The 243,793-nt window shown below is 49.3% G+C and overlaps 1 protein-coding gene across 12 annotated transcripts; it reads right to left on the bottom strand.

The window, feature by feature from the left end:
- Positions 1 to 6,670: 6,670 nt before the first annotated feature.
- PTPRS (protein tyrosine phosphatase receptor type S) lies at positions 6,671 to 194,527 on the bottom strand. 12 transcript variants are annotated; one of them, XM_083421330.1, is made up of 34 exons: positions 194,394 to 194,527; positions 167,776 to 167,921; positions 163,390 to 163,531; positions 149,237 to 149,425; positions 133,971 to 134,081; positions 128,789 to 128,800; positions 111,613 to 111,882; positions 108,367 to 108,948; positions 107,260 to 107,396; positions 102,632 to 102,773; positions 83,490 to 83,795; positions 77,070 to 77,263; positions 73,392 to 73,418; positions 71,126 to 71,243; positions 64,807 to 65,397; positions 63,945 to 64,042; positions 63,336 to 63,592; positions 61,728 to 61,821; positions 58,625 to 58,837; positions 57,570 to 57,727; positions 53,847 to 53,959; positions 48,034 to 48,081; positions 39,387 to 39,484; positions 33,839 to 33,962; positions 30,146 to 30,321; positions 27,578 to 27,697; positions 27,250 to 27,404; positions 24,235 to 24,520; positions 23,351 to 23,529; positions 21,068 to 21,194; positions 17,971 to 18,096; positions 14,308 to 14,462; positions 10,771 to 10,906; positions 6,671 to 8,862 (listed from the first exon to the last, which is right to left on the bottom strand). In XM_083421330.1, exons 1-34 carry the CDS (start codon positions 194,473 to 194,475, stop codon positions 8,794 to 8,796), a joined length of 5,781 nt encoding a protein of 1,926 aa, XP_083277456.1. In that variant the 5' UTR covers positions 194,476 to 194,527; the 3' UTR covers positions 6,671 to 8,793. The 12 variants fall into 12 exon arrangements, with proteins under 12 accessions (XP_083277456.1, XP_083277463.1, XP_083277461.1 ...); XM_083421337.1 differs by lacking the exon at positions 48,034 to 48,081; XM_083421335.1 differs by lacking the exon at positions 73,392 to 73,418.
- Between the last annotated feature and the right edge of the window lie 49,266 nt (positions 194,528 to 243,793).

The raw sequence follows: 243,793 nt of genomic DNA, 5'->3' as shown, positions 1-243,793 counted from the left end.
GCATCCCTGGAGTATCGGCATTTGCACACTCCTTGTTTGTGGTGCACAACCATCAGATGTGCATATGCTGCCCACAGGCTTTTGCAGATGCGAGTGTGTGCATTATGCAACAATTCCCTTCCTTCCTCCACGGAGAGAGAGGGTGAGCATGTCATTTATCTTTCTTGCTTGAAGGCTCGCTCTCCACCTGCATCAGAAGCAGACCAGGTGCGTTGGCAGCTAGCAATGAATGCCTAGCATATGCTCATTGCTTGCAATGCAAGAGGCTGTGGAAGTGTGAGAGTGTTAGCAGCTGTGGGTTACTGGGAGGCAGCGCATATAGACTGAGCTCAAAGCCAGAGCCTTCTTCAGATTGGATTGCTTTATCCAGCTGCAAAGTGACCCCCCTCCCCGTGCTTTTTAGCATCAATAAAGGAGATGCCAAAAAAGAGAAAAAGAATTTAAGGAGCACATTGCTGCAAGCATAAAAGATCAACAATAATCCTTTTAGACACATTGCTGGAATGAGAGACCAGTTAGGGAAACAGCCGGACCTTTGGATGATAAAGGCAGGCTAGGTAAAGGTAAAGGGACCCCTGACCATTAGGTCCTGTTGTGACCGACTCTGGGGTTGTGGCGCTCATCTCACTTTACTGGCCGAGGGAGCCGGCGTACAGCTTCCGGGTCATGTGGCCAGCAGGACTAAGCTGCTTCTGGCGAACCAGAGCAGAGCACGGAAACGCTGTTTACCTTCCCGCCGGAGTGGTACCTATTTATCTACTTGCACTTTGACATGCTTTCGAACTGCTAGGTGGGCAAGAGCAGGGACTGAGCAATGGGAGCTCACTCCGTCGCGGGGATTCGAACCGCCGACCTTCTGATTGGCAAGTCCTAGGCTCAGTGGTTTAACCCACAGCGCCACCCGCATCCCAAAGGCAGGCTAAGGTGTGCTAAAGGAGCAGGTCGCTGGGCGAATTCTTTGCACCTGCCTTCGCAGCAGAGAGACGCAGGGCAGATTCACAGGAAGGGAGGCAAACAGTGGAGACAAAGTTGTAGCCCTAATAGGCAAAATGAAAACTGACAAACCGCCAAGCCTGGTTGGCATCTACCCAAGAGCTCTTAAAGAACGCCAGTGTGATATTGCTGACCTTGTAACAAAAATACGTAGCTTGTCCCTCAGATCATCCTCTGCCTCCATATCTGAGGACAGGAAAGTAGCCAATGTAGTGTCAATTTTAAAAAGGGGTTAGATCCTGGAAGTTGCAAGCTGGTTAGCTTAACCTCTGTCCCAGGAAAACCGGTCATTGTTGGGAGATTGAATTACCGTAAACGGCCTCGGCCCAGTATACCTGAAGGAGTGTCTCCACCCCCATTGTTCTGCCCGGACGCTGAGATCCAGCGCTGAGGGCCTTCTGGTGGATCCCTCATTGCGAGAAGTGAGGTTACAGGGAACCAGGCAGAGGGCCTTCTTGGTAGTGGCGCCCTCCCTGTGAAACGCCCTCCCATCAGATGTCAAAGCGATAAACAACTACCTGACATTCAGAAGACATCTTAAGGCAGCCCTGTTCAGGGAAGTTTTTAATATGTGATATTTTAGTGTATTTTTGGTTTCTATGGAAGCCGCCCAGAGTGGCTGGGGAAACCCAGCCAGATGGGTGGGGTACAAATAATAAATTATTATTATTTATTATTATTATTATTATTATTATTATTATTATTATTATTATTATTACCGAGCATGAAGAACAAGCCTCGCTGAAGTAGAATTAGCATGGCTTCTCACCAACCTGTTAAGAGTTATATGAGAATGTCAACAAGTGTATGGCGGTGAGCTGGTTGACATTGTGTACTTGGGCTTTTGACAAAGGAACTCACCAAAGACTCCTGAGTAAGCTTAGCAGTCAGTCATAGGATAAGAAGAGTGGTCCTCTTGTGAATCAGCAACGGGTTACGAAGCAGGAAACACAGTAGGAATAATTGGACAGTCCTCCCAATGGAGGGATGTAGCAGGTGGAGTCTGCCAAGGACCTAGGCCTTTTGGCTGGTTCATAAATGAGCTAGAGTTTGGGGTGAGCAGTGAGGCAGCGAAGTTTGCCGACGATACCAATTTGTTCATGGAGCTTAAAAGCAAAAGAAGGCTGCAAAGAAACTCCAAAATGAATAGATAAATGCAACTCATTGCAAACAAGTGTAGAGCCAACAAAACTTAAGTTCACATTCCTTCCTTCTGCAGTGTTGGCTGGCAGGTTGAGAGGAGTTCCCTACCAGGACAGACTTTGCTCGTGTGCTCAATACATCAGTTCCATAAAACGTATTTTGTTGCACTGTGCAAAATATGAGCAAGCCAGGGCTGAACTGATACTACTCTTGCTGGTACCTTTCCCGGGAAAATCAGAGGCTCACTATGTCAGGTTCCTATTGGAAGACCGGACAAACGCTAGAACATTAGCAGTGGCAAAGTTTTTATCGGTGGTTGCAAGAACCAATGATCCCTATATTCTGAACAAAATGCTTGCTTAACCTGGAGGGAGGCTGTATGCATTGTGTATTGCTTTGTAACGGTTTGTTGGGTCTCTGGACCGTAATAAAGGTTGATGATGATGAATGTCACATATACACTTGTGGGATCTGAACTTGCAGCGACTGACTCTCCCCATATGAACCCCCCTGGACCCTGCAATCATCCTCCGAGACCCTTCTTTGTGTGCCTCCTCCACGAGGGCTCCGGAGGGTAGCAGCACGAGAACAGGGCCTTTTCTGTGGTGGCTCCCCATTTGTGAGATGCTCTCCCCAGGCAGGCTCACCTGGCACCTTCATTATGCACCCCTATTAGGCACCAGGCAAAAATGTCCCTCCTCTCCCAGGCCTTTGGTTAATTAATCTCTGACCTTCTTAACTGTGTTTGTGTAAGGTTTATCGTTTTTGTTATGTTATTTTTTGTGTTTTCATACTGTGCCCTGTGATCCTTGGATGAAGCATGGTATTTAAATTTAATAACTCATAACAACAGCAGATAGCTCGATGAAGATGCTGACATAGGGTGCAGTGGCTATGAAACCCCCCCCAAATTCCATGCTAGGGACCATTAGGGAAAGAAACTGAAAATAAACTGCTGTCACACAAATCTGTGGCGTGACTGCATTTGAAATAATGCACAGTGTTTTTTGGGAGCTTTCAAAGAGGATTAGACAAACGACAAATTCACGGGAGGGGGGGGAGGCACTCAGTGGCCCCTAGCCACAATGGCGATGTCTGTTTTTCAACACTGCGGATGAACCGCCAGCAAAGTATTGTGATGTACTGACATATCACAATGTCTGAAATAAGGATGGAAACTACCGTATTTTGTGCTCTATAAGACGCACCAGACCACATGACGCACCCAGTTTTTGGAGGAGGAAAACAAGGAAAAAAATATTCTGAATCTCGGAAGCCAGAACAGCAAGAGGGATTGCTGCGCAGTGAAAGCAGCGATCCCTCTTGCTGTTCTGGCTTCTGGGATAGCTGCGCAGCCTGCATTCGCTCCATAAGACGCACACACATTTCCCCTCACTTTTTAGGAGGAAGAAAGTGAGTCATATACAGCAAAAAATACGGTATGTGGAGGCGAACAGGGTACATTGTCCTGGCAACTGCTACTATTTAGGGGTCTAAAACGGATGCAATTTTTACTTACCTTTAACGTTTTGCTACAACTGTTAATTTTATAGTAGAGAGCAACAGGAGCAGAAGGAATGATGAGAGAAACGATGATCGGCTTAATGGGTTCCCCCCGCATCGGGGTTTTTTTACGAAGCGCGGGCACGCCTTGTGATTTGCAATATGTTGCCGTGTCAAATATTTATGGAGCCATTACGATGATGCAGACGTCAAACCGGTTTTGGTCGATGTAGCGATACATCGCCCAGCCCTGCTCCGAGCAGTGAACAGAGGGGATGATGGAGACAGGGCCTAGACTATTCACAGGACCCACTTAATGCGAAATCAAAGAGTCCTGGGAGCTGAGAGCAACCAGTGAGGAGACCCCTATTCTCTTCTCAGAGCTGCTGTTTCCTGGAGTGGTTTATCAATAGAACCCTCTTCCCAGGAAGATCTGGGAAGGAAATAGGCGTCTTCCAAAGGTTCCTAGAACTCTTTTTTGGAGAGGTTAGGACTGTTAAGAGACGCAGGTGGCGCTGTGGGTTAAACCACAGAGCCTAGGGCTTGCCGATCAGAAGGTTGGCTGTTCAAATCCCTGTGACGGGGTGAGCTCCCGTTGCTTGGTCCCTGCTCCTGCCAGCCTAGCAGTTCGAAAGCACGTCAAAGTTCAGGTAGGTAAATAGGTACCACTCTGGCGGTAAAATTTCCATGCGCTGCTCTGGTTTGCCAGAAGCGGCTTAGTCATGCTGGCCACATGACCCGGAAGCTGTATGCCGGCTCCCTCGGCCAATAAAGCGAGATGAGCGCTGCAACCCCAGAGTCGGCCACGACTGGACCTAATGGCCAGGGGTCCCTTTACCTTTACCTAGGACTGTTTTTGAGTTGTATCCTAGTGCTTTTTTAACTGTATGTTGTGAACCGGCGTTTGTCTGCAGACAACTTTCCGGGTCATGTGGACAGCAGGACTAAACTGCTTCTGGTGCAACGGGACCCCGTGACAGAAACCAGAGTGCACGGAAACGCCATTTACCTTCCCGCCGCAGCGGTACCTATTTATCTACTTGCACTGGCGTGCTTTCAAACTGCTATGTTGGCAGGAGCAGGGACCGAGCAACGGGAGCTCACCCCGCCGCGGGGATTCGAACTGCTGACCTTCTGATCAGTAAGCCCAAGAGGCTCAGTGGTTTAGACCACAGCGCCACCCACGTCCCTACAAGACTTCATAGACCTGTGGAGGAAGAATGAACCCCACAGGTGCTCATTTTACTCCACCGTTTGCCGTGATGTTATAAAATCTCCCCAGAAAGAAATAAAAATGGTTGCCCCAATCAGATCCCTCTTGCCTCCCCCCGCCCACGAACCCCCCCCCCACTTTCAAACAATTCTTCAGTTTTGTATTTTTTTCAGACAATCTTCCTTTAATACAAAGTCAATATATATATCTACATAAACAGTGGCATGGAGACCACTTAAACTGTTTCATTTCGAAATAACAGTGTGATAGCAATAGGGTCTTGCTTTCATACAAAGGAAGGGAGAAAAAGAATTTTTTTTTATTTTTTAAAAAATGGGGGTGGGGAATAAAAAATAAAAGGTTGGCACACCCAGTTGCCCCCCTCCAGCCTCTCCTCTTCCTCCCAAACATCTACCAATATATATGTCCTTAAGGAAATGTTAGGCAACATTGTGGGGGAGGGAAATCTCAAAGAGCCCCCCCCCTTTATCATTATTATCAAGCCAGTAAGTTGTTGCTGGGTCATCCTGTCCTCAGCCCACCATTGCCCGGGGGTGGGTGGGGTTTAACCCAGCTGCAAAATTGCAAAACTGAGGAGTGGTGTAAACGGAACCCAATATGTTTAGGGCAGGCTTCCTCAACCTCGGCCCTCCAGTTGTTTTGGGACTACAACTCCCATGATCCCTAGCTAGCAGGACCAGCGGTCAGGGACGCTGGGAATTGTAGTCTCAAAACATCTGGAGGGCCGAGGTTGAGCGAGCCTGGTTTAGGGTATGTGGTGGGTTAAGCTGTTACCCTTTGGTACGCCTTGGCTTCTTCGCTCGGTACTGTAGGAAAAGAAAATATTGCTGCAGGGGTTGGGGAGAAGAGATCGGTTTGTTTGTTTTTTACCGCTATCCAAAAGGTTCTTGCTGCCTTAATCCAGAGAACATGTGGGAAGTAGCAAAAAGCCACTGTTTTACAGGCTACGAAGCTCTGGAGTGGCCGGCGGGGGGGGCAGCGTTTCAGCCTCAAAACAACCCTGCGAGGTAGCTTAGGCAGAGAGAGAGAGAGAGAGAGAAAGAAAAAGAAAGAGAGAGATACTGGCCCAGTGCCACCCAGTATGTCTCTGTTAAGGCTGAGCAGGGTTTCGAACCGACATTCAGCACATCCAATAAACTGTCCCATTTTGCAGCGGAAAGCTCTTCCTATGACCCCCCCCCCCCGCGAATGCAGCCCTCCAAGCAGTTAATGGCGATCAGCAAACACCTTGTTTTTTGTTTTTTTACAGCCCCTTTTAGTAAAGGTAGAGGGACCCCTGACCATTAGGTCCTGTCTGGGGTTGCGGCGCTCATCTTGCTTTACTGGCTGAGGGAGCCGGCGTACAGCTTCCGGGTCATGTGGCCAGCATGACTAAGCCGCTTCTGGCGAACCAGAGCAGCGCACGGAAACGCCGTTTACCTTCCCGCTGGAGTGGTACCTACTTATCTACTTGCACTTTGATGTGCTTTCGAACTGCTAGGTTTGCAGGAGCAGGGACCGAGCAACGGGAGCTCACCCCGTCACGGGGATTCGAACTGCCGACCTTCTGATCGGCAAGACCTAGGCTCTGTGGTTTAACCCACAGCGCCACCAGTGCTGGCTAAAAGCAGGGTGTTTGCTACCGCTGTCCATGCCTTGAAAAGTAGGCAGACTCCCTAGTACAGTTCTCTGGATTCACGTCTGTCATGGTGGCGGACGGGCGCCTGGTTTAAAATGTTCCGTTTTGCCATTGGTCAAGCATACAAAATGCAGGCTGCCAGAGCGGGGAACGCTACCCACCCCCCCCCCAAAAAAATTAAGTGATGGATCCTGTCTGTGCCCCCTCCTCATCCCTCAGCCCCCTTATTGGCCAAGCCCCTTGGAAAAGGAAGAAAATAATAAACAGCTAACAACAACAAGAAGCGTAATTCTTTTTTTAAAAAGAAAAGAAAAAACGGTGAAGGTTTGTTTGTATGTGAGCAAGTTAAATCTGTCTTCTTCTTCTTCATTTCTTTTCAAAATGGTAAAAAAAACCGCAAGATGTAAAAGTAGCAATTATAATCATACGTCATTCCCCGCGCCCCCCCCGCCCAATCTTATCTCACACAGCCATTACACATAACGTTTCTACAGTGAAAAAATAGACTGTCTTTGAACATAATATGAACAAATAAGTAATTTGCTTTTTTTTTTGCTTTTTTTTGTGTAAATTCGTTGACTGATATTCTCCTGTAGTTTTTTTTACATGTCTTTTTTTAAAAAGGAAAAAAAATACACTATTTTAAAAAGAGAGAGAGAGAGACTCAAAATTAAAATAAAAATATGAATGCCACTTGCTAGAGATACATGAACATCTCTTTAAAGAGAGCCACTTGCAAGGTTCTCTCCAGCTGCCCCCCCCCCATAATTTCCATCTTTTCCTCTGTTGATGGTCCCCTCAGCCTTGACAACAACAACAACAACAAAAATCCTCCCCTTTTTTTCAAAAGATCTATCCTGTTCCAGGGGCCTCTGAAAAAATTCACCATTTTTCTCTTTGGCATTTGATGGAAGGGGCGGGGAATGGCACAAAAGACACCCCCACAAAAAAAACAACAACACATGGTTTTGCAACAGGAAAGGGAAGGGAAAAAAAAAAGGTTAGCTTTTGATGTGCTAATGGAATCATGTGGCTTTTTTTTTTAATTTTTAAAAAGGTGTTTCATAACCTCCACCCGTGAGAGGAAAAGGCTATGAGGGAGCTGAAATGAAACCGAACAGATGTTGGGTTAATTTTGTGTGGGGGTCAAGTGAAAAAGGGTGTTTTTTGGAGGAGGAGGAAGAAGGGAGTGTGTTTTCCCGACTGAGAGACATTTTGGGTCCCTGGTTGCTCCTTATTGCAGTTTTTATTTCGACATAAAAAACCGTGGAATCATAAGGATGTGGAATGTTCCAAGTTTTCGAAAGGTGAGAGGAGATACATGACCGTGTGTGTTTGAGGAACCCCGCACTCAGTGCTTTTCTTCTAGGAAAAAGGGGTGCTGGTACGCTGTACCCCCAGGAAAAAAGCACACCCCACCTTTCTGCAGGTTGGCAAAACATATATCCACCATTGAAATCAGAGGTTGCAATCCCCTCCAAAATAAAATGAAAAAGGATGCTTGCTGGGTGCAAAGATTGGCTCAGTTGGAGCTCAAGGCTGGCTGATTCTTGCTTTCTGTCCCAAACCCTCTTTTTTTCCTCTCTCTCTCTCTCTGTTCCTGTCTGCAAAAAAACAACAACAACCCTGCGAGTGGCTTCCTCTAAAACTCACCAACTAGATTAGTATGCAAACCGAACTCTTAAAACGCTTTGAGTGTGCCAGGGGCCATGCTTGTCGTTCCTCGCCGGCCCCCTCCTGGTCCGTTCTTCCGTTTGGCCGCTTTCAAGGTGTGTGGGTGGGTGGGGGGCGCTCTCTCTCTCTCTCTTGGATGTTTGTTTGTTTCAAAAACCCCGCCGAAGCGCTTGGGGTCCGTCCGGGACCGCTCCCCCACGCCGCAAACACCACATGAGGTAAGAACGACAAGTTCACCACTTTTAAAGAGAAAATGGGGAAGGGGGGTGGACGTTCTCCATCTGAGCCGCCTCAGGGCAGGAGAGAGAGAGGGAGCTGGGGGCAGCCCCAGAGGTGCAGGGTTTGCTGGGGGGGGGGGGGGGCGCGGAACTGCTGGCTGCTTCACTAGCTGATTGGCCCCCCCCCACTGTAGCATCCAAAACCGGGGCAGGGGCTGAGTGGGCATAGGCGGCAGCTTCCTTCGTAATTCAGTCTGCGATTTTTTTCTGTTTTTCCTAATAGAAAAAGGTCAAAGTTCACCTCTCTGGCTCAAAAAGACCTTCCAGGACTGCAAGTGGTCAGAGTCCGTGCAACGGATGGCTTTGTTTTTTTGTTTTTCTGTTTCAGAGTTGGCGTGTTTTGTTTTGTTTTATGTTGCATAGTGATCAAAGCTGCCCAGGTATTCCAACGCCGCCTGGTAACAGAACTGATATTCATCCTGGAAGGGAATAAGGAAAGGGTAAGTCATGACTCGTGTTACGTCCGCTTCATGGTACAGTGGTGCCCCACAAGACAAATGCCTTGCAAGACGGAAAACCCGCAAGACGAAAGGGTTTTCCGTTTGCAGAGGCGCTTCGCAAGACAAATTTGCTATGGGCTTGCTTCGAAAGACGAAAATTGACGAAAATTCTTGCGATTTTTTTTCGCTCTAAAACCCCTTTTTCTGAAGCGCTAAGCTGCTAAAAGCATTTTAGCAGCAAAACTGCTAATCCCTTAAGCCTTAAAAAGCCGTTTTTAGCCCTTAAACTGTCAATAGCGCTAATAGCGCTAATCCGCTAATGGGCTTGCTTCGCAAGACGAAAAAACCGCAAGACGAAAAGACTCGCGGAACGGATTCTTTTCGTCTTGCGAGGCACCACTGTACGTTTTTTCAGGTTACGTCCTGCGGCGACCCGGAAGTACCGGAAAGGGTTTCACCACTCGCACATACGCAGAAGCGCAAAATGACGTAATGCGCATACGCAGAAGCACTGAATCACAACCCACGCGTGCGCGGACGTTCTGCTACGGGTTGCGCTCTTTTCACGTTGCGAACGGGACTCCGGAACGGATCCCGTTCGCAAGCAGAGATACCACTGTTTCTCTGTTTATTTTATTGATATAACCCACCGCCCTTCGTCTTAAGATCTCAGGGTGGATAAAAACACAAGGTGAAAGAACAAATAGATAGTTAAAACAAAAGCAACAAAGCAGTAACCCCGCCCCCCCGTTCCCACAAACACATTGAAAAGCCGGTAGAATATCAATAACCAACCCAAAGCCTGGTTGAAGAAGGAACATTTTTGCCTGGCGCCTAAAGATATAATGAAAGCGCCGGACGAGCCTCCCTGGGGAGCGAAGAATGAATGAAGTCCAGGTTTTTATAATTATTATTATGAATAACCAGCCTTCCCTTCCGCCAAAAAAGTGAAAAATAAGTACAGTGAATACTGACGGTTGCCAAGAATTTTTATTTCTGCCCACGCTGCAACGTGATGTTGCGCGAGAGCAACGCAGGGAAACTTATATTGATTGATTGCACTTAACTCAAAGGGGCGTATACGTGGCTGTCCCCCACCTCATTTAATCCACAACAACTCTGCGAGGTAGCTTAGGCCGACTGGCCCCAGGTCACCCAGCAAGCTTCATCGGCATTTCTCAAACTTGGGTCTCCAGCTCTTTTTTGGACTACAACTCCCATCATCCCTAGCTCTCAGGACCAGTGGTCAGGGATGATGGGAACTGTAGTCTAAACACAGCTGGAGACCGGAGTTTGAGAAACACTGCTCTAACCAGTGGCGTAGCGTGGGGGGTGCAGGGTGGCCCGGCCGCACCGGGCGCAACATCTGAGGGGGGCGCTCGCACTCGCAGCTCTCTGCCCCTACCTGGCTCACTCACTCTCTCTCACTGCAGTGCTGGCTGTGCGAATCCGATCCGAGCCGCCGGGTCGCCGCCCACTGTGGAGGGGAGGGTGCCAGGCGTGCGGTGCGGTGCGGAGAGAGAGCGAGGGACTATCTGGGGGAGGGACAGTGCAGCAGGGGGGGCGCAAATTACTTGCCTTGCCCCGGGTGCTGACAACCCACGCTACGCCACTGGCTCTAACTACTAACCCAACTGCATCATCCCTTACTACTTCGGAGCAAGAAGAGCAGTCGGCTGCAAAGGAGGCTGCCGGCTTTGCCCACTCTGCCGCACAGCCTTCCTTCCTGTCGTGACTGCACCGCTGCTGAAGGGAATCCCTGCCCAACCTCTGCCGCTCCAGAGGTGGCAGGAAGGCTGCCTCTCGCCCCCGCAGCCAGGCAGAGGAGTCCTGCTCCCTGAGTCCAGCCAGCAGGGAGGAAAACACACACCCTTCCCCTTTGTTTACCTCCGTCTGCACCATGGCAGGCCTCTGCGTCCGAAGCATCTTCACTGTCTGGAAAATGTCCACCACGCCCTCGTAGCGCATTCTCTCCAGGACGATGCTGAGGGTGATGAAAACACCGGTCCTCCCCACACCGGCGCTAAAGAAGGAGAAAGGGAAACATCGTGGAATTGGAGCTTTGGACGCGACACTCAGAAACCTCCCTGGGAAGAAACCGGAGTGTGTGTCCCCCCCAAAACCAGCTCCGTCCTGACCCCCCAAGAAGGCACATCCGACTTTGAGTAGGGTGGGATCTACAATCCAATATAAAAAACTGATCCACCAGTCTCCGAAGTCATTTAAGTTGAATGAATGGATGAGATTTCACAGATACAGTACAGTGGTGCCTCGCAAGACGAAATTAATTCGTTCCGCGAGTTTTTCCGTAGAGCGAGTTTTTTCGTCTTGCGAAGCACCACGGCGGGGAGGGGTGGGGAGAAGCAGGGCAGCTGCCGCAGCCGGTCCTTGGACTCACCCGCGCCTTGTGGACACCGCGCGACGAGGCTGCTGGAGGGCGGCGGGGCTCAGGAGCGCGACTCCGGCTGCAGCGCTGGCTGCTGGCGGCAACGGCTCCCGAGGGGAGCGCGCGAGGGCAGTGGGCAGCTGCGCGAGGCAGCCAGAAGGTCGGCCGTCAGCCGGAAGGTGGGAGGGAGCCGGAGGAGCAGGGAAGCGTGCGTGCGTGCAGTGACCGTCGCCATGACAGGAGAGGCAGGGCTGTTTCGTCTAGCGAAGCAAGCCCTTAGGAAAATCCGTCTTGCGAAGCACCTCAGAAAATGAAAAACCCTTTCGTCTAGCGGGATTTTCGTCTTCCGAGGCATTCGTCTTGCGGGGTACCACTGTAGTTATATTTGGATAGCATCATGAGAGATCCAAACAGTTGTTAGATGGACAAGTACAATACGATAATCTTTACTGTCATTGTCCCGTACAGAACAATGAAATTGAAAATCTACATCAGACATTCAAAAACCAACAAGGAAGGTGGGGGGGAAATGCTGTCTGATTTGTTTAGTTTCTTCCCCCTCCTTCCCGCTGTGGTTTCTGCCGAAACGGCTGCTGTGCACCAGAAAAATGCAAACAAGCAAGTCTCGTTTAAGGCTACTTATTTCCTTACATGCAGATCTGCCTGTTTGGATATCTGAACCTTTTGGTGCGTAGAGCGAGGCTTGGGCCTGCTACACAGACTCGTGTTTGGATAAGTGAATCTTCGCATAACCAACCTTTGGATAGCAGGAGCTGTGTGTATATTTAAAGCAAACAAACGCGAATCCTAACAATGCCAAAAAAGGAAAAAGCTATCAGCACTGTTGCCTGTGCAAAAATAAAAAACAAAAAACCCGGATTGCAAGAGACGAAACTGACAAGCTGGTGAATTTCTGCTGCACATGTCTCTCTCCGCGCCCAAGACGACTGACACAGACTTCTCTCCCAGGACCAAGTAGGAGCCTGAGAGTGAATAGCTTGTCAACTTTGCCGTCCTCCTAGTCGCTTGGCTGGTCTCGCTCGCTTCCTTGAGGTGCAGCTCGAGAGGCGGGCGGGAGAACGAGGCGGGGGGGGTGTGGAGAGGGATGAAGGTGCTGGCTCACACAGACAATATATATTCCGCACGGCGACTTAGCAACTGCGATGCTAAGTCTGAAAGCCAGCAAGCCAAGGGCTTGGACGGGGAGCCTTTAATCTCTCCAGTGGTGCGATTAATCAACTAAGGCTTTAATCGCAGATTAACAACAAGCCACTGCCCAGGGGATTTGGTGCTCTTGAAGGAGTTTGGTGGGGTGGGGAGCAAAATAATAATTCAGAGGCGGACCGGTGCTTCCGTGGGCATAAATTGGGACAGGGCAGGGGGTAGAAAGGGGTCTCTGTCTGCCACACTAAGGGAGAGCTACTCCTTTGTTTGGCCATCGCATGTTTTGAGGCACCAATCCCACCCTGGAGTCCGTAATAAAGCCAGCAGCATCCGGCCGTTAAGGCAGAGTAGATGGGAAAGTTGCGGCCATCAGTCGCTGCTGTTTAGGGGCCTCTTGGGGGCATCGGTTGAATCACTGCAATGCACTCTATGTGGGGCTGGTCTGGAGCCTGCAGCCAATGCAGAACATGGCGGTTAGACTGCTTCTGGGGGCAAATTACCGGCAGCGTATAACACCCTGATTGCGGGATCTGCACCGGCTTCCGATTTGCTTCCGGCCCAAGTTTAGGTGTTCGTTCTAACAGCTGAGGCCTACACAACTCAGGATAGCAACCTTTTTATCTAGACAAACCTTTAGAAAGCTTGCATGAGTTTTACTCTAGCCTACTGTGGCTTTTGGGACGCGGGTGGCACTGTGGGTTAAACCACAGAGCCTAGGACTTGCCGATCAGAAGGTCGGCAGTTTGAATCCCCGCAATGACGGGGTGAGCTCCCGTTGCTCGGTCCCTGCTCCTGCCAACCTAGCAGTTTGAAAGCACCTCAAAGTGCAAGTAGATAAATAGGTACCGCTCTGGCGGGAAGGTAAACGGTGTTTCCGTGCGCTGCTCTGGTTCGCCAGAAGCGGCTTAGTCCTGCTGGCCACATGACCCGGAAGCTGTACGCTGGCTCCCTCGGCCAGTAAAGCGAGATGAGCGCCGCAACCCCAGAGTCGGCCACTACTGGACCTAACGGTCAGGGGTCCCTTTACCTTTACCTTACTGTGGCTTTTACTTTCTAAATCATGGCTGCAATTTCTAAAGTGACCGTTTTATTGTTTTATCTTTTTTGTTTTTGCAAACTGGTTTGAGGGTCATTGTCCCCTAAAATATGTTAAGGATTTCGCCTGGTTGTAAATGTTTTTAATTATCTTGTGTGCGAATTACCACAGTGAATTATCTTATGTGTGAATTACCACAGTGCTTAGAAGGCAATTAACAAATTGATGGTATTATTATTATTATTATTATTATTATTTAAAGGTAAAGGACCCCTGGACGGTTCAAGCCAGTCAAAGGCAACTATGGGGTTGTGTCGCTGTTACAATTTCGGAGTTCACTGTGCTATTACTCTCCCTTGCAGCTTCCTTGCAAACTGCTATTCCGAATAATGCTTCTCATTGGGGTAGTGAGGGGGGGGCATTGGGGATGAGTCTGCGGGACCTAGTGGGTGGTGGCCCCCCAAAAAAGTTCAGAAACCACTTGGCACCATTAGAAGCTGGCCTTGAATAACTGCCACCACCCTCAAATTAAGAGGAAGAGAGGGAGACAAAGGATACACAATAAAAACTCAGAAGCTGTGTTTTGGGGCTAAGTCCTGTGCTAATGCCAAGGATTTAGGGAGGCGGGAAACTCCAGCTTCCCATCCAATCAGGAGACAGCCCATCCACAGAGGCTTAAGCTTAGCGTCAAAGGATGGCTGAGCAGCCCTCTTTCCATTCCAAGGTGCAAATTAAGCAGGAGGAGAATTTGCAATGGATTATTTCCTTTCGCAGGGTTTGTGTTGCCGGTTCCGGGATTGCTCCCGGCTCCTCAGCCGCTGGCTGCGAAGGGGCTTACCTGCAGTGGACAGAGATGGGCCCGTCTTGGCCAAACTGCTCCTTAGTTTTATGCACCTGCCCGATGAAATCAATGAAGCCTTCGCCGGACTTTGGCACGCCTTGCTCCGGCCAGTCCGTGAACTGGAACTGGCGCACGGTCCGTGACTGGCCATCCTGGAGGTGGAGAAAGGGGGTGGAGAAGGGGAGAGGGAGGAAAAAACACAACACCTCTCTGTTAGGCTGGGGTGGGGGAAATGCGAGGGAATGAAATTGAGTTTGAATCCTGTAAGCAGGAAAGCGAGATTTTTGAGAGCTGAGCGATGGCTGTAGACTTGAGCAAATTTGATTTGGGTTCTTTCAAACCCCCAGCTGGCCGGCGTTTCCTCCGCTGCCAAGCTGGCCCTGCCTATGGAGGATGAATAAAAGATTTTAATTTAACTGTATTGCTTTTTCCTCCCACTCTCCCTCCTTCTCAGGGGCAAGGGGCAAGCCTACAAGGCTGCTTCTCTTCCACTTGGCTCAGATTTTCGGCCCTCCCTTAAAAAGTCTGCATGAAAACCCACCAGCCTTCTAACACATGCACATTTTTGGAGATGCAATTTCCCCTAATGCAATAAAGTTTTGACTGTTATATGCATTTTCATGCACACTTGACACCAGGGCGTTTTGTTTTTTTTTTGTTTCGTTTTGCATTTTTGCACACGAAGAACTGCATGGCAACATTTGACACCAAACTGGGAGGGGTGGCTAACATCCCAGAGGACAGGATCACACTTCAAAACGACCTTGACAGATTAGAGAACTGGGCCAAAACAAACAAGATGAATTTTAACAGGGAGAAATGTAAAGTATTGCACTTGGGCAAAAAACATGAGAGGCACAACTACAAGATGGGTGACACCTGGCTTGAGAGCAGTACATGTGAAAAGGATCTAGGAGTCTTGATTGATCACAAACTTGACATGAGCCAACAGTGTGATGCGGCAGCTAAAAAAGCCAATGCAATTCTGGGCTGCATCAATAGGAGTATAGCGTCTAGATCAAGGGAAGTTATAGTGCCACTGTCTTCTGCTCTGGTCAGACCTCACCTGGAGTACTGTGTCCAGTTCTGGGCACCACAGTTCAAGAAGGACACTGACAAACTGGAACGTGTCCAGAGGAGGGCAACCAAAATGGTCAAAGGCCTGGAAACGATGCCTTCTGAGGAACGGCTAAGGGAGCTGGGCATGTTTAGCCTGGAGAAGAGGAGGTTAAGGGGTGATATGATAGCCATGTTCAAATATATAAAAGGATGTCACGTAGAGGAGGGAGAAAGGTTGTTTTCTGCTGCTCCAGAGAAGCGGACACAGAGCAATGGATCCAAACTACAAGAAAGAAGATTCCACCTAAACATTAGGAAGAACTTCCTGACAGTAAGAGCTGTTTGACAGTGGAATTTGCTGCCAAGGAATGCGGTGGAGTCTCCTTCTTTGGAGGTCTTTAAGCAGAGGCTTGACAACCAGATGTCAGGAGTGCTCTGATGGTGTTTCCTGCTTGGCAGGGGGTTGGACTCAATGGCCCTTGTGGTCTCTTCCAACTCTATGATTCTATGATTTGGAGAAGTGCAAATTTCAAATCATTTGTTAGGCCCGCACATCGTTTTGAAAAGTGTGACCCGGGTAAATTCACATTTAAATGCGAAGCGAATTGAGTTCCCCCCATCTCTTTACGTACGCCAGCCACCCTAAGCTCCTTTTTGTAGCAAGGGCAGGTTGCCCTGTATGTTTCTGTGTGCGCTTAAACAGCCACACACACGAACAACAGGAAACCATTTCCAATCAGACACTTTCTGTACAACTGGCGACGGTGTGTTCACGCATCCCAAAACGTAATAATCTTTTGAAATGAGTTCAAAGAAATTACACAGTGGGAGACAGGCGGCTGCTAGGAGGAAACTCAGCAGCGGCTCCATCGCCAGAGCTCACACAGCACGAATGGCGGGGGGCCTTGCATCGTGGCGGAGAAAAATTGCGATAAGCCGACAGGAAGGAAAACAACATCATCAGAACAGCCAGCGAGGGAGAGAGCGAGCGAGAGAGGTTAGCAAGAGAGATGCATTGTTTCAAGAGAAAACAGACAAAGTTGAGTGAGGACCAAATCTCGGGAGTTAAGAACATCTGCCAGGCATGCAGAAGGTATCCGTTTCAATCCTCAGCATCTCTAGGCAGGGAGAAATACATCTGAGTCCCAAACATCTGGCAAACCCTCACTGTGATCAACTCCTGCCCGGAAACCTATGTGGATCCAGGATTGGGACTCGGCTGCAAATAAAACACTTTAAGTGTGCTTTAAGTGCAATATACAACGTGTGACACTAGATGGTGATGATGAGCCTTGTGGAAAATTCAATGTACAGTAGTACCTTGGAAGTCGAACAGAATCCGTTTAGGAAGTCCAAAATGTTCGGAAACCAAACCGCAAGCTTCTGATTGGCTGCAGGAAACTCCTGCAGCCAATTAGAAGCCGTAGAAGCCCCAACGGACATTCGGCTTCCAAAAATAGTTCGCAAACCGGAACACTCACTTCCGGGTTTGCTGCGTTCAGGAGCCAAAAGGTTCGACTCAACTAAGTACAAATGTATTTTTAAAAAGGCTTTTAAAATAGCGTTTTCAGAACGTTTTTTAAATGTGTGTGTAGATCCAACCTTGGCCTCCACAGTCACTTATGGACTCACTGCTAAGACCTAAGCTCAACATCAAAAAAACCAAGATCATGGCCACTGGTCCCATCACCTCCTGGCAAATAGAAGGGGAAGAAATGGAGGCAGTGAGAGATTTTACTTTCTTGGGCTCCATGATCACTGCAGATGGTGACAGCAGCCACGAAATTAAAAGACGCCTGCTTCTTGGGAGAAAAGCAATGACAAACCTAGACAGCATCTTAAAAAGCAGAGACATCACCTTGACAACAAAGGTCCGTATAGTTAAAGCTATGGTTTTCCCAGGAGTGATGTATGGAAGTGAGAGCTGGACCATAAAGAAGGCTGATCGCCGAAGAATGGATGCTTTCGAATTACGGTGCTGGAGAAGACTCTTGTGAGTCCCATGGACTGCAAAAAGATCAAACCTCTCTTCTGAAGGAAATCAGCCCTGAGTGCTCACTGGAAGGACAGATCCTGAAGCTGAGGCTCCAAGACTTTGGCCACCTCATGAGAAGACTCCCTGGAAAAGACCCTGATGTTGGGAAAGATGGAGGGCGCAAGGAGAAGGGGACAACAGAGGACGAGATGGTGGGACAGGGTTCTCAAAGCTACCGGCATGAGTCTGACCAAACTGCGGGAGGCAGTGGAAGACAGGAGTGCCTGGCGTGCTCTGGTCCAGGGGGTCACAAAGCGGCGGACACAACTAAACAACAACAAAGTTTAGGCTAAGTCTGCTGCAACTGGATTTCTTATGGACAGGGCCAATCCTGAATGTATTGGATTTGTGGCCATTATGCTCATTGCCTTTAGTAAATTGCATGAAATGCAATTGCCTGTGGTCTATTTTGGGGTGGAATCCTACAACGTGTTTAAGTTTTTACTCTTCTAGCTGTATGCTGGAATCTGCTCTGGATTAATATTGAGTAGAATTTGGTGACGATATGGCTGACCAATGGCCTTCCTTGGCGTGCTGAGCACCAACGGCGCTGAGTGTGGACTCACCCTGGCATCGGTGACCTTGAACTCCCGGAGGATATATTGAGGCATGTTGTATTCAGCCATGGGGTCGACCACAAAGTACTGGTACCGGGCGGACCTCTCAGCTGGCCAGTATTGGTGGCACTTTTCCTGTTGGCCCAAAGAGAAGGAATCAACACCCTCTTCGTAGCTCAGCTTTCGCCATCTGCTAGAGACACACCCCTTCGCCCTGGCCCTTTGTGGACACTCAAGAGCAGCCGTTTAGCACACGGTCCTTTCAGAAGAGTCATCGAGCCATGCCCCCTGGCAACCACACCCCTCTTAAGATCACACAGCCTTCTAAGCTTATACATAATCTTATAATCACCGTATTTTTCGCTCTATAAGACGCACCAGACCATAAGACACACCTGGTTTTTGGAGGAGGAAAACAAGAAAAAAAATATTCTGAATCCCAGAAGCCAGAACAATAGGGATTGCTGTGCAGCGAAAGCAGCGATCCCTTTTGCTGTTCTGGCTTCTGGGATAGCTGCGCAGCCTGCATTCGCTCCATAAGACGCACACACATCTCCCCTTACTTTTTAGGAGGGGAAAAGTGAGTCTTATAGAGCAAAAAATATGGTACTAAATAACAACAATTAGCATTGCGACGATCAGGGGATATCTGCCCTTCAGCTTGATCTATTTCCTCTGCACGGTTGATTTGGAATCCTCCGATAATCCTAATTTTAAAGAGTGTTTTCCTTGGTGTTCCAGCGTAGGTAACAAAACTTGGCACGCCCTTCTCTTGAAACGGAAGGAACCTTGTCTTTTCGGCGTTCCTAAATGGCTTAACTCCGGACTTCGGAGGACTACTCCTTGCTGTTCTCCAGAATGACCCAAGGAGCCCATCTTTGGCGGCCAATTCCCCTCCTTTCCCTCAGTACAAAAGGCAAAGGAGGCCCCCAGACTCCCCTTTCTTGCTGATTCGGCAGCTGTAGGATGCTGGAGACGGGGACCCCCTGCTACACAAACGGCAATGGGTCTTGGACCCCAGAGCTCTGCCCGTTTTGGGACCCACACCCTAGCTGTGGTCACAATTTGTTTCGACTGCTCTATATGTTGCTGCAAGGCAGCCCTTAGACCTCCCGGCAAAGGCTGCAGTAGCGATCACAATTTAATACCACAGCTACGAAAGAAGGCTCACCTGGCTTCTGCAATCTATCCTGCTTGACCTAAAAATACAACCCCCCGTTTGCATTCCCCACGGAAGCTCCGGGAGCTAAACATAGTACAATTAGGAAAAACAGGCTGGGTCTGCCTAGGGAGATGCCAAGCTGCAGATTTTAATGGAGGGCAGAGAGTTGTCCCTGTGTCACTGACCCGGCTCTTAAGACCCAGAAATGTTTTGGACGTAGTTCCCTGCCTGCTCCTTCCCTCCACCTCTTCCGGGACTTCTATCTGATGGCGAACATCGCCAATGTCCCTTTCCCCCATTTCTGCTTGCCCCCTTTCCCACGATTCTTTAGGGAATCTGTGGCAGGTGAGAATTCTACCACTGAACCACCAATGCAATAGCTTATCTTAAAGTTTTCAGTGCTGATACACCTATCACATTTATAAATTGTAAATTTATGTCTGTACATTGTTTTAAATGTTTGTTTTCCTTCTGGGATTGTACCCCCAAGTGTGTTTTATAAGCTGGTCCCCCACCATAATAAATTGTCTGTCTGTCTGTCTATCTATCATCTATCTATCTATCTATCTATCTATCTATCTATCATCTATCATGTCTATCATCTATCTCTCTATAATCCATTCATCCATCCATCCAACTAACTAACTAACCAACCTCATCTCTTTTCCTCTATCCTATCTATCTATCAGTCTATCTATCTATCTATCTCTATATCTATCTATCTATCTATCTATCTATCTATCTATCTATCTATCTATCATCATCTATCTATCTATCTATCTATCTATCTATCATCTATCTATCATATCTATCATCTATCTCTCTATCATGTCTATCATCTATCTCTCTATAATCCATTCATCCATCCATCCAACTAACTAACCAACCTCATCTCTTTTCCTCTATCCTATCTATCTATGTATCTATGTATCTATCATCTATCATCCATCTATCTATCTATCTATCTATCTATCATCTATCTCTCTATAATCCATTCATCCATCCATCCAACTAACTAACCAACCTCATCTCTTTTCCTCTATCCTATCGCTATCTATCTATCTATCTATCTATCTATCTATCTATCTATCTATCATCTATCTATCATCTATCTATCATCTATCTCTCTATAATCCATTCATCCATTCATCCATTCATCCATCCATCCAACTAACTAACCAACCTCATCTCTTTTCCTCTATCCTATCTCTATCTATCTATCTATCTATCTATATCTATCTATCATCTATCTATCTATCAATCTATCTATATCTGTATCATCTATCTATCTATCATCTATCTATCTATCTATATCTATCATCTATCTATCTATCTATCTATCTATCTATCTATCTATCTATCTATCTATCAGATAGATAGATAGATGATAGATATAGATAGATAGATGATAGATAGATATCTACCTATCTATATCTATCTATCTATCTATCTATCTATCTATCTATCTATCTATCTATCTATCATCTATCTATCTATCTATCTATCTCTATCTATCTATCTATCATCTATCTATCTATCTATCTATCTATCTATCTATCATCTATCTATCTATCATCTATCTATCTATCTATCTATCTCTATCTATCTATCTATCTATCATATCTATCATCTATCTCTCTATAATCCATTCATCCATCCATCCAACTAACTAACCAACCAACCTCATCTCTATTCCTCCATCCTATCTATCTATCTATCTATCTATCCGCACGGTGCTTTAAATATCCAGTGCAGATAGGAGCTTCTATCTATCCATCTATCCATCTATCTATCTATCTATCTATCTATCTATCTATCTATCTATCTGCACGGTGCTTTGAATGTCCAGTGCAGATAGGAGCTTCAAGCTACGGACTCCAGGGCATGACGGGGAGATTCTCTCATCTCCTTTCCGCCACCGCCAGCCCGCCTCCTTCGGCTTACCCGCCCCATCTCTCGTAGTTTGGTCAGCATCACGACAATGGTGGAATTGTTCTCCCACAGCATCCGCCAGAAGTCCTCTGTGGTCTCCGCCAGCGGGCCTTGCGTGGCGATGTACGCTCTCTGTTGCCTGCCAGGGAGAGAGAGAAGGCAAACCATCATTAAAAACACACATTGGCTTCTGCATACAGGACTTTTTATATGTGGTGGTCTTGTAAGTAAGGTTAAAACTTACTGGGAAATGATATACAATGAATTGAAAAGGATGTTCAAAATAACTTTTATTTTTAAAAAAAACCCAACAACAACCCCAGAATATAAATAAATAATAGTATAAATAATTTTGTATTTATACCCTGCCCTTCCCGGTTCAGAAAAGAGGGCTCAGGGCGGCTAACAACAAATTTAAAACACTTAATTGTGATACAACAAAAACCAGCATAAAATACAGTATAAAAGCGTGAATAACGATAAATTCAAAGTTCTAAAATCAATTTAGGGGGAAATCCATCCAGTAAACATTAGATGATCACCAGGGCTAGCTGGCTAAATTAATCCTGTTTGGGCCAGCGAGGAGACCAGGGGAAAATTAGCTGTGAGATCCCAGAGCAGGGAATCTTCATAAAAGGGGAGAGGGAGGGAAGGGAAGGGGAATAAAAGGCTATGTTCAAATTGAAAGCCAGGCGGAATAGCTCTGTCTTACAGGCCCTGCGGAAGGAGGTTAAATCCTGCAGGGCCCTGGTCTCATGGGATAGAGCATTGCACCAGGTCGGAGCCACCACTGAGAAGGCCCTGGTGGAGGATAGTCTGACTTCCTTAGGGCCCAGGACCTCCAAACTATGATTATTCATGGACCTTAAGGCCCTCTGCGGGGCAGACCAGCTTTTCTTTCGGGAATTATAGGGACAGAACTACCTAAATTGCATAGAAATTTATTCCTGTATGCTACTACAGCAGCAAGAATGCTACCTAAAGAAGCAGAAGTCCCAATAAAGGAAGAACGGATACAAAAACATATGGAATATGCAGAAATGGCAGAACTTGCCGGAAGAAAAAGAAATCAAGGTAACAAACATTTTTTATAAAAGGATGTTAACGGTTTATTGAATATTGACAGATAAAATTGCAAACAGATAAAAACACTAGCAGGGTTATCGTAATAACCTGCAGTTTCACAAGAGTATATATTTACAGTAGATAATTAAATGAGAAAGTTGAATGAATTTGGATATGCAGAAGATATAAAAAATAATAAATTTAAGGAACTGCAGAAAGAGGGGGGGGAGGAAGTCAAATTTTGAAATGTTAAATTGATTGTAAAACTAATGAAATGTATAAACTTGAAAAGTATAAATAAAAGCTTTTTTTTTTTAAAAAAAATAAAGACCTACATCTGAGGGACCGTATTCCATCATATGAACCTGCCTGGGTTTTGAGATCTTCAGGAGAGGCCCATTTCACGGTCCCGCCAACTTCACAGGCCTGCTTGGGGGGGGATGTGGGAGAGGGCCTTCTTGGTGGTGGCTCCTCCCAGCCAACTCCCTCAAGAATCCTGTCTGGCTTCCCTCCTTGCTGTCCTTCCACCAGCAGGTGAATATTTTCTTGTTCCAAGAGACTTTGGGGGGAACTGACTGCTTTTAAGGAAAGGGCTGGTTCTGTGTTGTTTTTTATGGTGATTGTCTGTACGTCTATAATATACATGTCACATGCCATAAAGGGACCCCTGACCATTAGGTCCAGTCATGGCCGACTCTGGGGTTGCGGTGCTCATCTCACTTTATTGGCCGGGGAGCCGGCATACAGCTTCTGGGTCATGTGGCCAGCATGACTAAGCCGCTTCTGGAGAACCAGAGCAGCGCACGGAAACGCCGTTTACCTTCCCGCCGGAGTGGTACCTATTTATCTACTTGCGCTTGACGTGCTTTCGAACTGCTAGGTTGGCAGGAGCAGGGACCAAGCAACGTGAGCTCACCCCGTCATTGCGGGGATTCGAACCGCCGACCTTCTGATCGGCAAGTCCTAGGCTCTGTGGTTTAACCCACAGCACCACCTGTGTCCCTTCGTCACATGCCATAGGTAGATGATAATCACACAATGACGTGTTGCTAGGGGTGGAGCGAGCCTCCTGCATTGAATTCTGCCCCCTTAGCTATTTCTTAAGGAAGAAGGGGGGAGGCCCATTAACCCTGTGTTGGAAAACGAGGAGGGTGGGCCCAGTCGCCCCTCCGGCCGGATCCAGCGAGGCTCTTTGCAGGCTCTGCAGCCCAGGAGATGCCTGAGTCTTACCTGTACCCATCGATGAAGCTGGAGTTGATGTAGTCGGACCCCTCAACCCCTCGGATAGGCTGCAGGCAGACCCGCGTGGTCTCATATGGCATGATGTTGACAAGGCGATTCTTGAATTTGTTGCATGGGAGGTTGGCACTGATGAAGCGGGAGGTGTGGGCTTTGGAGTTGGCGAGTCTCTGGCGTGGAGAGAGAGAGAGAGAGAGAGAGAGAGAACGAAAAGCGTTAACCACCCAGGAATGACATTGTGCCAGCAAATACCGTATTTTTTGCTCTATAAGACTCACTTTCCCCCTCCTAAAAAGTAAGGGGAAATGTGTGTGCGTCTTATGGAGCGAATGCAGGCTGCGCAGCTATCCCAGAAGCCAGAACAGCAAGAGGGATTGCTGCTTTCACTGCGCAGCGATCCCTCTTGCTGTTCTGGCTTCTGAGATTCAGCATTAAATATTAAAAACTTCTCTGAACAGGGCTGCCTTCAGATGTCTTCTGAATGTCAGATAGTTGTTTATCTCTTTGACATCTGAAGGGAGGGCATTCCACAGGGCGGGCGCCACCACCAAGAAGGCCCTCTGCCTGGTTCCCTGTAACCTCACTTCTCGCAATGAGGGAACCGCCAGAAGGCCCTCAGAGCTGGACCTCAGTGTCCGGGCTGAACGATGGGGGTGGAGACGCTCCTTCAGGTCTAGTGGGCCATTGAGGGCTTTAAAGGTCAGCACCAACACTTTGAATTGTGCTCGGAAACGTACTGGGAGCCAATGAAGATCTCTCAGAACCGGTGTTCTGTGGTCCCGGCGGCCGCTCCCAGTCAATGTTTACTTGAAACCCCTAGGTATGGAGGCCGGCTGCTGGAAGCAGCTCACCTTGAACCCCCACCTGCATCTCACCTTGAATTCGAGCTCCATGCCCGTGACGTGCTCCCCAACCTCTATCTGAGCCAGTTTCTGAATGTAGGTGTACAGGTTGCGAGCAGGGACTTCTGTGTTCCCGCAGGCGACTGCTTCCAGCAAGGAGTCGTGTATGAAGCTGTACTGGTCCTCTGTCTGCACCATGTAATTTCTCTGCGACCTCATGAGAGTGACGTGGCCGTAAATGTCCACCGTCTTCTCGTGTTTTATCCTCTCCAACATGGCGTCGATCACGATGAAGCAGCCCGTGCGGCCGACTCCAGCGCTGAAAGAAGGCGGACACAGGAGGTTGGGCAAGAAATTATGAGTAGAAGAGCATCATTTTTTAAAAAAATGATATTTATTAAATATTTAATAGTTACAAAAAGAAAAAAGAGAAAAAGAAACAATAAAAGTTTAACAAACAATACATCAAAAATAATAATAATAATACAAATACCACAAAACAACAAGAAAAAACTAAAACATTTAAAAACACACCCAAATTTCATTTCATTATCTTTCATATGCTTGTTTCTTCGACTTCCTCGCACCTCCCTTTTTTGTATTCTAATTCAGATTAGCTGGTTCAACAAATCCTTTCCCTCTTTCTCAATTTTTGTTCTATAATTTATCCTAACACAATTTAACTTTAATTTTTTTCCACTTTAGCGCATTAACAATGAATATTCGTATAATTCTTAATAACACTTCTGCTAAAACCATGTAACTTCATTCCAATATTCTTCTAACATTCATTAATTTTGCAATATTTCTGTAAATATACTTTAAATTTTTTCCAATCTTCTTCCATCGAGAAGAACATCAGTTGGAATTGGAAAAAAACTTGAGGATATAAGACATGGGGAGGCACACTAAGGGACGCAGGTGGCGCTGTGGGTTAAACTAGAACTAGATATTTCAAATCATGTAACCCTGACCCATAGCAGTTCCTGCAAAGCAAGCTTGAGTTGATTTAATCGAGAAGACCCCGGTCCCTAAAAGAGCGCCTTCTCCAATTATCAGCTATCTTGTGCCTTTTCGGTGGTTCCCCCACTGGGGGGGTTGCCCAATTAGCCCCTGACCTGTGACAGGGCCTTTTTAGTGGTGGCTCCCTAGTTGTGGCATGCCCTCCCTTGGTGGGGTACACCGGTCTCCATCACTGTTAACACTCAAGAGGAATTTATAAACATTCCCGTTTGCTCATGCATTTGTTTGGTAGAGGGATACCGATCTCAGCAACCCTAAGATCACTGGATGGAAGAACACTTTTAACTGGAAAATGCTTTTAGATGTTTTAAAACTATTAAAAAGTTTTAACCTGTCTGATGGTGGTTTATACCTTGTTCCACACCCCCCCCCCAAAAAAAACCCTGACCAAAAAACCCTAATCCTGTCTTTTAAAAACGGTGTTTTAAGAGTTTTCTTTGTCTTCTATTTTAAGCCATTTTTGTTTGTTCTTATATAATTACTCTTATTATTATTATTTATTAGTTCGATACACTGCCCTTCATCCGAAAATCTCAGGCAATTCATTGTGTGTTGCTTTGAGAGATCTTGGGGTGGGGTGGGTGAAGGCACCCAATGAATTTAACAAGGAACAATAATGAAAACTGTGTAACTACGTTTGCTTGCCTGGGCAATTGGGGGAGGAAAGGTGGGATATACCATATTTTTCGCTCTATAACACGCACCCGACCATAACACGCACATAGTTTTTAGAGGAGGAAAACAAGAAAAAAAATATTCTAAACGAAACAGTGGATGTATGATTTTTGTGGTTCATGCTGTAGCCACAGACATGTGATCTGACAGTGAGTTTGGAGTAGCCCAATGCAAAAATCCTGAGGATCCATGCTTTGTAACCACGTTTTTGCACCACTGCGGCCCCAGGCAACAGTGGGTGCGTGATTTTTTTGGTGCAAGCTGTAGCCATGGACATGCTATGTGAACTGATGGTGAATTCGGGGTGACCCAGTGCAAAAATCCTGAGGATCCATGTGGATCTGTGCTTTGTAATCACGTTTTAAGTGGGGAGGGAAGGAAAAGCACTCAAGGGACAAGGGACACGCGTGGGGTGGGTGGAGAAGGATGCTGCTAATAATGCAGAAGAGGGGTTTAACGGGAGAAGGAACACGTGTGGGGTGTGTGGAGAAGGATGTTGCTAATAATGCAGAAGAGGGGTTTAACAGGAGAAGGAACACGTGTGGGGTGGGTGGAGAAGGATGCTGCTAATAATGCAGAAGAGGGGTTTAAGGGGAGAAGGAGCACGTGTGGGGTGGGTGGCGAAGGATGCTGCTAATAATGCAGAAGAGGGGTATAAGGGGAGAAGGAACACGTGTGGGGTGGGTGGAGAAGGATGCTGCTAATAATGCAGAAGAGGGGTTTAAGGGGAGAAGGAACACGTGTGGGGTGGGTGGAGAAGGATGCTGCTAATAATGCAGAAGAGGGGTTTAAGGGGAGAAGGAACACGTGTGGGGTGGGTGGAGAAGGATGCTGTTAATAATGCAGAAGAGGGGTATAAGGGGAGAAGGCTCCTCTCCTCTCCCGCTTTAAAACAAGCAGGCTCTGCTTTTCTCCCTCCTCCCCGCTCATCCCCGGCTTAGCGAGCTGAAAAACTTTGCTGCTATTTAGCAAGCTGAGTGGGGAGGAGAGAGGGACAGAGAGCCTGCTTGCTTTAAAGGAGCCAACCGGACAGGAGCCGCTTACACTCGTGTAAGCGGCTCCTCTCCTCTCCCGCTTTGCTCCTTTAAAGAAACAGGCTCTCTGTCCCTCTCTCCTCCCCACTCAGCGGCTCTTCTCCCGCTTTGCTGTTTCAAAGCGAGCCACGGAGGAGGGGAGGAAGGGGAACCATGGATCCTCTGCTCACGACTGCAGCAGATCCCCCCCGCCATCCGTTGGCATTCCCTCCATAACACGCACAGACATTTCCCCTTACTTTCTAGGAGGAAAAAAGTGAGTGTTATGGTGCAAAAAATACGGTAAGTTCAATTCAACACACACACACATACACACCTGCAGTGCACAACAATGGGCCCTGCATCCGGCGGGTTGCAAGTTTTCACTCTCCTGAGGAAGGCCAGGAATGGGGTCGGGTACTCGGGGACACCGTGATCTGGCCAGGCCGTGAACTGGAACTGCCGAACCTCCCGTTTCTCGCTGGATCCGTTCTGCGATAGGTTGGGGGTGGAGGGAGAGGAGAGACGACAGCGTGAGTCGAAGCTGAGCCAATGCGCAGAGCAACGGAGCAATCCACAGCACAAAGGGAACCTCTGCAAGGCATAGGCGTCTCGAATGGGGAAGGAAATCCAGCCTTTGCTTTCTGTGTTTCTGCACCTCTTACCTTGTGAAGTGAGAAGGTTCGGACGCAGAACGTGGCCAGCTCAATTGTATCCAGCAAAGTGACCTGAATCATTCCGTACGTCTCAGTGCCCCGGCCCGGCCAGTACTGGTCACACTTTATCTGGAAGGAAATAATACATTATTATCATTATCATCACCATAAAGAAAGCTGATAGCTGAAGAGTTGATGCTTTTGAATTCTGGTGCTGGAGGAGACTCTTGAGAGTCCCATGGACTGCAAGAAGATCAAACCCCTCCATTCTGAAGGAAATCAGCCCTGAGTGCTCACTGGAAGGACAGATCCTGAAGCTGAGGCTCCAAGACTTTGGCCACCTCATGAGAAGAGAAGACTCCCTGGAGAAGACCCTGATGTTGGGAAAGATGGAGGGCACAAGGAGAAGGGGACGACAGAGGACGAGATGGTGGGACAGTGTTCTCGAAGCTACAAACATGAGTCTGATCAAACTGCGGGAGGCAGTGGAAGACAGGAGGGCCTGGCGTGCTCTGGTCCAGGGGGTCACGAAGAGTCGGACACGACTAAACGACTAAACAACAACAGTGGCTCTTTGGAAAGTGGCAGCACCATCTCAAATCTGTCCGTGCATCCGTGTGGTCAGCATAGTGGTTACTGAGTGTCGGACTAGGAGCTGGGTTTGAATCACCATTCAGCCATGAAGCTGATTGGATGAACTTTGAGGACCCGGCACTGCCTAACCTACATGGCAGGGTTGTTGTGAGGATTAAACGAGGAATTTGTGGGGATTAAATTGCCTCCTTGAGCTCATTAGAAGCACAGAACAAGAACGAGGTAGGTTTCAAATGCAGTAAATAAATGCAAAACTAGACGGTGCGAATTGGTTGAAACGTGACTTTCTTTCTTGCACGAGCAAATCTGAGCACTGAGCCACCCATGTGGGGGAATTCTCATTCAGCCAGCCTCTGTATGCATAGCCCTCACATTTTCAAAGTGTATTTTCAAGGCCATAAGGACTAGAAACCTGAACTAAACACGTGAGGGGTTTTCAAGGAAGCTGAAACCCAGAACCAGATTCCAAGGTTTTCGCTCCAGATTCCACACCTGTTAAGAAAAATTCCACACCTGTCTTTTTTGTAGGGGGGGGGGCATTTGCAACTTTTTCGTTTTCTTAAAAAAAGTACTTGTTTTAGAAATAAACTTAAAAATCAAGATCTGCTATCTAGTTTATCGTGACCACCTTTTAAGCTGATCGAACTGTTCTTAATCAATTAAACCACTGGTTTGAAACCCTTTTTTGGGCCACCTGCCCCCTTGGTTTCATAAGCTCGCCCCCCCAGCGCCCCCCACCCTACACAAATCATTATTCAGAAGATTAAGATATATTAAGATATTAAGATCAAGGGATTTGCTGATCAAATATATGAATTGAAACACAGTGAGGGGAGGTGTGGGGAAGTCTGGGAAATAAGTAAATGCAAGGAATATTATGAAATGGAATTGTTTTTATCTGTTTCTCTGTTTTTCTTTTTTCTTCTTCCTTTTTGTGTTTTTCCTTTTGTCGTTTTGCATTTTTTCTGTTATTTTTTATTTTTTATGTAAAAACCTTAATAAAAATATTTTAAACAAATCATTATTCAGAATAGCGGTTTGCATGACATACCCAGGAAGATAATAACACAATACAGCTTGAAACAGTCATGCATTTACTCAAAATCCAATTAAAATGTGAGCTTAATTAAAGGACATTGACGAACCTGATCCAGGGGGGTACCAGCTTTTCAAAGTTTATACCTCCGACACCCCCCTGCCTCTTAGTGCCCCCCCCAGGTCATCCTACCTCACCTCAGGGACAAGAACTCTCTGGGATACCAGGGTGCAAATCCTCCACTCAGTCATGAGAGCTCCCTGGGTGATTTTGGGTGGCCTACCTCGCAGGTTAGTTGGAGGGATTAAAAGAGGAGGGGGAGAAGGACTGTTTACACCACACCTTGAGGTCCTTTGGAGGAAAACAATGTGGCAAAAATGCAATAAACAACAAACCAGTGGATTACTGGTGACTGGGAGCGGCCGCCGAGACCATACAACACCGGTCTTGAAAAACCTACATTGGCTCCCAGTACGTTTCCAAGCACAATTCAAAGTGTTGGTGTTGACCTTGAAAGCCCTAAACTGCCTCAAAGGCCCAGTATACCTGAAGGAGCGTCTCCACCCCCATCGTTCTGCCCGGACACTGAGGTCCAGCGCCGAGGGCCTTCTGGCGGTTCCCTCCCTGCGAGAAGCCAAGTTACAGGGAACCAGGCAGAGGGCCTTCTTGGTGGTGGCGCCCGCCCTGTGGAACGCCCTCCCACCAGAAGTCAAAGAGAAGAACTACCAGACTTTTAGAAGACATCTGAAGGCAGCCCTGTTTAGGGAAGCTTTTAATGTGTGATGTATTACAGTATTTTAATATTTTGTTGGAAGCCGCCCAGAGTGGCTGGGGAAGCCCAGCCAGATGGGCGGGGTATAAATAATAAATTATTATTATTATTATTAGATGCCACAGCCCAAGCAGTTGCCCCTTCCCCACCGGAAAGGTGTGTGCATTTTCCTCACCCGCGATTTCTCCTCCAGCTTGGTCATCATCACCACCGTGGCCGAGCGCTGCTCCCACACCATCCTCCAGAAGTCCCCAAAAGTCTCCGGAAGGGGCCCCTGCGTAGCGATGTACGCATTTTGTTTACGGTAGCCGTCGATGTAGTTGGCGTTAATGTAGTCGCTGCCCACGATTCCTGCGTAAAAACAGTCAGAAACCAAACAGCTGCGATGAGCAAATCTTGTCCTCCAGGGACCCTGGGTGATCGGGGCAGTGCACACGTCTATATAATTGTGGAGTCGAAAGGGCCCCCCAGGGTTCATCTAGTCCACCCCCCCTACAATGCAGGCATCTCAGCTAAAGTATCCAGGACAGAAGGCCATCCAGTCTCTGCTTAAAAACCTCAAAGGAAGGAGAGCCCGCCGCCTCAATGCCGAATAGCTCTTACTGTCAGAAAGTTATTCCTTTCTTGCAATTTGAAGCCGCTGGTTTGGGTCCCAGATTCTGGAGCTGTAGAAAACAAGCTTGTTCCGCCCTCCAAGTGACAACAGCCCTTCAGAAATTTGAAGATGGCTCTCCTATCTCCTCTCAGTTTCCTATTATCCAGGCTAAACATACCCAGCTCCCTCAACCGTTCCTCATACGGCTTGGTTCGCCGTCTTTTGCACACGTTTCAGCTTGTCAATAATCATATTAAACTGCGATGCCTGGCGCAGGACACAGAACTCCAGGTGGGTTCAACAACTTATTAAAAACGACTTGGATGAAGGAATTGAGGGGATGGCCTTCAAATTTGCAGGTGACCCCAAACTGGGAGGAGTAGCTGATAATGCAGAAGAAAGAATTAAAGATGACATTAACAGACTGGGGTAAAGATAAAGGGACCCCTGACCATTAGGTCCAGTTGTGGCCGACTCTGGGGTTGCGGCGCTCATCTCGCTTTATTGGCCGAGGGAGCCGGCGTACAGCTTCCGGGTCATGTGGCCAGCAGGACTAAGCCGCTTCTGGCAAACCAGAGCAGCGTACGGAAATGCCGTTTACCTTCCCGCCGGAGCAGTACCTATTTATCTACTTGAACCTTGATGTGCTTTTGAACTGCTAGGTTGGCAGGAGCAGGGACAGAGCAACGGGAGCTCACCCCGTCATTGCGGGGATTCAAACTGCCGACCTTCTGATCGGCAAGTCCTGGGCTCTGTGGTTTAACCCACTGCGCCACCCGCGTCCCTTAACAGACTGGGGAGCTGGGCCAAAAGTAACAAGTGGGCTATGACTAACAAAATGAATTTCAAAAGGGACAAGTGTCTGGTTCTGTACTTGGGCAGGAATAGAAGAAGAAGAAGAAGAAGAAGAAGAAGAAGAAGAAGAAGAAGAAGAAGAAGAAGAAGGGGAGTTTGGATTTGATATCCCGCTTTATCACTACCCGAAGGAGTCTCAAAGTGGCTAACATTCTCCTTTCCCTTCCTCCCCCACAACAAACACTCTGTGAGGTGAGTGGGGCTGAGAGACTTCAGAGAAGTGTGACTGGCCCAAGGTCACCCAGCAGCTGCATGTGGAGGAGCGGAGACGCGAACCCGGTTCACCAGATTACGAGTCCACAGCTCTTAACCACTACACCACACTGGCTTTGCGCAGGTGTGCGCACAGGAGGATTTTGGTCCTCCTGGTTTTGCTGAACGATGACTCCCATCGGTACTGGCCAAAGGGACCATGTTTGCTGCGGCTGACGGGAGCTTGCGAACTCCGTTTGAACGCCTTCATCAGCCCCGGTCTAAATTCCCTCCTTTGCTTTCGTGAGAAATGGCTTAAGCGTTGCAGCGGTGGCAAGAGGAGACAGAGAGAGAAGGGGAACCCTGACTGCAATTCCTATCGGGGCCACAGATGGAAGCAGGGAATTAAGCGCGGCTTTGAAATTAGCAACCGTGACCCCCTTTTAATTACGCCGTCCTGTTATGTGTGGGCGTTCTCTTCCAAGCGCTCCTTTTAATTTAAAAGTATGTCAGGTCAGTGCCGCCACGCTGCTTCGCGTCCCAAGTTAGCAGCAGGCAGGGATCCTCGGAGGGAGAGCGGAGGCACTAATCACGAACCAGGTGGCGGCTGCGGCTGCTTCTCCTGCCGCTGCAGGGCCCCCCATTTATATACACATATACAGTTCAAAGAAATTACCGGTGGCGGCGGAGGAGGAACATTGCCCTTTGGTGTCCGGGGAATCTGCCGCGACCTGCTTACAAGAAAGCCGCTGGGTCTGGTTTAAGGTTTTAACTTGGTACAGGAGCTTTCAGAGGTGGGAGGAAAGCTAATCCCCTTTCCTGGCTCCTGTATGGGGTCAGTGGCGGCCTGAAGCTTTAACCCTCGGCCAGCGGCTTCCCTGCCCCCAGAGAGACGGCAGAGGGAGGCAATTTCATATACCTGGGCGAGGAGCAAGGATAGAGAGCAAGGGAGCTGGGTGGTGAAAAAGCCCGTGAGCGTTTGACGGGATTTCGGGTGGGAGATTGGAGAGGTGCAAGCAAACACCTTTCCCCCTCTCCCCCTCTTTGCAGATGTGAAGCCCAGGGAGGTTTCACGACGAGATGAGCTGTCATAGAAGTGTAGAGATTGAAAGGCACCTGAAGGCCTGCAATGCACGAATAGCAGCTGGGAAGCATTGGAAACAAAAAGGGCTGGAGGTTTTGGGGCCGAAAAAACGCACAGACTGTGCAGGGAAGGCAGAATCTGTGCTCCCTTCTCCGCAGATGTTGCTGAACTCTCAAAGGCCACCATACCTGACCATCGGTCATGCTTGCCACTGGAGCCACTGGGAGTTAGAATCCCAACAGCACCTTGGAAGACCTGCCAATTCTCCATTTCTTTTTCTGGGAGGTGATGAAATTTCCTGATCAATTAGGTGCATAACCTATGGACGCTGCTAAGTGCGCACTGCCCGGTTGCAATCCTGGGCCCATAACCTGTTGTTGGGATACTGCCAGGGAGACAAAGTCCATCATGACTCCACGTCGTCTCCGGACGTCCATCGATCTCCCACAGACACGCAGTATCAGCAATTAGCGACACGAGCTCCAGAAATAGCTTGCCACATTCCAGAGCCGTGCACACTCTATCAGCAGATAATCCACAGCGGAAAATGCAGTCAGGAGAGCATTATTTACAAGTTTATTTCTGCGTTGATCAGAACAAAGAAAAACATGACTGCCTGCTTCAGTGTCTCCGGCAGAGAGTGAGAAACGAAAGCAAAGACACAACATAAACATCCTGTGAAACAGGAAATGCGCAGGCTGTGACACAAACATCCTGCTCCCTTTTAAGGTGGAACGGAAATATCCTAACAATAATAGCCCTGAAAGGTAGATCAGAGTTGACCAGCAAGTCACCTTGAAGCTTCTGGGATCGAGGACTTAAAGGGGAAAGGGGTGGGAGGAGACTCACAGAGCGCTTTGCAAGTCTCCCCGCACTCCCCTTTTAAGAGTGGGGGGTTCAAAAGGGGAGCGCATGGCAACTTGCAAAGCAAAGGATTCTGACAGGTGGGCAGCCCCACTCAACTGTCAATCATGTGATGTCATTTTCTGCCAGTAAGAGCTGTCAAAAACTGTGGAACGGACTCCTTCGGAAGGTGCTGGATTCTCCCTCCTTGGGGGGGCTTTTAAAATGTTACAAATACGAGCTGACAAAAGCTTGAAAAATCTGACCTCAGCCCCTCCTCCCCTTGCGGTGGTTCGTACCTTCAATGGGCAGCAGAATGACGCGGGAATGGTCGTAGGCGATCACATTGGCGTAGCGGTTTTTCGGCTTGTTCACCTCGAGGTTGGAGTGTTCCCAAGTGAACTGCTGACCCGGGTCAATGGACTGCAGGAGCAGAAAGAGAGAAACGTCAGCAAAAATTCCAAAATATAAGAGTAGAAGCTAAAAAGCAGTCAACTTGTCTTCCTTCCAGGGACCGTGACCTGAAAACAATTCACAGGTGCAACCAACTCAGAGCTGGTGTGGTGCAGTGGATATACCGTATTTTTTGCTCTATAAGACTCACTTTTCCCCTCCCAAAAAGTAAGGGGAAATGTGTGTGCGTCTTATGGAGCGAATGCAGGCTGCGCAGCTATCCCGGAAGCCAGAACAGCAAGAGGGATTGCTGCTTTCGCTGCGCAGCGATCCCTCTTGCTGCTCTGGCTTCTGAGATTCAGAATATTTTTTTTCTTGTTTTCCTCCCCCCAAAATTAGGTGCGTCTTGTGGTCTGGGGCGCCTTATAGAGTGAAAAATACGGTAGTCTCCAACGACTGGGCCCTAGGAGAGACCAGGGTTCAAATCGTGCCGCCTTGGCCACGGAAAAAGCTCGCTGGGTGCTAGTTGCTACCTCTCTCAGCCTAACCCAACTCTGCAGGGTTGTTGTGGGGGTCCATTGAGCAGGGGGACACCCATGTACGCCGCCTTGATCTTGGAGGGAAAGGTGGGGTGCAAATTGAACGGTGTCTGGCGAGTGAGCAGGGCCACAAGACCCTCCCATCCCTTGCCAATCACCTGCCGCCATAATCCGCCCCCAAAGGTAGGGAAAAACATTTGCACAGATCTCCTTTGACGTGCTCCTTTTTTCCTTTCTTCGGAAGGAAGGTGGAATAATAATACCAGACAAAAGCCACCTCCGTTATTGCTCCAACGAGCTGGAAGCTGCGCTAACAGGCGCTCCCCTCGTCACTGGGGACCTCACTGGGTGCGGCCGGGGGGGGGGGGGAGAGTTGTTGCCTGTCAGCCTAACCAGGGCCGTCTTAAGCATGCCCAAAGTTGTTGGCCTTTTTTAGGAAAGGTTCCCTAGAGTTGTCAACAAACCAGCTGGGTGAATCATAGAAGAGTTGGAAGAGACCACAAGGGCCATCGAGTCCAACCCCCTGCCAAGCAGGAAACACCACCAGAGCACTCCTGACATATGGCTGTCAAGCCTCTGCTTAAAGACCTCCAAAGAAGGAGACTCCACCACACTCCTTGGCAGCAAATTCCACTGTCGGACAGCTCTTACTGTCAGGAAGTTCTTTCTAATGTTTAGGTGGAATCTTCTTTCTTGTAGTTTGGATCCATTGCTCCGTGTCCGCTTCTCTGGAGCAGCAGAAAACAACCTTTCTCCCTCCTCTAGGTGACATCCTTTTATATATTTGAACATGGCTATCATATCACCCCTTGACCTCCTCTTCTCCAGGCTAAACATGCCCAGCTCCCTTAGCCGTTCCTCATAAGGCATCGTTTCCAGGCCTTTGACCATTTTGGTTGTCCTCCTCGCAGTATGAGCAGCGTGTGCTGGGCAGACTCCTCCACGGCCCGACGCCAATCCCAGGCACGCACAGCGGAGCTGTCCGCCTCAGCACCTTGCTGGCTCGTTCTCCCTCGAACCTGCAGCGCAGAGCCGCCCGCAGCAGAAGAGGCCGCCAGGACGCTCCGACGGACGGTCGGGCTCTTTCCCAGACTCCAACTCTCGGGCCCCGGATTCTCGGCCTGGCGCCCCTGAGAGCCTGGCGCCGGGGTGCCCACACCCCTAGCACCCATTGGTAAGGTGGCCCTGAGCCTAACCTACCTTACAGGGGGGTTGTTGTGCAGGGGATTGAATGAGGAGCGGAAGAGTAAGACTCTGCATGCTACCTTGAGCTCCTTGGAGCAAAAGGTGCAACATATATGCAACAAACAAATAGGATGCTGTACTCAATGGGCGATTGGCCTGTTCTCTAGCAAGACTCTCCTTATCTTCTGAGCAGCTCCAACCTGCCTCCGCAACCACAGTCCCTCTCCAGTCTTGCACCTCCGCATTTCTTTCATTAGGTGTGCTGTGGTTTTTTTGTGTTTAAGTATCTCCAGATCCGCAGCTCAGGAGGAAGGCTGCCCTGGAAAATCGCCAATATTACATTATGCAGATTATCTGCTGGCAGGGGGGTGGGCAATGGGAGGGGAGAACTGGCAGAGAGAGCACATTAGGCTTCTCTACGCTTGCTTGCCTTGCCTGAGTGCTGAGGTGGGTTAGGAAAAATCCCAGCAGAGCGCTGAGGATCTCTTCCCATCATCTTCCCAGCAATTAGCAATTCATACGCTGAAAGACTTTTGGTTCCTAGCATTTTTTAGTTGTTGACGAAAGCATCCAACCCCCTGCCTCTTTCTCTGCCAACCTGTGGGTGGGCTTCTGCCATTGCTCATCTTGGTGCCCTTCCTAGAATCATAGAGTTGGAAGAGACCACAAGGGCCATCGAGTCCAACCCCCTGCCAAGCAGGAAACACCATCAGACCACTCCTGACATATGGTTGTCAAGCCTCTGCTTAAAGACCTCCAAAGAAGGAGACTCCACCACACTCCTTGGCAGCAAATTCCACTGTCAAACAGCTCTTACTGTCAGGAAGTTCTTCCTAATGTTTAGGTGGAATCTTCTTGTAGTTTGGATCCATTGCTCCGTGTCCGCTTCTCTGGAGCAGCAGAAAACAACCTTTCTCCCTCCTCTAGGTGACATCCTTTTATATATTTGAACATGGCTATCATATCACCCCTTGACCTCCTCTTCTCCAGGCTAAACATGCCCAGCTCCCTTAGCCGTTCCTCATAAGGCATCGTTTCCAGGCCTTTGACCATTTTGGTTGCCCTCCTCTGGACACGTTCCAGTTTGTCAGTGTCCTTCTTGAACTGTGGTGCCCAGAACTGGACACAGTACTCCAGGTGAGGTCTGACCAGAGCAGAATACAGTGGCACTATTACTTCCCTTGATCTAGATGCTATACTCCTATTGATGCAGCCAAGAATTGCATTGGCTTTTTTAGGTCCACTTCTTAGCCCCTCTTATTCTGAGACACCTCCCCTTTGCAAATCCTCAGTTTGGCTGACTTTTCTCACCCCCTACACAGAAGCTGCTGTGGGCAGATGCACAGTGGTGTAGCTGCCTGGGATCAGGGAGGGGGCGAAGACCCGTTAGCCTCCCGTGGCTGCATGCAGAGAAGGCAGCATCTGGTGGCCTTCCAAGGCTCAGAGCCAGAGGTTTGAGGGCAGAACAATGTTGAGTGGTCAGAGGGAGAAGACTAGGGTGGGATGAGATGTTGGAAGCATTCCTCCAGGAGGTTAAGGGGTGAAATGATAGCCATGTTCAAATATATAAAAGGATGTCACATAGAGGAGGGAGAAAGGTTGTTTTCTGCTGCTCCGGAGAAGCGGACACGGAGCAATGGATCCAAACTACAAGAAAGAAGATTCCACCTAAACATTAGGAAGAACTTCCTGACAGTAAGAGCTGTTCGGCAGTGGAATTTGCTGCCAAGGAGTGTGGTGGAGTCTCCTTCTTTGGAGGTCTTTAAGCAGAGGCTTGACAAGCATATGTCAGGAGTGCTCTGATGGTGTTTCCTGCTTGGCAGGGGGTTGGACTCGATGGCCCTTGTGGTCTATTCCAACTCTATGATTCTATGATCTTCTCTCTGCCCCTGTTCTTTCTTAGATTAAGCATTTATTTTACTTCAGTGTATTATAAAAAGTTATTTTGCACTGGGTATGAACTTTTGTGAAAGGGACTGTGGTCTAAACCACTGAGCCTCTTGGGCTTGCTGATCAGAAGGTCGGTGGTTCGAATCCCCGCAATGGGGTGAGCTCCCGTTGCTCGGTCCCTGCTCCTGCCAACCTAGCAGTTCGAAAGCATGCCAGTGCAAGTAGATAAATAGGTACCACTCTGGCGGAAAGGTAAACGGCGTTTCTGTGCACTGCTCTGGTTTCAGTGTTCCACTGCGCCAGTAGCAGCTTAGTGCTGCTGGCCACATGACCCGGAAAAACTGTCTGCGGACAAATGCTGGATCCCTCGGCCTGTAAAGTGAGATGAGCGCTGCAACCCCAGAGTCGTCTGCGACTGGACTTAACTGTCAGGGGTCCTTTATCTTTATGAACTTTTGTATATCTTTGGACAAGTATCTATCTATCATCTATCTATCTATCTATCTATCTATCTATCTATCTATCTATCCATCCATCCATCCATCTATCTTTCTGTCTGTCTGTCTGTCCACACAGTGGCTACCTTGGTAGTCAAACGCCTTACTTGTTGAACAAATCGGCTCCCAAATGTCGCAAACCCGGAAGAGAGTGTTCCGGTTTGCGAACGTTCTTTTGGAAGCCGAACATCCGACGCGGCTTCCGATTGGCTGCAGGAATCAGAAGCCGTGCTTTGGTTTGCGAACGTTCTGGAAGTCGAACAGACTTCCAGAACAGATTCCGTTTGACTGCCAAGCTACGATTGTATATTAAAGGAAGCTGAAAAGGTGACAGGGCTTAGTGAGCGGGAAGAGTCTGTGGCAGAAGGCAGCCCAGACTCAGAGGCAGGTGAGGAGTGGGACCAAGAGGCAGAGATGACACAGGCTGGTGAAGAAGCATAGCAGTCTCCCCTCCTCCTGGTCTCCCAGGACCAGAAGAGGTATGAAGAGGGTGGAGCAAAGAGAGACAGAGCCTTCGACTGCTGGGGAAGGATCTTGCAACTCCCTCACTGGGACAAGACTTACTGGGAAGAAAGGTAAAGGACCCCTGGTCTGGTCAAAGGTGACTAGGAGGCTGTGGCGCTCATCTCGCTTTCAGACCGAGGGAGCCGGCGTTTGTCCACAGACAGCTTTCCAGGTCACGTGGCCAGCAGGTCTAAACTGCTTCTGGCACAATGGCACACTGTGACGGAATCCAGAGCACACAGAAACGCCGTTTACCTTCCCGCCGCAGTGGTACCTATTTATCTACTTGCGCTGGCGTGCTTTTGAACTGCTAGGTTGGCAGGAGTTGGGACAGAGCAATGGGAGCTCACCCCGTCACGGGGATTCGAACCTTCTGTGCTCACTAGGCATGCACTGGTTGTGTTTTTTTTGGGGGGGGTGTTGAATGAAGAGTTCACTGACACAAGTGGTTTTTCTTTATTGCTGACCTGCTCCTGACAACAGCGTCTTACTAGAGCTGACCAATCAGCATGAAGGTGGCGCTTTTCAGCCACTAAGAGGCTCGCCCTTTGATCTGATCGTAGCCAATCCGAGAGGACGGAGGCGAATCGGTGCCTGAGGGCCAGTCCAGAGAAGAGGCATAGGAAGAACGCGGAGTAGTTCTGGATGCTCCAGAGCTAAGCGTTTAAGAAACACGCAGAGGACCACAAACACCCCCCGTTCCTGGGCTTGCCGTTACGGAGCAGAGGGCTGCAATTTTAGGCCGCGCCCCCCCATAACACATAGCCCCATCCTCAACCCCACCTATGATGTGTCCCCCCCCCCCAAATCCGCTGCCAACCCATAATGCTCCTTTGTACCTCGTATTCCTGAGAGAGTTTCAGGTTGTCGTTGGCCTTGAGGTGCTCCGTGTGGTCTGCCAGTTCCGAAATGGGGATTGGTGGGTGGCTCAGCATACCTATTTGGGGGGGGGGGAGGAGACAGGTGGGGGGGGGGAGAGAAGTGGGAGGGGAAAGTGGCCTTCAATTAAAAACAAAAACACACACACCGTTCCGTAGCAAACATACAATTCAGATTTTTAAAGTTTTTTTATTTTCGAAAACAAAAAACTGCAATGGAAGGAGGGTTAGAAAGGAGTGCGGGGGGTGGGGTGGGGTGAGGGGGGGGGAGAGAGAAACTGTGAGGGCTCGAAATTGTGTCCTTGGAAACTGGAGAGGGAAATGAAGAGAGTTCTTTCCCCGCGATGGCCCCGTTCTCGACATTTATCGATAAATCGGAAGGGAGGGGAATTTCTTCCCCCCTTCGTTTTTATAAAGAGAGACGAACTAACAAAAGGAGCAAACGAGAACAGAAGAGAAAAAAAAAGATTCTGATAGCAGGCACTTCGCAGCAATTCCAAATGGTGACGTCGCGAAGGGAGGGTGGTGTCGGGTGGAAGGGAGGAAGGAAGCGAAGGAACTGCGCCCCCCCCTCCAAAAAAAGCAAAACAAATTCGGCAGAACGCCAGTGCCAACACAGCAAACAAACGATGTGTCAAGGGCAAAGGGGGGGTCGTTGCAATGATAAATAATACTAATATATATATATAGAAACCCAGATAAAAACAAGACACACCGCACAGAGGTTTCAAAAGGGGAGGGGTATGGTTGAGTTGGCCGGTGAAATGAGGAGAGCGCGATGCGCCTGGGGGGGGTGCTGGAAATGGAGGAGGAAAATCAGAGGTTTCCCAAAATGTAAGAGTGGCTTTGTCTTGCCGTGAAGATAAAGGAAGCAGCTGCAGCAGGCAGCCAGAGTGGTGCCCCCCCCCGGAGGTAGTTGCTTTGACTACAACTCCCATCATCCCTGACGACATCTGGGTGGGGGCAACACCTGGTCTGTACCGGCAGGCGGCAGCTCTGCATGGTTTCAGGCAGCCTGACGACAGACTCGTGCAAATATTCTATAGAGAGAAACCACCTTGCACTGAGTCACTGAGCTCAGTATTGCCCATGCTGTTCAGCGCTAAATCTCCAGGGGTCTCTCCCAGCCCTACTTGGGGATGCCGGGAACTGAATTTGGGGCCTTCTGCATGCCAATCAGGTGAGCTGTGGACCTTCCCGTAAAGGCTCTGGAAGGGGAGAGCTTCTGCAGGAGGAATGCCATAGTAGTGCATTGCACCACAATGTACACTACGGAGGATCGGGTGTCATTTAAATGTTCGGAACTTGGCTTTGAGGCAGAGGGGGTTCACAGCACCCTCCCCTAATAACACCTAACATTCATTCATCTTCCTGGAAGAGCCCATTTCTGAGTCACTAAGAGGCTCCTTTCTCTCCACCATTTGGGGGATAATAAATTGTTCTTGTGAAAGCTGCTGCCCCAGCTAATATCAGAGGTTTCCTGAGAACAATGCTATAAAATGCAGGATATAGTTATTTGAAATCTTATCACATGGGGGGGGGGGGGGGAACGTTCTACTGCACTGGGGGTGGGTGGGTTAGATTTCTCCACTTCCAAAAAAACCAATGTTTATGGAAAAGGTCACTTGGCTGAACCCAATGTTAAGTCCTACTCAGAGCAAACCCATTGAAATAAATGGATGTGACTGATACCCATCAATTTCAACGGGTATATTCTGAACAGGGCTTAAGTTGGCTACAAACCACTTCTACAGAATTTTGGAAATGTTTCCCCACTTCTTTCTCGCACAGGATTTTTTAATAAAAAAAAGTCAGGCCTCTTTCTTGGAGAGGGTGTTTGTTAAAGAGATTGCAGGTCTTCTCGTGATCATTTGCAAATCTGGAGGAAGGAAAGCCCCCTTGGTGGTTTGGTGCTGTTCCCCTCGAAAGGAGGGCAGAATCTGTCCAATGAAACTATTCCCAGATCTCTAATTCTGCCGCAGTTTTTTAAAAATAGCAGCAGTTTTGGATCCTTCTCCCCAGGAGATCTGGGGGGCAGAGCAGAGCCATCAGTTCCAGTGGCGTAGCGTGGGGGGTGCAGGGGGGGCCGGCCACACCGGGCGCAACATCGGGGGGGGGGGCGCTCGCACTCGCAGTGCTAAAATCCACAGGTTAGGGGGCGCAAATTACTTGCCTTGCCCCGGGTGCTGACAACCCACGCTACGCCACTGATCAGTTCAGCAATAGCCCTCCCATCTATGAATAGGTCTAACTCTCTTTTAAAGCCACTGCTTTAAAACAGGTGGCCATTGCTAAAAGCCCTTCCTTTTATCTGTCAGAAATCTTCCAACATTCACCCAGTGTTCAGAATGCCTTTGCTTAACCTGAAAGACTTCAGCCTGTCCTCACATGTCTGAGGTTGTTGGGCAAAGGCGCCGCGGACAGAACTCATTCCTCCTTTTGAAATTGGGCAGATGTCCCCCAAACCCTTGTACCCTTTCCCAGTTCTGGTAGCTGTTTTGGTATGAGATCCACAGGATTTTTCCTTCTCTCTGAAATCTGCAGCTAGCGTGTGTGTGTTTTTTTTTGTGTGTGTGTGTGTGTTAAACCAGCCCCAGCAAACAGAATTTCAATATGATTAAGAAGGCTACAAGGGATTCGGTGCATGAGAATGACGCCTGGAATTGCACGGAGAAATAGAAAAAGCGGCGTGTGCATGAAAATAGTATCTTATTACATTTTTTTTTAAAGATTCCACACTGCTTGAATTTGCGGAAGGAGTGTGAGGACGCAGAATCAGCGCCGCTAAGGAAACGTTCACATTAATTAAGCTGATTCATTGTGGAACCGTCTTATGACAATGCATAGATTCAGAGAATTAGGTGACTGCCTAGAAAACGCCGTGGCATAAATCAGTTACAGGCCAATTTCATGCATGCTTACTCGGTGGTGACTTCAGCAGGACTTACTTCCGAGAAAGGACAAAATAGGACTGTCATCTTAGAGAAATTCTACACTTTATTCTGAAAAGGGGGGGCGGGCAGATTTCTGGACTCTACTACAACAGACAGTTGCAGATGAGCTGTGTGCTTTGGTTCTAAATGTTCGCCTTATGTAAAAAAACCTCCTTGCAGGAAGTAAGCTAGCAAATCAGGACCCAAGGAGTCCTATCCCTTTCTCCCTAACCATGATAACCTTCGGCAGGCGCAAGCTTTTGCTTAATAAAGGGGAGCACTCAGAAAACAGCTCCCTCTCGCCTGCACTTAGACGCCTTATGGTTTCACTGCCACAGGTCCCTTTCCTGGGAATTGCAGTTTGCAAGAGATAGGTGCCGATCTCAGCAAAGCCCACAAATTTTTGGGAGTTCTCAGTTAAACTGGATTAAAATGTGCAGTGTAGGCATGTACCCTAAGAAGGCACTCTCTGACGGTTGCCTAGATGGGACAAAAAATATTTGGGGGTTGTGTGTGTGTGTACAATGGATCATCAACTCTGCCTGTCAAGTTCCAAAGGCATTGAGAGCCATGGGGAGTCAGTTGGTGGTCATGGGAAACGAGTTGGGAACCATGGGAAGTGAATTGGGAACCATGGGAAGTGAGCCGGGAACCATGGGAAGTTCATTCCTCCTTCTGAGAAACCACCGCTGTGACTTGGGAACGAGAAAGGGAGAGGTGGGGGGAGATGATGGGGAGCCATGGAGAATTTCGAGCCCTATTGGGTATTGCATGGTTAAAAGCGGCATCAAGCAGCAGCAGCATAGCAGTAAAATAACCTGCGAACTCGGGGACAAAGATGGCAAAAGCTAGTGCTGTGTTCACCAGTTTTACAGTGTGCTTTTGCAAAAAGCTGGCTTTCTTATTCACCAAACCCGGCAAGGAAGAAAGACTGTAGCAGGTGGAAGGGGGGGGGGGAGATTGAGAAAGAGGGTCTCTCTGCTCCCCTCTCCCACCCTTAGAGGCGCAGAAAACACAGGAGAATAGCAGTTGGCAACCACTGAAACCTAGCAGATACCTCTGTAGACCTGAAAGGGCAGCTTAGCTAGGTAAATGCAGTTCCTGCTTCGATTTGTTTTTATCCAGACCTTTGGACTTCATAAATACCCACCCAAAAGGGCTCTGCAGACTCCTTCCTGAAACCTCTCACCCAACTATTCTCCTTCTTTAACCCCGGATCCGGAACAGGTAAACAGACCTAACCTACATTGTCTACTCGTAAGTTCAGACATTCAGTTCAATGGGCTGGACTGCAGCTTTAGCTATCCAGTGAGATCAGTAGCAGTGAAGCCCTGTTGTGTGATTACTTGGTTGCAAGTTTCCCTGAGCTCGATGGGGCTCAGTCATCTTTTGCAAGTGGACTGCAAAAAAAAAAAAACCTACCAAGGAATAAAAAAAGTACAGGCATACCTCGGGCTGAAGTCGCTTCAGGTTAAGCCTTTTCGGGTTGCTCTCCGCGGCGACCCGGAAGTAACAGAGTACGTTACTTCCGAGTTTCGCCGCTCGCGCATGCGCAGATGCTCAAAATGATGGCACAGACATGCGCGGAAGTGGCGAAGCATGACCCGCGCAGACTCGCGGATGTGGAGTGCGTTCACTTCAGGATGCAAACGGGGCTCCAGAATGGATCCCGTTCACATCTAGAGGTACCACTGTACAGTGGTGCCTCGCAAGACGAAAAGAATCCGTTCCGCGAGTCTCTTCGTCTAGCGGTTTTTTCGTCTTGCGAAGCAACCCTATTAGCGGATTAGCGCTATTAGCGGTTTAGCGGCTATTAAAGGTTTAAGGGATTAGCGGATTAGCTGCTAAAAGGCTATTAGCAGCTTAGTGCCTTAGAAAAAGGGGGTGGGGAGCGGAAAAAAAATCGCAAGAATCGCAAGACATTTTCATCTTGCGAAGCAAGCCCATAGAGAAATTCGTCCTGCGAAGCGCATTGAAAAACGGAAAACCCTTTCATCTAGCGGGTTTTCCGTCTTGCGAGGCATTTGTCTTGCGGGGCACCACTGTACTTGAAATTCCAGGGGATTTAAGCGGACACCTATGAAAGAGGCCAGTAAACCCACCCCCCAAAAAACAAATTGTGTTTACTTCGCATGGGAAAGGAGCAGGTTAAATAGTAACTGTGAGTCAAAAGTACTCATCCACAGAGGAGGGTGCCCACTGTATCTCTGAGCATACCTCTTTCTCTTCGGGCTCCTTGCAGATGAGTTAACTTGTACTCCTAATGTGGAGATGCCACAGAATTAGCCCAGCTCAGAGAAGGCTGACTGCTGCAATCCTGTGCAAAGCTCGAGGTGGCTATATTTTCAAGTTTAGTGTCCGGATCAAGGGCAGTAATATTCCCTCTCTATTGTGCCTTGGTCAGACCACAACTGGAACACTGTGTCCAGTTCCGGGCAGCACAATTTAAGAAGGTTATTGGCAAGCTGGAAGGTGTGCAGAGCAGGGCGACCAAGATGACCAGGGGTCTGGAAACCAAGCCTGATGAGGAACGGTTGAAGGAGCTGGGTATGTTCAGCTTGGGAAAAGAGGAGACTGAGAGGAGATACGATAGCCATCTTGAAATATCTCAAGGGCTGTCACATGGAAGAAGGAACAAGCTTGTTATCTCCTGTTCCGGAGACCAGGACCCAAATCAATGGATTAAATTACGAGAAAGGAGATTCTGACATTAGGGAGAGTATTCTGGTGCTTAAGAGCCATTCGAGAGTAGAACGGACTTCCTTCCGTTGGTGATGGACTCTCCTTCCTTGGAGGTTTCTAAGCAGAGCTTGGATGGCCACCAGCCCTGGGCGATCTAGCAGAAATTCCTGCATTGCAGAGGGTTGGACTAGATGATCTCTTGGGTGCCTTCCAATCCTACGATTCTCCCCATTCACGAGAGTTTCATAAACTCCCTATGCCTCCAGGTTTCCTCAGGCTTCCCTTGCCAACTTGGGGAGTGCGGGGGAAGCATTCTAACCCCCCCAAACCACTGCAATTCCTCCTTTTGATTCCGGTACCAGCCCCTAACCCCCAAGGCTTGCTATGATTGCGGGAATCTGGCTTTAACCACCTGCCTGCTTTCCGTACTACTTTCTGCCTTTGGGTGCATGGGAGAGAGAGGCCGCCCCTCCCTTCTCTCTCCGCACCCCCGTCCCCCCCCCCGCAACCCCACATTTTGCTCAAAGTCAAAGCAGCTTTCCGGGAAATCAAGCCGTTGACCGAGTCCATATTTTCTGGCTTTGAAAGAGAGAGATCTTAGGGGAGAGAGTTCTCATCTAGCGTTTCAAATCCCTTGAAATCTCCTTAATCTTGTTATTGCAAAGAATTCAAGCTCCTCTCTCTCTCTCTATCTCCACCCCCCCCCTTCACTCTTTCTGCGAGCCGGATCATTTGACGGACAAAATCGGCCCAACATCTGCTGCCTCGACCGGAGGCCTCCCCTGCTGCCGCCGAAGTAATTGCAGCTCAACAGAAGAGGCCTGCTGTTGCCGTTTGCTTCTTTAAACAAAAAGCAAAAAAACCCCAGCTCAGGTGCTTAGTAAAACGATGGGCTCCGGAGAGGATTACAGTCCCCGGGAAATTCTTCTGCAGCTGAGGAGTTACTGTATTTTTCGCTCTATAGGACGCACTTTTCCCCTCCAAAAATGAAGGGGAAATGTGTGTGCGTGTCCCATGGAGCGAATGCAGGCTTTCGCTGAAGCCTGGAGATTGAGAGGGGTCGGTGTGTGCTCCCCGGGCTTCAGGCAGCTATCCACGAGCTTTCGGAGCCTGATGGGAGTTCCTGCTGGGCTCCGAAGGCTTGTGAATAGCAGCTTGCAGCCCGGGGAGCGCAGCGCCAACTCCCGCTACGCTCCCTGGGCTTCAGGCAGCTATCCGCAAACCTTTGGAGCACGCCCCCAGCACCGCAAGCTCCGGGAGTGGCGGCAAGGCTGCGCGCAACCTTGTCGCCGCTCCCGGACCTGTTCTGGGGGCTGGGGTCGGCCCCGCGGCTAAAAACGAAGTCAAGACAGCGAGTGGGATCCATCCTCCCGGCTGGAGAGGTTGCGTGTGCCTAAAGAGGAAGCCAAGACAGCCAGCGGGATGGATCCTTGCTCTTTGGGGCTGGGGGGGGCAAATACTTCCCCCCTTTATCCCCCCCCTAAAAACTAGGTGCGCCCTATGGTCCGGTGCGCCCTATGGAGCGAAAAATACAGTAATGGTCGTGAGTTGTTGTTTTTTTGCTCCCACAGTCATGAAAATGCCAGCTCTGGGTTCCTTTCCTAAAAGACACCCACATTTAAAGCACATGTGCCTCCCCTCCCCCCGCCCACAAAGAAGGCTGGGAACCATAGTTTGCACCGGGCGCTTGGGGGTAAGCAACAGTTCTCAGGATGGTGGGAGATGACGAATGTTGTCTCTGCTTCTGCGATGAGAAGCAACATCTAGCACAGCCTGTCTCAACCTGTGGGTCCCCCGATGTCGTTGAACTACAACTCCCATCAACCCCAGCCGGCAAGGCCAGAGCTCAGGGATGATGGGAGTTGTAGTCCAACAATATCTGGGGACCCACAGGTTGAGAACCGCTGAATCAGGGGCGGGGAATATTTTCTCAGCCCGGGGGCTGCAGTCCCTAACAGGAAACCTAACGTGCCCTCCCTAGGTGAGGAGGAGATGCAGGGGGAGGGCCGCCCCCCCAACTTGTTCCACCCCACTTCCACACACAAAAGACCCTCAGAGTGAGTCCTGGGAAACAGCTGACTGTGCGAAGGTGGCCCTGAATTCTCTGAACTGCCATTACAAGTGGAGGAGATGGAGGAAATTAACTATCGCAATATATAAATGCAAACTGCTATACCGATAAACACGTGGGAGGGTTGCATCCAACTGAGTTCTGCTCAAGAGTAAACCCATTGAACCCAAGTCAGCCGAGACCTTTAACTGCAATGGATCTACTCTGAGTAGGGCTGCAATCCCGCCTGCTCATGAATGTGCCCAATTGCAAAACATAATCCCAAGGGATGTGAGGTTAGGATTGCAGCCTGTAAGTTTGCAGTGTCCATTAATGTACGTGGGTTAACTCAAGAGTAGGAGTTAGTTAGGTGCAAACCAAGGAAATGAATGAAAGTGACTTTCATAGGCTCGCTGATTTCCGCCACACGCTTAGTTAGTGGTACCCACTGAGATTAATGGACCAAAGACAATTCATTTCAATGGGACTGTCGCTGGATACAACCTGGTGGGGGTCTACTCTTGAGTAGAATTCAAGTTGGAATTCTGCTGCAGTCCTACAGGAGTAAATCCCATTGAACTCAACCAGGCTGACTTCTGTGAAGGTTATGCGCAGGATTGCAGCAAAACGCAACACACCGGTCCAGTCGCAATTTCGACCGTTTTGCAAAAAGCCTTTTTGTTTCGAGAACTGTAAAACTGGAAGCACGGTTTGGAAATGAGACAAGCAGCGGCACAAGGGACGCGACGGCAAAAGCCACAGATATGCAAAGAGAAAGGGGTGTGAGAATGAACGTGAAAGGAAGAAAGTGCAACAGAAGGAAAACGAAATATATATATTTTTGGGGGGTGGGGAGAGGGGGGGAGGTCGGGTGGCGCTGAGAAGAAGGGGGGGGGAGCACAACCAATGAAACGGACAGGAACGAAAACACACAGGAACTAACTTTCAAGGTCAAACTCAGGGTCACTGAGGGGACTGCTCAGCCCAGAATCTGCAGAAAACAGGAAAACAAAAAAACAAAACAAAAAAACAAAAACAAAAAACAAAACAAAATATATAGACTTTTATAAAAAAGGAAAAAACACTACTCAACCAAGAAAACAGAAAACGGAAAAAAGCAACACAAAATCCGAGAGGAAATGAAAGGTGTTTTCTTCTTCTTTCCCCTCCCTCTCCCCCCCCCCTTTTCTCCTTTTCACAAAGGGTTGGGCTTTGTCTGTTTTTTGGCCACGTTCTTGGGTGTGTGTATGGGGGGAAGGGGGGGCATGACTTAAAACAAAAGAGCTGCTTTGTTTTATCCAGAATCTTATCCCACCTTAAGCCCCTCCGCCTCCCCCACCCACCCAAAAAACGATTGAATGTGTATCTTGATTTCAAGGAAACACTGAGGAAAATTCGGAGGAGGCGACCCCCCCCAACCGTCAAAGTCTCATTACATGTTACGTTTTGCATTAAAAGTTCGGCATGGGCAAATCTGTCACTTTCTCCGTTTCCTCCTGTCTTTAAGTCCAGCTCTCCGCTTTGGTTTGCAGAAAGAAAAACGGCAATTAAAAACCCACCAGCGTTTAAATGCAGATCGAATCCTAACGCAGAAACGTTCCCGTGCATTTTAGCCCAGTGCGCGCACTTTTCGCAACGCAACGTCCCCGTAAGCGACACACACCCTTTTGTGCTGTCGTTTTCTCCAACGCATGCATCTCATTTCGTTTTTTTTAAAACGACACTTTGCCCTGGTAACTTTGGGGCGAAGAACTACAGTGCAAAATTCGGAGGGAGAGTGAATTGGCAAAGGACGTCCACCTTTTCCCGGTTCTCCGACTCTTTTGGAAAGTTTCGGTGGAAAGGGCTGCCTTTAAAGATGAACAGGACTGAATCCCCTCCCTGCCTCCAACATTTGAGAGGGAGATATCGGTTCCTCTTGCTCTCAGATTTCTTCTCCCTCTGTGATCCTGCCAATAGCACCAGAAGATGTGGCAATGACTCATTTTTGTCCCTGGTATCAACAGTTTGCTCACTCTGCAGAAAGCCACAATGGAAACAGAGCCCTCACCATAACAATAATAATAATACCCCACCCATCTGACTTGCGGGCCCCAGCCACTCTGGGCAGCTTTTAACAAATATAAAAGCCAACCAGGTTGGCGGACATAGTTGCCTCCTGCAGGAGGGAGTTCCGCAGATTAACTATCATTGCATTAATGAAGAAGGGCTTCTGTCCTTTGGCCAAAGCGAGGGGGAACATGCAAGCAGCCTGCAAAGGGGAAGAGAAGAAGGAGAAGAAGGAGAGGAGGAGGAGGAGTTTGGACTTGATATCCCGCCTTTCACTCCCCTTAAGGAGTCTCAAAGCGGCTAACCATCTCCTTTCCCCTACTCCCCCACAACAAACACTCTACCATACAATAATCTTTATTGTCATTGTCCCATACAGAACAACAAAATTGACTTAAGACATTCAAAACCCAACATGCCTGCTATCCCAGCTATCCCAGCCTGGTTAGCCCCTAAAAACTCTGATACCCCATTTTTAAAATACAAGAGACTACCTTACACTGCGTTTAAAACCAAAATCACATTTGGGTAGAAACTGTTTCTCAGGCGTCTAGTCCTAGTCTTTATAACCCTGTACAGTGGTACCTCGCAAGACGAATGCCTCGCAAGACGAAAAACTCGCAAGACGAAATAGTTTTTTGTTTTTTGAGTTGCTTCGCAAGACGAATTTCCCTATGGGCTTGCTTCGCAAGATCAAAACGTCTTGCGCCTTTTTCTTAAAACCGTCAATGCATTCCTATGGGAAACCGTCAATGCATTTCCTATGGGAAACCGTGCTTCGCAAGACGAAAAATTCACAAGACGAAAAAACTTGCAGAACGAATTAATATCGTCTTGCGAGGCACCACTGTACCTTCTTCCAGAAACTGAAAGAGATCATTTCTGGGGTGCGCACTGTCCTGCGCTATCTCTGCAGCTTTCTTATGGAACCTGGAAGCATAGATTTCATCCAAGGTGGGAAGAGTGCACCCAATTATTCTCTCTGCAGTCTTGACAACCCTGGACAGCATTGTTTTCCCCCAGATGTGAATGGGGCTGAGAGACTTCAAAGAAGTGTGACTAGCCCAAGGTCACTCAGCAGCTGCATGTGGAGGAGCGGGGAAGCGAACCCGGTTCACCAGATTACGAGTCCACCGCTCTAAACCACTACACCACGCTGGATCTTGAAGGAGTTCCAGGCCGGACACAGATGATTCCTCACCAGATGCCCAGAGATGCCAAACATTGGCACATTGTTCTCTGCTTCTGAGATGGGAAGCGGCACCTGGCGGCTTTCCTATATGTCAGGGGTGGAGAGCCTTTTCTCAGCTTGGGGGGTGGCTGCCTCGCATGCCATAATGCCAACTTTATAATAATAATAATTCTATTATTTGTACCCTGCCCATCTGACTGGGTTTCCCCAGCCCCACTACTTGGGGCTGCATGCTTTCGGTGGGCAGGCGAACGAGCGAGAGGAGCAATGGATGCAACCCCATTGCCATAGAATTGTGGGTTGGAAGGGACACCCATGGTCATCTAGACCAACCCCGTGCAACGCAGCAGGCTGCAACCCAGCCATGCAAAGAAAACCTCAGGCGTTTCTACACAAGCTGCAGGGCAAAGCAAGAAGTACACCCCGAACTGATTTGGGCAAAAGCAGTCACTGGGTTGATTCCTGCCATATAACAGCCCTTGGAATGAACTGATATTCCTTACACTGTTATGGGACGCGGGTGGCGCTGTGGGTTAAACCACAGAGCCTAGGACTTGCCGATCAGAAGGTCGGCGGTTCGAATCCCCGCAATGACGGGGTGAGCTCCCGTTGCTCGGTCCCTGCTCCTGCCAACCTAGCAGTTCGAAAGCACGTCAAAGTGCAATTAGATAAATAGGTACCACTCCGGCAGGAAGGTAAATGGCATTTCCGTGCACTGCTCTGGTTCGCCAGAAGCGGCTTAGTCCTGCTGGCCACATGACCCGGAAGCTGTACGCTGGCTCCCTCGGCCAGTAAAGCGAGATGAGCGCCGCAACCCCAGAGTCGGCCATGACTGGACCTAATGGTCTGGGGTCCCTTTACCTTTACCTTACACTGTTATGCAATTATGTGTGCATACACCTGCAAGCGAGTGTGTGTGTGGTATGTTAAAAGCAAAACTCCAAACAAAACAACACGGGACCATTCCTAACCACACGCAGCAACCGGAAACCATGGCAAAAGCCAGGGTGAAAAAGTTTAAAAAATAAAAAAAATAAATACAATTCACTGAAAAAAACAACCAGATTCACTCCATATTCTCTCCATTCTGGAGCTAGGCTTTTAAAACTCCCTTACTCCTGATCTTCAGGGGCCTGGGACTCTTAGAAATAAGAATTAGATATCCACAGAATCGCAGAGCCGTAGAGTTGGAAGGGACCTCAAAGATCATCTAGCCCAGCCCCGAAGAGGTGTCCGTTAGGGTACTTTTCCTTGAACACCTCTCCTTCCAATTTGCTCTACTAAACCCAAACATTTCTGGGAGGTGCTTGGGGCACTTTTTCTGGGTTCCCCATTTCCTACTGGGGAACCATCCAAACCACGCTCACCTGCCAATCAGTTGGCATGTCTTGGGAGACGTCAGCTGATGGGCAAGGGAAGGGCTTGACTCTGGCTCCCATCGTCCTTGACCGATGGCTATGCTGGCTGGGAATTATGGGAGTTGTAGTCCATCAACAAGGTTGAAGGAAAGTGGTCGCATCCTTCAAACTTGGGTCTCCCAGAGGCTGTCGAGAGACAACTGCCTTCACCATCGGCCAGCTTAGCCAACACTCCAGGATGATGGGATTTGTATTCCAGAAACACCTGGAGCTCTAAAGTCCCAGTATCTTATCTATGGACATAATACATACATGTTTTGCATTGTTTCATTATTATTACAATTTATTGAAGGCTGTTGCTAATTCAGCAGTTGACCCAGCTAAGGGATGATGGGAGTTGTAGTCTGACCCGAGACTGAAGAACATTCAGTTAGCAATAGCCTATAATAAACAGCAGGAGCTATTGCACAATTCAGTGCAAAACCCGTGCAATATTTTTAGCTAGATATAAAGGAACCTTGGTGTACCTTCAGATTTTGTGTCCATCAGCTTTGGGTTCCCAAATCTGGACTACAAACCCCATCATCCTGGAGCGCTGGCTAATCTGTCTGATGACAATGGGAATCGGAGAATCACAGAATTGCAGAACTGGAAGGGAACACTACGGTAACCTAGACCGGGCACTACCAACATGCGGGCCTCCAGATGTTTTGGCCTACAACTCCCATGATCCCTAGCTAACAGGACCAGTGGTCAGGGATGATGGGAATTGTAGTCCAAAAACATCTGGAGGGTCGAAGGTTGGTGATGCCTGATCTAGACCCTGCGAATGGAGGAATCTCAGCTAAAGAATCCCTGGCAGATGGACACCCAACCTAGGCTTAGAAACCTCCAAGGAAGGAGGCAAATTATGGACCGGATCTGGACCGGATCTCTGCCTCCCCGGCAACAAAAAGGTCTTTCCATCAACAGACATCTTGTGTGCCTAGAGAGGCTGATAAACTAGCGGCAACTGGCAAAGAACCCTGGAAATTAAGCCTCCCTTTTCCCCCTGCTGTGAAGCCAGGGCTGAGAGTGTGCCAATAACATCAGTTACAATAATAGCAGCAGTAATAATAATAGCTGCACCAATGAAAGTTGGATTCTGAACTATAAATCCTTGCAAAACTTGAGTGCGGTTCCACTAATTCACTTTTTTGGGGCGTAATTTATTGTGCTCCACCTCCCACAAATTTGGCATCACTAATTTTGAGTTCCACTAGGCAAATCGGGGGGGGGGGGAGAGACATCAAATCGCACCCACAGCCACTAAGATTCCTGTCCAGGCAGCCCTGCCTTGCGCCCTGAGGTTCTGCCAAGCGTTCCCTGCACACTTTCAGACTGGTCATGAGGACTAGCGCCTCGCCTTTAAAAAGTGAAACTAATAAATTTAAATTTTGCAATTTTTTTGTTCACTTCTGCATGGAGCAGTGCTGCCTAAACCTACCTACCTAAATCCAGAAACCTTCGTTTAAAAACAAAACAAAACCAGAAAAGAAAACAAGTCATTAGAAGTCAAAAGGCAAGCTTACATATCGGCAGAAGGCACAGATAAAACAGTAATACCAAGAAAGCCTAAAGCCCTTACTCACTTCCCCGGGGGAAAAAGAAAAGTATCAGTCAGAGCACCAGGCAGAGAAACATATGGGATTCCCCCCTTGCGTTGCTCGTGTTCATTCCGTAATACGTTAAGGAACAATAAGGACTAGGAACTTGCTTTTTTAAAATTAAAAAAAGAGAGAGAAAAAGAAAAGAAAGCAGAGCTTCTCAAGAAGCTAGATCCTGTGGCCACCATCTCATTCTGCAGCTTTTCGGCGATCGTCAAATATCGCGGACACAAACAGCTCTGCCAAACGTCCGTTACAATTTGCCGCCCATTGCCAGGGGTCTCCCTAGCAGGCGAACCTGCCGCTGCCGCCTCTGCCCCACATGATCTGGGCATTTCCTCCTCCTACCTGAGATGTTGCTTGGTGACGGCAGCCGTTTGCAAAGGCCGCAGGTCTAGCCTGGCCGCACACTCTGACTGGCAGCAACCAAGCCGGGCCGGTCTTTCTTCGAGTGAAGTTTCAGGGGGCGAGGGGAGGTTCCGGGGGTGCTGGTGGCGTGCGGCCTGTTTACCTGGGGTCTGGAAGTTGATGCGCCGCATTTCTACAGGGTCCTTCGGGTGGTGAGGGGTGATCTCTGCGTTGTTCAGCATGCATTTGATGCGGGGCTCTGAGTCTTTTCGTTTGCTGAGGATCAGAAGAGAGAGACAGAGCAGATAAAAGACAAGGCTTTAAGGAGTTGGGTGCACATTTGTACAAAACTAGTTCAAATATTTTTGAATTATGGTGCTGGAGGAGACTCTTGAGAGTCCCATGGACTGCAAGAAGATCCAACCTCTCCATTCTGAAGGAAATCAGCCCTGAGTGCTCACTGGAAGGACAGATCCTGAAGCTGAGGCTCCAAGACTTTGGCCACCTCATGAAAAGAGAAGACTCCCTGGAAAAGACCCTGATGTTGGGAAAGATGGAGGGCACAAGGAGAAGGGGGCGACAGAGGACGAGATGGTGGGACAGTGTTCTCGAAGCTACCAGCATGTGTTTGACCAAACTGCGGGAGGCAGCGGAAGACAGGAGTGCCTGGTGTGCTCTGGTCCAGGGGGTCACGAAGTGTCGGACACAACTAAACGACTAAACAACAACAAAAGTTCAAATATATGTTGGAAGTGTAAGGAAAAGGAGGGGACATTTCATCATATGTGGTGGGATTGTAAGGTAATTAAAAAAAATTGGGAAATGATATACAACGAATTGAAGAAAATGTTCCATTTAATATTTGTTAAAAAACCCGAGGCATTTTTGTTGGGGATTGTAGGGAAAGACCTGCCAAAAAAGTTGCAAAACATCTTCATGTATGCGACAACGGCCGCGAGAGTTCTGGTAGCACAAGGGTGGAAGACTGAAGAAACCTCAACTAAAGAATCATGGCAAGAAAAATTGATGGACTATGCAGAACTGGCAAAGCTGACACATAAGCTACGGGACAAGGATAACTGTGACTTTAAGGATGAATGGGAACCCTTTACAAAGTATGTGAAGACTCAACAAAGCGAACTGGACTCCTTGGCAGGCTTTGAATAAACATTCACAAACTTTTTACTGATAATAATTAGCTAAATAGTTTGAGGATCTATACAACTGTGTAACATGCAGAAAACAGCATTCTCAGAGAAACCAAAGACTGGAACTGAGGGAAGTCGGGGGGTGGGGTGGGGGTGGGTGGGTTTTGTGGGGGAGGGGGGAGGGAGGAAAAAGCTAAGGCTTTTTCTTGTTACTTTACTCTTGCCTTTTCTGTTTCACTATATGTACTACTCCCCCCCCCCCCCCGCCTTCCTGGCTTTTGTTTAGCAGTGATTATCTTTCAACTGCATGATCTGGAATTTAGATGTTGTTTGTGTACTGGTTTTAATTGTGAGCTTCCCTTGCGTGTTCTATTAAGGTTGGAAAAGTGGGATATAAACAATGCAAATAAATAAAGACAAACAGCACCCGGACCTATCAGGGTCTTGTTGCGGTTTTTTCCAAGAAGAAAAAGCAGCGCCAACATACAAAACGTCAAATCTATGGTTGGAAGAAAGCAATCCAATAGCCAGCCACCTGGAAAGTCCAAATTTTATTGTCTAAAGCCTTGAGAAATGGCTTGTTCTATCCCCTTGAGGTCTCCTGAACTAACTGCAAATCAACTTTTATGGGAGAACCCTGAGCTCTAGTGCGGGTGGAGAAATATGTGACCCAAACCCAAATAATTCAAGAGCCTAGGAGTGTTGCCAGAATACTGCCCTCTCCACCTGCAACCTGTTTTTGGACAGGTTGCAATATCATTCCCTTTGGGTTGCCCTCCCTCTTTACTCAAGGGTTAAACCTTGTTGGCACTTTTAGGAACAGCGATGTTTCAGTAGCTCAGCTGCAGCTTAAAGTGCCACCTTTGTTTTACTGGTTGCCTTTTGGTTCCTAAGGTGCACCTGACTGCCACCTGAATCAGAGACCGGGACCTTTTAAAAACTCTTACCTGTCTGGTTTGCTGTCCAGGGAAGCAGTAAAAAAAAGAAAGAAAGAAAGAAAGAAGAAGAGAAGGAGGAAAAGATAAAGATGAGGTTAGTGAGAGTCGCCCTTCACACCCTTCACCAGGACTCTCAACCGTCTAAATTGTAGGAATATTTAAAATAGTGGGTCATATATACCTGTATACCTGAAGAAGCGTCTCCACCCGCATTGTCCAGCCCGGACACTGAGACCCAGCACCGAGGGCCTTCTGGCGGTTCCCTCATTGCAAGAAGCCAAGTTACAGGGAACCAGGCAGAGGGCCTTCTCGGTGGTGGCGCCCACCTGTGGAATGCCCTCCCACCAGATGTCGAGGAAATAAGCAGCTATCTTATTTTTAAAAGACATCTGAAGGCAGCCCTGTTTAGGGAAGTTTTTAATGTTGATGTTTTATCGTGTTTTTAACACTCGATTGGGAGCCACCCAGAGTGGCTGGGGAAACCAAGCCAGATGGGCGGGGTATAAATAATAAATCGCGTGTGACTGACCCCTTGCAACATATTGTCTCTGGTCATGGCAGCTCCTGATACTTCCGTAGGAAGCGAAACGCATTGCTTACCTCCCCCCTGCCGCGCACAATCTTCCACATTTATTTATTCACCGATTTGATTTATATCCCATGTTTCCTCCACGGAGCTCAGAGAGTGGCAAGTACATAAAACCTTCTTGTTCCTTCGTTTTATCCTCACCACATCCCTGTGAGGTAGGGCCAGGCTGAGAAAAGAAGTGGACTGGTCCCCACGGTCACTCAGTGAGCTGCATGTGGCTCAGTGGGCAGAATTCGAACCCTGGTCTCCCAGGTCCTAGCCCAATACTCTAACTCAGCGGTTCCTGAACTCTTTTTCAGCTACTGCCTCCTTGATTCCACAAACTCACCCCCAGTCCCTGCTAAGGTAAAGGTAAAGGGACCCCTGACCATTAGGTCCAGTCATGGCTGACTCTGGGGTTGCGGCGCTCATCTCGCTTTATTGGCTGAGGGAGCCGGTGTACAGCTTCTGGGTCATGTGGCCAGCAGGACTAAGCCGCTTCTGGCGAACCAGAGCAGCGCACAGAAACGCCGTTTACCTTCCCGCCGGAGTGGTACCTATTTATCTACTTGCACTTTGAGTTTATTGGCCGAGGGAGCCGGTGTACAGCTTCTGGGTCATGTGGCCAGCAGGACTAAGCCGCTTCTGGCGAACCAGAGCAGCGCACGGAAACGCCGTTTACCTTCCCGCCGGAGTGGTACCTATTTATCTACTTGCACTTTGAGTTTATTGGCCGAGGGAGCCGGTGTACAGCTTCTGGGTCATGTGGCCAGCAGGACTAAGCCGCTTCTGGCGAACCAGAGCAGCGCACGGAAACGCCGTTTACCTTCCCGCCGGAGTGGTACCTATTTATCTACTTGCACTTTGAGTTTATTGGCCGAGGGAGCCGGTGTACAGCTTCTGGGTCATGTGGCCAGCAGGACTAAGCCGCTTCTGGCGAACCAGAGCAGCGCACGGAAACGCCATTTACCCACTTTGGACATGCCTGTTTTAAGTGGTATGATTCTGCTTCTAATGCATAGTGGTGCCTGGATATAGTGACACCAGCTTTTTGAAGACCGTGAGTTGTTGAGTGCCCCCTGCCTCCCAGCAAGATCACCCCACTGACCCACAGGGGGCAGTGTTGCCCACTCTGAGAGCCACTGCCCTAACCACTACACCGCACAGCCAGCAGCATGGGGGTTAACACACATGCTTTGGAAGAGCAAAACGTACACGCAAAACCCACTCACTTTTTGTAGAGGAGGATTGCGATGACGATGCAGATGATGAACACCACGGCCAAGACCGGCCCAATCACCCAGATCAGTCCCTCCTCACCGTCAATCTTTGGCTGTGGGTCCGGGTTGTCTATCTGGATCGGGTCCGAAAAGGGGCTGGCAGCATATAACTGAAGGAGAGGGAGAGAAAACAGAAGGGAATCAGTAACACGCAGGCGACGGCAAACGTGGAGTCACTTAGAATCAAACAGCTGGAAGGGGGACCCCAGCGGTCCTCTAGTCCAGCCCCCGGCTGCAATGTAAGAATTGCAGTTAAATTAACAGTGGTGTTAAATTAATGCTGGTGGTGTTCTGCAGGGGTCTGCAAAAAAAAAAAAAACTTGCTGGAAAGGGTTGCATCTATATTGTGGGTCGAAGCTTTTCCATGCTTTTTTTTTTAATGGATATTGAATGGATATTTTAATGGATATTTTAATGGATATTGAATTAGTAGTTCTAGGCTGCTTTTCATTCAAATGAATCCCAAAGTAGCTTACAAACAATACACCGTAGTAACAGAACAGAACAGGACATACTATGCTGCAAATGAAGCATAAATCATATAGAAACATATGTAATGTCAGTAAAACAATCTTCTCAGTTGGTACTTGTATAAATATAGGGATTTAAATTATTATTATTATTATTATTATTATTTGCCCCCTTTGGCTTGCCACCCTATATCTGGCACTGGTGGGGTTTTCAAGACTAGGAGAGGAGCAACTAGGAGAGATAACTTTTCCGGGTCATGTGGCCAGCAGGACTAAACCGCTTCTGGCGCAACGGGACACCATGACGGAAACCAGAGCGCACGGAAACGCCGTTTACCTTCCCGCCGCAGCCGTACCTATTTATCTACTTGCACTGGCGTGCTTTCAAACTGCTAGCTTGGCCGGAGCCGGGACAGAGCAACGGGAGCTCACCCCGTCATTGCGGGGATTCAAATCCCATTGGATGCAATCTGTCTGAGCCAAGAGAATCCAGAGCATTACGCGCAAAGCAAAATTCAGAAGCAGGAGAGGACTCACCGGGTCGGAGGCCCGCAGCACAGCCAGGACGAAAAGGACGTACTTCTGACCGGGTTCCAAGGCTTTGTTCTCAAAGCCTTCGTAGCGCTTCAAGTCCCCGAGGATGAAGTAGGAGGGCAGGGTGTTGAAGCGGGCTGCGATGTAGGGCTTGTGGAGGTCCAGCTGGCGGGAGTGGCGGAGGCTGCGGCGCTGCAGCCGGGAAATCTGAATCAACTGGGGAAGGGGGCCACAAGGAAGGAGGTTCAAATCAGCTACGTGAGGAACCACAGAGATTGAGAAGAAGGCAAGACAATAGCTCTTCCAGGTGCACAAAAGTAGGGTTAATCTTCTCCTTTATTAAACTATCCCAGCCTCCCTCAGGGAGAACAGTCTCAGAACACTGCCCAGGGTCTGGGCAGTGTTTACTGCAGAGCAGTGGCGTAGCGTGGGTTGTCAGCACCCGGGGCAAGGCAAGTAATTTGCGCCCCTTACCAGGGGCAAGGCAAGTAATTTGCGCCGCCCCCCCGCTGCACTGTCCCTCCTCCAGATAGTCCCTCACTCTCTCTCCGCACCGCACCGCACGCCTGGCACCCTCCCCTCCACAGTGGGTGGCGACCCGACGGCTCGGATCGGATTCGCACAGCCAGCACTGCAGTGAGAGAGAGTGAGTGAGCCAGGTAGGGGCAGAGAGCTGCGAGTGCGAGCGCGCCCCCCCCAGATGTTGCGCCCGGTGCGGCCGGGCCCCCCTGCACCCCCCACGCTACGCCCCTGCTGCAGAGGCCAGCAAGGCTTGCTGGGCATGGGCCAGACCCATGGAGAACCTCCGTGGGCCAGACCGGCGCAGCACAACGCCGGAAATCGCGCCTGTGCAGAAGTGATTTTCAGCGCCTGGGCCATAGCTGTCAACTTACAGATTTGAAAACAAGGGACCAGCAGCCTCGAAAATAAGGGACCAGCAGCCAAAATAAGGGATTTTAGACAACGAGCTGAAATGCAAAGTTAAAAAGGGACCAGATAATTTTGGAGAGCAGCGCTGGTTTTTAGCCCTTCGTTTCCAGAGGCTGCTGCTCAAGACACCAGCCAATGGAACACTGCAATTAAAGAACTACAAGCAGCAACCACTTTTCGCGCAAAACGAAGTCCAAGCTACGAAGATGCTGCTGCAGTTCTGTATCTTTTCTCTCGTGCTCCATCTGCAGCTCTCAGTTCCATCAGGCGGGGTGGGAGGAAGGGGGGGGATAGCGCCCGAAGTAAACCCGCAGATCAGACCAGCTATGCTAGTCTACCACTACAAATCTATGGGAGAAGCGCTTGCGGTCCTTCCCTTGTAGCCCTTGGAACACCTGCCCGCGCCTCCTCCTCCTCCTCTCTCTGAACTACTTTCTCTATGGCTGCCCTTGCTCTCCTCTCAAGGCTCCTCATTCCCGGTGGGGAGGGGCTCCCGGGGGCCGAGGCTGGTGAGAGGAGGCCGGAGGGGGGCGGGCTGGGCAGCCAAGCAACCCAGTTGGAGCCTCCCTCCTCCCTGGCCGGCAGGGAGGGAGGGAGAGGAGCTGCTTCCTTTGAAACCCAGAAATTTAAGGGACATCATCAATAAGGGACAGCAGCGGGACACGGCGCTGGGATAAGGGACTGTCCCGCCAAATAAGAGACAGTTGACAGCTATGGTCTGGGCATGTGCAGAACTGATTTCCGGAGCCGCGGAAGAGAGCCCCCGCGTCGTGCTGGTTTAGTGCAATGCGTGGGGACTCGCCGAGCGGGTGGCTCATGGGCCAATTAAGTGACCCTCATGGGCTGCTTCTAGCCCATGGGCCTTAGGTTGCTGACCTCTAGTTTACTGAGACCAACATGTCCCCCACCCCCGCAGATATAAATCCTTCTTCACAGAGTTGGAAGGGACCCTGAGGATCATGCAATTCCATGCAATCTAGGAATCTTCCACCCTGCGTGAAGCTCGAACCCGTGACCTTGAGATTTAAAAGTCTCGTGCTGACCTATCCCTCAGGGGCACAATGTCACAGACCCTCCTAGACGTGCGGCAGTAAAACTGCTAGCACGTTTGCAAAGCTAAGCAGGGCCCGGTGTGGTTTCCAATTGGAGGGGGGACCCCGTTCTGAGATTCCTGTATTGCAAGGGGTTAAGCTAAATGACCCTCAGGGGTCCCGTCCAACGTTGCAATTCTTTGGAAGAATCGGAGACCAAAGCTTGGCTGTGCCTAAATATGCCCCGGGAAGAGGGTTTATATATGAAAATGTCTTGGGCCTCCACACCGATATGGAAGTTCCTTCTAAGCCAGGTATAGGGGGCCATTTTTGGGCCTCTGCTTGTTGCTGAACTACAACTCCCATCATCCCTGGCAACTGCCCATGCTGGCTGTGGATGATGGGAGCTGTAGTTCTGCAGCACCCAGAGGTCAGAAGTTTCCCCTCCCTGCCCCGCAACAACCTGTCCCAAGCCCTCCATCCATGGGCTACTTAGAACTTCTCTATGCACCACTTTAAAATCTTCTCCCTGCAGCAATGAGGTCTAGAAACTTGTGAGTGCCCACAGCTAGAAACATGCAGGTTTCGAGGTGCAGTAGACTCCTGACAGACTCACAAATTTGTAGGCTTCTGTAAATATCCAGGGTTGACTTCCTCCGACATTTGCTGAGGTCTTAGAGAAGTGCTTCCCAAACTGCCCCCCCCCCCCCCCCGGTTCCATAAACTCATCCCCAGTTCCCCCTACCCTATAAAAAGCATTGTTCAGAATAGCGGTTTGCAGAACCCACTAAAGAAGAGAATAGTCAAAGGAAAATCCAGAAAATTCAGAGCAGTGCTTTGCAGAACCCACTGAAAAGGAGAACAGTAAAAGAAAATCCAGACCAGCAACATTGAATTGCGCATTTATTCAAAAGCTAGTTGAATGAATTCAACAAAGCGGATGAACTTGATGGAGTGATACCAGCTTTTCAAAGTCTGGTAGTCGTTTATTGCTCCAGCGCCCCCCGCTGCCTCTTTGCACCCCCTAAATCATCCCACTGCAACCCCCTTCTTTGATCTACCCAAGAGGATTCTGGGAGATGTCCTGGGCCAACCCCGAGTGTACACAAGAGGTCTGGGGTACATGAATGACGGCTGTCACTCACCTCCTCCAAGTCCATCTCTTCCGGACTGTGGTATATGTTCTGAAACTGGCCACTTTTGGATTTCTTCAGGGGAACGACCACGATGTAGTATGCCCTGGCAGATCGGGAAAGGAGAAGGAACTGAGATGGGGAACAGGCTAAAAAGGAAAGAGAGAACGGCAGCAAAGGACCAGCCTAGCTAAGAAATAAAAGGTTAAAGGTGGAATGAAATACCACAGAATTTTAAACTTTTTTAAAAAAGGGATATAGGGCAATTTGTCTTTTTATTGTGTTTAATATTTTGTCCGGAGCCCGCCACAGTGGCTGGGGCAACCCGGTCAGATGGGCAGCATATTAATAATAAGATTATTATTATTTGCCTGTTTGCATTTCTTAGTACAGAAAATATTGATCTGATGTGTAGAGATCTTTCTTGCTCTGTTGAGTTCAGGAGGTTCTGGAAGGTTTCCTCTCTGTGTGAAAGAAGGTTCTTGTTTGGGTTATTCCTTCTGAGAAGCTGAGTACAGCGGGTTTGAACTGGTTCTGTTATCTCTTTCTGTCAAGGCCATGCTGACTATAATAGTCAGGCCAGAAGGAGCCTGGTTTTTACTTATGTTCTCTTTCTATCTCTTTGTTCTGGTGTGGTGTTCTGTATGCTATAGTTTAGTCTTATTATAAGTTCTTGTAAGTTTTAAGTTAAGCTGCAACTGGATTTCCTATGGACAGGGCCAATCCTGAATGCATTGGATTTGTGACCATTATGCTCATTTGCCTTCAGTAGCAGTAAAGCTCTGCTGGATGAAATGCAATTGCCTCTGGTCTATTTTTGGGAACTCGGCAACGTGTTTAAGTCCCCACCCCACACCCCAGTGTGACATTGTTATCACCATTATTATTCAGAAATAAATACGTTAAAATCCCTGGCAGGGAGCTACATGAAACCAGGCTTGTGGGCTGCAGGTTGCTTGACTTCCCAGCAGGGCTGTCTTAAGCATATGTGGCGCTGGGGTGCAAAGATTCACCCCCCAGGTTGCCCAGTCCCAGGTGCGCAGGAGGGCGGAGCCAGCCGGCCGCCTCAGCATCTCGCTGGCTTGGTCGCCCTCGAACTCATGGCGCAGCAGAAAAGCCCGCCGTGGCGCTCTAGCCGGTGGCGGGCTTTTCCCCGGACTCAACTCCTGGCCCCTGGACTGGTGCCCCTGAGAGCCTGGTGCCCGGGTGCCCCGCACCCCTAGCGCCTATGGGTAAGACAGCCCTTCCTGTTGGGAAAGTGCCAGCGAGACAGTCATCTCCAGACGACCCGTCGGTCTCCCGTAGAACAGCATCAGTCAGTTAGCGACATGAGCCTCAGACACATTCCAGGACTCGTGGCCGCCCTTGCAGCAGACTCCACAACAGAAGATGCACCCAGGAGAGCATATTTTACAGATTTATTCAACGCTGGTCAGAACAGAGGAAAAACATGACTGCGTGCCTTCGTGTTGAGGCAACAGACGGAAAACAAAAGCTATATACAAAACGGAAACTCCCCGTGAGCAGGAAGTACGCAGGCTTGTGACACACAACAGCCTGCTCCCTTTTTAAGGAGGAACGGAAATATCCTAACACTGCCTCCCCGTTATTTTTACGTACTGCGCAGGTGAATCTGAGCCTTTCACTTCCGGCAGGTTCACCACGATGCTCCCGTCCAGGTCGTGTCTGTAGGTCACCTCCGGCTTCCGGCTGAGCAGGTTGGCTGCTGTCGAAACCTCCACCTGCTGCTGGAGGTTCCCCAGAGTGCCCTTGGGACCTTTCAGGATGAACCTGTACAATGTGTGAGGTCTCAGGTTCGTGATGAGCTTCTTAGTGGCGCGGCCGTCCACCTCGATCTCTTTGCCCTCGTACTGGATCTGAAGTTCGGGGGGGGGGGGGGAGAAGCGAATCGAGATTTACGAGAGGTTGGCAAGTGGGGGAACGTGAACTTCGGGGGTGCAAGGGGAGTCCCTCCACCCCCTAAAGGTAGCGCAACCGGACTTCCGGGTTGAGCGCCATCGATCATGGCTGCTTCCCTCTGAACAGCGGAGGGGAGAGCTCTGAGAAAGACGGGGTTCTACCGCAACGGCGACGCGGTGAACCCATTAAATCGTAGGCGGAGGAAGCCTACGGCCGTGGGACTCGGCAGGCACCATTAGCGCGACTCCAAAACGTCTCTGGAGCCCAATAAGCCCAATAACACTCCCCAAACATAATATAAATCTGTACCGTGTACGGAACAGCAGAATTGTAATTCTCAGGGAACTCCCATCCTAGGAGAACGGACGTCTTGGTCACCATCTTCACTTTGAAGTTTTTGGGGAAAACTGTTGGAAAGAAAAGCAGTGAGGGGAGGCAGAGAGCATGGGGAACGGGGTGAAAAGAGCCACATTTCGGAATTCCAAACAACCGGCAAGAATCACCTTCCAACCAATCGGTAATGCCTTCCGAAATACACAACGCTACGGCTTCCGCCCAGAAAGGTTGCCCATTCCGTTCCATCCCGCACCCAACCCTGGCGCCATGACATCACACAACGGGACATGCCCCTCCTCCCTGTGCCCGCCCCTCGAAAGCTCCTGATTGGCTGCTGAGGAGAAAAGGGCCTCTGCGGTGGGGTGGGGGGCAGGACATGTGGGGCTTGTGTTTCGTTTATCTCCCCTTCCCCTGTTTTGTGGTTTGCAAAAGAGAGAAAGAGAAAGAGAAAAAGAGAAAGAAAAAGAGAAAGAAAAGGCGAGAAAGCAGAAGAAAAGTCTCCTCCCACCTGTGATAGCGACTGCTCCGCCCAGCTGTCAATCAAGGAGGACTGTCTGAACTTGACTTTTGGAAGAAAGAGGAAAGAGGACTTACCTGCCGAAGGCAGAGAGAAGCCACCTGCCTTGCTAATTTTGAATTTATTTTTTTAAAGGAACGTACTTGCACGCCTGTCTTCCCAGCCAGCGGGGAGCTTAATGGCTTTTGATTTGCGGGCTTGCGTGTTTTTGTTTGCATTTCATTTCTAACCGCTTTGTTTTGTTTACTTCTCTGCCTCCCAGGAGCGGCTCAGGATACAGGGAGAGAGAGTCACCGTGGAGAAGTCGGCAAGTCCTACCTTGGTCCAGGAGGAACGTCCGGTATTGGACAGAAGGGCTGTACGGCCCCGGACCTTTACTGGTGTGGGCTCGGATTTTAACATCGTAGGCCGTGTTGGGCTTGAGGCCGTTCAGCGTGTACGAGTTCTCGGGAGACGGAGGGAGATCCTTCTCCTGCGGGCTCCCGGAAGAGGTGGCCTCGCGATAGGCCACGGTGTACTTCACAATGACCCCGTTCCTCTCGGCCAGGACCGGGGGCATCCAGTGGAACTGCACCGACTTGGACGTGATGTTGCTGGCCTCGAGGATCTGTGGGTACCCCTTGGGCACGTCTTCTGGGATGGTGAGCTCTTGAACCGCTTCTTCCCCGAAGCCGGACCGGCTTTTGACGGCCAGCTTGAAGACGTAGGTGGCCCCTCGGTGGATATTGGTGGCGGTGTACCTGTCCTCCTCCTCTGAGAATTCCAGCGTCGCCAAGGGGTCAACGTCCCTGCGGCCGAACTGCAAGCGGTAGCCCAGCACCTGACCCTCTGCGTCCAGAGGAGGCTCCCACTTGACCAGCAGGGTGTTTTCTTGAGTCGGGTGGACGGACAGGATCGGCCTCCCTGGGACTTGAGGAGAGAAGAGAGGCAGACCAGGTCAGGAGGAGAGGCGGCAATGAATCGCACGCCGTGCAAGTTGGGAATTGATGAGCAAGAACACGACTTGCACAGGCTTGGTGGGATGTCGGGCCTAATGTGCCTAGAGGCGGTTGGAGGATGGATGGCGGCTAACAGATTGAGGTTGAATCCTGACAAGACTGAAGTACTGTTTTTGGGGGACAGGGGGAGGGTGGGTGTGGGGGACTCCCTGGTCCTGAATGGGGTAACTGTGCCCCTGAAGGACCAGGTGCGCAGCCTGGGAGTCATTTTGGACTCACAGCTGTCCATGGAGGCGCAGGTTAACTCTGTGTCCAGGGCGGCTGTCTACCAGCTCCACCTGGTACGCAGGCTGAGACCCTCCCTGCCTGCAGACTGTCTCGCCAGAGTGGTGCATGCTCTGGTTATCTCCTGCTTGGATTCTGCAATCCGCTCTACGTGGGGCTACCTTTGAAGGTGACCCAGAAACTGCAATTAATCCAGAATGCAGCAGCTAGACTGGTGACTGGGAATGGCCGCTGGGACCACATAACACCAGTCCTGAGAGATCTGCATTGGCTCCCAGAACATTTCCGAGCACAATTCAAAGTGTTGGTGCTGACCTTTAAAGCCCTAAACGGCCTCGGTCCTGTATACCTGAAGCAGCGTCTCCACCCCCATGGTTCAGCCTGGACACTGAGGTCCAGCGCCGAGGGCCTTCTGGCAGTTCCCTCATTGCGAGAAGTGAGGTTACAGGGAACCAGACAGAGGGCCTTCTTGGTGGTGGCACCCGCCCTGTGGAATGCCCTCCCTTCAGATGTCAAAGAGATAAACAACTATCTGACATTCAGAAGACATATGAAGGCAGCCCTGTTCAGGGAAGTTTTTAATATTTAACGCTGTATTGTTTTTAACACTTGATTGGAAGCCGCCCAGAGTGGCTGGGGAAACAGCCAGATGGGAGGGGTATAAATAAATTATTATTATTATTATTATTATTATTATTAAGCACAGCAGATCATCCCCAGGAGGTTGAGTTGAAAGTCCTTGCCTCCCCACAGCTGCCAAAGTCCCCTCCTCTCCAGGGCTTTCCCCAGGCAATCAGAGACTGTGCCTGCTTGCAGACCAACCTTTCCTCCACCCTTTTCATGCCTCTCTTGGTTCTGTGAGACCAGAGGGAGGGGAGTTGGTTGCAGTAGGAGGGGGAGAAATCCGTGACTCTTCACCAGACAGACTTCCACTCTACCTCTTGGCGCCTCTCCGTTTCTGTTTCTGAACTTTTCTCTGCCACAGCCTCTCCCTGCTCACTAAGCCCTTTTACCTCTTCTGCTTCTGACACCTCCTCCTCCCACAGAATCATAGAATTGTAGGGTTGGAAGAGACCATGAGGGTCATCTAGTCCAACCGCCTACAACGCAGGAATCTTTTGCCCAACGTGGGTAAACTCGAACTCACAGCCCTGAGATAAAGTCTCATGCTCCACCGACAGATGGCCAGTTTAAAGAAATGCGAATTTTAGATGGCCGGGGATGGCTCTGTAAGAGGGGGCAGGGGTTGCCTAAGAAATCTCAGCACTCTGAACAAACTACACCTCCCAGGATCCTTTGGGGCGGGGGAGTCATGACTGTCTGAAGTGGTCTGATCCTGCCTTAAAGGTATGGCTTATATGGGGCCTTAGAGAAGTGAAGAGCCAACGCAGGAACATATTTTGGGACAGAAGTGCAGAGAGATGCTGATAGAAAGGACTGACAGAATCCGAGACCAGGGAGAAGAGACGGTGGAAGAAGTTTGGAAAAAAAATTAAAAATCTATTTAGAGAAATATGGTAAAATTAATGAATGTTAGGAAATGTTGGAATGAAATTACATGACTTTAGTACAAATATTATAAGGAGTTAAGTATAAATAAATTTTAAGGTTTTGATGATAAGATAAGGTAAAAATAAATTAAGTTACTAAAAGTTAGAAAGCAGTGAAAGACGGAAAGGATTTGCTGATATAATTAACAACTGGAATACAAAAATGGGAGGTGTGAGGAGGTCGAGGAAATAAGTTAATGAAAGATAAGGATTATGATGTATTGTGTTTTGTTTTGTTTTGATGTATTGTGTTTTTTCTTGTGTTTTGATGTATTGTGGGGTTTTTTTTGGTTTTTTTCTATGTAACTTTTTATTCTTTTTTTTCTCTTCTCTTTTCTCTTTGTTTTTCTTTTTTTGTAACTTTTTAACTTCTAATAAATATTATTATGAAAAAAAGGGGCTCACAGCACTCAGAACAAACTGCAGTTCCCAGAATCCTTTGGGAGGGGGCTGTTTAAAGTGATATGGCACTGCTTTAAATGTATAGTGGAGATGGGCACTCCCTATTCTCGATCTCTTAGGGAGGAAAACATTCCAAGGTGGTTCAGGATTTGTTCTGGCTCCCTGCAACAAGTTCTTGACAAAATAGAAGTCTCAGCGCTGATTTAACCGTTCGCTGTGCAATGGCTTCCCCAGTTGTGACACCGCTTTGTTGCAGCCCTGAGAAGCTATGGCACTGGTACTTATATGCAACAACAGCGGCAAGAGTGTTGTCAGCTCAGAAATGGAACCGACCAAAGAAGAATGGCAGACAAAACTAATGGACTACGCAGAACTGGATAAAATGACAGGAAGGATTCGAAACCTGCGGGACCAGAGATTTACAGAAGATTGGAAGAAATATACGAACTATTTGAAGAGCGACTGCCATCAACAAACTACGCCAATCGGACTACAAGAAGTTTTGTATGGAGAAATATATGAAATATTGCAAAGAAGAGAAAGAAGAGAGACATTGGTTATGAGATTTAAATGTAATAGTGAAGTAAGAAATGTATATTGTGAAAAGATTGGAAAATTTTCAGATGGGATTGATGGAAGTCAAAGAAATTGTATAAGATATAAAAGTATGTTTAATAACTGTTGAAAATTATATATAAAAGGTAAAGGCACCCCTGACCATTAGGTCCAGTCGTGACCGACTCTGGGGTTGCGGCGCTCATCTCGCTTTACTGGGCAAGGGAGCCGGTGTACAGCTTCCGGGTCATGTGGCCAGCATGACTAAGCCGCTTCTGGCGAACCAGAGCAGCGCACGGAAATGCCGTTTACCTTCCCACCAGAGTGGTACCTGTTTATCTACTTGCACTTTGACATGCTTTTGAACTGCTAGGTTGGCAGGAGCCGGGACCGAGCAACGGGAGCTCACCCCATCGCGGGGATTCGAACCGCTGACCTTCTGATCGGCAAGTCCTAGGCTCTGTGGTTTAACCCACAGCGCCACCCGAGTCTCTTATATATATATATAAAATTTTCAAGAGACGCAGGAGGCGTCTCATATATATATATATATATATATATAATTTTCAAGAGACGCAGTTGGCGCTGTGGGTTAAACCACACACACACACATATATATAACCATCTATACATATATATATATATATATATGTATATATAATAATATATGTAAGATATAAGAAGCTATGGCACTGCAAAATCAGGAGAAAAATAAACCAGAATTACCTGCAGGATGAAACATTACAGGACTTCAGCCGGAAGATACTGGATACCCACCGCAGTGCGACTGGACTGAAAGTGGGATTGTGTGTGACTGCCCTGAGCACGAATCATCATGAATGCACACTTTTTTAAAAAGGACATCTGGAGGGGCCGAAACTGGGACTCCAGATCATCTGCTTGTCCAGGACTGCCTGATTCTGACCAAGAATTGCTCTCGAGCTTTGCAATGGGCAAAGAAGGGTTCGCCCTGCCCTTATCACCTGCTGTCTTGAGATTGCCAGTGGCTGAGCTTGGCATTTCTGTATTCGTGGACGGTTCTCTCTCCCAGCTCCCTGTTTTTATTTTCACAACAGGTGAGGCAGGTTTGGCTGAGAGGGGCAGCAGCTGGCCCGAAAACGCCCTGTGAGCTCCGGGGATGATGTGAGCTTGGGAAATTGTTTTCCCTTTACCAAAATGTGAATTATTGACTGAACAGCACAAAGCAGATAAAAGACCCATTTGAAAGATTTGGCAAGGGAAAGAAGCAATTTCCCCAAATTAGGAATTTTTTTTTCTTTAAAAAAGGAAAGAAAACAAATTATCTATCTGGACCTAAGTGGAACGAGTTCTTGGATAAGAGCTTATCAGCTGGAGAGATTCTCCTTCAGTGATGGATGGATAGACAAACCCAGCAGCAATGAAATAAGATCCAGGAAGAAAATGAGGAGGAGGAGGAGGGGAGAAAAACATGAAGATAAATCTTCACAAAAGATTAGTTTTTTTGCGGGGGAGTGTCCTGGAAAGTCTACTCATACAGTGAATCACACTAGTAATCTTCTAGCCAATCATACTCGTCATAGTCTAGCTAATCAGAATCCTCAGCTTCACACTAATCAGAATCTTGATTTTCTAGCCAATCTACATCCTTATTTTCTAGCCAATAAGAATCCTTATCTTCTAGCCAATCAGGATCCTGATCATCTAGCCAATCTACATCCTTATTTTCTAGCCAATCAGAATCCTCAGCTTCGCACCAATCAGAATGCTGATCTTCTAGCCAATCAGAATCCTCAGCTGCACACCAATCAGGATCCTGATCGTCTAGCCAATTTACACCCTTGTTTTCTTGCCAATCAGAATTGCCAGCTTGGCACCAATCAGAATCCTTATCTTCTAGCCAATCAGGATCCTGATCATCTAGCCAATCTATATCCTTATTTTCTAGCCAATCAGAATCCTCAGCTTCACACTAATCAGAATCTTGATCTTCTAGCCAATCCAAATCCTTATTTTCTAGCCAATCAGGATCCTGATCATCTAGCCAATCTACATCCTTATTTTCTAGCCAATCAGAATCCTCAGCTTCGCACCAATCAGAATGCTGATCTTCTAGCCAATCAGAATCCTCAGCTGCACACCAATCAGGATCCTGATCGTCTAGCCAATTTACACCCTTGTTTTCTTGCCAATCAGAATTGCCAGCTTGGCACCAATCAGAATCCTTATCTTCTAGCCAATCAGGATCCTGATCATCTAGCCAATCTATATCCTTATTTTCTAGCCAATCAGAATCCTCAGCTTCACACTAATCAGAATCTTGATCTTCTAGCCAATCTACATCCTTATTTTCTAGCCAATCAGGATCCTGATCATCTAGCCAATCTACATCCTTATTTTCTAGCCAATCAGAAACCTCAGCTTCACACCAATCAGAATGCTGATCTTCTAGCCAATCAGAATCCTCAGCTGCACACCAATCAGGATCCTGATCGTCTAGCCAATTTACACCCTTATTTTCTAGCCAATCAGAATTGCCAGCTTGACACCAATCAGAATCCTTATCTTCTAGCCAATCACTCTCATGAGCTTCTAGGCAATCACTGCCTGCACTTACGGCACTGAGTGGGGTTTTTTATTTCCTGCGCTTCAAACTCGGGATACTCAACGTTCACCATCCACGCCACCTTGGGAAATATGGGTGCCTTGGTTGATAACGGGGTGCGACCATCACTCTTGCTTCTTATTTATCGCTTGCTTTGTATACGGCACGAGGCAATACCCTGATGCTGAGCTTCTGGGTTTAGTAATGGTTGTTGATGATAAAACAATATTTTAAAAAATGATTTTAAAAGTAGAAAAGGAAGCATTCTGCAGCTGCCTTTGTGCAACGAGGGCTGGTGGTGTTACCCTCCGAGAGATGCTCACCTGCCCCCTTGGTCACAGCCACCCTGGGTTTGCTGCGGGCGCCGTCGCCTTTCATGGTATAGGCAGCCACAGTGATGGAATAGGCAGTCTCAGGCTGCAGCCCAGCGATGATCATTTCCTGGGGAAGGGAATCCAAGAGAAGGAGAGAGATTTTTTTACCCTTTTTTAAAATACCGAAGGCAGAACAGTTTGAGCTTGGCGGTGGCTGGGGGGGGGGGGGGAGATGCATGCAGGGAACACGACACAACGCAAGCGAGAGGAAAAGGAAAAGTGGGGTTGTGAGGTTGCGGGAAGGAAATGCACACAGTTTAGCTACGAAAACACACAAACTCCGAGGAATCCTCTTTATGCAAAACATGCAGCCGAGAGAGAGGGGGGGTGCTTTGCTCCTCCATCTGCCTCCCAGCTTTTCTCCCTCTATCTCGGCAGAAAACGCATCCGCTGTCAAAACGCTCTGCCAGGTTCTTCAAAGGAGTCCGGAGTCTCGGAGGAGAGAGGAGGAAAAGAGAATCTAGCAGCTTCAAGGAGATTAACAACCTCCTTTTCACATGCAAACACCATGCACCCCTCCGCTGCAGACAAGCCGATTCTGGAAGAGGGTGCATGTGTGTTTGAGGGCGGTGGCGGCTATGGGGCGCTTTAATTCCAGGCAGGGGGTGCCTTTGGGGACTGTGAATGCAGCTGTTTTGAGGTACTGCCCCGTCAGCTCAAGCCTACTTTGCCAGGGTCTTGCCTCCCTTGTTTCAGAGACGGGAGAGGTGGGGAGCAAGCACAGGAGGCAAGGTCCCTTTAAAGGTAAAGGCGCCCCTGACTATTAGGTCCAGTCGTGGCCGACTCTGGGGTTGCGGCGCTCATCTCGCTTTATTGGCCGAGGGAGCCGGCGTACAGCTTCCGGGTCATGTGGCCAGCATGACTAAGCCGCTTCTGGCGAACCAGAGCAGTGCACGGAAACGCCGTTTACCTTCCCGCCGGAGTGGTACCTATTTATCTACTTGCACTCTGATGTGCTTTCGAACTGCTAGGTTGGCCGGAGCAGGGACCAAGCAACGGGAGCTCACCCCGTCATTGCGGGGATTCGAACCACCGACCTTCTGATCGGCAAGTCCTAGGCTCTGTGGTTTAACCCAGAGCGCCACCCATGTCCCACCAAGGTCCCTTTGGCTCGCCCCAATTAAATATTTGTGGGGGCTGGGAACCCAAAGCTCTCCTGGTATGTCCAACGGAGGACCCTACGGTCTTCAAACAAAAACATCTTGGAGGTCCCAGGCCACAGGGAGGTTAGGCTGGCCTCAACCAGAGCCAGGGCTTTTTCGGCCGTGGCCGAATTCCAGCCCTCTGGACAAACTACGCTTCCAAGAAGAGCTCAGAAAAAAAATGGAAGGAGAGTGCAAATCAGGGCATTCGAGGGGGCGGTGGCATAGCTGACAACTTACAGATCTGAAAACAAGGGACCAGCAGCCTCGAAAATAAGGGATCAGCAGCCAAAATAAGGGATTTTTCGAACACAGGTATGTTCGACTTCTGAGCCCCTCTGAGCAGAAAGCCCAGCCAGCAGCCAAACGAAGCCTCAAGCGGTGGTTCCCACAGCGCAGCAACCCGGCAAAGGGGATGCAGCAAGGGAAACCACCGTCACCTCTCCGCTGGGAAGCGCTGAGCAAAGGCGAGTCCCCAGGCAAGGCTGCCAATTTGATCGGCACAAGGCATGCAAGCTCCACCCCCCAGTTGTTCTTAGACTCCTTATTGGGTGAGCAACGCAGCCAAGCAACACAGTTGGAGCCTCCCTCCTCCCTGGCCGGCAGGGAGGGAGGGAGAGGAGCTGCTTCCTTTGAAACCCGGGAAATTTAAGGGACATCATCAATAAGGGACAGCAGCGGGACACGGCGCTGGGATAAGGGGCTTTCCCGCCAAATAAGGGACGGTTGACAGCTTTGGGCGCTGGTGCCTGGGGAGAGCTTTCTGGGCCAGGTAGAGAGGTCTGGAGGGCCACATTTGCCCCAGACTGTACATGTGTGGTTGGAAGTCGCTTTGAGAGCTATAAGTTAGGAGAGACATCACAGATGGTAGTGGACAGAAGCGGCTTCTGCACGGTGGCCCAGTTAAACGGCTGGCAAAGCCTCCCTTTGCCCGGAGTGATGAAACGGGGCATGGGAGGAGAAAAAGGGCGAAAGCAGAAATCCACAAATGCCACAGCATCACCAACAGAAGGGAAAGAGGGTTGGGGAGCAGAGCAAAAGGGTCACCCGGACAAGAAAGAGTCCGTACTTACGTATTCTGCAGTGTCATCGGTTTCCCACTGAGCAAAAGAGGGTATGCGGTTAAGGACAGAAAGAGGAAAACGTGTTAAGACAGACAGAGAGAGAGAGAGAATTTGCAGAGGAAGCAAAATAGCCTGCTTCTCGGAAGCCCGTGAAGAGGGAGAGATCCAAGGAGGGATGAGGTTAGTAGGGTGCACTACTGGGGGGGTCGGACTAGATGACCTTTGGGTTCCCCCCAACTAGAATTTTATGATTCTTACAGATAGCAGTGGCAGAGCTTTGAAAAGGCAGCATCTGCAGCAGCGCCAACTGGGGGGGAAACAACAACCCTTTTTGGAGTGTGGAACATTTTCAAGGTGAAAGGTTTGTTTTCGGGGGGCGGGGGGAATGTCGCTCAGTGGTTAGAGATCCTGTATGCATGCGGTCCCTGCCTGAAACCCTGGACAGCTGGTGCTAGTCAGAGTGGACGATGGTGAGCCAAATAGACCAGCGGTTCAGAAGGCCACTTATACTTGATGCACGCAAGGCTCAGCTGCAGTGTACCGTATTTTTAGCTCTATTGGACGCACGGAACCATAGGAGGGGGAGAATAGGGGAATTTTTTTTTCTTGTTCTCCCCCTCAAAAACAAGGTGCATTCAAGGTGCGTTCAATAGCAGGCCTTGCCGCTGCCCCCCGAGCTTGTGGGGCTGGCGGTGGGGGGAAGCGCTGCTTTCCCCCACCACCAGCCTCAAAGATCCCTGAAGCTTTGGAGCGCAGCTGCACTCCAAAGGCTTGAGGATTTGGGGACATCCATTGTAGCCGCCCTGCGGAGGCTGTGCGCAGCCATCCCAAAGCTGGAACAGTGAGACGGAGGGCTGCACAGCACCCCGTCTAGCTCTTTTGGCTTCTGGGACAGCAGGCTGCTGTCCGCAAGCCTTGGGAGCCCGGCGGAAACTCCCGCCGGGCTCCACAAGCTTGCGGAGAGCTGCCCGAAGCCTGGGGTGCACAGCGCAGCGCTCCCCGGGCTTTGGGCTGCAGGCAGCTGTGCACAAGCCTGCGGAGCCAGGCGGGAACTCCCGGCAGGCTCCGCGGGCTTGCAGATAGCTTCCTGAAGCCTGGACTGCGAGAGGGTGCGCACTGACCCCTCTCACTCTCCAGGCTTCAGCAAAAGCCTGCATTCACTCCATAGGACGCACACACTTTCCCCCTTCATTTTTGGAGGGGAAAAAGTGCGTCCTATAGAGCAAAAAATACGGTATATTGCCTTGCATTCGGAAGAGCTTTTTTCCCTCTTACAATTCAAAGCGCTCACAGTAAATAATCAAAACACGTAACGTTAAAAGCAATATGAAACAGAGCATATCAACATCTGAAACACATTCATTCCCCCCCCCCCCTTTTGAAAGGCAGGATTGAAACATCCCGCCCACTAGCAAGAGGCTGCAGATAATAACTAAGAGCCGAAGCGTGGTGGGGAAAATGCTTTCGCCTTGTTGACTAAAAGCAGATAATGATGTCAACAGGTGAGCCTCTCTGGGGAGAGCGTTTCACAAGCAGGGACCCACCACTGAAAAGGCCTGTTCTCATGTTGCCACGCTCCAGAGCAGCCTGTCTCAATCTGTGGGTCCCTAGATGTTGGACTACAACTCCCATCACCCCTAGCTAGCAAGGCCAGTAATACAATACAGTAATGCAACAAACATTAAAAGCTTCTCTAAACAGGGCTGCCTTCAGATGTCTTCTAAAAGTCTGGTAGTTGTTGTTCTATTAGACATCTGGTGGGAGGGCGTTCCACAGGGCGAGAGCCACCACCGAGAAGGCCCTCTGCCTGGTTCCCTGTAACTTGGCTTCTTGCAGCGAGGGAACTGCCAGAAGGCCCTCGGCGCTGGTCCTGGGGTCCTGAGCTGAATAGGCTTTGTAGGTCAAATCCAACGCTGGCTTGGACAATGAAACTAATTGGTAGTCAGTGCAGTCTAGGTGTCAGCAATGTCTAGGCAACACGATGACCATGTAGATACGCAATAGACAATCTTTTATAGAATTCCTTAAAACCATAACAAGTCGAAAATGAAATCTTTAGTCGCAATCTTTAAATGAAGCGAGGTACCCGACTTTGTACAATTAAAGACAAGCTGTGAAGCTTTGTGTATTCAGCAAATACAATGTCCAACACTGAACAGTGATTCTGGATATTGACTACTGTCAGGGAACTGCCATCGGAGCCAGAAGGAGAGGGAGGGCTCCAGAGGGATTGCGGAGAGCGTCCCGGGAGGGAGAGAAGCAGCACATCTTCTGGGGAAGGAAATCAGCGTAGCACCAGTGGAGGAGGGAGGCAGATGGGGGAATCGGCAAGGTGGCTCCAGGACTCCTCGCCGGGGACCAGCGGGGAGAGCACGGGTCCTCCGATGCCCATACCCTCCCTGCGCAGAAGGCTTCCATGCAGGGAGAGTAGGCGGAGACTAGGCGTCAAAGAACTTTTATGCTGGAAGAAGTTCAAGAAACGCCCACTGACGGATTCTGCCAGCGAATGAGACAGCCACGGGCGAGTGGCTGTCCAGACAGAAAGGGTTCACTCAGGCAACCCACCCAGGTGTGGCGCCGATTTACGCACGAGCAACCCCTAGAACCATTACAACTACTGTTTCATAGAATTCTTCGTCAGCGTGGTGGGAGGATATAGAATTGCTTCATAAACCCATCTTATTTCGAATGAATGTATGTAAATTAAAATAGTCACTACGTTAATCCATGAGCACTGTGCCCTGGCATTTGATATTTTCATTTACATACATCCATTCGAAATAAGATGGGTTTATGAAGGACTTGTTATGGTTTGAAGGAACTGTATAACAGATTGTCTATTGCGTATGAGCCAACAGTGCGACGCGGCAGCTAAAAAAGCCAATGCAATTCTGGGCTGCATCAATAGGAGTATAGCATCTAGATCAAGGGAAGTAATAGTGCCACTGTATTCTGCTCTGGTCAGACCTCACCTGGAGTACTGTGTCCAGTTCTGGGCACCACAGTTCAAGAAGGACACTGACAAACTGGAACGTGTCCAGAGGAGGGCAACCAAAATGGTCAAAGGCCTGGAATCAATGCCTTATGAGGAACGGCTAAGGGAGCTGGGCATGTTTAGCCTGGAGAAGAGGAGGTTAAGGGGTGATATGATAGCCATGTTCAAATATATAAAAGGATGTCACCTAGAGGAGGGAGAAAGGTTGTTTTCTGCTGCTCCAGAGAAGCGGACACGGAGCAATGGATCCAAACTACAAGAAAGAAGATTCCACCTAAACATTAGGAAGAACTTCCTGACAATAAGAGCTGTTTGACAGTGGAATTTGCTGCCAAGGAGTGTGGTGGAGTCTCCTTCTTTGGAGGTCTTTAAGCAGAGGCTTGACAACCATATGTCAGGAGTGCTCTGATGATGTTTCCTGCTTGGCAGGGGGTTGGACTCGATGGCCCTTGTGGTCTCTTCCAACTCTATGATTCTATGTACATGGTCATCATGTTGCCTAGACATTGGTGACATTCTCTTTGCAGCACAGGGGTTTGTTCAGTCCAGGGGTCAGCCAGGACTTGGTGTTATGCGCCCAGGCTCTGAACCATCTTCAAGGGCAGCCCCACACTTAGCACCTTGCAGTAGCCTAACCCAGACGTCAGCAGAGCGTGCAGAGAAGGGATGTTAGGCTATCGGCAGGTCATTACCTGAGCATCGGCCAACATCACGTCTTTGATCTGGGGTAGACCGCTAGCTTCCCCGTTCTCCATTCGGATGTAGTGTACTTGGTAGCCGCGAATCTGCCCGTGCTGGCGGTTCTGGAGCGGCGAGCGCCAGGACACTTGGATGGCGGTTGAATTCAGAACCTCCACTTCCACTTTGCGTGGCGGGGCACTGGGCACTGGAAGAGAGGAAAAGGAAGGAGCCAGAGGAACAGAGAGAGAGACAGAGAGAAGGTGCGTGTTTCAGCTTTAACACAGGAAATTCACACGACGTCCAAAGCATCCAGGGTTCAAAGGACCTGAGATAGGCTTCTTTGCCATTTAGCCCAATTTTGTTTTCCACGCAAACACAGCGGTTCAGGACTGTCAGTTCCCAAAGGTGTAGGATTGAGCCTTATGAGTGAGTTGCAACCTCTCCCTTATATCTAAAGGCACTAGTCCTCATGGTTCTCAAAGCTTGGGCCTCCAGCAGTTGTTGGGACTACCACTATCCCCAACCACTGGTCCTGCTACGTAGTGCCGCGGGCTGCCTGGATGCAAAGGAGGGGTGGGAGGCACCAGTTGGGGAACCCCCAAGGGAAGAAGGCTCAGAGCCCAGAAGATTGGCAGGAGAAGGTGGTGTTGGAAGCTGGAAGAGGCAACAGGCTTTAGTGAGCAGGAAGAGGCCGGGGCAGAGAGCAGTCCAGACTCAGCGTAGGGGGACCAGGAGACAGACATGAGGCAGGCTCCTTCCTGCTGTGACCAGCTACCCTCTCCGCTGGTCTCCCAGAACCAGAAGAGGCATGAAAAGGGTGGAGCAGGGATAAATGAGGTAGAGAAGTCTCAGAATGCTGGGGAAGGACCCGAAGGCAGTGGCGGAGCTTCATGCTCCGGCACCGGGGGGTGGAGAGCAGCTGCGATGCCACCCCACCGGGATCGTGCTGCTGGGGGCACTGCGTGCCCCCTCCCCCCCTTCCTCTGCGGGCAGGCAGGGACCTTCAGTCCTAGCAACCGCCTCATAGGGGCTGAGTTGCTTTGCTCACTAGGCCTGGCTTCCTGGGCCAACCTCGTTTCCTTGAATATAGAGTTCACTGACACCAGGTGTTTCATTGCTGACCTGCTCCTGACTAGCTCCTGGCAGCTAAGGGTGATGGGAGTTGTAGTCCAAAAGCAGCTGGGGACCCAAGTTTGAGAAACAGTGGTCTACAATGAGTGGCCATTGGCTCATGTAAAGGTAAAGGGACCCCTGACCATTAGGTCCAGTTGTGGCCGACTCTGGGGTTGCGGCGCTCATCTCGCTTTATTGGCCGAGGGAGCCGGCGTACAGCTTCTGGGTCATGTGGCCAGCAGGACTAAGCCGCTTCTGGTGAACCAGAGCAGCGCACGGAAATGCCGTTTACCTTCCCGCCGGAGCAGTACCTATTTATCTACTTGCACTTTGACGTGCTTTCGAACTGCTAGGTTGGCAGGAGCAGGGACCGAGCAACGGGAGCTCACCCCGTCGCGGGGATTTGAACCGCCAACCGGAAGTCCTAGGCTCTGTGGTTTAACCCACAGCGCCACCCGCGTCCTGCTCATGTAGCCCAGTGCTATGATGACTAACGGTGGCTCTCCAGGGGCCGGTCACAGCCTAACCTGGAGCTGCCATGGTTGCTGAGAAACAAAAGCAGGATACTATTTCGGCTACCCAGAATCCTTGGTGAGTCAGTTAATCCCACTCTGCAAAGCAGCGGTTCTGGGTTCAAGGTGTGGCAGCTGTCAATATGGAAGAGGGAGCAAGCTTGCTTTTCTCCTGCTCTGGAGGAGGGTAGGACTCGAACCCACAGCTTCAAGTTATAAGAAAGGAGATTCTGACTTATATGACGAAGAGCTTTCTGACAACAAGAGCTGTTTGATAGTGGAATGGTCTCCCTTGGAAGGTGGTAGACTTTCCTTCCTTGGAAGTTTTTAGGCAGAGACAGGATGACCCTCTGTCATGGATGATTTAGTTGAGATTCCTGCATTGCAGGGGGTTAGACTAGATGTCCTTTGGGATGCCTTCCAACTCTACTATTCTATGATAGGTTATGTAGGAAGACTCAAGGTCCATCAAATAAACATTTAAATACTTCAGTGTAATATAATAATAATAATGAATTTTTATTTATACTCCGCCCTTCCCGGTTCAAAAACCGGGCTCAGGGCGGCTAACAACAAATTTAAAACACTTAATTATAAAAGCAGCATGAAATACAGTATAAAAAACATGAATAACAATAAAATCCAAAAATCAATTTTGGGGAAATAATATAGTACAGCATCAATTTTTAAAATTTATTTTCAGAATACGGATAGATATCTTTTCAAAATCAAGCACTAGTAGGCATTGTTGGTTTTCATTTTTAAATGTATTTCTTGTGAATTAAAAAAATCTGGTGTGGCGCAAGCCTCTTTTTAAAAAAAAAATTTTGGAAGTGTGGCCCAGGGGGAAAAGTTTGACAACCGTTGCCATAAAGCATTGTTCTTCTTCTTATTAAATTTATTATCCCCACCAGAAGTGGAAGGTCCCAGGGCAGGCTGCAACAACTGAAAATTCAGAATTAAAAACAGTTAAAAACGGACGGCAGCCAGAGGGAGAGTGGGGCAGGGTTGCTAGAATCGCAGAACCGGAGAGCTGGGAGGGGTTCAAGGGTCATCTAGACCAACCCCCCGCAATGTGGGAATCACAGACAGAGGTGGGCCTTCAAAACACTCGTCCCAGGAATCAAAGAGGCACAAGTTCAGCATTTGCCGAAAGCAAATTGGGCTGCAAAGAACGGTGCATGGCGAAGAAGCCAGATCCGGCTGCCTTTTTGCGGGACCGTAGAATCGTAGATTTGGAAGGGAACCTCAAAGGCCATCTAGTCTAACCCCCTGCAGCTGGGCACAGTCAACAAAGGGAATTATTTTTGCCGAGGGACAGCCCCCCGCCCCCCCGAACACTGCGCTGACGGACTAAAACGCCACAATGTGGAGATAAAAGAATACAGTGGTGCCTCGCAAGACGAAAAGAATCCGTTCCGCGCGTCTCTTCGTCTAGCAGTTTTTTCGTCTTGCGAAGCAACCCCATTAGTGGATTAGCGCTATTAGCGGCTATTAAAGGCTTAAGGGATTAGCGGATTAGCTGCTAAAAGGCTATTAGCGGTTTAGCGGATTAGAAAAAGGGGGTGGGGAGCGGAAAAAAATCGCAAGAATCGCAAGACATTTTCGTCTTGCGAAGCAAGCCCATAGAGAAATTCGTCCTGCGAAGCGCATTGAAAAACGGAAAACCCTTTCGTCTAGCGGGTTTTCCGTCTTGCGAGGCATTCGTCTTGCGGGGCACCACTGTATCTCAAACAAAGCAGCGATAGAGTCCTTAAATCCTAACACAGGTCTTGTCTCTCTCTCTCTTTTTAAAATTTTTCCAGAAGCTCCTGCGCTGTAATTGGTTTATCTTACTACATTACAGACATGGCTTCGGGTGCTCAGTCTTTGGCAGAAGAAAGTGGGATATTTACGGCCCTCTAAAACAAAGAAAGTGCCACTAGGAATTAATTAAGGGCTTATCGAACGCCCAACCCACGGTGGGAGAAACAGTGGCGTAGCGTGGGGGGGTGCAGGGGGGGCCGGCCGCAACATCTGGGGGGTAGCGTTAGGGGGCGCAAATCCACGGGTTAGGGGGCGCAAATTACTTGCCTTGCCCCGGGTGCTGACAACCCACGCTACGCCACTGGTCCATGGGACTCTGTAATTGGTTTATGTTACTACATTACAGACATGGCTTCGGGTGCTCAGTCTTTGGCAGAAAGTGGGATATTTACGGCCGTGGGTTGGGCGTTCGATATGCCCTTAATTAATTCCTAGTGGCACTTTCTCGCCACAGGGGAGAAAGGCAGGGAGGGAGAGGCTGGCTGTTGCACCTCTGGGCGAGTGCTCCGGCACCCCCTCTTTCCAATACATATTCACTCGGAGCAGGGAGGTCCCCTTGCCAGGGTGAGACCAGATGCAGGTGGAATTATTCTAAGAGAGTTGTGTCTCTGCATGAGTCCCTGCTCCGGGCTAATCTCATGCAGAAATAAAGGGGAGGAGGTTCTTCGGAGGGAGCTAAGCCCTCAATCACACACCACTGGAAAGTAGATTTTTATTTTTACAGGGGAGCAAGTGTGAAGTTTGCACCTGTCCCGTAAGGGGATCGGACCTGCAGCCTTAGCTGTTATCACCACCGTGGTCTCACCAACCGTTTGTCTATTGCCTGCCCTTCACCTTAAGGTCCCAGGGCAGGTTACAACGTTAAAACACAACATTACAAAGCAGCTTAAAGTGAATTACAATGAGAAGAGAGTAAGTTGGGGCCCAAAAGGCAGAGGGAGGTCTTCGGCATTCTCTGCAAGCTCTACAATGAAGGTGCCAGGCGCAGCTCTGAATGCAGCGAGTTCCACGGCTAGCTTAGGGGCTGCCACAGAGAAGGCCCTGTCCCCCTGGGCTGCCACTCTAAGGAACAACCAAGAGCCCCCTCCCCACTGTTGATCTCAGCACCTGAGAGGCTACGTGGCGGCCTTTCAGATATTTTATTTTATTTTATTTTATTTTAGTGTTCTGTTGGAAGCAGCCCAGAGTGGCTGGGGAAACCCAGCGAGGTGGGCGGAGTATAAATAATAAATTATTATTATTATTATTATTATTATTATTATTATTATTATTTGCGGCCCAAGTCGTCGAGGGCTTTAAAGACCAACACGAACACCTCAAACTGGGCTTGGAAATAAACCAGCATGTTTTAAAAAGCGAACTACACATTTGTATTTGCAACCCAACCACTCTGGTTGGGTTGTATTTGCCCCAGCCACTCTGCGAGGCTGCATTTCAGACTGACGTTTCCGGGTCGCCTTCAAGGGCGGCCCCCTGTAGAGCGAATTGCGGTAGCCCAGCCTGGAAGTTACCAGGAAGAGCGATGGAGAGTGCATAGGTTTGGGAAACCCTGCCTTAAAAGGCTCCTTATAGCTCTGTTTGGGACACCCTGCCCAGGGCTGTCTTAAGCATATGCAGCGCCGCAGGTGCAAAGATCTGCCCGGCGGACCCCCCTCCAGGTTGCCCAGGCCCAGGCACACAGGAGCGCGGCCACCTCAGGGTCTCGCTGACTCAGTTGCCCCCGAACTTGCGGCGCAGAGCCACCCGCAGTAGCAGAGCCTCCGACTGACGGCAATTTGGAAACAGTGGCTCATGTTCTCCTGTCCAGTCCCCTTTATAAAGATCTGAGATCATTACCCCACTCTTACTTGCCATCCCAGGCCGCCCATCTGTGGCCACATTGTTCTTCCTTTGTGCATTTTCTTTGTGCGTTTTAACTGTGTTAATGTTGTATTTTAATCTTGTTTTTAAGTTGTATTCATTCAACTCGTTTTTATTATTGGTTGTTAGCAGCCCTGAGCCTGGCCTTGGCTGGGGAGGGCGGGGTATAAATACAGTGGTGCCCCGCATGACGAATGCTTCGGAAGACGAAAAACTCGCAAGACGAAAGAGTTTTTCGTTTTCTGAGTTGCTTCACAAGACGGATTTCCCTATGGGCCTGCTTTGCAAGACGAAATGTCTTGCGCCTTCTTTTTTAAGCCGCCAATGCATTCCTATGGGAAACCGTCAATACACAGTCGTGCTTCGCAAGACAAAAAAACTCGCAGAACGAAAAAACTCGAAGAACGAATTAATTTCGTCTTGCGAGGCACCACTGTAAATTATTATTATTATTATTATTATTATTATTTATCAGATCAAAATGATCAGACAACAGCAATGGTTGCTAGGTTTATCGAGGGTGCAATGAGATTAAGGGCCACTATCTGAATGATAATCTTGGTCACTTGAATGCCCTTTTTACCCAGTGTTGTCTTTTTAATTGTATATATTGCTTGTTTTATGTTGCTATGGCCGTTGGCTAATGCAAATAAAGTTTATCTATCTATCTATCTATTCTGGGCCCCGGACTCTGGGCCTGGCGCCCGGGTGCCCTGCACCCAGTGGCATAGCGTGGGGGGGTGCAGGGGGGGCGGCCGCACCGGGCGCAACATCTGGGGGGGGGGGCGCTCGCACTCGCAGCTCTCTGCCCCTACCTGGCTCACTCACTCTCTCTCACTGCAGTGCTGGCTGTGCGAATCCGATCCGAGCTGCCAGGTCGCCGCCCACTGTGGAGGGGGGGGGTGCCAGGCGTGCGGTGCAGTGAGAGAGCGAGGGACTATCTGGGGGAGGGTCAGTGCAGCGGGGGGGCACAAATTACTTGCCTTGCCCCGGGTGCTGACAACCCACGCTATGCCACTGCCTGCACCCTTAGCACCTATGGGTAAGACAGCCGTGACCCTGCCCTCCCTCCTTGCCACACCCAACATTTCTGGCCTAATTCTCCAGGAGGCTCAACAGAGAAGCGGAGGAACTAATTACCGTCTTCGTCGGTACGGACGATGACCGGTGAGCTTTCTGGCCCGGGTCCCACCATCGTGTGCGCCACCACAGTGATCCGGTATTCGGTCCACTTCTCCAGCGATTCCAGGAGGATCTGATTGGTGCTTGCGTGAATGTTGGTCACCTCTCTCGGCTCCGTGTCCTCTGAGTCCAGGGCTCGGTAGCGAACGCTATATCCATTCAAGACGCCATTTTGGCTCTCGGCTGGAGGGGGCCGCCAACTTACCAGAATGGCCGTGGATCTGGTGCTGACACATTTTACGTCTCGAGGGGGGGCGGACGGTTCTGTTGTTGGGTGGGAGGAGGGAAGAAGGGAGCAGTAGGGGAAGTTCGGGGCAGGGCGGGGGCGGCGGGGGAAGGGGAGAGGTATTGGGGACAGCGGGGGGGGGGTCGGGTCGGGAAAACAACAAAAGATGGGGAAGGGGGAAAAAAGAAAAACAGGAAAAATGATAACAAAAAAATCTAAAACGAAACGTACGAAAATTTGGCTTAGGAGGACAAAATTTAAAAGGGGGGAGAAATTAAAAAAAAGAAAAGAAACGGACTTCTGCTCCCTTTAAATAAATAAATAAAGACGAACAAAAACGAACAAAGCCAAAATTGCAACAGAAACAAAGCAAGGGAGGGTCTTGCGATGCGAATTGTACAAAGCAAAATAAGTGGCTTGCACAGATAGGCAAAGGTCTCTTCTCAACTGCTCGTAAGAATCTATCTAGGGCCAAATTTGCACTGTGTGCTTCTAGTGCTATGACGCCGCTTTGAGCACCCAAACAATTCTGGGATCTGTAATTGGTTCAGGGTGCTGTGAGTTCTTAGGACAGCCATAGGCAAACTCCGGTCGGGGATGATGGGAATTGTAGTCGCAAACTGGAGGACCGGAGTTTGCCTATGGCTGTCCTAAGAACTCACCGATTACAGATCCCAGGATTCTTTGAGGGGAAAGCCGCGACTGTTTAAAGCGGCAGCACAGAGTTTTGCAGTGTGAATGTGGCCAAGCTCAACAGCCAGAATTACTCATCTACGTGGATTTGGGAGAAGGGGAGATAGCGTCCCCCTTCCCCACGCCGGAAGAGATCGTGCCCATTTTTAATAGGAAAACACATTTCGGCAGGCGGTGCTGCTTACTCCCGAGTAGCTCTGCTGCTTTGGGGGAAGACGTGGCCTTTATCTGCAAAAGACTAGTTGGAGGCCGCAGCAACTTTTTCTTCCCCGCTTCCCGGCTGCCAATTCCCATACCCCAGGGAAGAACTGCAAAGCGGGTCCCTCCAATTGGGTGCTGCACAGAAGCATAGCAAGCTGCTTTGCGTCTCTGCAACATCTGGCGCAGGGCGGACTACACCGACTGGCAGAAGCTCTGCCCTATTTCAGGCAGGCAGCGTCCCCAGTCCTAACTGGAGATGATGGGCGCTGAACCTGGGGACTTCCGCATGCAAAGACTGTGCTCTACCACGGAACTGCGGTCCTCCTGTAAGTGTAAGGTTCTAGTCCAGGGGTCTGCAACCTAAGGCCCGTGGGCCAGAAGCGGCCCACGAGCCGCCCCCAAACCGAGCTGGGCTGCACTAAACCGGTGCAGGGGAGTTGCTTCCGCAGCGCCGAAAATTGCGCCTGCACAGATGTTGAAAATCACAGGATCCGGCCCACAGAGGGTTCACTGCGGGACCGATCCGGCCCAGGCAAGATAAACCTTGCTGACCCTTGTTCTAGTCCTCATGGTTCTGAGTGGAGCTGGCATATACAGGAAACTGCCTTAAAGTACCGTATTTTTTGCTCTATAGGACTCACTTTTTCCCTCCTGAAAAGTAAGGGGAAATGTGTGTGCGTCTTATGGAGTGAATGCAGGCTGCGCAGCTATCCCAGAAGCCAGAACAGCAAGAGGGATTGCTCCTTTCACTGTGCAGTGATCCCTCTTGCTGTTCTGGTTTCTGAGATTCAGAATATTTTTTTTCTTGTTTTCTTCCTCCAAAAACCAGGTGCGGCTTGTGGTCTGGTGCGTCTTATAGAGCGAAAAATACGGTAAGTCAGATCATTGTCCCATTGGGATCTCTAAAGTGGTGGCTAGCACTGGAGGAGCTGTCCCGAAGTTCCAGGCATTGGACATTCTCAGCCCTACCAGCAGATGCCTGACCCCGGGACTTTGTGCATGCAAAACAGATGCTCTGTCGCTGACCCACGGCGGTCCTCGCCCCCCCCCTTCCTCTTGCTGAACACCTGCTCAAAAGGGGTTTTGGAGGGCTCGCTGCAAGCGAGCAAGCAATTCCTTCCAGGTCTGATATGCAAACGGAGTTAAAGTCCCCCAGTTGCCAAAGAGCTGCAGTGCTCACGGCGTAAAGATTTGCTGGAAGAACAAGGGAGTCTTTCATAAGGCACCTCTCTTCACGCTGGGGTTACGGTGCTAATTTTGCATGGCAATTTTGCATTTTCTTCTTTCTTCCCCCCAAAGTTGTTCAAATATGGGGAGAACAGCCTACCCTGTTTCAACGGGGGGGGGGGGAATCAGGAGGGTCTTCCTGGAGCGACAGAAGGGTCATAGCCAACTAAGCTCTACTTGCGAGTAGGCCCACCGAAATTAACAGGCCTAAGTAAACTGCATCCATTAATTTCAATGGGTCACCTCTGACTTACGCTGGAGAGGTCTACTCTGAAAATGAGTACACACACACAGCGTCAATCAGTTATCACTTGTGGATCCATCCTTCTGATTTTGCTCTCCTCCTAAATTTATGCCTCAAATCTCCCAGGTGGGAATACAGCTGTTGGGTTGCTGGAATAACAATTAGAACCAGGATTTCAATGAATATTGAGGTTAAGCAAAACTAAACAGAAAGTTGGCTGTGCTAGACACACATCCACCGGGCTTTGTTACAAAGCTGCTTTCGTGATACAGAAGAGAGTTGAGTTCTGAATTCGGAGACGATATTCTCATCTTCTCCCCCCTCCACCCCCCAAATTCTGGCACTGCTCCAGCTTGCGATCTTAACTGCCCCGTTCTTCCCCTTGAGTTGTAGGGTTGGTTTCCCCAACCCAAAACAAAAATAAATAAAACAACGCTTCCATTAATTCGGATGAGACATTTTTTTGGTACTGCAAAGCTGCAGTGCTCTAGATCGGGACTGCGGAGGGAGAGGGGCAAAGTTTTTCTACTTTGCAAATCAGGGCTGCAATCCAAATGGAGGTTTCTTAAATTAGCCAAGGGGTGGGTGTACCTGTAACTAAGTACAGTCATACCTCAGGTTACAGACGCTTCAGGTTGCGTTTTTTTGGGTTGCGGACCACCGAAACCCGGAAGTACCGGAACAGGTTATTTCTGGGTTTCGGCGGTCGCACATGCGCAGAAGCGCCAAATCGCAACCCGCGTGTGTGCAGGCGTGCCGCTGCGGGTTGCGAACGTGAATCCCACACAGATCACGTTCGTAACCCGAGTGTCCGCTGTACGCTATTAAGGTCACAAGCAGCCTAGGCTAGCTGTCTTTTATCCTCCAAAACCAACTCTAGATAGAGGCCACTGTGAGTTTTGGGGAGGTGCATTTTGGGGCCTCATCTCCCTTCTTCCCCCCACCCTCGCAAGCTTCCACAGACCTTCACAGCATAGTGGGCACACCCAGGCCTTAGAGCTTTTTTATTAGAGCACCGCTTTGTGAGTAAAAAAAGTCCAAGCAACTTGCTAAACAGCCCAGCAGCAACCCCTGGATTAATGTTCTTCCAACACACCAGACATTCAAAAGAAAGCTGGGGGGTGGCATGGGGGGGGGGAGACGGTACTAAAAAGCAAACGGCAAGCTTGGGGCAGCAACAGAAAATTAGTAACGAAAGCAAGTCGCTGCATTAAAGGGGGGACAAATTCAAAAGAAGGGAAATAATGATTGTAACAAAATAAAATAATAATAATAATAATCTCTCTAGTTATACAAAAAAAGTATAAATCAAGTACTTCCAGAGTCCTCGTAGTCTGTTTTACCTACCTTCCGCGCATCGGCTAACTTTATAAGACTTTCTTACGAGAGTGCTAGGGTCGCTTGGTACGGCGGAGGCCAGACCGCACTCCTGGTGGGTTTCTAAGGCATTCCTCCAATGCTCTGCCTCCTCAAAAGAACCAGACACTAACTCACTTGATGCCCCCACCATCTGGGCCTTTCTCAAAGACAGCCCTCGTCAGCAGGGGGACGGTGCCGTCGTATGGCAGGAGACACTCCCGTCCTGACCGGGATTCGAACTCAGGGCCTTATGCGTCCTCTTCAGAACAGTTTCCGTTTCCTCCTCGGCCTCTTGGTTTTGCACTGCAGCGATAAACGCAGATCTCTGCGTGTTGCCTTTCGGCTAGGTCTACTATTTTCTGTGGCGCGGGCAAATGGTTTGGAGAACTCCAACGCATTATCCTGGAGCGACTCCGAATTGTGTTTTCCTTTCTACAGGGCAGAACTGGCGTCCTGTTGTCTTTAAACTGAAGCACCTACCGTATTTTCCGCTCTATAGGACGCACCGGACCATAGGACGTGGAGAACAGGGGCGAAAAAATTCTCCCCCTCTCTGCTCAGCACCCCTTCAGCGAAGCGGCAGGAGAAACGGAGCCCCTTCCATTTCTCCTCCCGCTTCGCTGAAGGGGCGCTGCGCAGAGAGGGAAAACTGTGCAGCGCCTCTCCAGCGAAGCCTGGAGAGCAAGAGGGGTCAGTGCGCACCGATCCCTCTCGCTCTCCTGGCTTCAGGCGGCTATCCGCAAGCCTTCCGAGCGCAGCGGGAACTCCTGCTGTGCTCCGAACGCTTGCGGATAGCTGCCTGAAGCCCCCGGAGCGAGGCTTTAGAAGCCTCCGCAGAGCAGTGGGGTGAAGGCACCCCGCTGAGGCTTTGCGCAGCTAACCCCAAGCTAGAACCGTGAGACGGAGCACTGCGCAGCGAGACGGAGCGCTGCACAGCGCTCCCTCTCCCTGTTTTGGCTTTGGGCTTAGCCGCTCAGCCTGCATTTGCTCTATAGGACGCACACACATTTCCCCTTAATTTTTGGAGGGGAAAAAGTGCGTCCTATAGAGCGAAAAATACGGTAAATTGCTTAGCTTCGGAATATGCAGAATAACTCATCCTTTGTGTTTTCCCTGCGCCTTTTCTCCAGCGAACCTGGGAGCTCACCTGCAGCGCCCTTCTCACCCGCCTTTTGCTCTGATCATGGAGAAGACTAAAAGCGGCTGCTCTCGTGTGCCAACTCTGGCTCTTTCAACTGCCTGTAACCACGGGACGGTTCTTCAGCTAAAACTTTCCAGAAACCCATTGCAGAGTCAGGCCTGGCCTCAGCTACCCAACTTCTTCCCCCCTTTTTTCCTGTTTGCATTCTGAGCCAACCCCCCCCCCCCGCCAGCCAGTACCAAAAAAAGAGTAAAGCCCAGCCCAGGTCCAAAATAATGTTTTATAAAACTAAAAGCAGAGTGCAGAGTTTCTTTGGCTGTACTGCTATTCCAGAGGATGTCCCTGCTCACTCACCCCTCTAAGAGCTCCGAGAGGAAGACCCGGTGTGCGTGTGCATGTGTGAACGCCCGCCCTTCCTTAGAGGGGCAGGGAAACAGGTGAGGAGACAGGGGACTTCCTCCTGTTCCAAGCAAAGCAGGGGAGGCAGAAGAACCACGGCTCCTACTTGTCTGGACCGCATCGTCTGCGCAGGAGGACCCCCGGAGGGGTTTCATGGCCTTTCCATCACAATCCAGCCCAACCTGTGCAAGTCCAGGGGTGTCTGTCTGCATGTGTGCGCTGCATGAGAGACGGAGGACGCAGGAGGTTGGAGCGAGGTCAGAACTTTGGAGAGCGCTCCGAAAAAAGCCTTCGCCCACCTCCAACTCACTTGTCCTGCGCCTCTTTCCTCCCCCCACCCCCCGTGGGGTTTCCCGAAGGCCGCCAGGAGTAGGGGAGCGTGCCCAGAGCTGCGTGGAGCGTGGCCGAGGTGTGCCGAGCATGCGGGAATGGTAACAGGTTGGGCTGTATTTGCGAATCCGCTTGAGACCAGCCAGTACTCACCTTCTGCGGCTGCTTTCACGCGGCCTTAAAAGATGACTGTCCAGGCCTCAAGAATTGGGCCCCTTCACTGAGTTGCCATGTACCAAATGCAAAGTGGCTTTACTTGTTGGTTGGTTGTTGTTTGTTTTTAACCCTTTAGGTACCATAGACTTTGCATACATCTGTTCGATGTCACTGGCTTATTCTATGCACAGAAAGGGGGTGTGTGTGCAAGCTTGCAACTCTTTAAGAGTTCTAAATCGCAAAGACAAACTTTTCTCCCCTTAAATGTGTTTTCAACAGAGTCAAAAGCTCTGGAGGGGTGGGGCGGGGGCTCTCTCTTCATCCCACCCTCAGTGTTTCCCTACAAATCTGTCCCGTGCACTTTGCACGCCAGTGAAAGTCCTCTGAATGGGTTAGCGCTTCCCAAAAATACTGAAAAGAAATTGTTGTTGTTGTTGTTGTTATTTCTAAGGGAACCAATCGCTCAGCTAGAGCAAAGCCCAAATCTGTCACTTTTACTGTTGGGTTAGAAAAATGGCAGCATATCCTCCAATAATCACTGATTTGGTTTCCTTTTTGGAAAAAAATATTTTTTAGGTGCCTCCCAGCCAATTTTCTTTTCGTTCCACTAGATTTTCCTCCAGGTGTCCTACAGTCTATTGTCTCTGGTACTTGAAGAGTTAAAGGCAGAATTCTTTCGCAAGATCAAAAAATAATACTTTACCTTTAGTTTAATGGATTTTTTTTTAAACAAAAAAACGGGTTTTTGATGCTCGGGAACGCCACCTTGGCGGAGTAGCGCGGAAAATGGTGCGGCGGGATGTGCTGGCATGCGGGGGGAGGATGGTTTGGGGGGGGGGTTAGGGAAAGGGAATATTGCCGAAACCATGCACACTTGTGTGTGAAAAGCTGAGACGGAGGAGAATCGCAGGCAGGGGGCGAGGGAAAGAAAAGAGAAGCATGCAATCAGAGAGAGAGAGAGACAGAATAAGAAAAAGGTGTATCCGTATTGAAGCTTTATCCTGGCTTCTCGTAAGGCCAGAGGCTTTAGCATCAAACCACAATTCCGGGAAGGTTTTCTTGGAAATCCAGCACAGTCCTGGCGTTTGGTACAGCGGTTTCCAAAGTGGGGGGTGGGATTATCCATTGGGGTGCGAATTGGCAAGGGGCCAGCAGTAAGGCACTGGAGAATACCAGACTTTGAAAAGCTGGCATCCCTGGATCAAGATACTTGGAGACAACAAAGGTAAAGGGTAAAGGGACCCCTGACAGTTAAGTCCAGTCGCAGACGACTCTGGGGTGCTCATCTCGCTTTACAGGCCGAGGGGAGCCGGTGTTTGTCCGCAGGCAGTTTTTCCGGGTCATGTGGCCAGCGCACGGAAATGCCGTTTACCTTCCTGCTGGAGTGGTACCTATTTATCTACTTGCACTCTGAGGTGCTTTCGAACTGCTAGGTTGGCAGGAGCTGGGACCGAGCAACGGGAGCTCACCCCGTCGTGGGGATTCGAACCGCCGACCTTCTGATCGGCAAGCCCGAGAGGCTCAGTGGTTTAGACCACAGCGCCACCCGCCTCTTCAAAGGGCTGTCCTATGGAAGATGGAGCAAGCTATAGTTTTCTCCAATGGCTTCAAGTTACAAGAAAGGAGATTTCAACTAAACATTAACATAGAATCATAGAGTTGGAAGAGACCACAAGGGCCATCGAGTCCAACCCCCTGCCAAGCAGGAAACACCATCAGAGCACTCCTGACATATGGTTGTCAAGCCTCTGCTTAAAGACCTCCAAAGAAGGAGACTCCACCACACTCCTTGGCAGCAAATTCCATTGTCGAACAGCTCTTACTGTCAGGAAGTTCTTCCTAATGTTTAGGTGGAATCTTCTTTCTTGTAGTTTGGATCCATTGCTCCGTGTCCGCTTCTCTGGAGCAGCAGAAAACAACCTTTCTCCCTCCTCTATGTGACCTCCTTTTATATATTTGAACATGGCTATCATATCACCCCTTAACCTCCTCTTCTCCAGGCTAAACATGCCCAGCTCCCTTAGCCGTTCCTAAACATTAGGAAGAACCTTCTGAAGGTAAGAGCTGTTCGACTGTGGAACGGTCTCTCCCAGGAGGTGGTGGCCTCTCCTTCCTCGGAGGTTTTTAAGCAGAGGTTGGATGGCCACCTTCCATGAATTCTTCAGTTGAGATTCCTGCATTGCAGGGGGTTAGACTAGATGACCCTCAGGGGTCCCTTCCCGCTCTACAGTTCTACTTTTGCTGAATTAACTGAACAGAATCGTTTCAACTCGATTCCAAATAAATGTGCCTGAATAGCTGCTCCTGGTTTCAATTTTGTAATGTTCTTACCTCCCTTTGCGGGTCGTGCAAACAGCTACAGTGGTGCCTCGCAAGACGAAAAGAATCCGTTCCGCGAGTCTTTTTGTCTTGCGGTTTTTTCGTCTTGCGAAGCAAGCCCATTGGCGGATTAGCGCTATTGACATTTTAAGGGCTAAAAACGGCTTTTTAAGGCTTAAGGGATTAGCAGTTTTGCTGCTAAAATGCTTTTAACAGCTTAGCACTTCAGAAAAAGGGGTTTTGGAGCGGAAAAAAAAAATTCAAAATTTTTCGTCAATTTTCGCCTTGCGAAGCAAGCCCATAGGGAAATTCGTCTTGCGAAGCGCCTCTGCAAACGGAAAACCCTTTTGTCTTGCGGGTTTTCCATCTTGCGAGGCATTCGTCTTGCGGGGCACCACTGTATTCTGAACAATGCTTTCTAATTGGGTAGTGGGGAGATGGGGAATGAATTAGGAACAAATTCAGTTACTGCTGTTCTGCCAGTGGAGCAGTGGCGGAACTACGAAGGAAGACAGGGGCTGCATGCAAGGACATTTCACAGAATTGTAGAATTGGATGGGGGCCCCCCTGGGGTCATCCAGTCTAACCCCCTGAATTCTTTGGGGGGAAGCCATGCACTTTATACATAAGGTGGGAAGGCAGGTTTGGTATTTCCCTCCTCTAGCATCAAGGCTGGCATTGCTAGCACCTGCCCAAGCCTCTGGACCTGGGAGCTTTTTCAAGCAGGGCAGGTGGTCTGGCACTAGTTCCCATCATCCCCAGCCACGCTGGGTAGGGCTGATGGGAAACCGAGTCCAACAACATCTGGAGGGTGCCACGTTGGAGAATACTAACCTTGGCGAACCTTACTAAAAAGGAACCGCAAGGAAAATGCAATGCAGCTTGCTGTGAGCGTCGGGTGACGACACTGGCACTGGCCAATAGGCTGAAAAGCAATCAGTAGCAGCGAATGAATTTGCTTTCGCCTGGGTTAGCCTGAATGACCACAGTGTCCATATTTTCAGAGCTCACTCTCTGCACACCAAGGAAGGAAAAAAACAAAGAGTTGCAGTTAATGTTACTAATTCTCAAGAGTAGACATTGAATCCAATGTTAGCCATGCTCAGAGCAGATCCCATCGATATTCATAGGTCCATCAATGGACCTAAGGTATGATATTCATACCGTAGGTTCATTAATAGCAACACTGTCTTAAAAAAAACAAGTCGACGGATAGTTCCGCCAGTAGAGCACGAGACGCTTAATCTCAGGGTTGTGGGTTCGAGCGCCACATTGGGCAAAAGTTTCCTGCATTGCAGGGGGTTGGTCTAGATGACTCCTGGGGTCCCTCCCAACTCTACAATTCTGTGATTCTATGACACTCTTAATTTAACTTCGGCTGCATTCACAGTGCACATTTAAAGCAGTTTAATTCCATTTTAGTAATCCCAATTTAAACAGCCATGGATTCCCCCAAATACCGTATTTTTCGCTCTATAAGACGCACCAGACCACGAGACGCACCTAGTTTTTGGAGGAAGAAAACAAGAAAAAAAATATTCTGAATCACAGAAGCCAGAACAGCAAGAGGGATCGCTGCGCAGTGAAAGCAGCAATCCCTCTTGCTGTTCTGGCTTCTGGGATAGCTGCGCAGCCTGCATTCGCTTCATGAGACGCACACACATTTCCCCTTACTTTTTAGGAGGGAAAAAGTGAGTCTTATAGAGCAAAAAATACGGTAATCCCGGGAGAGCTGTACAGGTTATGTAAACTTCAGAATGCGTGCGCGGCAAAAACCCGGAAGTATTTTACCAGGTTTCACCGCGCGCGCATGCGCAGAGGCAGTAGACCGCGTATGCGCAGAAGCGCTCCTCAGGTGGCAGAAACCTCGGGTTCTGAGCAGACCTCTGGAACAGATCCTGTCCACAACCGGAGGTACCACTTTAGTTTGTTAAGGGTCCTGTTAGTAGGCGTCCTCTTCTCCTTGTGAATCTGCTCTTCCCCTAGTTCCCTGCGAAGAGGCATTGGCTTTTAAACCATTCTGGGAATTGCAGCTCTGTGAGGGGAATAGGAGGTCTCTTGACAACTCTTGGCACCCTTAAAGGTAAAGGTAAAGGTAAAGGTACCCCTGCCCGTACGGGCCAGTCTTGACAGACTCTAGGGTTGTGCGCCCATCTCACTCAAAGAGGCCAGGGGCCAGCGCTGTCCGGAGACACTTCCAGGTCACGTGGCCAGCATGACAAGCTGCATCTGGCGAGCCAGAGCCGCACACGGAACGCCATTTACCTTCCCGCTAGTAAGCGGTCCCTATTTATCTACTTGCACCTGGGAGTGCTTTCGAACTGCTAGGTTGGCAGGCGCTGGGACCGAACGACGGGAGCGCACCCTGCCGCGGGGATTCGAATCGCCGACCTTTCGATCGGCAAGCCCTAGGCGCTGAGGCTTTAACCCACAGCGCCACCCTTACAAAACTACAACTCCCAGGATTCTTTGGGGGAAGAAGCCATGCTTGTTTGAAGAGGCATCGCAGTGCCTTCAACGTAGGATGTAAACTTTTGCAGGGAGGATCTAAGCACTAGGGAGGACAGCCCCTGCGGATACGCCCAGAAAAGAGAAAGGAAGGGAGAAATAAAATCTACCGCAGATTGAGCAAGGCTCTGGTTCCCCATGCGTTTGAACAGGCATGCCAGCTAGAGAAGGAAGACAAGGAGGAAAGGTTCTCGCCATGATGTTAAGACTGCGGGGAGGGAGCTGTATGGAGTTTGGGGGGGGGGACGACTGCATGGGGGTGGGTAAAGGAGAGACACAAAAAGCCTGTCCCCAGCTGGGGGGTCTGAGCGCCGAAGGATGCCGCCGAGATCAGGGAAGAATTGAACTCGTTCCTCCAACAGCCAGCCAGGAAACAAAAAGAATTGGTTTCACCACGTTACAAGACCACGTTACAAAGCCCCGCTCCTCTTCTTATTCCCCACCCCAACCCAAAACCAGGTCTTCAAGCCAGGAAGCAAATCCTCTCTGAACTAATTAATGAGAGAAAGGAAGGAAGGAAGGAAAGAGAGAGAGAGAAAGAGAGAGAAAGAAAGAAAGGGAAAGAGAGAGAAATGGTGATATCCCCATCACGAAAACCTAGGTGCTTTTCACACACAAAATAACCAAAATGTGGTGAGAGGGTCTCTCCAAGGGCACATGCAAGGAGGCTGGAAGCAAGCCCAGAACCATCGCCAACGTCTTCCCTGGTTCCTGAGCTCCCAAAGGATTTCCAGGGACGCCTCTCCTAAGTTGTGATGGGGAGGGGTCCTCCTCTTTTGAGGAGGAAAGCACTGAGTCGAAAGGTTAACCGCGGTCCCACACTGCTTCTTCTACTGATGCTTGTTTCGTTTTTCAAAACCAAACCAAACCAAACCAAACCAACAAACAACAGCGCTACAAGACAAAGACCCATTTTCGGGTCATCTCCACAATCGACGCATTTCCTCCGTTAGCAGCGAAACAGCATGCCTGCGGAAAACCACCAGAGAGGACCTCTTGTTTCGCATGGGACAGATATGAGAACCAAACATTTAACAGGAAGGCAACAGAAACACCACTGCCACGAGCGTTCGAGGCCTCTGAAAAACTTTGGGTGAGGTTATTTGGATGGAAGTTGTCCTCATAGGACCTGCTGCTGTGGGGCAGATTTATAACTGTGGAGGATGCAAAAATATAAATGGTGTGTATGTGAGGGGGGTGGGGATTTTGCAAAGGTTTTACCATGGATCAGGATGACTCCAAGCAAGACATCTTCTAAATCCGTCTATCTAGGCATCTATCTATCATCTATCTATCTATCATCTATCTATATCTATCTATCATCTATCTATCTATCTATCATCTATCTATCATCTATCATCTATCTATCTATCTATCTATCTATCTATCTATCTATCTATCTATCTATCATCTATCACTCTATAAGCCATTCATCCATCCATCCAACTAACCAACCTCGTCTCTTTTCCTCTATCCTATCTATCTATCTATCTATCTAATCTATCTATATCATCTATCTATCTATCTATCTATCTATCTATCTATCTATCATCTATCTAATCTATCATCTATCTCTCTATAATCCATCCAACTAACTAACTAACTAACCAACCTCATCTCTTTTCCTCTATCCTATCTATCATCTATCTATCTATCTATCTATCTATCTATCTATCTATCTATCCCTCTATCTACCCATCCAGCCATCCTTAACTACTGCGTATTTTCAGTTTTGCTAAAATGTAACTTAACTAGAGTCCCCCCTAGATTTTCAATTAACTGCCACCCACTGGACCCAAGCACCATTCTTCCACAACGCGCACCTTTTACTATAGCCTTGTTGTATTTCTAAGACGTAGGTTTATATGCAAAAGAAAGGGAGGAAAACCAAAGCAGAAACGAACTTTCTTTCCTGTTGTTTGCCAGCAAACTTCACGGTTTCTGGGGAGAGGCAACAACCACTATGCGTTATCATCTGAGCACTGTTTTGGCTGAAGAGCTTTTACACCATTACTCAGGGCACATCTGCACCTCAGCTTAACGTGCATTAGGGCACCCTTTGTGCACCCATCAATCTCACCCCCATTCGTACAACATTCAACGGAAAGAGCTGTCGCCCCAAACCTTCTCCCTGCTAAAATCCAGAGCTTCCTAATTCTCAGAAAATACAAAAGGGACATCTGCTCAGCTTTAAAAGAGCTTCTGTTGGCTTTTTGCAGACACATTTCTCCAATTTTTCCTAGCATGTAGGTGCTTTTGATGCATAGCAGCTTCTATAGGTTTGTTGGGAACAGCAGAGAGCAGGAGGATGGAGGTGGAAATTCTTCAGGTTAAAATTATATCTGGATATAAGCAGCTCAGGTAAATGCAAAAGGTAAAGGACCCCTGGACAGTTAGGTAAAGGTAAAGGTACCCCTGCCTGTACGGGCCAGTCTTGACAGACTCTAGGGTTGTGCGCCCATCTCACTTAAGAGGCCGGGGGCCAGCGCTGTCCGGAGACACTTCCGGGTCACGTGGCCAGCGTGACATCGCGGCTCTGGCGAGCCAGAGCCGCACACGGAAACGCCGTTTACCTTCCCGCTAGTAAGCGGTCCCTATTTATCTACTTGCACCTGGAGGTGCTTTCGAACTGCTAGGTTGGCAGGTGCTGGGACCGAGCAACGGGAGCGCACCCCGCCGCGGGGATTCGAACCGCCGACCTTTCGATCGGCAAGCCCTAGGCGCTGAGGCTTTTACCCACAGCGCCACCCGCGTCCCCTGGACAGTTAGGTCCAGTCAAAGGCGACTATGGGGTTGCGGCGCTCAACTCACTTTCAGGTGGAGGGAGCCGGCGTTTGTCCACAGACAGCTTTCTGGGTCATGTGGCCAGAAGCACTAAACCGCTTCTGGCGCAACAGAACGCCGTGATGAAAACCAGAGCGCATGGAAACATCGTTTACCTTCCTGCTGCAGTGGTACCTATTTATCTACTTGCACTGGCGTGCTTTCGAACTGCTAGGTTGGCAGGAGCTGGGACAGAGAAAGGGGAGCTCACCCCGTCACAGGGATTCAAACCGCCAACCTTCTGATCGGCAAGCTCAAGAGGCTCAGTGGTTTAGACCACACTGCTACCTGCATCCCTAGCTCAGGTATAACTGCCAGGGGACAAATTGGCTCACATAAAATGCGGAGAATAAACTATACCTTCGCTGGAGACAAGTCCAGCTAAATCCTATAAACCTGTTTCATCATATGTGAGGGAGCGTTCCCTCAAAGTTATTTATCGACTTATTAAATTTATAGACCACCTTTCATCCTCAGTCTGCAGAGTGTTTTACTGTATAAAAACACAAAAAACAGCATAATGACAAATGAAGCAACAACCCATATAAGGTCATGGATGGTTTAATTAGTCAAGGGCCTACTTTTGGTTGGCGCCTAAAGATATGTTGTGAAGGCGCCCAGTGAGCCTCCCTGGGGGCAGCATTCCACAAAAGGGGGGCCACCGCAGAAAAGGCCCTGTTCTGCATAGATGGCATCACACAACTGTGTAGGTACCTCTGATCACATCGCAATCGACACATGATTGCTGGAATGGTAGTGAACTCTTGAGGGGCATTCTATTATCTTTGGTGGGAATGCCCTCTGGTTTCATTATTCTGTTCCCAAGTACTCAAATAAATTTCTGAAATAATCAATTTGCCTGTTCAGGCTTCCCCACAAGTGTCATTACTGAGTACGTGGACGGGCAACAGGAAAGCTTATCGCTCTGAAGGGCTTTTGACAAGGCTCACTGCAGCCAGGAGTTCGACTGTCCAGCAGTGGTAAACTTTGAAAAATCTGCGTAGGACTGTGTTGACTTTGGCTATTACGGGGGGAAGAAAATCAAACATAAACTGCATGAATCTAGGGGGGTGGAGCATCCAGGACATTTTTATGTCCTCTGGTGGGACTTCATTTTCTACGCTTTGGACTTTGGTGCTCAGCATTCACCATCCATGCCCCCTGAGTAAATATGGATGTTTGGATCTGTATCGATGCATCACTAGTTCTGTTTTTTATTATTTATAGCTTGCTTGCTTTGTATGATATACCGTATTTTTTGCTCTATAAGACTCACTTTTTCCCTCCTAAAAAGGGGAAATGTGTGTGCGTCTTATGGAGCGAATGCAGGCTGCGCAGCTATCCCAGAAGCCAAAACAGCAAGAGGGATTGTTGCTTTCGCTGCGCAGCGATCCCTCTTGCTGTTCTGACTTCTGAGATTCAGAATATTTTTTTTCTTGTTTTCCTCCTCCAAAAACTAGGTGCGTCTTGTGATCTGGTGCGTCTTATAGAGCGAAAAATACGGTAATTGTCAGTTTGCATTTCGTAGCGCAGGAAGTATTGATCTGATGTGTAGAGATCTTTCCTATTCTACTTAATTCAAGAGGGTTCTGGAAGCTTCTCTGCATGAAAGAAACAAGCAGAAGGTTCCTGGTGTTTGGGTTATTCCTTCCAAGAAGCTGAGTGCCGCTGGCTTAAACTGGTCCTGTTATCTCTTTCTGTCAAGGTCATGCTGACTATAAAAGTAAGGCCAGAAGGTTTCACGTTCATTTTCTATCTCTCTTCCTTCTGGTGTGGTGTTCCGTATAGAGAAGGCACGGCCAAACTTGGCCCTCCAGCTGTTTTAGGACTACAATTCCCATCATCCCTGACCACTGGTCCTGTTAGCTAGGGATGATGGGAGTTGTAGTCACAAAACAGCTGGAGGGCCAAGTTTGGCTATGCCTGGTATAGAGTGTTAAGATTTAGACTTATTATAAGTTATCATAAGTTTAAGTTAAGTCTGGTGCAACTGGATTTCTTATGGACAGTGCCAATACTGACCGTATTGGATTTGTGACCATTATGCTCATTTCCCTTTAGTAAAGCTCTGCTGGATGAAATATTATTTGCCTCTGGTCTATTTTTGGGGAATCCTGCAACGTGTTGAAGTTGTTACTCTGCCAACTATACATTGGAATCTGCTCTGGATCAATACTGAGTAGAATTCAACGGCAGTAATACCCTGCTACCACACTTTTGGGTTGTTAGCAGCATTAATAAAGGTTAAAAAGAGGGGAGGGGGAAGGAAAGAGAAAGCTCTGCTTCACACAAAACGAGCTAGATTTTCACTCAAAGAGCACAGAGATACCGTATTTTTCGCTCTGTAGGGCGCATTCCCCCCCTCCAAAAATTAAGGGGAAATGTGTGTGCATCCTATGGAGCGAATGCAGGCTCCTTGGCTTCAGCGATAGCAACGTGAAGCCTCCGAAGCGCAGAGGGAGCGCTCCCACCGCGCTCCGGAGGCTACGTGTTGCTTTTGCTGAAGCCTGGAGAGCGAGAGGGGTCGGTGCGCACTGACCCCTCTCGCTATCCGGGCTTGAAAGATAGCTGCCTGAAGCCTCCAGAGCGCAGTGCAAGTTCTGCTGCGTTCCGGAGGCTTCAGGTTCCTTCCGCTGAAGCCAGGAGAGTCTTGCTCTTCCGGCTTCAGCAAAAGGAACCCGAAGCCTGCGGAGCACAGCGGGAACTCGCGCTGTGCTCCGAAGGCTTCAGGGATCTTTGAGGCTGGCGGCGGGGGAAAACAGCGCTTCCCCCCACTGCCAGCCCCACAAGCTCGGGGGGCAGCACAGTTGAACGCATTTGAACGCACCTTGTTTTAGAGGGGGAGAACAAGAAAAAAAAATTCTCCCCCTCTTTGCGCAGCGCCCCTTCAGCAAAGCGGGAGGAGAAATGGAAGGTGCTCCGTTTCTCCTGCCGCTTCGCTGAAGGGGCGCTGAGCAGAGAGGGGGAGAATTTTTTTCTCTTGTTCTCCCCCTCTAAAACAAGGTGCGCCCTATGGTCCGGTGCGTCCTATAGAACGAAAAATACGGTAATTTTGCATCCTCCACAGGCATAACCCATGGGAGAACAGCACCTACGTTTCCGGTTTCACGTTGTGCAGAAGCCACGATGCGCAAGGGTAGAGTCGAGGTGTGGAAGTCAGGGAGAAAACAGAAACGAAGAGTCGTCCAAATCAAGCCAAGACAACTGAGGCAACAGGAAGCTTGGGGAGAAAAATCGACTCTACAAGGCTGTTAGAGGGAGGCAGAGTTACCTAGTTGTGACATAAGGAAAGGATTCCTTGAGAGGAGGAGAACCTTCTGCAACAACTGCTTTCTGCTCCAACCCAAAGGAACCCCACGCCGTCCACGGCTACTCTGAAGCCCTGGCCAAGTTTTTGTGGGTTGTTTCTTTAATTAAAAAAAACGGTAAAGATAAGAGAAGACAGGGAGACACAGAGAACAGCCTGCCACAGCCAATCATGCGGTTGGAAAAATAGAAAATAAAAAGTGAGAGGGAGAGAAAGAGAGAGAGAAAGGAGGGTTTGTTTGTGTTATGTTTGTGCCTGTGTGTGTGTGTGAAAACCACCTCGTCCGTTGTTGTTTCTTAAAAAATAATAAAAGCAAAGATCCGTGAGAAGCCCAGGTTGCGGTGCTGCCAGCCAGGGATCGTGGCCATCCCCGGTGGTGGGGGAGAGGTGGGGGGAGGGGAGGGGGGAAACAACAAGGGAGACAATCCATTAAACTAAAACCACCACCAGATTGCATCCTGGTGTCACCATTGATCCCAGTGGCCTCCGCCACTCAGGGGCTAGGGTGGCCGAAAGCCTGCCTTTGTCCTAAAGGATAGAAAGCGTCACGGATCATGGGGAAGGGATCGGGCCGGTGGGGAAGTGGGGTTCGAGAAAGGAGCGCTGGCTCCCAGCCATTCCCCTTCCCCTTCATCGGTGCTCTGTTGCTTTCTTCTGCACAACAAGCTGCCAATGTGCTCCGCTCGGTGGTTGCGTTCCCCAGGGGCCAGTTCCCCACGTTGCGTTTGAGCTTCGGCACGGCGTAAAAGCCACACCCAGAGCTAAAGGTTTTGCGCTCAGTTTCCGTATAACCGGCGAGCTCTTCTTCTCCTCTCCTGCGAGCGAGCGAATGAACGCGTTCTTCGTCCGGCTACGGACGGCTTTTACGCCGTGTGAGAGCTCAGGATACGAACTTGGCAGCTAGGCGGAAGCCACGGAAATGGAACAAACCGCTGTGGGAACGCGGTCGAAGAGGGGGGTGGCTCAGCACACGCCACAGGTGCTTTGAGTTCGAAACACACCTGGTTGACAAAAGCGCCGGTGCGGGGACATTCTCGCCAAACAGGCACAAGGCCCCCCCATATGGGACAACAGCAACTCTTACGCCCTACGCCTCGTGGGCCACTCAGAGGCCACGCATCCATACATCCCAAGCCATCCACCCTGCCCATCAGCTACAGGTGGTCCTCTCGCCACTTAAAAAAGTTTGGCAACGAACTGGAATTTGAAAGAAATCGCTCAGAACCTAAAGGAAGCAGGCAGCTGACCTCTGGTTTGGGGACAAACAGAAAAAGTGCAATGTTCCCTTGGTGCAGAGGGAGGGTGAATATATCAGTTCCTTCAAGAGGCACCTGTGCATAGCTGTCAACTTACAGATTTGAAAATAAGGGACCAGCAGCCTCGAAAATAAGGGATCAGCAGCCAAAATAAGGTATTTTCTAGGCACAGGCACTTCTGAGCCCCTCCAAGCCAAAGGCAGGAAGCCCAGCCAGCAGCCAAACGAAGCCTCAAGCGGTGGTTCCCACAACGCAGCAACCCGGCAAAGGGGATGCAGCAAGGGAAACCACTGTCACCTCTTCGCTGGGAAGCGCTGAGCAAAGGCGAGTCCCCAGGCAACGCGGCCGATTTGATTGGCACAAGGCATGCGAGCTCCACCCCCCAGTCGTTCTTAGACTCCTTATTGGGTGAGCAACACAGTTGGAGCCTCCCTCCTCCCTGGCCGGCAGGGAGGGAGGGAGAGGAGCTGCTTCCTTTGAAACCCGGGAAATTTAAGGGACATCATCAATAAGGGACAGCAGAGAGAAACGGCGCTGGGATGAGGGACTTTCCCGCCAAATAAGGGACGGTTGACAGCTATGCACCTGTGCGAGGGTTTAAATGCAGACACCTGTGCGGACAGAGGGACCAGGACGGGCTGCCCACCTGCCTACACTTCCACACAACACGCATGATCACCAGCTGGTTTGGACCGAACGGAGCCCAGAGAGCAAAAGAGACCCTCGGATTAAGTGCCAGGGGGTGAGACCAGGCGAGAGGACCGAATTGAGGCGCGCAGCTTCCCGTGCCTGCCCTCCGGCTCCCCCCGAGCTCACCATCCCGTGACCACCATCCGCACCTCCTCCCAGACAAGGGATTCCCCCCCCCTCTTTGGCGGAGAATTTTGTGGAAAGGAAAAAAAGACACCTACTAGCTTGCAGGGTTCGCTCCCTGACCTCCGGGGTTTCGGCCCCAATCCCCAAGGCCGAGCGAGCAGCCAGTTTGAAGACATACTCTGTGTTAGGCTTCAGGTCTCTCACGGTGAACGAGGTCACGGGGTCAAAGGTCCTCGTCTGCAGAAGGGGGGCAGCGGGGAGATGAGAAGGGGGTGGGGTGGGGTGGGGAAACGGGGGGACAAACCGAAGTGCAAAAAGTGTGAACGGGCACAAGAGAGGCACACCCATTTTCCTGCAGCGAACGCTCAGTTCTTTTCTTTTCTTTTAATCATTTTTATTAAGTTTTACAACAAATATAAGGTAAAGGTACCCCTGCCCGTACGAGCCAGTCTTGACAGACTCTAGGGTTGTGCGCCCATCTCACTCAAAGAGGCCGAGGGCCAGCGCTGTCCGAAGACACTTCCGGGTCACGTGGCCAGCGTGACATCGCTGCTCTGGCGAGCCAGAGCCGCACACGGAAACGCCGTTTACCTTCCCGCTAGTAAGCGGTCCCTATTTATCTACTTGCACCCGGGGGTGCTTTCAAACTGCTAGGTTGGCAGGCGCTGGGACCGAGCAACGGGAGCGCACCCCGCTGCGGGGATTCGAACCGCCGACCTCTTGATCGGCAAGCCCTAGGCGCTGATGCTTTAACCCACAGCGCCACCCGCGTCCCTTTACAACAAATATAAAGCGACAAAAATAAGAAAAAATAAACCACAGCACAACAGAAACGAAAAAAATACAATGACACACAAACACAAAACAGCAAAAAATATGGAAGAACAAAAACAAAAACAAAAAACAATTTTTATCCTCATTATATTCTTGGCATTAACTCATTTCTGCGACCTCCCCAGACCTCCCTTCCCTGATCATATATTCTATCAGCAAATTCCTTCCCTCTGTCTTAATATGATTTTGTCATAATTTTAATATCTTAATATAACTGAATTTCCTTATATCTTAAGATATTGGGTCTTTTTTTCGAACGCTCAGTTCTTGCGAACGCGCCGTTTTGTGTTGCTCCCGAACTACAACTCCCATGAGCCTCGGCAGCATGGAATGGGGTCAGCCCTGGAAAGGGGGTCAGCTCTCCTTCCGCAGACGGTTTTAAGCAGAGGTTCGGTGGCCACCTGCCTGGGATGGTTTAGCTGTGACTCTTGCATTGCCAGGGGTTAGACTAGATGAGCCTTAGGGGGTCCCCTTCAAACCGTACAATTAAATGATTTTGTGAGAAGCATGGCCGGTGGTGATGGGAGTTGCAATTCCGCAGCATCTGAGGGGGGGGGGTGGTCTGAGGGGGAACTACACTTAAAAACAACAACTATATTAAACATTTTTGAATATACAAATGAAACAAACAGGATACAGTGGTACCTCGAGTTAAGTACCGTATTTTTTGCTCTATAAGACTCGCTTTTTCCCTCTTAAAAAGTAAGGGGAAATATGTGTGCGTCTTATGGAGCGAATGCAGGCTGCGCAGCTATCCCAGAAGCCAGAACAGCAAGAGGGATTGCTGCTTTCACTGCACAGCGATCCCTCTTGCTGTTCTGGCTTCTGAGATTCAGAATATTTTTTTTCTTGTTTTCCTCCTCCAAAAACTAGGTGCGTCTCATGGTCTGGTGCGTCTAATAGAGCGAAAAATACGGTACTTAATTCGTTCCGGAGGTCCGTTCTAAACCTGAAACTGTTCTTAACCTGAAGCACCACTTTAGCTAATGGGGCCTCCTGCTGCTGCCACTGCGCTGCCGGAGCACGATTTCTGTTCTTATCCTGAAGCAAAGTTCTTAACCCGAGGTACTATTTCTGGGTTAGTGGAGTCTGTAACCTGAAGTGTCTGTAACCTGAAGCGTATGTAACCCGAGGTACCACTGTAGATGCAAGGAGGCAGCTTGGGACAGCTTGATAACAACACACACAGATTATCTTAATACTCCCTTTTTTACATTTTTTACAGGTTTTTGAGATGGAGCGATTCATATATTATGGGCCTTCTTGAGTTATTAGTTTTTACTGGATTTACACTTGCCCTTTCTCTCTAAGGAGCTTGTAATGGTTCTAGGGGTTGCTCGTGCGTAAGTTGCCGTTACTCCTGGCTAGGTTGCCTGGTTGAACCCTTTCTGTCTGGACAGCCTCAAGCTTCGTGGCTGCCTCAGTCGCTGGCAGAATCCGTCAGTGGGCGTTTCTTGAACCTCTTCCAGCATAAGAGCTGTTTGACGCCCAGTCTCCTCCTACTCTCCCTGCGCGGAAGTCTTCTGCGCAGGGAGGGTGTGGGCAGTGGAGTACCCGTACTCTCTCCGCTGGTCTCCGGTGAGGAGTCCTGGAGCCACCTCTCCGATTCCCCCATCTGCCCCCCTTCTCCACTGGTGTTACGCTGATTTCCTTCCCCAGTGGATGGGCTACCTCTCTCCCTACTGGGACCCTCTCCGGCATCCCTCTGGAGCCTTCTCTCCGCCTCCAGCTCCGATGGCAGTTCCCTGACAGAGCTCAAAGCAGCATTTACGTGGTGACCCCCTGGTCTTCATTTAATCCCCACAGCAACAACCCTGTGAGGTAGGTAAGGCTGAGAACCGTGACTGGTCCACGGTCACACCTGGCGTGCTTCACGGCTGAGCGGAGATTCGAACCCAGCTCTTCCAGGTCCAGCCCAGCGCTCTAACCACTACACCTTTCAGCGTGGCTGGGGAACAGGCACCATCTTTTTACACCAGCAAACGCTTTCCGCGCATTCTCAAATGGCCTCGATCTTCTGCACGCGGCTTCTGCGCTCATTTCTCCAAAGGAGCACTTTGCCAAACTTTTTGATGTCGCCGGTCGATATTTAAGCTCTTCCGGTTATGAGCTGCAACTGCTCAGGCAGCCGAGAATAAACGACTCAGACGCCTTTATGATTAAGATCTGGGTTTCTATCCAAAAACCCTTTTCAGCCAAACCGATGTCGCGGAGAGGGGGGCGTTTTATTTTATTTGCTTACCATCCTCAGGTAAGCAAGAGGTGTTATCTACCTTCAAGGGCACATCCTGGTCAGGTAAAACAACAACAATAATTTAATTATTTGTACCCCGCCCATCTGAATGGGCCGCCCCGGCCACTCTGGGCAGCTTCCAACAGATATAAAAGCATAATAAAGTATCAAAACATTACAAATCCCCAAGACTGGATCCAAAAGCTGACAGAATATGCCGAATTAGACGGTCTGTCAGAAAAAATAAAGAATAAATCAAAACAGGAACTTGTTTCAAAATGGGATGTTTTCAAAGGATATTTGGAAAATAAATATAGTCGTTTAAATTCTGTTGCAGCATTCGAGGAACTTCAGTAATAGTTGCAAGGTAGATATAAGAAATTAGATATATTAAGGGAAAGTTTCAATTATGATAAAAGTGTGTATTGGCAATAAGTAATATGAAATCGAAATACGGAATAGACGGGAGGTTGGGTCTTTAGTGTTAAGACCAATATATGTTTTATTGTTTGTTAAGAAAATTATGTGTCTATGGTTATTCCTGTGTGTAATTTGGTATTTGTGTTTTTTTCTTTTTGTATCTATCTATCTATCTATCTATCATCTATCTATCTATCTATCTAGCATCTATCTAGCATCTATCTATCCATATATCCATCTATCTATCTATCTATCTATCTATCTATCTATCTATTATCTATCTACAGTGGTGCCCCGCAAGACGAATGCCTCGCAAGACGGAAAACCCGCTAGACGAAAGGGTTTTCCGTTTTGGAGGTGCTTCGCAGGACGAATTTCCCTATGGGCTTGCTTTGCAAGACGAAAATGTCTTGCGAGTCTTGAGATTTTTTTCCGCTCCCCACCCCCTTTTTCTAAGCCACTAAACCGCTAATAGCCTTTTAGCAGCTAATCCTCTAATCCCTTAAGCCTTTAATAGCCGCTAAACCGCTAATAGCGCTAATCCGCTAAGCCGCTAATAGGGTTGCTTCGCAAGACGAAAAAACCGCTAGACGAAGAGACTCGCAGAACGAATTAATTTCGTCTTGCGAGGCACCACTGTAAATCATCTATCATCTATCTATATCTATCTATCTATCTATCTATCTATCTATCTATCTATCATCTATCTATCTATCTATCATCTATCTATCTATATCAAAACATTACAAATTTCCTTAAAAAGGACTGTGGGGGGAGCCCACAGCAGTGAAGGGTGTGGCTCAGAGAGGGGAATGGTCTGGTCTGGGTACCAAAGGCCAGACAAAGACTCCCCTGCCAGAATTAAGCTTCCTCGCTATTACTCTAGGAAGCCCCTGAATTAAACACAATAAAACGCAATCAATAAACAACTTAAAAACTATCGACGTGGAAGCGGTGCCAGCACAACGTTTAGCGCAAGCCGGCATAAAGCCATACGAAGTAGGATGAAATCGATATAGAAAATAGTTTTGAGACCCAGGAAGCGTGATTGTTCTAAGAAATAAAAAGAATGTGTTTTTTTGTTTTTGTTTTGGAAATGGGTTTTGGAGGATGGGGAGTTCTCCTCTTTGCCCTGAATGGGTCCTAACACAAGTGCTAGGCGAGTCTCTCTGCAGAGAGCATTCCGTCACCAGGGGAGCCACCACAAAGAAGCCCCCGCAAAAAAGCAGCACTTACCTCGGGTTTTGCCTGCGTGGCGTCTTTGAAAACCAGCTCATACTTCAATATGATGTCCTGGCGGGGAGGACTCCAGGTCAGCAAAATGCTGCTATCGCTTTTGGCTTCTGCACGGAAGTTCATGGGTTGCCCGGGAACTGATGAAAGCAGGAAAAACAAAAAGACCCAGAGGTTGTTGTGGGTAAGAACGTAAGACAAGACCTGCTGGACCACGGCCCAGCACCCTGCTTTCACAGAGGGAGGGAGGAAGGGGGAGAGATTGGACAAACAAGAAAGCATTCCCCCCCTTCCTTGCTTTTTTTTTTTGCAAACTGTTTTCCTGTGTGTGTCCCCCACCTCCCCACCATTTACATAAATTACAGTGGACGCTCGGGTTGTGAACGTGATCTGTGCGGGATGGGATACACATTCGCAACCCACAGCGTTCGCAACCCACAACGGCGTGTCTGCACATGTGCGGGTTGCAATCCAGCGCTTCTGCACATGCGCAAAGTGCAATTTAGCACTTCTGCACATGTGCGGCCGCCAAAACCTGGAAGTAACCCGTTCTGGTACTTCTGGGTTTCGGCGGTCCGTAAGCCGAAAAAACGCAACCTGAAGCATCTGTAACCCGAGGTATGACTGTACAGTGGTGCCCCGCAAGACGAATGCCTTGCAAGACGGAAAACCCGCTAGACGAAAGGGTTTTCCGTTTTGGAGGTGCTTCGCAAAACGAATTTCCTATGGGCTTGCTTCGCAAGACGAAAATGTCTTGCGAGTTCCTGCGGGGGTTTTTTCCTTTCCCCCCCATTTTCCCAAGCCGCTAAGCCGCTTAATAGCTGATCCGCTAAGCCGCTTAACAGCTGATCCGCTAAGCCGCTTAACAGCTCATCCGCTAAGCCCGCTAAGCCGCTAATAGCGCTAATCCGCTAATGCGCTTGCTTCACAAGACGAAAAAAACCACAAGACGAAGAGACTCGCGGAATGGATTCTTTTCGTCTTGCGAGGCACCACTGTATAAATTTATCTATAGGAATCAATGTTGACTCGTCATGCGAACGCTTGCCTAGCAAATGATTATTCCTGAGAACGTGCTGTAGTCACAACACTGGCGCGGCGAGGACTCACCTCCTTGCTTGGTTTTGACTTGGATCGGGTCCGAGAGCGGCCCGTCTCCCACGGAAGTGAAAGCCAGGACCCGAACGGTGTAGGTTTCCATCTCCAGGAGACTGCTGACGGTGGTCAACAGGCTGTCGTCGACGTTGTGCTTCTGCCAGTTGCTGACCGGCTGGTCTGGCTCCATGGTGTAGTAGACCCTGTAGCCGCGGATCTGACCGTTCGGCTCCACGGGCTCCTCCCACTGGATGATCATGGTGGAGGCACTCAGCATCCGGCCTTGGACGTTGCGGGGGGCGCTGGCTGGTGCCTGCTCCCCCGTCCGCATCACCACGGGGTCGCTGGGCGGCCCCTGGCCGATGGTGTTGACGGCTGACACCCAGATTTCGTACTCCGAGTTGGGGCTGAGCCCCCCAATGCTGTAGCGGGTGGTGGTGATGTCTTCCTTGATCTGGTAGGGCCCATCCTGGCTCTTCGATTTGTACTCGATGACGTAGTAGGACACGGGGTCGGGGTTCCCCGAGTCCCACGTGATGGTGATGCTGGTGGCGGTCGTCTCCGTCACGATGGGGGTTCCGGGAGCTTTGGGGAGCGCTGAGAAACAAACCGGGAGAGGGAAAACTCAGGGAAACGGAAACCAAATGCAAACAGCAGGACGCCATATGCTAAATGCTGCACCTAATTGGCGCGTTAAGGCAACGGAAGCCGGCAGCGCAGGTCTATAGACGGCGCGGCTGTTTGGAGAAATGTTCCCAGCCTTGTTAGGCACAGTTTATTATCCTCCTTAAACGGCTCCATCAAAAGGGAAAGTGCTCGGCTCAGCATCTGGAATCATTAACGTGAGCTCTGAGGTAAAAAAGCAACAACCCACCAACCAACAGCTTTGCTTGTGAGTGTGTGTCTGGAAGGAGGCGCGGTTTCCTAAGAAGCCAGGTGGGAGCTGAGCGCCCTGAGCGCGGCCGCCATTTTGGAACACGTCTTGTTCGGAAAACATCTTTTGAAAGGGCAGAATATCCACCGTACTAGGGAGCATGGAGGAAAGTGGGAAGAGACAGGGATTACTCCCGTTCTTTTAGAACATAATATCAATAGCCAAGAATCTGGTAGATTAGTCTCAACCACACAGAAAAATGGTTTGGTCTTTTGAAAGGCTAATTGGAGGTGGTTAGGCAAATTAAGAGAAAAGCAAAACGTGGATCGGAGGAATAGCATCATTTGTTTTGATAATTGGCTGTAGAAAACAAACGAATGCCGCAAAGGAAGAAATATTGCGTATTACAGTAGACTGAACATTCTGCTAAATGGAAGTTTCTCAATTCTACTTGTAGAATAATGTTGAGAATTTGAAAGAATATGAATCCTGAAATCATGGAGTTGGAAAGGACCCCAAGGGTCATCTAGTCCAACCCGCTGCAACCCAGGAATCTCTACTAGATCATACATAAGAGACGGGCACTCCAACCTCAGCGTAAAAACCTCCAAGGACGGAGAGTCCACTACCTCTCACGGGAGCCCATTCCACTGTCAAACTACTGTTCATGCAGGAAGGGGGCAAATTATGTTTATACACACAATTCAAAGTGTTGGTGCTGACCTTGAAAGCCCTAAACGGCCTCGGTCCAGTATATCTGAAGGAGCGTCTCCACCCCCATCGTCCAGCCCAGACACTGAGGTCCAGCACCGAGGGCCTTCTGGCGGTTCCCTCCCTGCGAGAAGCCAAGTTACAGGGAACCAGGCAGAGGGCCTTCTCGGTGGTGGCACCCGCCCTGTGGAACGCCCTCCCACCAGATGTCAAAGGGAACATCAACTACCAGACTTTTAGACGACATCTGAGGGCAGCCCTGTTAAGGGAAGCTTTTAATGTTTGATGCATTACTGTATTTTAATATTGAAGCCGCCCAGAGTGGCTGGGGAAACCCAGCCAGATGGGCGGGGTATAAATAAATAAATAAATTATTATTATTATTACCCTGCTCAATATTATTTCTTCAATGCAGTTTGTTATTGGGCAGCTGGGGCAGGGGAGAAAACTCTACTGAGTTGGACCACTGGCCAACGGAGTCCAGAGTTTCTGCCGACCGACAATCTCTCCCTTCAGGGTCCTTCCCAGTCTCTGCTACTTGAGCCTATTAACTGCAGATGGCAAGGTTCGAACTCAGGGCATTCAGGGTCAACCCCTTCCAAGAGCCCCTTGAACCCCCTCCCCAACTCCATTAGAGAACACGTATCTGATGCCCCCTGTGCCCCTCTCAAAACCACTCTTCAAAGCCTGAACACAACCCAAAACCAAGTGTGTGTCCTCTGTCCCCCAGTCGTTCCTCGTTTCCCAGCTCCCTCTTATCCCTGTGTCAAATTGTTGACTGTATTCTCCTTGGGGGCAGAGGCCTGCCTTTTTTTTTTTTTTTTGCTGTCGTCGCTCTGCAAAAACGCCACATGCTTTATTAAAAAACGAACGGGAAGTGAATTGTCACGCATCACACAACGCTGGCAAAAAGACACCAGGCTCATGCAAAATTCACAGGAAACCCGTGCGCACTTTAAGAACGGATGCATGGAGTACCCATGGTGTGTTCTGGCCACATCTCGAGTTTTCCGAAAAGCCCAGGGCTTTCATTCTCATGCAGCAGCCTCTTGCTAGAGCTCTCGGGAGATTTGGAAGACATGCAAAAGCTGACCTGACAGATGGTTAGCAGCGACGTCACGCACAGATGCAGCTCTGAACGCTTCGTTCATGCTTTTTCTACGCATGCGAGCGAAGGGATTGGGCAAAGGGGTACCAGCCGACTGAGACCGGAAGCCCCAGCCCAGCTGACCACTGCCCAAAAGTTCTGCCCTGACAGCAAGCACTCCAGATCAGCCAAGGAACAAGCAAGGAGGAGAAACTGATGGAGGGTGATGCAGAAATAGGCATGCAAACATGAGGGAGGGGGAAAGCCGGCAAGTCAAAATAGGTAGCAGGCTTAAGCAACAGCTCTTCCACCTGGGATGCAAGATGAGGCTACTAATGCAAACAGAGGCAAGGCATAGAGAATGATGATATCTTGCTGGGCTCCCACTCCCATCATCCTCCACGCTGGTCCTGCTCGCTGGAGGATGATGGGCGTTGGAGTCCATCCGTGTGTGGAAGGGCACAGCTTTTCCTGCCTCTGCTAACCAGGCTGGAGCCCTGGCCACGTGAGGGCTGTGAAGACCAGCCAGGAAGACGCGAGCGGAGCCCCATGCCAAGCGCCCGGCGGCGGGGAAACTAGCCTTGCTTACATTTCACGGTGATCTGTGCCACGGCTTCGATGACGCCCAGGCTAGACATGGCCACGCAGGTGTAGTTGGCTGAGTCCTTCACATCGGTCAGTTCCAGGACGTTCCGCCCCACGGGCATGTCGTCCTCCGGCGTCAGGTCTTCCGCCCCCTGCATCCATTTGACGTAGGGCATGGGGGAACCAACCGCCACGCAGGTGATGTTGACATTGCCTCCAGGCATAATTTCGTGGCTGGAGGGAGGGATGGAAAAGCGAGGAGCCACACGACGCACTGCGGACAAAAGGCACAGAGGTAACAAAAACAAAAGCAAAATAAAAAAGGGGGGGAAAGAAAAAAGGAGAGAGGGGGAAAAAGAAAAGAAAGATAAGGGGGAAAGAAGAGCGGAAGAGATTTTAAATACAGATGGGGCTTTAGCTGTTATCATTTTGTTGTCGTTCCTTCATTTAAAGGGGAGGGGGGGGGGACAAAAAAAAGAAGCTGAAATTAAAAATCATCAGAATACCGAGAAATGATAATCAATCGATAAAGGAAAAAACCAAACGAACAGAACTTCGAAAATAATTTTACTTTCACAAACGATATGTAGAATATAGACATAAAAGCGGTATCTCATAGCAACAGGAGTCCATTGATCGATTTTAAGACCCATCACAGCACAAATAAATACACAAAAATTTATTAGCAATTTCTCATCTTTAAGAGAGCAAAAGAGGTTGGGCAGGGCACTTCCGGGCAGTGGGGGCCCCTCCCTGCGTACGTTGGGGGTGGGCTATCCTTCTACTCCCCTTCCCCAACTTTTTCGGCAAGGCCCCTTTCCGGCGGAGGCGAAGGCGACCTTCCCTCAAATCGGAAACCAGGTTTTCGAAGCGGACCCTTGCAAAGCTAAATTGGCCCCCTCCAGCGACCAACACCCCTTGAAACAAAATAGTGGGAGGGGGAAGCAAGACTGGAAAAAGAGGGGGGGGAGGAAAGGGGAATGCAAATTTCCAAGTGAGAAGGTCACACGTGCCGAGACCGGTGCGTCTTTCGCACACAGAACCACGCACGGCCACAACAATCTTGAGAGGGTAGCCTGGCCATCCACATTGCCTTTCCAAAAGGGAAGGAAGACCCACCTACCACTTAGGATAGCGGTTGCAGAAAGTGCTGTTTTTCTAGGGGGGAAACTACTCACCACGAAGGCCTCCCTCGTTCTCTTACAATGGCACCCACATGAGAGGTGCCATAATTGAGCTTTGGTGGAAAGAAGAAGCGGTCCTGTTTGCGGAGCCTGCGACCCTCCAGATGCCGCTGGACTGAAACTCCCACCGTCCCCTGATGAGAAATGGACAACACCTACAACATCTCTGACGTGGGGGCATAGCTTACCCCTCCCTGAGCTAAGAGGAAGCATTCTCTAGTCTCAGGAGGAAGGTAAAGGTAAAGGTACCCCTGCCCGTACGGGCCAGTCTTGACAGACTCTAGGGTTGTGCGCCCATCTCACTCGAAAGGCCAGGGGCCAGCGCTGTCCGAAGACACTTCCGGGTCACGTGGCCAGCGTGACATCGCTGCTCTGGCAAGCCAGAGCTGCACACGGAAACGCCGTTTACCTTCCCGCTAGTAAGCGGTCCCTATTTATCTACTTGCACCCGGGAGTGCTTTCGAACTGCTAGGTTGGCAGGCGCTGGGACCGAACAGCAGGAGTGCACCCCGCCGCGGGGATTCGAACCGCCGACCTTTCGATCGGCAAGCCCTAGGCACTGAGGCTTTAACCCACAGCGCCACCCGTGTCTCAGGAGGAAATGCCTCTCCTAAATGAGGCATTCTTCCCTCTCTTGCATGGAGCAGGATGCTTCTCAGGGTACGGAATTAGGAACCTGCAGCCTTTGAGATATTGCGGAACTACAATGCCCATCATGTCCAAAGCCCATTTCGGGGGCCTAATCCTGCCCGCTGGTCGGTTTAACCCGGCCTCTGTGGCAGTTAATTTCCTAAAGTCCATTTCGAGGGCCTAATCCTGCCCGCTGGTCTGTTTACGTAATCCGGCCTCTGTGGCAGTTAATTGTCTAGGATGAAAACCTCAACAACTTCAACCCTAAAAAAAAGCTCAGCAACTGCAATCCTAAAAAAGGTCAACAACTTTGGTTGGCCCTTCGGTCGGCCCTCACGGCCCTCCACTTCATCAAATCTGGCCCTCTTTGGAAAAAGTTTGGACACCACTGTACCTCGGCCACTGGCCATGCTGGTTGCAGGGGCTGGTGGGTCTTGGGAGTCCAACAAATTGGGGGCCGGGCAGCCGGCCTGCGGCTTCCCCATCCTAGCACCTGGTCCAGATGTGGGCTACAATGAACATCTGCAAGGGCTCAAAGCCTTGGTCCTTTCTAGAAATGTCTCCTAAGGGAGACTGGAGGGGCAGAACAGTTCTCGCCGCAGCCCCCCAAAACTTAAGGCAGGTAAAAATAGGTGGAATTGGGAGATGGGTGGGAGGGAAAGGGGGGTTGTTCCCTGGAGGTGGCCAAAATCTAGCCTGCAAACCGGAAGTGGGGAGTTCGCAAGGGTGTCCTCTCTGGGTGGTGGTGGTGAGGGGTCCCCCCCCCCATTTCCTGTCCTCACCCCACCCCCGCCTCCACGAAGCGACCCAGAGGAGTGCAGGGCGAGAGGGAACGTGGCGGCGAGGCGAGAGCCGTCGAGAGGGAAAAGATGAGAAACTCTAATGAAATTTTTGTGGTTTTCGGGCAGTGAAACCCTAACGAAAGCCTCTTTGAAAGATCTGACATGATTCCATCAATAGATGCAGCTCTCAGAATCACAAACATCATGCAAAAGAGAAGAATGGAGAGAAGAGAACGAGAGAGGAAGAGAGGAGGAGAAAGAGAGAGAGAGAGAGAGACAGAGACAGGGAGGAGGAGGAGGAGGAGAATGGAGAGCATTGGAACTGGTTTGTGGGCCATTGCAAATGCCCACATGGGTAAGGAAAAGAGAGAAAGAGACCAGGAGAGAGAGAGAGAGAGAGAGAGAGAGAGAGAGAGAGAGAGAAGACAGAGAGAAGGGTTAAGGGTCGGGGGGGAAACCCACTTTTTAAAAATGCTGCATACTCATTTTCTTTATTTTTTCTTGCCGATGTGAACCAATGCGCAGTAGGTTTTAACATTGGCACATCGAAGCCCTGGCATAATAATAATAATAATAATAATAATAATAATAATAAAAAAACAATTGATAATAATCATAAGAGGAAGGAAAAACAAGTCCATGGAAACGGGCAACTTTGAGAACGGAAACAAACAAACGAACGAAAGGATGGATGGATGTCCAGTGCATTTCCTGGGTAGAAGGAAGAAGCTTTCCAGACCTTTAGATGGGGAAGGGGGGGGCAAAAAGGGCAAGGAGAGGGTCTTTTTCCAGGGTGGGGTGGGAGCAGGCAGGGGCGGGCCCATATTTTATTTTTTACTTTTTAAATTTTGTAGGAATTCTGAAAATCTCCTGTTCTCCCAGTAGCCCCAGAAGTGGGTGGGTTGGTGGGGGCAGTGATCTAAAGGCTGTGGAACCGGTTTCTCGGTGGGGGCCCTGCAATGTCCTGCTGCAAGAGAAACACCCCCCCACCTCGATTTAGAAAGCCTGTCTTACAATTTTATGAAGTAATCCCTCCTGCAACCTCATTAGGTTGTATTCAGCCTTAAGCTCCACTCCATAGCTGTCAACCGTCCCTTATTTGGCGGGACCATCCCTTATCCCAGCACTGTGTCCCGCTGCTGTCCCTTATTGATGATGTCCCTTAAATTTCCCAGGTTTCAAAGGAAGCAGCTCCTCTCCCTCCCTCCCTGCCGGCCAGGGAGGAGGGAGGCTCCAACTATGTTGCTTGGCTGCGTTGCGCACCCAATAAGGAGTCTAAGAACGACCGGGGGATGGAGCTTGCATGCCTTGTGCCGATCAAATTGGCCGCGTTGCCTGGGGACTCGGCTTTGCTCAGCGCTTCCCAGCGGAGAGGTGACGGTGGTTTTCCTTGCTGCATCCCCTTTGCTGGGTTGCTGCGCTGTGGGAACCACCGCTTGAGGCTTCGTTTGGCTGCTGGCTGGGCTTTCTGCCTTTGGCTCGGAGGGGCACAGAAGCTAAACATACCTGTGCCTGGAAAATACCTTCTTTTGGCTGCTGATCCCTTATTTTCGAGGCTGCTGGTCCCTTATTTTCAAATCTGTAAGTTGACAGCTATGCTCCACTCATTACAGTGGGCTTGTTACATATATTCCTATATTCTTATTTAAATCGTCTTGTTACATATATTCCTATATTCCTATTTAAATCGTCCCCTCTTACTCTGAACCATGAGGGTTAAGAGACTTATATGTTCAGGGGAAGGAACACTCTACCTCAACTGAAGAGCATCTTAGGACTGGATTCAATTCCTGGCATCTCCACGTAGGACTGGAAACACCCCTTCTCTGAAACACTGCAAGACTCTTCCAGCCAGTGGGGACCATACTAAATTAAATGGCCCAAGGTTCCGCCTATCATCTAAATGCTTCTGCACACTGCTGCCTCCCAACATGATCTTAACTAGGGATGACAATCTGCGACCTTCTAAACGCTCCCGGACTACAATTCCCATCATCCCTGAGTCCGTTGGTTGGGGCCGATTGAGAGTTGTAGTCCAACAACGCTTTGGAGAGACACAGATTCACCGCGAGAGATGGAAGTGTGAGTGTGAGGGCATCTCAGCCTCTTCCGCCCAAAAATATTCCTTTTGAGACTAAATATTGGCTTCTCTGCTTGGGATACTGTCCAAATCCAGCCACAGGTGGCAGTTCAGAGAAATAACAGGTATTTTATAATGGAGCCCATTTTTTTGAGTCAAAATGGAGAGACGAGGGAACCGGTTGAAGGAATGCAGGCGGGAAAAGGGACAGGAGGAATGAGCTTTTTAAAAATTTTCTGCGGGGTTGGGAACCCAGTTTTTGGGAAAGGGGTGGGAGTAACAAGGGAAAAAGCAAGTGGAAGAAAACTTCGGAGGTATTCAACTGACTGGAGAGTTCATGTCAAAAACAAATGGCAGGAATGAATGCAAAAACACACACACCGAAATAATAATAATAATTGGAAACACAACAGGGGAACTGAACGGAGACTTGCACTGGCGAGGGGAGGAGGGTGGGTGGGGAAAACAGGGGAAGGAAAGAAAGGGAAGAAGGAAGAAAGAACAAACCAGAATTAAGCGAAACCGATAAACCGTAGTTCAAAACAAAGAGCAGTGCTGTGAATCGAAGTCTGAAGGGAACCCCCAATCGTTGTTCTCAAGTTAGCCAGGGGGGTGAAGAGAGCATTTCAGTGCTCTCCTGGCAAAGTGGCCGGGAAGCAGTGGCGTAGCGTGGGGGGTGCAGGGGGGGCCGGCCGCACCGGGCGCAACACCTGGGGGGGGGGGGCGCTCGCACTCGCAGCTCTCTGCCCCTACCTGGCTCACTCACTCTCTCTCACTGCAGTGCTGGCTGTGCGAATCTGATCCGAGCCGCCGGGTTGCCGCCCACTGTGTAGGGGAGGGTGCCAGGCGTGCGGTGCGGTGCGGAGAGAGAGCGAGGGACTATCTGGGGGAGGGACAGTGCAGCGGGGGGGGGGGCGCAAATTACTTGCCTTGCCCCGGGTGCTGACAACCCACGCTACGCCACTGCCGGGAAGGAAGGGAGGAAGGAAGGGAGGAAATGTTCCCATGGGGGGGGGGGCCCGTTCACATTTAGTGTGAAGCAATTCACGATACCCGCCCCCCTCCCCTGATGATCATATGGCTGACTGGTAGGGAAGGGGAGCATATTTATGCAAAAGCTGGGGAGAGGAAGGTGGAAGAGAACATTTGGAGTGAAGGTGTCATAAAAAGAACTACAAAACAGAAAATATGGGTTCAACACCATCTCAGCTCCCTGACATGAAGTGGAGAGGCTACAGAAGTCACGGAAGGCTTCCAGGTTAAGGACATCTTGAGAGTGCCCAAAGGTGGTTAATTTCCCCACTGTTAAACTACTCTGGACAGTTAGGCTCTGTGGTTTAAACCAACCATGGTTTACTGTTAACATTTGAAAACAGCAAACGGTGGTTAGTTTAAACTATGGTTTTATTGCGGGGGAAGTCAGGATCAAACTGTAGCCTGTGACCCTGGCAAGTTTAACTAACCAGTTTCCAGTTCGGAGGTAAAGATTAACAATGAGTGATCAAGAACAGGTAGCAGATGGTTCTGGTCTTTTGCTTGGAGTTGCAGACCTCCATCCCATCTCCTGGGTCTGCGTTCCTGCGCAACTCACATGATTCATGCGCGATCGTGGGCCCGAAAGACACAATTTTTGGAGGCTGTACTCTTACAGCACCCCAAAAGATGTGTTTTTGGGCAAAAGGTGTTTTTTTAAGTGGCTCAGTCAGTTGGACTCTACAATTCCATGGTTCTATGGGGTATTTTTTAACTGATAGTTTTACTGTTTGATTCTTTCTGTAAACTGCTTAGATGTTTCTTTCATTTTTTCTAAATCAAGAGGTGTGTAAGTTTTATGAAATAGACAAATGAATAAAACTCACGTCAGTCCCAGTTGTGGTCCAAAATAGCTGGACGGCACGTCTGGGCACTGTAGGGTGGGGGCACTGTTGTTGTTGTTTTTTAGCAGAATTGTAGAGTTGGAAGGGACCACAAGGAATCGTTCACCCAACACGGGGCTCGAACCCTCAACCCTGAGATTTAAGTGTCTCATGCCCTGCCAACGAGCGAGGATCAGAATCCAAAGTTTGATCTTGGCTTCTCAGGGTAGAGTTTACGCTAGCCAGTTTGGACAAAACGACAGCCGAGCTTACTTCAAAACGGGCATGAATACATTCACACCATTTAAAGCATTATCGATAGAACCTGAAGCAACCATGGCTGCCCCCCCAAAGAATCCTGGGATATGTAGTTTCTGAAGTAGGCTGAGAGTTGGTTAGGAGGCCCCGATTCATCTGCAGGAGCGGTTTAACAGTCAATATCTTTTCACAGGGGATTTCAGCTCCATGGGAAGGAAAGATGGGAAAGGGTTATTCCTAACAAGTCTCAGCACGTCTTAAGAAATGATAGCCCCCGCCACTTTTGTGAGAGAAGCCACGGGTCTTTGAAGAAGCACCATAACCCTTTAAATCAGCCTTTCTCAACCTGTGGGTCCCCAGATGTTGTTGGACTACAACTCCCATCACCCCTAGCTAGCAAGGCCAGAGCTCAGGGACGATGGGAGTTGTAGTCCAACAACATCTGGGGACCCACAGGTTGAGAACCGCCGCTTTGAATCACGGGTAGGCAAACGAAGGCCCGGGGGCCAGATCCGGCCCAATCGCCTGCCAAATCTGGTCTGGGAATCGGCGTGTTTTTACATGAGTAGGATGTGTCCTTTTATTTAAAATGCATCTCTAGGTTATTTGTGGGGCCTGCCTGGTGTTTTCACATGAGTAGAATGTGTGCTTTTATTTAAAATGCATCTTTGGGTTATTTGTGGAGCAAAATTCATTAATTTTTTTCAAAATATAGAATCATAGAATCATAGAGTTGGAAGAGACCCCAAGGGCCATCGAGTCCAACCCCCTGCCAAGCAGGAAACACCATCAGAGCACTCCTGACATATGGTTGTCAAGCCTCTGCTTAAAGACCTCCAAAGAAGGAGACTCCACCACACTCCTTGGCAGCAAATTCCACTGTCGAACAGCTCTTACTGTCAGGAAGTTCTTCCTAATGTTTAGGTGGAATCTTCTTTCTTGTAGTTTAGTTGTAGTATAATCCGGCCCCCCACAAGGTCTGAGGGACCGGCCCCCTGCTTAAAAAACCTGCTGACCCCTGCATTTAAATGGATGTTGCTAAGGTGGCCCAAGTCTTGTTCATGCAGCGCCAAACTACAGTTTAGTGTGCAGGCAATGCCAAGTGCCACGTCACGCTAGACTGGAACTGGAAAAGAGAAGAGCTCTTGCAACTAGTAATTTTATCTCCACAGCTTTTCTTTTATGGGAGGGGAGAGGTATAGCTCACTGACAGAGCACACTATGTGTGCAAAAAGTCCTGGGGTGTTTTTTTTTGAGGGGTGGGGAGATAAAGGTTGAGAAGACCTTCTCTTGGCCTGAGACTCTGGAGAGACAGTTTCCAGTCAGCTTCTAAAAAACCCCTGTGCTGTTCTTACTTATTTCACCTGGATGACAACCAAAAGGATCCATGAGGGGTTGATGGGAGAAAGCAGGAGGGGTGCAAGCTTTATGTTTTGTTTTTTTACAGACCTGCTTGTAGAGGAACGGAGAGTCGAGGTTTGTCGGGCAATGGCGACCCTCGCAGCCTGCCCTGAGACCGAACTCCCGTGCTGGAAGGAAAGTTCTGTGGAAGGTTCTGATTCCATGCTCTCCCTGCTGGCTTTTTGATTTATGATCATCATTTCTCCCCACCGTGCCCAGACCACCACCCCCCCACCGCGGATCCACCCAGATTTTACCATGGAAGAGGAACAATTTGCAAGGGATTGTAAAGGGTTGGGAACGTGGAGAAGAGGGTGGGGGTAGCCTTTTGGGAGAGTTCTCGTCGCTTCAAACCCCGATTCACGTAGAAAATCAAGTCAAAGTTAAGACAGGAAGGTAGGTAGGTAGGAAGGTGGGAGGGAAGGTCATGGGTCGGGGTCGGGGGGAGAGGAGAAAAACAAAATCCGTGTGAAATTAAAACGTGGTCAAAATAGAAGTCAACTGCAATTGTAATGGCATAAGGAACGGGCGGGAAATAATTGTGCTTTGTTTTGCGTTTAATAAAATTTAAAATAAAATAAAATACTAAAACAACCACACAACGGAAAAACCAAAAGAACACCAAATCAAAACTGAAGGGTGATTGGTTGAGAAAGCACCAAAGGAAACCGAAATGGTCTTAAACATTTTGACACCCAGCAAGCCCATAGCTCCGAATGAGGTGAGAAGGCGGACATTATTAGCATTTTGGGCAAGACAGAGGAGTCCTTTCTGTCTTACTCCAAAATGAGGAGGGGGGGGGAGGAAAGGGGGGGGGCAAAATAATGTGCAGCCTTGATATACATATTTGTAGTGAATATTAGATTACACCTGTCCCATCCCTTCTCAAGCAGGTGATTGGTGGTTACCTCTCTACTCCTCCTTCCTTTCGTCTCCCCCTAGATGCAAATTTCGGCTATGTTGCCTGTCATAAGCGGGATATGAGTGGAATTATTTACCCTGTACCCACAACGATGGGTTTCTTTCCTTCCCCCTTAAACAATTTAGCGTGTTGACTATCCGAATACAGCAACTCACGGGAACTGTTCTAAACGCCCACCCCAATTTGGTTGTTCAGCTGGTTTCCTTTCTCGTGTATCGGTTGCACGACGGGCAAATGGGATCATTCGGAAGTCAAATTGGATCCCAGCCGGATGCTCCGATCGACACCCCCCAAATTAAGGGTGGCATTTGTTGAAAATGGTGGTTGTGGTTTTGTTTTGCTTTTTCGTCTGCCGTGTGTGTGTGACAAGGTGTAATCTAAATTCCCCACCCACCCCCCTAAAAACAAAGAGAACAGCAATGCAAAAAGGGATAATAAGACAAAAGCAGGCAGAGGATTTCGAAATCACGAGTAGCACAGTGTTCCTGCAGCAAGTAATTTGGTCTTAAGGCATTTACTCCCCTGAAACTCTTGAGAAATCCTTCTGCAGAAACAGAGTGTTAATTTAACTGATTCTCGTTAAAGTTTTGTTCAGTATCTTTTCGGCTCAGATAATACAGATTTTAAAAGGAGCAGTCTTTCCAAAAATAGCAGGGGGCATTCCACTTACCCCATGACCAATTCTCTTTCTTTCTTTCATTCATTCTCTCTCTCTTTCTCTCTCTCTCTCTTTCAATGCAAATGTGGAGATGACTGAATTTTAATAAATAATACCGCAAAAGACAGATCTCTCACCCTGAGTTCCAGAGATCAGGGTAGAAAGCTGGAGGGATGGCTTGCACCCAACTAAATCCTACTCAGGAGTAGACCTACTACAGTTAATGGTCAGCTGTGTCCTTTAATTTCAGCAGCTCTGCTCTGAGTAGGACTGACACTGAAGACAACCCATAACCGGCAAAGTTTTCCCTTACTTTCTGTATTCTAGATACCTCCCTGGTGTTTGCAGGTGGGCTGGGAGTGGGGAACTCCTCAGTGGGTTTTTTTTTGGGGGGGGGTGTTTAAAGAGATGCACCCTGCAAAAAAAACCCCAACCTAACACTCCCTTAAAAACAAAAAAGGTAAAGGACCCCTGACAGTTAAGTCCAGTCGCAGAAGACTCTGGGGTTGCGGCACTCATCTCGCTTTACTGGCCGAGGGAGCCGGCATTTGTCCGCAGTTTTTCTGCGTCATGTGGCCAGCATGACTAAACCGCTTCTGGCGAAACCAGAGCAGCGCATGGAAACGCCGTTTACCTTCCCGCCGGAGTGGTACCTATTTATCTACTTGCACTTCGACGTGCTTTCGAACTGCCAGGTTGGCATGAGCAAGGACCGAGTGACGGGAGCTCACCCCGTCACGGGGATTCGAACCGCCGACCTTCTGATCGGCAAGCCCAAGAGGCTCAGTGGTTTAGACCACAGCGCCACCCATGTCCCTTGAACCCTCCCTACACCAAAGCAATAATACTGAGAACTTGGGGGGGGGGGGGAGAGCAGAAGGTGTCATGCCAAAAAGGTAAATAAATTTAAGGGACTAAATCTGGAGCACAAGTATGGGGGGGAAATCCAATAACTTTACAAAGAGGAAGCCTGTGAACGAGAGAATTGCAGGAATAACCAAGCAACCTCTCAATGTAGCTTTGCAACACTGAATGCTAATGTCACACCAATGTGTTCTGAAATGTCCAGCTGTGCTGACTGGATACGGCCTCCAAAGCCACCACAGCAGTGAAATACTGAGATATGGCCACCCCCAAAGCCTCGATATCCTGAAGACAGTTTGGTTATTACTGCAGGAGCCCTAAGAAGATCACAGCTGGATCAGGGTCCGAATAGTCCAGCATCTAGGTCTCACAGCGGCCACCCAGGCATTCTACTCCAGGCATAGGCAAACATGGCCCTCCAGATGTTTTGGGACTGCAACTCCCATCATCCCAAGCTAACAGGACCAGTGGTCAGGGATGATGGGAATTGTAGTCCCAAAACATCTGGAGGGCCGAGTTTGTTCTACTCACTGTAGGCCATGGACTTGATTTTTGTAAAGTTTTTGCTTTAGGCATGTTACAGAACATGCGTGTCATTTTTTTCGTAACAGGTCTGGCTGGTTTATACCCCACTGGAGTTGAAGATGCTCAAGGTTTTCAAGTACACCTGTCATCCTACAGTGGGCAGGTTATCCTTGAATGGTCCTTTCTCCACAGGTGGTGTTTTTCAAAACTTTCTACCCTCAGGAGGCCTCCCCAATGATGTTATATGAAGACGCTCGACCTCACCTGAAGGGGCATGGACCAGGGCAAGTTAATAAGTGGTATCTTTGAAGACGAGCTTAAAAACTGAGGACCTCCGAGAACTCTCTGAGGATTTTTATGTGGGGCAGACTAAAAAAAAACCCCAAACAAACCACACTACTCTGTGGGAAGAAATCCTAGTGGAGGAATCCATAGGGCAGGGAAGTCCCCAGACTGCAAAATTCATGTTTCTGCTTTTTTAGTGGGAGATGTTGACATTCCAACAAAATAATCTTCATGCAGGTTTGGCCTTCTCAAATTCATGCCCTCACTTGCTCAGCACTGTAGCCTTAACCCCTTACTCTAGCACAATGTATAAGTAAGCCCTTTGCCTCAAAATATTTTACACTGCAGGCTCCGTCCATCTGTTGGATTCGGAACAAGTCAGCTGTGCTTAAGTTCCCACCAAAATAAGTGGGGGCTTAAACGTCAAGGGTTTCATCCAACTAAGTCCTACTCAGAGTAGACTCATTGGAGTTAGTTGTCCTACATTACTTAGTCGGGGTCTGCTCAACGTAGGACCAACCCCAAGCCATGACTACTCTTGCCCCATAGTTTCGACAAGACCCAATTTCAACTAAGCCTGGGATCTGGGCCCTATATACCGTATTTTTCGCTCTATAAGAAGCATCAGACCATAAGACGCACGTAGTTTTTGGAGGAGGAAAACAAGGAAAAAAATATTTTGAATCCCAGAAGCCAGAACAGCAAGAGGGATCACTGTGCAGTGAAAGCAGCAATCCCTCTTGCTGTTCTGGCTTCTGGGATAGCTGCGCAGCCTGCATTCGCTCCATAAGACGCACACACATTTCCCCTTACTTTTTAGGAGGGGAAAAGTGAGTCTTATAGAGCAAAAAATACGGTATTTCATTTATTTTCCACATTTCTAGAACGTGTGCAGAAGACTCTAACTCTGGAGGGTTATTGCTGCCACGTACACCTACGGCAGCCGTCGCCACATGGGTGCCCTGCAGAGATTTTGGACCACAACGGAGGCTTGTGACTTGCCTGAAAGCTAGCTCACATTGCCTTGCAAGCTGACCCTGTCCTCTAGCTGCGGTAATCATTTGCAAAACCCAGTCAAGAGGACACTAATTGAAGCCTTGGTAATTAATCTCCGGAGGAAAGGGCAAGGGGGGTTAAGGAGGCCTTGGCGCAAGGAAGAAAACACTATTGTTTCATGAGAACATTGGATGAGCTGCGCTGGTCCAAATCAAATGTCTGTCTAGGGACTCTTCTGGGAAGATTGTGGATCTCCGGAAACTGGTGTTCAGATCCGTACTCTGGATCCCCTGCTTTTGGGCGTTCTGGGGGTGAGGCACACGCCCTCCCCCCCCCGAACCCCAGAAGCGAGGGGAGCATCTCTGAAAGGATGAGGTGTGTGCATGTAAAAGCGCGTTCTTGAGCATAGAAATACCAGCATCTTTAGAGAAAGACAGACAGAGAGAGAAAGAGAGAGAGAGAGAAAGAAGGAAAGAGAGAGGAAGAGAAAGCGAAAGTGGAAGAGAGAGGAAATAATAATGAGACAGATAACTGTCAAAGCTGCACCGGATTTCTCAATAAATAAATACACAAACAGATCGACCACACAGCTTTAATACCTGTACATTAGGAACTTGCCCACTGGGTTTTATAAGGCTGTCATCTTTGTCATAATTAAGGAAATAGGAGTATACAGAAGAGGGGTGGGGTTTTTTGGGGTGGGTGGGGGGAGATTTGGGAATGCCAGAATACGTATGTGTCTGTGTGTGTGTCAGTCAGTCAGTCAGTCAGTCAGAGAGAGAGCCATTTATAAGAGGCAGCAGACCCTTCAAAAGTTTGCAATGAAGAGTCTTATCAAACTGATGTTGTTTGAAGTGTGTATGGGGAGGTGCATTTTATTTATTTATTTGTTTGTTTGTTTATTTATTAAATTTGTATACTGTCCTATACCTGCATGTCTCAGGGCGGTTCAGAAGATAAAATCATGATATAAAAAAGACGTAAAGGTAAAGGGACCCCTGACCGTTAGGTCCAGTCGTGGCCGACTCTGGGGTTGCGGCGCTCATCTCGCTTTACTGGCCGAGGGAGCCGGTGTACAGCTTCCGGGTCATGTGGCCAGCAGGACTAAGCCGCTTCTGGCGAACCAGAGCAGCGCACGGAAACGCCGTTTACGTTCCCGCCAGAGTGGTACCTATTTATCTACTTGCACTTGACGTGCTTTCGAACTGCTAGGTTGGCAGGAGCAGGGACCGAGCAATGGAAGCTCACCCCGTCGCGGGGATTCGAACCACCGACTTTCTGATCGGCAAGTCCTAGGCTCAGTGGTTTAGACCACAGCGCCACCCGTGTCCCCCCCCCCAAGGCATACTACATAATAATAACAAAAAAACAAACAAGAAAAACCCAGTAACCTTCTCCCAACACATTTTCAAATGAATGACTGAATGTCAGTCAGTCCAAGGCCTGGTTGAAGATGAGTGTTTTTGCCTGGCGCTGAAAGGTGTCTAATGAAGGTGCCAGGCGAACTTCCCTGGGGAGAGCATTCCACAGACAGGGAGCCACTGCAGAGAAGGCCATGTTATTGTGTTGCCACCTTCTGGACCTCTTGAGGAGGAGGCACAAGAGGTTGATGCCAGGGTCCAAGTTGGTTCATATTGAAAGAGGCGGTCCTTGAAGTGTTGTGGTCCTGAGACGTTTAAGGCTTTATAGGTCAGTACCAGCACTTTGAATTGGGCCCAGAAATTAATTGGTAGCCAGTGCAGTCGGACCAGGATGAGTGTAATATGCTCAAAATGTCTTGCTCTGGTGATCAACTAGGCAGCTGAATTCTGCACTAGCTGAGTTTCTGAACCATCTTCAGAGGCAGCCCTACATAAAACGTATAATCTAATTCCGTCCCGCAAATACAAAGGATTTCAAAGCTTAGCTTTAAAAATATCCAAAATGCAGAAGGTTTCCAGGGGTATTCATGTGGCACTCATCTCAGTCACATAAGAAAGTCCATCAGAGTGGATTACTCTCCGGAACTCTCTGCTACTTGATATTAGACAAAGGCCTTTGTGCTTCTTCTTTCTTGGTGCCTGTTGAAAACTTTGCTCAGGCACGCCTACCAAGACGTGTCATTTGAATGTCGCTTTGAATTGGTTTACTCTGAGCAGGACTTTGTCCCCATCTGCACTGTATATTTTAAGTTGTAAGGAGACCTCCCCTATTCTTGATTGATTGCTAAACCGCTCTGGGAACTATAGTGCTCTGAGGGGCTCCCCAAACAACTCTCAGCACCCTCAACAAACCGCACTTCCCAGATTTCTGGCTCTCACCCAGGGAGGCAAAGTTAATTTTGTCAAATAAATAATGTGATTTTAATCTGTTTCACTGTTGATCTTAAGCCCTTTGGAAGCTTTCGGCAGTTTTCACTGATCCTTTAAACATTTATTGTAAACTGCTTAGGGGTTTTTGCTGCAACCGAGTGGCATATAAATTCAAAATAAGAAAAAGAGCCCAGGGTGACAGGTAACCCAGCCCTGAAATAAAAACGGCAGGAAAGTGGTCCTTATTAGATGCCGCCTGCCTCAGGCAACATGGCTGACGGTCAGGGATGATGGGCAGTGTAGTCCACCAATATTTTAGAGGGCCACACTGGCTCTCCATCCCTGGTGCAAAGTCTCAGAAGGCCGTCAGCCTCAACGGGTGCGATTTTGTTCTGTGTGGAAGCCCAGGCACTTTGTGGGGAATCTTGAGAATAACCAGCGGTTTAGCTGAAGCTTTAAAAGAGAATTCTTTAATCCTCCTGCTGCGATGTACGGTGGTGCCTCGCAAGACAAAAAGAATCCGTTCCGCGAGTCTCTTCGTCTAGCGGTTTTTTTGTCTTGCGAAGCAACCCTACTAGCGGATTAGCGCTATTAGCGGTTTAGCGGCTATTAAAGGCTTAAGGGATTAGCGGATTAGCTGCTAAAAGGCTATTAGCAGCTTAGCGCCTTAGAAAAAGGGGTTGGGGAGCGGAAAAAACCCTCAAGAATCGCAAGACATTTTCGTCTTGCAAAGCAAGCCCATAGAGAAATTCGTCCTGCGAAGTGCATTGAGAAACGGAAAACCCTTTCGTCTAGCGGGTTTTCCATCTTGCGAGGCACCACTGTACTTTCAAACAGGGCGCTGAAAGAGACGTTTATCGGCTTATTTTAAACGTTCGCAACCTTTGCAGACAGAGTCATCATTAGATGACACAGGTAGGGGGTTCATCCAGCCCAACCCTCTGCAATGCAGTCTTGACCATGGGTTGGCAAACTAAGGCCCAGGGGCCGGATCCGGCCCAATCGCCTGCCAAATCCGGCCCGCAGACGGTCCGGGAATCATGAATAGAATGTGTGCTTTTATTTAAAATGCACCTCTGGGTTATTTGTGGGACCTGCCTGGTGTTTTACATGAGTAGAACGTGTGCTTTTATTTAAAATGCACCTCTGGGTTATTTGTGGGGCACAGGAATTCGTTCATTACTATTTTTTCCAAAATGCAGTCCGGCCCCCCACAAGGTCTGAGGGACAGTGGACCGGCCCCCTGCTGGAAAAGTTTGCAAAAGTTTGCAAGAGCATAATGATTAAAACCTCTTTGGTGTGGTGGTTATCCGGAAGCGATTAAATTTAAGGAAAGCAAACTTCTGGTTGTTCCCTTTTTAGCACCCATGAAATGTCATTTTGGGACCACCTAGCTGAGACCCCCCCTCCCCTCGTCCCGGGAGGCTGTTCCCCAGACAGGCATTAGAGCTGTGTGGCTGCAATATTATCGGGCTGGAGGTTGTTAAATCGTCAGAGGGGTGTGGGTTGGGGGGGAGGTAGTTTTTGAGGAGGGGGTGGAAGAAAGGGAAGCAGGAACACTGGCTTTTTTCCCACAATGCAATTGGAATAAAATTACAGCACAGCATAACCGATCGAAACCAACCGACTGACAAACCGACAAAGGAAGGTTTTTTTTAAAAAAAAAAGAAAAAAAGAGAGAAACGAAAAAAAGCAAAAAACGAAAATCAAAATGTTTAAATTTGCGGGTGGGGGAGAAGGGGAAAAAAAATTCCACTGATAATGTAAAAAAAAGTTCCTTTGAAATTATATGTATATATGTATATATATATACACACGCACGCACACTCACGCACACAATTTGAATAAAAATTTAAAAGGGGGCGGGAGAAACGAAATCATATTAATTTAAAAACAAAACAAAACTGAAAAGGACCGGCATGCAAGAGATCGTTGCCTCGTAAACATTCTCCTGTCATGCAGATCAGGCCCAAAATGTCCATACAGCAAGGTAACCATGACGACAGAAAAAAGTGCACACAAAAATGCAACCAACGGATGCAGAAGAGAGCGCACACGTCCCACAATGCAACTCAACTCATCTCCAACGAGACCCGAGAACGAAGAGGGGGGAGGGGTCTCGCTTTGTCAACTTTTTTTTTTTTTAAATATATAAAATATATATATAGATATATATATAAATGCAGAGATTTTCTTTCTTTTTCTCTCGTTTTTTTTAAAAAAAGAATATTCAATCATATATATATATATATTCGCCATTTTATTTTTATGTTATTTATTAATTAATTTTTTTTATTAAAAAAAAGATATATCGCAATAGTAAGATATAGGATTATTTATATATTTCTCTCTTTTTTAAATTTTTTCTTTAATTTTTTTTTTTAATTAAGAAATGTAAAAATATGTGGGTAAAGAAAGTAAAAAAGGAAAAAAAAAAACCACACCAACCTTCTCGTAGCTCTGAGGGATGTTTTAAAGGGGTTTGATGCAGAACACAATGACATGAGAAGAGGAGAGAAGAAAAATAAGGGAAACACAGAGAGAGTAAAAAAAGGCCTTCACGGCTGGCAACTGCAATTTCAATTGCTTTCCTTTCCTTTCCTTTTCGCATTTCCGCCTTTTAACTTAAAAAAATAAAAATATCGAGCTAAAAAAGGTAATATATATCATCTCAAAATGTCCATATATATTTTCCATTTCTCCAGCGACCGTCTTCCCCCAACACATTTAGCCATGTGACCCCCCCTCCCTGTGTTAACACGGCCCTTCCTTGCCAATTTGGCAGGAACGACCCCCCCCGGCACCCCATCAGACCCTCCCCGAACCCCCCCACCGGTGGATTCTACCCTCCATCCACAGATCTGGCAAAAAGCCCCTGCAGTTCAGAGAAAAGGAGGTTAAACAACATTTACAGCACGGCACCCCAAACAAAAGGAAAAAAAAAATGAAGTCTTCTCCTTCGTTTCCACCTTTGCACAGTCAGTCGTCGTCCACGAAGTTTCAGCCGCCCACCCGAATATTCTGAGGTGAAACCCCTCCAAGGCATGTCTTCGTGGGAACTGCAGGGGAACGGAGTCGGTGCAATCCTGTCCCCGCCACCCTGTGCCAATCCAGGTGAGTTGCAGCTGGATAGAAGCATTGCATCTGTCTCCCTGGGGCCATTCAGCAGGTAAGAGAACGGCGGCTCGCAATGCGACCCGGTCCCTCGGAATATTTGGTGGCTCTTTATTATTATTATTTAAAAAAGGATGCTGTTTCCCATACATCTGGCTTACCGTGAAGCTGCCAAGCCCGTTTCCCGGCGCCCATTCAGACATGCCTTAAAAGCCCCGCCCCTTCCAACACAGGCTCCTCCCCTCCCCATCCAAACTCATTCAGACATGAAGGGGGTGGGGGTGGACGGAAGTTCCCTACGGTTGTTAAAATTACTAACAACAACAAAAAATTACTAAAAACGACAACAGGGAAAGTGCAGAAATGGGGAGAAACACCAAACAGTGGAAACACCCTACTCTGTGCACCTGAAATCCCATTTTTGGGAGGAGACAAAAGCATATTAGGCGAGAAACAGTTTGAAAAATCGGCAGGAGGGGGAAACAACAACCACACACCCAGCAATCATGTTCAAGGCTCTTTGGAAATAATGATAGAAAAGGAAAATAATGCTAAGGCCCCAGTCATACAATCGAAACCATTTCTCCCTTTTGTGGGATCATCGTAAAACACAATAAGGAAGCAGAGGTGATTAGAGAGAGCGCTCCGTTTTCCAGGTGAACTTCCAAGGTGAGCTTCCTGTGCCTCATCTACGGTGCGAGGCGCTGCCTGACTCTACGGAAGATCTTGCGTTTTGAACCCAAACAGATGTCTCCGTAAACACATGCGCCACACCTGTGGCTTTGCAAAGCTGGGTTTGAAACAGCTCCTGAGGGAGCCTGTGCAACCTGCGTCATTCAGTGATTATTCTGCACTTGGAAAGAGCTCGTTTTTCAAATCATTTCTCCTCTGGATTCCTAGGAGGTGAGGGACAGGTTGGGCGGGTGTTGTAATATTGTGCAATGCTGGTATTGCCCCACCAGGTGTCGCTACTGCGCAGTGCTGAGCAAACAACAACACAAAGCATTGGTATTGGGGAGAAAGAGCTGTCTAGATTTCAGGACAAAGAGCAACTTGTAAATTTGGCACACTTTGGCCAGTCCCCACAAAAGGTATCGGGTTTTGGATTGCTTTTTTGGGATGGACTGACATGGTTACCATCGCTCGTTGCACCAACGTTTTCCGTGACTGAGTGGGCCAAACCATCCCAGCTTTGTAGGGGAAGAATGAAGCGTTTTTACACAAAATTCAGCAACCAAATTGAACAAATGGGGCGAGAGAAAGCTCCCAATTTCTGAACTGTGGCAGGTTAAAATTCTCACCCCACAGAAGACCCACGACGGAAGGGACAAACCCACATGAGTCTTGGATCATGTGAGCTCAGCCCTCGAGGCCTGAGATTTTACCCATGGCACAAAAACTCTGAGAAACATTTCCTTCAGCACAGCACCAGATGTTACGCTCTACGTTGCTGGTTGCAATGGAGGCAACGGACACCATTTCTCATTTTTTTTGTCATTGGGCCACAACATCAACAACATCAACAGTAACAGCAGCAAACAAAGACAAAAGCCTCCTTAAAAAATTTAGCTTGGGTGTAAAACACACACACACACAAAACCCAGAAAATAAGCATTGTTATCAGGCATGTGGCCCCAAGCAGACTGGAAAAAGAGGTCACTTTACTGTAGTGTTAAGACATTGAAATTTCTAAAGGCCTATATGGCTTTCGATCTACTGTGGTGCATGAAGCTCACCAGCCATGGACTGGTCCATAGCAGAGACGCCAACAACCTCATTGTCCCAGGTAGTGAAAACAAGGAGGCTTATTGGGTATCTAGTGGGAGGCTGGGGAAACCTATGCTTACGAGATGACGGAAGGTGTACCCCTAGGAGATATCTAGGACGGCCGCTGCTTCCAGCATCCATAGTTTGAAAGGGGTGCTCGGTTTGGCAAGTCATTCATACAAAAAGTTATTTTAATTTTTGTGCACCTGACATAAGACTGGAAAGAGGAAGAAAAAGTGTTGCAGCCCATCTCTTCACAATAACTGCAAGAGGGACCCCCCAGCGCTCCACTTCTGTTGACGAGAGCGCCCTTGTGATCGGAGACGATGAGGACCCATTTTGTGTGTGCCCAGGCTTCCAAAAACAAGTTTGTCAAGCCTTGACGGAACGGCGTGAGCCTATGAGGGCTGGGGCTTGGGAGACCCCTGGCTGGACCGTGAGACTCTATACTCTGATGGTGGTGAACAGGTTCGAAGTCACTTCTGGCCATTTGGGGCACTGACCTTCCAAGAACCCCAACGCCACCTGATTCGTGCAGCCGTTTGAACCTCACTCAGACCACAGCTCTCCGAACCTTGGGCCCTCAGTTGACCACTGACCCAACTGGCTGCAGTTGGTTTGTCTGTAGCACAACAGCAACTGGAAACCCAAGGAACACTGATGTAGACTCTGAAACACGTCTTTTAGGGGGGTTCAGCATCCCTTCGCACACGGTGTTGTGTTTGTGTACGATTTTGTCTAAGCACCTGGCAGGATCAGATCCTGGGCTTTTGCTAGGTGGCTCATGGAATCACATACGAAAAGGGGTTCCCCTCCCTTTTCTTTTAAAGTGGGGTGCTGTTGTTGGGCCAGCTTGAAATGTCAGGTGTTTGATCATAATTGCGTGGCGGGACTGCACAACTTTCATAAAAACATTCCTTTACAGCATCCACCACCAACTTGGTGCCCTACGGACATTAGTGTTTACTGTAGTCTAGCAGCGTTTCTCAACCTGTGGGTCCCCATATGTGGTTGGAATACAACACCCATCATCCCTGAGCTCTGGCCTTGCTAGCTAGGGGTGATGGGAGTTGTAGTTCAACAACATCTGGGGACCCACAGCTTGAGAAAGGCTGGTCTAGAGGAACCTAGACCTGGGGTCTATAAAGGTAAAGGGACCCCTGACAGTTAGGTCCAGTCGTGGCCAACTCTGGGGTTGCGGCGCTCATCTCGCTGTACTGGCCGAGGAAGCCAGTGTAGAGCTTCCGGGTCATGTGGCCAGCATGACTAAGCCGCTTCTGGCGAACCAGAGCAGCGCACGGAAACACCGTTTACCTTCCCGCCAGAGTGGTACCTATTTATCTACTTGCACTTTGATGTGCTTTCGAACTGCTAGGTGGGCAGGAGCAGGGACTAAGCAACTGGAGCTCACCCCGTCGCGGGGATTCGAACCGCCGACCTTCTGATCGGCAAGTCCTAGGCTCTGTGGTTTAACCCACAGCGCCACCCGCATCTCTTAAAGGCGATGTACAGGAATAAATAAATAAATAAGGATGTACCTCCGGCCTCAAGGGAGGAAAAAAGGAGGATGGCCGCATTACGAACCAAATCCGAATTATCAGGGAAAGCCTGACCCACACTGCAAACATGGACCAGCTTTAACAACTGGTTTACATTTTGGTGGTGGGTGAGGATTTGTGGGAATTCCAGTACTTTTGGCACCCCTTGCCCCCTCCTTCTGGGTAGAGTACAATTCCCAGAATCCTGAGAGGAAGGGTCCAGGAAGGTGTGAGTGTCTTACAAGATGGCCTTGAGAGGCTTGCCTCTCTCGTTTCGTGCAGTCCCATGCCAGTTTGGCTGAGCCAATCGGCCCAGTAATAACGTCTAAATGGCGGAGAGGCTTAGGACCACCCCATAAGTACTGGCTACCACAATGGTGGTAGGGAAAAAAAACTTTTATTTGACAGGGGGAACTGAAAGAGCAAGGCATATTTTTAGGTGGGCTCCTTGTTTGGGGCACTTGCACCCCCAACCACTCCATGCAAACTCACAAGAGTTGTAGGAAGGGACCCAAAGGGTCATCCATCCCAACCCGCTGCAAAGCAGGAATGACATACCGTCTTTTTTGCTCTAGAAGACTCCCTTTTTCCCTCCTAAAAAGTAAGGGGAAATGCGTGCGCGTCTTATGGAGCGAATGCAGGCTGCGCAGCTATCCCAGAAGCCAGAGCAGCAAGAGGGATCGCTGCTTTCGCTGCGCAGCGATCCCTCTTGCTGTTCTGGCTTCTGAGATTCAGAATTATTTTTTTTCTTGTTTTCCTCCTCCAAAAACTAGGTGCGTCTTATGGTCTGGTGCGTCTTATAGAGCAAAAAATACGGTATGTAGCTCGGGTTGGTGTGGGGTATTTACAGGGACAGCTCCAGGTCCGAGCCGCCCTAGCGGTGGTTGGAAAAAGTGGGGAAACTGAGGCCCCCTGCAGTGTAGGTGCAGACCCATATATTAGACATTTCCTCCTGCTCCCCAGTGCATATTCCCACACAGTTGGGTCTCTCCAACGTCCAGCCAGGCTCCGGGTCACCATTTGTCTCCAATACGGACTTTGCAACCCACCCCAAACACCTTCTGGACCTTGAGGAAAAAAGAAACGCAGCGAAAAACAAAAGCCTTCAGCGCTGTGTGTGTGTCTGTGCGCACGTGTAGGCTGGGTGGGTGGGGAAGAGGAGTTTGGAGAGGATGGCATTTGCCACTCTTGCGAGTCACGGCGTTCCCTACCTCTCACATATAGGTTTGCGGGCGAGGAGTATCGCACACCAGCGCTGTTGCTAGCCACGCACTCGTACTTCCCCTGGTCCGTCTCTTCGCTGCTTTCGATCTGGAGGCCACCTGGAAACGGGAGGAGGGTCCGGGAGCGGGGAGAGGAAGGAGGAGATGTCAGGAAACGTGTTAGTTCAGAGGACCAGCAGCCCAGGAGGGAAAGGGCTACCTCTTCCCCGCTTCCCTCTCCATCGCAGCTCAACGCTTCCGGCGCTCACTCGGTGCTTCTTTGTTTTACCCAAAAGCGGCGCCCGGCTGCAATCCCAAGGAGGCTTACTCACCGGCTGGGCTCAGTGGGACTTACTCGCTAGTAAGGGCACGCAGGATTGCGACCCCAGCCTGCTTTTGTTCGCATACCACTCTTCTTCTCTCACCATCAATAGATCTCCTATCTATCATCTATCTATCTATCTATCTATCTATCTATCTATCTATCATCTATCTATCTATCTATCATCATCTCTATCTATCTATCTATCTATCTATCTATCATCTATCTATCTATCTATCTATCTATCTATCTATGATCTTACATTACGGCTCTCCCCAGCCAGCGTACGGTTCTCAAGCTCCCTCTCCTCCTCTGGCGCAGCTGCATGTTTCGATTGTTGGACCTGAGAAAAGTTGTTAATGCTAACTATGGTTTATCTGCTCTGAACACCAGACCTGGAAACAGTGGTTAATGTTAACCATGGTTTATCTACTCCAGAGTTTGGATCCAGGAAGTGTGGTTAGTGTTAACCATGGTTTATCTACTCCAGAGTTTGGATCCAGGAAGTGTGGTTAGTGTTAACCATGGTTTGCGTGTTCCATAGTTTAGACCTGGGAAGTGTGGTTAGTGTTAACCATGGTTTATCTACTCCAGAGTTTGGATCCAGGAAGTGTGGTTAGTGTTAACCATGGTTTGCGTGTTCCATAGTTTAGACCTGGGAAGTGTGGTTAGTGTTAACCATAGTTTGCGTGTTCCAAAGTTTGGATCCGGGTAGTGTGGTTAGTGTTAACCATGGTTTACATGTTCCAAAGTTTGGACCCGGGAAGTGTGGTTAGTGTTAACCATGGTTTACGTGTTCCATAGTTTAGACCTGGGAAGTGTAGTTAGTGTTAACCATGGTTTACGTTTTCCAAAGGTCAGGCCTGGGAAGTGTGGCTAGTTTAGCAGCAACCATGGTTTACTTATCTGGGCAAGCCAGGGACATCAACCAGTGCCTAAAGTTGATTCGTTTCAACAAACCATAGTTAAAATGAACGCTTGCCACACTCTGCCCCGGCTCAGACATCTTGCCAACTAACTGTGCAGTGAGTTCAAACTGGAAACAGATGTCTGCAATCCCCTCCGGGAAAGAGATGGGGGTTGAGGAGTATGCAAACCATACAGTCGTGAACACAGTGCTTAGTGCTATGTGCATGCCAGACTGCAGCCCGATGCAGCAATTTGCATAAACCGAGCTCTCCATCTAGAAAAATGCGAGCCAGCAGACTAAGAGGTGCCACACAACTTCAAAGGCTTATAATGCGCTCTCTCAGCTCAGGCTAACCCTCTAACTTCACCGCAAAATCGGCAGAGGCGGCAGAGAAAACAGGTGGTGTTGGCCACTCCTGGAGAGGAGGAGGATGAAAATCCTCTTTGTCCATATTCTTCACCCTCTGTTCCCTAGCTTTACAGACCTCTGTCCAAGACCCCACAAAAGGATAAGTCTATCAATGGTGAAACAGACCCTCTATGTTCAGAGGCACTGTTGCTAGAGACCAACAGTGGGAGAGGTAAATTATTATCCTTGGTCTGCTCCAGCAGAGCTTCTCTTAAGACATTTAAGATATATTTTCCTCCCTCCCCACTCCATTTTTACCAGAAAATACAAATACAATTGCATTAATTCCCCAATTCACGTGTTCCGGACAACCGTTTCGGGTTCAAATTAAACCTTACCACTTTTGTGGACTGTGAAGGAGAAATGATTTAATAACGGGAGTGATTTTATAATAGGAACCACAAGGAAAACCAGAAATACACCTTCTTGGCGCTATGTCATAAATTGCAAGTGTGGCGGGGAGCTTGGGAAATCTTCCTCCCCTGGCCCCTAGAGGACCTTGGGAAATCTTCCTCCCATGGCCCCCGACAGACACAGCGGCCCGTTCCAGGCATCCAGCCAAGGAAGAAAGAGAATTATACACGTATTGAAAATAAATGCAGAATTGAGGGGAGGAAATAAAATGGGGGTGGGGGGTCACAGAAGACAGGACAAGAGGCAGGACAGAAAATAAACACCCACAACAGTGAAAGGCTGACAAAACTCCAAGATTGTTATTAATATATATTAAAAAAATAAAAAATCACACAACTAACACGGAACAAGAACTGGTTATAATCGAGAGGTTTGAGGTGGCAAATAGGCTAGCAGGGAAAGTGAGCGCCGTGTGGGGCGGGTGTTTTTGTGTGTGTTTGCGGAGGGTGTTTTCTTACCTCGGATCGGAGTACCTTCTGCAAGGAAAAACGAAAGAAAAAAGAAAAACAAAACAGAAGTGAAAACGAGCGGGGAGGAAAATAGTGGGAGAGTTTTTTTGTTTTTTGTTTTTTGTTTCCCTGGACGTGCCAGTGGGAGAAAGGACTCTGAGGAGAAGGAAGGTTGGAGAATCTATAATGCTGACCTATTTTGAGTGGGCTGAGAGATGTAGAAGTACCGTATTTTTTGCTCTATAAGACTCACTTTTCTCCTCCTAAAAAGTAAGGGGGAATGTGTGTGCGTCTTATGGAGCGAATGCAGGCTGCGCAGCTATCCCAGAAGCCAGATCAGCAAGAGGGATTGCTGCTTTCACTGCGCAGCGATCCCTCTTGCTTCTGAGATTCAGAATATTATTTTTTTTTTGTTTTCCTCCTCCAAAAACTAGGGGCGTCTTGTGGTCTGGTGCGTCTTATAGAGCGAAAAATACAGTACTTAAAATTCTGAATGGATGATTTCATGTTCACTTCGGCCAATCAGGAAGGCAACAGCTACGGACGCCATTGGTCGCCCAAGAAAGCATCAAGGGGGAGGAGCCAACGCCTGATGGTCTAGTGCGGCTGCTTGGCAGGTAGAACGTCCCAGGTTCCATACCGGTCATCTCACTGGTCAACAACTATGGGTCAGGAAGCAGTTAAATAGGAAAGGCCTCTGCCAATCAGAGAATTCTGGGCAATGTTATAAAACAGCAGCTTTTCGTCACAGGACACGTGCTTATGACTGCAGAAGGTCCCAGGTCCAATCTTTGCTTAAAAGGAACCCTTTGCTGCACTAAACTCTGAGCTGCTGCCAGTCCGAGCAGAGAACAATGGCCCGGGTGGGTAAGCAGACTGACTTGGAAAGAGGCCGCTTCCTACGAACCATGGGACAACAAGGTGAGCCACTCTCCACATGCTCAGAGGCACTGTTATCCTCCGAGGATGGGTCGAAATGGACATCCAGCATTGAACCCAACACCCCAGTCCAAATAGCTTCGTGGGAGTTCTCCTCAAGGTTTGGGTTCAAAAAGCCTCCCTCATCAAATTGCAGGATCCTTCCCCCCGCTCCCAGCCCCCACTGGCTTTCCAAGAGATTGCTGCACATCTCAGTCAAGAAATGTATTATCGTAAGAAGATCTCTAGGGTTTTACTCCGATCCTGAAAACAGAGCAGGTTTTGCAAAGCACAGCCCATTCTTTCAAGTCCAAAGAACTCCCCCTTTGCAGAATCTCCAAATATTGGCATTCCCTGGTCTTGCTAAACATCATCGATGTCCGCAGCAGAGGAATCTTGCCGAAACCTCCACGTCCGCCCTGAAATAACCAGCTTTCTTTTTTAAGAGTTTAAATGTCTCTAATACTCTTCCCACCCCAAACTTCCTAGATGAATGTGCCCTGTTTTCAGGATAGGGGTAAAACAAACCACCTAGTTATTAGGATTAGTTAGTGTCAGCTGGGTGAGGATACGGCGAGATGTTATTTGGTTAAAGCTGGTTAAGGTTCTAGTTAGAGAATCAGCTTCTGGCTGGACAACAGGTTACAAAAAACGGGAATCTACAGAAAGGCGTTAGTTAGCGTCTAGTTAAGGTTACTAGCTAGTTAATCAAAGCAAGGTATGCTCACTGGACGAAACAGTTTGGAAAGAAAAGAAAAGGAGTAAGGAAAGGGAGGGGGCGTTAATTTGGGCAAATCTCTGCAGAGAAACAGCTGGGTGGTTTTAAAAAAGGCGAGAGAGAGAGAGAGAAAGCGAGGGAGAGAAGAGGGGGAAATTAGCAGAGGGTTGTGGATTTATTCAGTGGAAATAGAACAGCCTTGAACTCATCTTTCCGTCTCAGAAAATCAGGCCTGGAAACACATGCAAAAATCTGCCATCTGTGACAACAATCTGGAGCAATGCGGGGAGAGGAGCAGTGGGGAGAAGGGGGGCGGCGGTGCTGGTCTATGGGGGTCTGACTCACTTGAAAGGCATCTTTGCTACATCACTGGTGTGCTACCGCACAACAATTATTTCCAATAGGAACAAATTATCTGGAGCCTACGAGGGCATTCGGGGGGTGGGGCGAACATCAAACTTGGGTCTGGGGGGGGGGGGGAGAGGAAAGAGGGGTCCCCAGTCCCAAAATGGCGGTGTCCAACTGGCATGGCCAAAAACCATCACCTCTGCAAACCAGTGCAACCCCAGTGACGGCTTGTGTTGATAATTTTTGTGAATAACCAGTTTGCCACCCCCTTGCCCTGCCTTCAGGTCAGAAAACTGGGGTCTATAAAAGTAAAGGGACCCCTGACCGTTAAGTCCAGTCCCTGACCGTTAAGTCCAGTCACGGACGACTCTGGGGTTGTGGCGCTCATTTCGCTTTACTGGCCAAGGGAGCCAGCGTACAGCTTCCGGGTCATGTGGCCAGTGTGACTAAGCCGCTTCTGGCGAACCAGAGCAGCGCACGGAAACGCCGTTTACCTTCCCGCCGGAGTGGTACCTATTTCTCTAATTGCACTTTGACATGCTTTCGAACTGCTAGGTTGGCAGGAGCCGGGACCGAGCAACGGGAGCTCACCCCGTCGCGGGGATTCGAACCGCCGACCTTCTGATCGGCAAGCCCTAGGCCCTGTGGTTTAACCCACAGCGCCACCCATGTCCCAACTGGGGTCTATACCTGCATCCTATTTGCCTGTGAATGGGATTTGCTCCCAGTTTTGCTGCTCCTGGTGAAATTTTACATGTAATGCCATGGGAAGGCAAACTAAGGCCTGGGGGGCCGTATCTGGCCCAATCGCCTTCTAAATGAGGCCCGCAGACGGTCCAGGAATCAGCCTGTTTTCACCTGAGTAGAATGTGTCCTTTTATTTAAAATGCATCTCTGGGTTATTTGTGGGGCATAGGAATTCGTTCATTTATTTCCCCCCCAAAATACAGTCGTCGTCCCCACAAGGTCTGAGGGACAGTGGACCAGCCCCCTGCTGAAAAAGTTTGCTGACCCCTTTGTAACGCTGATGAACACTTTTTAGAAAAACCTTTCTCTCCCTTGAGATTTCGTTCCAGTAAGGCCAACCCTAAGGTAAAGGTACCCCTGCCAGTACGGGCCAGTCTTGACAGACTCTAGGGTTGTGCGCCCATCTCACTCAAGAGGCCGGGGGCCAGTGCTGTCCGGAGACACTTCCGGGTCACGTGGCCAGTGTGACATCGCTGCTCTGGCAAGCCAGAGCCGCACACGGAAACGCCGTTTACCTTCCCGCTGGTAAGCGGTCGCTATTTATCTACTTGCACCCGGGGGTGCTTTCGAACTGCTAGGTAGGCAGGAGCAGGGACCGAACAACGAGAGCGCACCCCGCCGCGGGGATTCGAACCGCCAACCTTTCGATCGGCAAGCCCTAGGCGCTGAGGCTTTTACCCACAGCGCCACCTGCGTCCCAACCCTACCATTAGGCAAATTTGCCCTTAATACTCCATTACAGTAAGGCCGGCCCTACCATTAGGGGAAATGAGCCAGCCATCTTTAGGCAGCAGATACTGGCATCAGCGGTGGCTGTTCATCCTAGTTCTCTTCCTCTCTGGAGGGAAGAGCTCTGTGTGTCACAGAAGCCTGCCTGGCACTCCCGAAACTCGCATTCTCCCCCCTCAGGGGTTTGTATGCGGAGGGGATGCGTCGCCAACACCCAAACGGTGCTGCACAACGAACGGGAGACAGGGATCTCGTCCGTCGCATCAGGCAGCAGTTGCCACGTGCTAGCCCTGAATTGCAGTAACGCAATTCTAATGGGCATGCCTGGCTTGGCTCATGAATAATTATTTAAACTACTGGGGGTGGGGGCAGAAGGAAAATTTATGAGGGGGGGGGGGAATAAACCAGGACTACAGGGCACAGGTGGCAGATTTTTATTTTTTAAAAAACCTGTTGGAGTTTCACATCTAAGAAGCTGGATAATATTTGCAAGGTGGGGAAGGAGACAAAGCTGTAGACAGACCCCTCCAGTGGAGGAATAAATTGATTTTGAGAAGAGTTCCTACTTTCCCCAAATACTCACGAACAGTAAAGGTAAAGGTAAAAAGACCCCTGACCGTTAGGTCCAGTCGTGGCCGACTCTGGGGTTGCGGCGCTCATCTCGTTTTATTGGCCGAGGGAGCCGGCATACAGCTTCCGGGTCATGTGGCCAGCAGGACTGAGCCACTTCTGGCGAACCAGAGCAGCACACGGAAACGCCGTTTACCTTCCCACCAGAGAGGTACCTATTTATCTACTTGCACTCTGATGTCCTTTCGGACTGCTAGGTTGGTAGGAGCAGGGACTGAGAAACGGGAGCTCACCCCGTCGTGGGGATTCGAACCGCCGACCTTCTGATCGGCAAGTCCTAGGCTCTGTGGTTTAACTCACAGCGCCACCCGTGTCCCTCCTGAACAGTATATTGTGGCAATTGCCCAGAACCTTGCTTCTGGGGCAGTAGGCTGGAGATTTTTATTTGGTGGGCGGGCAGTGGTGGCATCTGGCAAGTAAACAAAGTCCATAATTTAAAGGGAGACTTTGTGAATCGAGATTGGGCCGAGAGCTCCCGAAGCAGGAAAGCAAAGAAGGAGCTTGTTTTACTCCTGGACAACCTTCTTAAAAGGCTGAACCAGTTATAAGGCAATCGTAGAATCAGAGAGCTGTGCAGCTGGATGGGACCCCAAGGGTCATCCAGTCCAACCCCTGCCCCCCTGCATTCATCAGGAATCAGCAGTCACACTGGACTCTATGGTGGGGATGGATTCTCTACGGCGGGGGCTCTTCCTTTAGCCCATCCATTAATAAGCAAAAGGGGCAGGCTGGAGTACAACAGGTGCTGTTTATTTGAAACCATAGCGGACCCTGCTTAGCTTCGCAAATAGGCTAGCTAATTAAACACCCTGCTACTCAGCCAAAAAGGAAGACCCCCAGAGTGGCTTACTTAAAGAAAAGCCAGCCGCTTCCTTCAGGGTCGGAATCTAAAAAAAAAAAAAAAAACCCACCACAACACCAAAGGAAAATGCATTGGGGAGGGAGGAGGAGTTAAGCAAACTCAAGTATTTTACTGCAAATCGTGTATGCATCAGCTGATTGCTTTTTTTATATATATAAAAAATGTAGAATACCTTGAGACTCCCCGCCAGAAGTCCTTGGAGCCGTAGACCTTAGACCAGGGGTCGGCAAACTACGGGCCCCGGGCCAGATCTGGCCCAAGCGGCCATTTAAGAACTTGCCATATGGGCAGAGACTACCAGTGATGGCGACAGGGGGAGGAGGCTGAGCGGCGGCAGCTCTGCCGATCAGACACCACGCCTGGTTTACCTCAACGACGTCTGATTGGCGGAGACGTCGCCGTGCCACGCTGAGGTAAACCAGGTGCGGCGTCTGATTGGCAGAGCCACCGCCGCTCAGCCTCTTCCTCCTACCGCTGCCGGGTTCTTAAATGGCCGTGCGGGCCGAGACGTCCGGTGATAATGATGGGAGGAAGAGGCCGATCAGACGCCATGCTTGGTTTACCTCAGAATGGCACAGGGACGTCTCTGCCAATCAGATGCCTCTCCCCCCATCACCAATCAAACGGCACACCTGGTTTACCTGTGCATTGGGCCACGGCCAGAGGGGAGGGCTGTGCGTTCCCGTGCAGTGATGGCGGCGCGTAGATGTGCGACGGTGGTAGCAGCAGCAGCAATGGCTGCTGTGGACCAGTGGTTGCCGAAACTCAATGACTTCACGGGGCAGACCTGGAGCGGCTGGGTGGAGAGAGCTGGGCTGGCCGCTGCCGAGACAGGTGAGCGCACCTGCCCTTCCCGTGGGCTCTGAGACGGGACATGCCTGATTTACCCCCAGCCAGCTCCCGCTAGCTCCCCGCTCTCTGCCAATTGCCAGTGGCTGTGTGCGCGCACGTGTGGTCTGGCCCCCCCAAAAGATTTAAGGGACAGCGAACCGGCCCACTGGGAAAGAAGTTTGCTGACCCCTGCCTCAGACTCTCCACCGTAGCAAACGGGGAAAGCAAAATTAAGAAGCTGTCTCGTTGCCTCGTCTGGACAGACCACACCTTTTAATTTTATTTCAGGGCCTCCCCAACCACCTTGCGGTTTCCAGGAAATTTCTAACACACAGTTGTTAAATGTGAAACTCCAAGCTCCAAATCAGTTTGTAGCCGGGGCAAAATGAGACACGAAGCAGTTTTAAGTTAGCTCACCATATTGTGTTACTGGGGATTCCAGGACGACTTTATTTTATAACTACCGAATTTACCTAATTTTGGAAGAGTTTGCGTTTTCTTCTTTTCCTTGTAAACAGCCATGAGGTTTGAGACGCCGGTAATTTTTGCCTTTTAGGTGCCTACGACAACCTCCCAGGTCACAAAGCTTTTGTTAAAAATGGCAGAATATCCCTACTGAAATAAAGTCGTTAGTAGAAGAGGCAAGCCGCATGCCTACTTTGTAAGGGTGTAGGGAAGCTGTTAAAAGAAGGAATTAGTTTTTAGGGTGGGAGGAGGGTGGGGCAGGCAACAGGTTCGGGGTTGACTGGTTGTCAATTTTTTTTTAAAAAAAATAACTATTAATATTTAAGAAAATGAAGAATTGACTTGATTTATGTGGAAAGCACACTTACCAAAGGTGTCTGAGTGAAATGAAATTAAAAAGGAAACAGAAAAGGGGGAAAAAATTAAAAGCGTGGTTATAAGCCAGTTACTTTTAAAAGAAATCTTTCCAAAAAAAACCAAAACCAACGAACCCAACACAGGACAGGACATAGGTAAGACAGAGGTTATCACATACAGAAGTTTAGACATTGATTCCCAGACAGCTGAGGTTCCCCGCCGCCTCCCAAACGAGTAGAGGAGACACATTTCATCCTTACCTTCTGAAAAGGTTTACTTTGAGAGTTATAGGAGGGGAGAAACTGCCGCAGTCTCACCGCCGTGTCTCTGCATGAGCCATTGAATGGGGGGATGGCATACTCAAAAGAGGAAGGCACCAGGCCAGGGACTCACACAGAGAAGCAACATGGGAGTATTCACCACGTTGGCCATTTTGGGGGGCGGTCGGAGGGCCACTCTCCCTCCAAGCATGCTATCAGGCACCCTTTGGGAACCCCTGGTGTTCGCGCGATGCAAAGGTCCAGTCTGCGCGAGGTCTTCTGCTCTTCCTCTTGAGTCGCCCGTGGCGAGCACAAGCTTCGAGGCTTTCAGCCGGCAAACGCCACAGAGCACCCCCCTCCCCCTCTGAAGCGCAAATAGTCATCTCTGCACCGCACATGCACAAAAACCGACCTTCCCAGGCCTGTCAAAATTAAGTCTGGCGTCTTTCCTCCGTTTTGAGAAGAATCATAGAATCATAGAGTTGGAAGAGACCCCAAGGGCCATTGAGTCCAACCCCCTGCCAAGCAGGAAACACCATCAGAGCACTCCTGACATATGGTTGTCAAGCCTCTGCTTAAAGACCTCCAAAGAAGGAGACTCCACCACACTCCTTGGCAGCAAATTCCACTGTCAAACAGCTCTTACTGTCAGGAAGTTCTTCCTAATGTTGAGGTGGAATCTTCTTTCTTGTAGTTTGGATCCATTGCTCCGTGTCCGCTTCTCTGGAGCAGCAGAAAACAACCTTTCTCCCTCCTCTATGTGACATCCTTTTATATATTTGAACATGGCTATCACATCACCCCTTAACCTCCTCTTCTCCAGGCTAAACATGCCCAGCTCCCTTAGCCGTTCCTCATAAGACTCCCACCAAAGCTTTCTCAAGTTCAAGACATTGGAGAGGAGGGGGCTCTTCTGCTGTCAGGAGGGTCCTGGCTGGGCTTAGCATCCATCACAGACCCCCTGACCCCCTTACAGATGTCGTGGACTGGCTGGATGCTGATAACTGATGGAAATGTCACCATGTTTGGGCAACACAATGACCACATACATACAGTCTCTATGGAATTCTTTCAAACAATAACAAGTTCAAAATGAAATCTTAAGACTGCGTGTGCGCAGATGTGTCGCTGCGGGTTGCGAACCTGCACGAATCATGTTCGCAACCCGAGCGACCGCTGTAGCAGCGTTTACTTGCATTGACACCACCAGAAATATTGGGGTGGGGTGGACCGAGGTGAAGACTCTTAATCTCAGGGTTGTGGGTTTCGAGCCCCCCGTTGGCGAAAAGATTCCTGAATAGCAGGGGGTGGACTAGATGACTCTGGGGGACCCTTCTATCTTTACAACTCTATGATGGCCACCAATTCAGATGAGGATCGGACAAATTCATGGAGGATGTATCCATGACCACCAGTAATGATGGATAGGATTTCCCTCCAAGATCAGAGACAGCTAAGCGCTTCTACGCATCAGTTTCTGGGACTCACAAATGGAGTTTTCTCGTTTGGGGAATCTGGAGAACAGGATGCTGGGCTAGGCAACCCTTCCATGCAAACACACACACACGCAACACACATACCGCTTTGGTCTGATCCAGATTCAGGCTTCTCCTGACGTTCTTAATTAAAATGGCATTCCTCAAAACGGAACAGTTTTAACGTGGAAGGGACTGGCAGCGTTTCAAAGCACTTTTTGCACAAAGCACTCGTTTTAATGAAATCTTGGGCCTGCCAGAATGCAAAAATGCAGCGGTTCGCGTGAGGGCGGGGGCAAGAGAGAGAGGAGCAGAGTGGGAGGCAACGAAGGAATGAATCAACTCCGGCCACCCATTAAGCAAGACGGCTAACTCATGCCAGAAAGGAAAGCGAAAAGGGAGAGGACAAATTAGGCGGTTGTCAGCCTTCCAGAAATTCCAACGCAGCCAGCGTTTCCGAGGGGAGGGGCCTGGCAGGCTGGTTTGCAGAAGGGCTGTTTGTTTGCCGGGCGCTGCTAACCTCGGCTCGCCGCACGGGGGTCTGCTGCCCTGCAGAAAGGGGCTTTAAAACTTCAGAGAGGTGCACAGGGTTCCCCCTCCAATCCTAAACGTTCCCGCAGCGACATCGGAACAAAGGGCAGGTTCATGTTGCCGCTGCGAGACGAGAGCCGGGTTTGAGGCCTTTGTGCCGATCCAACTGCGGCTTCTGCATTGCACGGGGTTGGACTCCAACAACGCTATAATGCTATGGTTCTGTGAAGCCCTAATCCACCCGGGTTCAGTGTAACTCAGGGACTGCCTGAGCTCTTACATCCCGGCTGGATCGCTGAGATCACCTGCAGGAGCAAAGCCGGAAATTCCCCTCAGTTGGCAAGGCTCCTCTGACAGCAGCAAGAAACTTTATTGCCATCGGTACAGTCCTGTGGAACTGCCTGCCACTGGAGAGCCAGCAGGCGGCTTGCGCCAAACGTTTTGGTTCCGTCAGGCTTACGCAGGGAACGTGTCTTTCCACAACGGCTAGCTGATTTCTGATTTTAACTTTTTATATGTTTTTTTTTAATTGTATGGCTTCAAGGTACTATTGCAGCAAACTAATAGCTGTATATACCGTATTGGCCTGAATATAAGGCGCAGGTCAGGTCTGTGTCCAGGGCAGCTGTCTACCAGCCCCATCTGGTACGCAGGATGAGAATCTCCCTGCCTGCGCACTGTCTGGCCAGAGTGGTGCATGCTCTGGTTATCTCCTGCTTGGACTACTGCAGTGCACGCTACGTGGGTCTACCCTTGGAAGGTGACTTGGAAACTACAACTAATCCAGAACGCAGTTTTTTAAGGGTGCAGAGAAGTATAACTTTCTGAGGGGCTAAACTACAGTTCTCAGGATTTTAGCAGAGCGGGGGAAGCTAAGTGCTTTAAATGGATGGGGTTCATCTCTGCTGGCCACCTGTTCAGGATTTCTTTTTGCAAGCAGAGCACTCGTGTTTGGAGACTGCAAGGTAAGGTAAAGGGACCCCTGACCATTAGGTCCAGTCGTGGCCGACTCTGGGGTTGCGGGGCTCATCTCGCTTTATTGGCCGAGGGAGCCGGCATACAGCTTCCGGGTCATGTGGCCAGCAGGACTAAGCCGCTTCTGGCAAACCAGAGCAGCGCACGGAAACGCCGTTTACCTTCCTGCCAGAGCGGTACCTATTTATCTACTTGCACTTTGACGTGCTTTTGAACTGCTAGGTTGGCAGGAGCAGGGACCGAGCAACGGGAGCTCACCCCGTCGTGGGGATTCGAACCGCCGACCTTCTGATCGGCAAGTCCTAGGCCTTTTATGGAGATTGAAACTGGGAAACAAACAGTGCAGAATCACAGAATTGTAGAGTTGAAGCGCCATCTCATCCAACCCCCTTCCATGCAGGAATCTCAACAAAAGCATCCATCAGAGATGGCTATCCCAACTCTGCAAAGCGTGGCTTTCTTTAGCCGTAACAAAGGAGGTCTCCGTGTTGGAACTAAGAGCGGCCAACACCTCAAAGCTAAACACAGTTACACAACACACAACCAGGGGAGGGAACGAGGAAACAACTCTGAACGCAAAGCCACATGGAAACACATCACGAGACACAAAACCGCAACTCAAAATTAACTGAAGGGCAGGTAAACAAACGGACAGGTGGAAGCAGGGGCCTCACCTGCAGTGATTCCTGCACCTCAGAAGGGTTGAACTAGATGTCCTTGGGGGGGGGGGGCCTTCCAACTCTACCGTTCTTTGATCTGTTTGGGCAGCACACCCTGTGTGTTGTGTAATGTGGCATGCCGCTTAGTGTGTCGGTTAGAGGGTTGGAGCAGGACCGGGGAGAACCTGGGTTCGAATCCTCACTGAAGCTCTTTGTGTGTGACCTTGCGCCAGTCACCACCTCTCAGCCTAACCTACCTCGCAGGGTTATTGTGAGGATAAATTGGGTTTGGAGACCCTTTTGCACCAACTTGAGCTCTTTGGGGGGGAAAGGCGGCATCTATAAACGCGATAAATAAATGAATGAAAAAATAAGCGTGGAGAACTGAATTTAAGGTTATAAGAAATGGAAACCGACACAGATTCATCCGTCGCTTGATATAAGAGACAGTCCCGAAAAATGAGAGGATGGATGGCGGAAATGACTGGCAGAATCCGAGACCAGGGAGAGGAGTCGGTGGAAGAAGATTGGAAAAAATTCAAAGTATATTTACAGAAATACTGCAAAATTAATGAATGTTAGAAGAATGCTGGAATGAAGTGATATCGTTTTAGTAGAAATGTTATAAAGAATTAAGCAAAAACTGATTGTTAATGGGCCAAAGTGGAAAATTTAAAGTTAGATTGTGTTAAGGTAAAAAATAGAACAAAAAATTGAGAAAGATGGAAAGGATTTGCTGAAATAGCTAATTGAACTAGAATACAAAAAAGGGAGGTGTGAGGAGGTCAATGAAACAAGTAAATGAAAGGTAAAGATATGGAAATTGGATGTGTTTTTAAATGTTTTTGGATTTTTGTTTTTGTTTTGATGTATTGTTTTTTTTTCTTTTTTCTTTTTATCTTTGAGGTATTGTTTGTTAAATTCTTCATTGTTTTTTCTCTCTTTTTTTCTTTCTGTAACTATTAAACTTCTAATAAATATTATTATAAAAAAAGAAAAGAAAAATTAGAGGATGGAAAAGACCCAACAAATGACTCAGAATTTCATGTGGTCGTTTCTACACCCGTTACTCCGGTCACAAAGCCCAGGTAGCGGCAGCAGAGTCCTGGGCCCACGACGTCCCTCAGAACATTGCACCAGCCGCCAGCCTAGCTTCCAAACTGCCACAAACATTCACACAAGTGGGTTTGTAACACTTAACCCTGGCAAAGGCCATTTAAATGCAGCCGAGTTCTGGCAAAACTGCAAGTGTGCCCAGCTGCATAAAGTTAACTTTTCCAGATACTTGCATGCTTAACATACAGCGCATGTTAAGCGCTGTATGTATGGAAGCGCAGGTCAATTCTGTGTCCAGCTCCATCTGGTACGCAGGCTGAGACCCTACCTGCCCGTGGACTGTCTTGCCAGAGTGGTGAATGCTCTAGTTATCTCTCGCTTGGACTACTGCAATGTGCTGTACGTGGGGCTACCTTTGAAGGTGACCCGGAAACTGCAACTAATCCAGAATGCGGCAGCTAGACTGGGGACTGGGGGCGGCCGCCGAGACCATATAACACCGGTTTTGAAAGACCTACATTGGCTCCCAGTACGTTTCCAAGCACAATTCAAAGTGTTGGTGCTGACCTTGAAAGCCCTAAACGGCCTCAAAGGCCCAGTATACCTGAAGGAGCGTCTCCATCCCCATCGTTCTGCCCAGACACTGAGGTCCAGCTCCGAGGGCCTTCTGGCGGTTCCCTCCCTGCGAGAAGCCAAGTTGCAGGGAACCAGGGAGAGGGCCTTCTTGGTGGTGGCTCCCGCCCTGTGGAACGCCCTCCCACCAGATGTCAAAGAGAACAACAACTACCAGACTTTTAGACGACATCTGAAGGCAGCCCTGTTCAGGGAAGCTTTTAATGTGGCTGGGGAAACGCAGCCAGATGGGCGGGGTATAAATAATAAATTATTATTATTATTCCTGAAAGAGGCAGTGCTAGCATAGTGGTTAGAATTCCATCCCCACTAGGCCATGGATCTCCCTGGGGGCCAGTCGCTGCCTCTCAGACAAGGTGGGATGCCACCTTGAGCTCGCTGGAGAATATATGGATGCAATAAATAAGTATATATAAGACCTTGCGATCCCCTAATCCTTTCCCACAGGCAGCTTGGGGTTCCAATGAGGACTCTCTGGCTCATAGAGTGGTTTACTCTGCAGACAGCACACACGAACGTCTGAGCAGGATCTTGACCGAAGCGTCACCTGTCCCACCAAGCCGACCAGTTTGCCTCACCTGATCTCAGCTGCTTGATCCTTCCGTTGCTGGCGCTGGGGTCGACGGGCAGGAAATCTTTGAACCACGTGATCTCTGGATCTGGGTTCCCACTGGCTGCGCAGAGCATGGTGGCGGTCCTGGTGCGCTCCACCACTTTCAGCTGGGGTCCCATGTCGATGATGGGGAAGCCGGAGGGCAGCTGGTCCTCTGTTCGAAACGACACGGGCACAAGGGGAAAGGGTTAGACTCTGCGGAGGCGTCAGGAGGCGGCATCCTCTGCGAAGGGCTCTGGGAGGCATGGGAAACTGCGACTCAGGGAGGCATGGGATATTGCGACTCGGGGAAGCATGGGAAATTGTGACTTAGGGAAGCATGAGATATTGCGACTCGGGGAGGCATGGGAAATTGCGACTCCCATGCACCCCGGTAGGAAATGCACTCTTGTGGAAGGGAGTTCCACAGTTTAACTTTTAAAACGAGGCTGCATTTTAAATTCCATAGAATCATAGAATCATAGAGTTGGAAGAGACGGCAAAAGTGGCGCGTGCATGCGCAGACGGGCCATCGCTAGTTACGTTTGCTTCTGGATGTGAACGGGGCTCCGGAACGGATCCCGTTTGTATCCAGAGGTACGACTGTAAAAGCACACATTCTACTCATGTAAAAACACCAGGCAGACCCCACAAATAACCCAGAGATGCATTTTAAATAAAAGGACACTTTCTACTCATGTAAAAACATGCTGATTCCCAAACTGTCCACGGGCCGGAATGAGAAGGCGATTGGGCCGGATCCAGCCCCCCCGGGCCTACCCATGGTCCACACCATTCAGAATTTCCTGTGCATTCGTCCGAAGCGCACCCGGCAGCCGGTTTGTTTGCATCATTCCATGTGGAGCGGGGAACATCTTGCGCCTGATTGGCTGGATGTGACATCATGCTCTGGAGCTTCCATCTCCTCCGCTCAGATGCCGCCCTTTCCCGAAGCTTGTTAATTCCACAAACTAATTAATCTGCCAAGAGATAGATCAGCCCCTCTTGACAGGCAGGAGGAGGGTGGGTGGATATTATATGAGCGGGGAGATCAGGGAGGGAAAGCGGCGAAGGGAGGGTGCCTGCGACAACCATTATTACGGAGTGTTTCTAATTAAACAAAAATGTTAATCTTGTGGCACATTGTGCAGAATTCCTCGGAGTTTAATTAAAACAACCGCGGCTGGAGGCGTGATCAGATTCGAGATGAGATCTGCAAAGGACGTGGTTCCCAGAGGCTGGCACATGCCACCAGCCGGGGGTGGGGGAATAGGGGGGAAGACGAGAGCCCCCCACCCACCTGAGAAGGGCGCTGCTGGCATGCAAAAACAGGGACCACCGGTGCGCATCTAAACACCCAAAACGCCCAGGGTTCCCAACAAGCAATCGATCAAGCCTTGCAGCTAGAATTTTGCTGGCCCAAAATTGGAAACTACAAGAAGTGCAAACAGTGGAAGATTGGCAGATGAAGATGATGGACTTTTTGGAGCTAGCCGACCCGACCGGAAGAGTCCGCGACCAGAAGGAGTATCAAGAGGAATGGAAGAAATTTAAAGATTATTTGGTTAAATGTGTTAAGATAACTTAAACAGAAATATTTGGGAGTAACAGATTGGCCTAGGATTTAAATATGTGATATTGTGGTAACCGGGAGCGGCCGCCGAGACCATATAACACCATACATTGGCTCCCAGTACGTTTCCGAGCACAATTCAAAGTGTTGGTGCTGACTTTGAAAGCCCTAAACGGCCTCGGTCCTGTTTACCTGAAGTAGCGTCTCCACCCCCATCGTTCTGCCCAGACACTGAGGTCCAGCTCCGAGGGTCTTCTGGCAGTTCCCTCACTGCGAGAGGCCAAGTTACAGGGAACCAGGCAGAGGGCCTTCTCGGTGGTGGCGCCCGCCCTGTGGAACGCCCTCCCATCAGATGTCAAAGCAAATAAACAACTACCTGACATTCAGAAGACATCTGAAGGCAGCCCTGTTCAGGGAAGTTTTTAATATGTGACATTTTAGTGTATTTTTCATCTTTGTTGGAAGCCGCCCAGAGTGGCTGGGGAAACCCAGCCAGATGGGCGGGGTACAAATAATAAATTTTATTATTATTATTATGAAGACTATGGATAAAAGTCAAAATGAAAAGGAAGAAAGATGTTAATCGACCAAGTAAATTTTATGTGAAAATAGTTTTGGAAAACTGCGACAATGATCTATATGGAAACTCAGCCAGGTGGATTCAAGGAAGTCACCCAACAATGATAACAAAAGTGGATTTTTTTACAGCTTGGATATATGTTTGTTTGCTTGTTTTCTGATGTTTCCTTTTTTTGTTTGTGGATATGTTTGTTATAAATTTGGAAAACTAATAAAATAAAAAACAGATCAAGCCTTGCGATCTGGCCCAGCATCCTCTTCGACGCTGCTCTCGGCAGGTTCAGTGGCAGACTGGCATCTGAGGGCAAAGCTCTCAACGCCTGCTTGATGGCAAACTCAAACTCCGGGCATGGTTCCTGCCCAAACCTTTGATGCTCAGATTAGGGCGATGAAGGAGCCGAAGGCACACAGGAAGGCACCACGCAAGCAAAGGCGTTGAAGGAGAAGGTCTTAGTGCCTCCTCAGAGATGGATGGGGATGGTTTTTGGGCACCACAGTTCAAGAAGGACACTGACAAACTGGAACGTGTCCAGAGGAGGGCAACCAAAATGGTCAAAGGCCTGGAAACGATGCCTTATGAGGAACGGCTAAGGGAGCTGGGCATGTGTAGCCTGGAGAAGAGGAGGTTAAGGGGTGATATGATAGCCATGTTCAAATATATCAAAGGATGCCACATAGAGGAGGGAGAAAGGTTGTTTTCTGCTGCTCCAGAGAAGCGGACACGGAGCAATGGATCCAAACTACAAGGAAGAAGATTCCACCTAAACATTAGGAAGAACTTCCTGACAGTAAGAGCTGTTTGACAGTGGAATTTGCTGCCAAGGAGTGTGGTGGAGTCTCCTTCTTTGGAGGTCTTTAAGCAGAGGCTTGACAACCATATGTCAGGAGTGCTCTGATGGTGTTTCCTGCTTGGCAGGGGGTTGGACTCGATGGCCCTTGTGGTCTCTTCCAACTCTTCTATGATTCTAAGTTCAGAGGCAGCGTTGGTGGCTGAACAGGCAGCATGGGTGAGCCGGAACCAACCTCCAACAGGGGAAACCTGTGTATTGAACTCCTTCACGCAACGAAGGGCTGAACTGCGAAGGAGGCAGCGATGGGCTCCAACTTGCATGGCTTTGAAAGGGGGTTAGTCAATTCCATGGGGGAAATAAGGCTCCACTGTCGGGGGGGGGGGGCGGCGATGCTCCAGAATACCAGTTGCTTGCAGGCTGCAGGAGGAAAGAATTGCTCTCGTGCAGGGGTCAGCAAACTTTTTCAGCAGGGGGCTGGTCCACTGTCCCTCAGGCCTTGTGGGGGGGGGGCAGACCACATTTTGAAAAAAATAATAATGAACGAATTCCGATGCCCCACAAATAACCCAGGGATGCATTTTAAATAAAAGGACACATTCTACTAGTGTAAAAACACGCTGATTCCTGGACCGTCCATGGGCCGGATTGAGAAGGCGATTGGGACGGATCCAGCCCCCGGGCCTTAGTTTGCCTACCCATGCTCCACACCATTCAGAATTTTCTGTGCATTCATCCAAAGCGCACCCGGCAGCTCTTGTGCTTGGATCGCCTGGTTAGAATCATAGAATAGAATCATAGAATCATAGAGTTGGAAGAGACCACAAGGGCCATCGAGTCCAACCCCCTGCCAAGCAGGAAACACCATCAGAGCACTCCTGACATATGGTTGTCAAGCCTCTGCTTAAAGACCTCCAAAGAAGGAGACTCCACCACACTCCTTGGCAGCAAATTCCACTGTCAAACAGCTCTTACTGTCAGGAAGTTCTTCCTAATGTTGAGGTGGAATCTTCTTTCTTGTAGTTTGGATCCATTGCTCCGTGTCCGCTTCTCTGGAGCAGCAGAAAACAACCTTTCTCCCTCCTCTAGGTGACATCCTTTTATATATTTGAACATGGCTATCATATCACCCCTTGACCTCCTCTTCTCCAGGCTAAACATGCCCAGCTCCCTTAGCCATTCCTCATAAGGCATCGTTTCCAGGCCTTTGACCATTTTGGTTGCCCTCCTCTGGACACGTTCCAGTTTGTCAGTGTCCTTCTTGAACTGTGGTGCCCAGAACTGGACACAGTACTCCAGGTTAGCCCCAGGATGCTGGAAAAGATGGAGCCCCTCTGGCCTGATCCAGCACACCTCTTCCTGCATTCTTATTTGGTGCATGAAAAGACTTGGCCTTATGCTTGTGCAACGCTGCATTCCCCGCTGTCACCAAACTTTGGTTGGAAGCACACATTGTGCCTTGGCAAAGTGAGGGGGCTGCTTTCAGGTCAGGCCTTTGGGGGTCTGCATTTGTCTTGGAACACGTACAATGCAGACGTCAGTCGCCTCTCCTTGGGATGATGTCACCCCTATACGGCCACATCTGCAGGGCTTGGTCTTCTCTGTTCGCAGCAACCCTTTCCCAGAGCGCTCTCCCCCTTGCTGTGCACCCCTTTGCTGGAAACGGCCGCTTGTTAAGTGAAAGTGCAAAGGTCTTTCAGGGACACCGACAGCTGCTGCATTGCAGCTCTTTTAATAGGGTGCATTGAGAAACAGACAGAAAAGGCCGGTCCCATGCGAAGGATCGTTGAAAATAAAACCGCTGATGTCATAACGCTGCTAAGCAAATCTTGGAGCAGCCACGCTTGGAATACCGTGAAGGGTTCTGGGTGCCTTGGTCCAAAAAGGGTATCATGGAGTTGGGAAAAGGTTCAGGGAAGGAAAACCAGACTTGTAGAGTTGTAAAGTCGGAAGGGGCCATGAGGGTCTCATCCAGTAGCCCGACCCGTTGCAATCTAAGAATATTTTGCCCAGTGTGGGGATTGAACCCACAACCCTGAGATTAAGAGTCTTGTGCTCTACCAGCTGAAAATGATCAAGGGGATGGACCAATTCCCCTGCAAAGAGAGGTTGTTACCTCTCAGGGTTGTTGTCGGGGATAAATGAGAAAAGGGAGAACCAGGCACAAGCCACCTTGAGCTCCTTGGGGCAAAAGGTGGGAAAGAAATGCAATAATAATACAGTGGGACTCGGGTGGCGCTGTGGGTTAAATCACAGAGCCTAGGGCTTGCCGATCAGAAGGTCGGTGGTTCGAATCCCCACGACGGGGTGAGCTCCCATTGCTCAGTCCCAGCTCCTGCCAACCTAGCAGGTCGAAAGCACATCAAAGTGCAAGTAGATAAATAGGTACCACTCTGGCGGGAAGGTAAACGGCTGGTTCACCAGAAGCGGCTTAGTCCTGCTGGCCACATGACCCCGAAGCTGTACTGGCTCCCTCGGCCAGTAAAGCGAGATGAGCGCCGCAACCCCAGAGTCGGTCACGACTGGACCTAATGGTCAGGGGTCCCCTTACCCTTTACCTTTAATACAGTGGACGCTCAGGTTGCGAACGTGTTTCATGCAGGATGCACGTTCGCAACTTGCAACATTCGCAACCCGCAGCGGCGTGTCTGCGCAGGTTGCAATTCGGTGTGTCTGCGCATGCGCAAAGAGCGGTTTAGCACTTCTGCGCATGCGCAACTGCCGAAACCCGGAAGTAACCCGTTCCAGTCCTTCCGGGTTTCGGGGGTCCGTAACCCAAAAAAACACAACCTGAAGTGTCTGTACAAAGGTATGACTGTACAAATAATAAGCGGCCCTGATTTATGGCAGCTTCTGGTATATTCCTGTTGGAAACCTTTGTTGAGAGGGCTACCCTAGGTAGGAGAGACGGCGGACATTTGGAGCAGGGAAAAGAGGGAAGAAAGAAAAGCATGGGGGGGGGGAGGGGGTTGGGGAGGCACAAAGAGTCTGGGAGGCTGTCAACACTTCGCCTGCTCTTTGTGAAAAAACAGAGGTTAATAGATTCAGTCTTTGTCCTTTTAACTCTCCCCAGCAGTTACAAATGAGTCCGGCACAAGGGGAAGGAGAAGTCAATCTTTGCGGCCCGAAATCCAAAGACAGGTCAAAAGGATAACTCTGTCTGAGAAAAGGAATTGGGGAGCGGGGAAGAGATTGTGTGTGGCTGCAGAGAAGAATTTGGTGACACTTTCTGGACCCTCGCTGCTTTCGGAGGGGATTCGACTGCAAACTGGCAACTCCGGGGCAAGCAATTAAAGCAGCCCTGAAGCTCCTGCAATCCAGACTCGCTTCTTGAAAAAACTGGAGTTCTGCGACAAGGAAGGGTGAAGGGATTCGCTCATAGGTTCAGAGGATTGCAGAGTTGGGAGGGGCCCAGAGAGGTCATCCAGTCCAACCCCTGCAATGCAGAAATCTCAACGAAAGCATCTGTGGCTGATGGACATCCAACCTCCAAGGAATAAGTTTTATGCTTTCTTTCTTCTTTCAGATCAGGACCCAACTCCTCTTTTCTAGGGCGGCAAGTATTGCATTGTGCAAAACTCTCTAGGGAGAGTTACAGGTAGGTAGCCATGCTGGTCTGCCGTAGTCGAAACAAAATAAAAAAAATACAGTGGCACCTTGTTTAGTCGTGTCCGTCTCTTCATGACCCCCTGGACCAGAGCACGCCAGGCACTCCTGTCTTCCACTGCCTCCCACAATTTGGTCAGACTCATGTTTGTGGCTTCGAGAACACTGTCCCACCATCTCGTCCTCTGTCGTCACCTTCTCCTTGTGCCCTCCATCCTTCCCAACATCAGGGTCTTTTCCAGGGAGTCTTCTCTTCTCCTGAGGTGGCCAAAGTCTTGGAGCCTCAGCTTCACATGAGCACTCAGGGCTGATTTCCTTCCGAATGGAGAGCTTGGATCTTCTTGCAGTCCATGGGACTCTCAAGAGTCTCCTCCAGCACCAGAATTCAAAAACATCCATTCTTCGGTGATCAGCCTTCTTTATGGTCCAGCTCTCACTTCCATACACCACGACTGGGAAAACCACTGCTTTAACTATACGGACCTTTGTTGGCAAGGTGATGTCTCTACTTTTTAAGATGCTGTCTAGGTTTGTCATTGCTTTCCTCCCAAGAAGCAGGCGTCTTTTAATTTCGTGACTGCTGTCACCATCTGCAGTGATCATGGAGCCCAAGAAAGTAAAATCTCTCACTGCCTCCATTTCTTCCCCTTCTATGTGCCAGGAGGTGATGGGACCAGTGGCACCTGAGAGACCAACTAAGTTTGTTCTTGGTATGAGCTTTCGCGTGTATGCACCCTTCTTCAGATACACCGAAACAGAAGACCCCAGACCCTTATATATAGTGAGAGGGTGGGGAGGGGTATTACTCAGAAGGGTGGTGGGAATGGGTGATTGCCTGATTGGTGTGGTTAACGACTGCAATTGGTCTTATGGGGAAAAGCAAGGGGTGAGATTGCTAAAAATAGCTTTATCCTGTATAATGAGATAAGAATCCAACGTCTCTATTCAGACCAGGTCTCTCCATGGTTTTAAGTTTGGTAATAAGTTGCAACTCAGCAATTTCTCTTTCCAATCTATTTCTGAAATTTTTTGGAATAAGACAGCTACTTTGAGATAGAAGATCCAGGGAAGCACTGGATGAAAGGTCATCGAATCATTGAATTGCAGTGTTGTAAGGGGTCCCAAAGTGTCATCTAGTCTAGCCCCCTGTAATGCTGGGTTCACAGCTTATGGAATCATAGAATCCTAGAGTTGGAAGAGACCACAAGGGCCATTGAGTCCAAAGCCCCTGCCAAGCAGGAAACACCATCAGAGCACTCCTGACATATGGTTGTCAAGCCTCTGCTTAAAGACCTCCAAAGAAGGAGACTCCACCACACTCCTTGGCAGCAAATTCCACTGTCAAACAGCTCTTACTATCAGGAAGTTCTTCCTGATGTTTAGGTGGAATCTTCTTTCTTGTAGTTTGGATCCATTGCTCCGTGTCCGCTTCTCTGGAGCAGCAGAAAACAACCTTTCTCCCTCCTCTATGTGACATCCTTTTATATATTTGAACATGGCTATCATATCACCCCTTAACCTCCTCTTCTCCAGGCTAAACATGCCCAGCTCCCTTAGCCGTTCCTCATAAGGCATCGTTTCCAGGCCTTTGACCATTTTGGTTGCCCTCCTCTGGACACGTTCCAGTTTGTCAGTGTCCTTCTTGAACTGTGGTGCCCAGAACTGGACACAGTACTCCTGGTGAGGTCTGACCAGAGCAGAATACAGTGGCACTATTACTTCCCTTGATCTAGATGCTATACTCCTATTGATGCAGCCCAGAATTGCATTGGCTTATGAATCCCTGACAGATGCCCAACCAACATTTATTTAAAAACGTCCAGCAAAGAAGAGTCCACCACCTTCTGAGAGAGTCTGTTTCACCGTGGAACAGCTCCTATGACCAGAAAGTTTGTCTTGATGTTGAGGCGGAATCTCATTCTTTTGTAAATGGAAGCCATGGGTTCGAATGCTACCCTCCAGAGCAGGAGAATACAAGCATTCTTCCTCTTCCATGAGACAGCCCTTGAGATATTTGAAGACGGCTATCCTATCCTCCTGTCTGTCTCCACTTTTCCAAGCTGAACATCCCCAACTCCTTCAACCGCTCCTCACAAGGCTTGATTTCCAGACCCTTCACCATCTTTGTCCCCCTTGCTTTGACGAAGCATCTTCTAAACCAGGGGTCAGCAAACTTTTTCAGCAGGGGGCTGGTCCACTACCCCTCAGACATTGTGGGGTCCCCGGCTATATTTTGAAAAAATAAATGAACGAATTCCTATGCCCCACAAATAATGCAGAGATGCATTTTAAATAAAAGGACACATTCTACTCATGTAAAAACACCAGGCAGGCCCCACAAATAACCCAGAGGTGCATTTTAAATAAAAGGACTCATGTAAAAACACGCTGATTCCTGGACCGTCCGCGGGCCGGAATGAGAAGGTGATTGGGCCGGATCCGGCCCCCGAGCATTAGTCGGCCACCTTCTAAACTCCACACAAACAAATTAACGATGCGTGCTCACAAAACAAGCCACTGATGTCTAATCTGCCTGGCAACAGATCAGGATAAATATGCTCAATTAACAGGTTGTCTAGAGGCGTCCAGCGTTGGAGCAGCTCACTCAGCCCCCAACATTCCTGCTCAGCCCCCCCCCAAGCTTGGGGTTCCCGCTGCCCCCACGCAACAGCTCAGAGCTCCCAAGATGCAAATTCATGGAGGAAAAGACTTTTATTATTCTTACACCCCACTCTCCATTTCTGGCAGCGGGCCAGTGGGGGGTGGGGGTGGGGTGGGGGGACGCAGACAACTACTGCTTAACGCCAGCAGGGTTTTTCCGGCTGGGTGGCCCCCTTTTTTTGCTTGCCGGAGAGCGCCGTGGCAATTAGCACATCACCTAACGAAGCTTTGAGAGCCCAGCGAGGGGGTGTTGGCTGTGTTTGAACCGGGAAGCACTAGTCGGCCGCGTAATGAGCGTGCCAGCTGTTCGGTGGCGACCCCCCCTTGTCAGCCGGGTCCCTCCTCGGCTGACACTTCTGCCTGTTTGCCAGCCCCCAACGGAGGGGGAGACAAGGCAGGCTGCTTCGTGGGTCCCCGCCCCAGACGAGCGACAGCTGTGGAGCTTGCAGAGGCCCAGAGCTTCAACAGCTGCAGTTGTGGGGCAATTCCAGCTTTGCGTAATATATCCCCCCCCCCCCAGTTCTTTCCGCACATTTGTATTTGTCAACAAAGAGGGCTCCCCCACGACGGCGCTAAGGATCCATTTAAAACAGTGCTCACTCCGTGATTTATTCGCTATCAGCGCTCTGGTACTTAATGTTCGTTATTTGTGCTTGTTTGTTTTGCCACCTTGTTCTTTTCCCGTTTTTTTTTTTGGGGGGGGGGGAGACTGCTTTCCCCCCGTTTTTGGTTTTTTTTTGCCATTGCTCACTCCTAGGAATGTGGGTAAAAAGGCAAAGGGACCCCTGACCATTAGGTCCAGTCGTGGCCAACTCTGGGGTTGCGGCGCTCATCTCGCTTTATTGGCCGAGGGAGCCGGCGTACAGCTTCCGGGTCATGTGGCCAGCATGACAAAGCCACTTATAGTGAACCAGAGCAGCGCACGGAAAGGCCGTTTCCTTTCCCGCCGGAGTGGTACCTATTTATCTACTTGCACTTTGAGTTGCTTTGAGTTCCAAATCAACCTTGCAGAGGAAATAGATCAAGCTGAAAGGCAAATATCCCCTGATCGTCGCAATGCTAATTGTTGTTATTTAGTACCATATTTTTTGCTCTATAAGACTCACTTTTTCCCTCCTAAAAAGTAAGGGGGAATGTGTGTGCGTCTTATGGAGCGAATGCAGGCTGCGCAGCTATCCCAGAAGCCAGATCAGCAAGAGGGATCGCTGCTTTCACTGCGCAGCGATCCCTCTTGCTGTTCTGGCTTCTGAGATTCAGAATACTTTTTTCTTGTTTTCCTCCTCCAAAAACTAGGTGCATCTTATGGTCTGGTGTGTCTTATAGAGCGAAAAATACGGTACTTGCACTTTGAGGTGCTTTCAAACTGCTAGGTGGGCAGGAGCAGGGACCGAGCAACGGGAGCTCACCCCGTCGCGGGGATTCGAACCGCCGACCTTCCGATCAGCTAGTCCTAGGCTCTGTGGTTTAACCCACAGCGCCACCTGTGTCCCAGGAATGTGGGGAGCAGCCTTAAATAAGAGTCTAGGGTTGCATCTGGTGCAGCCATTCTGACAGCAGACCCGCAGATCTTAGCAGAGCTCTCTGTAGCGAATATGCAGACTGACAGCACGAAAGCTCGTTGCTCTGAAGCACTTTTGATGCGGATGTCGGCTGAAGGCAGGTTTCTGGCAGCCGAGCGATGGAAATATTTGGGGAAAAAATATGTATTTGTTGTTGTGGTTTCGGAACCTACGGATTTGGGCTACTGAGGAAAACATGCAGATTTCTGGTCCCTTCTCAATTCTATGCTTTTATTTCCTGTGCTTTGGACTCAACGTTGATCATCCACGCTAGCTCAGGAAATACAGAAGTTGTGATTAATATTGCTGTTTCCCCATTTCTTCCCCTTATAATTTATTGTTTGTTTGCTTTGTATACAGTGGTAGCTCAGGTTAAGTACTTAATTCGTTCCGGAGGTCCGTTCTTAACCTGAAACTGTTCTTAACCTGAAGCACCACTTTAGTCATCACTGCACCAGGCGTAATTGACTGAGCCCAACAACAGAGATGCGAGGGACTGATCCAGCCACTGGGCTGACCGGAAGAAGGCAAGTTCAGCGTGGCGGTCCCTGCAAACAATCCATGGAAGGCCGTTCTGTTCAAACGATCCTGCAACAACTTAGAGTGGCGCCTCGCAAGACGAAATTAATTCGTTCTGCGAGTTTTTCCGTCTTGTGAATTTTTCGTCTTGCGAAGCACGGTTTCCCATAGGAAGTGCATTGACGGTTTCCCATAGGAAGGCATTGACGGTTTTAAGAAAAAGGCGCAAGACGTTTTCGTCTTGCGAAGCAAGCCCATAGGGAAATCCGTCTTGCGAAGCAACTCAAAAAACGAAAATTCGTCATGCGAGTTTTTCGTCTTGCGAGTTTTTCGTCTTGCAAGGTACCACTGTACACAGAGGAGTGGCAAAGTTATGCGCCCTCTGAGAATGCTGGTGTTAAAGAAGGGAGCTCAGAACAGTGAATTGTGCAGAGGGGGGAGGAGACTAAAGTTCTATTTTTAAAAATAATAATAAAATGTCATGTTTTGGGGAAGAGAAGTTCAGCAGCTAAGAAACTGGTGTGCCTGCAGAAGGGCACAGATCCAGTCCTGTTTAATATGATGAGATGTTCAGTGATTGGGGGGGGGGGAGAGGAATCCCTCTCTCGGCCCGATACCCTAGAGACACGCTGTCAGTCAGAATTAAGAGCAATATCGAGGGAGACGGTGTATTGCAGTAAAAGAGCTCACAACGAGAAGGGTAATATTTCATTTTCCCAGAAACCATCACAAACAACTGGAAGCGCAGCGAAGACATATCTGTTGCCCTCCAATCCCTGCCCCTTGAGACGCTGTTAAGATAAAGCGGTGCCTCGCCTGATACGGAAACTTCTCCCTCCTTAACTCCCGACAGCGGAGATCCTCGTCAAAGCGACACCTTGCCACTCGCTGGGAGAGGCAGGCGGCTCGGCACCACAACGCAGAACAAAGCCTTGGGGGCCTCTTGCTGAGCTTCAGGAAAGCCACCTGCTCCTTTGCAAAGCGGAGCGGCATTTGGTTGAATGTACGGGAGTGTAATGGTTCTAGGGGTTGCTCGTGTGTAAATCGGCGCCACACCTGGGTGGGTTGCCTGAGTGAACCCTTTCTGTCCGGACAGCCACTCGCCCGTGGCTGTCTCAATCGCTGGCAGAATCCGTCAGTGGGCGTTTCTTGAACTTCTTCCAGCATAAAAGTTCTTTGACGCCTAGTCGCCGCCTACTCTCCCTGCGCGGAAGCCTTCTGCGCAGGGAGGGTGTGGGCAGCGGAGGACCCGTGCTCTTCCCGCTGGTCCCCGGCGAAGAGTCTTGGAGCCACCTCGCCGCTTCCCCCATCTGCCCCCCTCCTCCACTGGTGCTACGCTGATTTCCTTCCCCAGAAGATGTGCTGCTTCTTTCCCTCCCGGGACGCTCTCCAAAGTCCCCCTAGAGCCCTCCCTCTCCTTCTGGCTCTGATGGCAGTTCCCTGACAGGGAGCAACAGGGAATAGGGGTTGGCGCTGTGGTCTAAACCACTGAGCCTCTTGGGCTTGCCGAGCAGAAGGTCGGCGGTTCGAATCCCCACGACGGGGTGAGCTCCCATTGCTCGGTCCCTGCTCCTGCCAACCTAGCAGTTCGAAAGCATGTCAAAGTGCAAGTAGATAAATAGGTACCGCTCCGGCGGGAAGGTAAATGGCGTTTCCGTGCGCTGCTCTGGTTCGCCAGAAGCGGCTTAGTCATGCTGTCCACATGACCCGGAAAAACTGTCTGCAGACAAACGCTAGCTCCCTTGGCCAGTAAAGCGAGATGAGCACCGCAACCCCAGAGTCGTCCGTGACTGGACCTAATGGTCAGGGGTCCCTTAAATGTAAAGGGACCCCTGACCATTAGGTCCAGTCATGGCCGACTCTGGGGTTGCGGCGCTCATCTCGCTTTATTGCCAGAGGGAGCCGGCGTACAGCTTCCGGGTCATGTGGCCAGCAGGACTAAGCCGTTTCTGGCAAACCAGAGCAGCGCACGGAAACGCCGTTTATCTTCCTGCCAGAGCGGTACCTATTTATCTACTTGCACTTGACGTGCTTTCGAACTGCTAGGTTGGCAGGAGCAGGGACCGAGCAAAGGGAGCTCACCCCGTCGCGGGGATTTGAACCGCTGACCTTCTGATCGGCAAGTCCTAGGCTCTGTGGTTTAACCCACAGTGCCTTACCTTTTTTTTATGGGAGCAAGAGAAAGTGGAAGCCATTCCCTTGTTGAGAAAACAAGGAAGAGGTGAAGAACTTCTTGCAGGAACTATCTGCTATTATTATTATTATTATTATTATTATTATTATTATTATTATTACAGTGGTACCTCAGGTTACATACGCTTCAGGTTACATACGCTTCAGGTTACAGACTCCACTAACCCAGAAATAGTGTTTCAGGTTAAGAACTTTGCTTCAGGATGAGAACAGAAATCGTGCTCTGGCGGTGCGGCGGCAGCAGGAGGCCCCATTAGCTAAAGTGGTGCTTCAGGTTAAGAACAGTTTCAGGTTAAGAACGGACCTCCAGAACAAATTAAGTACTTAACCCAAGGTACCACTGTATTATTATTTGACATGGACTCAAGTCAGTTTTCAGCTAAAAATAAGAACAGCTGGCGACATAGGGGGAAATCATTAAAAAACAATTAAGCATGGATAGGGTTAAGTCTACCTATTAAAAGCATACAGACAATTGCATTAAAAATGTCACAGCACCAGCCCTTGCCTTAAAAGAACTCAGTCTGCTGGAATCTTGTACTGGCAGATCCAACGCACATTCAACTTGCCCTGCAGAGCATTATCCCAGATAAGCAGCCTTGGAATATTGGACAGACGAGACACCAAGCAATGAAAGACCTTCCCCGCCGCAGGAATTTACCTCTCAGGACAGTCAGTTTGGCGTTGACGGTGATCTCTGCCACGGAATTCTGAGCGACGCATTCGTAAATGTTTTCGTCCCTGGGGGTGCGGAGGGGCTGGATCCTCAGGACAGCGCCGGCCCCTTCGTCAAACTCAATCGTCTGAGACGGGGAGAGGAGGAGAAAGTAAGTGTTAAAACGCCATGGAGTTTTCGGTGGGGGGGGGGTGTAGCTGTTAGCAGAGAACATCTCTAAGTCCCTGATCCCCCCTTCCTGTATTTTGTTGTCTCAGACTCAAAGGAAAGAACACTGTACCTTGGTTTTCAAATAGCTTAATTCTCGAAGGTTTTGGCTCCCCAACGCCGCAAACCCGGAACTGTTCCGGTTTACGAACTACTTTTGGAAGTTGAACATCAGGCGGGGCTTCCGATTGGCTGCAGGAGCTTCCTGCAGCCAATCAGAAGCCGCGCTTTGGTTTCCGAACGTTTTGGAAGTCGAATGGACTTCTGGAACAGATTCCGTTTGACTTCCAAGGTACGGCTGTATTTTAAAACTGAAGGTACAATGATAACAGTCATGCAGAAGATAGTTTGGGTCTGACTTCTTGCAATTTTGAGTCAATCATTGTTCTCTCTCTGACATCCCCCTCTGACACCCGTTCTTTCTATTTTTTATTTTTTATATATTTTATTTATGATTTTGAGTTTTATACATTTCAATAATTTTACAATCACTTTAACACTTCAAAACTCGACTTCCTTCCCCCTCTTTCTGCGGTTCCTTAAATTTATTTTTAATATTTTCTGCATATCCAAATGAACTTAAATTTGCTCATTTATTCATCTACTTTAAATAGATACTCTTATAAAACTGCAGGTTATTGCAACAACCCCACCAAAGTTCTTATCTGTTTACAGTTTGTTTGTAAATGTTCAATAAACCATTTCCATTATTTTATAAAAAGCTCGTTATCTTGATTTCTTATTCTTCAGGTAAGTTTCGCCATTTCTGCATTTTCCATGAGTTTTCACATCCATTCTCCTTTCGCTGGGGCTTCTTCTTCTTTCCATTTTTGGGCAAGTAAAATTCTTGCAGCTGTGGTTGCATGCATGAATAAATTGCTATAGAGTTTGGGTAGTTCAGTCCCTGTAATTCCCAAAAGGAAAGCTTCTGGGTTTTTTCTTTTACAAACGATATTTTAAACATCTTTTGCAATTCATTATATATCATCTCCCAGTACAGTGGTGCCTCGCAAGACGAAATTAATTCGTTCTGCGAGTTTTTTCGTCTTGTGAATTTTTCGTCTTGCGAAGCACGGTTTCCCATAGGAAATGCATTGACGGTTTTAAGAAAAAGGCGCAAGACGTTTTCATCTTGCGAAGCAGGCCCATAGGGAAATTCGTCTTGCGAAGCAACTCAAAAAACAAAAAACTCTTTCGTCTTGCGAGGCATTCTTCTTGCGAGTTTTTCGTCTTGCAAGGTACCACTGTATACCACATGTGATAAAAAGAACTTTCTTTCTCTTTACATTTCCAACACTCGTTTGATTTTTATTTGCCGTACTTTTCGCTCTATAGGACGCACCGGACCATAGGACACAGCTTGTTTTAGAGGGGAAGAACAAGAAAAAAATTCAGCGCCCCTTTTGCGAAGCGGCAGGAGAAACGGACCCCCTTCCATTGCTCCTCCCACTTGGCTGAAGGGGCGCTGCGCAGCTCTCCCTCTCTGCTGAAGCCAGGAGTCTTGCTCTCCCGGCTTCAGCAAAAGAAACCTGAAGCCTGCGGAGCGCAGCGGGAACTTGCGCTGCGCTCCGAAGGCTTCAGGCGGCTATCCCTGAAGCCTGGAGAGCGAGAGGGGTCGGTGCGCACCGACCCCTCTTGCCCTCCAGGCTTCAGCGAAAGAAGCGCGAAGCCTCCGGAGCGCAGAGGGAGCGCTCCCTCTGCGCTTCGGAGGCTTCACGTTGCTTTCGCTGAAGCCAAGGAGCCTGCATTCGCTCCATAGGACGCACACACATTTCCCCTTAATTTTTGGAGGGGGAAAAGTGCGTCCTATAGAGCGAAAAATACAGTATACATTTTTTGCCAATTTCTCTTTCTTTCTCTGTCACCCCTTCTCTCCCTGCTTCCTCTCTGACACCCCCCAATCTCACTCCCCCACTCAGCAGCCTTCCAGAGGAAGAGAAACGCTTTCATGATGTCTCAACGGACTGACTACAGAGAGCCTTTTGAAACCAGGCTGAGAGTTGCAGTTTGCCCTTAAAACGACGGGAGAGAAATCTGTTGCATACGTACGCTGACAAAAGCAGGGACTAAAATCACATCGCTCTCACACACATGCACACTTCACACTGCCCTTCCTCCGAGTCCATCAGACAGGAAAAAAACAACAACCCAGAAACAGATTTGCCATTTGGATTTCCTATTTCCTGCACCGCACGACAGCTATTTTGTGCAGGAGATGAAAATCCTTCTCTCTCCAGAGCTTGCGCATAGAGAAACATCTTAAGAGACGTAAAAGGCTTTGCACGAGTGGTGAGGGGTGGGAGAGGGGGGCACAGAACAAAACACACTGGAGACGCCGAAAGGATGCTTAAAAAAATTTAAGCGGCATTTCCATCTCAAACAACACTTTGAGGGACTAAAGATTGCACATGCACAATTTTATCCTACTGGTCCTCCAAAAAGGACGCACGGCTGTTGCTCTACCCCCCCACCCCACTTTACAGTCATACCTCGGGATAAATACGCTTCAGGTTGAGCGCTTTTGGGTTGCACTCTGCGGAGCTCGTTACTTCTGGGTTTCGCCGCTCGCGCATGCGCAGACGGTCAAAATGACGTCGCACGCATGCGCGGAAGTGGCAAAGCACGACCCGCGCGAGCGCAGGTGCGCTATTGCGTCTTACGTTCTGTTCAGGATGCGAACGGGGCTCCGGAACGGATCACGTTCGCATCCCGAGGTACCACTGTATCTTCTCAGCAAGCCTGTGAGGTAGGCTGAGAGACAGCAACTGGCTGAAGGACACCCAGTTTGTTTGTTTGTTTGTTTTTTATAATTTTTTTTTATTGTTTTTTACATAAAAAAACCCCCCAGAAAAATACAAAAATACAGAACGGCAAAAAACAGCAACATAACAGAAAAAAATAGAAGGAAAAAGACAAATAAAAACAATTCCATCTTCATAATATTCCTTGCATTTACTTATTTCCCCGACTTCCCCACACCTCCCCTCACTGTATTCCAGTTCATATATTTGATCGGCAAATCCCTTCCCTCAATCTTAACTGATCTTTATCTTAATTTTGATATCTTAATATATCTTGATCTCCTTGGTATCTTAAAATATTAAGTCTTTTAATTTTACACCTTTTTACTAATAACCTTTTACATTCAATCTGATGTCATTCTAACATTCATTAATCTTATAATATTTCTGTAAATAATCTTTGAATTTCTTCCAATCTTCTTCCACCGTCTCTTCTCCCTGGTCTCTGATTCTGCCAGTAGGACACCCAGTTTGTTTCCCCGGGATTCGAACCTGGTTCCCAGCTCCTCTCTCAACATTCTGTCCCTCCCTCCTGCCCCCCTCCCCAATTGATGATGATCCATTAATTGCATTTATACCCCCATCTTCGCTCCGAGGAGCTCAATGTGATGTACATAGTTCTCTCCCGCTCCTCATTTTATCCTCACAACAACCCTGTGAGGTAGGGCTGAGGTGGAGAGACTGTGGTCATCCTGCGAGCTTCATGTGGCCAAGCAGGGATTTCCACCCTGGTTTCCCTCCAACACACGAACCACTGATTATAATCCCTGATTTATAAATCACCTCCTAAACATCATCTAAACCAGGAATGTCCAAAGTCCGTTTCGGAGGGCCTATTCCAGGTTTTATCTGGCCCCTGTGGCAGTTTATTTCTCGGGGTCAACTCCTAAAAAAAGCGGAACAATTTCAATCCTAAAAAAAGTCAACAACTTTGGTTGGCCCTCACGCATAATAATAATAATAATTTATTATTTATACCCTGCCCATCTGGCTGGGTTTCCCCAGCCACTCTGGGCGGCTTCCAACACAATATTAAAATACGGTAATGCATCAAACATTAAAAGCTTCCCTAAACAGGGCTGCCTTCAGATGTTGTCTAAAAGTCTGGTAGTTGTTGTTCATGTTCACTTCAACAAATCTGGCCCTCTCTGAAAACAGTTTGGGCACCCCTGATCTAAACATAAGACCCTTGAGAACATTTTGAACAACAGAGGTGTTTGAAGCAACACTAGAGGCCTAAATGCTCCCATGTCAAGAATCTAAATTTTTTTCCATCGCAGGGGTTGGACTAGATGACCCCGGGGTGCCTTCCGACTCCAGGATGCTAGGATGCCTCTCCCCTGTAAAGGCCTGAGACGCTTACCTCAAACCTCTGGGAGTTCACTTTCTTCCCCTTCTTGTTCCAGGTGACTCGGGGCTTGGGGTCTCCCCTCGCTTGGCAGACGAAGGATGCCACCCCTCCAGAGACCCCGATCTGGTCCACAGGATTCTTGATGAACTCGGGGGGACCTTTATGTGCAAGAAACAGAAAGGGGTGGAGAGAATATTGAATAACTTGAAATATTTCACAAATGATCAATAAAGAAAAGAGTCAAAATGTACGGATTTTAAAAACAAATTTGTAAGCTTTCAAAAACCAGCAAACCTAAGGTTTGTTGCTTCGCTCTTTAACTATTAGTTTGCCTTACTGCACACCTGTTTAAGCATTTTGCAGCATATATGTGTGCCGAGGAAGGCAGCCAAGTTGTCAAGGGTCTGGAAATTAAGACACATGCTGAATTGTGGAGGGAATTAGACTGGGAAAGAGGAAACCGAGAGGAGATACGATAGCCATCTTCAGATATCTCTGTCATATGGAGGATGGAGAAGTCTTGTTTTCTCCTGCTCTGGAGGGTAGGACTCGAACTCAGGGCTTCACGTTACAAGGAATGAGTTTCCGACTAAACATCAGGAAGAACTTTCTGACAGTAAGAGCTGTTAAGACTGTGGAACGGTCTCGCTCAGGAGGTTGTGGACTCTCCTTCAGTCATCTAGTCCAACCCCCTGCAATGCAGGAATCTCAACTGAAGCATCCATGGCAGGTGGTCATCCAACCTTTGCTTAAAAACCTCCGAGGAAGGATATTTGAACTCTATGATTCTATGATTCTAAGCCAAGGGTCCAAGGATCAAGAAGCAGGGAGTCACAAAGTCAAACATGTTGCTGTGGCAAAGAGCCGAAGGGAAACGCTGACCTTATATCCCTTCCCGGCTCTTGCCACCAGGTGCTGTGAGTTACCAATCGGCCTCACCTGTGCGGCCGCGCCTTGCCTCTTCAGAACAAGCTTAGGAAGCCCCCAGTCCTGCAAAGCCCTACTGGTCACAGGGCTTGGCTCCTGCACGCACTCCTGTCTCCCTTTCCATTAGTGTCAGAATACAATTATGGGATGGCGGGGGTGGGGTTCGCTGCAGCTGCATCACACCCAGCAGACATGTGCAATCTGCACTATGCAACATTTTGCAGCTGCACATAAACCCACTCCCTGTCCTCAAGAACGGCAGAAGGCAGCTTTATGATCAAGAGCGTTTGTGCGGGCTGGGGTTTTGTGTTTTTTTGGAAGGGGAGGAAATCACCCGAACACAGCTGTGACTCTGCTATTTCGATATCTCAGTAAATTTCAAACTAACGAGACAGGAAGAAGCAAGGATGGAAGTGAAATAAGGAGAGACAGATGCCATGCAGAGAAAAAGAGTTCCCCACATCGGGTCGTGTCCCAAATCAGCTCTGGGTAACTTACAGTCGGAACCCAAACCAAGCAGAACCATAGTTGTCAACTGTCCCTTATTTGGCGGGAAACTCCCTTATCCCAGTGCCGTGTCCCCCTGCTGTCCCTTATTGATGATGTCCCTTAAATTTCCCGGGTTTCAAAGGAAGAAGCTCCTCTCCCTCCCTCCCTGCTTGCTTGGGGACTCGCCTTTGCTCAGCGCTTCCCAGCAGAGAGGTGACGGTGGTTTTCCTTGCTGCATCCCCTTTGCCGGGTTGCTGCGCTGTGGGAACCACCGCTTGAGGCTTCGTTTGGCTGCTGGCTAGGCTTTCTGCCTTTGGCTCGGAGGGGCTCAGAAGCTGAACATACCTGTGCTTGGAAAATCCCTTATTTTGGCTGCCGATCCCTTATTTTCGAGGCTGCTGGTCCCTTATTTTCAAATCTGTAAGTTGACAGCTATGAGCAGAATCCCACCCCAAAACCGACCTCACAATTTATTTTTCTGGTACAGAGGCCCAGTTGCACCATGCAATCGATGCATCACCAGCCCACTTTAAATGGTTAAAAGATTATGACTTAGGGAGAGTGTGTCTGAACTTAACAGCACTTAGCTGATTTTGGGGTCGCTGTTTAGATAATGTTGTTAATACTGTTTTATAGATTACAAATGCCGCATTGATTTGTTAATCATATAATACGACTTTTGCTGTAGTTGTTTAGCTTATTCTAAGCTGCTATTTCGTTAACAGCGTTTCATAGATCCATTGATCTATCCATTGTTCCACTGATGTGTTTATTTTTTCATATGAGCATTTATTTGTGATGCTCTATTATGTTACTCTTGTTTATTGTTTGTAAGCCACTTTGAGACTCATTTGAATGGAAAGATCAAAATCCTGGGAATTGTGTGGTTTGCTGTGGGCGCTGAGGGTTGTTAGGAGACCCACCCCAATTCTGCTCACAGCACAGCAATTCCCTTTTAAAATATTTTTATTGAGACTTTTCAACATACAATATAATAATAATTATTATTTTTATTTATACCCCGCCCTCCCTAGCCAAGGCCGGGCTCAGGGCAGCTAATAAAAACAAGTTGAATGAATAAAACTTAAAAACAAGGTTAAAATACAACATTAAAATATTGAAACATTAAAGTATTAAAATGCAGCCTCAACACAGAAGGAGAAAGGAAAAAGAAAAAAGAAAGAGGGGGAGGGAATCAAATTGGCTCCAAGCCAAAGGCCAGGCGGAACAACTCTGTCTTACAGGCCCTGCGGAAAGAAATCAGATCCTGCAGGGCCCTGGTCTCATGAGGCAGAGAGTTCCACCAGGCCTTCCCCAACTCTCACACAGGGTCTTTCAACGTGCTTCCATCACCTTCCTGTTCATACACTCCCATAACCCAGAACAAAACCAAACAACACATGAGCAAAGGCAAAATTAGCAGAGAAAGAACAAGAAAAGGAAGGGGGAAAAGAGTGATGACTGAAGTTAGAAATCAGAAAGAAAAAAACCAGAAAGAGAGATGATGGTGATTATTTTATTATAGAGTGGCTGGATATAAAAAATAAATTACTACTACTACTACTACTACTATTATTATTATTATTATTATTATTATTATTATTATATGCCGCCCATCTAACTGGGTTGTACCCAGCAATTCCGGGCGGCTTCCAGCAAAATACGCAAACACAACAAAACACCAAGCATTAAAAACTTCTCCCTATGAGAAAAAGAAATAAAGAGAAATAAAGTCCTCTCTAGCACTACAATTCCCAGAGTCCCCAGAGCTTAGGTGCAGAGGAGGAGCGAGAAGGCACCCAGACTTTCTCCTATTTTGGGGAGCAGGAAAAGAGCTCCCCAGGCCGTCTCCATTCTCTCTCTCTCTTCTTGTTGTTGTTGTTTAGTCGTTTAGTCGTGTCCGTCACTTCATGACCCCCTGGACCAGAGCATGCCAGGCAGTCTTCCACTGCCTCCCGCAGTTTGGTCAGATTCATGTTTGTAGCTTCGAGAACACTATCCAACCATCTCATCCTCTGTCGTCCCCTTCTCCTTGTGCCCTCCATCTTTCCCAGCATCACGGTCTTTTCCAGGGAGTCTTCTCTTCTCCTGAGGTGGCCAAAGTATTGGAGCCTCAGCTTCACGATCTGTCCTTCCAGTGAGCACTCAGGGCTGATTTCCTTCAGAATGGATAGTTTTTATCTTCTTGCAGTCCGTGGGACTCTCAAGAGTCTCCTCCAGCACCAGAATTCAAAAGCATCCATTCTTTGGCGATCGGCCTTCTTTATGGTCCAGCTCTCACTTCCATACATCACTGCTGGGAAAACCATAGCTTTAACTATTCGGACCTTTGTTGGCAAGGTGATGTCTCTGCTTTTTAAGATGCTGTCTAGGTTTGTCACTGCTTTTCTCCCAAGAAGCAGGCATATTTTTAATTTCGTGACTGCTGTCACCATCTGCAGTGATCATGGAGCCCAAGAAAGTAAAATCTCTCACTGCCTCCATTTCTTCCCCTTCTGTTTGCCAGGAGGTGATGGGACCAGTGGCCATGATCTTGTTTTTTTTATCTTGAGCTTCAGACCATATTTTGCGCTCTCCTCTTCCACCCTCATTAAAAGGTTCTTTAATTCCTCCTCACTTTCTGCCATCAAGGTTGTGTCATCTGCATTCTCTCTCTAGCATCTATATATACCGTATTTTTCGCCCCATAGGACGCACTTTTTCCCCTCCAAAAATGAAGGGGGAAAGTGTGTGCGTCCTATGGGGCGAATGCAGGCTTTCGCTGAAGCCTGGAGAGTGAGAGGGGTCGGTGCGCACCGATGCCTCTAGCTCTCCAGGCTTCAGGAAGCTATCCGCAAGCCTTGCAAGCCCGGCGGGAGGTCCTGCCGGGCGTGCGAGGCTTGGGGCGGCAGCCTGCAGCCTGAAGCACGGGGAGCCCTCCGGAGGGTGACCTGTGCTTCGGGCAGGTGTGTGCAAGGCTTGGGGCTGCAGCCGCGGCTGGGGGGGGGGGAATAATTTTTTTTTATTCATTCCCCCCCCCCAAAAAAAAACGAGGTGCGTCCTATGGGCCGGTGCGCCCTATAGGACGAAAAATACGGTAATTTCCCCACCCCAACTTCATCTTCTTTCCCTGAGTTGCCTCGTCTTCCTTGACTGAAAATGTATTTTTAGCATTGTCTCATTGCGGGGAAGATTCTTGCAGGCAGGTAAGTGTCCAGTGAAACAGAAGCAGCAAGATTCACGCACCCCCCCAAAAAAAGAATACCAGCAGCTTCTTCCAGACTCAGCGATTACAAGGTACCCAAATGCCTTCCACACCTTCCAGAGCGAACCCTGACCCGCCTCGCGCCCTCAGGCGTGTTCTGTCCCTGTCACAACACTTGACAATGCTGCCACATGGAGCAGAGCATGAGCCGCTGACAAAAGGCGCGCAAGCTTTGTCTTTTGATGCGCACCAGGGGCATGATCCGCTTGGATTTAACTCGGCTCCAGCACAGAGGAACTTTTGGAGACGCTCCATGCAGGGAAAGGGGGGCGCAAAACAGGGGTTGCCTGTGTGCATCTCAAAGCACCGTTTCTGAAGTTTCATAGAATCCTAGAGTTGGAAGAGACCACAAGGGCCATCGAGTCCAACCCCCTGCCAAGCAAGAAACACAATCAGAGCACTCCTGACATTGTCAAGCCTCTGCTTGAAGACCTCCAAAGAAGGAGACTCCACCACACTCCTTGGCAGCAAATTCCACTGTCGAACAGCTCTTACTGTCAGGAAGTTCTTCCCAATGTTGAGGTGGAATCTTCTTTCTTGTAGTTTGGATCCATTGCTCCGTGTCCGCTTCTCTGGAGCAGCAGAAAACAACCTTTCTCCCTCCTCTAGGTGACATCCTTTTCTATATTTGAACATGGCTATCATATCAGCCCTTCACCTCCTCTTCTCCAGGCTAAACATGCCCAGCTCCCTTAGCCGTTCCTCATAAGGCATCGTTTCCAGGCCTTTGACCATTTTGGTTGCCCTCCTCTGGACACGTTCCAGTTTGTCAGTGTCCTTCTTGAACTATGGTGCCCAGAACTGGACACAGTGGGATGCAGAGGGATCCTAGAATTGTAGGGCTGAAAGGAACCTCAAGGGTTATGTAGACCCAAGTCCCTGAAATGCAGGTTTGGAAACGGCAGCAATTGCCAACAGTAGAAGAATGGTGACAGAAGGTAATGGAATATGCAGAAATAGCTCAATTAACGGGGGAAATTAACAGGGCGAAGAAACATTTCAAAAAGAATGGGAAAAAGTTATGTCGTACATAGGGAAGGTGAAATAGTGAAACCAGGAGAATTGAAATAAACCTCATAATGTGAAATACAAAGAAAATTCTTGTTCTTGTTGTTTAGTCGTGTCCGCCTCTTCGTGACCGCCTGGACCAGAGCACGCCAGGCACTCCTGTCTTCCACTGCTTCCCGCGGTTTGATCAAACTCATGCTGGTAGCTTCGAGAACACTGTCCCACCATCTCGTCCTCTTCCGTCCCCTTCTCCTTGCGCCCTCCATCTTTCCCAACATCAGGGTCTTTTCCAGGGAGTCTTCTCTTCTCATGAGGTGGCCAAAGTCCTGGAGCTTCAGCTTCAGGATCTGTCCTTCCAGTGAGCACTCAGGGCTGATTTTATGCCAAGGTACACAGGGCAAAATAAACCTATTCTTTTATCTAGCATGAAGGTGGCTGAGAGGAGCCTCCCACCCACGGAAGTAAAGTATATATATATATATATATATATATATAAAACCTGGTAACAAGAGAGGGCCTGTTGGGTGCTGAATATATATGTGCATATCTTTAAAAGGAAATAGCGAAATAAACGTCCTATTCTTCCTGCCGCCTCTGTGGCATCTGTCATCGGCACAGGGACAAAAAGAACACCCTTCACAAATCAAATTCTGCTGATGCAAGGAACCTGTGGAATCGGCATGCTGAAAATTTCGTGCATATCTATGTAGGCAAATGTAGATCTTTTGGGGTGGGGATGGGAATGCAGCCCCCCGGGATCAGGGCAAGTCAAAAGATGGAAATCTAGGGGGTCCCAAATGAACTACGCCAGGGGTCAGCAAACCTTTTCAGCAGGGGGCCGGCCCACTGTCCTGCAGACCTTGTGGGGGGCCAGACTATATTTTGGGGGGAAATAAATGAACGAATACCTATGCCCCACAAATAACCCAGATATGCATTTTAAATAAAAGGACACATTCTACTGGTGTAAAAACACACTGATTCCCGGACTGTACGTGGGCTGGATTGAGAAGGCGATTGGGCCAGATCCGGCCCCCGGGTCTTAGTTTGCCTATCCATGCACTATGCATTTAAAGCAGAGCCATCCCACTTGAAACAGTCGTGGTTTTCCCCAAAGCATCCTGAGAAAACTTTGTTATGGGTGCTGATTGGACCCTTAACAGATCTGCAATTCCCAGGGTCCCCTGCCAAGAGGGAAGCATGGCTGTGCGCACCCTTAAAAAACTACACCTCCCAGGATGCTTTGGGAGAAGCCATGTCTGCTTAAAGCAGGACGATACAGTGGTCCCTTGGTTCTCAAACTTTATCCGTTCCAACACCAAAGCATTCCAAAACCAAGGCGCGCTTTCCCATAGAAAGTAATGCAAAACGGATTAATCCGTTTCAGACTTTTAAAAACAACCCCTAAAACGGCAATTTTACTATGAATTTTACTATCTAACGAGACCACTGATCCATAAAATGAAAGCAATAAACAATCTACTGCAGTCGCACAATCAATCCATCAGTAGCTGGACTGGGTTCAACACTGTCATAAAAACAAAACAAAAAAAGAGCCGCAAAAACAGAAGCGCAAAATAAATAGCAAAACCAGACAGACCTCAGCATAACACTCAAAACAGAAGCGTAACACTCAAAACGGAGCATGTTTGACTTCTGAAAAAAGTTTGCAAACTGGAACACTTACTTCCTGGATTGCAGTGTTTGAGTTCTAAGTTGTTCAACTATTAAGTCGTTCTAGAACCAAGGTACCACTGTATAGCTTAAAATGCATAGGGCAGGTGTGGCCTGGTCTTATTAGAGCAATCCCATGGAAATTAATGGACTTGAGTGAGTCCTGTCCATCAATTTCAATCAGTCTACTCTGAGCAGGACTTAATAGGACACCAATCTCACGGAGCACGTCCTGGCTTGCACTTTGCAGAGCTTCAAATTTGTGTTCTCTTTAAAGAAGAGAAAGGAAGAGCGGGGGTTTCTTTCGTTTTGGGTGGTGGGGCCCAAATGGGCCAGTTTTGCAATCCTTGGTCTCTATGGGAGACCCGTGGACCTCCAGATGTCGTGCTTTTTATTTATGCCTTGGTTTAATAAAGTAAAAGAAAATTTAAATCCACATACACCTTGTGTTATCTGGCCGCAAATGGTAATTTTGATTATTGTTCTCACGCCTGTCTTTCTCTCTCTCTCTTCTTTTTACATCTTGAATTGAATCTTTTTTATAGTAATAATAATAAAAAATCCAGAATCGATGATCACAACAATAAACGAACAGGAAATTAAATTTATTACTCCTTGCGGCTGTAGGAGGAGAAAAGTGAGGAGGCAGGGGGGGAAACCACACATGCCCCCATAAGGGAAGACGTGATATATTTATAAACTATGCACCAAGAGGTGACTTTTCCCCCTCTGGTGGTGGTCTCATTTGGACAATTGTATATTGCCTTATACAAAATATAAGAGCAAAAAAATAGAGAGAGCGCAAAATATGGTCTGAAGCTCAACATCAAAAAAACGAAGATCATGGCCACTGGTCCCATCACCTCCTGGCAAATAGAAGGGGAAGAAATGGAGGCAGTGAGAGATTTTACTTTCTTGGGCTCCATGATCACTGCAGATGGTGACAGCAGCCACGAAATTAAAAGACGCCTGCTTCTTGGGAGAAAAGCAATGGCAAACCTAGACAGCATTTTAAAAAGTAGAGACATCACCTTGTCAACAAAGGTCCGTATAGTCAAAGTTATGGTTTTCCCAGTAGTGACGTATGGAAGTGAGAGCTGGACCATCAAGAAGGCTGATCGCCGAAGAATTGACGCTTTTGAATTCTGGTGCTGGAGGAGACTCTTGAGAGTCCCATGGACTGCAAGAAGATCAAATGCATCCATTCTTAAGGAAATCAGCCCTGAGTGCTCACTGGAAGGACAGATCCTGAAGCTGAGGCTCCAATACTTTGGCCACCTCATGAGAAGAGAAGACTCCCTGGAAAAGACCCTGATGTTGGGAAAGATGGAGGGCACAAGGAGAAGGGGGCGACAGAGGGCGAGATGGTTAGACAGTGTTCTCGAAGCTACAAACATGAGTCTGACCAAACTGCGGGTGGCAGTGGAAGACAGGAGTGCCTGGCGTGCTCTGGTCCAGGGGGTCACGAAGAGTCGGACACGACTGAACAACTAAACAACAATATTGCCTTAACAGGATGAGAAATGAAAAAGTATTCTGGGCCAGAGTCCTTTCTGTCGGGGATAATCCAGACTGAAATTCCCAGGTGTCAAAAAAAGGTTATTTATGTATGCCACTACTGCGGCCTGTGTTTTGTTAGCCCCAAAATGGAAAACGAGCGAGGTCCAAACTAAAGAGGAATTGCAACTTAAATTGACAGAATACGCGCGGCTTGCAGGCTTAACGTATAGAATAAGAGAACAAGAAGAACATACGTTTACAGAAGATTGGAAAACGTTTGTTGAATATATGGGAAACAACTGCGTACGGCTGAAAATGTTGGCGGCATTAAGATAAACAGTGTAAATAAGTTCTGATGGATGTAATAATGGTTTAGTTTTTAAAAAATATGAAGGGATTTACGATATGCAAAATGAACCATGGAAAGAGAAAAAGTGATGCCACTGATATCTTAAGCATGCAAAAATGAGTACTATATAAATTGTAAAACAGAACATTTAATAAAAATTACATACACAAATTCATTTTTTAAAAAAATGAAAAAGTATTCTGGACTAGGATTGCCAGGTCGGCAGTATCCCAGACTCTGAGATTTTAGGGCTCAAACCTGATACCTATATCTATTAGATTTATAGATAAAAAAGGTAAAGGGACCCCTGACCATTAGGTCCATTCGTGGCCGACTCTGGGGTTGCGGCGCTCATCTCGCTTTACTGGCTGAGGGAGCCGGCGTACAGCTTCTGGGTCATGTGGCCAGCAGGATTAAGCCGCTTCTGGCGAACCAGAGCAGAGCACGGAAATGCCGTTTACCTTCCCGCCAGAGTGGTACCTATTTATCTACTTGCACTTTGAGGTGCTTTCGAACTGCTAGGTTGGCAGGAGCAGGGACCGAGAAACAGGAGCTCACCCCGTTGCGGGGATTCGAACCACCAACCTTCTGATTGGCAAGTCCTTAGGCTCTGTGGTTTAACCCACAGCGCCACCCGCGTCCCTTAGATTTATAAATATATAGATATAAAACCCATAAAGAAGGCTGATCGCCGAAGAATTGATGCTTTTGAGTTATGGTGCTGGAGGAGATTCTTGAGAGTCCCATGGACTGCAAGAAGATCCAACCTCTCCATTCTGAAGGAAATCAGCCCTGAGTGCTCACTGGAAGGACAGATCCTGAAGCTGAGGCTCCAAGACTTTGGCCACCTCATGAGAAGAGAAGCCTCCCTGGAAAAGACCCTGATGTTGGGAAAGATGGAGGGCACAAGGAGAAGGGGACGACAGAGGACGAGATGGTGGAACAGTGTTCTTGAGGCTACCAGCATGAGTTTGACCAAACTGCGGGAGGCAGTGGAAGACAGGAGTGCCTGGTGTGCTCTGGTCCAGGGGGTCACAAAGAGTCGGACACGACTAAACAACAATAACAACAACAGATATAAAACAATAAAGGCCCAGATTCAGCTCCCTCCACCAGGAGGGACCCAGGCACACCTGTAGGAGTCAGGACAGGTGTGGTAACCCTATTTTGGATGCATCCGCTTTGCTCTTTCTTCCCTTGGTGCAAAGCGAGCGAACAAAAGCAGGAAGTTTTTGGTTAGCGATAGCTTCCCGTTTCCGCCCAAACTGGGGAGCTCTGGTAATATAGTCAGGATATGAGGCTACGCTTCGAAGGCTACGCTTCCTGCGGTCCTCAAACGGGAAGTTGTAGTTAAGTGTAAAACTTCCTGGATTTGTTGGTTTGTCTGAAGAGAAGGGGGGTGAGCTGTGTGGCTGAAACACTTGCTTACTGTATTTTTTGCTCTATAAGACTCACTTTTTCCCTCCTAAAAAGTAAGGAGAAATGTGTGTGCGTCTTATGGAGCGAATGCAGGCTGCGCAGCTATCCCAGAAGCCAGAACAGCAAGAGGGATTGCTGCTTTCGCTGCGTAGCGATCCCTCTTGTAGTTCTGGCTTCTGAGATTCAGAATAATTTTTTTTCTTGTTTTCCTCCCCCCAAAACTAGGTGCGTCTTGTGGTCTGGTGCGTCTTATAGAGCGAAAAATACGGTATATCTTGCTAAGGAGACACATCCTAGAACAGGGGTCAGCAAGCTGGGGGCCGGTCCACTGTCCCTCAGACTTTGTGGGGGGCCGGACTACATGGGGGGGGGGTGAATGAATTCCTATGCCCCACAAATAACGCAGAGATGCATTTTAAATAAAAGTACACATTCTACTCATGTAAAAACACCAGGCAGGCCCCACAAATAACCGAGAGATGCATTGTAAATAAAAGGACACATTCTACTCAGGTAAAAACAAGCTGATTCCCAGACTGTCCGCGGGCCAGATTGAGAAGGCAATTGGCCCGGATCCAGCCCCCGGGCTTTAGGTTGCCTGCCCCTGTCCTAGAACCATAGAAGTGAGAGTTAGAAGGGACCTCAAGCATCATCTATTCCAAAAATTGAACATATGATGATATCCAAATGTGGCCAGTTTTTGTTTCACTGTGGTCCCCATTTGCACGGCACATTTAAGAGAAATGTTAAATAACCGATCGATCGGTCCTTTTATTTTTACGCCACCAAAGTTAACACCAAGGCAACTTAGAACATATTTTAAGAACTGCATTGCTACGAATGTAACGGAGGTAGTCGTGGACGATTAGATTTGTTTGATAATCTAATCAATTAAATCAATCAACTGTGCATTTAATTGCATATACTTAAATATATTGTGCATATAGACCCCTGCCCATACCACACAAAACAAAGTGCTCTTGGGTGATCCTGCTTGGACCGAGAACCAAAATCTCTGCTAACACATTCCCCCCATCTTCCCCCCCCCTCTCTTCCTCAGCCACCTCTCCTGCCTCATATGGAACAGGGGAAAAAATGAGATTAATACCAGGCGACGATTCTCTCCCTTTTGTTGCATGTGGGGGAGAAGCAAGGGCTCCTCACCCCCCACCATGAAAAAAAAATTGTGAAAAAAAACAGCAAGCAGAAAATTATAATCATTTTCCTGTCGGTGTCCATCTGCCTTCAGCACATTGCCTCCTTGTCACAGAAAGTCCATTAAGAATATCCGGTGGGGAAGTACAGAGGGGGGACGACAGACCCTCACTTTAACCATCAAGACAAGATAATTACAGGCCACAGAGAGAGAGAGACAGAAAGAGAGTTCCTTTAACGGACTGTGCCTGTCAGTTTCCCCTCAAGTGAAAACAGAGGAAATGGCAGAATGAAGGAAGGGAACTTTCTTTTTAGGCTGTTATTTTTAAACGCAATTCCCCATAGAACAGGGGTAGGCAACCTAAGGCCCGGGAGCTGGATGCGGCCCAATCGCCTGCCAAATCCGGACCGTGGACCGTCTGGGAATCAGCTTGTTTTTACCTGAGTAGAATGTGTCCTTTTATTTAAAATGCACTTCTGGGTTATTTGTGGGACCTGCCTGGTGTTTTTACATGAGTAGAATGGCGCTGTGGGTTAAACCACAGAGCCTAGGACTTGCCGATCAGAAGGTCGGCGGTTCGAATCCCCGCGACGGGGTGAGCTCCCATTGCTCAGTCCCTGCTCCTGCCAACCTAGCAGTCCGAAAGCACGCCAGTGCAAGTAGATAAATAGGTACCGCTCCAGCGGGAAGGTAAACGGCGTTTCCGGGCGCTGCTCTGGTTCACCAGAAGCGGCTTAGTCCTGCTGGCCACATGACCCGGAAGCTGTACGCCGGCTCCCTCGGCCAATAAAGCGAGATGAGCGCCACAACCCCAGAGTCGGCCACGACTGGACCTAATGGTCAGGGGTCCCTTTACCTTTAGAATGTGTTTTATTTAAAATGCATCTCTGGGTTATTTGTGGGGCGTAGGAATTCGTTCATTATTATTTTTTTCCAAAATATAGTCCAGCCCCCCACAAGGTCTGAGGGACGGTGGAGTGGCCCACGGCTGGAAAAAGCTTGCTGACCCCTGCTATAGAATGTGGTTGACCTTATGTCTGGACACTCTCCCACCACAGATAGGGGGCAGGTTAGGTGATGGGGGGGGGGGGCCGAAATCGCCTTGTATTGCAAATATGACCAGCAGAGAGATGGTAAGATAGAAAGAGCCTGTTGGATTGTCACGGATGCAGAGGAGTAGTGGGGTCGGGGGGAGACCAGCTGGGGAAGAAGGGAGTGGTCAGAGAGACGAGAGGGAGAAAACTGGGAGGAAGAGGCGTCCGAAGCAGATGAGGTAACAGGGCTTAGTGAGCGGGGAGAGTCTGTGCCAGAGAGCAGTTCAGAATCAGAGGCTGGGAGAAGGGAGAGAGGAGTCTGGCTGGTGAAGAGACATAGGTGTCTCCCCGTCCTCTTGCCCACCTGGTTTCGCAGAACCAGGAGAGGCATGACGTGGGAGGAGCAAAGAGAGGCGCACAGGCGCAGTCTCCGAGCGTCTGGAAGAAGAAACCCTTGAGAGGAAGAGCCGTGGCTCCGATCTGGTGGAACGCTCTGTCACAAGAGACCAGGGCCCTGCGGGACTTGACATCTTTCCGCAGGGCCTGCAAGACAGAGCTGTTCCACCAGGCCTTTGGCCAGGGCACAGCCTGACTCCCTCCCTCGGCAATCTTCGCAGAGCTCTGGCCCAATGGTTGCCAGTGGCTTGAATTAATTAATTTTATAATGAATGATTTTAGAGTGTTGTTTGTGCTGTACTTTTGTACTGTTTTATTGTTGTTAGCCGCCCTGAGCCTGGCTTCGGCTGGGGAGGGCGGGATATAAATAAAATTATTATTATTATTATTATTATTATTATTATTATTATTATTATTATTATATAAGACAGCTCTGGGCAGTGGCGTAGCGTGGGTTGTCAGCACCCGGGGCAAGGCAAGTAATTTGTGCCCCCTAACCCGTGGATTTGCGCCCCCTAACCCCCAGATGTTGCGCCCGGTGCGGCCGGCCCCCCTGCACCCCCCCACGCTACGCCACTGGCTCTGGGGAGGCAGGGACCTTGAAGTCTCGGCAACTGCTTCACGGGGGCAAGATCCGATGGAGGTTGAGTTGCTGTGCTCATGAGGCCCGACACACTCCTGTGTAGACCCTGGTTTTGCTAATTCCAACTTCCTCCGTGTGAATTACTGCTGGCTCACATCTGTCAGTGCCATAACATGGGGACGGGGTGTGTGTCCCCGGGTGCAGAATGGGGGGGGGGGGGAAACCGGGTGCCCCCCACAGAGGGCTGGGTGAATGTGGAGAGTGAGAGCACCCTCTGCCCTCCACCCCCACCTGATCTCGGATCCCCCCCCCCCCCAGAGGCTAATTGAGTGTGTGTGATTTCTCTCCTGGAGTGTGTTACTTTTCCCGAACCTGACTTGAGTGTGTACAGTGGTACCTCGGGTTACATACGCTTCAGGTTACAGACTCCACTAACCCAGAAATAGTGCTTCAGGTTAAGAACTTTGCTTCAGGATGAGAACAGAAATCGTGCTCCTGCGGCGTGGCAGCAGCGGGAGGCCTCATTAGCTAAAGTGGTGCTTCAGGTTAAGAACAGTTTCAGGTTACGAACGGACCTCCGGAACGAATTAAGTACTTAACCTGAGGTACCACTGTATATCTATCTATCTATCTATCTATCTATCTATCTATCTATCTATCATCTATCTATATCTATCTATCTATCTATCTATCTATCTATCTATCTATCTATCTATATCTATCTATCATCTATCATCTATCTATCTATCTATCATCTATCTATCTATCTATCTACCATCTATCTATCTATATCTATCTATCATTTGTCTATCTATCCTCTATCTAATCTATCTATCTATATCTATCTATCTATCTATCTATATCTATCTATCTATCTATCTATCTATCTATCTATATCTATCTATCTATCTATCTATCTATCTATCTATCTATCTATCTATCATCTATCTATATCTATCTATCTATCTATCTATCTATCTATCTATCTATATCTATCATCTATCTATCATCTATCTATCTATCTATCTATCTATCTATCATCTATCTATCTATCATCTATCTATCTTTCTTTCTATCTATCTATCTATCTATCATCTATCTATCTATCATCTATTTATCATCTATCTATCTATCTATCTATCTATCTATCATCTATCTATCCATCTATCTATCTATCTATCTATCTATCTATCTACCATCTATCTATCTATATCTATCTATCATTTGTCTATCTATCCTCTATCTAATCTAATCTATCTATCTATCTATCTATCTATCTATCTATCTATCTATCTATCGCTATCTAGCTATATCTAGCTAGCTAGCTATCATCTATCTATCTATCATCTATCTATATCATCTATCATCTATCTATCATCTATCTATCTATCATCTATCTATCTATCTATCTATCTATCTATCTATATCTATCTATCTATCATCTATCTATACAGTGGTACCTCAGTTTACATACACTTCAGGTTACATACGCTTCAGGATACAGACTCCGCTAACCCAGAAATAGTGCTTCAGGTTAAGAACTTTGCTTCAGGATGAGAACAGAAATCGTGCTCCTGCGGCGTGGCAGCAGCGGGAGGCCCCATGAGCTAAAGTGGTGCTTCAGGTTAAGAACAGTTTCAGGTTAAGAACGGACCTCCGGAACGAATTAAGTACTTAACCCAAGGTACTACTGTATAATAAGACTGAAACCTGCCTGTCTTCTAAAAGCAGGGCGAGGAGAGGATATTTCAACATGAACGCTTGAGCTTGGTTTGAGGTTACTCCTGGAGAGCCAGAAGACCAGCAAAATTGATTTGCAAACATATGTCTGCAGTTAGGTACTCTGGGTATGAATTACCACTCCACCCCCTCCCTTTCGTTTCTGATGGACGGATATTATAGCATAGCTGCTTGCAACGTTATAGTGAACACGGTGTCAGCACTTTGATTACAATTAAAGCTCTTCAACACCCCCCCTCTTCTTTGGCAAAAGGTTTATATAACTGTCTTAGAACCAAAAGGTGTTGATGCCTCAAATTTCCCCAACCTATAAAAAAAAGAAAAGAAACAAGAAGTGCCCCTGAAGGACCAGGTGCGCAGCCTGGGAGTCATTTTGGACTCACAGCTGTCCATGGAGGCGCAGGTCAATTCTGTGTCCTGGGCAGCTGTCTACCAGCCTCGTCTGGTACACAGGCTGAGACCATTCCTGCCTGCGCACTGTCTTACCAGAGTGGTCCATCCTCTGGTTTTTTCCTGCTTAGACTGCTTCAATGCGCTCTACGTGGGGCTACCTTTGAAGGTGACCCGGAAACTACAACTAATCCAGAATGTGGCAGCTAGACTGGGGACTGGGAGCAGCTGCCAAGACCATATAACACCGGTCTTGAAAGACCTACATTGGCTCCCAGTACGTTTCCGAGCACAATTCAAAGTGTTGGTGCTGACCTTGAAAGCCCTAAATGGCCTCGGTCCAGTATACCTGAAGGAGCGTCTCCACCCCCATCGTTCTACCCGGACACTGAGGTCCAGCGCCAAGGGCCTTCTGGCGGTTCCCTCACTGTGATAAGTGAAGTTACAGGGAACCAAGCAGAGGGCTTTCTCGGTGGTGGCGCCCTATCTGTGGAACACCCTCCCATCAGATGTCAAGGGAATAAACAACTACAGTGGTACCTTGCTACTCAAACGGCTTGGCTCCTGAACAAATTGGATCTCGAACGCCGCAAACCTGGAAATAAGTGTTCCGGTTTGTGAACGTTTTTCGGAAGCCAAACATCCGACACCGCTTCCAGTTGAGTGCAGGAAGCTCCTGGGTCCGGAAGGTCTTCAGCGCCATCGGAGCAACCCAGCACCAGCAGCAGGGCACCAGCGGAGGGGAGGCCGCTGGGCAGGCGACTGAGATGGTGGATTGGCTAGCACCACGGCTGCGTCCACCCAGAGCCAATGTGACTCCGTCATGTCCAGCTAGGAGGAGGTGAGAGGCCTGCCGCAGTGGATCACAAGGATTAATACCTGTGTGGCGGCGACGAGGAGGAAACGCCCCTGAGGGACTTGTCAGGAGCTTGTCCCACACTCGAGTAGGACCCTGGCAGAGACACATGCCCGACTGGTATGTTCTCTCCCTTCTGGTCTTTTGTTCGAGAGCTTCATAAGCTTTCTTCAGCCTGGACATCACAGCGACCAATGCCAACCGACACCGGCACACTTAGGGATCTGCAGAGTCTTCACAACTTGTGTGACAGACCTCCGCAACTCAGCATTTTGGCTAATCTACTTTATTTACATATAAACACACACGTGGAACACTGCAACATGGCTCCCTCTCTCTCTCTAGCATCAGACAGCAAAGAGAAAAAGAACAAAGGACAATAGTCCCACTTCACGGAACACAGTAACACATACATCCTGTCTCCGACACTTCCCACTCTGTGGAGTCAAAACACACACCGTCATGTGAAAGACAACAATCCCATGACTGCAGTCACGGAGCAGGAATTCTAACAGGACTCGGGCAGCTCCAGGGGCTACTTCCCCTCTGGGTGCCCCCAGGACAAAGACAGTGGGGGCCCCAGGCTGGGAAGGAAGAGTACCCCTCCGCAGAGGGGCAGGGACCACATGGCAGCCCTCCGCCACCAAGGGGGCTCGGAGAAGGAGCAGGAGGAGGCCACAGAACTGGCGCTGCAGGACCAGCCCTGTCTGGGAGGGCAGCGGGAGCGACAGCAAGGGGGCTGTCACTTCCCTCCCACACATTTCTGGTTTGAGGGGCCTGTAAACGAATCCCCCCCCCATATCAAATAACATATGAGCACTGAACTTCCAATGTGCTCTGCTAGATTTCCGGAATCATAGAGTTGGAAGAGACCCCAAGGGCCATCGAGTCCAACCCCCTGCCAAGCAGGAAACACCATCACAGCACTCCTGACATATGGTTGTCAAGCCTCTGCTTAAAGACCTCCAAAGAAGGAGACTCCACCACACTCCTTGGCAGCAAATTCCACTGTCGAACAGCTCTTACTGTCAGGAAGTTCTTCCTAATGTTTAGCTGGGATCTTCTTTCTTGCAGTTTGGATCCATTGCTCCGTGTCCGCTTCTCTGGAGCAGCAGAAAACAACCTTTCTCCCTCCTCTATGTGAAGAAGTGGCTTTTATGTGGTGCAAAAGCTCAGATATAACGTGGAATGGGATAGCACAGAAATGAGTGATAAGCACGCAATGTACTCCCTCGGTTTTGCAGAATGCGTCGTGCTAAAGCTCACATTTGGTGCAGGAATTAGCCGTTAAGGAAACGAACTGCCGTGTGAAAGCAACCTTTTAAAAAGTAATATTTCTATTACATTTTGCTTTGCATACATCCATAGACAATTTCCATACATAACTCAAACTAAACCTAAAGATAAAAAATGCATAAAAATACATAATAACTAAATATTTTTCCCAACCACCCGCTCCCCATAATTGTTATTCTAAAATATCAAACCTTAATATTCTAATCTTTTGGACTGACTTCCATCCACCATCTCAATTTGAGTCATTTTTCTTTCCTTAACTGTCCTCCTTAGATGTTTTCCATTTCTTGGTATAATTTAATTAGGACAACTTTTTGCAAAAGTTAGTCAAACCCTAACCCAACCTAGGTAAAGGTAAAGGTACCCCTGCCCGTACGGGCCAGTCTTGACAGACTCTAGGGTTGTGCGCCCATCTCACTCAAGGGGCCAGCGCTGTCCGCAGACACTTCCGGGTCACGTGGCCAGCGTGCCATCGCTGCTCTGGCGAGCCAGAGCCGCACACGGAAACGCCGTTTACCTTCCCGCTAGTAAGCGGTCCCTATTTATCTACTTGCACCCGGGAGTGCTTTCGAACTGCTAGGTTGGCAGGCACTGGGACTGAACAACGGGAGCGCACCCCGTCGCGGGGATTCGAACCGCCGACCTTTCGATCGGCAAGCCCTAGGCGCTGAGGCTTTTAGCCACAGCGCCACCCGCGCCCCAACCTAGATGGCTTTAAAAGGAACCTTATGGTGTTTATCATGGGTAGGCAAACTAAGGCCCGGAGGCCACATCTGGCCCAACAGTCTTCTAAATCCGGACCACAGACGGTCCGGGAATTAGCGTGTTTTAACATGAGCAGAATATGTCCTTTGATTTAAAATGCACCTCTGGGTTATTTGTGGGGCCTGCCTGGTGTTTTTACATGAGAAGAATGTGTGTTTTTATTTAAAATGCATCTCTGGGTCCGAGGGACAGTGGGCCAGCCCCCTGCTGAAAAAATTTGCTGACCCCTGCTCTGCCAATGGATCTATCTATGTGATCTAACCATCTCTAATGATTTCTATTAATTAAGAAGAAATCCCTTCCCCCACAACCATCTCCTCTCCTTTTCTAAGGTTTGTAAGAGACAGAAAAGGAAAAGAGAGAGAGGGAGAGAGAGTGTGATGGCTTCATTAATTATGCAGAAAATGCAAAAAGGAGGGGGGGGGAAATCCACCCCCCACACCACCCAAAACCACCATCCGCTAGATGAGTTTAAAAGGAGGAGAAAACCCTTTTAGAACGGGGAGAAATTACTCCCCAAGGCAGATGAAATTTCTCTTGCAACTTCAAAGGACAATAAATTATTCAAATAGCTGCTGCCTTTTCACTCCCCCCCCCCTTTCGCTCTTCTCTTCCCCCTCTTCGTGATGCTATGCTCTTGAGTCAATTAAAGGGGTTTTGGGGGGGGGTGGAGCTGATACTTTAGAGTATCTTAAACTAGGCTAGTGTATAAATAAAATTCATATTCATATTTCTGTGTGCCTACTCTATATGGAAATAAATCTCTTCCTGCTTCAACCCACCTGCTTGCAAACGAACTGAGTAAAAGCTTGAAAAATCTGGGCAAATAGCCCCTTTGACGTTCCTAACTAAAACCATGGAGAGAAAAGGGTTGGGAGAAACCACTTTGGGAAAAGCGATGACAAACCTAGAGAGCATCTTAAAAAGCAGAGACACCACCTTGCCGACAAAGGTCCGTATGGTTTTCCCAGTAGTGATGAATGAAAGTGAGAGCTGGACCATAAAGAAGGCTGATCGCCGAAGAATGGATGCTTTTGAATTCTGGTGCTGGAGGAGACTCTTGAGAGTCCCATGGACTGCAAGAAGATCAAACCGATCCATTCTGAAGGAAATCAGTTCTGTGTGCTCACTGGAAGGACAGATCCTGAAGCTGAGGCTCCAAGACTTTGGCCACCTCATGAGAAGAGAAGACTCCCTGGAAAAGACCCTGATGCTGGGAAAGATGGAGGGCATAAGGAGAAGGGGATGACAGAGGACGAGATGGTGGGACAGTGTTCTCAAAGCTGCGAACATGAGTTTGACCAAACTGCGGAGGGCAGTGGAAGACAGGAGTGCCTGGTGTGCTCTGGTCCATGGGTCACGAAGAGGCGGACACGACTGAACGACTAAACAACAACAACAACAAATAGAGCATTTGTTTTGCCTGCTGCACACGTGTTTACAAAGCAATTCTTCTCAATATTATACTCATTTTGCATGTTACGATCATGAATATATGCTCCTTTATGTACACTTTTCCCCTGGAATATGCCTTTTGGGACACACTACATGGCCGGAGTGAAAGCTGGACCATAAAGAAGGCTGATGGCCGAAGAATTGATGCTTTTGAATTCTGGTGCTGGGGGAGACTCTTGAGAGTCCCATGGACTGCAAGAAGATCAAACCATTCTGAAGGAAATCAGCCCTGAATGCTCACTGGAAGGACAGATCGTGAAGGTGAGGCTCCAAGACTTTGGCCACCTCAGGAGAAGAGAAGACTCCCTGGAAAAGACCCTGATGTTGGGAAAGATGGAGGGCGCAAGGAGAAGGGGACGACAGAAGACGAGATGGTGGGACACTACTAACATGAGTTTGACCAAACTGCGGGAGGCAGTGGAAGACAGGAGTGTCTGGCGTGCACTGGTCCAGGGGGTCACGAAGAGTCGGACACAATTAAACAACAGCAACAACAAACTAAAGCCATGGTGCTGGCCTGTCCTTCCATAAGACACCAGTTAAGCCCAGAAACAAGAGCATATAGAAAAAGAAATTGATTCCACAAAAATGCAAAAAAGGAAGAGAGCAAATTTCAGCTACTGGTCTATTAGCACTGGGCTGGCTAGTGCAAGATATGTGGCTGTAGCCAATGCAAGTCACATTCAGGCCAAAGTGTGACCAAAATGGTCAGGGGTAGGGGGAACATCTGTTGCTTTCTCCTCCAAGGATTTGACTGCTAGGCACCAATCCATGGATTCCTCTAATTCTGTTTTAAAGCCATTCATGACCCACACTGTCTAGCAGTGGCTCTGCTTAACAACCTCCCCTCTGTCCCCCCCCCCAAAAAAAATACAAAACAGCATGGAGCTTCTACACTGCGTGACTTGGGAGAAAATAATCAGGCCGGCAACCCATCTAGTCCAGTTTTCACAGTGGCTGACCAGTTCCCCTAGGAAATCAGCAAGCAGAATTTGAGAACAAGAGCAAACTTTCCTCTCTTGTGGTTTCTATGCCATCAACAGCATCCTCCCCAAAGAATTTGCCCAATCCTCTTTGATAGGCATCTAGGTTGGCGGCCATCACTGCTTCCTGTGGCAATGAGTTCCGTAGTTGAACTCTCTGCTCCATGGAAGAAGAAAACTTCTCCCTGTCTGTTTTCTACGTGCCAGACATCATTCCTATCCGGTAGGTCCCTTCTTACTCGCTTTTTCTCTAAACCAAAAAAGCCCCAAATGCTGCGACCGTTCCTCATCGGGGACTCGCCACAGCCCCTTTGGTTGTTTTTGCTGCCCACCCCCAAAAAGGGAATATAGAGAGGGTTCAACCTCCCAGGTTTGAGGAATATAGAGAAGGGGTATTTTTACTTTTTATATTAAATTTCTATACCACCCTTCATCCAAAAAATCACAGGGCTGCTTAAAGGAAATGCATACCATAATAATAACAAAATCCATAACCCCCCCCCCCGCCAAAAAAAAGTTTAAAAGGCCATAGGTTGTTTAATTAGCCTGGGAAAAGATGAATGTTTTAGCCTGGTGCCTAAAGATATAGAATCGTAGAATTGGAGAGTTAGAAGAGACTGTAAAAATAATCTAATCCAAGACCCTGAAATGCAGGAATATGCATACAGGGAGCCACTGCATAAAAGGCCCTGTTCTCCTGCTGCCACCCCTCCAGACCTCTGGCAGAGGCGGCAGATGAAAAAGGGCATGGATGATGATGATCTCAGGGTCCGGGTCAGTTCACATACAGAGAGGGAGTCCTTGAGTTTTTGCAGTCCTGAACCATTTAAGGCTTTGTAGGTCAAAACCAGCACTTTGGGACGCGGGTCGCGCTGTGGGTTAAACCACAGAGCCTAGGACTTGCCAATCAGAAGGTCGGCGGTTCGAATCCCCGCGAGGGGGTGAGCTCCTGTTGCTCGGTCCCTGCTCCTGCCAACCTAGCAGTTCGAAAGCACCTCAAAGTGCAAGTAGATAAATAGGTGCTGCTCTGGCGGGAAGGTAAACGGCGTTTCCGTGCGCTGCTCTGTTTCGCCAGAAGCGGCTTAGTCCTGCTGGCCACATGACCCGGAAGCTGTACGCCGGCTCCCTCGGCCAGTAAAGCGAGATGAGCGCCGCAACCCCAGAATCGTCCGTGACTGGACCTAATGGTCAGGGGTCCCTTTAACTTTACCTTTAAGTCAAAACCAACACATGATATGATCAATCCATCTTGCCCCAAATTCTGCATAGGCTGAAGTTTCCAAACCGTCTTCAGAGGCAGCCCTACATACAATGCATTGCAGTAACCTGATTTATATAGACCTTTCCCTCCATCATTCGCTTCATCATTGTCCTTTTCTAATCTAATTCATCTAATCCAAGCCCATCCAAGAGCCCATCTTGAACGTTCAGAGGAATCACGCAACCCCACTCGGTTGCAGCTCTGTTTTTAATTCCAGCTGAAGAAATTGGCAAGGGTTCCCTTTACTCACCTTGTCCTCTTGTCCCCCCCCCCCACCCGCCCCATCTGACTTATTTATATAGCACTAACGGAGGGGTGGAAGTGTGGGAAGAGAAGATGACATCACTGCGACTTGATTTAATTTGATCAAGCAGTTAAACAAGGTGACACCTGAGTTTAATTCAGTGTCCTTGGATGCAAAAGAAACAGAGAGAGAGAGAGAGAAGGGGGGGGGGGGTGACGATGACAAGAGGAACTGTCCCAAATTCTCCCACCACAACAGCATGAAATACGAGAGAAGGAACCACCAACCAGAGATGGCAGATTTTGGGGAGAGCAAAACAATAAGTGTATGTCTGTCCGTGGGGTTTTCTATTCCCAACTCAACTACAGTGGTAAAGTAAAGGTAAAGGGACCCCTGAGCATTAGGTCCAGTCGTGGCTGACTCTGGGGTTGCGGCGCTCATCTCGCTTTACCGGCCGAGGGAGCCGGCATACAACGTCCGGGTCATGTGGCCAGCATGACTAAGCCGCTTCTGGCGAACCAGAGCAGCGCACGGAAACGCCGTTTACCTTCCCGCCGGAGCGGTACCTATTTATCTACTTGCACTTTGAGGTGCTTTCGAACTGCTAGGTTGGCAGGAGCAGGGACCGAGCAACGGGAGCTCACCCCGTCGCGGGGATTCAAACCGCCAACCTTCTGATCAGCAAATCCTAGGCTTTGTGGTTTAACCCACAGCGCCACCCGAGGCCCAACTACAGTGGTACTCGGGTTAAATATGCTTCAGGTTACAGACTCCGCTAACTCAGAAACAGTACCTCGGGTTAAGAACTTTGACCCAGGATGAGAACAGAAATCGCGTACTGGTGGCAGCGGGAGGCCCCATTAGCTAAAGTGGTACCTCAGGTTAAGAACAGTTTCAGGTTAAGAACGGACCTCCGGAACGAATTAAGTTCTTAACGTGAGGTACCACTGTAGAACCAAACACCACCCGCCGGACAAATTCACAGAAAGGCACCTTGGGGCAGAACTAGCCTGAAATGGCTCAAGCAAGCGATTCAAGCCACATACTTAAAAGAGAAGTCAGGTGTCTATAAACAAGGTGGCATGGGGACAGGTCTCCCCCTTTTGCTTTTTCAAATATGGCATCCCTGCAAATACGCCACGGACAACTCTCACCCAGGTTGGCAAATCTCACATCTCCAGATGACTCACATACGTGAATTCCTCTGGGACCCAGGTCGAGATGTCCCCACCTCGGAGACAACAATCAGGGGTCAACCCACACAAAGGAACACAGCAAGCGTCCTTATACCAGGGTCAGACAGTTAATACCTTGGCCGCAATCTATTTACCCTACTGAGGTCACTGGGAGTTACTCCTGAGCAGACATGTAAAGGATGTGTGCTGTTAAGCCCACTTAAAAAATGATGAATAAATCTGGAGATACCTGGCATGGAATCTAGGCCCTTCTGGAAGAATAGCAGGAACCCTAACACTGAGCAAGCCTCTTCCAGGTGGGGCTGTTCCTCCATTGGCAAGACTGTAAAAGGTAAAGGTAAAGGGACCCCTGACCATTATGTCCAGTCGTGGCCGACTCTGGGGTTGCGGCGCTCATCTCGCTTTATTGGCCGAGGGAGCCGGTGTACAACTTCCGAGTCATGTGGCCAGCAGGACTAAGCAGCTTCTGGCAAAGCATAGCAGCGCACAGAAACACCGTTTACCTTCCCGCCGGAGTGGTACCTATTTATCTACTTGCACTTTGAGGTGCTTTCGAACTGCTAGGTTGGCAGGAGCAGGGACCGAGCAACGGGAGCTCACCCCGTCGCGGGGATTCAAACCGCCAACCTTCTGATCGGCAAGCCCTAGGCTCTGTGGTTTAACCCACAGAGCCACCCGCGTCCCAAGACTGAGCCAGCAAAAAGACAGGCTCTGCACAGGGGTGTCAGGCCTAATGAGCACAGCAACACATCTCTGGCAGCTCTTGGCCCCCTGAAGCAGTTGCTGAGACTGGAAGTCCCCACTTCCCCACAGCTGCCTAAGTCCCCTCCTCTGCAGGGTTCCCCTCATGCAATCTGAGACTGTGCCAGCCTGGAACTAACTTCTCCCCTGCCCTCTTCATGCCTCTCCTGGTGCTGAGAAACCAGAGGGAAGGGGAGCTTGTCGCAGCAGGACAGGGAGACACCCATGCCTCTTCACCAGCCGGACTCATCTCTGCCTCTTAGGCTCCCTCCTCTCCTGTTTCAGCTTCTGCCTCTCAGTCTGGACTGCTCTCTGCCACGGACTCCCCCTGCTCACTAAGCCCTGTTGCCTCTTCAGCTTCTGACATCTCCTCCTCCTCCCAGTCTTCTCCTTCTGACTACTCATTGTCACCCCTCCCTGGGCTCTGAGCCTTCATCCCTTGGGGGGGTCCCCCAGCTGGTGACTCCCACCATTCCTCTGCGTCCAACCGGTCCACGGCATCTATCTGTCTCAGTACTCTTCACTCTGACTGGCAGAAGCTCTCCAGGGTCTCAAGCACTAAAAGGGTCTTGTCTTTCTCAGCCTGGGAGCAACGGCAGAAAAGGCTCTGTCTCTGGTCAGACCTCAGCTGGAGTACTGTGTCCAGTTCTGGGCACCACAGTTCAAGAAGGACACTGACAAACCGGAACGTGTCCAGAGGAGGGCAACCAAAATGGTCAAAGGCCTGGAAACGATGCCTTATGAGGAACGGCTAAGGGAGCTGGGCATGTTTAGCCTGGAGAAGAGGAGGCTAAGGGGTGATAGGATAGCCATGTTCAAATATAGAAAAGGATGTCACCTAGAGGAGGGAGAAAGGTTGTTTTCTGCTGCTCCAGAGAAGCGGACACGGAGCAATGGATCCAAACTACAAGAAAGAAGATTCCACCTAAACATTAGGAAGAACTTCCTGACAGTAAGAGCTGTTTGACAGTGGAATTTGCTGCCAAGGAGTGTGGTGGAGTCTCCTTCTTTGGAGGTCTTTAAGCAGAGGCTTGACAACCATATGTCAGGAGTGCTCTGATGGTGTTTCCTGCTTGGCAGGGGGTTGGACTCGATGGCCCTTGTGGTCTCTTCCAACTCTAGGATTCTATGATTCTTGTGTCACCACCAACCATTGCTTCTGAAGTAGATGGGACCTAGAGATGGTGTTCATAAGATCTTAGCACCCGTTTGTAGAGAGAGACACAATCTTTCAGGGCTGTCATGTTGAACTGGCCATGTTGTTCGGATGCCAGACTATCATCTTCCAAAGCAACTACTACTCTATTCCGAACTTAAAAATGGAAAGCGTAATGCTGGTGGTCAACAAAAGAGATGTAAAGACTCTCTCAAGGCAAATCTTTAAAAATGTAGTATAAACACCGACAACTGGGAAACACTGGCCTGCGAGCGCTCCAGTTGGAGAACAGCCTTTACCAAAGGCGTCATGGGCTTTGAAGACACTCGAACTCAGAACGCAAGGGAGAAACGTGCTAAGATTGGCAAATCCACACCGTGATCAACTCCCACCTGGGAACCAATGTCCCCACTGTGGAAGAATGTGTGGATCCAGAATTGGCCTCCACAGTCACTTATGGACTCATTGTTAAGACTGTGTTTACTTGGCTACAAGGGATCGCCAAAGAAGAACAGCCTATCAGCTCATCTATATGGAGCTCTTAGGTTTTAGGGACCCCTATCCCCCACTCCCACACACCAACAAATCCTTAAAAAAACATGCAATAACAAAGAGCACCTTGAGAGCATGCAGAGAGCTTCCTACTCATTCGCACCCAGACCTGAGGATATGTTTTAAACGAAGAATGTGCAATTTCGGAAAATGAGCACATGATACCAGAACAGATTGTGGGGTTTTTGGGGTGTGGGGTGTGTGTGCTTCACTTACTTTCAGCGGTGCAGCCCACCAGCAGCAAGCAGACAAGGTTGGCAAGGGGGAGCAGCAGCGTTAATCCCGAGGAAGGATTCATGCTGGTGGCGGGTGGAGGTCTCTGACCCCGGCCTGGCGGCCCCCCCAGTTTAGCAGAACTCACAGCGCCTCTGGAACGGCGTCAAGACCTGCGGAGGGAAAGAGAGGCAAGTTTAGACTGCGAAGGGTTTTCCAAGGTGGCCGCTGCAGAACTGTGCATGCAGCCAAGCACTCTGTTCTCCAAGAGTAAACTTTTTCAGCAGGGGGCCGGTCCACTGTCCCTCAGACCTTGTGGGGGGGCCGGGCTATTTCGTATTTTTTTGCTCTATAAGACTGCAGCCTTGCGATGGAGATTTAGCAAGAGTCCCGGCTGGCTCCCAGGGACCTTTACGCTCGCTCCCCCCCGAAGGTTTCTCTCCCTGCGGGGGCAGCAAGAGAGAACGAGCACTGTGGCCGCACCCACCTTTTCCAGGTTAAGGGAACATAAAATAACCAATTCATTTTTAAAAAAATTAAAATCTTGCAGCAGTGAGTTCCGCAAGCTATTCCTAAAACGAAAAGCTTGCATTGCCTGAAGGGCTTTCGGAGCCCCCCACCTTGAAACTGGTTAGGCAAGATATACTGTGTTTTTTGCTCTATAAGACTCACTTTTCCCCTCCTTAAAAAGTAAGGGGAAATGTGTGTGCGTCTTATGGAGCGAATGCAGGCTGCGTAGCTATCCCAGAAGCCAGAACAGCAAGAGGGATCGCTGCTTTCGCTGTGCAGCGATCCCTCTTGCTGTTCTGGCTTCTGAGAGCCAGAATATTTTTTTTCTTGTTTTCCTCCTCCAAAAACTAGGTGCGTCTTGTGGTCTGGTGCGTCTTATAGAGCGAAAAATACGGGTAAATGAACAAATTCCTATGCCCCACAAATAACCCAGAGACGATTTTATTAAAAAGCACGCATTCTATTCATGTAAAAACACCAGGCAGTCCCCACAAATAACCCAGAAATGCATTTTATTAAAAAGCACACATTCTACTCATGTAAAAACTCGCTGATTCCTGGACCGCCTGTGGGCCAGATTTAGAAGGCGATTGGGCCACATCTGGCCCCGGTACTTAGTTTGCCTACCCAAGAGCAACAGAAGATTTCCCTCCGCCACACGAAATAATCTCACAAACAAGGCATGAAAGGTAGTAGCTTCAGAAGTGAAAACAAGAGGAATTACCAACAAGGAAGAACGGCAATTGAAGCTGATGGAGTCTGCAGATTTGGCCAAAATGACGGGAAGAATTTGAGAACAGCGGGACCAAAAGTTCATCAAGGACCGGACCAAATTTGTACATTATTTGAAAGACAATTGTATTCAATCAAATACACGCTGGTAGGATTGCAAGAAGCTTTGTAAGGAAAGGTACAAAAACCACCGCAGATAAGAATAAGAACGCATGATGTTTCAACGTTTTTGATTTCAAAGCAATGGTGAAATAGTGAAAATGCAGAAATTTGTTTTTTTGTTTTAATGATATTTATTAAAATTTTAACAGATACAGAAGAAATAGAGAAAAAACAAAATACAGTAAAAAAGGAGAGAAATAAGAATAGAAAAAAATTAAAAAATACATAAAACCACACCTCCACCCCACTAGTGAAAAAACAAAAACGCTTCCATTTTTCACAATTCATATCTTCAGTGACTTGTTTCCTCGACCTCCTCCCACCTCCCTTTTTGTATTCCAGTTAATAATTAAGTCAGCAAATTCTTTCCATCTTTCACTGCTTACTATCACTTAATTATCTTAATCCATTTATACCTTATCCTCCCATCGACATCTTAAAAATTATCTACACTTCAATCTAATAAAGAGGGAAAAAAGAACCTTAAGTCTTATACCCTTAAATCCTAAAATCTTAAGTCCTTATTATATTTCAACTAAAGTCATATAAATTCATTCCACCATCTCCCAACATTCCTTAGTTACACAATATTGTACTAAATAATGTTTTAAAAATTCCCAATCTTCTTCCACCATCTCTTCTCCCTGGTTTCGGATTTTATCAGTCTTTTTAAAAAAATACAGAAATTTGAAATGAAAGATAGGAAATCGTAAGGAAGGTTTGAAGGAAGTCAGGGCCCTGAACAACCAAAATGTATAATATGTGATATTGCAATGGAAAGTATTGTTGTAAAACTAGGAACGGCTAAGGGAGCTGGGCATGTTTAGCCTGGAGAAGAGGAGGTTAAGGGGGGATATGATAGCCATGTTCAAATATATAAAAGGATGTCACATAGAGGAGGGAGAAAGGTTGTTTTCTGCTGCTCCAGAGAAGCGGACACGGAGCAATGGATCCAAACTACAAGAAAGAAGATTCCACCTAAACATTAGGAAGAACTTCCTGACAGTAAGAGCTGTTTGACAGTGGAATTTGCTGCCCAGGAGTGTGGTGGAGTCTCCTTCTTTGGAGGTCTTTAAGCAGAGGCTTGACAACCATATGTCAGGAGTGCTCTGATGGTGTTTCCTGCTTGGCAGGGGGTTGGACTCGATGGCCCTTGTGGTCTCTTCCAACTCTATGATTCTATGATTCTAATAAAAATGATATGGAAAAAAGGGGGGAAAGAAAGGTGGTAGCCTCTCTCTTCTCTTTCCCCATCATCTACCGCCAAGAATGCACACAGTCTGCGGCCACTGGTCACTTCCAGGCTGGACTACTGCAATGCTCCGGGCCTAGGGCTGCCCTTGGACCCAGGCTGCTAACAAAAGTCGCAAGCACTTTAACCTTTCCGCACAAGAGAGTTGCCAGGATAGCCCTGGGATATGTGGCTTCCCATGATGACCCAACATAAAAAAAGATCAAGACTCGGGTACGCTGGGAAATTAACATTTCCCAAAGCCCCTTCCAGAGACACTCAAAACAGCCGATTACATTTCCTGTCTTAAGGTAAAGGGACCCCTGACCATTAGGTCCAGTCGTGACCGACTCTGGGGTTGCGGCGCTCATCTCGCTTTACTGGCCGAGGGAGCCGGCGTACAGCTTCCGGGTCATGTGGCCAGCAGGACTAAGCCGCTTCTGGCGAACCAGAGCAGCGCACGGAAACGCCGTTTACCTTCCCGCCAGAGTGGTTCCTATTTATCCACTTGCACTTTGACTTGCTTTCGAACTGCTAGGTTGGCAGGAGCAGGGACTGAGCAAGGGGAGCTCACCCCGTCGCGGGGATTCGAACCGCCGACCTTCTGATCGGCAAGTTCTAGGCTCTGTGGTTTAACCCACAGCGCCATGCAAATAATAATAAAAAACCCTCCGTACCTAATTTTGGGCTTTTCAGAACACATTAGGAGCAACCTAATGAGACATCGAGAGAGAAAACAGCCTTCAGGGTTCCTATTGGGCACAATTTTGGCACTTTCCTTCAGCGCAGCTGGAGAAGTCGCTTGCAGGCCGCTAAGTCGCTCAGCATGCGATTTTAATAGGGCACTGGGTCAGAATGGGAAATATATATATATATACACACTTTGGAAGATTGGAAGGCATTCAAAAAACAATTAAATTTCCAAGCGTGAAAGATGTGCAGCCACCGCTGGAAACCTGGACTGTTGTTTACATTGCATCCTCACTGCATACTTCAGTTTATGAAGAGGGAAGGTCTCTGCCTGGAGGAGCTTACAATCTGCAATCATAAGGGAGGCAGAGGAGGAAGGGAAGGCGGGAATAAAGAGGAGAATAGAATCGTGGAATAGCAGATTTGGAAGGAAGCCCAAGGTCATCTAGTCCAACCCCTGTGGTACGGGAATCTCAGCCAAATAACCGCCGGCCGATGGCCTTCTAACTTCTCTTTAAGAACCGCCATGCAGAGATTGTTTCAGTTCTGTGGTCTTACCTCAAGGCAAACTCTGGCCCTCCAGATGTTTGAGACTACAATTCCCATCACCCCTGACCACTGGTCCTGTTAGCTAGGGGTGATGGGAATTGTAGTCCCTAACATCTGGAGGGTGGGAGCTTCCCTATGCCTGCCTTGGAGCAATTTAACAAAGTTGTCCTCCTCAGCTGCAGACAAGCTGATGGACTCACACCCTGCAGGCGAACGGAAAGAGACCCAGCGCAAAATTGCGTCTCGGGCACTGGCCAATACACCCCAGTCGGTGGTTCTTCACTGCTTCCAGCAGCTACAGCAGGTGTGGGGAAGCCCTTTTCAGCCCAAGGGATCTCTCTAACTTCCCAAGGGACAAGGGCCAGGACAGTGGTGGGCGGGGCTTGCAGGCAAAAGGGCGCCGAATGGTCAAGGGCACATTGCGGTCAGGAAAAGAAACACTCAATGAGGATATGATGTAGGGCTGGGGAGAGGGGTGAGGCCTGGTGAGAGCCCCGAGGGCCAAGCACAGAGCCTTGAAGGGCCGCATCAGGCCCCCAGGTCTAAGGTCAGAGCGAGTTTTCCCAAACTTGGGTCTTCAGCTGCTTTTGGACTACAGTCTACCAGCTCCACCTGGTACGCAGGATAAGACCCTACCTGCCTGCGGACTGTCTCGCCAGAGTGGTGCATGCTCTAGTTATCTCCCGCTTGGACTACTGCAATGCGCTCTATGTGGGGCTACTTTGAAGGTGACCCGGAAACTACAATTAATCCAGAATGCGGCAGCTAGACTGGTGACTGGGGGCGGCCACCGAGATCACATAACACAAGTCCTGAAAGACCTGCATTGGCTCCCAGTACATTTCCGAGCACAATTCAAAGTGTTGGTGCTGAGCTTTAAACAGCCTCGGTCCAGGATATCTGAAGGAGCGTCTCCACCCCCATCATTCTGCCCGGACACGGAGGTCCAGCGCCAAGGGCCTTCTGGCGGTTCCGTCATTGCGAGAAGTGAGGTTACAGGGAACCAGGCAGAGAGCCTTCTCGGTGGTGGCACCCGCCCTGTGAAACGCCCTCCCAGCAGATGTCAAAGAAATAAACAACTACCTGACATTCAGAAGACATCTGAAGGCAGCCCTGTTCAGGGAAGTTTTTAATGTGTGGCATTTTAGTGTATTTTTGGTCTCTGTGGAAGCCGCCCAGAGTGGCTGGGGAAACCCAGCCAGATGGGCGGGGTACAAATAATAACTTATTATTATTGTTATTATTATTACAGTTCCCATCACCCCTGACCACTGGTGCTGCTAGCTAGGGATGATGGGAGTTGTAGTCCAAAAACAGCTGGAGACCCAAGTCTGGGGAAACCCTGGGTTAGAGTGTTGGACTACGGGCTTGGAGGTCCGAGTTCAAATTTCTCCACTCAGCTGCGGTGCTCAGTGAGTGACCTTGGACCAGTAGTCCCCTCCCTTAGCCTGGTCTACCTCACAGGGGTGGCTTGAGGAAAAGCAGGAAGAAAGAGGAAAACCCTGTGTGTTTCTTTGAAGGAAAGGCAAGATGTGACTGTTTTTTAAAAAAAGAGTTTGAGGAGAGAGACTCAAACGGATCCCGACACGACGGAACAGGCAAAAAAGGTGAACGCAGAAGAACAGTTTATTTCTGCTTTCTCCATTTAAAAAGCTTCCCTGCTCCATTTCAAGCCAGCTCTTCTGTTTCAAGGGTAAGCCGAAAATGCATTCATACCCATTAATTGCTCCCACCCTCATTATATACATGAGCGCTTAATAATATGCAAGGCCAAGGAGTCTGCAGAATGCAAATACTTTATTAAAAAATGATTACTGCCTTCAGAACGCATTTCAAACAAGATGAACTTTAACAGGGAGAAATGTGAAGTATTGCACTTGGGCAAAAAAAATGAGAGGCACAAATACAAGATGGGTGACACCTGGCTTGAGAGCAGTACATGTGAAAAGGATCTAGGAGTCTTGGTTGACCACAAACTTGACATGAGCCAACAGTGTGACGCGGCAGCTAAAAAAGCCAATGCAATTCTGGGCTGCATCAATAGGAGTATAGCATCTAGATCAAGGGAAGTTATAGTGCCACTGTATTCTGCTCTGGTCAGACCTCACCTGGAGTACTGTGTCCAGTTCTGGGCACCACAGTTCAAGAAGGACACTGACAAACTGGAACGTGTCCAGAGGAGGGCGACCAAAATGGTCAAAGGCCTGGAAACGATGCCTTATGAGGAACGGCTAAGGGAGCTGGGCATGTTTAGCCTGGAGAAGAGGAGGTTAAGGGGTGATATGATAGCCATGTTCAAAGATATAAAAGGATGTCACCTAGAGGAGGGAGAAAGGTTGTTTTCTGCTGCTCCAGAGAAGCGGACACAGAGCAATGGATCCAAACTACAAGAAAGAAGATTCCACCTCAACATTAGGAAGAACTTCCTGACAGTAAGAGCTGTTCGACAGTGGGATTTGCTGCCAAGGAGTGTGGTGGAGTCTCCTTCTTTGGAGGTCTTTAAGCAGAGGCTTGACAACCATATGTCAGGAGTGCTCTGATGGTGTTTCCTGCTTGGCAGGGGGTTGGACTCGATGCCCCTTGTGGTCTCTTCCAACTCTTCTATGATTCCTTTAAATTTGAGCATCATAGAATCATAGAACTGTAGAGTTGGAAGGGACTCTGAGGGTCATCTAGACCAACCCCCTGCAATGCAGGAATATGCAGCTGGTCCATACAGGGATTGAACCTGCAGCCTTGGCGTTATCAGCACCATGGTCTAACCAACTGAGCTATCCAGGCTCATACTTAGGTTATTCTTACACCCCCTTCTCCCTTCGCCCTCTTGCTTCGCGGGGCGGGGGGGGGGGTTGGGGTGTGGGAACCATTAAGCACAATTCGCAAGAAAAGAAAGCGTCACATTTCCCTCCCCAGAATCTCTTGCCCTTTAAGAAGCGCTCTGTTCCTTAGCTGAAAAGCATCGCCGCCCATAATTACCACTCCTTCATCTCTATGCAAGCTCGGCTCCCGAAAAAGCACAAGCAGCTCAAAATGTCTCGGCTGGTTTTCTAAATATAAAACGAGGTCTCCTACATCTCCGGGAATTTTTAGAAGGTTTGTCTTCCGTTTCTTTTCAGTCACCACCACATTTTCTGGATCCGACGACCTTCAGGGGTGCTCTGGAGAATCTTGCCTAAACCCAGTGCTTTTCTGGGTGGGCGCACTAACCCAGACCCCTTTGAGTCAGCTGCTTGAGCCGGAACGAAAAGTTGGAGGCATAAACTCAGCATCAATGACCACCAAGCCATGGCGGGAGGCTCAGCGTGAGTGACAAAGCCACAGCCGGAAGCCATCTACATTAGCAGACTTGCACCCCTTTGAAGAGGTGCAGCGTGCAAGCTCAGGACTTAGGCCAGGCAAGCTGTGTCACCCAATGAGGCATTTTGGACGCTGTTTCCTGTTGCCAAAACCAGCACAATTCGTGGCAAAGATCTCGAAGGGCTCTAGCATCGCCACCTCTGAATTCTTCGGCTGCACCTGATACCTTGGTTCTCAAACTTATTCCGTTCCAGAAGTCTGTTCGACTTCAGAAAACGTTCGGAAACCAGGGCACGGCTTCTGATTGGCTGAAGAAGCTTCCTGCACCCAATCGGAAGCCGTGTCGGACGTTCAGGTTCCAAAAAACATTCGAAAACCGGAACACTCATTTCCAGGTTTGCGGTGTTCGGGAACCAAAACGTACGAGTACCAAAGCGTTCAAGAACCAAGGTACAACTGTACTGCATTCGTCTCTCATAAACTGAAGAACAGGCGAGTCAGGAAACGCCTTCCAAATTTCAAGCTGTATCCAAATCTATCCTACAGATTTTAAGGCATCCTTAAGCAGAGGTTTAGGAATAAGCTCAACCAAGCAAGGTTCCTAACGAATGCAGAAATTTGGCTCAGAATAATTGCCCCTCTTTCTCACACACACGGAGCAGAGATCGCCTCAAGCCAGGTCAAAACCTAGATGCAGACAGGTCAAAACCCAGATGCACCAGCAAATGTTAACCTAAGCCAGGGGTGGAAGGAGCAGGTGTGGCCCTTCAGGCCTCGCGACCTGGCCCTCAAAATCCTTCCACAAGACATGCACAATCTCCCCTGAATGCCAACGCCCACACCGCCCCTGCTTCCTGCCCCCCACATTTTCGGCGGCCGGGAATGTGTCCTTGAATTCTGACGACGACTCTTGCTTGGGCAGGCAATATTTGCATGTGTGGCTCCGCCTCTTTTGCCTCTGGCCCCGCCCAACACTGGCATGCGGCCCTCGGAAGAGAAAGCCGCTCTGCTCTTACTGATCTGACTGCCATGAAGTGGACTAAGCAGCCAGCTGGCTGGCGATGGTTTCTGACCCCATATTTGAACCGACACCATCCCCTTGCAAAAGGCTTACAAGTGGTAAGCCTTACATTCACTCAAGAAATGCTTTGAGAACCCTGGGTTTGCGGCGCTCATCTCGCTTTACTGGCCGAGGGAGGTGGATCATGTGGCCAGCATGACTAAGCCGCTTCTGACGAACCAGAGCGGCGCACGGAAACGTTTACCTTCCTGCCAGAGCGGTACCTACTTATCTACTTGCACTTTGATGTGCTTTCGAACTGCTAGGTTGGCAGGAGCAGGGACCGAGCAACAGCAGCTGACTCCATCGTGAGGATTCAAACCGCCGACCTCCTGATCGGCAAGCCCAAGAGACTTAGTGGTTTAGACCGCAGCGCCAAACTGTATAGGAAGGAAGCAGGAAATAGCTGATGGTTCCCACCCCAAAGGCTGCTTCAGGTCTGGGCATAAAAAGGTAAAGGGACCCCTGACCATTAGGTCCAGTCGTGGCCGACTCTGGGGTTGCGGCGCTCATCTCGCTTTACTGGCCGAGGGAGCCGGCGTACAGCTTCTGGGTCATGTGGCCAGCATGACAAAGCCACTTCTGGCGAACCAGAGCAAAGCATGGAAACACCGTTTCCCTTCCCGCTGGAGTGGTACCTATTTATCTACTTGCACTTTGAGGTGCTTTCGAACTGCTAGGTAGGCAGGAACAGGGACCGAGCAACGGGAGCTCACCCCATCGCAGGGATTCGAACCGCCCACCTTCCGATCGGCAAGTCCTAGGCTCTGTGGTTTAACCCACAGCGCCACCCGCGTCCCCTTGGCAGAAATCTGTGTTAGAAATTTGCCAGGCGCCAGGAGCATTTTGCAACTGGTAAGGGTCAAATTGCGACCATGTTAAGATCTCTGGGTGCCGGCCACTCCAGCTTTCTTAAGCAAGTAACCAGAAGAGCTTATTCATTGCCTTTCTCTCCCATGGTTCAGCCCCTCCTCAGTTACTCCCTGCAACGCCCCTGTGAGGTGGGCCAAGAGACTGAGACTGACTCCAAGGTCACCCAGGGACCTTCACTGACGGAGTGGGCATTTGAACCCTCATCTCTCAAGGTCCTAGTCCAACACTCTAACCCATGAGTAGGCCGGATCTGGCCCAATCGCCTTCTAAATCCAGCTCACGGACGGTCCGGGAATCAGCATGTTTTTACATGAGTAGAATGTGTCCTTTTATTTAAAATGCATCTCTGGGTTATTTGTGGGGCATAGGAATTCATTATTTTTCTTTCCCCCCCAAAATATAGTCCGGCCCCCCACAAGGTCTGAGGGACAGCGGACCGGCCCCCTGCTGAAAAAGTTTGCTGACCCCTGCTCTAACCACTACACCACACTGCCTTCCTAGAGTCCTTCTGCTACGGGGCAGCTCTATAAACTAAGTAGGTAAATAAATAGGGGGAAACCCAAATGTCCCTTAGATCTGGAATATTCTCCTTGAAGCTTGAATTTTGTTTTATCCTGGATTGTTTGACTTGATGCTTTAACCCGCTTTGAGATTTTCCCCCCTCTTTAAATTATAAAGGGGTACAGAAATGAAATGAGATGAATAATAAGAATGATAATAACAAATTCCGCTTCAAAAATAAAAAAGGTGTGGTAGCCTTGGTTGAAGTTGCCATTTAGCTTATCTGCAATTAGCTTATATATATCTGTGTTTCTACCACTGATGACAACTGAACTGACCCCAAAGAGTTCTCACTGGAGCTTGACGGAAGAAAGTAAAATTGCTTAGGGGTCAAAACATTTCATACTTAGGTACAGACACATACATTCCTACACTCACACCCCATTATTATTTGCTGAGGTAAAGGTAAAGGTACCCCTGCCCGTACGGGCCAGTCTTGCCAGACTCTAGGATTGTGCGCCCATCTCACTCAAGAGGCCGGGGGCCAGCGCTGTCCGCAGACACTTCCGGGTCACGTGGCCAGCGTGACATCGCTGCTCTGGCGAGCCAGCACAGCACATGGAAACACCGTTTACCTTCCCGCCGGTAAGTGGTCCCTATTTATCTACTTGCACCCGAGGGTGCTTTCGAACTGCTAGGTTGGCAGGCGCTGGGACCGAGCAACGGGAGCGCACCCCGCCGCGGGGATTCGAACTGCTGACCTTTCGATCGGCAAGTCCTAGGCGCTGAGGCTTTAACCCACAGCGCCACCCGCTTCTCATTATTTGCTGAGAGAGAGAGAGCCAATTCTGAATCCAGCTAAGGGGAACTAGCTTGTCACTTAAGGCTCTGTCTAGATCTCGTCACTGGGAAAACGGCTTGGATTAAAACAAAAAAACGCCACAGGAAGCATTTGGGGAAGCAAGTTCAAAAGGAGGAGGAAACAGAAGGGGTATCGGTTCAGCGCGAGACGTTGAAACAATTCAGGTGTAAGATAAAATGCACTCCTGGTTTGGGAAACTGGTGTCTGCGGGCAAAGAGTTATAAGCACCCTTTTGATCAATTGTGATCAAAGACAGCTACCTGCGACGACTGAGAGAGGCAGCAGCAAGCAGAAACGGAATCCGAAAGTGTGTGTGTGTTTTATTATTTTTGGTGTTTTATATTAAAAGGGGGGGGGGGCTCACACAAAGGCTTCCATTTTAAAGCCCTGGGAGAAGGAGAGTGATTATCCGTTCCCAAAACTGCTTTGTCGCTGACAAAAAGAGAATGCAGAAGAAGGAAAATGAGGAGGGGGGAAGAATTCAGGATGCTAAGACTTCTCCCGTTCGCGCAATATTTTGCCAACCAAGCTGGCTTAGCAGGGGGAAACGGAATCGCAGGGCAGTTCTTGGTCTGGGAGAATTCAGAATTAAACATGTCCATTTCCAGTGGTAAAGGTAAAGGGACCCCGGACCGTTAGGTCCAGTCGTGGCCGACTCTGGGGTTGCGGCGCTCATCTCGCTTTATTGGCCGAGGGAGCCAGCGTACAGCTTCCGGATCATGTGGCCAGCAGGACTAAGCAGCTTCTGGCGAACCAGAGCAGCGCATGGAAATGCCGTTTACATTCCCGCCAGAGTGGTTCCTATTTATCTACTTGCACTTTGATGTGCTTTCGAACTGCTAGGTTGGCAGGAGCAGAGACTGAGCAACGGGAGCTCACCCCGTTGCGGGGATTCAAACCACCGACCTTCTGATTGGCAAGTCCTAGGCTCTGTGGTTTAACCCACAGCGCCACCCGCGTCCCATTTCCAGTGGTAATCGCATAAGATTGCGGGGGGGGGGGGGGCCTTGAAATGGTGAAAACGCTTCCCCATTTAGAGCACATTGCCTTTTCTCTGCCTGGTTCCCTGTAACTTGGCTTCTCGCAGGGAGGGAACCGCCAGAAGGCCATCGGCACTGGACCTCTGTGTCTGGGTAGAACGATGGGAGTGGAGACGCTCTTTCAGGTATATTGGGCCGAGGACGTTTAGAGCTTTCAAGGTCAGCACCAACACTTTGAATTGTGTTTGGAAATGTACCAGGAGCCAATGTAGGTCTTTCAAGACCGGTGTTATGTGGTCTCGGCGGCCGCTCCCAGTCCCCAGTCTACCTGCTGCATTCTGGATTAATTGCAGTTTCCAGGTCACCTTCAAAGGTAGCCCCACATAGAGTGCATTGCAGTAGTCCAAGCGGGAGATAACCAGAGTATGCACCACTCTGGCAAGACAGTCTGTGGGCAGGTGGGGTCTCATCCTGCATACCAGGTGGAGCTGGTTGACAGCCGCCCTGGATACAGAACTGACCTGCACCTCCATGGACAGCTGTGAGTCCAAAATGACTCCCAGGCTGCGCACCTGGTCCTTTCAGGGGCACAGTTACCCCATTCAGGACCAGGGAGTCCCCTACCCCCGTCCGCCCCCTGTCCCCCAAGAACAGTACTTCGGTCTTGTCAGGATTCAACCTCAATCTGTTAGCCGCCATCCATCCTCCAACCGCCTCCAGACACTCACAGGACCTTCACTGGTTCTGATTTGAAATAAACTATGGGACTCACGGCCAGAGGAGGCAGAGATGTGCTCTTGCGGTCAGGTTCTGATTGTGAGCATCTTCTGTTCTTGCAATAATCTGGAAAGCAACAACTGCTATTTGGAAACGAAGGAGGAATCTCCTTCCCCGCTCCCCCCGCCCAAATCCGTCTCTCTAAATCATGCCTCTTAGCTCTCTGCGGATCTACGGACATATGCCCAGTGTTTTCTCAGAGGCATCATTTTGATGTATCCGAGCAATATTATGTTTCTGAGGGACAGCTGAAGCATGGAGGATTAATGCCTTGCGACGTGTGTTCAGCGCTCGTTCGAGAGAAGACGCTGGTCTGATATGATATCTTATGATTTCATTAAGGGTTTCGCGGGCGGGATAATCCGGCAGACGGGGACTCTTGCTTGCCAACCTTCCCTCTGCGTTCCCCCAAGAAGAAAATGACATGGAGTGTCTCCGCGTGACTTGTAAGACAAACATTGGCCAAATACCCATAAGAACCTAGGGATCCAGGTAGACTGGCTCTGGGTGGGGAGGTTCCATGAAAACACAAAAAGAGTCTGGCTCCTGGATCAGGTCGGTGACCCATCTAGTCCAGTATCCTGTTCTCACAGTGGCCAACCAAACGCCTGTGGGAAAATGGTGAGCAGGATCCAAGCCCAGGAGCCCTCTCCAGTCCTGCGGTTTCCAGCAATTGGTATTCAGAGTGCATAGCCAGTGTGGCTATTAGCTGCTGATCCATTTGTCGAATCCTCCTTTAAAGCCATTCAAGTTTCCGGCAGGGGCCGGCCTCCTGTGGCAGTGAGTTCCGCAGTTTAAAAATGTGCTGCGTGAAGAAACATTTGAGCATCCACACTGACTGCCTCTTTCCATATGAACCTGCCCGGACCCTGAGATCATCCTCTGAGGCCCTTTTTTGTATGCCTCCTCCACGAGAGGTCCGGAGGGCGGCAACAAGAGAACAGGGCCTTTTCTGCAGCGGCTCCCCGTCTGTGAGGTGCTCTTCCCAAGGACGTTCGCCTGGCACCTTCATTAAACTTCTTGAAGCCCCAAGTGAAAACGTGCCTCTTCAACCAGGCCTTGGGCTGATTGACATCCGGTGTCCTTTTAAAATGTGTTTAAAATTAGTTTTTTATTTCAATAGAAGTATTACGATTGGATATCTAATTGGATGTTTTCTATTGGAAAATCAATAAAAACGATTAAAAAAAATGTGTTGTGGAAGTGGGGTGGGGTTATTACTTTGTTTCTGTTCTTATTTTTATTATGTACAGTGGTACCTCAGGTCACATACGCCTCAGGTTACAGACTCCGCTAACCCAGAAATAGTGCTTCAGCTTAAGAACTTTGCTTCAGGATGAGAACAGAAACCGTGCGGCGGCAGCAGCAGGAGGCCCCCTTAGCTAAAGTGGTGCTTCAGGTTAAGAACAGTTTCAGGTTAAGTACGGACCTCCGGAACGAATTAAGTACTTAGCCTGAGGTACCACTGTATTGTGTGTTTTTATATTGAGCTGCCCTGAGATCTATGGATCTAGGGTGGTATACAAATTTATTTAATTAATAAATAACAATAATAGTGACTCTTGACGCATTCGTGTGAAGATGCCAGCTGTAAACAGGTGACCCAGACAAAGTCTTTAATACGCACTGAATTAAGAGTACTTTAATGCTTCACTGTATGATGACATTACCAAGAAACAATTAAGATCCGTCTGCTTCTCGCTCCTTCACATTTCAGCAGAACCGGAACCAACGGCGACTGCCCAATGGGGACAGGAAATGGTTGCTCATCAGACTTCATTACGGGGAAGGGGCTTCATCCCCCAAAAGGACACAGATGACCTCTCAGCAGCCCGTCTCTCGCCCAGGGAAGGGGACTCTCGGTTTAACAGCCTGCCGTCCTTGCAAGGTGGCAACGAGCCAGCTGGGAAGGAGGCCAAGCCGGCGAGGTCTCTCCCCGGGTCTCGCACGCAAGCCGCCATCTTGTCAACAGAAGCTGCTGTTCCTTCCCGTTGCCTGTTGTGTTTCTCTCACACAATGTGAAAAGCGGCGATGCCTTGCATTTCAGTGAAGGAGCAACTGAGCTGCACTTCCAGCTCACACAACTTGCAAGGCCTTAGGGCAGGGGGTGGTGCTGGGGGTTAAACCACAGAGCCTAGGACTTGCCGATCAGAAGGTCGGCGGTTCGAATCCCCGCGACGGGGTGAGCTCCCGTTGTTTGATCCCAGCTCCTGCCAACCTAGCAGTTTGAAGCACGCCAGCGCAAGTAGATAAATAGGTACCACTGCGGCAGGAAGGTAACTGGCATTTCCATGCCTCTGGTTTCTGTCACGGTGTCCCGTTGCGCCAGAAGCAGTTTAATCCTGCTGGCCACATGACCCAGAAAGCTGTCTGTGGACAAACGCCGGCTCCCTCGGCCTGAAAGCGAGATGAGTGCCACAACCCTACAGTCGCCTTTGACTGGACTTAACCGTCCAGGGGTCCTTTACCTTTTCCACCTTTTTTATATGACATGTAAGGAACGCGGGTGGCGCTGTGGGTTAAACCACAGAGCCTAGGACTTGCCGATCAGAAGGTTGGTGGTTCGAATCCCCATGACGGGGTGAGCTCCCATTGCTCAGTCCCTGCTCCTGTCAACCTAGCAGTTCAAAAACACGTCAAAGTGCAAGTAGATAAATAGGTACCACTCTGGCGGGAAGGTAAACGGCGTTTCCGTGCGCTGCTCTAGTTCGCCAGAAGCGGCTTAGTCATGCTGGCCACATGACCCGGAAGCTGTATGCTGGCTCCCTTGGCCAATAAAGCGAGATGAGCGCCGCAACCCCAGAGTCGGTCACGACTGGACCTAACGGTCAGGGGTCCCTTTACCTTTGTATGACATGTAAGAAATGGTCATTCATTGCAAGGTGGGAACCACAGGGGGAGAAAGCTGAACTGCTCTCCCCACAAGCCTGGTGTGATGGCCTGGGATTCCGATTCGGAGGATGAAACAGAGGAATCCCGGCCTGCACAGGAGTCCCCGCCTCCAGGGCCGGCTGAACTGGGGCAAGGCCTAGATGCTGAAGAGCCTGCACCTGTGGCAGTGCATCAGGAGCTGGCCCCAGGTGAAGCCCTTCTGGCCCCAGAGAGGCTTGACGACTCAGTGGCCACAGGTGAGCCTCCTCCAGGGCCCAGTAACCCTTCGGCCTCTCCTGATCTGCAGAGGTTTAGAGCAGAGAGGCGAAGGGAACTGGTTGCCCCCAGGAGGAGTGCTCGCCTTAAGGCCAGAGGAGGCGGGGCTCCTGGGGGCCGGGACCGCCCCTGGCCTTAGAAGAGGATAAAAGCCCAGTCAGCCCGGCCCCAGGTTGCGGGAGCAACGTCGTTGTTGGCCTCGGACCTTCCTGCGTTCCTGATCCCTGCTCGGCCTCCTGTTCCTGACTATCCGGTACTCCTGTTCCCTGCTCGGCCTCCTGTCCCCGACCATCCGGTGTTCCTGTTCCCTGCACAGCCTCCTGTTCCAGCGTTCCTGTTCACCGCCCGGCACTCTGCCTCGGACCTTGCCCCTCTTCGTGTGGACTCTGCTACACCCAAGGTACCTTACCCCCGGGACCAGCACAGTTTGCTCCCGCCACCTCCCGCACTCCCCCTTCGTAGGGGTGCGTTCGGGAAGAGCCAGAGGCCATGGCTGAACAGGCGGCTGCACTGGTGGCTTTGGCCCAGGAGAACCAGGCCTTGTCTCACACCGTGCAGCAGCTCAGTGACGCGGTTGAGGCACTTCAGCAACGCTTGGAAGCCCTACCGGCTCCTGGGGCCGACGCCCCGGCTCCGGGCAAGTACCCAGTGGCTTTGCCTGAGAAATTTGATGGAGCCCCGGCCAGCTTTCCCATGTTCCTGGCCCAGGCCAAACTGTATATTCAGGGGCGAGCCCGGAACTTTCCTGACGACCGTACCAAGGTGCACTTTTTGATTAGCTTGTTAAAGGACCAGGCGGCCAAGTGGGCGTTGCCGCTACTCAGGCAAGACTCCCCCTTGCTGGCAGACTATACGGGGTTTTGCAATCGGTTGGAGGCCGCGTTCGGCAACCCCCAGAAAGAGAGTCAAGCCAACCGGGCGATTCGGCATTTGAAACAGGGCAAGTCCACGGTGGCCACATATACCACGGAGTTTCGGCTGTTGGCACAGGACTTGACCTGGAATGACTCGGCACTGCGGGACCAGTATCTCGAAGGGCTTTCGGACGAGGTACTGGACCAGTTGGCCACAATGGAACGCCCCACCACGCTGGACACTCTCATTCAACGGAGTCTACAAATAGACGACCGGTTGGAGGATCGTCGTCAGGCCCGGGGTCGCCGACACTTCCAGTTCACGGCACCAGCTTTTTCCGGCAGCCCCACGGTCACAACTGATTTAACGGAGGAGCCTATGCAGCTCGGGGCAGTGCGGCCACGCCTTTCCCCCGCAGAGAAGGCGCGGCGTCGGGATGGAAATCTCTGTCTTTACTGTGGCGGAAGTGGACACTTCGCTCGGTCCTGCCCTGAGAAACGCCAGCCGCAGGGAAACCGCCAACCCCAGTAGCTGATGGCCCTAGCTACCGGGGGTCCCAAACCGTACAGAATGGGCCCGCACCAATGGACTTGCAACATCTTATGGTTTCGGTACGTTTATACCCTCCAGGTGGGCCCTGGATCCTCACCCATGCTTTGGTAGATTCAGGGGCAACCCGCTCCTATATGGACGCTGCTTTTGCCGCCCATCATCAGGTGCCACTTCGGAACAAGCCAGTACCGGTCCAGGTGGAAGCGATTGACGGACGACTTCTGCGGTCAGGTGCCGTTACTCAGGAGACCCAGCCTCTGGTCCTGTGTCTCCAGCAGCACCGGGAGTTGCGAACTTTGGACATTGCCTCTATGCCCCGCTTCCCCCTGGTGCTCGGGATGGACTGGCTGGAAGCCCACAACGTTCAGATTGACTGGGTCAAACGGACCGTGCACTTCCCAGTCCCATGTTCCCATGCTCAATCCGGAACGCTGGCGTCCGCGCCCTCAGAGGAGGCAGCACCCACGCTCCCAGCCGTGTACCAGGACTACCAGGACGTGTTCGAGGAACGGGGGGCAGACCAGCTGCCGCCGCATCGGCCTTTTGACTGCGGCATAGACCTCCAACCCGGAGCGCCTTTACCAGTGAGTCGCTTATATTCCCTAACAGAGCCAGAGCGCGAGGCTTTGCAGGACTTCTTGCGCAAGAACCTGGAGCGTGGGTTCATTAGGCCTTCCACCTCGCCCACCGCGGCACCGGTGCTTTTTGTTAAGAAGAAATGTGGGGAACTCCGCCCTTGCCATGATTACCGAGCCCTGAACAAAATTACCGTCCCAGACCGGTACCCCTTGCCCCTTATCTCGGAGCTGCTGGAGCGGGTGCAAGGGGCACAGGTGTTCACCAAGCTGGACCTCCGGGGGGCCTACAACTTGATTCGGATCCGAGCCGGGGATGAGTGGAAGACAGCGTTTGGGACCCGGTACGGGCAGTTCGAATATTTGGTTATGCCTTTCGGTTTGTGCAACGCGCCTGCTGTGTTTCAACGCTACATCAACCACGTGTTTCAGGACTTGTTAGACAAGTACGTGGTGGTGTATTTGGATGACATACTGATTTACTCCCGTGACCCGGCCCGCCATGAGGGACATGTCCGGACCGTGCTGCAGCGCTTGCGTGAGCACCGTTTGTACGCAAAGCTCAGCAAGTGCGAGTTCCATCAGCGGACTGTGGACTTCCTTGGTCACCGGCTCTCTCCAGATGGGGTGCAAATGGACCCGGGGAAGGTGACAGCGGTTCAAGAATGGGCGGCACCCCGGAACCGCAAGGACCTACAGCGTTTCCTGGGGTTCGCCAATTACTACCGGACCTTCATCGCTGATTATGCTCATCGCACCACCCCGTTGACCCGGCTACTGCGCCCAAAGACGCCGTTTTCCTGGGACAAGGAGGCAGAGGAGGCGTTTCAGGGGTTGAAGGCCTGTTTCCAGAGGGCACCAATCTTACAACATCCTGACCCCTCTCGACCCTTTGTGGTGGAGACCGACGCTTCCAGTACGGCTCTCGGTGCCGTCTTGTCTCAACAGATTGGTCCTGAAGCGCCACTCTTACCCTGTGCCTTCTATTCCCGCCAGCTCCTACCAGCGGAGCGTAACTATACTGTGTGGGAGCGGGAACTACTGGCCATCAAGGTAGCCTTTGAGGTCTGGCGCCACCATCTTGAGGGGGCACGACATCCGGTGGAGGTGAGAACCGACCACCGGAACCTGGAGTACCTCCAGACCACCCGCAAGCTGAACCAAAGACAGATCCGGTGGGCGTTGTTCTTTTCCCGGTTCCAGTTCCGGATCCGCTACATCCCTAGCTCTCAGAATCAGAAGGCGGATGCCCTGTCCCGGAAACCTGAAGACAACGCAGACACGGTACAGCAAGCAGAACCCACCACGATCCTACCTCCGGCTGCATTCCTGGCCACCCAGGAGGCGCAGCCACTGCAGGTTCGGGTGCGGGAACAGCAGCGGGTCGACGCTTGGGCCCAGGAACGACTCCGGGAGCTGGCTGAAGGGTCCAGCCCACAGTATCCGGGGCTGGTCCTGCATCAGGGCCTTCTGCTGCACCACGGTCGTCTGTACATCCCGCCAGGGCCACTACGGCTGGAGGTTCTCCGGATGGCCCATGATGCCCCAGCAGCGGGGCACTTTGGACGGTATCGGACCACCCATCTGGTCAGTCGAGAGTTTTGGTGGCCCCGCCTGAAGGCTGACGTGGCTCGCTACGTTGCTGGTTGTGATGTCTGCCGGCGCGCTAAGGGACCTACCGGGCGACCCCCCGGCCTACTTCAGCCATTGCCAGTTCCACCGCACCCTTGGCACACGGTTTCGTTGGACTTTGTAGTGGACTTACCCTCGTCTCGTGGCTGTACCTGCCTTCTGGTTTTCTCCGACCATTTCACCAAGATGGTGCACTGCGCTCCCTGTCCATCTGTACCCACAGCCAAGGAAACTGCTCAGCTGTACCTTCAGCATGTCTTCCGCCTGCATGGCCTACCTGAGCGCGTGGTGTCCGACCGGGGCGTTCAGTTCACATCCCGGTTCTGGCAAGCACTACACCAGACCCTCGGGACGGAGGTCTGCCTCTCGTCAGCCTATCACCCACAGACCGATGGCCAGACGGAACGGGCGAACGCGGTGCTGGAGCAGTACCTCCGGTGTTACTGCAGCTATCAGCAGGATGACTGGGTCGACCACCTGGCATTGGCGGAGTTCGCCTACAATAACGCGGTGAATGCGTCCACCCAGCAGACCCCGTTCCAGGCCAGTTATGGTTATCATCCACGGCTGTTTCCAGAGGTGCTGCCGACATCCGCAGTCCCGGCGGTGACGGAGTGGCTTCAAGAGCTCCAGTCCCAGCAACAGCTTTTGGTGGAGCAACTGCACCAGGCCAAGGAAGCGTACAAGGCCCAGGCCGACCGCCACCGCCAGGTGGGGCCGGAACTTCGCGTCGGTGACCTGGTTTGGCTCTCCACTCGCCACCTCCACCCCTCTCGACCTTCGCGGAAGTTGGACGCCCGCTTCACCGGCCCGTTCCCTATCGTAGACCAAGTCTCTCCTGTGGCATTTCGTCTCCGGTTACCCGCAACCCTGAAGGTTCACCCGGTCTTCCACAGGTCCCTTTTGAGTCCGGTGGCCCCACCCGACGAGTTCCACCCGAACCGTCCCCGACCGCAGCCAGTGTTGGTTCGGGGAGAGCCTGAGTACGAGGTGGAACGCATCCTGGACTCCCGATACCGCAGGGGAAAGCTGCAGTATCTCATTGACTGGAAGGGGTACGGACCGGAGGACCGTTCCTGGGAACCTGCGGCCAACGTCCACGCACCTGCCTGCCTCCGAGAGTTCCATGCGACGTACCCCGGCAAGCCGGGTCCGGACCCTCGGTTGAGGGGGGGGCCTGGGAGGGGGGATGGTGTGATGGCCTGGGATTCCGATTCGGAGGATGAAACAGAGGAATCCCGGCCTGCACAGGAGTCCCCGCCTCCAGGGCCGGCTGAACTGGGGCAAGGCCTAGATGCTGAAGAGCCTGCACCTGTGGCAGTGCATCAGGAGCTGGCCCCAGGTGAAGCCCTTCTGGCCCCAGAGAGGCTTGACGACTCAGTGGCCACAGGTGAGCCTCCTCCAGGGCCCAGTAACCCTTCGGCCTCTCCTGATCTGCAGAGGTTTAGAGCAGAGAGGCGAAGGGAACTGGTTGCCCCCAGGAGGAGTGCTCGCCTTAAGGCCAGAGGAGGCGGGGCTCCTGGGGGCCGGGACCGCCCCTGGCCTTAGAAGAGGATAAAAGCCCAGTCAGCCCGGCCCCAGGTTGCGGGAGCAACGTCGTTGTTGGCCTCGGACCTTCCTGCGTTCCTGATCCCTGCTCGGCCTCCTGTTCCTGACTATCCGGTACTCCTGTTCCCTGCTCGGCCTCCTGTCCCCGACCATCCGGTGTTCCTGTTCCCTGCACAGCCTCCTGTTCCAGCGTTCCTGTTCACCGCCCGGCACTCTGCCTCGGACCTTGCCCCTCTTCGTGTGGACTCTGCTACACCCAAGGTACCTTACCCCCGGGACCAGCACACCTGGTCTCTTTGTGTTATACCTGTTGTTCTCCTAATGAAGACCTCCAATTCCTTTAAAATGTTAATTACCAGTGATGGCAGCAGAAGGCGAGATGCAACCTGTTCCCAGCACGCTTTGTTGATCTCAGAGACTTAATTTAGCCGGTGTTTGTGTGTGTGGAGAGGAGGAGATCACTGAAAGGCCCATTTCTCATCATTAGCAGCACAAGACAAGAGGCTCTCCCTCAACTGTACCTGCGTGAAGTGGAATGCAAGTGTCTGATTGAGGTCTTTGGAGCCCACAAACGCATCCTTTTAGGTAAAGGGACCCCTGACCATTAGGTCCAGTCGTGGCCGACTCTGGGGTTGCAGGACTAAGCCGCTTCTGGTGAACCAGAACAACGCACGGAAACGTCGTTTACCTTTCCGCCGGAGTGGTACCTATTTATCTAATTGCACTTTGAGGTGCTTTCGAACTGCTAGGTTGGCAGGAGCAGGGAGCTCACCCCGTCACAGGGATTCAAACCGCTGACCTTCTGATCGGCAAGTTCTAGGCTCTGTGGTTTAACCCACAACACCACCCGCTTCCCTCGTTTTAGGTATAGTATAAACATGGAGAACCTCAGAATTAGGGCCCAAGTGTGACCCTCCAGAGCTTCTCTATCTGGCCCTCCGAGCTCTCCCTAAGCCACACCCACCTCCAGGCCACGCCCATTTAGGTTTCGCCCGGTCCCTCTTAGCAACGCAACGCGAGTGTCCTGGCACAGATGCCACACTGCTTCAGTGCCACGCAAAGCATATGGCGGAGGCAGGAAAATTCCAAACAAGCCCCCGGCCTCGTGCCAAGCAGAGGCAGCAGCAACGCAGAAGACCCAACCTGGATTGCTAAACTCCCTGCCCATAGCTGTCAACTTACAGATTTGAAAATAAGGGACCAGCAGCCAAAATAAGGGATTTTCCAGGCACAGGTATGTTCAACTTCTGAGCCCCTCCGAGCCAAAGGCAGAAAGCCCAGCCAGCAGCCAAACGAAGCCTCAAGCGGTGGTTCCCACAGCGCAGCAACCCGGCAAAGGGGATGCAGCAAGGAAAACCACCGTCACCTCTCCGCTGGGAAGTGCTGAGCAAAGCCGAGTCCCCAGACAATGCGGCCGATTTGATCGGCACAAGGCATGCAAGTTCCACCCCCCCCCAGTCGTTCTTAAGACTCCTTATTGGGTGAGCAACGCAGCCAAGCAACCCAGTTGGAGCCTCCTTCCTCCCTGGCAGGCAGGCAGGGAGGGAGGGAGAGGAGCTGCTTCCTTTGAAACCCGGGAAATTTAAGGGACATCATCAATAAGGGACAGCAGCGGGAAACGGCGCTGGGATAAGGGACTTTCCCGCCAAATAAGGGACAGTTGACCGCTATGCCCCAAACCGAGCCACCCACTCAGTGAGTCCCCGCGCGCTGCGCTAAACTGGTGCAGCATGGCACGGCGACTCACTTCCGCAGTGCCGGAAATTGTGTCTGTGCAGATGCCGGAAATTGCGGGTGTGCGTGCTCACACACACACGCACGCGATCCAGCCCACAGAGGGATCTCCACTGGAGTAAACCAGCCTAGGCAAGGTAAACTTTGCCACCCGCCACTTTAGAGCATGGGTAGGCAAACTAAGGCCCGGGAGCTGAATCAGGCCCAATTGGCTTCTGGTTCCGGCCCACGGACGGTCCGGGAATCGCCATGTGGATGGGCATGGGGATTCAGATCGTTTGGGCTGCGCCATTTCCACACACACACACACACACCACACACCACGGCAGCGCCTCCTCCCTCCCTCCTCCTAGATTCTTCCCGCCTTGCCTAGAGGAGGAAGGGAGCTGGGCTTTGTTGAGCCGCGGTTGGCTGAGCGCCATTTTAAGCAGCCCCTCTCCGGAGCCAGCCCTTTCACGCCACTCATCGTCCTGCTGGCACCACCAGCCCCTGCCACTTGCAAGGCACAGGTAAGCAGCCACTAGGGCTCATCTGGTGTTGTGGAGAAGGGAGAGGAGAGTTGGTGGTTTTTTCCCCCTTCAAAATATAGTCTGCCGTCCGCCCCCCATCAAGGTCTGAGGGACAGTGGATTGGCCCCCTGCGGAAAAAGTTTGCTGACCTCTGCTTTAGAGGAGGGCTAATGGGGGGGTAGAAGTTATTGGGGGGGTACACCCACATTTCCAAGAGGCAAGAGCATCCCAACATCTTGCCGTGATCTCTGGCAGACTGTGAGTGGGAGCCCTGTCCCCGGGATTTCGCGAGCGCCGCTATTTTTGACAAGTTTAGCACCTCACTGCCTACCTGGGAACAGTTAGCAAGAACCGAACGGCAGCACGGGGAAAAAGTTCGCCTTCCAAGTTTAGCATCGCCAAATTGCTATGACGACAGCATCTTGCATGCTTTACGTGCGGAGAAGACCGGATCATGGTACTCGTGAACAGACACAAACACACAACCGCACAAGCACGAAATCACTGATGCAACAAAAAATGGACAGCTCACTTTCTCCCCCAAGGTCCTTGCATCCAACTAAGACCACACCAATAGATTTAAAACAGCTTTTGAAGTTCCCCAGGGGCCAAGCGCGTTTTACAACGGGTGAGGGTCCGCTTGCGACCCCGTGGAGATCTCTGGATGCCCAGACTGGGACAGACATCTTCACCTGGCTGGCCCCCCCAGCTTTCTTAAGCAGGGAAGCAGAAAAGGTTGTTTACTGCATTTAAGTAAAGGTAAAGGGACCCCTGACCATTAGGTCCAGTCGTGGCCGACTCTGGGGTTGCGGCACTCATCTCGCTTTATTGGCCGTGGGAGCCGGCGTACAGCTTCCGGATCATGTGGCCAGCATGACTGAGCCGCTTCTGGCGAACCAGAGCAGCGCATGAAAACGCCGTTTACCTTCCCGCTGGAGTGGTACCTATTTATCTACTTGCACTTTGACGTGCTTTCGAACTGCTAGGTGGGCAGGAGCTAGGACCATAGCTGTCAACCTTCCCCTTTTTTGCGGGAAATTCCCTTATTCCAGCGCTGTTTCCCGCTGCTATCCCGGATTGTTAGATATCCCATAGACTGTCCCCGGGACAGGTGAGGCTGCTGATCCCTTATTTTCAAATCTGAAAGTTGACAGCTATGGCTGGGACCGAACAATGGGAGCTCACCCTGTCGCGGGGATTCGAACTGCCGACCTTCTGATCAGCAAGCCCTAGTCTCAGTGGTTTAGACCATAGCGCCACCTGCGTCCCCCTATAGCATCACAGAATTGCAGAGCTGGAAGGGAATCCTAGACTTCTACAGTCTAACCTCCTGCAAGGCAGGAACTTCAACAAAAGCATCCAAGATTGATCCAACCTCTGCTTAAAAACCTCCAAGGCCCACCAGCTCTCATGGGAGCCCGTTCCACTGTCAATCAGCTCTTCCTGTCGGAAAGTTCTTCCCGATGGCGTGCGGACGGCTCTCAGATGCCACCCAAAGCACACCTTGAAGGAGAAAGCCATAGAGAGTGAAGGCAAATACCGTATTTTTCGCTCTATAGGACGCACTTTTTCCCCTTCAAAAATGAAGGGGAAATGTGTGTGCGTCCTATGGAGCGAAGACGCCATAGCCCTGCGACCCTCTCCTGGCTGGAGAAGTGACGTGCGACTATGGCAGGAGCCTATATAGCTGCGCGTGACCTCTCCAGCCGGGAGAGCGTGCGCAGGGCTAAAGCAGCCCCCCGCGACCCTCTCCTGGCTGGAGAGGTAACGCGCGCCTATGGCAGCAGCCTCTCCGCTGTGCCTTTCCACTGGTCCCTGACCTGCTCTTTGGGGCTGGTGGTGGGCTTCCCCCCGCCAGCCCCAAAGAGCAGGTTGAAAGGAACCTGAAGCCTGGAGAGCAAGAGGGGTCAGTGCGCACCGACCCCTCTCGCTCTCCAGGCTTCCAAGGTAGCCGCCTGAACGCACCTTAAACGGCACCTTGTTTTAGAGCGGGAAAACAAGTGGGGAAAAATTCTCCCTCTCTCTGCGCAGCACCTCCTGCCGCTTCGCTGAAGGGGCGCTGGGCAGAGAGGGGGAGAATTTTTTTTTCTTGTTCTCCCCCCTCTAAAACAAGGTGCGTCCTATTGTCCGGTGCGTCCTATGGTGCGAAAAATACGGTAAGTCCGGAGGGTAGTTTGTTACACAGAACACCGAAAGACGCAACACACAGATAACGGAATGAAGTAATTCAAAGCTAAGCGAGTAAGGAAACCTTGTCGTTTTTGCAAGGACCGGGGGAAGCCACTGTGTGAGTGTGTGTGTGAACGCACACAAGCAAAAACCAACAGAGCACCTCAAGCGGCAAATCTTTCTTTTACTCACTAGCCCATAAAGAAATAATCTCTTGCCGAAGGCAGCGAAATGGCTGGAACGAGACGAAAGGGTAGAGTTTGCAGTGGCTGAGCTGAACAATGAAGGGCTGGGGGGGGGGGTTAGCATTTGGGGATGAATTCATCACCACAAATAAAGCGTGAGGGATGGAGAGAACCTGCGGGGGTCTGAACAAGACACAGATGGAAGATCCGCCGTCGTCCCCCGGACTGGAGGAGTAACAGCGACTCCTACCTCCTGTGCCAGACCCCACAATCGGAAAATACAAGGGTATATCTCCAAAGCAAATAGCAAATAAGGCAAATAGAAGGGGAAGAAATGGAGGCAGTGAGAGGTTTTACTTTCTTGGGCTCCATGATCACTGCAGATGGTGACAGCAGCCACGAAATTAAGAGACGCCTGCTTCTTGGGAGGAAAGCAATGACAAACCTAGACAGCATTTTAAAAAGTAGAGACATCACCTTGCCGACAAAGGTCCGTCTAGTTAAAGCTATGGTTTTCCCAGCAGTGATGTATGGAAGTGAGAGCTGGACCATAAAGAAGGCTGATCACCGAAGAATGGATGCTTTTGAATTATGTTGCTGGAGCAGACTCTTGAGAGTCCCATGGACTGCAAGAAGATCAAACCTCTCCATTCTGAAGGAAATCAGCCCTGAGTGCTCACTGGAAGGACAGATCCTGAAGCTGAGGCTCCAAGACTTTGGCCACCTCATGAGAAGAGAAGACTCCCTGGGAATGACCCTGATGTTGGGAAAGATGGAGGGCACAAGGAGAAGGGGACAACAGAGGACGAAATGGTGGGACAGTGTTCTCGAAGCTACCAGCATGAGTTTGACCAAACTGCGGGAGGCAGTGGAAGACAGGAGGGCCTGGCGTGCTCTGGTCCAGGGGGTCGCGAAGAGTCGGACATGACCAAACGACTAAACAACAATCTCCAAAGGGGTTTCAGACAGACGTGGGGAGCTGTTGGCCCTGGAAACATGCCGTACTACAACTCCCAGGACCCCTGGCCATTGCAGGGGGTTGGACTAGATTCCCCCTGAGGGTCCCTTCCAACATTACGCTTCTATGATTTCACCACCGCAGACATCAAGGGAAGCCGACGTCTCGGATCGCAGTGTTCCCACACAGCCCCATCTCTCCCCTCCTCCTCAAAAAAAAATCCCTCTCACCTTTTTTTTATTATTATTATTTTCCGTGAGTGAATTAGCAGGTGAGCACCCAAGCTGAACATCCCCTTATCTGGGCACAGGACTCGCTGCTGAGGATTTGCATAATTTTAATCTTTCCCACCAATGAGCGTGGAAAAAGGGGAAAAAAGAAAAACTTCCCCCCTTTTTAAATCTTCTGTTTCTGCTCAACAAAACAGGCCCAGAGGCTTTCACACCTTGTATTTATGCAGTGTGGGGAAAGGGGGGGGGGGGAGCAAAGAGAATGGGGGGGGGGTAACTGAGATGTTACCCTCTCAAGCTCACTACTTCTGCATGCAATATAATTTTTATTCAGTTTACAAATAAAATAAATTAATACAATTCACACAATTTTTAGATCCATTCTCTTTTTTTGACTTCCCTCAACTTGGCTGGTACTCTTTCCCTTCTTACTTTCGTACACATTTCTAAAGTCCCCTCTAATTTATAAATTAAATCTTGTTCACTCCAATTCTAATCTTTCTTTTTTACAAAGCTTCATTAAAAATTACAAGCGTTACTTGTTTTTCACTTAAGTTATGCATATATTCTGAAAACTTTTCCCATTCTTCAGTAAATCTCTGATCTCGTCGATTTCGGATTCTTCCTGTCAATTTATCAAGTTCTGCAAAGTCCATCATCTTTGCAGAACTTGATAAATTGACAGGAAGAATCCGAAATCAACGCAGGTGTTTGACCACTGAGCTATGGGTTCGATCTGTGACATGGGGTTTTCTGGAGAGAAAAAAATGAATAAGGGATTTTCAAAGGGAAGCCATGAAATTTTTATTTTTTTTCCTTTGAAAATTAGGGTGATTTTGCAATTTTCCTGCCCAGATCAGAGTACTCCATGAGGCCAATAGGCACAGAGTAATTTTCTGATGCTCTAGAGAGTGATCTAATTCAGCACGTTTGCTTCGCTCGTATTTAATAAACAAAGCCAGAAAGTTTGAAACTGTCAAGCCTTGCCTAATACGGTTTCCTTTTATTGCTATGAATGAAATTGCTATTATTTTTAATTATTTTATTTCAACGGATTGTATACTGCTTAATCACAGTCGCCTCTAAGGAGTTTAAGGCCCAGAACAATAAAACAAAAATGAGTTAACCTATAAGATCAGAACTCAATTTAAAAAGTCTTCTGGTTTTTTTAGAAGTCTTCTCTAGGGGATGCTAATGTTGTCGGCTATGTGGCTACTTTTGGAGGTGAAGTTACTGAATTATTACTTTTGTTATTTACTTAACCCTTATGCTTGCTGGCCTGCGTTGAATGAACTGTTAATTGATAATTTGGCTTTTTCGTAGCATTAGGTTGTAGCGATGTTATATGGTATACGCAAGTCACACGCAACAAGTTAGACCCGTTGGAATTAATGGGCATGGGTTGACTTGGGGTCCATAAATTTTAAATGGGTGGTCTCCAGTTAAGTTTTACGCGGAGCCAACCCATTGGGACTAATGTGCCCGTTATAGTCATATTCATTCATTTCAATGGTTCTGCTGTGATTCAACGGCTGTTTACTCTGATTAAATCTTAGTTGGATCCAACCTTGCACGTGTTTTATTGTACTACCCTAATTAGAGCATTGAATTCTGGTGCTGGAGGAGACTCTTGAGAGTCCCATGGACTGCAAGAAGATCAAACCTCTCCATTCTTAAGGAAACCAGCCCTGAGTGCTCACTGGAAGGACAGATCCTGAAGCTGAGGCTCCAAGACTTTGGCCGTGAGAAGAGAAGACTCCCTGGAAAAGACCCTGATGTTGGGAAAGATGGAGGGCACAAGGAGAAGGGGACGACAGAGGACGAGATGGTTGGACAGTGTTCTCAAAGCTATCAACATGAGTTTGACCAAACTGCAGGAGGCAGTGGAAGTCAGGAGTGCCTGGCGTGCTCTGGTCCATGGGTCACGAAGAGGCGGACACGACTGAATGACTAAACAACAACAACAACAGATAGAGCATTTGTTTTATTGCTTCGAACACAGGTGTGCTGGGGGAAAGGAGATCAATCGATCAAAGACACCAAAATCAGATTGTCTGTATGCTTCCACCTGGCTTTGAAAAACCACCAACACCAGCCCGACTGTGGGGTGAAGCTCCAGCTGCGTGCCATCAGGTCTAGGGAGGTCAGCCTAACCATCTGCCAACTCTCAAGATCTGTCAGGTCTTCCTTGACATCAGCACACCCAGGCTACCACCACACGGTGGTCTGAACCTCAGCGCCACCACCGGAGGAAGGAATCATAGTTCAGAGGTGCTTGCTTAGAAATGCTTCCATGTTGGGCATGTCATGTGACGTCTTCTTTCTGGTCAGAAATTATTGTTCTCGTCAACTTTTGCTTTGGGGGGAAAAACAACCCTTGGTATTTGTGGGTGTTCACACACTCTTAAATTATGTTTCACTTCATGGGACAACAGAACTGGAACCTGCAGAAAATTAAGGTTGCAAAGACTCGTACTTTAAAGGTTGCAAGGATGAACACCCACCATCTACGACTTGGCGAAGTGAAGATCTCTCACCGCCCTTCCTACATTTTAACTACTTATTTTTGGGAAACGGTTTGCCTGCCTGCCTGCTCTGCGTACGCACACCTCTTGTTGTTGTTTAGTCGTTTAGTCATGTCCGACTCTTCGTGACCCCCTGGACCAGAGCACACCAGGCACTCCTGTCTTCCACTGCCTCCCGCAGTTTGGTCAGACTCATGTTTGTAGCTTTGAGAACACCGTCCAACCATCTCGTCCTCTGTCGTCCCCTTCTCCTTGTGCCATCCATCTTTCCCAGCATCAGGGTCTTTTCCAGGGAGTCTTCTCTTCTCATGAGGTGGCCAAAGTACTGGAGTCTCAGCTTCAGGATCTGTCCTTCCAGTCAGCACTCAGGGCTGATTTCCTTCAGAATGGAGAGGTTTGATCTTCTTGCAGTCCATGGGACTCTCAAGAGTCTCCTCCAGCACCAGAATTCAAAAGCATCCATTCTTCGGCGATCAGCCTTCTTTATGGTCCAGCTCTCACTTCCATACATCACTGCTGGGAAAACCATAGCTTTAACTATACGGACCTTTGTTGGCAAGGTGATGTCTCTGCTTTTTAAGATGCTGTCTAGGTTTGTCATTGCTTTTCTCCCAAGAAGCAGGCGTCCTTTAATTTCGTGACTGCTGTCACCATCTGCAGTGATCATGGAGCTCAAGAAACACGCACACCTCTTAGGAGATCATAAACAAGTTTTGCACCATGGCCCGCAAGATCGAGGAGCAGGCTTTTCGTTTGTTCGGACACAATCAGGCGCCATTTTGAACCAAGATGGCGGGCCGAACCTTTCAAAAACGCGCTGATTTTTATCCACATTTTGCATGAGATCGAGCGGAAGGTTTCCCTCTATGTTTGGATGCAACCAGACATCGCTCTGAACCAAGATGGCGCAACGAACATTCCAGAACTCTACGGATTTTATGGAACGATTGGAAAACTATAACGCCATTTGGCGTTCTCAGAACTCACGAGCGGATTCGAGGCTGCAATTGCATCGAATCTCATTTGTGTGCCACATGGTCCACCTGGATGAATTTATGCGCTGGCGTCAGGATCAATGGGATAGTTTTATTGCTAATGCCAGCAGACGGTGTTTCTTTTTCTTTCGCCTTCTCTATTAGAACAAGGGGCTGACACCCTTTCGAGCCCGAACTTAGCCCCCGGAGCTCACACAGTGTCAACAAGGGGCAGGCCAGGGATGGTCCTGAGATGAGGAGAAGAGGAATCTGGCAGAGGCGGGAGGCACATTCCGGAAGGGCACGGAAAACTGCCAAACAAGAGTGGTGCTTATTTTGAGCTTGCCTTGCTCCCGATCTCTCCCCTCCAGCCCTTCCCAGATTCCTCGCAGGCTGTGCAAACCAGCCTCCCTCCACTCCCAGCCCCCATTACCGGCTAATCTACACCCCGAGGTACAATTACCTTCCCATACGTTCCCTATTTACGCTCCAGAAACCATATAATTTTCCTAGCCCAGAAACTTAATTAAAAAGAGGAGAGAATCTCTGCTTCCTGGAACAGAAAGCCTGCCATTCTCTTGCTCTCTCTTCTTCTTCTCTCCCCACTCCACAAAAACCGCCTCGGCCTTGCAATCTCCTTCTCCATCTTTGCTAAAAATACACCCTCGGCTGGCAGAACAGAGGGGGCCTGCATCCTCCTGCCAAGACAGGGACACAAGAGAGCAGGGAAGGCACGGGGCACCCACTGAGGGGGCCAGCCCCCAGAAAACGGCTCCGAAAAAGGGTCCCCTTACGGGGAGCGTACTGGGCAATCTCTGAAGGGCGTGGGACCCGGGGGTCCACAAAGAGTATCCAAACAGTGACTACATTATTACATGAGCCCTGCTCCACAGTGATATTTTCATTCACATATATTCATTCGAAGTAAGACGGGTTTATGAAGCAATTCTATATTTTCCCACCACGCTGACGAAGATCTACGAAGCAGCAGTCAATTTCCGGAATCTCTGTTCAGTGTTGGACATTATATTTGCTGAACACAAGAAGCTTCGCAGCTTATTGTTCATCGTACAAAGTTTGGTACCTCGCTGCATCATTTAAAGATTTTCAGAGACTCTGAGACTAAGATTTCATCTTGAACTGGTTATTGTTTGAAGGAATTCTATAAAGATTGTCTATTGCTGGTGTTGCCTAAACTTTGTTGACGTTCCACAAAGAGTAAGGTAAAGGTAAAGGGACCCCTGACCATTAGGTCCAGTCGTGGCCGACTCTGGGGTTGTAGCGCTCATCTCGCTTTATTGGCCGAGGTAGCCGGCGTACAGCTTCCAGGTCATGTGGCCAGCATGACTAAGCCGCTTCTGGCGAACCAGAGCAGTGCACGGAAACGCCATTTACCTTCCCGCTGGAGTGGTACCTATTTATCTACTTGCACTTTGAGGTGCTTTCAAACTGCTAGGTTGGCAGGAGCAGGGACCGAGCAACAGGAGCTCACCCCGTCATTGCGGGGATTCGAACCGCCGACCTTCCGATCGGCAACCCCCAGGCTCTGTGGTTTAACCCACAGCGCCACCCGCGCCCCTGTATGGTATATACATATATATTTTAAAAGGAGGGGGGTGTTTTCTCAACTGGACGTGTGAACGTGCAATTAAAACCAACACAGCAATCGGTGCGGATGAAGAACATAAAGTGCGGCAGCTGAGGCTTGGGGGGGAGGAGCATCATGCGCACAGGGACGGTTGCGCTGTGTACCACAGCCTTGCACATGCAAGCACATTACGATGCCTGACTCCCAGCCCACTTGTCTGCTGAGGCTGTTTATCGCCGTCCGTTGCCCTCCTGCCTCCCCCGGTCCTCTGTTGCCACACTGCTCTATCTACAGACGCATGATTCTCCTCCGGATCCAGCAGCTGTGCTGGGCTCTTTCCAGGCAATCCTCTAAGCTGGCGCTGCTTGGCGCGAGGCCCTGCCCGCTTCGCTTGCTGCTGTTGCTCCTTTCCAGGAGAGAGAGAGAGAGAGAGACCCAAGCTGTTCCCCAAAAGCTTTTCCGTGCAGCCTGCAGGCTGGGTCGACAAATTAAAACCCCCGACTGCTCCCATCTGGAGACTTTGCGCATGTGTGTGTACAAGAGAGAGAGATTGTGTGGAATAAAATGGGGCACAAGGAACAAAGCTCTCCTCCCCCCCCCCCACGCCTTCGTAGGCAGATGCTCATAAACTCTCCCCAACTGTCCGTGTTTTACGAAGGATGTGTCCCTTTTTGGGGAAACGGCTTTTTGGAGCTTTGACGCTGCGCCTTGTTGATGGCTGTGAAGAGGGGCAGGTGAAACTGTCAATTTTGGTTTCTCCTGGCTCCCTCCCCCCCCCCCCAGTCTTGCATTCTGTTCTCCACAGTGGTTTGCAATTTTTTAAAAAGCCTAGTAGTGTGATTTTCTCCTAAGAGACGCGTTTTTGAATTTTGTAGAATCCTAGAAGGGACCATAAGAACTCTCTGCAAACACAAGATTCTTTTGCCCAGTGTGGGGCGTGAACCCACAACCCTGAGATTTAGAGTCTCATGCTCTACCAACCGAGCTATCCCAGGGATAAATAAATTTATTTATTTACTTCGTTCATATCCCACCTTTTTCTCAAGGTGGCTAAATGGGGATTTGAACCTGTGTCTCTTCCAGCTCTGAGTCTGACACTCTAACCACTACTCCAAAACAGACATTTTTGCAACATTATTTTCCCCAAGGAAATGCATTGTTCTACATTGTTTTCCACTCATATATGCATTTCTACTCACATTCAGAGTAAAGGTGCCGAGAGTTGTTGGGTCACCTCTATTCTCCTTAAAGGTAAAGGGACCCCTGACCATTAGGTCCAGTCGTGGACGACTTTGGGGTTGCGGCGCTCATCTCGCTTTACTAGCCGAGGGAGCTTCCGGGTCATGTGGCCAGCATGACTGAGCCGCTTCTGGCGAACCAGAGCAGCGCACGGAAACGCCGTTTACCTTCCCACCAGAGTGGTACCTATTTATCTACTTGCACTTTGATGTGTTTTCAAACTGCTAGGTTGGCAGGAGCAGAGACCGAGCAACGGGAGCTCACCCCGTCGCGGGGATTCGAACCGCTGACCTTCTGATCGGCAAGCCCTAGGCTCTGTGGTTTGACCCACAGCGCCATGGAACTATAATTCCCAGAGTTCCCTGGGAAGAAGGGCTGATTGTTAAACCACTCTAGGAACTGTAGCTTTGTGGGTGGGTGGGAATAGGACTCATCTAACCAACTCTCAGCAGCCTTAAACTACAGCTCCCAGGATTCTCTGGGGGAAGGTGCAAAAAGTGTCAGATATACAGTGGAACCTTGGTTCTCGAACTTAATTCTAGTCCGTTCAACTCCTGAAACTGTTCGAAAACCAAGGCACGGCTTCCAATTGGCTGCTATCGAGCAGAAGCCACCTCGGACGTTCGGCTTCCGAAAAACGTTCACAAACCAGAACACTTACTTCTGGTTTTGCAGCGTTTGGTATCCGATTTGTTCGACAACTAAGCCATTCAGGAACCAAGGTACCACTGTAATCTAATGACCAAAAGGCACCTTAAACCTAGGTTACGGTTCCCACAACAGAATATCTAGGCACCTTTCCCCTCCAATGAAACTTGTTGTTGTTATTCTTGTTGTTACACATTTCATCTCAAAGCAGTTGTAAAAGGTAAAGGTAAAGGTAAAGGTACCCCTGCCCGTACGGGCCAGTCTTGACAGACTCTAGGGTTGTGCGCCCATCTCACTCAAGAGGCCGGGAGCCAGCGCTGTCCGGAGAAACTTCCGGGTCACGTGGCCAGCGTGACATCGCTGCTCTGGCGAGCCAGAGCCGCACACGGAACGCCGTTTACCTTCCCGCTAGTAAGCGGTCCCTATTTATCTACTTGCACCCGGGAGTGCTTTCGAACTGCTAGGTTGGCAGGCGCTGGGACCGAGCTATGGGAGCGCACCCTGCCGCGGGGATTTGAACCGCCGACCTTTCGATCAGCAAGCCCTAGGCGCTGAGGCTTTTACCCACAGGGCCACCCGCGTCCCTTACTTGAGAACACATCAAATAAAACCATCCTGAATAAAACAAATATATAGAACATTTTTTTACAGAACCTTCACTAAGGGACATTTTGCATTCCCCAGTCGCCACCCTGGCACCCAGAGATCTCCACATGGTTGCAGTTTGACCCACACCGGGAGCAAAACGCGCCTGGCGCCTGGCTAATTTCTAACGCTGGCCGCAACTGTTTAAAGTTGTATGGTACTGATTTCGATATATAGCGCAGATGGTGCCAAGCATGACAAGCGATGAAACTTCTGCATTTGAGAAAGTAATCTATATTTGCCACGCTCCATACACTGCTTTCATGGCATCAATACACAAGTACGGATTTTACATACCCACGCACACATTTTTCTATCTGCTAAAATTGGCTTCTGTAAGTGTAATGTATACAGAGTTTTTAGCATCACTGCTCACCGTTTTTTAATACTAAAAAGTATTTGTTTACACCTGGGATAGCTCAGCACAAGACCTAATCTCAGGGCTGTAGGTTCGCGCCCCACGGTGTGTGAAAGATTCCTGAATTGCAAGCAGGTTAGAGCATAGCTGCCAATGTTTCCCCCCTTTTTAAGGGAAATTCCCTTATTCCGAATTGGATTCCTTGCAAGAAAAGGGAAAAGTTGACAGCTATGGGTTAGAATCAGATTAACCTCGTGGTTCCTTCCAATTCTACAATTCTGTTGATTCTAGGATTTTAGGACTCCCTGGACCTAATGGTCAGGGGTCCCTTTACCTTTACTCCCATAGAGACTACCTTACACTGCGTTTAAAACCAAAATCGCATTTGGATAGAAACTGTTATTCAGGCGGCTGGTCCTAGTCTTTATAACCCTGTACCTTCTTGCAGAAGGCAGAAGCTGAAAGAGATCATTTCCGGGGTGCGCACTATCCTGCGCTATCTCTGCAGCTTTCTTATGGCACCTGGAAGCATAGATTTGATCCAAGGTGGGAAGAGGGCACCCAATTATTCTCTCCGCAGTCTTTACAACCCTGGACAGCATTGTTTTTTCCCCCTGACCGCGCAGCTCCCAAACCACACTGCGCCTTGAATCGGGCCCAGATACCAAGTGGAAATCAGAGTCTCAGAGAGAGAGAGAGAGAGAGAGAAGGAGAACGGAGAGATCACGAAGGTTACCAATGAGGAACGAAAGCCGGGACCAGCCTGAACGTGCTGAAATTTAAACCGGCCTGCTTCTGAGCAACGCACCCCTCCAAACACACACACACACACACACACACACCAGCCTTCAAGCCCTGACTTTCTGGGAAGAATTTCTTTTAAGGCTTGTGTGGGTGGAGAATGTTTTAACAACACTTAAAAAAAAAAGAAGAGGAGTTGGGGTGAGGAAACAGACAGAAGAACATACCCTGGAGGTTTGAAAAACAAGTCGAGCTTAGAGGAACAAGTCGGAACAAGCAGAGCGTTTTCCATCGCTCCGGGGCAGCTGAGCGACTCGGAAGAGGTGCGAGCGGCAGCATGGGTGCCTTCTACGCACATCAGATCGTCCCAGTCCCCACCACCACTGCAACACACATAGAATCACGGAATTGAAAGGGACCTTCAAAGGTCATCCAGTCCAGCCCCGCTGCAACGCAGGAATCTCAGCCAAAGCACCCAAGACAGATCCAGCCTCTGCGTAAAAACCTCCAAGGAAGGAGTGTCCACAATCTCCTGAGGGAATCCACTCCCCTGTCAAACAGCTGTCTTTCAAAAAGTTCTTCTGTTTGGACGGAATCTCCTTTCTTCTAAATTGAAGTGTGTGGGGGGAGAGTTTGCCCCATCTTCCATGTGACAACTTTTGGAAGATGGCTCTCCTATCTTCTCTCCGTCTCTTTTCCAGGCTAAACATAGCCAGTTCCTTCAACTGTTCCTCATATGGCTTGTTTTCCAGACCCTTTGCCATTTGGTGTCCCCTCCTCCTACTCATGACATACACATTTTTATGGGGGGGGGGGTTGGGGGGGGACCAAAGTAGATATGGGCATTAGAAACACACAGACACACACCATAGCTGTCAACTGTCCCTTATTTGGAGGGACAGTCCCTTATCCCAGAGCCGTGTCCCGCTGCTGCCCCTTATTGATGATGTCCCTTAAATTTCCCGGGTTTCAAAGGAAGCAGCTCCTCTCCCTCCCTCCCTGCCGGCCAGGGAGGAGGGAGGCTCCAACTGGGTTGCTTGGCTGCGTTGCTCACCCAATAAGGAGTCTGAGAACGACTGGGGGGGTGGAGCTTGCATGCCTTGTGCCAATCAAATCGGCCGCGTTGCCTGGGGACTCGCCTTTGCTCAGCGCTTCCCAGCGGAGAGGTGACGGTGGTTTCCCTTGCTGCATCCCCTTTGCCGGGTTGCTGCGCTGTGGGAACCACCGCTTGAGGCTTCGCTTGGCTGCTGGCTGACTAAAATCCCTTATTTTGGCTGCTGATCCCTTTTCAAATCTGTAAGTTGACAGCTATGACACACACACACAGAAACACAACTAATGGTCCAAAATAACAGTAGAGCTCCACAATGGATTTTATCAAGCTCCACCGATACAACTATCGAGGTCAAAGCAGCCAACACCGTGGAGTTCTGATGCTCAGAGAATCCAGCCCATTGGACACACTGGCTGTTACAGGAGTGTTCCAGTAGTAAACACACAGCTCAAAGTTGGAGTAGTTTGTTGTTTTTTAGCAAAAACACGATCCCCACAGACTTGTTTTGAATGTAAGGCCTAATAAGCTCTTGGTAGGCCTTGCCCCATGGATCAGTTGCCTCCTCACAGCCATCTAAGTCCCATCCCCTCCAGGGCTTTTCCCCAGCAATCAGAGACTGTGCCTTAAGGAAGACAACCTCTGCTCTGCTCTTTTCATGCCTCTCCTGGTTCTGGGAGACCGGTGGGAAGGGCAGCTGGTTGCAGCAGGAGGCTTCCTCTCCAGCCTGCCTCATCTCTGTCTCCTGGCTGCCCTCCTCTCCTGTCGCTTCGAGACTGGACTTCTCCCCGCTCACTAAGCCCTGTTACCTCTTCTGCTTCCAACACCTCCTAGAATCATAGAATAGAATCATAGAATCATAGAATCATAGAGTTGGAAGAGACCACAAGGGCCATCGAGTCCAACCCCCTGCCAAGCAGGAAACACCATCAGAGCACTCCTGACATATGGTTGTCAAGCCTCTGCTTAAAGACCTCCAAAGAAGGAGACTCCACCACACTCCTTGGCAGCAAATTCCACTGTCGAACGGCTCTTACTGTCAGGAAGTTCTTCCTAATGTTTAGGTGGAATCTTCTTTCTTGTAGTTTGGATCCATTGCTCTGTGTCCGCTTCTCTGGAGCAGCAGAAAACAACCTTTCACCCTCCTCTAGGTGACATCCTTTTCTATATTTGAACATGGCTATCATATCACCCCTTAACCTCCTCTTCTCCAGGCTAAACATGCCCAGCTCCCTTAGCCGTTCCTCATAAGGCATCGTTTCCAGGCCTTTGACCATTTTGGTTGCCCTCCTCTGGACACGTTCCAGTTTGAACACGTTCCTGTTCCTAGGCTGCTCCCTCTTCTCCCTCCACAACACAGAGCTGCTTCAGAAGATGAACGGACGTGGGAAAAGGTTCCCTAGATTCTGAACTTTCGCCGTAGACAAATGGAAAACACCACACCACTGTCTTGAGTCTTGCTTCTTTGAAACCCATCATTACAGGTCTTTTCTCGCTGAGATCCCACCACTGATTCATCATTTGGTTTGGGCTCCGGGCAGACCACTGTTGTCTTTTTTAAAATAGCAGGTCGGAAAACCCTTTGTTAGGATTTGAAAGGAGAAGAAGCTTACAATTTTCGATTCGGGTTCAGCCAAAACACTGGTTCGTAGCCCATGGGCCCCCGTTACGTCATAGGGCGGCCGTGTGGGCACAAGGAAAGAACGAACGTTTCAATTTAGTTGGAGCCAGTGCGGTGGGAAAAACACGACCAAGAACACAGGCATAACCAGGGAGCCCTCAATGAATGTTAGAAGAATGCTGGAATGAAGTTACCGTATTCTTTGCTCTATAAGACTCACTTTTTCCCTCCTAAAAAGTAAGGGGAAATGTGTGTGCGTCTTATGGAGCGAATGCAGGCTGCGCAGCTATCCCAGAAGCCAGAACAGCAAGAGGGATTGTTGCTTTCACTGCGCAGTGATCCCTCTTGCTGTTCTGGCTTCTGAGATTCAGAATATTTTTTTTCTTGTTTTCCTCCTCCAAAAACTAGGTGCGTCTTGTGCTCTGGTGCGTCTAATAGAGCGGAAAATACGGTATATGGTTTTAGCAGAAATGTTATAAAGAATTAAGCAAAAACTGATTGTTAATGGGCTAAAGTGGAAAATTTAAAGTTAGATTATGTTAAGATAAATTATAGAACAAAAAATTGAGAAAGAGGGAAAGGATTTGCTGAATTAGCTAACTGAACTAGAATACAAAAAAGGGAGGTGTGAGGAGGTCGAGGAAATAAGTATATGAAAGGTAAAGATATGGAAATTGGATGTGTTTTTAAATGTTTTTGTTTTTCTTGTTTTGATGTATTGTCTTTTTTTGTTTTCCTTTTTATTTTTGATGTATTGTTTGTTAAATTTTTTATTGCTTTTTTCTCATTCTTTCTTTCTGTAACTATAAAACTTCTAATAAATATTATATAAAAAAATAAAATAACCAGGGAGCCCTCGCTGGTGAACATCATTTCTGCAACCCTCTTAACCTTTCTGAATGCCTCACGTTGTCAGGGACGAGATTAAGAAGAAAGGCTGTGCTTGGACACTAATTTTGTGAGGACAGCTTTGGACCAGAAGCAGTCCCTGTGTCCCAACCCAGAACATTCCCCAGAATCCTCAGCAGCTCAACAAAGGTACCAGAGCTTCCTCAGGAGTTGAGCTGACGTCGGGGGAAAGTTTCCCAGCTTTTGAAACACAGCAAACACCACACCACTGTTTGAATTGATGCAGAGTCCGCCTTACATCACCTCCCAACCAAATTTCCCTACAGGTGATAGAATCATAGAATTGTAGAGCCGCAAGGGAACCCCAAGCAGTGGCGTAGCGTGGGTTGTCAGCACCCGGGGCAAGGCAAGTAATTTGCGCCCCCTGACCTGTGGATTTGCGCCCCCTCGACCCTAACCCCCAGATGTTGCGCCCGGTGTGGCCGGCCCCCCCTGCACCCCCCACGCTACGCCACTGACCCCAAGAATCATCTAAGTCAGGGGTCGGCAAACGAAGGCCCGCGGGCTGGATCAGGCCCAATTGCCTTCAGGATCCGGCCCGCGGACTGTCCGTGGATCAGCGCTGGGGTTCTGTTTGTTGGGGCTGTGCAATTTATCTCTGCGCCATTCCATCCCCTCACCTCTCCCTCTCGCACACTGTGGCAGCAGCTCCTCCCTCCCTCCCTCCTGGATTCTCCCTGCCCTGCCTAGAGGAGGAAGGGGTCTGGGCTGAGCGCCATTTTAAGCGGCCCCTCTCTGGAGCCAGCCCTTTGGCGCCCTGGTGCTCCCGTGGTCCAGAAAGCAGAGCGGACAAGCTCACTCTGCCTACCCATGAGAAGCAGCGGCAGAGGCGGTGGCGGCAGCCCCACGGAAGGTAAGGGCAGGAGCTGGGGCTGGGGAGGAGGACTGCTTGTCCCCCCCCCTTTTTTCCAGCTCTCTCCCCCCCCCAAGCCGCTTCTCTGGCCTGCCACAAGGTCTGAGGGACAGTGGACCGGCCGGCGGCTAAAAAAACTTTGCCGACTACAGTAGTACCTCTGGTTACATACTTAATTCGTTCCGGAGGTCCATTCTTAACCTGAAACTGTTCTTAACCTGAAGCACCACTTTAGCTAACGGGGCCTCACGCTGCTGCTGTGCCGCTGCGCAATTTCTGTTCTCATCCTGAAGCAAGGTTCTTAACACGAGGTAATATTTCTGGGTTAGCGGAGTCTGTAACCTGAAGCATATGTAACCTGAAGCGTATGTAACCTGAGGTACCACTGTACTGATCTAAGTCCAGCCCCCTGCAATAATTCCTGTCCCAGTCTTCCCCGGGTAGACTTGTACCACCAACCTTATGCTTAAGAGCCAGATGAGCTTAACAACAACAACAACAACAACAACAACAACAACAACAACAACAACAACAACAACAACAACAATTTATTATTTATACCCCGCCCATCTGGCTGGGTTTCCCCAGCCACTCTGGGCAGCTTCCAACAGAACACTAAAATGCAATAACTATTAAACATTAAAAGCTTTCCTAAACAGGGCTGCCTTCAGATGTCTTCTAAAAGTCTGGTAGTTGTTGTTCTATTAGACATCTGGTGGGAGGGCGTTCCACAGGGCGGGTGCCACTACCAAGAAGGCCCTCTGCCTGGTTCGCTGCAACTTGGCTTCTCGCAGTGAGGGAACCGCCAGAAGGCCCTCGGCGCTGGACCTCAGTGTCCAGGTAGAACGATGGGGGTGGAGACGCTCCTTCAGGTATACTGGACCGAGGCCGTTTAGGGTTACCCATTGCGCCACCTGAGGGCATGTGCTTGACTCCAGCTCACACACAGCTCTGCACCCCTCAGCACCGGTCACCTGCCTCACAGCAGAGCCGGCCCCGAGCAGGCAAAAAAAATCAAGGGCACGCGCTGCCCACAGGCAACAAAACCGCAACGCTAGAAATAAGGTTTTTGGTGGCTACCTGGGTATAGTTGCTTCTTCTTCACCTCCTAAGAAGGGAAGAAGAATGCCACTGGGAGCAAGGGACCAAGGTCAGTCCTCGAAGGGGTCAGAAATAGAGCCCTCCGACACCTGAGTCAGCTGCTTGCTCCAAGGAAGAGAGAAACTATTTTTGAAAGGAAGGCCGGGAGATTAGGAGAGGCAAGGCTGATTGCTTCTTCTAATCCAGCAAACTATCGTGAAAGAAGATGCCTACTTCCTAAAAGCAGCTCAGTGACAGCCACACACACACGAGACCATCTCAGCAGCCGTCTTAATGCTTCCTCCCTGGCAGAGAGAAGATTTAAAGCACAAACCGCATTATCATCCGTTTGTCATGGAGGAAGGGTATTCTTCCCTACAGCCTGGTGTTGTGTGTGTGTGTTTCCCGCCACCCCATTTTGCTGCTTTGCGATGCGCTGGGCATGGATCCAGACTGTTCCAACTTTCCGCTCCCAGAGACAAAGTCACGGGAACATTCAATAGGTTTAGCAGAGTTAAGGTTCTGGCAGAATTCGCACTAGCACCAGAGGTGGGTGAAGGTCACTAGCTTAAATGGCTTTGGAAGGGGACTGGACACTCAGAGGGGAGGCCGACTCGTCAGGATAACAGCCAGAGGAAGTGGAATGTCCATGTTGAAAGTCACTTACAATTATTGATTGCATATATATAGGGATGCGGGTGGCGCTGTGGGTTAAACCACAGAGCCTAGGACTTGCCGATCAGAAGGTCGGCGGTTCGAATTCCCACGACAAGGTGAGCTCCCGTTGCTCGGTCCCTGCTCCTGCCAACCTAGCAGTTCGAAAGCACGTCAAAGTGCAAGTAGATAAATAGGTACCTCTCTGGCGGGAAGGTATGGATTTGAACCCTGGTCTCCCAGGTCCTAGCCCAGGGATAGGCAACCTAAGGCCCGGGGGCTGGATCCGGCCCAATCGCCTTCTAAATCCGGCCCATGGATGGTCCGGGAATCAGCGTGTTTGTTTATTCCTTCTTTGTTTGTTTTTATGTTCTCAAAATCTTGCTTAAATCTGGAGCTTGTCGGGTATTGTTATTTCACAATGTAAGCCTCCCCACCTATAATTAAGAACATGGCAGAAGACCTGACCGACAAGGGTTGTAAACAAACTCGCAATCACATCCAACACAGATTATCAGGTCCCGTCATGAGGTGGGCAAAGGGGCTGTTAGAGGCTGTGGGTTTTCTGTTTGGATGGAGTGGAGAGGATGTAAAGAAAAAGAAGGTACCTTTTATCATATGTGGTGGCCCTGCCCCAAGGTGAAAGACTTCTGGGAGAAGATTTATAATGAATTGAAAAAAATGTTGAAATATACATTTATCAAGAAAACAGAGGCCTTTCTTCTTGGAATAATAGGTTTGGAATCGCCCAGGAAAGATGTTAGATTGTTTCTGTATGCCACAACTGCTGCTAGGATTTTGTTGGCCAAAAATTGGAAAACACAAGAAGTGCCAACAGTGGAGGTATGGCAGATGAAGATGATGGACTTTTGGGAGCTAGCCAACCCGACCGGAAGAGTCTGTGACCAGAAGGAGGAGGAGTACCAGGAGGAATGGATGAAATTCAAAGAGTATTTAGCTAAATATGCTAAGATAACTTAAATAGAAATACTTGCAAATACCAGACTGGCTTAGGATTTAAATATGTGATGTTATAGAATAATACGTCTAAAGTTAATATGAAAAGAAAGAAAGATGTTAATTGACTAAGTAAATTTTATGAGAAATTAGTTTTGGAAAGCTGGTACGACGATACGCATTGAAACTCAGCCTGGGGGATTTGAGGAAGTCACCTAACAATGTTAATAATAGTGGAACAATTATAGTTAGGATTTATGTTTGTTTATAAATTTGGAAAATCAATAAAAAAAATTGGGGGGGGAATGGATGGAGTGGGGAGGAAAGCAGGCATTTTGCCACCCCCCCGGTTGAAGCAACCGGAGGCTTTTAAGAGCACAGAAGTCGATGAGAAGCCCCGAGTCGCAGGGAGACATCAAGTCTGCTCAAGGAAAATCAATGCGGGATCAGATTTTACTCATCGCTTTGCCAAACTAAGGAGGAAGAGGAGGAGGAGATGCCAGAGGGATATTTCTGTGCGCTCGTGTCAAAAGGAGAGGGGGGCATCTGTAGAAGGGTTTTGATGGAGAGACCCAAGGCATGCGGGCAATTATTATTCTCTATTATTGCTACCAATGTATGGAAGTGAGAGCTGGACCATAAAGAAGGCTGATCGCGGAAGAATGGATGCTTTTGAATTCTGGTGCTGGAGGAGACTCTTGAGAGTCCCATGGACTGCAAGAAGATCAAACCTCTCCATTCTGAAGGAAATCAGCCCTGAGTGCTCACTGGAAGGACAGATCCTGAAGCTGAGGCTCCAAGACTTTGGGCACCTCATGAGAAAAGAAGACTCCCTGGAAAAGACCCTGATGTTGGGAAAGATGAAGGGCGCAAGGAGAAGGGGACGTCAGAGGACGAGATGGTGGGACAGTGTTCTCGAAGCTACCAGCATTAGTTTGACCAAATTGCGGGAGGCAGTGGAAGACAGGAGTGCCTGGCGTGCTCTGGTCCAGGGGGTCACAAAGAGGCGGACACAACTAAACAACTAAACAACAACAAAATTTCTTGAGGGCCAAAATACACCTGTTCAGCATGCATAATGTCCCAGTTTCAATCTCCCGGTATCTTCAGGTATGGCTGGGCATACTTATTTCATTTATTTATTTATATTTCATTTATAACTGCAGACAATGCCAACGCCAATGGCCCAACGCGGTACAAAGCTGCTTCACGCCTTCCTTTATCCAGAATCATGAGGACTGGAATCTTAACTTTGCTTTAGGATAAAGGAGCACAGCTCGCTGCCCCAGTTCCCAATGGTGTCTCCAGCTAGGCTTGGGGAGGCTCCCCACTCCTTCCTGAAAATCAGCCAATTCAAATGGGGGGGGGGACGATACTGAGCCCAACAGACCAGTGGCCTGGTTCAGTGTAATAATAATAATAATAATAATAATAATAATAATAATAATAATTTATTATTTGTACCCCGCCCATCTGGCTGGGTTTCCCCAGCCACTCTGGGCGGCTTCCACAGAGACCAAAAATACACTAAAATGTCACACATTAAAAACTTCCCTGAACAGGGCTGCCTTAAGATGTCTTCTGAATGTCAGGTAGTTATTTTTCTCTTTGACATCTGAAGGGAGGGCCTTCCACAGGGAGGGCGCCACCACCGAGAAGGCCCTCTGCCTGGTTCCCTGTAGCTTTGCTTCTCACAATGAGGGAACCACCAGAAGGCCCTCGGTGCTTGACCTCAGCGTCCGGGCTGAATGATGGGGGTGGAGACGCTCCTTCAGGTATACTGGGCCTTTGAGGCCGTTTAGGGCTTTAATGGTCAACACCAACACTTTGAATTGTGCTTGGAAACGTAAGGCAATTTCTGAGGTCTGCTAATACCTAATGCTTTCAAACGTCCACTAAAGACACCCTCCTCTTTCCTTCGCAACGGCGTTCGCATACCAACATCTGGCCTGGGCTGTCATCGCTGCAGCGCAGCCCTCCAAACACCCCTGGAGAACAGACACAGATCTGTGGGGCCACTGTTTCTAATTAAAGCCTATATATATATTATATTATATTTATATTCATTCATTCATTCCCTAGGAAATGGTTTATTCATTAGCTGGCTTTCCATTCGATCTCTCCATCCGAGGCCCAGCAGACGAGAAACAGGGCGACGCAGCCGGGGTTAGAGGACAGCGAATGTGCAGAGAGATAGGAGATTTTCAAAAGGGTGGGGTGGGATTTCCTATCTTTCACCGCATCCCCCACCCCCTTTTCTCCCCCCCCCCCCCGGCATTTCGGATTACCGGCTGGCTCTGCTAATTCAATAACCTGCCATATAATTACTCCATAATAAACTGCTATTATCCTAACATTCGCTCAACAGCTGCGATCGCCTTAAAGCACAGGGAGGAGGGTCCCGGGGGGGGGGGCTGGGGGCGGGGAATTGGGGCAACCTTCTGTCGGCTGGCAGAGTGGGGCATCCCACTGAACCCGCCCTCCGCCCAGAGAATCAAAGAAGCATGGAAATCGGTCAAAGGCTCAAAGAACCTGACTTTAATGCAGGCTTGTAAACCGTCTCGCGTGGCTCTTAGTTTGCGCCGAGGTTTTTGTTAAAAGCCTGAGAACAGTTTGTTTCCGTTCCTTCTTTGGAACTTTAAAGGTAAAGGGATCCCTGACCACTAGGTCCAGTCGTGGCCGACTCTGGGGTTGCGGCGCTCATCTCGCTTTATTGGCCGACGGAGCCGGCATGCAGCTTCCTGGTCATGTGGCCAGTAGGACTAAGCCACTTCTGGCGAACCAGAGCAGCGCACGGAAACGCCGTTTACCTTCCCGCCGGAGCGGTACCTATTTATCTACTTGCACTTAGATGTGCTTTCGAACTGCTAGGTTGGCAGGAGCAGGGACCGAGCAACGGGAGCTCACCCCGTCATTGCGGGGATTCGAACCGCCGACCTTCTGATCGGCAAGCCCCAGGCTCTGTGGTTTAACCCACAGCGCCACCCGCGTCTTACTGCTCCACAAAGGACCTCAGGACGTGTTCATAGCCCCGGCAAAGATCTGCACCTGGGAGCAGGGAGGATCAAAGCTCATGCTCTCAACTGCCTTGCTTGGCCTGCCACGCTGCTCGGTAATCCAAGTGCGTGGGTGGAAGTTTTTAAGTGCAAATAAGCAAGGAACCAGCTTCTTCCTGGACCTCAGTTTTCTCCATCTGTGAAATGGGAATATGGATGAACCAGTGCTTTGGGAAGTGAACGTGTTAAGTCCCTGTGCAAACCTTAGCGCAGAGATGTCCCCAAGAGCCTTCCAGTTTCTCTTTGGCCACAGAATGACAGAGTTGGAAACGACCCTAAGGGTCATCTAGTCCAACCCTCTGCAATGCAGGAATCTCAGCCAAAATATCCATGACAGATGGTCAGCCAACCTCTGCTTAAAAACCTCCAAGGAAGGAGAGTCCAAACAGAGACTGTTCCACTGTCAAACAGCTCTTATTGTCAGAAGGTTTAGCCGTAATCTCCTTTCTTGCCACTTGAAGCCATGGGTTCGAGTCCTACCCTCCAGAGCTGGAGAAAACAAGCATGCTCCCTCTTCCATGTGACAGCCCTGAAGATATTTGAAGATGTGTCTCATATCTCCTCTCACTTTCCTCTTCTCCAGCTCCTTCATATCTCCTCTCACTTTCCTCTACCCAGCTCCTTCAACCGTTCCTCATATGGCTTGCTTTCCAGACCCTTCATCATCTTGGTCTCCTTCCTGCTTGTCCATCTCCTTCTTAAAATGGGTGCCCAGAACCGGGCAAAGGATTCCAGGTGTAACACACGACACTTAAGGTAGAATATCTGTAAAACCAAACACGCCCTGCATAATTTTTCCTATTTAAAGCTTCTCCAACTCACCTCTCAGAGCCTCGCTATCCTATGGTACCCTCCTAGGCAGGACACGGGTCCGAGTTTCATTCAGGCTGCAATTTGGGCTCCTGAGCTTATTTGCAGGGCTTCGGGGCTCGTTCAGAAACGAGGAGGAGAGCGTGCCTTGCAGATCTCGAACACACGCAGATCTTGGCATGCCGTTGAGATTCAGGAAAATTCGGGGTGAGTCAGCCAACCGCTTGACAACGGGTGGGGCAGAGATTAACGTCTGGTATTGCAAAACCGTTTACAAAAATAAAATAAAAATTAAAGTTTTGGGGTTGTTTTTAAAAGAATGAAGGAGCCTTTCGGGTGTTTTCGAGTTTGAATACGAAACGTGGATCGGTCGGTAATCTCGCGGCACGTTTGGCTGGGCGCACACCAGACTCTTCAGCAATTAAGGAGGGATAATTGCCGCAGGAATCCATCGACTGCAAGTAATTGGTGCAGCCAACAAGCCCAGGAACACACTACCTGCTTAATAGGGATGCTTAAACTCCAACCTTGATTAGTGAGGGTGTGGGAAGGAGGGGGAAAGAAGGTTGAAGAGGTTTCTAAGCGCCGAAAGTGTCGAAAATGAAGAATATGTCGCTGGCTTTGCAGAGAACCCAGGAGGTCAGGATCCGAAGATATAAAGAAAAGGCGGAGAATCTTTTACCTGTGTTCCAGACAGGTATCCCCCATCCAGGTAAGCAAGAAGCATTATCGGTGGTTCAAGGGGGTCAACCCCAGCCTAGCGAAAGGTGGACCAGGAAGGTGTGCAGAAAGGCGGCCCGGGAAGAGTGCCAAGGGCCAGGTAAAGAAGTCCAGGGGGCCGCATTGGGTAACGTTTGCTGGCATTCTGGCCAGCTTTCTGCGTCTTCCTTCTCCCTAGGCCCATCTGCCTCAACATCCTGTTCTCATATGGACAACCAGACACCCAGAACGGGAAGCTGGAGCAGAGCACCAGAGACCTCTCCCTTCCTGCATTTCCCAGGTATTCAGAAGCACAGAAGCATAGAACTGCAGAGTCGGAGGGCACCTCAGGGGTCATCCAGTCCAGCCCCCCTGCAATGCAGGAATCTGGGTTGATAACTGGAGTCAGAGGATCCGCCTTTTCACCCAGGCAGACTGTCCGTCTTGATCAGTGCGGTTTTAAGTATTTCCAAGTATTTCCAGTTTTGTGTTGTTTTATCAGTAGGCGTGGGACGCGGGTGGCACTGTGGGTAAAAGCCTCAGCACCTAGGGCTTGCCGATCGAAAGGTCAGCGGTTCGAATCCCCGTGGCGGGGTGCGCTCCCGTCGTTCGGTCCCAGCGCCTGCCAACCTAGCAGTTCGAAAGCACTCTTGGGTGCAAGTAGATAAATAGGGACCGCTTACCAGCGGGAAGGTAAACAGCGTTTCCGTGTGAGGCTCTGGCTCGCCAGAGCAGCGATGTCACGCTGGCCACGTGACCCGGAAGTGTCTTCGGACAGCGCTGGCCCCCGGCCTATAGAGTGAGATGAGCGCACAACCCTAGAGTCTGTCAAGACTGGCACGTACGGGCAGGGCTGCCTTTACCTTTACCTTTATCAGTAGGCGTAAGTAACCTGCAGTTCTGACCGATACGCTGAAATAATAATAATAATAATAATAATAATAATAATTTATTATTTATACCCCGCCCACCTGGCTGGGCCTTCCCAGCCACTCTGGGCAGCCCCCAACAAAATATCAAAACACAGTAATACATCAAACATTAAAAGCTTCCCTAAACAGGGCTGCCTTCAGATGTCTTCTAAAAGTCTGGCAGTTGTTGTTCTCTTTGACATCTGGTGGGAGGGAGTTCCACAGGGCGGGTGCCACCACCGAGAAGGCCCTCTGTCTGGTTCCCTGTAACTTGGCTTCTCGCAGTGAGGGAACCGCCAGAAGGCCCTCGGCGCTGGACCTCAGTGTCCGGGCAGAACGATGGGGGTGGAGACGCTCCTTCAAATATACTGGACCGAGGCCATTTAGAGCTTTAAAGGTCAGAGCCAACAATTTGAATTGTGCTCGGAAACGTACTGGGAGCCAGTGTAGGTCTTTCAAGACCGGTGTTATGTGGTCCTGGCGGCCACTCCCAGTCCCCAGTCTAGCTGCCACATTCTGGATTAATTGCAGTTTCCGGGTCACCTTCAAAGGCAGCCCCACATAGAGCGCATTGCAGTAGTCCAAGCGGGAGATAACCAGAGCATGCACCACTCTGGTGAGACAGTCCGCAGGCAGGGAGGGTCTCAGCCTGCGTACCAGGTGGAGCTGGTAAACAGCTGCCCTGGACACAGATCTTACCTGTGCCTCCATGGACAGCTGTGAGTCCAAAATGATTCCCAGGCTGCGCACCTGGTCCTTCAGGGGCACAGTTGCGGGCAGGTAGGGTCTGAGCTACATTAGTAGTGTTTGGAGTATTTTTTTATTTTTATTTTTGCAATTGTCTTGAGACTCTCTCCAACGATCAAGGCATCTCCCTGGATTTTTTCTGCTTTGTTTTTGTTAAACACTTACAGTATTGAACGAGTTCTGCTACCGTTGTAAACTACCGCAGTAAAAAAATAAAAAAGTTCGTTACAACGGTCCATAAACTTTAGTGCAACACAGAAACGTATCGAACAGGAAATTTTATTTCGTCGTGAATGGCGGATGAACCCCATCACGGGGGCAGTGGAGAAGCAATTTTGTTCAGGTCACCGGAAAATTAAACTCTCCCCCCCCAAAAAAAACCTATTCACGCTCACCTTGTAGAAAAAACAGCGATAAGCACTGTTTCCTGCGTTCTACCATGCACCAGTGTGACCTATGGCTAGAAAAAAAAGAACGGAGACATGTAGAGAAACATGTAGCGTGGCTCCGTCACACTCTGGGGTGACCAAGAGATAGGTGCAAGGGGTGGAGACATGGAAATAAATGGGTGGGGCTGCACAGGTAGAGAATCCTAGGGAAGAAAGTGTTGGTGGAGCAAAGTTAAAGTAAAGGTAAAGGGACCCCTGACCATTAGGTCCAGTTGTGGCCGACTCTGGGGTTGCGGCGCTCATCTCGCTTTATTGGCCGAGGGAGCCGGCGTACAGCTTCCGGGTCATGTGGCCAGCATGACTAAGCCGCTTCTGGCAAAACAGAGCAGCGCACGGAAACGCTGTTTACCTTCCCGCCGGAGCGGTACCTATTTATCTACTTGCTCTTGATATGCTTTCGAACTGATAGGTTGGCAGTGTTAATAATGGTGGGACAGTGTTCTCGAAGCTACCAGCATGAGTCTGACCAAATTGCGGGAGGCAGTGGAAGACAGGAGTGCCTGGCATGCTCTGGTCCAGGGGGTCACAAAGAGTTGGCCACGACTAAATGACTAAACAACAACAACAAGG

This window comes from Podarcis tiliguerta (genome assembly GCF_965153285.1).
Source record: "Podarcis tiliguerta genome assembly, chromosome: 18".
Lineage (NCBI taxonomy): Eukaryota > Metazoa > Chordata > Lepidosauria > Squamata > Lacertidae > Podarcis > Podarcis tiliguerta.
This window is presented reverse-complemented; position numbering and strand designations above follow the sequence as displayed.

What these genes read in the sequence shown, in the direction of transcription:
- PTPRS (XM_083421330.1), bottom strand. Translation starts at nt 194,475, where the DNA reads ATGAATCCTTCCTCGGGATTAACGCTGCTGCTCCCCCTTGCCAACCTT. An exon ending in AGCTTCATCGATGGGTACAG is followed by an intron (nt 21,195 to 23,350) that starts GTAAGACTCAGG and finishes TCTCCCTGGCAG; the next exon opens with GCAACAGAGAGCGTACATCG. An exon ending in CTGCCATGGTGCAGACGGAG is followed by an intron (nt 8,863 to 10,770) that starts GTAAACAAAGGG and finishes ATTCCCTTCCAG; the next exon opens with GATGAATATCAGTTCTGTTA.